This window comes from Nycticebus coucang, chromosome 19 (assembly GCF_027406575.1).
Source record: "Nycticebus coucang isolate mNycCou1 chromosome 19, mNycCou1.pri, whole genome shotgun sequence".
NCBI lineage: Eukaryota > Metazoa > Chordata > Mammalia > Primates > Lorisidae > Nycticebus > Nycticebus coucang.
In genome coordinates, this window is record NC_069798.1 from 12,168,548 (window position 1) to 12,438,494 (window position 269,947).

General features: G+C 43.3%; 1 protein-coding gene across 1 annotated transcript; it reads left to right on the forward strand.

Moving 5' to 3' along the window:
• The first annotated feature begins 35,740 nt into the window (after window positions 1-35,740).
• On the forward strand, window positions 35,741-221,917 carry COLEC12 (collectin subfamily member 12). Its single transcript, XM_053571881.1, has 10 exons — window positions 35,741-35,904; window positions 62,980-63,030; window positions 186,446-186,568; window positions 194,565-194,663; window positions 196,155-197,201; window positions 208,442-208,930; window positions 209,843-209,979; window positions 211,161-211,270; window positions 219,116-219,261; window positions 220,511-221,917. The coding sequence occupies exons 1-10, from the start codon at window positions 35,898-35,900 to the stop codon at window positions 220,528-220,530; spliced, it is 2,229 nt and encodes a 742-aa protein (XP_053427856.1). The 5' UTR covers window positions 35,741-35,897; the 3' UTR covers window positions 220,531-221,917.
• Window positions 221,918-269,947: the final 48,030 nt, after the last annotated feature.

Below are 269,947 nucleotides of genomic sequence, written 5' to 3' on the forward strand. Positions count from 1 at the left end.
CCAGCTACTTGGGAGGCAGAGGCAAGAGAATCGCTTGAGCCCAGGATTTGGCAGTTGCTGTGAGATGCGATGCCAAGGCACTCTACCCAGGGCAATAGTGTGAGGCTCTGTCTCAAAAAAAACCCAAAAAACATCCTTTGATCATAAGGACATTTGCACTAGACTATTTATCACAGTTCAATTTACAATTGCCAAATTGTGGAAACAACCTGAATGCCCACCAACCCAGGAATGGATTAACATGCTGCAGCATATGTGTGCCATGGAATATTATTCAGCACTAAAAAAGATGGAAACGTTACATCTTTTGTATTAACCTGGATGCAGGTGGAACACATTCTTCTTAGTAAAGCATCACAAAAATGGAGAAGCAAGAATCCAATGTATTCAATTCTAATATGAAGGCAATAGATGAGCTAACACAAGGTGGGTTTAGGGGAATGAGCAAGTGGAGAGAGGGGAGGAGGGAGGGAGATGGGAGTCACAGTGTATGGTACACCTCTTGGGGGTAGGACACAATTATAAGAGGGACTTTATCTAACAAATGCAATCAGTGTAAGCAAATTCTTTATACCTTCCATGAATCCCAAACAAAAAAATATATAAAAATAAAATAAAAACCAAGATCTAAGCACTGGGTATGTTTTTTGCTATTGGGATATCACTGCTTCCATGCTCATTTAGTGGACAGAATCATCACACACACACACACACACACACACACGACACTTGGTTTTTAATGAATATAGAAAAAGATTTCTTACAAAGATAAAAAGAAGAATTGAAGAATTGCATCTGATTTCCACCACTCCATGTGAGCTATATCCACCATGTTGCTCCACCCCCAGATCTTGGTCTTTAAATACCATCCTCCAATAAAAGGAACCAGGATTCCTAAAAGAAATGGCTGATTCCAGTCCTGGGGCAGGTCATTATCCATCTCACTATAATTTCTTTTTATAAAATCATCCTGAACAAGGACATCCTTTTGCAAACATCTTTAAAACCTTGAAATATACTGAAAATGAATAATGAAAGTGGGTCCCATTTTTTTCTCTGTTAAGATAGTACATGTGAGCCTAATAAAATGTTGGAACATGGGTTTAAATGGTAATGTACATTAACTATTAGGAAATCTTAATTTTTCTTATGTTCTAAGCACAGAATTTAATATAATTAGAAATCTTGATTATTTTTTTTTTCTCCTCATATACCAATGGATCAAAATGGTGCAGCAAGGAGGAGGCATGTGATGGCCTCAGTCTGATTTTTGGTTTGACCCTCCCACCCTTTCTACCCTGGGCAGTTGTCACTAGACTAGAGGGAGGTGGGGGAAGGGTTCAGGCCTCCTGCCCTGAACACTTGGCTGTCTTCTCAGTTGTCCCCACCACCCACTCCCATTAATCACTCAGGTCCCATTAACCCTTTGGTATCCCAGACCCTCAGCCCTAAACACCGAGTTATGAGTTCATACATTTTCTTTACTTTCTCATAAGCAGAGCACAAGTCTCTAGGGTTCCTAGGACACCTCTGTCAGAACTTACAGTAGGGATTTTCTCAATGAAATTGCCCCTGGGATCAATGCCTCTGTGTTGAAAAGCATTGAAAAATTCTTGCTAGAAGTTCTTGAGATTGATTGACTGACGTGGATAGAAAAGTTCCTGCCAGGACCTACATGTAAGCACTTGTTACGAGCCATTCCACTTCCACTCCCTTGTTATGGAATTCGTTAGCAACAGCCTGTTCTGCACAGGCAGGATGGTGACTGCTTCTGTGTGTGCACCTATGTATACATGTTCAACTAAATTTAGAATCGGAATGGGCTTGGAATTCTGCTGTCTCACATCTAGACCTGCTCTTCTTTCATTTGAAAAGACAACCATATTTAGATTGTTCAAACACATTTATTTAAACTGTCAGGCAATCCATTTATTCATGCTGTAGTTTCCACAAACACTCGCAGTGCTTGTCTTGTGGTAGGATCTACCAGAACACATATCAGCACCTTTTTCCCCCTAGATCAATACTAACAGTCTTCTGGCTAGAAAAAAAAAAAAAGAGTTTTCTCCTTCTAGTTATTCATTTGGCAAAAACACCTTGCTTTTATGCCAATTCAAATAGAAAAGAGAGAAGAGGGTATATGGAAAAGGAAGAGAAAGAGAACTGTCTTCTAATTAACCAAGATGTACATATCAGCACTTCATTTTTTTTTAATTATTAGGGATTCATTGAGGGTACAAGATGTGTCATACACTGAGACCCCACCCCCCTCCCTCCTTCCCTCTCTCTGCTCTTCCTTTCCCCACACCCCGCTCTCCTCTCTCTCTCTGCTCTCCCGTTTCCCCACCCACTACTGTGTCATTAATTGTCATTAATTGTCCTCATGTCAAAATTGAATGCATAGGATTCATGCTTCTCCTTCTTGGGATGCTTTACTAAGAATAATGTCTTCCACTTCCATCCAGGTTAATACAAATTCTGTAAAGTCCCCATTTTTTTTAATGGCTGAATAGTTCCATGGTATACATGTATCACAGCTTATAAATCCATTCCTGGGTGGGAGGCATTTAGACTGTTTCCACATTTTGGCAATTGTAAATTGAGCTGCAATAAACAGTCTAGTGAAGTGTCCTTATGATAAGAGGATTTTTTTCCTTTTGGATAGATGCCCAGTAATGGGATTGCAGGATCAAACAGGAGACAACCTACACTATAGGAAAGGATATTTGCATATTTCAAAACAGACAAATGCTTAATAACTAGGATCTATAGAGAACTTAAATTAATCCACATGAAAAAAGCCAACAATCCCATAGATCAATGGGGGAAGAGAGATAAACAGAACCTTCTCTCAAGAAGACAGATGAATGGCTAGCAAACATGAAAAAATGTTCATCATCCTTAATTATTAGAGAGATGCAAATCAAAACCACCCTGAGATACCATCTAAACCCAGTGAGAATGGCCCTTATCACAAAATCTGAAAACTGTACATGCTGGTGCAGATGTGGAGAGAAGGGAACACTTTTACACTGCTGGTGGGACTGTAAACTAATACAACCTTTTGGAAGGAAGTATGGAGAAACCTCAGCCCTTCCTTTTTTTACCCCTATAATAGCACTGTGCCTCACAAACTGATATTTGGGGTTGAAAATTTAAGTCTTTCAATTCCATAAAAGAAAAAAATATTGAAGTAAAAAAAATTGTGAAATATAGTAGAACCTCTGTAAATCGGCCACATGAGGGACTATAATAAACTGGTCAACATATGGAGGTGGTCAACATAAGGAAGGAGGCCTACTATACTAATACGTAGAGGTGGTCAACGAGGGAGGTTTGACTTAAATTGGGAACTGACTCTCTCTTACAAATACGCTCCAATAGATCAAATATGACACTGACTCACAAAAATCTTTCTTGTCAAAAACTTTTCTAAATAATATAGCAGAATTTTGGAAACTGTTATTACCTATGTGGAGATAGTGTCCTGGTATGTTTTATTTTGTTTTGTTTTGTTTTGTTTTCTGACAAAAGTAACCTTCAATGACCCAAGGGAGACTCTGGAACTATGGCTCCTTTGAGCATTGAGGATGGCAGGTCGCCCTCATCTTATGTTGATTTCACAGAGTCAGGCAGATGCAAGGCAACATTTTCATTTCAACTCTAACAAGTGCATTTTGATAAAGTATAGTATATGATATAATCCCATTCTCTAAGTGTACATAGTCAAATCTGCTGTCAGTTCATTTTCCCATCCACATGAAAAGTCCCCAGGGCACAGGAGGAGCAGACCTGTCCACATGACCTGGCCCCAGTTAGGGAATATTTGTGTTCACAGGTGGTGTCTAGCAATGTGTAAATCTTGGGGATTCTTAGCTTCATACTTTCACTACATGAACAATGGCAAACCAAATTTGGAGCCAAAATATCCTAATATCTTGGCATCAAGGCCATTATTTGGGTCTACACATATTTTCCCCAATTTTTGGCCTCAGTAGGTTAGCCCCAACCCAACTAAAATTACATAAGTGTGCCCTACAAATAGGGAAATACAAAAGTAACAATTTTCTGGGTGATGCCTGTGTCTCAGTGGGTAAGGTACCGGCCCCATACACTGAGAGTGGTGGGTTCAAACTCGATCCCGGCTGAACTGCAACAAAAAGAAATAGCCGGGCAGTGTGGTGGGCGCCTGTAGTCCCAGCTACTTGGGAGGCTGAGGCAAGGGAGTCGCCTAAGCCCAGGAGTTGGAGGTTGCTGTGAGCTGTGATGCCATAGCACTCTACCAAGGGCAACAAAGTGAGACTCTGTCTCTACAAAAAAATAAATAAATAACAACTTTCTAAGACAAAATTGAGCATGCCTCATCATCATTGCCTTACCATTAATGTTGTCATTGTTTCCTCACCATCCATCCCCATTTTTCTTAGTACTATTCCACTTTTAATTTAAATATCCACCCACCCAATGCTGGTGCGTGTGCTTTGGGGGAAACAACCTCATCCTTGCATTGGAGAGCTGAACGTGTGGCTCAGCCAGTCACATAATTTCAACCTCTGACCACCATTCTTGGCCAAGGACTCCCACATGACGGTACTCAAGGTTAATAGGAAGTGAGGGAAGTTTCCCTCAGGTCTTTAGAGAGAACTGGAAAAACTGGCTGCATCAACAGCACCCAGGAAGAAATTGAACTTTATGAGAATGGATGGTTTTAGATGTGATGATTTTTACCCTTCCCCTCAGCAAATGTTGGGTGCTGTTCACATGCTGAATACCCTATTTATGCCCTCCGGACACACAGATGGGGGAGGGAAGGGCAGACTGACACATAAACAGATAATAGCCATACAGTGTGGCAAGGGAAATTCAGTGTGGTATATGCATGAGGCATTGAGAGGGGACCCGTAAGCAAAGGGGCCAAGGAAAGGTTATGTGTCATAACCTTCCCCTGCTGGGAAGAACCTGAGGGTGGCTCCGGTGGGAAGGGCAGAGTGGGCACTGCGGACACATGGGACTACTGAGCCATGCACGAGGTACCACCAGAGCTAAATAAGAAACCGAGATGTTTAGGACAAGCTCTTGCCTAAGCCTTCATCTGCAGGCACAAAGTGAAACCGAGTGAGTGCTCATCCTTGGTAACGTGACCAGTGCTGAGAGTCAGTGCTAACACAGTTGACCCCAAACAACACAATGTTCACTGTGGATTTTCTTTTGCAACTGCCTCCTGCTGAGACCACAGCAGGACCAACACTTCCTCCTTCTTCTCCTCCTCAGCCCACTCAACGAAGACAAGGATGAAGACGTTTATGGTGATTCACCTCCCTGTGGGTATATGATTAGTAAATAGATTTTTATCTTCCTTACTGTTTTCATTTCTCTCTTTCTTTTCTTTTTTTTTTTCTTCCTCCCCCCACCCCCCACCCGCCACAGTTTTTGGCAGGGGCTGGGTTTAAACCCGCCACCTCCAGCATATGGGGCCGGAGCCCTACTCCTTTGAGCCACAGGCACAGCCCACTCTTTCTTTTCTTTTCTTTTTTCTTTCCTCCTCTCCCCTTCCCTTCCCTCCCCTCTCCTCCTCTCCCCTCCCCTTCCCTCCCCTCCCCTTCCCTTCCCTCCCCTCCCCTTCCCTTCCCTTCCCTCTCCTCCCCTTCCCTCCCCTCTCCTCCCCTCCCCTCCCCTCCCCTCCCCTCCCCTTCCCTCCCCTCCCCTCCCCTCCCCTTCCCTCCTTTTCCCTTCCCTTTCCTTCCCTTTCCCATTCCTTTCCTGAGACAGGGTCTTGTTCTGCCACCTAGGCTGGAGTACAGTGGTGGGATCAGAGCTCACTGCAATCTCAAACCCCTAGGCTCAAGTGACCCACCTGCTTCAGCCTCCCTAATAGTTGGAACTACAGGCACGCGCCTGTAATTTTAAACATTTTTTGTAGACACAGGGGTCCTGCTGTTGCTCAGGCTGGTCTTGAACTCTTGGCCTCAAGTGATCCTCCCACCTCAACTTCCCAAAAGTGCTATGATTAGAAGTGTGAGCCACCATATGCAGCCACAATTTTCTTCACTGCCTTTTTTCTTATAGTTTACTTTAAGAATACAATGTTAACTGACTATTTTATATTATCAGTAAGGCTCAGGTCAATAACAGTTAAATTGCAGGGTAGTCAAAAGTTATATTCTGATATTCAATTGCATTAGGGTCAAGGTCAGAGTCGGGGACCGTCCAGTGGTTTAAGGGTCAACTGTAATTTAGAACTCCAAGATCATAAGCTTCTCCTCTCAGGGAAAGGAAGGTGTGGAGGGGAATACGAACGGCTACTTGTGTGTTGAGTTCCTATTATGTGTCAAGCACTGTGTTAGGGGTTTTCCCTATTCTGTCTCATTTAATAATCATAACAATTCTGGTTATAAAGAAGATGCATTAGAAATTCTCCTAGGTTGTATAATTTTCCTAAGGTCCCAGGGCCAGCAAGTGGAGGGGCAGGAATTTGAACCTAGATCCTTCTGGTTCCAAAGCTCAACCCTACTCATAATTTTGCTTGTATGGAATCAGCTTGAAACTTCGGTTTGAATGAAACCACTTGATATTAATTAAAAGAGGGAGAAATTGGCAAGTGCTATTTTAAATACTTTGAACCACTCTCTGGAGAGTACATTAAATACCCAAAAGCAAAGCAAAACAAAAATGTATATTAATAAGATCACAGCCATTCAAAAGGCAATTCTTTGCCATCAGTTCCAAAAAGAATAAAAAAGAAGGGAGCTCAATTTCCCTCACTTTTCATGCCAAGTGTTCAGGCTCCAAGTTTCCCTGCTGGCCCCTTCTTCACCTTTTCTCCTTACATGTTACCCGTTACAACTTCATTCCATGAGACGTAAGAGGTATTTATAGGAAAGGCTGATCACTGCCAACTAGCAAATACTCACATTAAACACAATTTAAAGCAACCTTCTCTCCAGTTGTTTATAATAACCTCTTGGAGTTTGCAACTAAAATCTGTATCCCATCCAGCCTTTTCCCGCCTCTTGTACTACACAAAGCCAAGAACTTGCCCTTGAACACACTTCAACTCTCTGGCCCACCACCCTGACATGCTCTGTAGCTAATTATCTCAATCCCTAAATATTAGTCCTCTGTCTTGTCTTCTCCAGTTTCCTGGACATGATTCATCCTCCCTGGGTACTTCGTTGTTTATGTCAATGAACAAACTCTTTGTCCCTTGAACAGGCTCTTTCCTCTTTCCTTATACCCTATCTCCTCTCAACACCTTTCCCACAAAGTGTGTGTAGAATTTCTCTTCCTTCACAAGACCCAACAGTGGAGATATTCCAACCTCCTCACTGAGGAGAGGAGGTCATGAGAACCAGAGAGATTGTATAACTTACCTAAATTCACACAGCGAAGAAGCTGAATTAAATAAAAAAAGCAGCATCCTCTAGTTTAATATCCTCTAACTTAATATCCACCCTGTGCCACCACCATCCATTCAAACCCATCCCAACCACTTGTCATCTGGTGTCAGATAATGCCTACCCCAGGCAGGGAGTATGTCCCGTTTCATTTCTCAAGTGACATGTGGCACAGTGGAGGCCCAGGTGCAGATGCCTCGGGTGGCTGGTCTCTTGGCCCCAATGCTACATATGTCCATGTTATTCTGCAACAAGCTCCCTGAACAAGGTACCTTCTCAAAGCCTTCCCTCTAAGGCCATTCAGTTGTTTGTCCCGTTCCTTAGAGGAAGTTTTAAGGAGACAGGGCTTTAGCGTTAACATCTCAGGGAGTTCCAAAGTCAGAGAATGTGTGAGTGGGTGGGCTGGGTGTAACTTCTAAGGCAGGGCACAGAATTGCTAAACTATGCAAACACTGCCGCAGAGCATCTGGGAGGGATGTGACAAAGAAGTTTTGCTTTATTCCCACTGCCTCGGCTTTCTCTTCAAGTGAACACAGCGAGTTACTCAGAGAAGGGAACCATGAAGGGAACCAGACTTCTCTTCAGTGTGGCCTGTGGACCTGCAGGGCAGCTGTCCTCGTGCCCCTTTGGACAGCCAATGTCCTGACACCCGCCAATGTGGAGATAGGCCTTTATTGCCTTTAAAAATTGTTCTTATTTGAAACATTACCTTTTGGATAATCTTCATAGATAAAAGAAATGTATTAGAAATACTAAAGCTACTGGGAATAGGAATAAATAAAGAACATGTCTGGTTAATACCTTAATAGTCATTTAATATTTATTAAGATACGTATGAATTAGATTTAATTTTAATAGTCTTTAGTAACAAGGAACTGGGTAGCTAGTAATGTCTCGAGTGAGCAAGAGTGAAAAACAAATAATAAAAGGTAAAAATAAACACGAGAGATGAAATACTCTTATACAATTCCCTGTAAGCCTCAAATTGGAGCTCTTCTAAAGCAAGAAAGAAGTTGAATTTCTTTGTTCTCATATAAACCTGAGTTGTTTCCTCACTTATGGAAAGTGCAGTGGCTTCAAATATTCACTTTAAGTCAAATGTGTTAATTCCTCTAGTAAATGCTCACTACGGACTTCTCGGTCCAAATCACTGAGGTAGGAGCCAGGTGAACAGAGAAGGGACCAACTTTATTCTTGCCTTCAGGGAGCTCATTCTTTAAGGGTCAAGTGTCTCGTTGAACCTTGACCATGGTACACATCTGTGTTAAACCATCTTTGTTTATTTAGCACAATAGACATATATAAAGGAGCAGTAAATATTTCATAACTGACCTACTGAATGAATAAATGAATATTCACGAGTGAGGTGTTAATCAGCTTCTCTTTTTCTCATAATACATAAATACCAACTAATACCAACTCACTCTTTCTCTCCTTTTTTCTTTTTTTGAGGCAGAGTCTCCCTGTCTCTCAGGCTGGAATGCAATGGCACCATCCCAGCTCACACAACCTCACACTCCTGGGCTCAAGTGATCTTCCTGTCTCAGCCTCCCAAATAGCTAGGACTACAGGCGTGAGCCAACAAACCTGGCTCATTTTTCTAGCATGTTGGAAGACAGTGTACAAAGAAGAGGGCGTGAGACTCCAGAGTTTGAGGCCAACTCTGCCACTTCATAGTCAGGTGACCCAATGGAAGGAAGACACTTTCATTAGCCTTATTGTTTGAATGGTAATGTCTCAACTCCTAGGCTGAACCCCACCTGGGAAAGAGCAATGTACAGTGCAGACTTTTATAAATGTCTGAGGTGTTACTGTAATCAGAAGGAAGTGAAGAGTGGGTGGGCGTTGGAGCCTGGTTTGAATCGCTCTCTAGTCCTCTCACAACTGGAGGTGAGTGACTGGACAGTCACTTTTGCTCCTCAGGCCTATGGTTAAAGGCAGGGGTTTGCCTAGGGCCTCTCTACAGATAGTTCCAATGTGAAACTTCCGTGAGAAAATCACCTTTGATGTTTCACTCTCATTTTTCGTTTTTTTCACACAATAAACGTCTGAGTCTAGACTTGGGCTTTAGAGATAGAAAAGAGCTATCTGTGAGCCAGTGTGTATGCAGAGGGGAGAAGGAGGGGAAGGGAGGGGAGAGGAAATTGGGGAGGGGAAGTGGCAGAAGATAATCCGACTGGCATTGTGGGTCGGAAAAACAGACCACCCAGCACTGAAGACCCCTGATTACAGGTTTGAGGAAACAGGAACCCCATGCACAGGGCGGGTGGATGTTGACGTTTTGACAGCCCTGTTCCCGTTGTGAGTGAATCATCAAACACAGCTCCCTCAGTTCCCAGCCCTGCCAGGAGCTGCCCCTGCCAAGCCAGCTGTTGCTTAGACCTGATTTTACTGTGGTCTTTGCTTTCTCAATTTGTTTCTCTGAGCAAAACTTTTAACTATTTTAGGCACAGTGCATTTGGTAAGTGAGGAACCCCTTGACAATAATCACAGACAAATGCGCATTGAACTACTATGGACAGTTTTCTTCTGAAATGGACTTCTTTCTACTGTTCTCAATTAAGATTCTGTCTTCTGGGACCTGGCTTCAAAGATTGTCCTCTCTCTTGTGGTTTCCAGGGACACTGAGTTACAATGACTATGGGGACAGCATGAGACCTGACCCCATCCAGCTGGGTCCTCACAGGATAAGAACACTGGAGTTTACACCACTGTGCAGGGGAGCTCAGGCTGAGCCAAAAACAGGGACTTCTTAGCACTTTTCTTGGTCTGAATTATTTGGGGGCAGTTAACTCATTTCCCTATTTCATCTTCTTAGGCAAGCATTCTGAGAAAGAAAAGAAAGTGCCAAACTTAAAGTCACAAAAAATGTCATCCTGTAAAGGCCTTTTCAAGATTAAGAATGGAGTACACTGGAGATCCTGGAAGAATAGCTCTTAGGGTCCAAAAACACACGTGCTGAGAAGGATCTTGACTTCGCAAATGAGGATTCAGAAGTCTGGAAGGGCCGAGGAACTTGCCTAAAGTCTTCGATTTGCTCTGATAAAGCAGCAAGCAGCATAAGCAGTTCATTCTTTCCTTTCCTTCAATTTATTTTTTACTGTGGTAAAATGCAAATAACATACAATGTACCACCTTAACCATTTTTAAGTGTACTGTTCTATGGAATGAAATACGGTACATTCATAATGTCGTGCCTCTATCACTGCCATCCACAGATGCAACCCTTTGTCTTGTGAAACAGCAGCTCTGTGCCCATTAAACAGAAATCCCCATTTCCCCTCCCTCTGGCCCCTGGAAACCAGCATCCCAATTTCTGTCTCTATGAGTTTGACGATTCTCAATACCTCCTATAAGGGGAACTGTACGGTATTTGTCCTTTTGTGACTGGCTTATCAGACTTAGTGTGATGTCTTCAAAGTTTATCCAAGTTGTAAAATATTAAGAACTTCCTCCCCCCATTTTTTTTATTAAATCATAGCTGTGTACATTAATGCGAGCATGGGGCACCATACACTGGTTTTATAGACCGTTTGACACATTTTCATCACACTGGTTAACATAGCCTTCCTGGCATTTTCTTAGTTATGGTGTTAAGACATTTACATTCCACATTTACTAAGTTTCACATGTACCCTTGTAAGATGCACCGCAGGTGTAATCCCACCAATCACCCTCCCTCCGCCTATCCTCCCCCCTCCCTCCCCTTCCTCTCCCCCTTCCCCATATTCTTAGGTTATAACTGGGTTATAGCTTTCATGTGAAAGCCATAAATTAGTTTCATAGTAGGGCTGAGTACATTGGATACTTTTTCTTCCATTCTTGAGATACTTTACTAAGAAGAATATGTTCCAGCTCCATCCATGTAAACATGAAAGAGGTAAAGTCTCCATCTTTCTTTAAGGCTGCATAATATTCCATAGTGTACATATACCACAATTTATTAGTCCATTCATGGATCAATGGGAACTTGGGCTTCCTCCCCCCGTTTTTTAAAAAACAGTGTCTCTCTTTGTTGCCTAGATATGAGGCCAGTGGCATGATCATAGCTCACAGTAACCTCAAACTCCTGAGCTCCTGTGATCCTCTTTCCTCAGACTCCTGAGTAGCTGGGACTACAAGTGTACACCACCATGCCTGGATAACTTTTCTATTTTTTTTGTAAAGATGGGTTCTCACTATATTGCTCAGGCTGATCTTAACTCCTAACCTCAACTGGTCCTCCTGCCTCAGTCTCCCAAAGTGCTAGGATTACATATGTGAGCCACTGTGCACAGCTTTCCCTTCTTCTTGAAGTTGAATAATATTCCATTGTAAGTGTATGTAACATATTGCTTATCAATTCATTGGACCGTGAACACAACAGCTTCACATTTTAGGTAATGTATAGCTTATTCTTTTTCCCTATGACATTGGGAAGCTCGTTGAGTGAAAAAGAATTTAGTGCCTGAAAACATAACATATCAGAGGTAATGCTATAGAAACATATGACCAAGTCAACTTGACTGACATCTTTTTTTTTTTTTTTTTTTTGAGACAGTTTCAGTCTGTATCATGGGTAGTGTGACATGGCATCAGAGCTCACAGCAACCTCAAACTCTTGGGCTTGAGCAGTCCTCTTATCTCAGCTTCCCGAGTAACTGGGACTACAGGCATTCACCACAATGCCTGGCTAGTTTTTATATTTTTAGTAGAGACAGGGTCTTGCTCCTCTCAGGGTGGTTTCGGACTCCAGAGCTCTGATGGTTCATTTACCTCAGCGTCCGAGAGTGCTAGGATTATATGCGTGAGTCACTGCCCTTGGCCCTCATTTTTACTCTTCTAATGAACTTTCTGTAGTTGGTACTCAGATTCCTACTAATGTTGTCAAAAGTGAAAAGCTACTTTATAGGTCTCTGGTTCTCATGAGCTTTCAAAATCCCAAAGATTCTGGGGTAAAACAAGCAGAATTAACAAAACTCGGCCTGAGGGGGACTGACTACAGATGCCTGTTTTTGCCTTCCAGAGTCATTAAGGCAAAGTTCTGAAGCTTGGCTATCTTTCAGATATGTCCAAATGATTTCAACCTTCTAGTCATCAAGTATATCTCACTAGAGGTAACTAGACTTTTTTTTATTATTATTACTAATGGCTTTCTTCCAGAGAGTGTCAATACTTTGGTTTAAATACCCCTAAAATTTAAAGATGTTACAATTATTAAGAGTCCAAATAATTCTCCAAACTTGGGAACTTCCAGATAGCAAAGGGGCGGGGAGATTCTGCACAGAGATGGAAGACAAAATGAACTTAGATCTCACCCATGTTTTCACCTCTGTGGAGACTTCTAGATGCCCCAGGGAGACTGTCTCTCTCCTTCTGCCTCTCCTTAGGACTGCTTACAAATTTCCTTAACAGCCTGGACTATATTGAGATTATCTGTCACCTGCCAGACTCTGTCACTGAATAATCAAATTTCCCAGGTGTTTTGGAGGAAACCTCAGCATCTAGACTGCTATGGGACATACAATGGTTAGTCAAGAAAAGTGCATTGGTTTGTCAAATGAATGAGTGATTCCTGACAACAAGCAACTGTCTTCTGAGTAAGCTTCCTCCATTAGGAAGTTTGTCTTATCTCTAACTTGAACTAAGACCAAGGAATAAAATAACAACATCTTTTGAAGCTACTCTTAGCTTCAAAGAACCAAGACTTATCCTGTTGAACCATAGCCAAATAGTTAAAAAAGACATCATCCATCATTTCTCCCCTTTATCCAACTAACATTGAGACGTTGAAATTTCTTAAATCCAAAATGTCAGCAAGAGAATTTCCCATCTTGTATTTAGGTACTTTTCACAATGTGATTCATGTTTTGGTCTTGTTGGTCTCTTTGTCTCTTTGGTTTATGGTGATTCCAGTGGCTACTCCAACGTTGACATTGGAGCAGCAAGGCAGGGTGTGTGCCAGCACCAGGGTCTTGAAGGTGACAGGAGGCTGTGGAGTCAGGACAAGAAGCCCACCTGAGAGCTGAGGGGGATGACAGGACTTGGTGTACATCTCTGAGCAGCTGGCACAGAAGCAATTCCGAGCTGGCTCTTTGGGAGGACCAGTGGGTCAGGAAACCAGGCAGGCTCTCAGTGTTGAAAGGATCACAAAATCCATTCAAGCACGGATCTCCTCTGCAGCATCCCTGGCTCGTGCCCATAGTGAGCTGGCTGAGTCAGGAAGAGCAGCATAGACACCAAGGGGCAAGACTGGCCCCTTACAGGGTAGGCCTGAGCCTTCAGATGGAGTCCTTGATTTTTTATTTTTTTTGAGACAGAGTTTCACTCTGTTGTCCAGTTTAGAGTGCCATGGCCTCGGCCTAGCTCACAGCAACTTCAAACTTCAAATGCCTCAGCCTTCCAAGTAGCTGGGAATACCAGCAGCCTCCACAATGCCCCAACTAGTTTTTGTACTTTTAGTAGAGATGGGGTCTTATTCTTGCTCAGGCTGGTCTTGAACTCCTGAGCTCAAGGGATCCTCCTGCCTTGGCCTCCCAGAGTGCTAGGATTACAGGCATGAGCCATCAAGTCTGGCTAGAGCCCTTGATTTTGAAGCAAACTCCTGTTCTAAGGAGAAGTATCCTGAAATTTTCAGCTGGAGTAGAAACTAAACTCAGGCTTGATCTGCACTGAGCCTTCGAGAATCAGGGAAGTGATAGCCTTTGGTAAAGACGTAAGTGTGGGTGGCAAAGAACAGACCTGCTCAGTGTAGATGAGCATGAATATCTGAGGACTGAAGAGACCTTCGGCAATCATCACTAACCTGGGACTGCAGATTATTAGCGAGTGCACTGGTAGGCAAGAGCAGAAGCCTTTGGTGGAGAGCTCATTATTGAATTAGTCAACATTCTAGACACAGGCAGTGCAACTGATCACAAAGATGAGGGACTTTCAGAAACATCTGAAACACTGATACTGACAATGGCTGGCACTTATGGGAAGGTCACTATGTGTTAAGTACCTTACATACGTCATTTTGTGTAAGCATCACAACAGTTCTTTAAGGGACTTATTAAGGGATTCGCCATTTGACAAATGTGAGATTCAGAGAGAATAAACACCTTGCCCAATGTCACTCAGCAGATAAATGGCATCACTGGGATTCAGATTCAGGGTGAGTGACTGCAAAGTTTATTCTCTGCACTCCTGCACTTGAAGATCCACAGGGTGATGGAATGTTGTGTCTATAGGTGCAACTCATTGTAGGAGGAAGTATAAATATAAAGACCCATGTTCTACCATCATCAATCCCACACCAAAGAGAGATTCGTTTCCTACTCATATTGGAAGGCAGGTTAACGGCAATCAAACCATAGATCTATTCAAACAAAAACTTTGTCGACAGCCAACAGAATAGTGAGATACTTACAGCTGTGCTGTAGTCACTTTGAATGCACCACCCCAAATGTATTTTCAGCAGTGTGCAGCAAACACAGAAAAATTGAGAACTGGAGGCGCCCAGAGCTCAGTCAGCAGGGTGCCAGCCACATACACTGAAATGGGTGGTGGATTCAAACCCAGCCTGGCCCAGCTAAAACAATGACAGGTGCAACAAAAAGAAATAGGCAGGTGTTGTGGTGGGCACCTGTACTCCCAGCTACTTGGGAGGCTGAGGAAAGAGAATCGCTTAAGCCCAAGAATTTGAGGTTGCTGTGAGCTGTTGACACCAGGGCTCTCTACCCAGGGTGACAGCTTGAGATTCTGTCTCAAAAAAAAAAAAAAAAATATTGAGAACCAACTTTACATGCTGTGAACAACCAAAGCAATCAAGTCACAATAATGGAAGACACAGAAACTGCGCAAACGGTCGCCAAAGGAGATTTCAATTAAGCGAGCCTTTGTTCCTTAAAGGAGGTGAGGAAATAAGATTAAAAATATTTACACATTCTTGAGATTGTCCTTGTGCAACTTTGTTTTATCAAGAAGATTATGATTCTGTTGAAATACTGTTGAAGTGGTGGAAAAAAATGTTTCAAGCGTTTTTTTTTTAGCAACAATAAAGGTACTGATTTATAAAAAATATAAGTAAGGAAAGGAAGGAGAAGAAAGGACTGTATTTATGCTCAAGAAAATTCAGAAAAATTTTCAGACCTAAAAACATTTCAGTGAGAAAGTTTCTCTTTCTTACACACACACAAAGTCTTTTAAAAATTCTCACTTTTTGGGGTGGCGCCTGTGGCTCAGTGAGCAGGGCGCCAGCCCCATATACCGAGGGTAGCGGGTTCAAACCCAGACCCGGCCAAACTGCAACAACAAAAATTCTCACTTTTTAAACATGAATTACAATGGGAAATGATTCACATTTAATTAATGAAACTTATATGACTATCCTCTACTAAGCTTATAGTTTTATAGCTTGCATGGAAGTAAAATTATACTCAGGGCTAAAGATACAAACAATTGGAATTTAAATTATGTGGTTAGAAAAAACTCAGTGCATATATATGAAAACCAATAAAGCACTTGTAACAAGCATTACAATTTCTAATATGCTGCTTTTGAGAGAGAAAATCAGAATATTTCCTACGAAGAATCAAGTGGGATCTCAACCATTTTGAGAACAACGGAGAAAGCATGCTGAGAACAATGTATTTTGGCAATTCACACCCCCAACGTGAAGTTCTTGCTTTCTCATCGTTTCTCCCACCTGGAGAAGAAGCTACAGCACCACATGCTGTCCCCACAAGCCCTCTGGTAAGTCCCTGCTGTCCCCACAAGCCCTCTGGTAAGTCCCTGCAGCTCAGACCAGACAGACAAGGTGGAAAATAGACTGTCTGAAATCAAATGGCCAAGAGTTGGGGTCCTGGTTCTGACCCTGATCACTTGTGAGGCCTTGTGCAAGTTATTAATTTCTCAGAACCTCAGTTTTCCTATCTATAAAATGGGAACAATGAGAGTACCAGCCATGCTTGCAAGGCAGTCAGCAGAGTGTTTCCGCGTGGCATGGGATCAGCAAGTGTTATCTAGCTATCCTGATTATTCCCGAAGTGCCTACCAGGCTGTGTGTTTGATACACCTCTTTATTTCCCAAAGAGCAGAACCTTGTCCAGAGAAAAGATGGGATGAGGTTTACTGACTGCGTTCTGGCTGCCTTCTGTAGCTTGCTTGGTAACTATTAATATAAACAGCGCTGAGGTGGGAGCTGAGTATGGGGAGGAGTGGGTCTTAGTCAAGGCTAGTCTGTCCTTGCTGACCTGCATCATCAGTAGGTTGGCGTTTTGCTTTTCCCTGAAGATGCTTCCTTTGCTTTCTATGCATTTGCTTTGCAGTTGTTCACACTTTCCTGACTCATGACTCATAAACCACAGACTCTGCATGCTGTGTCTTTTTTTTTTTTATCAGAGTCCTACTCTGTCACCCCGGGTCAGTGCCTTTGGCATCATCATAGCTCACAGCAACATCAAACTCCTGAGCTCAAGCGAGCCCTTTGCCTCATCCTCCCAAGTACCTGAGACTAAAGGTGTGTGCCACAGCGCGTGGCTAGTTTTTCTATTTTTAGTAGAGACGGGGGTCTTGCTCTTGCCCAGGCTGGTCTCCAACTCCCAAGCTCAAGTCATTTACTTGCCTTGGCCTCTCAGAGTCTGGGAGTACAGACATGAGCCACCTCACCTGTCCTGCATGCTGTCGTAAGTGTTTTGGGGGCCAATCTCTCACTAGCTTCAGTGACCTATAAAGAATTGACTTAAATGTGAAAAACCCTGTCGTACTTTATTTGTGTTGCTATAAAGTAATAATTGAGGTTGAGTAATTTATAAAGACTGTAAGTTGGCTTGCCACCTGTAGCTCAAGTGGCTAGGGTGCCAGAGGTGGTGGGTTCGAGCCCAGCCCGGGCCTGCCAAACAGCAATGACAACTATAGCCAAAACATAACCAGGCATTGTGGCAGGCGCCTATAGTGCCAGCTATTTGGGAGACTGAGGAAAGAGAATAGTTTAAGTCCAAGAGTTGGAGGTTGCTGTGAGCTGTGATACCACAGCACTCTACTGAGGGCAACATAATAAAACTCTGTCTCCAAAAAAAAAGGGGGCGGCTCCTGTGGCTCAAAGGGGTAGGGCGCTGGTCCCATATGCCAGAGGTGGCAGGTTTAAACCCAGCCCTGGCGAAAAATTGCAAAAAAACCCCTGTAAGTTCAGGCTCGGCACCCATAGCACAGCAGTTCCAGGGCCAGAAATATACACCGAGTCTGGCGGGTTCAAGGCTGGTGGGTTTGAACCTGGCCTGGGCCAACTAAACAACAGTGACAACTGCAACAACAACAACAACAACAACAAAATAGCTGGGCATTTTGGTTGGCACGCCTGCAGTCCCAGCTACTTGGGAGGCTGAGGCAAGAGAATCACTTAAGTCCAAGAGTTTGAGGTTGCTGTGAGCTGTGACAACACAGCACTCTACCAAGGGTGACATAGTGAGACTCTATCTCAAAACAAACAAACAAACAAAAAACTATAAGTTCGGATTGTTTAAGCTCAGAAGTTCAAGACAAGCCTGAACAAGACTGAGATCCTGTCTCTACTAAAAACAGGAAAGTTAGCCAGGCATGGTGGTGGGCTACTTGGAAGGCTGAGGCAGGAGGATTGTTTGAGCCCAGGAGTCTGAGGTTGCTGTGAGCTATACTAAAGCCATTGGTGACTCTGTCTTAGGAAAAAAAAAAAGAAAAAAGAAGCAGCAGCACCACAGGGCACCAGCATCAGCCTTCGGTGAAGGACCTCAGGAAACTTCCACTCATGGCCAAAGGTAAAGGGAGATCAGACCTGTCCCATGACAAGAGCGGAAATAAGAAAGCCAGGGTGGGAGGGGATGTGCCCAGCTTTTTTTAACTATCAGAGTTGACAAGAATTAAAAGAGCCAGAACTCAGTTCTGAGGAATCCACCCTCAGGACCCAAACTCCTCCCTGCAGGTCTCAGCTCCAATGCTGGGGATCAAATTCTACCAGGAGGTTTGGAGGGGAAACTACCCAAACCATATCACCCCTCTCTTGTTTTTAACCTTCTCTTGCTATAAATCTACCAAACATAGCTGGATAGGTCCCCTCAAAATCTAAAGAGCATGTTCATACACACATATCCCTTTAAAAAGGAAGTAAAACCTACAAGTTATTTGCACAAACATTTCCATTTCCAGGCTGGACACAGTAGGTGACCCCTGTAATCCTAGCAATCTGGGAGGCCAAGGTACGTGGATTGCTCTAGCTCAGGAGTTCAACACTAGCCTGAGCAAGAGAAAGACCCCATCTCTAAAAAATAGCCAGGCGTTATGGTGGGCCCCTGTAGTCCCAGCTACTCAGGAGTGTGAGGCAAGAGGATCACTTGAGCCCAAGAGTTTGAGGTTGCTGTGAGCTATGATGATGCCATGGCACTCTACCCAGGGTGACAGAGTGAGACTCTGTCTCAAAACAAACAAACAAACAAACAAACAAAATTCTATTTCCAAATTTTCTTTCATTGAGCTTCATTTTCACCTCTCCCCTCTCAAAAGCTTGTTCTCTCTGGCCATTACAAAAATTATACATCTGGTTAAATTACATGTTTCATTTAGAAAATGGGACATGAGGCTCGGCACCCATAGCTCAGTGGTTAGGGCGTCGGCCACATATACCAAGGCAGATGGGTTTGAACCCTGCCTGGGCCTGCTAGACAACAATGACAACTGCAACAACAACAACAAAAAAAAATAGCCGGGCGTTGTGGTAGACGGCTGTAGTCCCAGCTATTTGGGAGGCTGAAGCAAGAGAATTGCTTGAGCCCAAGAATTTGAGGTTGCTGTGAGCTGTGACAGCACAGCACTCTACTGAGGGTGACAGAATAAGACTGTCTCAAGAAAAAAAAAATGAGACATTAGAATACTGCCTTCTGGGGTAGTATGAGTTCCATTTAGGGTCAAAAATTGTGGGGCCCTGGGTGGTGCCTGTGGCTCAAGGAGTAGGGCACTGGCCCCATATACCAGAAGTGGGTATATGGGGTTCAAACCCAGCCCTGGCCAAAAACAAAAACAAAAACTGTAAAACAAAGAAAAAATTGTGGGGCCCACCTACCCTCTCATAAAAACAAATCCTCTTTTCTCCTTAGATGACTTTTCCTCATTCTTTGGTATTTTGCGTCAGTGCCACTTCCTTCTGGAAGCCTTCCCTAACTCTTCCAGATTGGTTGGTGTCTTTAATAAAATAATGTTTAATGTTTTAGTATTTCATATAATCATTATGGCTCAGAGTGCGAGGCTCTGTCTTGGCCGGTATTGCATGTTCAGCATGGGCATCATCTCATATCTCAGTGTTCCATGAGGGGTAAGTTACCATCATTGTCTATTTTGCAGCTGAGAAAGCTGAGTACAGGGGAAGAAAGGAAATTGGCAAACAGGAAATGTGAGTCAGAGCCCTTGCTCTGACTTCTACACTATCCTACTTCCCAAAGAAAGTTCTCTATGTTTGGATTATCATAGCACTTGTGGTAAACATTAGTGGACTGCCTTCCTAGCACCCATCTCTACTGTCTCTTCCCAAGAACTTTCTTTTCTCTCTCTCTCTCTCTCTTTTTTTTTTATTGAGACAGAGTCTCACTCAGTCACTCTTGGGTTGAGTGCTGTGGCATCACACCTCACAGCAACCTCAAAATCTTGGGCTCAAGTGATTCTCTCTAGCTGAGTGAACTCCAATTCAATCATGACACTATCTACCTGGAGACAGCCTCAGACCTCACAGGTTGAGGGCTCAGTCCCACAGGACTGTCCACCACTTTGGATATCAATCACAAGCCTGTGCTTCTGACCAAGTCAGAAGTCCTCACGGCCCCTTCTCCAGGTTTGATTGATTTGCTAGAGCAGCTCACAGAGCTCAGGGAAACACTTCACTTCACATTTAGCAGTTTGTTATGAAGAATATTAGAAAGGGTAGAGACAAAGGACATTTCTTAAACTAATAGAGGCCATCTACAGCAAACCCACAGCCAATATTGTATTGAATGGAGTTAAATTGAAATCATTTCCACTTAGATCAGGAACCAGGCAAGGTTGCCCATTGTCTCCATTGCTCTTTAACATTGTAATGGAAGTTTTAGCCATTGCAATTAGGGAAGAAAAGGCGATCAAGGGTATCCACATAGGGTCAGAAGAGATCAAACTTTCACTCTTTGCAGATGATATGATCGTATATCTGGAAAACACTAGGGATTCTACTACAAAACTTTTACAAGTGATCAAGGAATATAGCAATGTCTCAGGCTACAAAATCAACACCCATAAATCTGTAGCCTTTATATATACCAACAATAACCAAGCCAAACTAACAGTCAAGGACTCTATTCCTTTCACAGTAGTGCCAAAGAAGATGAAATACTTGGGAGTATACCCAACAAAGGATGTGAAAGATCTCTACAAAGAGAACTATGAAACTCTAAGAAAAGAAATAGCCGAAGATGTTAACAGATGGAAAAACATACCATGCTCATGGCTGGGAAGAATCAACATTGTTAAAATGTCCATACTGCCCAAAGCAATATATAATTTTAATGCAATTCCTATTAAAGCTCCATTGTCATACTTTAAAGATCTTGAAAAAAATAATACTTCGTTTTACATGGAATCCGAAAAAAACCTCAAATAGCCAAAACATTACTCAGCAATAAAAACAAAGCAGGAGGAATCACGCTACCAGACCTGAGACTGTACTATAATCCATAGTGATCAAAACAGCATGGTACTGGCACAAAAGCAGAGAAGTAGATGTCTGGAACAGAATAGAGAACCAAGAGATGGATCCAGCTACTTACTGTTATTTGATCTTTGACAAGCCAATTAAAAACATTCAGTGGGGAAAAGATTCCCTATTTAATAAATGGTGCTGGGTAAACTGGCTGGCAACCTGTAGAAGATTGAAACTTTCACCATTAACTAAGATTGACTCTCACTGGATAAAAGATTTAAACTTAAGACATGAAACTATAAAAATACTTGAAGAAAGTGCAGGGAAAACTCTTGAAGGAATTGGCCTGGGTGAATATTTTATGAGGAGGACTCCCCAGGCAATTGAAGCAGTATCAAAAATACACTACTGGGACCTGATCAAACTAAAAAGCTTCTGCACAGCCAAGAACATAGTGAGTAAAGCAAGCAGACAGCCCTCAGAATGGGAGAAAATATTTGCAGGTTATACCTCCGAGAAAGGTCTAATAACCAGAATCCACAGAGAACTCAAATGTATTAACAAGAAAAGAACACGTGACCCCATCTCAGGGTGGGCAAGGGACTTGGAGAGAAACTTCTCTAAAGAAGACCAACGCACAATCTACAAACACATGAAAAAAAGCTCATCATCCTTAATCATCAGAGAAATGCAAATTAAAACTACTCTGAGATATCACCTAACCCCAGTAAGAGTAGCCCACATAACAAAATCCCAAAACCAGAAATGTTGGCGTGGATGTGGAGGAAAGGGCACACTTCTACACTGCTGGTGGGAATGCCCACTAATACGTTCCTTCTAGAAGGATGTTTGGAGAACACTTAGAGACCTAAAAATAGACCTGCCATTCGATCCTATAATTCCTCTACTAGGTTTATACCCAGAAGACCAAAAGTCACAATATAACAAAGACATCTGTACCAGAATGTTTATTGCAGCCCAATTCATAATTGCTAAGTCATGGAAGAAGCCCAAGTGCCCATCGACCCACGAATGGATTAGCAATTGTGATACATGTATACCATGGAATACTATGCAGCCTTAAAGAAAGATGGAGACTTTACCTCTTTCATGTTTACATGGATGGAGCTGGAACATATTCTTCTTAGCAAAGTATCTCAGGAATGGAAGAAAAAGTATCCAATGTACTCAGCCCTACTATGAAGCTAAATTATAGCTTTCACATGAAGACTATAACCCAACTATAGCACAAGACTAGAGGGAAAGGGCCAAGGAAGGGGAAGGGAGGGGGGAGGTTTTGGTGGAGGGAGGGTAATGGGTGGGGCCACATCTATGGTGCATCTTAGAATGGGTACAGGCGATTGCACTAATGTACACAGCTATGATTTAACAATAAAGAAAAAAAGAAAGTCAAAAAATAAAATAAAATAAAATAAAAATAATTTTGTATATAAAAAAAAAAGGGTAGAGACAAAGAGCCAGAAGGAAGAGAAGCACAGGGCAAGGGGTGTGGGGAGGAGCGCGGGGCCTCCATGCCCTCCTGAGGTGCACCACCCTCCAGAAACCTTGAGCTGTTCAGCTATCCCCCCAAACCAGTCTTGTTTGGTTTTTACGGAAGCTTCGTTACTAGGTGTGATTGATTAAATTATTGGCCATTGGCCAACAAACAGCTGAAAAAATACTCATTATCCCTGATCATCTGAGAAATGCAAATCAAAACCACCCTGAGATATCACCTAACCCCAGTGAGACTAGCCCACATCAGAAAGTCTCAAAGCTGTAGACGCTGGAGTGGATATGGAGAGAGGGGAACACTTTTACACTATCAGTGGGACTGCAAACTAATACAATATCTTTGAAATAAATATGGAGAATCCTTAAGGAACTCAAATTAGACCTCCCATATGATCTTGCAATCTTCGGCATCTACCCAGAAGAAAAAAAATCCTTTTATTATAAGGACATTTGCACTAGACTGTTTATCACAACTCAATTTATGATCACCAAAATGTGGAAACAACCTAAATGCTCACCAACCCAGGAATGGATTAATAAATGGTGGTATATGTATACCAAGGAATACTATTTTGCCATTAAAAAGATGGAGACTTTACAACTTTTGTATTAACCTGGTTAGAGTTGAAACACATTCTTCTTAGTAAAGTATCACATGAACAGAAAAGCAAGAAACCAATATACTCAATAATAATATGAAGCCAGTAGACCAGTGGTTCTCAACCTTCCTAATGCCACAACCCTTTAATACAGTTCTGGATGTTGTGGTGACCCCCAATCATAAAATTATTTTCAAAAATAGACAGTAGACAATCTAATGCACCTCCACATAAAAGACAAACTCAAATCAATTTAAGGTGAGGGCCAGGGGGATGAGGGAGCAGAGAGAGGGAAGGAGGGAAGGGAATGATTGTGCTCCCACTTAATGGGCACAATGTTAGGGTATATGGCACACCTCTTGGGGGTGAAACACAAATATAAAAGGGACTCTAACAAATGCAAACATTGTAACTTATTCTTTGTACCCTCAAATTAATCTGAAACAATAATTTAAAAAGTAAAAAAAAAAAAAGATTGTCTTCATGAAGAAAAAAATAATGAACAAATAATTGGCAATTGGTGATCAACTTGACCTTCAGCTCCTCTCCTCTTCTCAGAGGTTGGGGGGGTGGGTGGGGCTGGAAGACCCAACCCTGTAATCCTCCTGTTTTGGTCTTTCAGGTGACCTGCCACCAGTCATCTCATTAGCATACAAAAGGCACTCTTGTCACCCACAAGATCCCAAGGATTTGGGGAGTTTGTGCCAGGAAACAAGATGAAGACCAACTATATATTTCACAATATTAAACACCACGATGGCCAAAGCTAGTGATATGGACAAGCCCAGAGCCAATGGGCAGAAAACTACTCATTCCCCACCCCCATGAGGTAAAAATAAAGGTGTTCACATAATAGGTAAGTGTAGCTCAACAACAGGGATACCTTCTGAGAAGAAATGCATTGTTAGGCAACTTCGTCCTTGCACAAACATCATAGAGTTCTACACCAACCTAGATGGTAGAGTCTACTACACACCTGGGCTGCGTGGTGTAATTTATTGCTCGTTTACTGTGCTAATACTATAGGCAGTTGTAACACAATGGTAACAATTTGTGTGTCTCAGCAAATCTAAACAAAGAAAAGATACGGTAAAAATGGTGGGTGGATCTCCTGAGCTCAATAGTTCAAGACCAGCCTGAGCCAGAGTGAGACCTCATCTCTAAAAATAGCTAGGTGTTGTGGTGAGCACTTGTAAAAATTTAAAAAAATTTTTAAACAAGAATTTATTTTTATTTTTTACTCTTTAAACTTTTTTGTTTAAAAACTAAAACACAAACACACACCCTAGCCTAGGCCTACACAGGGGCAGCATCATCAATGTCACTGTGTTCCACCTCCACGTCTTGTTCAACCAGAAGTTCTGAATGATTTTAGACTTCCTTCAGCAACAATATATGTCAAAAGCTAAATTTGTTGAGAGGCAGCAACTGGCAACTTAAAATTCATGCCTTGATAGGGAAGCAAAATATATAGCTTTTTTTACTTCTCCAGTGGGAAATCACCTGAACGTAGCAGGGGGATTTAGAGGGTAAACACCTTAAAACGATGGCAAATGTCTATCACAATCCTTCATTCCATCAACAAAAAAAGTAAGAAAATGACAGATGAGTTAGCATTCATCTCAAAAAACTAGAAAAACACAGTAAGATAAAAGGGAAAATAATAAATTCAAGAGCAGAAATAAAGAAACAAAGCAACATAGAAATACTGCCTAGAGATGAGCAAGGTCAAATGTGTGTCCTTGAAATGGCAAACCTCTAGCAGATGAGAGGGCCAAATAATATGAGGAACAAGAAGAAATATACAGACAGAAACGAGATTTTTAAAAAATCATGAGTGCTACGAATTTCATGCCAGTACATTTGAAAAACTAGATGAAAGGGAAGGGTTTTTAAATATCCAGTCAGCAGTCGGACGTTTGCGTCCAGAGCTTTGAAAAGTCCAGGCAGGAAGCAAAGATAATCAGAAACGGACCCTTATTAAGGTCTTGGAAGGGAGAACAGACGGCAGAATCCTTCGGAGTATCATTATTTCCAAGCAAGGCAGATGAAGAGTAGCCAGTAATGAAAACCAAGAATAAATAGTCGCAGAGTTCGCCGAAGAGTCAGAGAAACGTGAGGACCCCGACAGGGCACGGGGAAGAGGGGGAGAAGTTCAAGAGTTGTGGGATCTACAGAAGGCACATTCGATGAGTCAGGCAAGGAAGGCAGGAGCGCCAAGCGCCTCGGGTGCGGCGGTGACGGGCAGAACCACCGCGGGGCGGGTTAGCGCCACCGTGTGGCGGCGGCCGGGAGGTCTGACGCGCGCCCCGCGAGGGCGGACGAGGGAGCTGCCTGGCCCTGATCCACAGAAAATAGTGCGGGAAGGAAAGAAGGGTCTAGGCCGGGAGAGAGAGAGCGAGAGAGACCGACGATAACAGACGGGGGTCCAGCGTGAGAGTAGGAAGAGACGCGGGTGGAGCGCGCAGCCTGTGGCGGAGGCCTTGAATGGCAGACAAATTCCCCTTCCTGTGAAATAGGAGAAGTGGTGAGGCCGGGAGCGGCGCGAACCTTGTGCAGGAGCGTGGAGTCGGGAACTCGCAGAGATTCCTGCTGATAACTTTTGTCTTCTGCTGGAGTGGAGATAAGGTCATGTGATAATAGTAAGAGCTTGGGTCGAGCAGGGTCCTCACTGTGTCTCCCACCCAGCCCATTTCCGCAGCAGCCACCCCCCTGTGAGCTCAGATTACTGATGGACTTTTAGGTCTCAGCTGACTGTCCCCTGTGAGGACAGATTACTGATGGACTTTTAGGTCTCGCCTCTTTTTTTTTGCAGTTTGTGGCCGGGGTTGGGTTTGAACTTGCCACCTCCGGCATATGGGGCCGGCGCCCTACTCCTTTGAGCCACAGGCGCCACCCTCTGCTGACTCTTGAGGCTGCAGCGCTGCCTGGGATCTGTCCTGGGATCAAGCCCTGCGTTCTGATTTTTGGGCACTTTCCTAGCCGTAGCTTAACATCTAGAAATCTAACGTTTCCTAAAGATTCTTATTAGCTATGTTTTCTCTATAGGAGGTATTTCTTAGAAAATGAGAGTGATCTTTCTGCTACCCGCCTTCCTCTATTCCTACCGCCTAGTGGCTTTAGCTAGAAAGAACATTCACCTTGTTTCTTTTCAGTGAGAAGTTTTTCGTTCTGCTAAACATGTTACCAGAAGAAGAGGGTCTGCGGTCTGTCGCTGTCAGCCAATATGTGTAGATGGAGATAGGTCCACCAAAGTTTATCAGAAGGCGGGCAATTCTGGAGAACAGTGAGAGCAGCCTCTCTGGGACTGTTCTGTTCTTTCCTTTCCAGCATCACAGTTTTATACGTAAAGGTTCAAAGCAAAGACCACCTTAACTCTTATTTTAAATAATAATCAGCACAACTCAGTGACAATCTATTACAACATTTTCCAATTCAAAAGTTACTTTCCTAAATCAATCTTCCCAAACTATTCAAGATGGGCATCTTTAGGGTGGAAGCTAAATTCACAAAACAGTGAGGATGAGAGACAAGAGGTGAAGGTCACAGAGGAACTAAAACGACCAGATCGGCTGTGTCATGTCTGCCCTAGCCTGACTAACCCTATCCCCTACATGTGCTTTCAAACACTATGTAAAAGCGCAGTTATTAGAAAATCAATTCAGTTTGAGATGTACTTGTTTTGGACACAATCAACAGTAATCTTTTTATTTATTTTTTATGTTTGTTGAGACAGAGTCTCATTCCGTTGCCCTGGGGTTGAGTGCTATGGCATTATCATACCTCACAGCAACCTCAAACTCCTGGGCTCAAGCCATCCTCTTTGAGTAGCTGGGACTACAAGTCCAGCTAATTTTTTTTGTAGAGACAGGGATCTCATTCTTGCTCAGGCTAGTCTAGAACTCCTGAGCTCAAGCAATCTACCAGGCTTGGCCACCCAGAGTGCTAGGACTATAGGTGTGAGCCCGTCCGTAATCCACTATACCCAGGCTAGACCCAGTCAGCCGTAATCTTAGGGGCTCTTATTCTAGACTGTTGTGATCTTAGAAAAAGTTCCGAGGCCTATCTGGGCTTCAGCTTCCATTATATGGAATACTAACTACAGCCTTTCCTCAGTATCCAGGGGGATTGGTACAAGGACTCTCTAGGACACAAAATCCATGGATGCTCAAATCTCTCATGTGAAATAATTTTGTATTTGCATATAACCTATGCACATCCTCCCATATATTTTAGTCTCTAGATTACTTATAATTCCTTATACAATGTAAATACCATGTAAATAATTGTTATATTGTGTCCACAAGACACAAAAGACTGTACAGGGCTGGGTGCAGGGGCTGATGCCTGTAATCGTAACTCAATAGGAGGCCAAGACCGGTCAATTGCCTGCACTCAGGAGTTGGAGACCAGCCTGGGCAAAGTGAGACCCCTGCCTCTACTAAAAATAGAAAACTAGCTGGGGCGGCATTGTGGGCATTGTGACTGTAATCTCAGCTACTCTGAAGGCTGAGGCAAGAGGATTGCTTGAACCCAAGAATTTGAGGTTGCTCTGAGCTCTGACACCATGGCACTCTACCCAGATCCACTGAGTGAGACTCTCTCCAAAAAAAAAAGGAAAAAAAGAAAGCCTGTGTATGTTCAGTACAGATGATAAAACTTTCTATTTTTTTCCTGAATATTTTCCATAGATGAGGAACCCATGAATATAGAGGGATGACTATATGTTTATTGTGTGTGATTGGAAAACCACAACCTAAAATTCATAAAGCAAATGAACTTAATGGGTGATATGAGAATTCACTATAGCACAGGAGCAATCAACAATGAATACATTTCAAATTCAGCAAAAAGATCTGATTTAAAAAATTATCTGTACTTCTGCCTGCTCTTTATTTTTAAGTAAATCTTTTAGAATATTGATATTCTTGGATGCTAAGAAAGTACACTCAAGGTAACAGAAAATTAAGCTGAAAGTATAAATATGAAAGATATAAAAAACTAAAGCGGAAATAATTATTGGATCTTGAGCATAAACAAAAAAAATGTAGTGTAAGTTATTTATAGGAGTCAAAAACTTTTAACGAAAACTGCTAGTTATTGACAAAAGTAAGGAGTAAAGTAAAATTCTTTCAATCTTCAAAGACTATAATATCAACAGATAATATGACATAGCAATAAAACCATACTGTGAAACTTCACCAATCTTAATATACTTATTTGGAATTTGTGACAATTTTGACAAAAGCTTAGCAAAAGTTTACCTTTTCACCGTTATTAATCAAATTGTAAAATAAACAATATTCATAAAGTTAATGTTTAAATTACTTTAGAGAATAAATCATGTTCAAATATCTTGAGCATACCATACTTAGTAACAATTTACATGTGAATTATAAACATTTTAATCTATCCCTTAAAGTAGTTCTCTTCAGAATCTCTCCTATTTTTATACTTGTTTAGTCTTAAAAATAAAACTCTCTTTAAAGATATTCTATGAGATTTTAGGCCTTTCCCTACCCAACCAAATTGTTATTTCACATAAAATAAATGCACAATTATTTTATCTTTCTTTAATTGGTCTCTATTTTACCCTAAGAATACATAGAAATTAATAATCAATTATGATAAAATAGCTGTAATTTATTGTGCTTCTAGGCAATGTGCAAAGCATTATAAAATTTTATCTCTAATCCATCATTCCAAATATTGCAAAATAGACATTATTGTCCTCTTTTTTCATTTTTTTTTAATAATTATTATTTTCTTTTTTTTTTGCAGTTTTTTTTTTTTGGCCAGGGCTGGGTTTGAACCCGCCACCTCTGGCATATGGGGCCGGCGCCCTACTCCTTTGAGCCACAGGCTCCACCCTGTCCTCTTCTTTTCAGATGAGAAAATTGATACTTAAAGAAGAAATTTTCCTAAGGTCTCAAGTATTTTTGGAATCTGAGAAGTGATATTGCCCACATCAAAGGTCTAATAGAAAGCACTCAATAAATGCCAGCTCTGGCTACAGTGGTTACTATAAAGTCGAGTCTCTTTTTTGCAGTTTTTTTTGGCCGGGGCTGGGCTTGAACCCGTCACCTCTGATATGGGGCCAGCACCTTATTCCTTTGAGCCACAGGCACCACCCGAGTCAAGTCTATTTTTAAAGGTAGGTAAAATTGAGGGACAAAAAAATAACTCCTCTATCTTTTGGATGTGTTTCAGTTGCACATGAATATTCATCCATTCAATAAACAAACATTTACCGAACGTTTACTATGCACTGGGGATACCAGCATAAGCATATGAGCAAAGATCTGCCACTTCTGAGGCTAGTCCAATATTTTTTAAAGTGATAAGCTCCAAGTGGTTACATATACATACCTAAAACATGTCTGAATTTCCTACTTTCACATGATCTATGTGTTTATTCTGTAATCAAACACTGTTTATATATTTTTCATGTTAGAGTTTTTGAGCTGTAAAAGACCTTGGAAATTATCTGGCCCCAAACCTTTCATTTTATAGGTGATAATACTTATGCCAAAGCTGTGGGAGGCCTGTGCTCTGCCAGGGAGGAAGCTGAGTCCAGGGCCCATAGTCAGGGGCTACAAATTGCCAGACCCTGGCAAATGAATGATAAAACCAAATAAAATCAAATAAAAAAGTCAAAATAAATCCCTTGTCATCTATGTTACTGCAAAAGACTTATTAAAAGCAAAAATAAGCTCTAAAACAGTAGCCTAAAATGTCCAGGTATGATACAGCTGAAACCCAATAGGAAAACAATTCTTAACATTTTGGTGTTGGAACAGCTCCATACTTCCCATGTCATGATGAGGGAAATTGTAGCCAGGGATGTTAAAGGATTGGCCCAGGGCTCCAAGCTGAGATTCAGAAGCCTTGTTTCCATTTTCCTTGGCCCAGGTCTTTCCACTAAACTTAAAAAGAGTCTCCAGTTACCAGCCCTCAGAAGGGCTGGAGGAACTATTTCAGACAATTTCTCTAAACTGGGACGCAGTAAATGGAATAAAATATTGGCTTTGGGGACAAACAGGGAAAGAAGCTCTCAATCAGAGCCCTCTTTCAAAATCCTTAAGTTTGTTTAAAATCTAAAGAAACATTGACCAAAAAAGCATAAGCTTTTAAAGACTTAAAAGCTCTTTCTTTATCCAGAAAAATTTTTCACACAGTGCTCAAGCATAATCCCATCTCAGAGGTTGGAGACGTGGCAACCTGGTGCCTATTACAACTTCATTCATCTCTTTGTGGGGCATGTAACATTTTAGTGGGCATGCTGAACAGCCCAACGGCTGCTCTGCCACACAGTCTATTCTGTGTCATCCATGGATAGGAATATAAAGTACCTCAGATGACCAAACTGTAGAAGCCAATATCCTTTCAAAAAAAAAAAAAAAAAAGCTCACTCACACACCATACGCAAAAGCTTAATTTTCAGAGAATAGGGTATGATCTCTTGCTAGCTAAAATCCTGAGAGAACCTCTTCGGGAGGCCCACGGATATCTCCTGAGGGGTATTCCATACATTTTCCCTTCTCTGGCTTTGCCTTTTTAAGAGAGTCCCTTCCATTGTAAATTCCTTTTCCCTCTATTCAGTCTTTCATTCATTGAATGTTGATTACTAGAAGCTGTTGTTAGGAGATAAAGACCTTGGTCCTTCTGAGCATGGAAATCATCTGGAGAGTGAAACAAAACAGACTTGCATTTTATAAAAACACCCCGAGGTCATTCTGATACAGGTGGTTCCCAGGCCCCTTTCTCCACACACTGGCATGGAGGGCCAGCGGTCCCTTCCCAGGTTCATTCCAATTCTAAGCAGCCTTCAGGGTCCAGTCCCAGTGGAGCCTTCCACCTTGTCTTAGTAATCACTCACTTTGCTTCCTTCTCTAGCACTTAATCAGTGCCTCTCTCAGGACACTTTCTACCTTGCTCTATAGATCCTTTTCAGAAGGGAGATTGCACCTGACCCAACTGGGATTTCTGTAGCACCAGTGCCCTGTCTAGTAACCACATGTCATGCTTGCTGAATGAAGGGGTCTACTTCTAGACAGAGAGTTGCATTTTTACAGTGGACATGTGATATATAATAATGTTTTATGACCTTGAATGTCTCAAAATGGAGTCACTTATGACAAAGGACTCAGGCCCCAGTGAAATTGTTAACTCTTGGAAGTGATACGAATATGCATGGTAGACTGAGGTGATAAGATAACACCTGCTGTGGCCAGACCTGACAAGAAAGTGAGGCCAAAAGGCAGCTGAGATAAGGACCACAGATCCTCCTGTGGAGGGCCATAAAAACAGCAGAGAAACTGACCCTCATCAAGAGCCCCACAGAAGCTCTTTCTTTGAGAGCTGTGAAGCCTCCTCTTGTTTGGCAGTGGAAGCTCTTTTGGGAGAAAAGCAGCAACCACCTGGTGGGAGCTAGGGAGCTAGGACAACTAGGCTGATCGGAACCTGACGTGATAATGTGCACACCCGCACTGGCACCAGGGAGAAAGGAGGGTTTTCTCAGAGGTAGAATGCAAGGCCCAGAGCTTCATAGGTGGGAATAAGCTGATGATTGGGGGGAGACTCTAAATAGCCTGGCTGGAAAAGATGCTGCACACAGAAGGAAGAGAAATGAGTGGGCAAAGTGGGAAGAGAGTGACCATGAAAGTTGCTGGAATGTTCCAGTGGCCAGCTGGCATGGAACTGTAGAGACTGTCAGAGATCAAGGAATTATAGTGAATGCAGCTGGCCACACAACTGAGGCTCTCTCCTCCCCTAGGATTCTGTCCTGCCTTGGTCTCCATGGACTGGCAGCTTCTCCTCCATGTAAGGTGTCCCCTGGGCTCTGCCTGGGTCCCCTTCTTTGTCCCACAGCCTGGACACTCTCTGAAGACAGCAAGCTGGGGAAACTGCTGAGTTCAGCTTGTTTGTTCCCCACCTCTTATCTGTCCTTGTGGCCACTCCAGCTGCTATATGTTGGAGCCTGGAGTGGAGAAGGAGCAAAGGAGGGGTGAGCGCCCCCATGGAGGACTGGTGCAGCAGTCCATGTGGGCTGTGGGGGTCTCCATGTGGAGGTCTCCGTAGTGGAGGTGGAGAAAGGCAGAGAAGTTGGAGACATATTTCTCAGGTGGAGGCAAAGTTTGGTAAGAATGTAGAGTTGAGGGAAAAGGCCGAGTCAAGGGTGATTTGGGGGCTTTTTTCTTCTATTGAAAGGAAATTCCAACATGGGGTTAGGGTGAGGATTAGATGAGACATGCCTCCTCTGAGTCCTAGACCGTGGTGTGAAGGAGAGCCCGGCTGCTGCTTAAGCTAGCCTGCCACCTGCTCATGAGCTTGCCCTGAGCCCATTTCTTAGAAGTTCAAAGTATCCTTGTCTACAAAGCTCAGTCCTTTACAGTCACATTTTCTTCTTTCCCATCTCCTCTCCCTGAGCCTCAGTTTAATCCTCAATTTCTCCCAGAGCTCCTGAATCAAGAAATCTCAGTTAGCTGATAATCTGCCCCCATGACAGCAACTTTCAGCCTTGTCCAGAATGAGGCTTAGAGGAGGGGCCAGACTGGAGACCTGCAGGATCCTATCATAGGACCCAATCCATTCTGTGCTGAAGGTGACAGGGTGGGGGGAGAAGGCAACCTTCCAGGACCCTTTCTTAAAATTGTCCTTGAAAGAGTTGCTGGGCCTGTTTTCTTCTTGGCAAATCTGTGAGTCTGGCTCATTATCACAGCTAACACGACAGGTCTAGGGTTTCTTTGATTTTATCTTATGATGTTTCTATGAGAATTTTTTACTGTGGTGAAATATACTTTCAATACAGCACATCACACATTCATTACCTCAACCATTTTTAAGTGTATAGTTCAGTGGCACCAAGTGCACTCACATTGTGACGCCAACATCAGCACTATCCATCTCCTGAATTCTTCATCCTGCCAAAGAGAAACTCTGTCCCCATGAAATGAGTCCCCAGCCTCTGGCCACCCCATTCTACTTTCCGTCTGTATGAATTTTACTCTCATGTTTCTCTTACAAGTGGAATTTTATTTGCCCTTTTGTGACTGGCTTATTTCGAGGAGCATAATGCCCTCCAAGCTCACCCATGCTGTAGCAGGTGTCAGAATTTCCTCCGTTTTTAAGACTGAGTAAATAGTCTACAGTATGTACACACCACATTTTGTTTATCATTCACCTAACTACAGGCACTTGGGTTGTCCTACTTTTTGGTTATTGTAAGTAATGTACAAATATCTGTTTAAGGCTCGGATTTCAATTCTTTGGGGTATATACCCAGAAGAACTGCTGACTTAAACAGTAATTCTGTGTTCATTTCTTCGAGAAACTGCCATGCTGTTTTCCACAGTAGGCATACTATTTTACACCTCTGACAGCAATGACCAAAGTTTTTGATTTTCTCTACATCCTCACTAACACTTATTTTCTCTCTCTCTGTGAGTAAAATAGCCATCCTAATGGGGGCGAAGTGGTATTTCATTGTGGTTGATTTCCATTTCCCCTGTGATTAGTGATTGACTGTCCTTTCCTGTGGTTATTGGCCATTTGTACATCTTCTGTGGAGAAATGTTTATTCAAATATTTTGCCCATTTTTAAATGGTGGTTTGGAGTTTTGGGTGGCCGCTGAGTTGTAGGAATTTTTAATATATTCTGGCTATTCATCCCTTATCAGATATGTGGCTTAGAAATACTTTCTTCTATTTTGTGGGTTACCTTTCCACTCCCTTGATAGCGTCCTTTGCCACACAAAAGTTTTTTTAACTATTATGAAGTACAATTTATCTATGTTTTCTTGTGTTGCCTGTATTTTTGTCGTCCATTCATAATGTAGGGTTTATTTATTTATTTATTTTGAGACAGAGTCTGCCCTGGGTAGAGTTCTGTGCCACAAACCTCACAGCAACTTCAAACTCTTGGGCTCAGACGATCCCTTGGCCTCCGCCTGCGGAGTAGCTTTGACCACAGGTGCCCACCACAATGCCCTGCTGCTTTTTATATTTTGGGTAGAGATGGGGTCTCACTCTTGCTCAGGTTGGTCTAGAACTCCTGAGCATACGTTATCCACTTGCTTCAGCCTCGCAGAGTGCGAGGATTACAGGCGTGAGCCACCATGCCCAATGTAATTTAGTTTTTAAAAACTTTTTTCAAATTCAAATGCTGAAATTAGAGCCACAATTGTGTCATTTTTTCAGTTGGAGAAACTACTGAGCAGAGAGATTGATGGACTTTCTCCACCCCACCACTGGGCCGAGAATCCATTTCCTGGGCTCCCTCCAGGGACCCTCCAGGGCCTCCCAAACAAGGCAGGTCCCTCAGCGAGATCTGAAACGCACCTCAGAGTAACCAGCAGAGATCCCGTAGTTTCCGCAACCCCCAAAGCAAAAAAAAGTGTCAGGTTCAGCCTTTTCTTTGCTAGTCAGTCCAAGTTCCCCCTTTACATTCCAAAAAACAAAGCTTCTGGGAGGGAGAATCCATGAATGTTTTAGAAGTGTTCATTTCTGGGCACTGCCTTTTCCCACAGCAAAGACTCCCCATCGATATGGTTGGTCAGGAGGGCAAACTGCAAAGGTGCAACCCCTGTCCAGCCAGTGTTCTGCTTGCGGGGCGTTAGTGTGTCTCAGGGGCGATCTGTCATTTCAACTTGTTGAAGAAAGTTCCTCCGCACCCACTCCCCCCTCGCAGCTCCACTCACCACTTAGTTCACGTTTTAAAGCAGTAAAGGAATGGGTCTGCCGAGGGGGGGGTCTGAAAGGAGAGGTAACCGCTGACTTTCTTAATTAAGCACCCAGTGGAGTAGCGTGATGGCGACCGGAGAGGGGCTTGTGAACCTCCTCCCAGCCCAGCTTCCTTTCTCTAGCACAGCCGGAGTCAACCTGGTGGTTTCAGGGGCGGTGGGAAGAAGAGTAACTTTGCCAGCCAAGGCGGAGTGTGATTGCTTTCTTTCTGGAAGGTCCCAGAGTTGTAATATTGCTCTGAGTTCTACAGGGACAGCGTCTATAACGGTGATTTAGGATTCTAACGTCTCGGGCTCTCCCTGGGTGACCGCGGCGAGCGCTGTCCTTCGGGCGTCCACAAGCGCACGCACTAGGAAACGCTGAACCCCCGGGATGGGATGATCTCTCATTGTCTGTGCCCCAGAGCCATTTGGGGAAGGGACAACCTTACTCCACCGGGGCCTCGGCACCGCTGCGCGCGACCCTGTTGTCCCACGCTCTACAGGTCGTTTGGGGTCCCGGGGCAAGCGCAGCAGCCGCCCCAGCATCTCTCCGCGCACCGAGGGTGAACCCTGGACCGACCCAGGAAGGGCTTTCCTTGCGACTCCGCTCCAACGCTGATCCAGGGGGAAGCAAGAGAGACCCCCGGAGGGCGAGGGCTCCAAGGAGAGGAAAGGCGGGGAAGTGCGGGGCAGGGGCCGGCGCGGGCGAGGGCGGGGCGCGCGGGAGGGGGCGAGAGGGGCGTGGGCGCGGCCGCCCGCGCGCCCCGGCCGGGCCAGGGGGAGGGGCGCTGGCGGGAGCTGCGCCTCCCGCCCGGGGAGAGCGGCGCGCGCGGCGGCCCCGCGGCAGCAGAGCGCCGAGCGGGGAGCGAGGGCAGTCAGGGGATCGCGGGCGGCGGCGGCCAGAGAGGGCTGGAACGCAGACGGCCGGCGCGCGGCGCGGCTGCCATGGGCGTGCAGTGACCGGCCGCGCGAGGCGACTTCCTCGGGCTGGCGGTGCGTCTCATCCGTCACCATGAAAGGTAGGGCGGCGGCGGGCTCCGCGGGGCTGCGGGAGGCGGCGGAGGAGGCTGCGGGCTCGGGGAGCCCGGGCGCCGGGTGCGCGCGCGGACACTGGGGCGCTCCCCGGCTTGCGCGTGGGCGCCGCAGGAGACCTCCAAGTTGGAGTTTGAAGCGCGCCAGTATTTCCCCGTCGCGTCTTTACAAAGTAGTTTGAAGCCTGCGTCGTTGTTTACGGATTTCTGTTTCCAACTTTTTAATTGGAAAAACAGGCCGAGAAGAGCGGCGGCACCGTCGTTCCTCCCAATCGGTTTTCCGCTCTCTGCGCTCCGCCATCTCGCCCGGGGCTCTGTCCTCCCCACTGTGGCCGCTTCTCCGTCCGAGCAGTCCCGGTGCAGACGACCGGGTGTTTTCTCTGGGACTCGGGATGTTCTCCGTGCGCTCTCCCCACATCTGGCAGTGATTAGGTGCCCGCGGAGCTCAGCTGGCTAGCGAGTGCGTTTGGCAACTTCTTCCATCAGATGCGCGGACTGGAAAATAACTGCTCTCCGTCCCGCGTCCCCTCCGTGTGCCCACATGTGTTCGGGGGCGACACAAATCATCCTGTTAATCGTGCCCCGGGCGGTGTCCTCTGCAGGCCGTTTTATGGAAGTGTTAGATGTTATCGTACTTTAAAAAGAATCACAAGGAGAAGGGCTTTGCAGGGCAGCCGTCTGTTTAGTGGAAACACAGGGATTTGTCAGCAGAATCCTGATTTATATGTGAGATAAATAACTACAGCCCCGGGATCAAAGGGAGTCGTTTGGAGATGGGCCGGCGCGGTGTGTACAGAGGACTTCACACAAGAATTCCCGGGTTGTGCTACGATAACAGTCCAGAGCGGTCCAGGGCTGGGTGGGAAACGCCATCCGACCGCGGTGACCCGGTTTCCAGCCTCCAGAGACCGTGCAGCGCGATCGATCCACTTTGCCCAGTGTAGCTGTCCCAAGGAGGTGCCCAGGGAGCCCCACGCTCTGGGAAAGTAACTTTTTGGCTCTGGAATCTTTTTCTGAAAGTCATTTCGTGCTGAACCATCCGGAGCGTTGATGTCCTCCTATTCACTCTGCTTCCAAACACGTCGTGTCTCCACTTCAGGAGACCCCTGAAAGGGAGGTGACCGACCACCAAAGATAAGATACTGTTTTCTCTCTAGAGAATTAAAAAATGGAGTATGTGTGTTCCTTCTTTCCCCTCCTCAGTTTCTCTTCTCTCCTTTATATTCTAGGAACTATGCACATTCCTTAGCCAGCTCTAATTAAAGGGTCCTCCCTAGACAGGAAAAAGTTTCACGTGGCTACAAAGTTACTCTGGGGCTCAGTTGCTAACATTTTAGCCAGAAGTGAGTCCTCTCTCTGCTGATCATTAAGGCCAGTAGTTTTTGAATTCTTGGAAAGATAAGCCGTCTACTTACTCCCACGTGGTTCCTAAAGCCTGAAACTTGCCTTATGGTTTTGACTGGGTAAAGGCGGCTTGGGTGCTCTTCAGTTTTAATTCAAATCTGCAATGGAAAACACACCTAAAGGTCCCACTAACACATTTTTTGGTGAGATTTATGCTGCATTCTGGGCCAGCTTGCAGACCCCAGGGAGGAGGTTCATGGCTTACCTGCCTGGTCTGGGCACTGCCTAAATGCTCCACCTTCAGCCCCAGTAGGGGAGGCTGATCCAGAAACTAGACTAGTGAATCCCTGGGTAGACTAGTGACTTTGAAAGCCTCTTATAACATGAAAATATTCTATTAAGAGCTTTGCTTGCCAGCTATTACCACATAATCTGCATTCATTTGGTTGGTTGGGGGAGGGGACAGTAATAACTTTTTAGTGCCTACTCATAAGTGCCAGCCACTGTGCAGCACCATTTACAAGCACAGTTAATCCTCTCAATAGCCCTTTTAGTGGGTATTTTAACTCCTACATTATAGATGTGGAAACTAGAAGAAATAGGAACTGGAAGAACTAGGATGAAAGGGTAGGCATCTAAAGACAAACTTTGCCAGTTTCCCTGTGCTTCTTGGAAGGCTCTAAGACACCAGATATTACAACCTCTGGTACAGACTAGAATGAAAGTGAATCTCAGACAACTAAGTGGTGGAGTTAGTGCCAAAGCCAGGAAGGGGTGGAGCCGAGCTATCGGACCTGAGGCTTCTTTTTTTTTTTGAGACATAGTCTTAACTCTGTTGCCCAGGCTAGAGGGCTGTGGCATTAGCCTAGTTCACAGCAACCCCAGACTTCTGAGCTCAAGCAATCCTCCTGCCTCAGCCTTCCCTGGACCTGAGACTTCTAAAGCCAAGCTGCTTTTACCAAGTGGGATTATTCTGATCATTTGTTGTAGGTAACCAACCCAAGGTTTTCTCAGGCTTCCTGATGATATTGAGTAATTGTTAACACACTATGAATGTTGCATTAAAATTTAACTTTGCTAAATGATAGAAGGCAATGACAAGCCTTGCAAAGTATTAACCTAAAACTTTTTTTTTTTTAACTGAGACCAGATCTCACTCTGTCACTGGGGCTGGAGTACAGTGGCATCATCAGAGCTCACTGCAACCTCAGTGTACTGGGCTCAAGTGATTCTCCTGCCTCAGCCTCCCAAGTAACTAGGACTACAGGTGGGAGCCACCTCACCAGGTTGATTTTTTTTTTTATTTTTAGCAGAGATGGGGTCTCTTGCTCAGGCTGGAACATTTTTTTAACCCAAATAGAAAGTCAGTGGACCCCATAGATGCTAAAGAAGTTCATCTGTCAAAGCATATGCTCCTATGCAAGTCAGATGTCTTCTGAGGGCACCTGTTTGACTTTCTAATTCTGAGGTTTAAATTAAACCTTAGACACAGCCTTTGTAATCCCCTAGGCCTTGAGCCGTAAGCCTTGGCGCCACCTATCTGCTGCATTCAGCAAACATCTGTCTGGGTTCTATTTCCTCCTTCCCTAAGTCCCAAGTACCAAAATAATGACATCATTATATATTCTCCAGAAGAAAATTACTTGCCCCATTGCTGCAATGCTTGAAGTCTTCTGATTAAAACATGAAGTTGTTTTAATTTCTTTCCAATTTCATTTTCAATTAGCTGTACTACACCATAAATCTCATCGTTTCTGGATAAATGTTCAAATTCTTCATGAAGGAATCTGACTCCTCTGGAATTGGATATGTTATTAGTAATCACATTCCCTGTTCTGGATGGTGGTGATATTGGTGGGCTTCAGCAAAGCAGCACTTGTTGCCTAAGAGATGAGCAACAGCGGCCACCACCACTCTGGACCACAGAAGTCCAAACCACTGCTCTAATTCAACACAAGGAGGAGGCTGGTGCCATTAAGACACAGTGTTCAGCTGCTTATTTTTGTATTTTTGTGTATAAACATTTCTGAAATACTGTTTGGCAGTAATATCTTTATAGTATACTAGTAAGCAGTGTATTGCTCCTGCCCTCTGTTTTTGTGGACTCATAGTCACCTGGCTTTCCCAGTGTCTCTCTAAGCTAGTGGTTCTCACCTTCCTAATTCCATGGCCCTTTAATACAGTTCCTGTGGGTCATGATCCACATGTTGAGAACCATTGCTCTAAGGTATCTTGTTCTTAACTGGGATAAGTAAACAAGTAGGGAGGAGACAGTGTTTAACACTGAAAAAATCGTGTTTTCTAAAGGGAAAGGGAAACAACATAAGATCTCTTTCCCTTCACTGATTGGAAATCAAGACTGCTCTTCCTCTGGGAGGCAAATTTACAATCTAATTATACTTTTTGACTTTCATTAGTTTGGGGATGCTTGACATTCTTAATTTGAGGTTTAATTATTGTTAAGTATAGATCTTCTCTGTGGTCTCCTATGCAATTTCCCAGGATTGTCCCCATACCTCCCCGCTCCAACTTGGTTGCTAAGTGGCTCACTGATAATGGTATGAATAAGAAAAGTTAGCAAGGGCCTGGTGTGTTGGTTCATGCCTGTAATCCTAGCACTCTGATAGGCCAAGGTGGGTGGATTGTTTGAGCCTGGCTCTACTAAAAAAAATAGAAAAAATGGGTGATGGGCATTTGTAATCCCAGATTTTTTTTTTTTTAGAGACAGAGTCTCACTTTGTCACCCTTGGTAGAATGCTGTGGCATCACAGCTCACAGCAACCTCCAGCTCTTGGGCTTAGGCGATTCTCTTGCCTCAGTCTCCCAAGTAGCTGGGACTACAGGTGCCCGCCACAACTCCTGGCTATTTCTTTGTTGCAGTTTGGCTGGGGTTGGGTTTAAACCCACCACTCTCAGTATATGGGGCTGGCGCCTTTCTCACTGAGCCACAGGTGCCACTCCTAGTCCCAGCTATTTGGGAAACTTAGATATGAGGATCCCTTGAGCCCAAGAGTTTGAGTTTGCTGTGAGCTATGATGACACCATGGGACACTACTGAGTGAGACAATGTCTCCAAAAAAAGAAAAAAGAAAAGCTAGCAGATGACAATGGGGTGTTTCATTTTCCTAATAAATGATTGCCCTCACTAAAATATTATATCAAAACAACTCATGTAACTGCTGCCAAAGTAAGCCTTGGTTTCAAATGGGAAAATAGACACACTTTTTTTTTTTTTTTTTGTAGAGACAGAGTCTCACTTTATGGCCCTGGGTGGAGTGCCATGGCATCACACAGCTCACAGCAACCTCCAACTCCTGGGCTTAAGCGATTCTCCTGCCTCAGCCTCCCAAGCAGCTGGGACTACAGGCACCCGCCACAACGCCCAGCCATTTTTTAGTTGCAGTTCAGCTGGGGGTGGGTTTGAACCTGCCACCCTTGGTATATGGGGCCGGCGCCTTACCAACTGAGCCACAGGCGCCGCCCTAGACACACATTTTGTGATAGAGTCCAGCACATAGTAGGACCTAACGAGATGTGGAAGTCCAACTTGCCTCCCTAAGAGATTACCCACATGCTGGGTTTACCCAAAGAGAAGCATAGTTTTTCTAGACACACATTTTGTGATAGAAAAACTATGCTTCTCTTTGGGTAAACCCAGCATGTGGGTAATCTCTTAGGGAGGCAAGTTGGACTTCCACATCTCGTTAGGTCCTACTATGTGCTGGACTCCACTAGATATTGGATGAGCAAGGTAGACACGGGCTGACCCTCTGCACTTCTGTAATAACTTTGCCTCTTAGGGCCGAAGAACTGATATGCTTTGCAGCCAGTCGCCAGAGAAGATGCTTTCAACTGGAAATCTTCCGGAGATAAAGCAGATTCCAGGGCTGCTGCCCTGCGGAGCTTATCTTCAGGGATTGGCTTTTGGCTGGTTGACTGTTCACCATCAACTCCAAAAACAGTTCCTGCACATTTCTTGCTGACAGCTTTGTCATGAAACAACAAAATATTGTGTGAAGTGGCATTTTTCAAGAACAGACTGTAATCCCAGTGGGTGATCAGTGAAAATACCAATAGTAAATAAATATTTTAAACAAGGGTCAGGGAGATACAGATACTCTGCATAGAGAGTATTTTATTCTTTAATGCTGACAACCACATCAACCAGCCAAAACTTAAAGGAAGTAACTTTTTAATCAAGCAATGATTTGATTTCTCTTGGAGTGACATTTGAAGAGCCAAACCCATATGGTATCTTGAAAGAGGACTTTTCGTGATGACAATATAAAGCAGTGAAAGCCAATGTAAACAGAAATTCCTAATCCCAAGTTAAGATTCCAAGGAGATCTTGGGAGCTCTCTTAACCCCAGAGTTTATCTTTTTATTTTTTGAGACAAAGCCTCAAGCCGTCACCCTGGGTAGAGTGCTGTTGCATCACAGCTCACAGCAACGTCCAACTACTGGGCTCAAGCGATTCTTCTGCCTCTGCCTCCCAAGCAGCTGGGAGTACAGGCACCCACCACAATGCCCGGCTATTTTTTGGTTGCAGCCGTCATTGTTGTTTGGCGGGCTTGGGCTGGATTCGAACCCGTCAGCTCAGGTGTATGTGGCTGGCACCTTAGCCACTTGAGCCACAGGTGTCGAGCTCCCAGAATTTATCTTAAATAATCAGTATTCTTGGCTCGGTGCCTATAGCTCAGGGGCGAGGGCGCCAGCCACATACATCAGAGCTGATGACCAAACCCAGCCTGGTCCTACCAAACAACGATGACAACTACAACAACAACAACAAAAAAAAAATAGCCGGGCGTTGTGGCAGGAGCCTGTAGTCCCAGCTACTTGGGAGGCTGAGGCAAGAGAATTGCTTAAGCCCAAGAGTTCAAGGTTGCTGCAGCTGTGACGCCATGGCACTCTACCCAGGGCAACATAGTGAGACTCTGTCTCAAAAAGAAAGAGAAAAGAATCAGTATTCTTATAAAATATAAAATAAATGTATTTTTCAGCATTTAAAAGATTTAAAACTAAATACACTTACTAAACTTGGCTATATTAACCACGAAGCCTTTATGTTTACTGAATGGCTTGGTCTTACAGGTATAACTCAGTAACATGTGAGGTGTTACTCAGTAGCCTGGAGGCTGGGTGTTTGACAGGCTAACTTGTCTTTGGCTCTGTAGAAGAAGCCACACTTGTTTGCACTTCAGTCATTTTCTTAGCCATAGAAATATTAAGGAAGTAGCTGATGTTTATAAAACAATTTGTTATTCCAAGGTAAAATAGTCCAACTTTAAAGTAGATAATATATGCTTTAAGATATAGTCATCTCATTCAGTATGCTTATGCTTAGTGATCCCAGGTGTTGAATTTAATCATTTTTGTGTGGTGGCGTGGAGTGTGGGCTCTGAAACCAGAGAGCCTGGGGACTGCTGGCAAATTACTTAACTCCCTGGGGCCCTGGTTTCTTTATCTGTTAAATGGGGGAATAATAATTGGAATCTACCTGATAGACTTGTTTTGAGGATTAAATATATTGGCATAGATCAGTTGTTTAGAGCGGTATCTAGCACACAATAGGGACTCAAGACGTTTCAGTTCTTTTAACACTGTATTATTGTGATGCTCTGCTTCCTGCAGGCAGTAAGTTAATCGCCAGTCATCAACCATCCGCGTTAATTTAATCAAGCTATGTTATGTAGTTTAGACTCTGAAGGCAACTTTTCATTTTTTGAAATTAATTTTCCAATTGCAAATGTGTTAAAACAGACTTCAGGGATATATATAAATATATTTACCTAGGAGCACTCGGTTTTATAGGAGCAGTATTGTTCATGTGTCTACTGATGACAACATACTGTTTTTAAAGATCTGTGTCTCAAATCCAGTATTAAGTTTTATTCAGTGAGGATATGACATCAGGGAATCACAAAGTCATATTTGTCTCTAAACAAGTATTTAGACAGATGTATGCATAAGTATGTTTTTTAACCATATGATATCATGTCTGTTTCATACCTGTGAAATAGTGTTAATTTTCCATTAACCTGTCATTATTTACAACTGGGCCACCAAGTCCTAACTTGCTTTCATGTATTCTTTAGACAAATATTTAGTATGTACTTTCTATGTGCAAGGCACTGTAGAACCATCATATAAAATGAATAAAATATAGCCTCTGTGCTCCAGGAACTTGCAGTCTGATAGGCAGAAAAAGATTTGTGCATCAACAAACCAGACTCCAAGATAGAAGAGGTGCAGATACTCTGAACACAGGGACATTTTCATCTGGAGGAGAGATTTGAGCTGATTCATTGTCTTGAATGGTATTTCATGTTTTAGATGCTAATAGGGTAAACATCATTAAAGAAAAATGTTTTTCGAGAGAGGCCAAGAGTATGTCAGGACCACAATGAGACCTCTAAGTGTGGCATTTTAGTGTGGGAAGTGAGAGGAAATCAGTTTTCTTGAACTTAGTCTATTCAACTCAAAATGTTGTTTGAAATCTTTTTGTTTCGAAATCACTTAACTTTGTATTTTGATCAGCTAAACAATTATGTCAAAGCATTATACCATAATTAATTACAAATGATGGACCAAAATTTTGGGTAATTAATTATGGTATAAGGCTAATGTATCAGTGTTGTTATTTTTAAACAAAGACCACTTTTGTGCCTCTAGAGAAATAGAGTTTCTCTGGCCAAGTCACCCAGGTAGTTGAGGCCCTTTCAAGGTCCTTAGGGAATTTGAGGCAGCAATTCAAGTCCTCATCCTGACTCTTATTATCATAATTAACATGATTGGACAAGAGTGGTCCTCATAGAAGGAAGGGAAGCGCATCACCTTCCCTGCAGATACCCTTGAATGACGATGCATATGTCAAGGTTCTGAATGTCATATTTGCTCTTTACTCTGTAAGACTGTAGGGAAATCTGGTTTAGCCCCCACTACCAATTTAGAGTGAAAAGTAACAAAAACACCCTCCAATTTTGTTTGACTCTAAAGGAAGGAACAAATTACCAATGTCTCTATCCCCAAATCCACTGTTTTACAAGCACCAGAATTGTAAGTGATGCCATCAATTGGAGTCATATCTCTAAGTTTGACTTAAACAAAAGCTTGTATCATTGAATCAAAAACTGATCCCATTGTTACAAAACATAAAATTCATAAAGCAGCCAAGTAATTGAAATAAATCTTCTGTACTACTTTGGAATAATCTACAGATATTTAAATTGCTATACATTCCTTCATCCATTTTGAGCAATTGAATGGAAGGCAGATCTAATTACCCCCCTAAATGTCCTGAACCTCAGACACTTTATTACACTGCATTGAACTCATTCACTTGCAGAATACTTAATAACTATGTTCCAGAAATGCCAGCAGGTGGGGGTGGGGTAGGAAACTGTGGAGGGAGCCAGATAAAGTTTTATATTTATAAAGCTATAAAACCAGGGCACGTATCCCCGCTTGCCCGCTCAGGGTTAAATTAATATTAAAGAAACATCTTTCTTTAGTTTTACAGTCCAAAACACATTAGGATTAATTATCTTCAATATCAAATAGAATATTTCTTTTTTTTTTTTTTCAAATAGAATATTTCAAAGCCACTTTGCTGAAACCCAAATACAACCCAGGCTACATGTTACTCTTTTGTTAATCAAACTTTCCTGGTGCCCCCTCCCCCAAATAGTCACCCTAGTCTGGGATTTTGAAACCAGATGATTAAAGTGAAACCTAAAGCGATCCTGTATTTCATGAACATTCAGGTCTTAGAATATTTGTTTTGGACCTGAAAGCATGGTAGCTGTTATCATTGCCTCTCCTTTCTTACTTCAAAGAAAACTCATATTTGTTTTAAGCAGCCTGTACATGTTGGGTGTTTTCCATTTATCTGTTCATATTTCCCTCCCCAAAATGTGTGGAAAAGGAATTATAAAGGAGTGAGAGGCGGTTGTAAGCTTATATTGCCAGTACAAGGTGAAGCTGGTCTTCAAACCCAGGTCTTTGTATTCCAAAGCCCCAGTTCCACCATCAATGATATCCGTCTCTGGTGTTAGGATGGAAGTCTTCCAGAATATTATAGCACCATCAAGGGGATACATAGCAACTTGGTGACACCCTGTGGAACCCATAGTTCCCACATGAAGGAACTCCTTGGGGCATTGGCCAGTAGAGGATGGCTGTGGAGTCAGGGGTCCAGATGGCACTGGGCATCTGGGCCTGGGGGTGCAGCCCATGGGACAACTTTCAGGAATGCTCAGAGCAGAGGCTGCTCGCCAGCTGGTTGGAAACAGTTAAATATTTCACCATCTAATGGGGCTGTGCTGTTTTGCTCTAAGAATAATAACCAATACACGCACAGTGTACAAACGCAGGAGATGCAGCCAGGTGTAAACTACAGCTGGTGGAGACACATGTGTAGGCAGCACCCCTGAGCCCAGGTTGGAAGCAGAGTCTAAATTTGGCCTGGTCCCTGTCCACGCTCCTTCAGCCTGGCTCTGAAAACAGTCTGGATTTGCTGAATTGTTCCATTTGGCATTTGTTGGAAACCTACTCCGAGTTCAGACTTTCTCTTCTGTTGTTTCAGGTTGAGCTCCACACTCTGACCCTTTGGGTCCCTTGTCTGGTCATTAGCATCTGCAAGCTCTGGATATTTTTCTTTTTGTCTACCTGGCTTATCTTCTATTCATATTCCTTTATTTCTATCAAAGTTATGGATTATGTAGTTTAAAGAATCAAATAATAATCACAGGTTTATTTTGAAAAACAGCAGTTTCCTGCTCAAGGGACCTTTATTCATGATTTTCTTTTTCTCTTTTTTTTTGGAGACAGTCTCACTTTGTCACTCTCAGTAGAGTGCTATGGCATCATAGCTCACAGCAACCTCAAACTCTTGGGCTTAAGCGATTCTCTTGCTCTCTCTTTTTTTTTTGAGACAGAGTCTCACTTTGTCACCCTTGGTAGAGTGCTGTGGTGTCGTAGCTCACAGCAACCGCACACTCTTGGGCTCAAGGGATTCTCTTGTCTCCACCTCCCAAGTAGCTGGGACTACAGTCGCCCACCTGCCACAGCGCCCAGCTATTTTTAGACAAGGTCTTGCTCTTGCTCAGGCTGGTCTTGAACCCAGAAGCTCAGGTAGTCCACCCACCTCAGCCTCCCAGAGTGCTAGGATTACAGGTGTGAGCCACTTTTGTGCCCAGCCCATTTATTATTTTCCATCCCCCCAGAGGCAGCCTTTTTTCTACCATTTTCTTTTGGCATTTATTTCTCTTTCAGTTACCTACTGATGCCTAACAAACTATCCCTAAACCCTGCAGCTTAGAATAGCACCTGCTTTGTTGCTCACCATTCTGTAATTGAGGGACGTGTGGCTTCCCGCAGGAGTCTGGAGAAACACAGGGACTGGCTGGACGGTGGAAGGGTACCTGGGGTCTGTCTGTCTCCCTCTCTCTCAGGAGTCTGGCATCTTCCAGTGGTTCTCTCTCCAGGTGGTTTCTGGTCCCACAGGGTAGGCAGACTTTTTACATGGCTCCCGGCTCCCAAGACTGTGAAAACAGAAGCCACAAGGCTCACCCAGATTCAAGGGGAAGGAAGTGGACCAGGGTGTGGAGGGCTGGAAAGAATGAATCGTTGGTAGCCCTTTACAGGACCAACTCCCACAACCCCTGTTCTGAGACAAGCATACTCTCATTCATTTTTCTTTTTTTTATTTTTCGGTGTTATAAATCGACCTTCATACCAAATGAGGGTTTAGTCCTCTTCCATCTCCCCCTCCTCCAACCCTCACGGATGCCTCCTGCTTCCTCCATCCTTCCCAATATAGTTGCGGTGTCTTCTCCCCAGGGCCGAGACTATTGTGAAGTCATTGCTATTCACAGCCAAGTCCCACTTCTTCCCTGGATAACTTCCCCTGCTTTCCTGAATTAATAATCCTCTTGCTATTTTGTTTGTTGAGCTCCCAGTGTCTACATAATGATTCGTCCCCTGAGTCCCTTTCACGTTCCCAAATCTCCCCTCAGTGTGTTCGAACCTTTCAAGTTTTATCTCATTTTCATCCTGGAGCTGTGGGTTAGGGTTAGGCTAGAGTGTACACACACAGACACACACAGACACGTACACACACTGAACGCACTGGGTTTGTTTCACCAGAATGCATTTTCCAATAACTTTTCAAGACCAATGTGCAAGGGAGGTACAGTTTTGGGGACTCTGTCCATCTGAAAAGGTCATTATGTTACCACCTCATTGAATTGAGAATTTTTCTATATTGGAAATAATTTATGCTTAGAATTTTGAAAGAATTGCTCTATTTTCTTTTAGCTTCCACCTTTGCTGCTGAGAAGTGTGAAGCTGTTCTTTTTTTCTTTTTTTAATTCCCGAAAGTGTTCCAGCCCCGTCCCTCCAGAATCTGGAAGTTTTTCGGATTTTCTTTTCGTCCTCCGTGTTCTGAAATTCCATGCTGATGTGCCTTCCAGTAGCTCTCTTTCCTCTCTTCGTGCCAGGCAGGGCTGGGCCCTTCATTCTGGAGACTCATGTTGGAAAGTGAGGTTCAGCGACTCCTCTGATAGTGCCTCCTCCTGGTCTTCTCTCTGGAACACCTGTAATTTGAATATTGGACCCTTTAAATTGACTCTCCCATTTTTTCTTATCTTTACTCTTTTCCATTTATTTGCCTTTCTTCTGCTTGCTGTAATATTGTGACTCTGTCTTCCCACCCTTCCACTGAGATTTTATTTCTGTGATCACATTTTTAATTTCTAAGTGTTTTTGCTTTTTCTCTGGTGGTTGCTTTATTTGTTTTAAAGATGGGGGTGGAGGGCGTCTTGTTGTTGCCTGGGCTAGAGTGCCGTGGCTGTTCAGAGGCACCATCATAGCACACTATAGCCTCCAGCTCCTGGGCACAAGTGATCTGTCCACCTCAATAGCTGGGACTGCAAGTGTGCAACCACACCTGGGGTCATGGTTGCTTTTTTGTAGCATTCTGTTCTTATTCTATGGATACGTTATCTTCTCTTTGCTTTGTAGGTATATTAATGGTATTTAATTTTTCATATTTATCTTTTCATATTAGAACATAGGATCACTTGTCTGGTGATCCTTAGTTGTCTTCTTACATTTAAGAGCAGAGCACTATAAAGTTTAATTGGAACCTCTTTCTATTTATAGGTTTTGTGAAGGAACTGTGACTGTCAGTATTTTTATTTGTTTGTTTATTTATTTATTTATTTATTTTTGAGACAGAGTCTCATTCTGTTGCCTCAGGCTAGAGTGCCCTGGCATCAGCCTAACTCTCAGCAACCTCAACTTCTGGGCTTAAGAGATCCTCTTGCCTCGGCTTCCTGAGTAGCTGGGACTACAGGTGTCTACCACGACCCTTGCCTAACTTTTCTATTATTCAGTAGATACAGCGTCTTGCTCTTGCTCATGCAGATCTTAAACTCCTGAGTTCAGGCAATCCTCCTGCCTCAGCCTCCTAGAGTGCCAGGATTACAGGTATGAGCCATGGCACTTGGCTGTGTGACTGTCACTTTGAGCCAGTCTGATTGGGTTGTACCATTGAGGACTTCGTGAAATTAGATCCATTAATTTTTTTTTTTTTTAATTGTTGGGGATTCATTGAGGGTACAAGAAGCCAGTTACACTGATTGCAATTGTTAGGTAAAGTCCCTCTTGCAATCATGTCTTGCCCCCATAAAGTGTGACACACACTAAGGCCCCACCCTCCTCCCTCCATCCCTCTTTCTGCTTCCCCCCCCATAAACTTAATTGTCATTAATTGTCCTCATATCAAGATTGAGTACATAGGATTCATGCTTCTCCATTTTTGTGATGCTTTACTAAGAATAATGTCTTCCACTTCCATCCAGGTTAATACGAAGGATGTAAAGTCTCCATTTTTTTTAATAGCTGAATAGTATTCCATGGTATCCATATACCACAGCTTGTTAATCCATTCCTGGGTTGGTGGGCATTTAGGCTGTTTCCACATTTTGGCAATGGTAAATTGAGCTGCCATAAACAGTCTAGTACAAGTGTCCTTATGATAAAAGGATTTTTTTCCTTCTGGGTAGATGCCCAGTAATGGGATTGCAGGATCAAATGGGAGGTCTAGCTTGAGTGCTTTGAGGTTTCTCCATACTTCCTTCCAGAAAGGTTGTACTAGTTTGCAGTCCCACCAGCAGTGTAAAAGTGTTCCCTTCTCTCCACATCCACGCCAGCATCTGCAGTTTTGAGATTTTGTGATGTGGGCCATTCTCACTGGGGTTAGATGATATCTCAGGGTTGTTTTGATTTGCATTTCTCTAATATATAGAGATGATGAACATTTTTTCATATGTTTGTTAGCCATTCGTCTGTCATCTTTAGAGAAAGTTCTATTCATGTCTCTTGCCCATTGATATAAGGGATTGTTGGCTTTTTTCATGTGGATTAATTTGAGTTCTCTATAGATCCTGGTTATCAAGCTTTTGTCTGATTGAAAATATGCAAATATCCTTTCCCATTGTGTAGGTTGTCTCTTTGCTTTGGTTATTGTGTCCTTAGCTGTACAGAAGCTTTTCAGTTTAATGAAGTCCCATTTGTTTATTTTTGATGTTGTTGCAATTGCCATGGCGGTCTTCTTCATGAAGTCTTCCCCCAGGTCAATATCTTCCAGTGTTTTTCCTATGCTTTCTTTGAGGATTTTTATTGTTTCATGCCTTAAATTTAAGTCCTTTATCCATCTTGAATCAATTTTTGTGAGTGGGGAAAGGTGTGGGTCCAGTTTCAGTCTTTTACATGTAGACATCCAGTTCTCCCAACACCATTTATTGAATAGGGAGTCTTTCCCCCAAGGTAAGTTCTTGTTTGGTTTATCAAAGATTAGGTGGTTGTAAGATGTTAGTTTCATTTCTTGGTGTTCAATTCGATTCCAAGTGTCTATGTCTCTGTTTTTGTGCCAGTACCATGCTGTCTTGACCACTATGGCTTTGTAGTACAGACTAAAATCTGGTATGCTGACGCCCCCAGCTTTATTTTTGTTACTAAGAACTGCCTTAGCTATACGGGTTTTTTTCCGGTTCCATACAAAACGCAGAATCATTTTTCCCAAATCTTGAAAGTACGATGTAGGTACTTTGATAGGAATGGCATTGAATAGGTAGATAGCTTTGGGAAGTATAGACATTTTAACAATGTTGATTCTTCCCATCCATGAGCATGGTATGTTCTTCCATTTGTTAATATCCTCTGCTATTTCCTTTCTGAGGATTTCATAGTTTTCTTTATAGAGGTCCTTCACCTCCTTCGTTAGATATATTCCTAGGTATTTCATTTTCTTTGAAACTATGGTGAAGGGAGTTGTGTCCTTAATTAGCTTCTCATCTTGACTGTTATTGGTGTATACAAAGGCTACTGACTTGTGGACATTGATTTTATATCCTGAAACATTACTGTATTTTTTGATGACTTGTAGGAGTCTTGTGGTTGAGTCTTTGGGGTTCTCTAAGTATAAGATCATGTCGTCAGCAAAGAGGGAGAGTTTGACCTCCTCTGCTCCCATTTGGATTCCCTTTATTTCCTTGTCTTGCCTAATTGTATTGGCTAGAACTTCCAGCACTACGTTGAATAGTAAAGGTGACAGAGGACAACCTTGTCTGGTTCCAGTTCTAAGAGGAAAAGCTTTCAGTTTTACTCCATTCAGTAAAATATTGGCTGTGGGTTTGTCATAGATAGCTTCAATCAGTTTTAGAAATGTGCCACCTATGCCTATACTCTTCAGAGTTCTAATTAGAAAAGGATGCTGGATTTTATCAAATGCTTTTTCTGCATCTATTGAGAGGATCATGTGATCTTTATTTTTGCCTCTGTTAATATGGTGGATAACGTTTATAGACTTGCGTATGTTAAACCAGCCTTGCATCCCTGGGATGAAGCCTACTTGATCATGATGAATGACTTTTTTGATGACAAGCTGTAATCTATTGGCTAGGATTTTGTTGAGAATTTTTGCGTCTATATTCATGAGTGAGATTGGTCTGAAATTCTCCTTTTTGTTTGGGTCTTTTCCTGGTTTTGGTATCAGGGTGATGTTTGCTTCATAGAATGTGTTGGGGAAGATTCCTTCTTCCTCAGTTTTTTGGAATAATTTCTGCAGTACAGGAATAAGCTCTTCCTTGAAGGTTTGATAGAATTCTGGAGTGAAGCCATCTGGACCAGGGCATTTTTTAGTTGGAAGCTTTTTTATTGTTTCTTTGATCTCAGTGCTTGAAATTGGTCTGTTCAGGAGGTCTATTTCTTCCTGGCTAAGTCTAGGGAGAGGGTGTGATTCCAAATATTGATCCATTTCCTTCACATTGTCAAATTTCTGGGCATAGAGTTTCTGGTAGTATTCAGAGATGATCTCTTGTATCTCTGTGGGATCAGTTGTTATTTCCCCTTTATCGTTTCTGATTGAGGTTACTAGAGATTTTACTTTTCTATTTCTAGTTAATCTGGCTAATGGTTTATCTATTTTATTTATTTTTTCAAAAAACCAACTCCTTGTTTCATTAATTTTCTGAATGATTCTTTTGTTTTCAATTTCATTGATCTCTGATTTGATTTTGGATATTTCTTTTCTTCTACTGAGTTTAGGCTTAGATTGTTCTTCTTTTTCCAATTCCATAAGATCTCTTGTGAGATTGTTGATGTGCTCTCTTTCTGTTTTTCGAATGTAGGCATCTAAAGCGATGAATTTTCCTCTCAAAACTGCTTTTGCAGTATCCCACAGGTTTTGGTAGCTTGTGTCTTCATTGTTGTTATGCTCAAGGAAGTTAATGATTTCCTGTTTTATTTCTTCCTTCACCCATCTGTTATTCAACAGAAGATTGTTTAATTTCCATGCCTTTGGGTGGGCTTGAGCATTTTTGTTAGAGTTGAGTTCCACCTTTAGTGCCTTATGGTCTGAAAAGATACAAGGTAAAATTTCAATTCTTTTGATTCTGTTGATATTTGTTTTGTGTCCCAGGATATGATCAATTTTGGAGAATGTTCCATGGGGTGATGAGAAGAATGTATATTCTTTATCTTTGGGGTGGAGTGTTCTATATGCGTCTATCAAGCATAGTTGTTCTAGGGTCTCATTTAAATCTCTTACATCTTTGTTTAATTTCTGTTTAGAGGACCTGTCCAGCTCTGTAAGAGGTGTGTTAAAGTCCCCTGTTATGATGGTATTATCAGATATCATATTGCTCAGACTGAGTAAGGTCTGCTTCAAGAATCTGGGAGCATTTAAATTGGGTGTATAAATATTTAGAATGGAAATGTCTTCTTGTTGTAGTTTTCCCTTGACCAATATAAAGTGACCATCTTTGTCTTTTTTGACTTTAGTTGCTTTAAATCCACATGTATCTGAAAATAAGATTGTAACTCCTCTTTTCTTCTGAATTCCGTTTGCCTGAAAAATTGTCTTCCAACCCTTGACTCGGAGCTTTAATTTGTCTTTTGAAGCCAGGTGTGTTTCTTGCAGACAGCAAATGGATGGCTTGTGTTTTTTAATCCAGTCAGCCAATCTATGTCTCTTCAGTGGGGAATTCAAGCCATTAACATTTATTGAGATAATTGATAAGTGTGGTAGTATTCTATTCGTCTTATTTGGTGAGAGTCCATTGCTTAGTTTTATCTTTTGCATCAGTGTGGAGGTTAGGTTTTGTCCTTTGATTTCTGAGTTCTTACTTTGCTGCTGATCCATTGTGGTGGTCAGTGTGCAGAACAGGTTGAAGTATTTCCTGTAGAGCTGGTCTTGTTGTGGCGAATTTCCTCAATGTTTGTATATCCGTAAATGATTTGATTTCTCCGTCAATTCTGAAGCTTAGCTTAGCAGGGTACAGAATTCTGGGCTGAAAATTGTTCTGTTTAAGTAGGTTAAAGGTAGATGACCATTGTCTTCTTGCTTGGAAAGTTTCATTAGAGAAGTCTGCGGTAACTCTGATGGATTTGCCCCTGTAGGTCAACTGGCGCTTACTCCTGGCAGGTTGCAGAATCTTTTCTTTTGTCTTGACTTTGGACAGGTTCATCACAATGTGTCTTGGAGAAGCTCGGTTAGAGTTGAGGCGACCTGGGGTCCGATAGCCCTCTGAAAGCAGTGTGTCAGACTCTTTGGTGATGTTTGGGAAATTTTCTTTTATAATATTCTCTAGTATGGCTTCCATTCCTCTGGGGCATTCTTCTTCCGCTTCTGGAATTCCTATAACTCGTATGTTGGAACGCTTCATAAAGTCCCATAATTCTGACAGTGAACGTTCTGCTTTCTCTCTCTTCTTTTCTGCCTCTTTTACTGTCTGAGTTATCTCAAGAACTTTGTCTTCTACCTCTGAAATTCTTTCTTCTGCATGGTCTAACCTGTTGCTGATACTTTCCATTGTATCTTTAAGTTCCCTAATTGAGTGTTTCAGTTCCTTCAGGTCTGCTATATCCTTTTTATATTCTTCATATCATTCATCTCTTATTTGATTCTGTTTTTGGATTTCCTTTTGGTTATTTTCCACTTTATTAGCAATTTCCTTCATTGTTTCCATCATTTCTTTCATTGTTTTCAACATGTGTATTCTAAATTCCCTTTCTGTCATTCCTAACATTTCTATACTGGTGGAATCATCTGCTCTGCAGTAGCTACCTCATGGTCCCTTGGTGGGGTTGTTCTAGACTGGTTCTTCATGTTGCCTGGGGTTTTCTGCTGATTCTTCCTCATGAGTGATTTCTTTTATCTGTTTCCTTGCTCTAATTTTCCTTTCACTTCCTCTTGCTCTTTAAGTTCTTGTGCCTGTGGACTAAGGGTTACAGGACCAGAAGGGTGAGAAGGTTGAAGAGCAAAAAAAGGGGATGAAAGAAAGGAGGACCGAGTGATAAGAAAAAAAGAAAGATAGAGAAAGGAGAGGGGGTGGGTATAAGGAATATTGACAAAAAGAAGAGAGGCACAGAAAGAGGGAGACAGGGCAATATAGGTGTACAGTAGGGTACTTTGACACAACCTTAAAAAAACCCCACCTTCTGGGGGTGCCCAGTTGCGTGGTTCCCTTGAGGTCAGCAGCTCTTTGCTAACCTGATCAGACACAGTACCCCACCTCCACCAAGTAGAGAGGAAAGACAAAAATGCTATAAATCAAACCAAAACAAGCAAACAGAAAACTTTACGGGGATAAAATTGGGTGAAAAACCAAATTATATTGGTAGAAACACTAGCAAAAATGAAGTTGAAGTTATTAAAAAAGGCAGCAATGGGAAATTATAATTAAACTAGGAAAATTGAGAAAGAAAAAGGGATCTGTGTGGAAAAGATTGAAATTAAAAAAACAAAAGAACATCAGCAACGTCAAAATAAACAAACAAAAAAAAACAACCAAACCAAAAAAAAACAAAAAGAAGAAAAAAATACACAACCAAAAACAAAGCAGTTTGTATATGTTATTGAATATTGTCTGGGCAACACGTGGTCTTCTGGGGTATGAGATGTTAGTCACAGTTCTGATACGACTGGAGGCTGCTGATTTCTCAAACCCCAGCAGGTAGACACCCTAAATCTCTCTTCAGCCTACTTAAAAGGCACTTTGAACTTGTAAACTTGCTGAGCAGAAGCTTTCCCAGCTTTCTCGCTGGAATCGCTGCTGAAGTGGCTATCCACTTACTCAGTGTGCCAAAACTGGTCTCACTCTGCCCCTGAGGGTTAGGGCTGCAAGGCGGCTCAACCCCCACCCTTAGGCTACTTGGTTGCTGGGTTACCAGCTCCCACCCATTTCTCGCTCTGCGACCCTGAGGGCGGAGCTTGCCAGGGCAGATCACTGACAATGGATCCGTGTGACCCACCGCCAAACACTATTAGCTCCGTCTGGCTCAGCGGCTCAGACTGGGGCCCTAGACAACGGCCAAAGTTCTCCGCACTCCCGCTCAGGCCTTCCCCAAGGCAGTTCAACTCAGTGCCAAGTCCAAGGACATCAAAACAGTTCACAGGTAAGGCCTTTCTGGTTTGCAGTCTCGCTGCTACTGAACTTACAGTTGTGGGCGGGTTTAGACGGATTGAACACACGCGACCACTTGCCGGTTTTCCACTGTTTTAGTCCTCCTCTTGGGGTCCAGAAGTCTCTCGCTGACTCCCTGTATCCTCATAGGAGTGATGATAGGCAGTTCCCACCAGCCAGAGATGCCTGGAGTCCTATCTCCCCAGACTCACGGTGCCCAGATGCAAGGAAGCTGTTACTCGGCTGCCATCTTGCTCCGCCCTCTAGAATATTCTTGAGATCCATTAATTTTTTTCTGAGCTGGTCAAATTCCCCAGGAAGAGTCTTTTAATATTTAGCCTAGAAGGGACAGTCTGGTTGACTGAGAAGTTAACCCAGAGTATGAACATTTCAGTAGATGAACTTTTTCCCCTTTCCCCTCATTTCAGTAAGGACTCCTTATCTTCTGGTCCTGGTGTCCACTAGACAGGAGACCTTTTATTTTAACATCTCTGAATAATAAACTTTTAATTTCCTGCTATGGTTAAGGATCAGTTTACCTTGCTCTATGGGGAGCCTAGAGGAGTGGGGTCCAGCTGCTTCTTTTTTCCCCCACATATTATAAAAGCCATCCATTTAAAGTGTACAATTCAATGATTTTTTTTTGGTATAGCCACGGACTTTTCGACTATCATTATAATTAATTTCAGATAAGTTTCATCATGCCCCCCCAAGCCCCCTACCCATTAATAGTTCTTCCTCCTTTCCCCTCGAAATCTCTAGCCCTAGACAAATATTAATTTGCTTTCTGTTCTATAGATTTGCATGGTGTAAACACTTCATATAAATGGAATCATACAATACACGGTCTTCTGTGACTGGCTGCTTCACTTAACAATGTTTTCAAGGTTTATCCATATTGTGGTATGAATCAGTGCTTCATTTTTTTTTTCATTGCCAAATAATATTCCATTGTATGGACATACCACAATCTGTTTATTAGTTGAAAATTTAGCTGTCTCTCCTTTTCTGCTATTATAAATAATACTGCTACAAACATTGATGTATAAGTTTTTGTTGTTGTTTTTTCAGACAGAGTCTCAAACTGTCTGGGTACACTGTACCCTGGGTACAGTGCTGGGGTGTCATAGCTCACAGCAACCTCCAACTTGGGCTCAAATGATCCTTTTCCTCAGTTTTCCTCCTTTTCCTTTGTTTTTAGTAGAGACAGGGTCTCACTTTTGCTCAGGCTGGTCTCATGAGCTCATGAGCTCAAGCAATCCACCCGCCTTGGCCTCCCAGAGTGCTAGTATTACAAACATGAGCCACTGTGCCCAGCCCATGTACAAGTTTTTGTGTGAACAGATATTTTCATTTCTCTTGGGCACATACCTATGTGTAGAATTGCTGGATTATATGGGAACTCTGTGTTTAACTTTTTGATGTTTTCCACAGCAACTACACCATTTTGCATTCCCACCAACAGCGTGCAAGGTTCTAATATCTCTATATCCTTCTTGACATTTATTATATGTGTACCTTTTTGATTATAGGTAACTACTTGTTGAACATATATTCAACCAGTCCTTCTATTTTAGCCTCACTTTTATTCCTTTTTCAGAGTTAATTATGTCGTAAATTCCTAATTTTTTTTAGGATTCTTCAGTATTAGTCATTGCTTCCTTTTTTAAAGATAGAGTCTTACTCCATAGCCCTGGCTACAACCTCAAACTTCTGGGCTCAAGCAATCCTCCTCCCTCAGGCTCCTGAATAGCTGGGACAACAGGCACCAGCCCCATCATCCAGCTAATTTGTCTCGCTCCTGCTCATGCTAGTCTCAAACTCCTGAGCTCAAATTCTGCTTGCCTCAGCCTCCTAGAATGCAAGGATTATAGGCATGAGCCACTGCACTTGTCCAATCTTTGCTTCTTGGCTTTTCCTACTGCTAGTACAGGGCGCAGTTTCTCGGACGTGCAGGTCAGTTACCATCGTGGTATAGAACTCCAGAGTCCCAGAGACCTGGGTCTTGCTCTTGGTCTCACTACTCACAATCCTCAAGGCCTTGGGCCAAATTAATGTAGCTTCTCTGAGCCTCAGTTTTCTCATCTGTAAAAGAGAAACATAACAAAATGTGAAGTACCTGGCATTTAGTGGGTAATGACTAGTGTCAGTTCTCTTATCATTCACAAACATGGTGGGTACTCAGAAGAGATTACTCTCTATTCTTTGGGAATTCCTGAGCTGGGGGAGACATGTGGGAGAGAAGGAGACATGTCTCACTCTAATTTGCCTAAGTTTTAACAATCAGTGAGTGCCTATCATGGGCTGTTGTATGTGTGTTAGTAGCTGAAGGTGTATTGCGACAAGTTTCTTATTTTTCAAATGGCTTTCTGTCTGGTGGGATCAGAACCAGACCAGAGTTCATTGCGGTCAGTCACATCCATACAAAGGGAGTGTACAAAAATGAGGGGTAGCTTCTAAGAGCAGGGCTATTGCACAACTTGGTTCATAGATTAGAACACTTCAGTATGTATGACTCTCAACTCTTAAAGCCAACTAAACTAAACTTCCCTTGAACTTATGGTACTCTGGGATACCAAGGCAGAGAGAATAGGCCAGCAGCCCAATTCTGTTCAATGTTCTCTATCATGAAATTTCTGGCCAACATGGCTCTATGCCACTAAGTAAGGAAAGTAAAACTAAATAAATGGATGACGAAAATGCAGCATAGCCCATAGGTATTAAAACGAAAATGCTAGGCTGGGGGTGTGGTGGCTCACAACTATAATCCTAGCACTCTGGGATGCTGAGGCAGGAGGATTGCTTGAGCTCAGGAATTCTAGACCAGCCGGAGCAAAAGTAAGTTCCTGTCTCCACTAAAAAATAGAAAAACTAGCTAGGTGTGGTGGCAGGTGCCTGTATTCCCAGCTACTCAGGCTGAGGCAGGAAGATCACTTGACCCAGGAACCCGAGGTTGCTGTGAGCCATGGCACTCTAGCTTGGGACAGCAGAGTGAGACTGTCTCAAAAAAAAAAAAAAAGAAAAAGAAAGAAAGAAAAGAAAAAAGAAAAAGTAAAAAGGAAATGCTAAAGTCCAGCTGTGAAAGTTAAGAAAGTATTTGCTGAAGCACGAATCCAATGTACTCAATTCTAATATGAAGCCAGTAGCCAGTCTAATTCACGCCTACATAAGACAAAAACTCTAATCAATTCAAGGTCGAGGGTGGAGGAATGAGGGAGCAGGGAGAGGGGAAGAGGAGGAAGGGTACGCTTCCACTTACTGGGCACCATGTAAAGGTGTGTGACACACCTCTTGGGGGCGGCACACAATGCTAAGAGGGACTTTACCTAATAAGTGAATAAGTGCAAACATTCTAACCTAATTCTTTATCCTCTCAATTAACCTGAAACAATAAAAAAAAAAAGAAAGTATTTGCTTATAGATACAAATCTTAAATGCTTTTTGTTTTTTAATATGTTAAGGGTGCTTCTTCCCTGCAGACACACTGATATCAGAGCAGAGATCAAGTTATGGGCGACTTAGAGATCTCAAATCTTTTTTTTTTTTTTTTTTTTGAGATCTTGATCTTCACCAAGTCCTTGCTTATGTAGGAGTGTAGAAGTTAAGTGGTTTCGACTGGCGGAGACAGATTTGGGAAAGTGGCATGTTGTCAGGAGATTGGTCTTGGGAGACTCTCTTTATTTGAGTGCTTCACTTTTTCAGGCCCTAACACTGTAAAGATAATCTAGGACACATTGAACTTGGCTCTACACAGTGTGAGGAAAAAGTCTTGAGAACGGAATATAACATTGCATATACCGCCAGGCTGTTTGTCTTTTTTTTTTTTTTTTTTTAATTGTGGTTTTGATTTGACCGGGCCAGGTTTGAACCCACCACCTGTGGCATGTGGGGTTGGTGCCCTACCCCTTTGAGCCACAGGTGCCGCCCCAGGCTGTTTGTCTTAATGAAAACCTGTTTGTCAGCCCAAGTGGGCCGGAGATGTTCAGTCCCTGGGAGCACTGATTCCTCACTCTTCCTCCTATGGCTGTGGCAACTGGATCCGGTCCTCCCCACCACACAGTCCTATCAGCTTTCACCCTCTTCCTCAAGTCCTCAAATGCCCAGCTGTACCACCACTAGCCTGAACTGGCTGTTCATTAACTGAGCAGCTGGTATAATTTGTGAGTGGGCCTGGAGGACACCTAAGTCAAGGAATTGTGTGTGCACCAAGCTTTACCTGCCCTAACTCTGCTCGCCTATTCATGACAGGAAAAGACCTCCTGGGTGAAGGCCTCAAATAAAACTCGAACTCTTCCTCCTAACAAATACAAACAATGTAACCTAATCATACAGTAATCTGAAAATTTTTTTTTTTTGTAGAGACAGAGTCTCACTTTATGGCCCTCGGTGGAGTGCCGTGGCCTCACACAGCTCACAGCAACCTCCAACTCCTGGGCTTAAGCGATTCTCTTGCCTCAGCCTCCCGAGTAGCTGGGACTACAGGCGCCCGCCACAACGCCCGGCTACAGTAATCTGAAATTTAAACAAAGAAAAAACAGGGGAAACAAAAAAACAAAAGAGTATTCTAAAATCAACTTTTTTGTAGGAGAAACAAAAAACAAAGGATAAGAAAAAGAGTATTCTAAAGTCAATTTCTGAAAACAGTAAAGCAAGATTTTTTTCTTTTCTTAGCACTTCTTAGAGTGTGTAATAGTTTGTAAACCATTATGAATTTCCAGGAAAGGAATAGAATATGCATCATTTTCTAATCTGCCTTCCTATCCCCTCACAAAGAAAAAGCCATGGAGAAAGATTGATTTAAGATCAGTCTTCTCTAAGATCAGTCTTCTCTATGAGACCTTCCCTGATTAATTCCAGTTAGAAGTTATCTGGGGAACCTTACTTGTCCCCCTTTTCTTTTATATGTTTTATATCTAATTTTAGAGTTGGCTAAGACAGATAAATTTTCTTTTTATTTTATTTATTTATTTATTATTTTTTTTAGAGACAGAGTCTCACTTTATCGCCCTCGGTAGAGTGCTATGGCATCACAGTTCACAGCTACCTCCAACTTAAGCAATTCTCTTGCCTCAGCCTCCTGAGTAGGTGGAATTATAGGTGCCCACCAGAACGCCTGGCTATTTTTGTTGTTGTTGTTGTTGTTGTTGCAGTTTGGCTGGGGCTGGGCTTGAACCCACCACCCTCAGTATACAGGGCTGGCGCCTCACCCACTGAGCCACAGGCACTGCCCGATTTTATTTATCTTTTAATTAAATCATAACTGTCTACATTAATGCATTTATAGGGTACAGTGTGCTGATTTGACCTATAATTTGGAATGCTGACATCAAACTGGTTAACATAACCTTCACGTCACTTACTTATTTGTTGTGTTAAGACATTTATACTCTTAATAGTTTTGACATGTACCCTTGCACTGTGCACATTCTTAATAGCTGTTATAAGAATCCCTAGTCCTTTGGGGGTGAGTGTTAAGACAAGAAGCAGGGGATCCTTCCCAGCCTTTTTATGGGTGACTTTAAGGTCTTTGTTTCCTTGAGCCCCTGGTTGCTTTGAGTATGCCAATTTGGCGGTAGAAGCAGGGGGAGAGCTAAATTACTTTCATAACAAAAATAGGCGAACTTTGAAGTTCCCAGGGAAATTTCAGGAAGGAGAGAGGAGTCAGTCAAACTAAATGCTGCCATGGGAAAAACATCAGAGAGGAAAAAGAAAACAAACAAACAAACAGGATAATGGTAACCCTGCGAATTGAGCTTTGGGGAGGAACAGAAAGGTCTAGTGGAAAATTATAAGCTGCTTGCTGTTTGGGGGCACAGCACAAACCCACTCTCTTCTCTCCACTGTGGCATCTTCAGCCCACAGTTTCTGAGTGTGAGTGGGCTCTGCCGCTGGGGGGGCATAGTGGTGGAGGGGACGGCCAACATCTGGGTGGCTTTGGTAATGAAATTCATGTCTCATCAGCTCTGCCAGGCTGCAAGTGTGTATTTATTGAATGAATGAACAAACAAATGAGTGGATTTCCAAGACGCTGCAGCAGATAAGGGCTTTTTAGTAACTGAGTCTAGAGCAGGCCATTGAGGTGACAGATTCGTGAGGAAAGCAGGCAGGAGTAAGGGCTTAGTCTGTGTTTGCTGAGCTTACGATCACTTGGTTAGTGAGAATGGCACTAGCAGAAGCAGCTTCGTCCGTGTAGAAAGAACTAAAGATTGAATCTCTGACCTAAGAAGTCTACTTTGATTATAAATATCTGGCCTTCTAGATTCTTTTCCTTGTCCTTAGAGTAAGGAGACAATGGGAAAATACAAAGATCTCATACCTCTCTATTCTCTGTTAGAAATAATTGCTCTCTCGTGTGGGTTTCTTTCATTCTTTTTGTGAAACAGAGTCTCTCTTTGTTGCCCTGGGTAGAGTGCTGTGGCATCATAGCTCACAGCAGCCTTAAACTCTGGGGCTCAAGTCATCCTCTTGCCTCAGCCTGCTGAGTAGCTGGGACTACACGGGCTAGTATTTTTCTATTTTTAGTAGAGACAGGATCTCACTCTTGCTCAGGCTGGTCTTGGACTCCTGAGCTCAGGAGATCCACCAGCCTCAGCCTCCCAGTGTTCTAGGATTACAGGTGTGACCCACCACGCCCTGCCTCACATGTGTTTTTATAAACGCATTGTCACCAACCAACATTCTACAATTTCACCACATTGGATGGTTCATACATTTTGGGTTCTCTGTAACATTTCAAGGTTCAAATTTAACCAGGTCATGTACCATGCAGGGGTTGAAAAAGACTATCATAGAGGCTTTGTTTTACCCTATATGAGGTGAGGAACCATAACTTACTCATCTCTGAAGCCCATAGCCTGGCAGTCTCTGGTTTCATGGTTAGTGATGAGTAGATAATTTTGAGCTGAGTTGCGCACAGGGAGGAGGCTGAGCCCTGGGAGAGTCCTGATGGCCAGCTCAAGAATAATGGGCAGGGCTCTGGGGAAAGACTTGGCCTTGACTCCTCTTACTTATCATCAAAGTGTCCTTTATTGCCTAGTTAACATGAAATTGTGTCTGCACAGTGCTAACCCAGCAGACCCAATAAATGAGAAGTTCTTTATCCATATGGTAAAGAATCATGTCACACCCACATTAGGAGGGAGATTTTAGGTCCTTTAGTAGAAACCTTGGCTGCCATAACATCTCTCTTGTTTCTGGGGGTGGTTCTTCATTTAGGAATTCCCACAGCAAGGACCACCTTTTGAAATGCATTTACTGGGAAACCATGGGTTGGATGCAGTTTTCTAGCCCAAGAAGGATGGGGAAGGGTTGGTCATCATTATAGGAGTTAGGCTGGGCTCCTGAGATGTGACAGTTGGTGAAAGAGATGACCCAAGAGCCCAGACATCTGAGAGGGACTGGAGGGTGAGTCACGTGAAGATGACTTACCCCCGAACCACTGGCTATTCTGTCATTTGTTGGACATTCATTGATCCCCTGCGCTGACAGGCACCATTCTAAGCTCTGTGGATTTATTCATGAACCAAGACAGAAAAAGTTTCTACATTCCAAGCAGTGGAAGAGCCATTGTGGGACCCTGTGTTGTTTCCCAGAAAGCCGGCTGTGCTCCAGGAACATAAGGAATGCCACTGTGACAAGTGTCATGGGCAGAAGTGGGAACAGAGCAGGTTATAGCTGGCACAGTTGAGCTCTGCGAGACCCCCGGTGCCCTTCACCAGGGCTAACATTGTGTCTTTTTCTTCCACAGACGACTTCGCAGAGGAGGAGGAGGTGCAGTCCTTCGGTTACAAGCGGTTTGGTGAGTTCTAGCAAAGCTCTGTTCCTTGTCCGTGTGCGATTTGAGAAGCAATGACAAGCCCTCAGAGACCGTCGCAGGCCCATAGGTGGACCCTTAACACATGTGACATTTGTGGCTCTGAGGTCTGATTTCGGCTGGAAATGGAGTTTCTGCGTACGAGGTGGATGATTTGTCACAACCCTGCGGGGCTGTGGAACGGGAGGTGCGCCCGAGCCTGGGGAATGACGGGGTGTTTATGGGCCTGCTGGATGCAAAGCAGGCAGCTTACTAGACAGTATACAGGGGAAAGGGTAAATCTGTGACACAGCAGGAACAAAATACATGGAGTTTCTCTATTTTGCCTTGTAAAGATCCTTTTTCTCGTGTCTCACCGTTGCTCAGGCCCCCTACTCCTAACATAGTGGGTGAGTGAGAGGGATCTGCCTAGACAGAGAGGCAGTGGGGGAGGCTGATAATGGCTTCAAAAGACGTCAACACTCTGATTCTGGAACCTGAATTTTACCTTAGAGAGTGAAAAGGACGTTGTGGTTGTGATTAAGTTAAAAAGCTTGAGACAGGGAGGGACTCCTCAGTTACCCAAATGGCCCCCAAGCACCATCGCAAGTGTCCTTACTAGAGGGAGGCAGAGGAAGAAAGAGCTGACGGCAGAGAGGTGGTGATGCGATGCCAGGAGCCGGGATTAGTGCCGTGTGCTCATGTCACGGAAGATGGGTAGTCACTAGGAGCTCAAAAGGGCAAGGAGATGGCTTCTTTTTTCATAGGCTCTGGAGGGAGAATAGTCTTTCCCAGTCTTATTTCAGCTAACTGAAGGTGAGGTCTGACTTCTGTTAAGAGAAGGAATTTATACTGTTTATGCCAAAGGTGTCCAACTTATGGCCCGCAAGTCACATGCTGATTTTGTGGAGGACTTTTTGCTTCTCTGTGGTGTCAGGTATCAAGAAAAGATTGCACGGACCTTCCCCCCACCCCCCCACCCCCCGCTGATAATCAGCTTTGTGTTTGTGTTGTTAATATGCAGCTCAACATGCAGCTAAGAATAAAAAGGTTGGACATCCCAGGTTTACACCTCCATGTTTGTGGTCATCTGTTATGGCAGCCCTAAGGAACCAATACACTGCTGGGCCAGCTCCTGGGCTACTGCCCTGGGCGCTCCACTCTGCTCCTTAGGCTCTGCCATTTGTCTTTGAAATGTTAGTGAAACTGCAAAGTTTCAAAGACAGTCCAGGGGACCTGGGACTTTCCCAAACAGCCTGTTTTTATGTCTTGGCCAGAAGAAATGGAGAAGGATGGAGAAGAAAAGTGTGTGTGTGTGTGTGTTTGTGTGGGGGGGCATGGAAAGAGAGAGAGAAAAAATATGCAAAAGAATGAAACTACTTCCTGTTGCTCAAAAAAAATTCCTGGCTGGACTTTGATGAAAGTTAACAGCCCTCAGCTGCTCTGGCCCTGCACTGCATTAGCATTTTTCCTTCTGGATACACACTTCTGCATTTCTTTCTGGGAGAGTACAGGGCTTTAACATGGGGACGCAGTGGCACCGAGCCCACAGCTCCTCCGTTGCGACCCTGGAGGAGCAGCCGGAGGAGTCCTTCCTCCCCCCCACCACTCCCCATATCCCATCTCCTTCTCTGTGCTATTCCGTGTTTCTGGATTGGTACCCTGTGTTGTTCTGCCTTCCCCTGGGAGATTCACCCATGGCAGCAGGAGGAGTAAGGGTGAAACCAAGAATTATAAAGGAAAACAAAACAAACCAAAAAACGGGGAAAGGCAGAAATATAGAAGAAAATCACACTTGTCGAAACAGGGCAAAATACATGTGGAGATGCCCGCGTGTTTTGGAGATCGGTAGAAACATCAGAGTAAAGCCAAGAAAAAAAAATTATTTAAAAAGGGCAACATTGGGAGAAAATGTTTTTTATAAATGTGATGACCATGTCATTAGCTAGATGGGTGGGGATTTGGTGAAAAAGATGAAAAGTGGTATGTTGCTGGCAAGATTTTAATTTATAGTGGTTAAATGATGCCTAGGGATTGCAGCTGGATGACTCAGAGGAGATAACAACTTACAAATATGGGAGAACATCAACAGAGAGTTGTGAAGGGAATGATACCAACTGGTACAAATGGGGGAGAGGGATGAAATTGAAATGGAAAGCCTTATAGTAGTCTGTGAAGAGGCGTTCCTAATGTTGAGACTTCTTGGATTCAGCTTCTAGGTAGGTGATGGACATCTAGTATAGGTTTAGAGTAGGATTTTGTGGGTGGAAGAGCCTTTGGGATGATTTAGATCACTCTTTATTTTGCAGATAAGGGAGGTGAGGCCCAGATAAATTAAGTCCTTGCTCAAGAAGCAAGTTAGCTAGAGCTGGGGCTGGAAGATTCTGGATCTCCTAACTCTCAGGCTAGTGTAGTTTTGGAAAGACTGAGCAGTGAAATTGAAATGACTATGTAACTTCTGTCTTAGAGGGGGAAGCTCTGGAACCCTAAAGTGGGCTAGACGACCTATCTGTCCCCGCTGGGGTGGCCTTGCCACTTGTATGGGGTCTATGACCCTGGACTTGTTTCTTTTCTTTTTCATTCATTCTTTCTTTTTTGTAAGACATAATCTCACTCTGTCACCCTGGGTAGAGTGCCCTGGCATCATCATAGCTCACAGCAACCTCAAACTCCTGGGTTCCAGCAATCCTCTTGCCTCAGTCTCCCAAGTAGCTAGAACTACAGGCCCCTGCCACAATGCCTGGCTAGTTTTTCTGTTTTTGGTAGAGGCAGGGTCTGGCTCTTACTCAGGCTGGTCTTGGACTCCTAAGCCCAGGTGGTCCACCTGCCTTGGCCTCCCAAAATGTTAGAATTACAGACATGAGCCACTGTACCTGACTCAGACTTGGTTCTTTACAAGGCAATTGGTTGTTTGGTTTTGCTAAGAAGTGGCCAAATTTGGTCATTGAATCCAGCAGAACCCAAGAACCTGTTGCTTCCAGTATGGTTAAACTTTAACCATTAAAAGAAGACCAATTTCTTTTCATATACAAGGTTGGTAGTGAGGTTGTGCAGAGACAGGGCAAACTGCTAGGCCCTACCCCTAATTACTCTTATGTCTGGAAACCAGTTACTCAAACTCTGTGGGCCTCAGATACTGCCCCAGCCCATAAACAGAGTGACACCTCCCAAGGGAAGTAAGTGTACCTCCCAAGGCTTTGGTGAAGCTGAGAGAGATACCAGATGGACAAGTGCTTTGAAGGTCCAGCACCATAAAACACAAGGCTATATTAGCACTCTGCTGAGATTCCGGGCTGGTGGTACTCTCTGGACATTCTGGTACAGCCACCGCAGTATATCAAAGTGTGAAACCTTCTTCCTGGAGAGCTATAAAAGTGTGATTTACTTTTGAAGATAGTAACATTGTAGGCTTTTATTTTTGGTAGGCTGGATAAGGGTGTTTCGCTATTATCTAATTTTAGCTGTGTCTTTATGCAAGTATAATAAACACAACCTGAATTTAGACTACAGGTGAGCTAAGGGTTAATTATTCCCAAGGCGCAGAGACCGTTGTTTTAGCAGATTTTTATTGGGCGGGCTTGCTGCCAGAGTTATTTATGTCAAGTTATACAGAAGCATTTGCTACATGAAGTCAAGGCTGTTTACAGAACATTATTGTGCTTTTCCACACTCAGTGTGGCTTTTCAACACAGAGCAAAATGTGTGATCTTGTGTTTGGTACAGTCATCCTTTGTTTGTTCAGGGTTCATTATTGCATCCTAGTCTCAGCCAGGTCTCATCCTAGTCTCCTTCCACCTTTCCATATGTCCAGTTTGGTAGCCCCTTTCCCAGAGTTCTGGGCAGGTGTCTAAAGAAAAGATAGAGTTACGTCTGATGGTTGTGCCCCTCTGACAAAAGCTTCAATGAGGAAAGACTTGGAAGGGTTAATTAAGTGGGCATTTTCAAGCTTAATCAGGCTGTAAGAGTCAGCTTTTCTTGGCCTCAGTATGCAGAGCTAATTGGGATGTAACTATAGCTACAATTTGGCAGACTTCATTTTCTGGAACATGAGTTATACCAGCATATTAATTTTTCTTTTCTTTTTTTTTTTTTTTTGAGACAGAGGCTCACTTTGTTGCCCTCGGTAGAGTGCCGTGGTGTCACAGCTCACAGCAACCTCAAACTCTTGGACTTAAGAGATTCTCTTGCCTCAGCCACTGGAGTAGCTGGGACTACAGGCACCTGCCACAATGCCTGGCTGTTTTTAGAGACAGGATCTCTCTCTGGCTGAGGCTGGTCTTGAACCTGTGAGCTCAGGCAATCCACCTGCCTTAGCCTCCCAGAGTGCTAGGATTACACGTGTGAGCTACTGCACCTGGCCTAATTTTTATTTTCTATACATAGAATATAGGTTATGTATTACAATGATATTTTTCGACTAATTTCCCAGTTACTGTTTTCTTTAAAAATATCAGTTGTGGCTCTAGAATGCTTTGTTTTTTATTATTTTTTTATTTTTATAAGAAACCTTCATTGGAATATTTGGAAAAGGAAAGAAAGTGAGTGAGCACCACCCTGGACGTCCCAGGCTCTCCCTCCCGAGCCTGCTGTACCCCCATGCTGGGCTGTGGGCACTAGACTGGCCGCAGTGGGTTCTCTCGTGTTATTTTTGGAATATGATCAGATGGAACGATAAATGTCTGAAGCTGGAATGATGAAGGAGCAAGAGATACAGGGTTCAGCCTGTGAAAATCACAGGTGGATTTGAGGGTTTACATGAGCAACTGCGGGCAGCTGGGAACATTTGTTGTTTGTGTTTGACAAACAAAGCTTTGACAAAATTATTTCCCTGGGGTTCAGGGAGAAAAGGATCTGAAAACTCACTACTGTGAAACAGTAACAACAACAACAAAAAAAAGTGAAAGGAGGAATGCTCTATGGAATAGAACTCAAGGTTGGCATAAAAACTAAGTGGAAGAGGGTGGTGCCTGTGGCTCAAAGGAGAAGGGTGCTGGCCCCATATGCCTAAGGTGGTGGGTTCAAACCCAGCCCCAGCCAATAACTGCAAAAAAAAATACATAAATAAATAAATAAAGTCTTTAAAAGTAAGTGCAAGAGTTCTAAGGAAACTACTGAAAACTTTAGGATGACAGCCCATAAAGGGGTATTGGATGCCTTTTCCTTTCAGGTCAGTAGTGAGAGCATCTTAGAAACGTGTCCTTACATAGTGTTTGTTCATCCACAATTTCATGGGCCTCTTTACAGCAATAGCTTCAAAGGAGCCAGGCATTAACTTTTGTCCTTTTCTTCCTTGAAAAATAGTTGTGGATTGGTTGTGTTTTATATATATATATATATATATATATATTTTTTTTTTTTTTTTTTTGTAATTTCTGGCCGGGGCTGGGTTTGAACCCACCACCTCTGGCATATGGGGCTGGCGCCCTAGCCCTTTGAGCCACAGGCACCACCGGTTGTGTTATATTTTTAACAATGTGACAGCCCTGGGCATGTTGAAGCAGCCTGAAAAATATGTACTGCCCTCGAATAGCTCTGCCCACTACCTTCACTGTCACCTCCTTCCAGGGCTATCCTCCTTCCCAAGAGGTAAACATTCGCCAACTTTGAATCAATGGTTGTGGTTAAATCATTGAGCTGTTTCTTGCCAAGAGGTTTAAAGAAACAGAATGTCTCAATGCACAGAGGACCACTTAGGCTTCTGAACAATCATAGCACATATATGCCTAGCCAGGTAACCAGAAGGAAGGTTCCTTCTGGGGTACATGGTGAGTTTCTGCTTTCAATGCCAAAGGATTGAAAGAGTTTTCCTAAAAGGATGTTGAGCCCTCTTTGGGAAGCTGCCCAAAATAAATGTGTGGATGCCTCACTTCTCGTTTGTTGCTTGTGGGGAAGGGAGAGCAGGCTGCCTGTCTCCCTTCTGGGACTCTTTCTAGAAGCTCAGCATCCTCACTGGGTTTGCAGAAGGTATAGATTTGAAGCCATCTACCTCTGGCAACTAGGAGGGCTCCAGGCACCCCCCTCACCACTGCCCTTGAGAAGGCTGACACCAGCAGAGTTTACCCGGTGGGAATGCTAGGAATTTCCATCATTTCCTGTGGGGAATGACTAAATAAGCCCACTGCGAGGCTGTCCTTTCAGCCGCACCTTTTCCAAACATTTCTAAGTGGAAAGGGTGCAGCTTGAGGCCCAGGGCTGACACAGGAAGGAAAGGGAAGGGCAAGGGAGCAGAGTTTGACTTGATGCCCCTGGTGTTCAAAGCCACTCACACCACTTAGTGCGAGGTTTTAATTTGTGTGGTTGTGCAAATCCTAATGGAGTTGGCATTTCTGATTTTAGAAGAACTGAGTGTCAAGTGGCACTTGAGGAAGTCGATGTAAAAGAGTGTCTAGGCTGAATTAGCTGGATGGGGATTTTACAGGATAGCTTATCTGGCCCCTCTACCCTCAGTTCCCAGGCAGGGCAGATGGGAGCTCCCCGACTATCACTGGGTTCCAATAATCCGAGGAGATTTCACAGTCTTTATTTTGCAAACGAAAGTCCCAACCACCCTTGCCAACAGTGAGTGTCCAGGACTCCTTTTTGTCCCGTCGAGAAGACTTTTCACGGGTTGGGTCAGGTCCTCTCTGCTTCATCTTTCTCGCTCTTCAATTAAAAAAATATATATTCAATATCACATTCCCACGAGACCATGATATTTTAAAACTATGTGGGGGAGAAATTGTGCGAATGCGTGAGAGAGCCCATTAAGCATCCTGTCTTGAATCTTAATATATTGTGTTTCCCACCCATTAATTCACTTAATTTTCCCAGAAATGCTTTGAGGTGGGAATTAGCCACATTTACAGGTGCAGCTGGCAGGGTTGGTGGCACAGTCACTGACTTCAGGCCCAGCGTCCTTCCTGCTCTGCTGTGGCTGAGAAGCAGGCAGACACGGCGTTCTCAGAGCACCCCACGGTCGCGATGGGAGAGTAAGTCGTCGTAGACGTGTCTGGACTAAATCAGCATCTGTTTACACATAGTCTTAGATTTCACAATTTTATAATATGTGTCGTATTGAACAGTTGAGCCTGGATTTTCCAACCACTGTAAGTGCAACACCCCTCCCTGCTTCCCTGGTTTTCATTCACTTATGAATCTTACTTAGTAAAAGCTGTGGGAGGGAAAGGACAGGGAATAATTTGTTTTCCCAACAATTGGGTTGAAGCTGAATGTGGTTTGTTTTTATTTTTGGAAAAATTAAAGGAAAAAAAATCTCCTTAGCTCTTTTTCTGTTAAGCCAGCATGAAGACATTTAGGTTGTTTCCAGGATCTGGCTGCTGGGGGTAGGTCCTTCTGGTGGCCACTTCATGCCACTTAAAATTGATGAACTCTGCAGCTTTCCTTAGAAGATTTGAGTGGTTCATTTGGAGGCTCCCAGGGAAAAGGAGAGCTGTCCTCGGGCCATGAATTTTGAGGAAGAACTGCACTCCTCAGCAAAGTCATGATCGAGAGTGTCTCTCTCTCTCTCACTTTCCCTCTGGGGCTCTTGCTGTTCAGTCTACGCAGTGGGTGGTTAGGAAGCTTTATAGTCAGATCACAGTCTGGGTTCACACACTGAACCCAGCAAGTTACCCAACCTCTCTAAGCCTCACTTTGTTGGTCGGTGAAATGGGAGTGGCGAGAACATCATATTCTGTATTCTTTGCAGGGCGTATAGATCTAAAACCTATGTAGAATATACGTGAGGTGCCAGGGGTATAGGAGGTCTGCACTAAACTGCTGCCTGCTCCAACCCTCCCATCCCAACATCCCTTGTTTGCGTTGCCCCAGTTCTTCCCTGTGAGGTCCAGCAGCCCTTGTGCCCCCTGACCCTTCCCATTTATTTCCTCCCTCCATCAGCATATTATTGCCCTCACCCCTCAATCCTGTATTCTCTGCTCCGTATCCACACCACTGTTTGTTCAGGGCATATCAGAGGAGTCTGTTTTCTTGCAGTATTTTTTTTTTTTTAACTTAAAGGCTTGGTGTCCACTAGCAAAGAATGACACTTTTAAGGAAGGCAGCATCCTGGAGGGCCGAGCAGTTTTCATGGAGAACTGGCATAGCATCCTGGCTATAAGAATGTGTGCTGGGGGCAGACTGCCTGGGTTGATTTTCCAGCTTTGCCACTTACAAGCGAGAAGTCTTGGACAAATTAGCCTCTCAGTGGCTCAGCATCCAAGCCATAAAGAAGGGGATGATTCTCATGGCTGCCTGCAGGGTTCTTGTGAGAACTGGATGAGTTAATACTTACAGTGGTACCTTCCTTGTACCTAGAAAGAGCTACCTAATGGATGTGTTATAAACAGTCACAAGGTGGGTGTAGCAGTTCCAGGCTTTATTTCACTGTCTACTTTTCGGGGACAAGGAAGCTTTCCTAGAGGGCCTTCAGTAGACTTTCCCTTGTATCTCATTGACCAACGTTGAGTCACATTCCTTTCCAAAGTCAGCAGTGGACAGAGTGGATGGGCTCACTCTGGTGGGCTTGGGCTGATGGTTTGGGGTGGAGAGTATGATGTGAAAATGAGTATTCTGACCATTATATCAATGCTCATCACTTAGTAATATCTGTGATATGTAAATATGTCATCATATCTTGAATATAATATTAAATTATATAATAATTATTAATCAATACATAACAATATAATTATAATCTTATGTTATTTTTAGTTTGTTGCACTTATAAAATTATCATGTAACATGTTAAAAAATTCAGTTTATTCCTAAAATAATTACAAGTTTACTTTCAAGTTGTAATTTTGTTATAAATGGAGCTACAAGATGGCTGACTCTGAGGACACGAAAGTTCCTAGTTTTGACAGTTTATAAAAGAGAAGACATGGAAAATAAATTAGCATGATAGAGAAATGAATGAATGAGTCAATGAACAAAAATTACTTTGTTTTCTGGAAATGAGTATTCTCTATAGTTTTAAGCAGATTTTTTTTTTCCCAGAAGAGGAACTAAAAAAAGAAAAAAAAAAAAGAACAACCAAAAAACGAGAAAGTCTCAAATCTTGGTAAATACAACTCTTGCCACATGAAACTTGTGAAATTGCTCTCCGGTTCTGAGTCATCACTATAAACACTTTCTGCTTCTTCTGATATTTTATTTTTATTCTTTTTATAGGTTTTTGAATGCTGACATTGGGCCCTGATTGACACATGCTTCCTTTTTTATGTACTCCAGTAGTTACTTTTTTTTGTAACAGACAACCCAGGCAGTCTGCCCCCAGCACACATTTCCACGCACAGATCCATTTATTTCAGATGCTGCAGATGATAGAGGAATTTGGACATGTTGGGAAAACAAGAAAATCAAATTCAGAAGTCTGCAAAGGTTTTGGCAGAGATCCAGACTACGTTCTTATCCTCCATGTCCGAAGTTGCCCTGTAATCCCTAATCCTGGAAATAACCTTTCTAACATGTCTATATTATTCTATGAAAAGAGGAAAAATGTATAAGTAAAATCTTTGCTGATATTTTAGATCTTGAATCTTCACTCTAAATTCAAGATTTCCACAGCAGAATAAATCAGTGAGAGATAACCACGTTCTTCCCCCTTGTTGAAAACATCTGGGTGTCTCGTCTAATTTTGTGTTTGGAAGAGGAAGTCCTCGTTATGTCCCCTAATCAGGGCTTTACCTGGGCCATGTGATAGGGAAGATCAAGCTGTAACACTTGTTCTACCACATGTGTTACAGAGAAGTCCTGTTGTTGAATTGCTTTTGGAAATAATTGAGGGGAAACCTGAATATTTACACTTTGCATAAGCATTCACCCAGCACCTCCCATGTGCCACGAACTGAGGTACAAAGATGAATACACAAAGCCCCTGCTCGCAACCATTTTATTCACATTTATAATTCTTTCCTTTTCAGTTTCTCAGAAAACAAAACTAATTGAAAGTCCTTATGGAAGCAAAATTTTTTCCCTCAAAGTGTCCATGCTAGTAGTGATGACTCATCAAAGGCTTCTCAAAAAGCTGCCATCTTGTGCTGGGAGTGAGGGAACTGGGGTATCCTGATTCACATATAACTTGTGCAGGTGCGAGTGGAAAAAGAGGAAAAATGGGTGGAGGTGGGAGAGATTTCATGTGCTCAGGGACGAGGGGAGTAGTGAGCAGTGAGTGTTAATGGGAGTTTGCGGAGGAGATGCAGGCGGGGAAGGCTGGCCGTCAGTGGTCCTTTTTTCTTGGGAAATGTGAGACATGTTGAGAAATTGCAGCAAGCAAGCAAGACTCTTGGGAAAATGTCTTTCTTCGTCCCCACAATATGAAAATGATGTGACATAACCGTCCATAACGTGGTGAACATCGTGCCCAAGAGAGAAAGGAGACATGGCCTTTTGCCTCTGAGAATTTCAAACGTAATGAAAAGCAGATGGATTTTTCAAACAGCAGTGCATTTGCATAAAAGAAAAATATCAGCCAACCCTACAAATTGTTTCCCCTCCCACCCGCAAAATTTCCAAAGGCACAATAGAGGGTACCACATGCTAGATGGCATGTGAGCCGCCCCTGCTCCCTGTCCCCAGTGGTGTTGAAAGGTCAGTATTGGCAAAACTTTAGTGATTTCTGAGCAGCGCTGGGCCTCCCCTGGGCTCCCACCTTTCCCGCCGGTGCGAGTGAAGAGAACATGCATAAAGCCCCTTTCCTTCGCTGCATGGAAGAGGTTGAGAATCTGTTTGATATAATTCCGTAAAAGAAGGTGAGAAGGTAATAGTGGTCTCCACGTGCTGCACACGCCGTGGGCCGCAGCTGTTTCTAACTGCCGCCCTGTGAAGCCACTCTGCCGACCAACAGCAGCAGTGTCGTTTACAGCACAGTCCACCAAGTGCATCATAAAACCAGCTGGTTCAGAAGCTTTCACCATTTGTTCCTCTTTCACAGTCCAAAATGTTCCTTCCACAAACAGTGAGGCTGTAAGTAAGGATCTCAGAGGGCCCAGAGAACCACCTTCAACAAGTACATCTTAATATTCTTCTACTTATTATTATCATTATAGATTTAGGAGATACTAGTGCACTTTTATTAACTAGGTATATTGTGTAGTGGTGAGGTCTGGGCTCTTAGCACACCCAGCACCTGAACAGCGTATGTTGTACCCAACAGGTAATTTTTCATCCTTCTCTCCCCTCCCACCATCCCACCATCCCACCTTCCCGCTTTTTGGAGTCTCCAGTGCCTGTTATTCTACCCTGCATGTTGATGAGTACCCACTACTTATAAGGGAGAACATGCTGTGTTGTTTGTGAGTTATTTCACTTAGTTCCATCTGTGTTGCTGCAAAGGCCATGATTTAATTCTTTTTGATGGCCGAGTTGTATTCCTCCCTAGTACTTGTATAGACACACACACACACACACACACATAAACACACACTTCCTTTATGCAGTCATCTGTTTTTTGGGTTTTTTTGCAGAGACTCACTCTACAGCCCTCGGTAGAGTGCCATGGCATCACACGGCTCACAGCAACCTCCAACTCCTGGGCTTAGGTGATTCTCTTGCCTCAGCCTCCCGAGCAGCTGGGACTACAGGTGCCCACCACAACGCCCGGCTATTTTTTGGTTGCAGTTTGGCCGGGGCTGGGTTTGAACCCGCCACCCTCGGCATATGGGGCCGGCGCCCCATTCACTGAGCCACAGGCGCCGCCCGCAGTCATCTGTTAATGGACACTTTGGTTAATTTGATGACTTAGCTATTATGTATTCTTGTTATGTAGCAATGGATAAACAAGACTACCTATGTTTCAGGGCATTATAAGGATTAATTAATGTAAGTGATGTGCTTAGCCCAATGCCCAGCACTTTAAAGGTACTCCATAAATCTCATTATTTAAGAGAGAAAGAGAACTAGATTTTCAAAAAATAAATACCTCAGAGTTAAGTACTTAATTTATACATACTCTTTCTCTCTCTCTGTCACGTATATATGTCTGTACTCCGCGTGGGGATTCAAAGAGTTCTGAATTAGAACCATGGAGAGCAGAATTATAGCCTCTCTTTGCTACACATGAACTAGCTCTGTGAACTCTGCGAAATGATGTAAACTGTCTGGGGCTCAAGTACACGTTTCTGCAAAATGAAGGGAGTTGGAGGAGATGATTTCAAAGGTTTCTTTAGACCAGACAATGTTGTGGGTTTGCATCTATAATATGACTCAAGGCTCAAGAATCTATTCTGCCACTGTACTTGATTTTTAAAATATATTCTTTTTCCTTCCTTAAACAACTCAAAATAAATTCATATTTTGTACTCATTTCATATATATCTTTCCAGGTATCTGAAGCAAAATTTAGTTGGCAAAAATTGGTGGGTGGAGAACTCTCTTCTCATTCGTTTTGTTCAACATCTTACTGATCTCAAGATGATTGGTTTTCCTCTCAGTTGCTTGTTCTTTTCGTGTAACTTTATAAGTGTTGAAGCATTTTTTAGGCTTAAGTGTTTTGAACCGACTCTGTTCTAGATCCCTAGACTCAAACACAGCAGATTATATTATTCTCTCCAGGCTTCATAAAATCAGTTGGTGATTATTCAAATAAAGGTGTCTGTAAATTTAATAGAAAGCATAATGTTTCCATTAATAGTCCCAGGAAAATTTGGCAGTCTCTCTCAATTCAGTAATCTGTTTATATTTATCATATTATGAAATTTGTCTTTGTGCTTCTCATATTAATGAAAGTTATGCTGAATGAAAACATCAGTCTGTCTACCAGTTATCAACAGAGGAAAATCACTTCAGCTGGGCCCAGTCTTGAGCAGATGCCCAAGGGGAGCTGAGACTGTCTTCCTTTTTCTGATGAGTGATCAAGTAATTTGACTCACACACACAAAGAGGGTATCAGGTGGTCTTCCATGTCTTGGGGCATTTTTCCTTCCTCCAAGACTGTGGTTCTGTAAAGTGGGAACACACGTATTTAACAGACTTGTGAGCTAGATGTTTTCCCAGATGGGAAATGAGTAGGTCATTTCTCTCCCTCTCTGCCTTTTTGTAAATAGTTAACCTCACTTTGAAAATTGTGGGTCGGCATTAGAATGAGGAGAAGAAGAATGGAAGGAGAAAAGGGAGGAAGGAAGGGAAGAAGGAAGAAAAGAGTATTAGAATTTTTTTTTCTACTTATAATTGCAGGCACGTAGTCAGGGTAGATTCTGAAAAATTAAAAGGCTTTTTTTTTTTTTTTTCCTTTCTGAACACTTGGGTGGATTCGATAGAGCCATGGTTGGGGAGAGCTGAAGAATTTGGAGTTTCTGAGGCACTGAAGGAAGGAAGGGAAAGGAAATGAGATGAAGGAGAAGAGAAAGAAGGCTAGAAGGGACAGGAAGCTCTGCAGGCTGTCGGGCGGGTACACAGCAGTCTTCAGTGCTTAAGGGCCAGGATGTAGGAAGAAGGGAATGAGCTGCTCCCGGCCTACTTAACAATTATTTACTTCGTGAAAGTAAAAATGTATTTTTTTCACATGCCTTCCTGTAAATTGAAGGAGGACAGAGATTGTGTCTGTTTTGTTTACTGCTGTCCCTAGGACAATGCCTTGGCTCAACATATATTTGTGAAGGGAAGATTCTGGAGTGCTTGCAATAAGCATCTTACTTAAGATGCTGCCTTCGTTCTTTTCAAAGCTCCTGGTCTGGTAACCTGTCCCTGAAAGTGCCTGTGTGGGGGCTGAGAACATTTTCTATAGTTGAATTCTGCGGAGGCAGAGGGCTAGACCCCAAGCAGTAAGTCACAGCACATACACTCAAGTATGAAAAAGTAGAAAACAGAACACAGGTCTGAGAAAAGAGACAAATTAGGGCCATTGGGAGTAGGTGGGGGTCAGAGAATTTCCAGTGCCAATTAGGGGAGCAGACTGAGGAAGTTCTGAAGGTCCTAGAAATCTCTAATGAGGTAAGTCCACACACATGTCTGCTCCTTCAGAAAGATACTGGGAGGTCCTTTCGCTTTCAAAACTGTAGCCCTGCTTGAATTTGTTTTATTTGTTGCTTAAACTTAATTAAGGTAATAGGCCTTTTGAAGTACAAATATGCTAGGAAGTTTTAGAAAGATGATGGTTAGTAAATGTCACTCACCTATAGTTTAGGTTAAGTTATGTAATCCGATTGCTTTCTTCCCTTAAAATCAAGCTGAGGTCAGTGAGTTGTGTTTCTAAGAAATTGACATTTCAGAGAAATGACAGGCTCAAGAAGCTTTGGATCTTAACACCTAGAATCGGGGAAGAAAAGTTGGAGAAAGGAGCATGTGTAACAAACTTTTCCTAATAGTTTTGTTTAGGCCCATTTCCAATTCCCCTTTATTCTTAGAAAGCAGGTAAGAAGGGGGTCACATTTAAAGGAGATTGAGGGAGAATATGACGCTAGGAGAAACTTTCTTTCAATAGAGGTCCCCCAGAGTGGCAGGGGCCTCCAGAGCTCCAGCCTCAGAGTGCCGGGGTCCTGGTGCTGGCTCTCTCTGCCTGCTGGGACTCCCCAGCCTAGTTCCGTGAAAGGGTGTAACTTGCAATAGGAATGAGAAACGAGTTCTTATCATTTGCATGAGTCTCGGGCCTTGCCAGGGTGTGTAGACTTGGGCAGCCTCTGTCTTGGTCCTGTTACATCCTGGCCCTGTTGCTGTACCCTGGGGTTGAATTGCTGATACGTGGCGCTAGTACATATGGTGCTCACAGTCTAGCAGGGGAGAAAAAAATCATCTGTGCTACAGTTAGAAAAGGACCTAAAAGAAATAGAGGATCAAGGACCCAGATTCGGAAGTTAATACTTCTGAAGAGAGGAGGGGAATCCCTGATCAGAGAAAGCAACGGAGAGGGATGACTATTTAAGGGAGAGTTGTTAAAATGAGATGGTCCCAGGCAGTGAAGGGGATGGGGAGAAAGAGCCTCAAGGCAGAAGAAATGGAAGATAAATCTCTAGCAGCAAGGAGCACTAAGGAGCTATTTTCAGACTGGGGCCTATCTAAGGGGGCGGACACATAGCCCCCCACCTCCCGGCTAGGACACTCAGGGTTAGTCATCAGGTGCTGTGTTTAGTAGGCACCTAAGATACAGGAGGGGCTATGGAGGACTCAGAATAGTGAGTCATGGTCCCTGCTCTCAAGGCTGGTACAGCAAGTTAACAGGAGGAAGGTTACTCACACGAGACAATAGCAGATGGTCCAAGTCAGTTTATAGGCAGAGATTTATGGTGAAGACAAATCCTGACCAGAGGACATCAGGAAAGAAAAAGGAGAGCCATGGCAGCAACCCAGGCCTCTGGACTAGCACAGGCAGAGAGGCAAGAGTGAGTTGAGAGTGTGTGGGGACGGGAAGAAAAGGCCCCCGAAAGGGAAATGGTCAGAAACTTTCCTGCCGGGAGCTGCAGGGAGCAGGCGCAGGGGATGGGCCAGGCTGGCATGCTGGAAAGCTGGGCAAAAGTGTTTCAACCTGATTCCATTAAAATGACTGGTCTCTGAGAGGGTTTTCATGGAGTCATGTGATTTACAACATAGATTTTTGCAGAAAGAAGAGAAAGTGGAAGTTGAGGGGAGCAGAGTCATAGCTGTCACCAGTGAATAAGCTGTTGATGGACTTGTGACAACAGGAATGAAGTGAGAAAGAAAAAAGATAGGAAAGACAAGACACTTACATCTGTGACCCCAAGATGTCTCCGACTCTTAACTGTGGACTCACAGCATCTGCCCGCTGAAATGGAAGGGCGGGGAGGGGGAGAGTGCAGAGCCGTGGCCCGTCTGCACGGCCCAGCCAGCTGAGCTTCCAGCCCCTCGGAAAGATGCCCAGCGCGCTTATGTTTATGATGTCTTTCCTTGCATTGAGACGATTAGGCAACTGATTATTTCTTTCTCTCTCTGTGGTTTATTACTTTCTTGATTTTAATAGATCCAGATCTTTTAGATTGGTTAGTTATTACTAAATGTCTGTTTTTAAAATTTTCTTTAGAGACAGAGTCTCACTTTGTCACTGAGACTGGAGGGCAATTCACTGGACAATTCCTGGGCTCAAGTCTTGTCTCAGCCTCCTGAGTAACTGGGACTATAGACATGTGCCACCACGCCCAGCTAGTTTCTAAGTTTTTTGCAGAGGCATGTTCTTGCTGTGTTGCCTAGGCTGGTCTCAAACTCCTGGCCTCAAGCATTCCTCCCACATCAGCCTCCCAAAGTGCTGAGATTATAGGCCTGAGCTACTGCATCTGGCCCACAAATGTTTTAATGGTCTGTCGTCAGGTGCAGATAGTAAGAACTTTGAAAAATTGGATTTATGATTTGGTGAGGGGACAAAACAACTATAGACCCACCCTAAAAGAAAACATTGTAAAAGGATTATGAAATGTAAATCAGTGAGGACTCTGCCAGGGTCAGCAATTGCTTTCTGGAGGAGCTAAGGCTGCAAGGCAGCTCTGAGGTTGGAAGCTGATTTTGGGGATGGATCTTGAGTAGGAGGGAGTAGTGAGTGGGGCAGAGCTGAGCAGGAGGAGTGCAGTGGAAACTGAGGGAGCATGTACTGGATTCTCAAATTTGGGGCCTGGGAATCTCTTCCAGTCCCACACCATGCCATCCTGAGGGAACAGCTGCCAGAAGGCCTGGATCTCCCGCTGTTGCATGGGAGGGCTTAAATCTGCAATATTGCACTTTGCTTCTGAAACTGTATTCTGGCTAGGGAGAAGTTAAACTGAGTCTGTTCTACTTTGTCTTTTTCAAAGAAAAGAAACATATAGGCTTCAGTGTTTTAACCATTGTTTGTATGCTAGAATACTCACAAATTCATATCCTTGTGGTTCCAGGGCTCAGTCTCATGATACAATGGTATCAAATGCCAGTGGGTAGAGGGCCTCAGACAGCAGGCAGTATTCCTCATTCATTATTTTTTTTTTTATAACAGCTTTGTAGGGAAAGAGTTTACATATCATACAATTCACCCATTTAAAGTATACAATTCAGTAGTTTTTTTGTGTATCCACAGTTGTGCAGCCATTACCACAACCAATTTGGAACATTTTCATCATCCCAGAAAGAAACTTTGTACCGGTTACCAGTCTTTTTCCTTCCCCTACTAACTCCCTCTGACCCTTGGATCGTTGGCAACCACTAAGCTGCTTTCTGACTGTGGATTTGCCTATTCTGAACATTTCATAGCAATAGAATCATACAATATGTTGTCTTTTTTTTTTTTTGAGACAGAGTCTCAAGCTGCCGCCCTGGGTAGAGTGCCATGGTGTCCTAGTTCACAGCAACCTCCAACTCGGGCTCAAGCTATCCTCTTGCCTCATTTTTTCTATTTCTTAGTAGAGACGAGGTCTCACTCTTGCTCAGGCTGTTCTCGAACTCATGAACTCAAGCAATCCACCCACCTCGGCCTCCCAGAGTGCTGGGATCACAGGCGTGAGCCACGGTGCCTGGCCACAATATGTGTCTTTAAGGTTCATCCATATCCGTGTTGTGGTATATAGCAATACTTCTTCCCCCACCCCATCTTTTTTTTGAGACAGTTTCTGTCACCCTGGGTAGAGTGCAGTGGCATCATTGTAGCTTAGTACAACCTCAAACTCCTGGGCTTACATGATCCTCAGCTCTTGAGTAGCTGGGACTACAGCCGCCCACCACCATGCCCAGCTAATTTTTCCATTTTTAGTAGAGACAGGGTCTTGTTCTTGCTCGGACTGGTCTTAAACTCCTGAGATCAAGCGATCCTCCAGACTCAGTCTCCCAGAGTGCTAAGATTATAGGTATGAGACACTGTGGCTAGGCCTGCCTTCCTTATTAATGGAAGTAATAGTCTGTGATCTGGACAGACCACATTTTATTTATCCGTTCATCAGTTGGTAGGTTTTTGCTTTTTGGCTTTTTTTTTCAACATATTTTTATTTTTTATTTTTTTTAATTTTTTAAATTTTTTTATATGTTAAATCATAGCTGTGTACATTAGTGCAATCAGGGGGTACAATGTGCTGCTTTCATATACAATCTGAAATATTCTCATCAAACTGTTCAACATAGCCTTCATGGCATTTTCTTAGTTACTGTATGTAGACATTTGTATTCTGCATTTAGTAAGTTTCGCCTGTACCCATCTAAGATGCACGGTAGGTGTGGCCCCACCCATTACCTTCCCTCCACCCCAACCTCCGCCCTCCCTTTGCTTTTTGGCTATTATAAGTGATGCTGCCATGAACATTCATTTATAAGTTTTTGTGTGCACTTGTGCTTTCAGGTCTCCTGGGTATAAGCATATACCTAGGAGCGGAATTGCTGAGTCCAATGGTGACTCCGGGTTTAATCTTTTGAGGACGGCTGGACTGTGTCCAAAGTGACCGTGATGCTTCTTCAATGTTAAGTATCCCCATTCCCTTTACCTCAAAGGGAGGAAAAAAGAACAACGACTTAGGTTATTTTGCTATAGTACATGGCTGGGATGAGTGATAACTAAAAAGGGATAGAACTGAAATAACCTAAGAGTGATTTTAGATATCATTTAGGTATCATTTATTTACATCTTGATATCTCTACATTTCAATGCATTTCAATTTACCATCGTGTGGAAAAGAAGTCCTGGTTAACTTTTTTATTCTTCCTCTTTGCCTAAGTTCCTGTTTAAGTGAGTATGGGTGCAGGTTAGTAACACTATACCTGAGCTTGTCAGTATGGTAGCCACAAGCTCCTTATGACCACTAAGTACCTGAAAATGTGGCTGGTTCAAGTTGAAATATCCTATATTTCAACAGCAGATTTCACCCCAGATTTGGAAGACAGTATAAAAGAAAGAAAATCCCTCATAGTAGTTTTTTTATACTGATTAAATATTGATATTGAGGTGATAGTATATGGTGTCTTTTGAGTTAAAAAATATATTAATAAAAGTAATTATAGCTATTTCTTTTCACTTTTTTAATGTGGCTACTACTAGAAAAATTGAAATTGCATGTGTGGCTTGCATTATATTTCTGTTGGATGGAGCTATTATACATGATTTATAAGCCTTGTTTTTTGAATGACTGAGAGGAAAAAGTGATTAAATATCCTTTGGGTAAACGCAGATGATTATTAACAAATATTTTTATTACTTTAAGAAAGAGCAGGAATCTGTTTTCTGTTTGAGGGGAAATGTGAGTCAGGGATCTGCCTGTCAGCTCTCAGCAGTGTGCTTGACTGACTGACCGACCAGCCTTCATTCAGAGTTAGGTCATAACAGAATCTTTTCTCATGAGGACAAATAAATGGCCAACAAATATGAAATAATGCTCATCATCCCTAATCACCAGAGAAATGCAAATCAAAACCATTTTGAAATATCATCTCATCCCAGTGAGAAGGGCCCACAGCAAGGTTCCCAAAGCTGCAGATCCTGGCGTGGATGTACAGAGCAAGGAACATTCATGCACTGTTGATGGACTGCAAACTAGTACCCCATAAACTCAATACTAAGTTGAAAGTAGTAGTTTAACAACTACAGGCCCACAGGAGAGAAAACTCAATGAACATCAAGAAGGTGAGGAAGGGGAGACAGTTCGGTTGGTAAGTTCTCACCTAACAGGTGTAATGCCTGGGCATACGGCACACTTACTGGCTGAAGGGAACAACTCCAACTCCAACTTCACCTTACAAACGCGAACAATGTAACCTAATCCTATGTACGCTCATATTAATCTGAAATAAAAACTAAAGTTAGTTCATTACCTAAAAACCAATTAAGAGCCTTAGCAAATAGAAACATGGCCTTGAAGGCATTAAGTAAAGCAAAGTGTCCTGTGATAACTGGATATAGCTCTTCTCTGATGCTCATAGTAACATGTGCATCTGATGAGGGATGGGCCCGAGAGAGAGCCCCATCTTTCTTGTTTAACCTGGGAGAGTGGCCTATGGACATGTAAGACCCCGAAAGAAATGAAGATGCATGTAGCAAACTATTGGGGGAGGTCGGTCACTGGGTCATCCTTCAACTAATGTGTGAATACCACTTAATCAGAGAGAGTTGGCCCTGGGGCGTCTCACGTGGCTTTTTGATGAGGGCCAATATTCAGATTGTCAGGAAACCTATGTTGAAGGAACAGCATACTTGGCAACCATCTTTGGTAAAACACATATAAAGTACTGGTGTTTTTAATCTCAAATATCTGGACATGAGGTTACCACTAGTGGTTTCGTGATTCAAAACAGAGCAGACCTGTATTTTGGCAACATCCCTAGATAACATAATTTAGCTTGACTCAAGACCTCAAGACACATACATTCCTGAGTTCCACTCCATTGGGAAGAAAACTTTTTCCCCTTGGCTGAGGCTTTCACTGATGCGTAAAATGAAACTTGGTGGGGGTGGGGGTAGAGAATTCAAAAGGTGAGATGAAGTCCATAAAACTAGGCATATTTAGTAAAAATGAAGAATCCTGGGCTCTCTTGTGGCCCATCCCAAGTGAGCATGGAAGAAGAAGAATAAAAATTAGGTACAACCCAGCCAGGATTTTATTCTTGGATGACAGCAGAGGGACTCCACGTGTGTTTAAATGAAGTTTCTTGTCAAAAACATTCTTGCTGTTTGACCGATGCTGCTTACTTGAGCTCACAGCATGATCAAAATAGCTGAGTCTATTTTCTTCTTCTTTTTCTTGATGAGTTAAGTGAAGAATTTGGCAGGCTAATCAATCATCACTCATCACTTGACCATTTTAAAGAAAGAGCCTCAGGGCGATCCCCCTGGGAAGTCTTGTGAGGTCATTATGGTTTATTAAAAAACAAGATAATTGGGCAGAGCCTGTGGCTCAAAGGAGTGGAGTGTTGACCCCATATGCTGGAGGTGGTGGGTTCAAACCCAGCCTCAGCCAAAAAAAAAAAAAAAGATAATTAAGGAAGAGATGGCAATCTGATGTGAACATGTGTGTCTTGTTGGATTTCCAGGGTGATTTCAGGGTTAACCTTATGAGCAATAGCTCTCCTTTGAGAAGGTCCTAAGCATTGTTTTCCTGCTATCCTCTCCTACCACACAGCTGGGAGGCATGGGAGAGTCAAGAGATTGTATTGAGGCCCTGGCTTCACATCCACCATTGAAGCTTCTGGAAGGCAGAGAGGGTAGACAAAGGCATTCCGTCACGTAGAGAGCACCTGCTGTACTAGGAGTGCAGAGGAAGCTGTTCTGGGGTCTCCTATTGTGGGCCTGGCCTTAGTGGAGTTTTAAGGTAGACAAAATTGGTCGAATTCTCTGCTCCGGTTATACGTGACTGTGCCCCTCCATGTCTCCACCATCTGTCCCTTAGAGCGCACTCAGTGAGGGAAGCTATCTGATTTATGATTTCACTTAAAAGCCCATTTGACACATGTGTGCCAGGCTCTGTGCGTGCTGACTCTTCCAAGTGGTCTTACATTCAGAAATAGACCTTTGTGATGGTGCTGCTTCACTCCCAAGGAGAGCACACGATAAGTGACTTTCCAGACTTACAGCAGGTGGGCCAAGGAGAGCTTTTCTGCCTGACCTAAGAGACATTCTGCCCCGAATCAGTCCAAAGTCCTCATTAGACCCAGCTCTATCTGTCAGTTATTTGTTTAGATAGCAATTTCTCTGAGTACCCGCTATGCAAAACTAGAACTCCACCAGGTGTGGGGGTGGAACAGAGAGGAATTGGGGAAATGACCTCATTTGGGAGAGAGACATCTTGGAGCGTGGTCATACAGAGAGAGAATCTGTGATCATGAATTTTGCCAGACAGCAGTTTAGACAGGAGGGGATCCAAACAAGGAGGGCTTTGGAGCAGGCAGACCTATCCCGCAGAGGTTGGGGCTACCCCATTAGTTCTCACCAACTCCTAGGTCTGGAGCAGCCACTGATTCACAGAAGCAAAGGCTGAGGAAAGTCAGTTTGCTGATGCTGTGGCTGGGGGAAGGGCCGCCAGCATCCTGCAGGTCTGCCACTCCTCCAGGCCTCTTCTCAGCTGAACATGCCTTCTGTTGTTTGGGTAAGTCCGCCAGCTCAGGTGGGGAAAGGAGAGTCGCTCTAAATTACCGGAAATGTGCCTGTTTATGAGATTCGATTCGGTAGCAGTTAAAATCATCATTGCTTTTTTAACATGAGAAGCAAAAATATGTCCTTAGTCAGGTGTGGTGGCTCACGCCTGTAATCCTAGCACTTTGGGGGGCGGCGGGGGGCCCGAAGTGGAATGTTTGATTGAGGACAGGAGTTCAAGACCTGCCTGAGCAACATAGTAAGACCCCATCTCAGTAAAAAAAAAAAAAAAAAAAAAAAAAAAAAAGAAAGAAAAATTAGCCATGCATAGTGACCCGTGCCTATAAAGCCTTATTCAGAAGGCTGAGGAAGGGGGATCACCTGGAGTGTGAGGCTGCAGTAAGCTGTGATTATGCTCCCTCACTCTAGCCAGGGGGGAGAATGTCCCCAGGGAGAGGTTGCAAGGGGCAAGTTAGGAAAGTAGTGATAGAGTTTCTGGTCCTGAGAGGGTCCGAGAGGAGTCTTTAAAAAATTACCCACTTTATAGGTTAAAGAAACGTAGAACGGTATAGTAATAACAAATGGGACAAAACTAGATCACAAGTGAGCTGAATGTTTTTCTCTTTTTCCAACTTTTGGGCTTGAGGTTTATCAAACACTCTCGTCTTCCTTTTCCTGGCAGTGTCTGGTCGATCCCTTTGCCGCAAAGAAAATGCTATGCCTCAGGCAAACCACATCTTTATGCAGTCTTAGGCATATTTATGTAACTCAGAAGAATTTAAAAATATATACATTTTCAATTCTGCAAGCTTACTGTAACTCTTGGAAAGCTACCTATACCCTGCCAGTAAGATACACCATCTCCTTCAACAGTCAAGGATCCCTTTTTTTTGTTGGCAGTCACATTTACAAATGCTGAGTGCAGGAGGCGTGTTTTCACTGTGCTCCACGTGGTGGAGAGAGCCAGAAAGAGCCCAAAGTAGGGAACAGCTGAGACATTTTTCAACTGTTGGGACCAGCAAGATCTTTGTGGACGAAAAGAGTCCAGTTCCTTTCATTCACACCTAGTTTTAAGTAAATAATCACCAGGCTTTGGGGGCATCCATTTTCCAATTGCTTCTGTAAACTCCACCAAAAGATTTTTTACAGATTGTGACAGTTGCATCACTTTCCTTCCAGAGAGAGATGGGGAGCTCCACAATCAATGCAATTGTGGTCCGCTTTCTGAATACAAACGCTTTGCTGAAACACTGTACTCGCGTTCTTTAGCTCAAGCATGTGACACGGACATTCTTCAAGGCAGGGTTAAAAACATCTGCAGCCTAGAAATCAGCAGAGCTCCCCAGGGAGGGTGTTAAATCCAGAGTGTGCTGATCTGTTTCCTGTCTTTGTTATGATTTCTTCACTGTAACTGAATATCCTTCGGCGCTGCAGTGACTGGGTTCACTGTGCAGCTGTGTCAGCAGGCCAGGGACTGTTGGCTTAGAGGGCTCTGTTCCCGTTTACACAGCTAGCTTCCATAATCCCAGTCAGGCCTATTAATTTACAGGGTAAGCCACTCCTTGTCTGCAGATCAGCAGGCCTCACTGTGCACGCCACACTATTACATATAATCTAATTAAGACTAATTAAGAGGAAGAGCGATTACCTAGCTGATCCTTGCCAAAGGAGAACTTGCAGAAACATGAACAAACCACCATCTGAACAAAACGCCCATGAAAACGCTGCCAAAAAGCAGTAAAATACTGGATTTAAGAACCGGAAGCCCTGAGCACTTGACCAAGGAGAAGGAGCCTGGTCTGGGGTCGTGAGTCTGAGAGCCTGCCTGCATAGCTCTTCCTTACCACCTGCCTCTCATCATTGCCCTCTGGGTAGAAAGCTGATCTTGCCACCCAAACAGTCTTTGCTTCTCGTAGGCAATCTCTCCAGACTCCAAAGAGTGAGCAGGCCACAGCTCAGGCGGTGTGCTGCTGTTCACTGGAGAATCAAAGGTGCCTTTTGGAAATCATGCACATTACATAGTTTTTTCTGAAAACACCACATCAGCTGCCAGCGGGTTTCCCGTAAGCTGCGAGAGCATTTAACCCAAGTGGGTTTGTGACCTTTCGAAACGGAGGTGAGGGAAGCCTCCAGTGGTAACTCAGAAGTCATCCTGCTATTCCCAGCACTGGAGGGACGGCCCAGCCAATTGAGCATTTCTCCAGAGGATGTTTCTGGGCAGCTTTTCCCTCCTTGTGGAAAGTGTTTTTGCCTGTGTGGGCCTGGTTTATGAGCACAAGTTACTCACAGCACACGATTGGCCCAGACTCCCCGGTGCTTTCTGGAACTCTTAAACCAGCAAGGGGTTTGTGTTTTGTATGAAGATTGTAGAACTGGGCAGTGTGCAAGATGGAGATCTGGGTGTTTTACATCACTGAGACTTAAAGTCAGCTTAATGCCCCAAACTACCCTCAGTCTTTACTGAGAGCTGAGTGAGCACAGCTACAGTGGGCTGCCATCATGACTACCTCTCCGAGACAGAGCACCGTGGGAGGCAGATGGTTTATCTCCATTCTGTGCTTAAGTTTAATTCAGAAAAGTAGTAAAATGCTTCATAGGATGTACTGCAAGGCCCTTTTAACCCAGCCAGCCTCTCGGGCCGATTTCATTCCCTGCCTGGATTGTGCTCGATACATTCAAGTATTGTGTCATTAAAATATGTTGTACCGTTTTTATAATATTACAGCATCCCAGTGCTTTTCATTGCTATTTATCTTCCGGCGTAGCTTTCCACTTAGCTATGAGACATTCGTGGAATGGGCCACAGTGATTTTTAGCAGTTTTTCTCTGTGGTTGAGGAGCCTCGTCTAAAGGTGATGTGTGGTCTGAGATGAGAATCCTTGTGATGGGAGTAACATCAGGAACATTGGTGGTCTTCAAGTATGATTCCAGCCAACATGTATCCTTCATCTCTTTGAAAATAAAACTCCAGGCCTGCTCTCATCTAGTGGGTACAATGTAAGGGTATAGGGCACATGCCTTGGGGCAGGACACAACTACAACAGGGACTCTACCTAACAAATGCAAACATTGTAACTTAATCATTTCTACCCTCATATTAAACTGACATTTTAAAAAAAGACTTGAATGTTAAAAAGAAGAAAAGAAGGCTGAGTGCGGTGGCTCACTCCTGTAACCCTAACCCTCTGGGAGGCTGAGGCAGGTGGATTGCTTGAGCTCACGAATTTGAGACCAGCCTGAGCAGAAGCGAGATCCTGTCTCTACCAAAAATAGAAAAACTGAAGCAAGAGGATCACTTAAGCCCAAGAGTTGGAAGTTGCTGTGAGCTATGATGCCAGAGCACTCTACCCAGGGCGACAGCTTGAGACCCTGTCTTGAAAAAAAAACAAACTCCAAATTCTGATTACAGGAAGCCCTTTCTAGCCATTCCCAATGGCTCAACATTTGTTTGTTATGATATTTACCGAATATCTATTATACTCCAGACTCTGTTTAGGGAATACAGTAGAAAAATTCTAGAGAGGTAGAAATTCTAGAGAGAGAGAATTCTAGAGAGATAGAAAAATTCCTACCCTCATGGCAGATGGGAAGAAAGGTAATAAACTAACTTTTAAAAATTATCACAGCTCGATTTAGAATCACCAAAATGTGGAAACAACCTAAATGCCCACCAACCCAGGAGTGGATTAACAAACTATGTTAATGTATGTATATCATGGAATATATCATGATATACACACATGAATATATCATGATATACATACATGAATATATCATGATACATACTATCATGAATAGTATGTATATCATGGAATACTATTCAGCCATTAAAACAGATAGAGACCTTACATCTTTTGTATTAACCTGGATAGAGTTGAAACACATTCTTCTTAGTAAATTATCACAAGAATGGAAAAGCAAGAATCCAATGTACTCAATACTAATATGAAGCCAGTAGAAGATCCAATACATGTCCACATAAGAGAAAAACTCAAATCAATTCAAGGTTGGGGATGGGGGAACAAGGGAGTGAGGAGAGGGGAGGAGGGAGTGGGTGATTGTGCTCCCACTTAATGGGCACAGTGTTAGGGTATATGGCACACCTTTTTGGAGTGGGATAGATTTATAAGAGAGACTCCACCTAGCAAATGCAAACATTATAACCTAATTCTTTGTGCCCTCAAATTAACCTGAAACAATAATAAAAAATAAATAATAAATAAATAAAAATAAATAAAATAAAAAATTCAAGTAGTATTAAATGCTATGGAGAAAACACAGGACAGGGGGCTAGGGAGTGCTGACAATGTGTGGCTGTTTTAGATGGAGTGGTGAAGACAGGCCTCTGGGAGGAGGCGGTGTTGGAACAGCAGAGGAGTGGAGAGAAAGATGCTGTGATTTGGAAGAAGCACATTGGAGCCTCAGGGTGTGGGGAGTAAGAAGTCCTCAAGGTGAGCACAGTCTGGAATGTTCTAAGAGCAGAACTAAGGCAGATGTTGCTAGGATAGGGTGGAAGGTAGAAGGGTGGTGGAGGAGCTGGTGTCAAGAGTTGAAGGGACTGGAATAGTCCAGACCCCCTGGCATTCCCTGGGGAGCTTCTTGGAGTCTTGGTAAGGCTCTGTAGGGTTCAAGTAAAGAAGTGACATGTTGCATAACATAAGCCACTCTGACTCCCCAAGGGAAAACAGACCTGCCGGACATTGTGCCCCTAGACTACATGAGAGGCCATGGTATCTTTGACTGGAATAGCAGACCCAGAGATGCTGGAAAACGATAAGGTGAGGAGGGGCTGGAGCTGCCTGGACTTGCTGATACGGGTGTCAGTGGGAGAGTGGGATGGAGGGTGACTTTTAGCTGCTTGATCTAAAGCATCATGGGGAACGGGTACATTTCTTGGCATTGTGGAGCCTAAGGGAGGAGCATATTTCAATTGGTCTTAAACATGTCAAGTTTGAGGTACATATTGTACATCTAGTGGAATATAATTTCATGAGTCTAGAGCTCAGTGGAGATGTTGTGGCTGAAGATAAAAATTGGGGGTCTCTGGCATCGAGCCCGGGGATTGAGTGAGACCGTGTAAGAAGGGAGTGCAGACTGAGCAGATGAGGGCTGAGGCCTGAGCGCTGGGGCATTATTTAAGTTTGAGAAGAGGAGGGAGAACTTAGCACTCTGCTGTTCTGGAAGCTCCACGCTGACGGACGTGCATCCTGTGTGCCCATTGCTTCCACTCCCAGCAACACAGCTGTGTGCTGTTTGTGTGTGTTGAGGGGCAAGGGAGGTGAGCTGGTCATTTCTGCATCTTCTTTCCTCCTCATCCTCCTCATTTTCCTTTTCTTCTTCTCCCTTCCTTTCTCTTCCTTCCCTCTCTCCTTTCCTGTCTTGAATCCCACATTCTGGAGGTGCCCAGCCTGGCCACGAACGGCTCTTGTTCTCAGGTCTTCTCCCATGCTCCTGCCTTTGGTGATCTCTAAAATAAGCCCAGCAACAAGGATCATATGACAAAAATTCAGAATTCTCGCTTGCTAAATCCACTGTCACTTCTTACTAAGGGAAGTTGAACTGGTGGACAGAAAGAAGAAAAATAAACTACCAAACCCCAGAGACCTCTCTTTGTTGTTCAGAAGTGCTCTGTGTATCAGATGATGGATTTGGCAGTGTGTAATAAAAAATGACTCTAGTTTCCTGCTGCTTTTTAGAATGATGTCTTTTGGTTACATTCTTTCAACTTATAAAATATTAACTTTGAATTCCCCTGGGTCAGGACCTCTGACCTTGTTTCCCTGAGAGGTGCTCTTTGGTGGGACAGTCAGAGCGACCTTTCCTACCTCCGTGCTCCACTTGGAAATCATGGTGCGTCGCCAAGGCGTTTAGGCACTTGTGTAGCAGGAGGAACAGGTGTGAAGTTCAGTGGACAAGAAATACAACACAAAAAAGAACATTGGCAGAACATGGTAACCTCAAAAAATAAATCTGAAAGCCAGTCCTGGAGATCTGATCTTTGATTGGAAAGAGTTTTGGTTTTGTCAGGGAGAATAGCAGTCGATCTTTTGTCCTCCCACAGAATCCTGCCAGAGCCAACACTTGGAAGCACAAAATTATGAGAGGATTTCTTCCAAGGTTGTTTAAAAAAATATTCTTTGGTGATGGTCAAGGTGGTGAGGAGGAGGGAGAGATGGGGCTGCTGAAAAAGAGGTTCCCAGGAGCAGCACCCAAAGCCCTTGAAGAAATAGAAAACCTTGAGGGTGAAAGTGAGCTGTTTAGTGAAAGCTTACCACGGGTCAGGAGCTGCCTCCTCCCTCTGCACGCTATATCTCCACTTTATTCTGCAGCCCTATAAGGGAGCTGCTACAGGGAGGAATCTCACTTTATAAATGAGGAAACTGAGGCTTAAAGAGGTTACATACATTGCCCAAAGGTGCAGGCCAGTAGGTGGCAGAAATTGAAACCAAGTCCATCTGATTTTAGAACCCAAGCTTGTGCGCAATGGTGCACATCGCAGGATTTTTTCCCTAATCAGTGTATACATGAGCTAACACTGATGCCAATGAAATTCATTCAGTTAACATGAAATTCATTCATCTATTCTGCTTAACACTCTATCATAGTTGGGCATTCAGAGATATGCACCATTATTCTTTTTCTCGAGCAACTTATGATCTAGATGGGAGAAAAGACATAATCCCCCCCCCCAAGGAAAAAAAAACTGAAGAGTTTAAGCAGTATGTAATGAAAAGCCTAATCAGAGGTATAGAGGAGTATTACAGATGCTCCAGGGAGGATAAGAAACCATGAGTCACAGGGTCAGGATACCATCTTTCCTCTGGGATAGCCTACTTCTTTAACTAATGGCATGTAAAACACAGTAATATACAAGATGTCCCTGCTACCAAAAGGAAACATTTGGTAAAATGCCATTCTAAGAAATATCATTATAACATTTGTTTAAATAAGGGAGTTTATTTCTGAATCCTACAGACAACTGCAGATGGTACAGTTTTGTTGTTGTCTATGTAATGCAGTTTCTTGAAAGAATTCAGTGATCAGGATTCCCTGAGTATTGTCCACGGCAGGCACTGTGTGTGCGTTCTGGGATTCTGAGATGAACGAGACACAGTTCTCACAAAGAGCTGAGCAGATAGGAGAGCAAATGTGAGAAGGGAAAGACTGGAGGGAAATAGATCAGAATCTATTGCAATCATGCAGATGAGGCGACTCACACCCTTAATTCAAAGGCTTTTGTTGAAGGGGTGGAGAGCAGCTGGTAGAGCCAGTGAATGCTGAGGACATGGGGTAAGCAGGATCAAATGTTTAGTTCAGACGTCAAGGATAACGACAAGACTTCTGTCTCCATCAATGGCGGTGCTGTCTTCTTTAAAGTTCAATATAGAAAGCAGCTTTTTTTTAAGGAGGATAAATTGTTTTGTACGTGTAAATTTGGGGTAGTTGTTATGTGTTGAATTTTAGTCCCCCTCTCAAAATGTTGAAGTCCTGGTCACCAGCACCTGTGGATATGACCTTATTTGGAAATAGAATCTTTACAGATAATCAAGTTAAAATGAGGTCAGTAAGGTTGGCCCTAATCCAGGATGACTTGTGTCCTTATAAAGAAGGGAAATTTGGACAAAGGACACACATACACAAGGAGACCCTATGAAAATGAGGCGGAGATGGGGGCTGATGTAGCAGAAGCCAAGGACACCACAGATTGCTAGGAATTGCCAGGAGCTGGGAGAGGGGCGCCGAGCAGATTCTCCGCAGCAGCCCTCAGAAGGAACCACCCCTGCCAACCCCTCACCCTGGACCCTCTTCCAGACCTGTGAGAGAATACATCTCTGTGGTTGTCAGTCACCCAGTCTGTTGTACTTTGTTACAGCTGCCCTAAGAAATCAATACCATTGTCCATTTTAATACCATTGTCCGAATCAATACCTGTGTCCATTTCCTGGTGGCTGCTGTAACAAATCACCACAAGCTCCCTGGCTTAAAAACAACAGAAATTTATTCTCTCACAGTCTTGGAGGCCAAAGGTCCAAATTCAGTTTCACTGAGCCAAGATCAAGGTGTAAATAGACCATGTTCCCTCTAGAGGCTGCAGGATAGAATCTGTTCTTTGCCTTTGGCAACGGGTGGTGGCTCCTGGCATTCCTTGGCTTTTGGCCACATTACCCCAGTCTCTGCTCCTGGGGTCACTTTGCATTTTCTTTTGTGCTTCTCTGTCATAAGGACACTATTCAGGGGCCACCCAAATAATCCAGGATCACCCTCCCACCTCCAGGTTCTTAATTATATCGCAAAGGCTCTTTTTCCCAAATTCGGTAACATTTAGGGATTCCAGGGATTAGGAGCTGATATCTCTGGGGGCCGTTAGCAGCTGACCACAGGTACTCTGACATCGAGGTAGAAATGTCCAGTGGTCACTGCAACATGAGTCTGGGTCCACTGGAGGGGCAATGGTCAGAACACACGAGGATGGATGTGATCTCCTACAGGGAGCAAGCAGGCTACAGGGTCGAGGACAGAAATACAGGAGATTCTGACTTGAAATGGGTGGATGGGCTCGTCACCTGTGGCTCCAGCGCCTAAGGCAGCAGCCACCTACACCAGAGTTGGTGGGTTCAAATCCAGCCTGGGCCTGCCAAACAACAATAACAACTCACCCAAAAAATAGCCAGGAGTTGTGGCGGGCGCCTGTGGTCCCAGCTACTTGGGAGGCTGAGGCAAGAGAATTGCTTAAGCCCAGGAGTTGGAGGTTGCTGTGAGCTGTGATGCCACAGCACTCTACCAAAGGTGACAGCTTGAGGCTCTGTCTCAACAACAACAACAACATCAAAAATGAAATCGGTGGATAGAGGATCTACCCATCCAGTGAAGCAGCCTGATAAGTGATGATCCTACAGGTGGGAAGAGAACCAGGTGGGTGTGATGTCATAGAAGCCAACAGGGGAATTTAAAATAAAAAAGTCCTTGTATTTTAATCATTCATTTTGACCTGTTATTAATAATTAGTCATTGTTATCCCTTTATAGAACATAAATGTCTACTAATACAAGTGAAGGCAATCTGTGCCTTATTTTTTCATTAAATATTCTGTCTATTGATTTACCTAACACACGAGTGACATGAGAATAAAAGAGAGAGAAAATGAAATTGAATGAGTGAAAAAGTTTTCCAAGTTCTAAGATATAGCCCAATGGAAATAATCTTTTTTAGCAATATTACTACCGTCAGTAACAATATTTTTAAATATTGTTAGGGATTGTTAGGGATCCTATTGTAAGTAGGATCTGCTACTTAAAAAGATAGACCAATTCCTGGCTAGATCTAAATCAGAGTTAGTATGGGGGTGTTATGAACTACTCTGCAGCAGAGCTGGGGGACCAGGTCTGAGCAGGAGAGCTCAGGTTGTTTTGATAAGGTGGCCCAGACATCCTCATTTTAAGATGGCCCTGCATCCCATTTCTCCTGGAAGAATGTAGGTGCAGCCCAAGTTTGGGTCCTCTGGAGAGCAGAAGCCAAGACAGGATTATAAGTGTGAGACGTTTGATGGGGGGAATCTGTGAAAGAGACTGGGAGCCAAGATGGACACCGAGAGCCCGCAGGCTGCCATGCAGGCCTGACACCTTTGAAGAGAGGAGGGAGGAAGGACAGTTGAGTAGGAAGGGTCTCAGATTGCCCTGAGACATGGGGCAGAGCCGGCCTGTCAGGAGAGCGCTATGTTGGGCACTATTGGCCAGTTCAGACCCAGAACAGCATGGCCGCAGGAGCAATCACTGTGGCAGACCCCAAAGGGGAGGCTGCTGGAGGCTGTCACCTGCTTCTCCTTCCACCAGTTATCTCTTGAGGGGGCTCCCAAGGGGCACCCCCATCCTCTAGGAGAGCAGCTCAGCTTAGGAGTCTCTGAGAGAGAGTTTGCTGTCTATTGGAAGCCTCTTTGTGGTGGCCCCTGAAGCAACCTGCAGCATTGCAGAACTTTTCATTATGTTGCAGACCCCCTCAAAACACTTGCTGGTACTTTTGATGTCTGCCCTTAGTTTCCCACCAACAAGAAGAGCTTATTTTCTCTCAACCCAGCCTCAAAGATAATCTCTTACACTAAAGTTATTTTTTAGCTAACACTTTTTCCTCTGGTTTCTGAAATCATACACACTTGCTATAATCATCTGTAGAAATGTGTAACTTTTGGTTACACTTTAATTATAATATTTAATTAGATAGGTTTTAGTATGATTTCCATGAAGGATAAATAGAAATATAAGCAGCAGTTTTTCTCCTCTGCCCAGGTGTCATTTCTTTGGGAACAGAAAAATGATTTAATTTTGTGTTTATAGCCACCAATTCTTTTTTATGGTTTATGAATGTACTGAATGTACAGTATTCCCTCAATGAAAGTAACTTTTTGATAAAAGTTATTGAATGTTTTCCCCCATACAGTAGAGCAAAAGACATTACTTTATTGTCATGAGATTTAGGTACAGCATGGTGATTTTTTTTTTTTTTTTTTTTAGAGACAGTTTCAATTTGTCATTCTTGGTAGAGTACCGTGGCGTCATACTCTCTTGTCTCAGCCTCCCGAGTAGCTGGAACTACAGGTGCCTGCCACAACCCACAGCTATTTTTAGAGATGGGGTCTCACTCTGGCTCAGGCTGGTCTTGAACCTGTGAGCTCAGGCAGTCCACCTGCCTCAGCCTCACAGAGTGCTAGGATTACAGGTGTGAGCCACCACGCCCAGCCAACGGCATGGTCATTTTAAAAATTGTTTGAACTCATGAAATGGTCTTTGTACCCGTATAAGGGAAATAGAGCTGTTCCAAAAAATGTCTCCTCACAAATCCCTTTTCAACATTTTCACGTACTTATTTGCTCCAATTTATGCTTATTTTGTCCACTGACCAACGTACGTGGCCTTGGAGACTTCTCATTTTATTCAGAGTCCACCAGCAGTGGGTTCTTTTGAATACCACCTCCCCTTTGTACACCACAGGAATTCAGACAGTAACTGTGAAGGTTTTAGCAAGGGTGTGGGGTCTATTCTTTCTTTGTATTATGAAAAGCATTAGAACCGAACAATTACCTTTCAAGTTAATTTGGTTGTACATAGCAGAGTGTGGGTCAAAGCACTGTCTCCCCACACGCCCACTGAGGGTTTTAGGAAGTCAGTATATTTACACTGTATCATAGTCAAGGGTCCTGTTTTTCTACAAGGCTTGCCAAACCGAGTTATACTACAGCGGTGTCCTGCCAACACAAAGCTTCCAGGATCAGACTGCAGTGAACACTCTTTGCCAGAGTTATGTTTTATCTATTCAACCTCAACCTCCCTGAATCATTTTGGAAACTCTACTGTTTATCCCATGATGGTGAAAAAGTGGTTAAAAAAAGAAGATTACTACAAAAAAGTAGTATTTCAAGAGAGACACAAAGGCATGGATCCAGACAAGCTTGAGAGAAAGACAAACTTTGTGGCCACCATTTGGGTATTTGAAAACAGCACAATTACTGTTTTTCGGTCACAGGAGCAAAACATTTCCCATTGAACTTTTTGGATACATAATTTCATGCATACTATTCCCAAAAGTCAGATTCCCCTCTTCCCCCAAATTACAATTTATTCTGACTACTGGCTAGTTTTGAAAAGAGTTTTAAAAGTGACCATTACCAAAAATGAAGGTTGTCGTTCCTTTTCCTTGTCTGATTATTTCTCCATGGTTGACAGTTTCCCTGCACTGACCTCCTCTTTGCACAGACCGGACACGTATCACATGTATGATCAGGACAGTAGACCTCGTTCCTTACATTGACCACCTTAGTACGTTGACCAGTTTGGGTGGTCCCTTGGGTGGTCAACTTACTTTTTTGCCATAGGGGGAAAAAGCGATCTATAAGCGACCTTTTTTTTCTACTTAGTAAAATCTGAGCTGACAGGACCTGCAATGTCATGGTTCTCCCTTTGTGTTTGCTACCTACATCTTAGCAGAAGATGCAAGCACTAGAAACTGCTGCTTCTTGTAAATGTCACGTCTGTATGCAGGGTGAATTGCACAGAAGGAGAAAGTGGGATTCTCTGAGCACACTGAGGTTACGAGCTGCTGTTTTTGCAGGAGCGCCTCTCTGGTGGATCTGTTTCACTCGGTCTGGCAAAGTAGTCAGATACTATTCACAGCCAGACTGGGTGGCCTCTGCTTAGTGCATGTGAGAACTGTGGATGAATTTCCAGAAGTGGTAGGCTGCTCTTCTGTTCTCTACCTCCTTGAGAAATAGAGAAGGTTCATGCCCCCCAGAGGAAGTTGGAGGGATGTCTGGTTATTTCTGATGAGATCAGATTCCTACGTAAGAACGTGCTGTCCACCTATCTCTTAGATGATACAACCATGAATGACTCTGAATTAGCTATAGAAAAGGGCATTTAGGGCGGCATATGTGGCCCAGTGGGTAGGGCGCCGGCCCCATATACCAAGGGTGGCAGGTTCAAACCCAGTCCCAGCCAAACTGCAACAAAAAAAATAGCCGGACATTGTGGTGGGCGCCTGTAGTAGTCCCAGCTACTCTGGAGGCTGAGGCAAGAGAATCACCTAAGCCCAGGAGTTGGAGGTTGCTGTGAGCTGTGTGACACCATGGCACTCTACTATGGGTGATAAAGTGAAACTCTCTCTCTACGAAAAAAAAAAAAAAGAAGAAAGAAAGGAAAAGGTATTTACTAGAAGATGCCACTTTTCTTGGTTAACAAAGGCAATAAGCCAAGGAGAACCCTAATGTATATGTCATTTGCACAAGTGTGAACAAACTTTCACAGGGACAGATTCAACATGTGACTGACTTAAAAGTCATGTGATTCCCAGGATGCAATTACCTTTTCGAATCTGAGCCAGAGGAGCCCATAAACAGTCAGCATCTTCAACATGGAAAGAGGAAACAGTATAAATGATCAATAACCGATAAGGTGGTATTGACCACTCAGGGCCACATAGTGAGACTCTGTCTCAAACAAACAAAAAAAAAAAAGTTGAATGTATATTTTTTTCAAAAGCCTATTGATGTGTTTATGTATCTCAGGACCCTTAAATTCCAAAGATAAATAGAATAACTCAGGATCATCAGAGAGAAGGCAGATGGAAAATGTGAATGAAGTAAACGCCTTTTTGTTTATTTTCAGGGTGCTCAGTAGTACAAATGAGCAGCTGAGCAAATGTTATGTTGTACATTAACATCACCTGGACTTGATTCGTAAGACAGAATAATTTACTACTAGTAAGGTAATTATTTTATGCAAATAGTGCTAAAACTTTGGAAATTATTTTACAAAAATAGCAAAATATTCTTTTTTTTGCATTCTTATTTACTTCATCAATTTATTGACAAATTGTAGATAGTGGAGAGGCAAATGTCAGAGCAGACTGGCAGGTCCTTGATATTTAGTATAGAATTGTCTTATGGCCCAGGTAGTCCACTCCTAGGCACATACAGAATAGAAATTAAAACATATCTCCATATAAAAACTTACACAGGAATGTTCATAGCAGCATTATTCATAACAGACGAAAAGCTAAAAAACTCAAATGTCTACTGACTCAGGAATGATAAATGACAGGTAGTACATCCATACGGTGGAATATTATTCAGTCATGGAAAGGAAGTCCTGGTTTATGCTGCAACACGGGTGACCCTCGGAAGTATTATGCTAAGGAAAGAAGCCAGGCACAGAATGCCACATGCTGTGATTCCCTTTATCTGAAACATCCAGAGCAGAGCAATCTAAAGAGGCAGGAAGTAAATTGAGTGGCTGCCTGGGTCTGGTGCCCTGCTAGCAGGTGTGGGACTTCTTTTTGATATGATGACGATGTTCTGAAATTGATTATGGTGGTGGTTGCCTGACTTTTAAAATATGCTCTTGTATCTCTCTCACCTTTTCTCCTTCCTGAGAGGAACTCGCTTCCAGATCTCTTTGGAAATGCTCTAAACTTTTCTCTTTGTTCTTCCTAAATAAAATGTCTCTGTTGCCCTGAAACTGGTGCAGGTTACTTTTGCTTTCTATGCACACTGCCTGTGCCAGCCCAGTTTTATTTTCAGTTTCCACTCACTTTTGCTTTCATTTACCACTGTGAATGGTAAGTTGAAGTTCTAGCTTGGCCAAGTAATCGAACCAGGTCAACTGGGTTTGGGAAACTGGGTCCCTTAACCCCCAGCATCTTTTCTGGTGCTGCGAAACCTGGGAGGAAAACCCTCAACACTTTTTCTGGAGCAGAAACCCCAAGGAAAAGACCCCCAGAGGACCCCTGCATTCCCCACAGTCCACATCAGAGCCCAGGTTTCAGCAGTTCCACGCTATGGCGATGGTGATTCAGGGATTCCAGCAAATACTGTTGAAAACGTTTGACCAAGTGACCAGAAACTTCTGACCCCCAAAGCCCCTTTAGAAAAAGGAACCTGAGGAAGGTCCTTGATAGGTAGGCCAGCATCACATTTTGACAGCACAAAGTGGTTAAGAGCAGTCATCGTCTATTTTCCCTTAAAGATTTCGGGACCACATGTCTTCAGAGGGAATGACAAGGGAGTTAAGAAAGGGGCTTCAAGGAGGTGGGAGGAAAACCCGGTCTGCTGAACCAGGAGTGTAGGTATGAGATAACCTGGGTAACCAATGAATACTAGAAAGAGACCTTCAGTGACCACTAGGAAAGAACAGTACTGCTTGGAGATGCAGAGAGGCCAGGACAAGACTTTCTGCCAATTTCAAATGGGGTGTTGATACCCCTGCAGGCCTGTGCCTCTGTCTCCCTCACCTTGTCCCTTTCAGGAGAGGGACCCACTTCCAACTCTCTTTGGAAGTGCTCCAAAGTTTCTCTTTGTTCTTCCTAAGTAAAATCTCTCTTTGTTACCCTGAAAAAAAAAATGCTATTATAAAAACTATTGAATTTTATCCTTTAGATGGATATATTCTGTAGTATATGAATTATATTTCAATAAAACTGTCATGTTTAAAAACAAAGATAAATGTCAGGTACACCCCATCAGAAATTCATAATTCTGCATAACTGGGAATCAGAGGAATGAGGTTTCACGTTGTGATGTCGGCAGGACCTGCAAGTGACAAGGAACAAGGTTGAGAAACGGTAGCTGCAACCTGGGAGAGATTGATAATATTTTTTCCAGGGTGCTCTGAAATCTTCACTAAATGGAATTTCCCGGTACATACTTTGTGCCCCATTGAAAGAGCAACTGCATGTTATTGCACTTTCTGGCACTCATTTCATTCGAGTTCTCCGTATGAAAATCACTGCCCTGGGCCCGTTTGATGGCTTTATTACATGTTCAGAGTGCCAGACGTCATGTAGGAAAACCATTTCAACTGGAAGAAATGAACTGTGAGTGTTGTAAGAAGAGGGCAATGAGTTAGATTTGGCCTTCATTTTAAAATAATACATAAAGAGAAATAATTAGAATTTATTTATGGAGCTGTTGAAGCTGACAGAAAATATCAAAAACCAAGCATTTCCCAGATCTGGAAAAGCTTCGCACACATACATCCCCTGTGTTGGTCAAGGGCACCGTTTCGAAAACTGCAGGTCTCATGGGTTTGAAACCCAGTGAGATGATCTGAAGATACTATTTCTGACCATCAGCATTGCTTTAAGGGTGCATGGAAATATTATGTGTCTCTCTTACTTATATACAGATTTATCTTCTTTAAAAAATGAAAGTTGCTTTCAGCTTGGGTAAAGATAGTTTTCTTGTTTCCACACTTGTATTCTAAGCTTTTCTCTTTCTTCTCTGCCTTGTCCTTCCACCCTCAAACAAAACAAACCAAAAACCCTATTGCTCCAAAAGAAAGGAAGGAGGGGGAGAGAGAGAGAGGAAAAAAAAAAAGAGGAAAAGAAAAGAAAAAAGGAGGGAAAGAGGAAAAATAATTCTGAGTGTCAGAATTCTGGGATATTCTGGGAATAACATCTCTCCAAAGTGAATTAATTTCATGAAAATGGCTTCTTATATCCTACACTGAAATGTGAATACGGGTTTATATTAGACTCTGTTTTGTTCCCTGGGCTGATGGCGTATTATTTTTAGGTTTAACCTGCATTGTGTCAGTAGCTTCACTGGACCAGCCTCTAGCTGTGGATTCTAGACTTTATCCCCGTGATCTCCAAAGTGTGGTATGAATGTGTTTACTTTTTATCTGAAAAAGAAAGACATTGAAGTTGTAACACTATTGATAGCATCAATCAACATAGTATATGTCTATAATTTATAAATAGTTACATATGTACTGAAGGGCACTTGCTCATTTCTTCGTTTCTGATGAGGTTGTTGATCAGAAGGTGGTGAGAGCATGCGCCTTTATCCTTTCCTTCTCTTCCCATGGGAGCACCACCCCTCTCCTCCTGCTCCAGCCACACGGTGGATTTCCACTGGTTCCCCTTCCCCTCGTCCTGCACCATTAGGCTTGGGGAACGCAAGCACGTTTCTGAGGTCAAGAGTACCTCAGAGTTCATGAACAAACACGCATTCCCAGGAAAACCTTAACAGACAGCCACACTTCTACAGCCAACTATTTTAACCACCATTTAAATAGAAGCCCCCAAGAGGATATTTAAACAATAAGTTAGAGTGGTTTCACTGTACTGACCAAAAAGCATGAAAATAAGAAGGAAGCTAATTAAAGTTTCTTTCTGATTTGAACTTAGGTTTCCTTCAGCCCTGAGAAAAAATGGATTATCCATCTTTAACCATGATCTGAAGATACTTAAAGTCAGTTAAATACTCAAGTATGTACTTGAGTACTTGTGTTTTAAGTGCTATGGAAGAATCAGAAAAGTATTTTTCTTTCAAGAGGTTATGAAGTAGTTGGAAAGAGAATACGTGTTTTTTCATACACTGTATACATTCCATGGTAACACCCATAGAGAAAACTAGGGAACAGTCAGGAATGTATTTGAGGCAGCCTTGATTCATCAGTAAAAAGAGCTGACTCCTGCTGGCAGGTGCTAGATCAGGTGAACCCTCTTGTGGCTTACAGCTTTGAGATGGATGCCTCTAGGATTCTTCAGAGGAGCTGATAAAAAACTTCCAGGAGTTTGGAGAAAGCAGGGGTCACTTTGGGCTAGAGTGGTGAGAGAAAGTTTCACAAGCGAGATGAATCTGGAACCAAAGTCATGGCCAGTCAATTCCCAGAGGCAGAAAGCTTTCTGCCTGTGTCCTATCCGTCCTGGGAAAGAGGAGTCGTTAGAGATGAGTTTACAAAGTCTGGATCCTATCGCCTAGTGGAAGTCATAATACAACTTCTGTATTCAGAGCATTAGCTCAGTTGCAGTATACAAAGTGGATTGAAGAAGGGAAAGATTTGCATCAGGAATGCTTGTGAGGTGATCTATTGCTATCAACCTTGTTTGAGGTAGGCAAGACAGACCTAAGCTAGGAAAGTGGCAGCGGCCAAAGAGAGAATGATAGGCAGGAAGAGTGTGGGTAGACAGCAGAGAAAACTCCACCATGTCTGAGCCTTACAGCACAGTTACCACGAGAACAGTGGTGCCATTAAAATACCAGGAGTCCTAAGGAGAAGCCTGATTTGGGCAAATGATGTGACTTTAGACAATGAAAGTGGGAGGGGAGACGATGGTAAGATTTCCAAGTAGAAATGTCCACGAAAAGATGGGCCATCCACGAAGAGCTCAGGAGAGAAGTTGGGGCTAAGGAGAAAGATTCAAAGGTTCTCAACCAATTTATAACCAGTCTCTGAAGGACATACTGTGGAGATGATAATCTGAGACCCACCGTAGCAACGCAGAGGAAAGAGAATACCATTCTATGTTTCACATCCTTGTAACTTCTCGATGCCTCGTTCTGACTCCTTAGACATCCCTGTCTTTGGGGAATACAAGGTTGGACACAGGCTCAGAAATCCCTGCCTGTAATCATTTTTAGTCCCCAGTGATGGTCATCAGAAGCAACATATATATTTTTATTGGAGTCTAGAACCTTGTTTTCAGAAAATAAGCTGGTAAAAGAAATCAGAACGGTAATTCTGGGGAAGACTTTAGCCATTAACCTCAGCTCCTAGTTCAAGGCTCAGCTGAAGCTTTGTGTTTCTCTGCCCCTTCACCTCCCCCCACCCCTCCTGCAGCAGATGTGGGCGCCACCTCTTTGGTGCTTGCCTATAGCTCATTCCGCACCTTTATGACGACATTCACTTTATCAGACCCTAACGTCTGTCATACGTACCCGTTCTGTAGTCAGTGTACAAATCAAGGAGAAAGATTTTGCCTCGTTCATTTACCCGACATTTAGTGATTCAGTCGATGTTGATTTATCGTTCTTCTGACTCCGGATGTATTTTTTTTTCTTATAAACCTGGGTATGGAAAATCCCTTATTTTCAAACCTATTGACAGAAATAAAATTGCTTTTTTAGGCCTGGCACGGTGGCTCATGACTAATCCTAGCACTCTAGGAGGCTGAGGTGGGAGGACTACTGGAGCTCAGGAGTTGGAGACCAGCAAGAGCAAGACCCTGTCTCTACTAAATATAGAAAAATTAGCTGGGCCTTGTGGCAGGTGCCTGTAGCTATTGCGAGCCTGAAGCAGGAGGATCACTTGCACCCAGGATTTTGAGGTTGCTGTGAGTTAGGCTGACACCATGGCACTCTTTCTCAAAAAAAAAAAAATGCTTAGAAAAAGATAATTTTTTTTTTTAGTTTAAAAATGGCCATTTAAAATATAGAGAAGTTGACATTATTAGGTAGTTTCCTGTTAAATTGTACACTGCTGCCATTTTTACGGGGACATAGTCACTGGCAAAGGGCAGATCACAGCGTGAGGTAGCATCGACTCCGTCATTGTTGGGACAGGCATATGGTCAGTGTCCTTGTCATGCCAATTACTGTGAGTGCCCCAGAGTATGCAGAGGGCAGGGACTGTGTCTGCTCTGCTCACCAGTATCTACTTAGCATTGTCTAATATGAGGAGCACTTCCAAATGAACACTCAACGATTAAGTCCAGTGTTTCCCACAGTACATTCTTGAAAATGGTCTCCAAAGAGGATCCTTGACGAAAAGGTCCTGGGGTCATGTCAGCATAGCCGTCCATGGAGAGAGAGGGACGGTTTGCACAGCCCTGTAAAATGAACCCCCATCCTAGCCCCTGTGATCTGGGGCTAACCCAGCATTTCCCCAAATCATCTGTGATTGTGAGTAGTTTAACCTTTCTAAAACTCAGGTATCGGATAGGGATGATGGAGACGATAAAATCTGAATAACTTAACTCAAAGAATAACTCAAAGAATGCAGGGCATCAGTGTGTGTGAAAATGCTTTTATGTAAAACTCTATACAAATGGAAGGAATTAGTACTATTTTCTAATTACAGATTTTGGTATCTGTGGGCTCCTGGAACCAATCCTGTGAGGATGCCAAGGTCAACTGAGTTATTACTACATGTGCAGGAGATGGAATGAGGTATAACTGATAAATAGAATTATAATAATGAATAATAATACTTTATACAGTGTGACGTCTTACACATACATTGGGGAAAGATTGCCACAGTCAAGTTAATTAACACATCCATTCCTTCACACATAGTTACCACTTCCGTGTGTGTGGCGAGAATGCTTAAGACTGACTCCCTCAGCACATTTCAAGTATGTGCTCAATTGTATTAACAGTAGTCATCATGCTGCATGTTAGAGCCCCAGAATCTATTCTTCTTATAACTGAGAGTTTGTAACCTTTGACCAACATTACCCCATTCCTCAGCCCCTGGCAACTACTGTTCTACTCGATTTCAATGAGTTTTACGTCCTTTTTTCTTAGATTCTACTTATAAGTGATCTCCTGTAATATTTGTCTTTCTTTGTTTAGCTTATTTCACTTAGCCTAAGGCCCGCCAGTGTCCTTCTTGTTGTCACACGTAACAGAATTTGTTTCTTTTATGGCTGAATAACATTGCTGTGTGTGTCTGTGTACACACCACATTTTCTTTATTTATTTGTCTATTGATGGACACTTAGGTTGTTTCCATTGCCTGGCTATTATGAATAACGTAATGAATGTGGAAGTCCAGATACCTCTTCAAATACTGATTTTGTTTCCTGTGCATACACACCCAGACGTGGGATTGCTGTATCATACGGTAGCTCCACGTGGTTTTCCATGAAGGCTGTACAGTTTGCATTCCCACCAACAGCATCCGGGAGTTTTCTTTTCTCCACACCCTTGACAACATTCATCGTTTTTGGATATTTTATCATTTGGGGACATTAGCCATTCCAACGGGCATGAGGTGACATTTCCTTGTGCTTTTGATTATAGGTAGATGAATTGTATGGTATGTAACTTATTTCTCAATGAAAAATGTTAAATCAATAAGAAAAATGAAGGAGGAAAAAGCCAGGCTTCTGGAGACCATGAAGCTTGGAAAATGTATGTTGTTAGAGTGGGGTTTCCTCCTCCCTGTGGTCCAGGTTTTCTCTCTCTTGCTGGCCTAGACACCTGTCTCCATTCTTGTGTTCACGTATGTTTTCATTCATCTGACAAATAGTGAGCACTAAAGACTTCACCCTTTTGGTTGGGATAAGCATGTGGACCACGAATAAAACAAAGAATATCTAAGGAGTTCATGGTTTTGAGGAAGACGCAGACTGGAAACAAGTAGTTATGAAACAGTGAGGAATGTACCGTTGTAAAAGTTTGTGCAAAGAATGATGGGCTGCTGCTGATTTCTCAGCTGAGGTACTGAGGGAAAGGAGAGAGAAGCTGAAGCTGGATCTTGGCAGCGAGAGGAGCATGTTAAGGGCAGCCAGTTGCTGTTCCAAATCATTATTCCTGCTCCTTTTATTTATGATTCCTTCCTTTTAATTGTCCCTTTAACTTCCCACCAACCATGGCCTATCACCTAACCTTGGGTCTGCTCTTCTTTCTTCTGTGGCTTTTGAAAGTTTGTAGATGTGGGGTCACTGGGACTTCATGTCATGAGGATTTTTGATGTCCTATTATATCTCTGACATACTTTTCTCCATAAAGTGCAGCTGAACTTGACAAGTTAAGTCTTTAGAGTATTGAAAGTAAAATGACAAATGTTCACGTAAGGTTTTAATATGTTTAAAATAATAAAGAGTTGGCAGAAATATAGAGCATATTAAAATTTGGAATGAATTTTAGCTCCATGATATATTACCACTTTATATTTGAAACTAAGCTATCAGCTTGGAAGATAAGAGTTAGGAAAAGTAAGTTATTAATTCATCGATCGGGAGGTTTATGCTGGCACACTGACATTATAACATCTGAAATCACTCACTCATGTCTACTTTTTATATCCACTAGTAATCTCAAGGACCAAATTAATTCCTTTTTTACATTTTATTCAAGAATATGGCTTTTACATTACAAACAAGCACATATGTCATCTTGCTCCTTTTGTAAGTTTTTAAAGGTTAAACTCAAAATAGATCCAGGAGTTGAGAGCTGAATTATTATTGACTATATACATGTAACGTATGTGTGTAGACTTTAAATTTGTAAACAGTATATTTCTTCAGAACTATTCATGGAATAAGATGATAGGTCACCGCTTTAAATCCTACTTTCGTTATTTTATTGGTTGTCAGAAATGTTAAGAATTTTTTTTGTGTGACGCAATTTTGCAACTCAGTTCGTCAAACAAACTAATAGATACAAGAGTTTTGAAAGGCGTCTAGCACCTGGTAAGGGCTCAGGAAACACAACCTATTGTCATTAGTACCATTTCTCCTAAGACTTTTAAAACAAATACTGTTGCGTGAAGTATCACCATCTGGGTTGACTCAAGCCACTTATCCAAATCAAAATACAACCTGGCAGCCCTGGAGTCATTTCCTGTCCTTTCTAATTGTACTTAGGAATATCCTAACGCAAGATAACTCACCATCAGCTGAACAAATGGCTGCCAGGTCCTCATTCCGTGTGTGTGCACGTGTACCACCAACACAATGAAAACCAACTTGAGTGTTATGAGAGAGAAGAGATTACGGAAACAGACTTGAAAGAAAAAAATCGAGTTTTAAGTGGAGAGTCATGGGACAGGTCAATGTGGGCAAGGGAAAGAATTTCAGAGAAATGAAAATGCCGTGCAGGTGGCCACCCTGCAGCTAATTTCACTTAGGTCATCTGTGATCTCTTCCAGCTGTGAACATGTGCCCTGTGGCCCAGTCGCCCAGATGTTCCCCCTCAGTCTTTATGTGGCATAGCCCATAAAAGTAAAACAGGATTGGAATTTAATTCTGAGCCATCACAGTCTTATCATCAATATTTAATGGAGCTGTTCTCTGAAAATATAGTGTCCCAGTAAGAGAGGCCTTGCTCTGGGCCAGGACAGCCTGCTGTACCCTCTGCTGTCTCCTCAGTGGCCTCTGTCTCCCTCCACTGCCTCCTTCACCCCCATCTCCAATTTATTCCCCTCCGAAAATTGCTTCTCACCTTAGAAGCTCCTAGCTCCTGTTATTGTGTGATTATTTCTAGTTAGGAGCTAGAAATTTCCGAAAAACACAATTATGATGCTCCTTACCTTTTTACTGCTAAATCAATTTGTCATCGGATATATACTGAGTGTGTGTTAGGTATTTCATTATTGGTGACTCTATCAACCAGATGAAGGATACAAATAAAATATGAAACATGGACACTGGCCTCAAGAAACTTGACATCTGGTTGTGAAGGAAAGATTAACATGCAGAAAATTCTAGAGAACAATACAGAACCTGTCTATGGCAGGTTTAAGGAAATCCACTTGTTCCTGGTGCTACCTACTTCTGGTTCAGATGACTTCCGGAAAGGCTGGAAGAAAGGCCTGCATGTCCCACTTGAACACAGAGGAGATCAAGGTAACATCTCTGGAGCACACCTACATTTACAGTGTAGAACCCCAAATCTAAATTCTAGAAGCCACCGCACCCTTTTTTCCTTTACTGCCTGCAAAATAAACAAATTTCTAGCTGAGAAAGAGCCCTCTTTCTTTGGTTAGATTCTTGGCAAAGCAGGGCCTACTGGAGCAGAATTTTAATCACTCAGTAGGTCTCTTTCATGAAGCCAAGTAACTTGACCAAACAGCAGTGTTATGACAAAAGAGTTGATGGCTAACTGGAGGTTACTTGTTTTGTAGCAATAATCTGGCTAGCAGACTATGCCCGTTAGTCACGGATTCTGACTTAAATTCTCTCCAGAGACAGCACAGACCCATGGAAGACAAAGGGGGAAAGGTGAATAGTTATTAAGAACGTCTGCCTGCCAGAAACACAATCAGAGTCTTTTGTGGACATGTGCTGTGAGTGGGAGAAGAGGAGTCTAGATTCCAGTCCAAATTTCTGTTGTGTATTATCAGAAACAAGGGCACAAATTCCAGGAAATTCTTTAGGCTAACCCATCAAAATAGCAGTCATTATCTTTCAACACTTTGTGCATTTTGAAAACAAATGAACTTCTTCCGTTTTTGTGTAGAACGCTACTCGATATAATGCTAATATCAAGATTTTAGATATCCAGGATTTTTAAAGTGTGGGCAAAATTCTGAATGCAGGATATTAGAAAAAGCCAGTGTACAAAAAGTGTATAAAAAGGAGACTTCAAACTTCTTATTCTCTCTCTAATAAGAAGTTCAACTCAGTTACAGTTTCATGGACATTATATAAAAGAGTGTTCATTATGTGCAAGAGAGTATGTTCGGTGCTAAAATCTTTAAGAAACTGGGGAAGAAAAAAGAGAATTATGATATCAAAGTAAGCACTAAACAAACACCAGAAAGCTGCTGGGAAAAATCAGGGAAGTTGTTGAGATGACAGGCGGGAATGAGAGAATTCACTTTGCAAGCTGAGCAAAAGGTTTGAGCCTTGGCCTTGAGGTGGGGCCTGGCAGGGCACTTTTGGGAATGGCAAGTGGTTTGTCTGAGTTGGAGGATGTGTGGATGGCCAGGACACAAGATGAAGGAGAAGTGGTTTGGGCTAAATGACTGGGGTACACTGGGAACGAAGTTTTCATGAAAAGCCATTTGAAGGAGCCTGAAAGGAAAAGATCACCACTGTGTGTTTACCTGGGAGAATAACCCGGAAAAGTGATTAGCAAGAAGGATTTATCAGAGGTGGGAATTTGAGTTTGACAGGCCATGGCATCTCATCAGGCAGGAGTTGGTGATGACCTGAGCTAATCAGGACGATGACAAAGATCTGTCATGAAGCAGAGTGGCCGAGAGCCCTTGCAGAGGAAGAATGGGCCAAATGTGGCTGCTTACATGATGTGGGCATGATGGAACCATGGACTCCAAACCAGGTCTGGTTCACTGTTGATTGTGGAGGCAAATGTTACCCCAATTATGGGGATTTGTCATGAAAATATTGGTGCCATGTTTACCTGTCTTTCCACATTACATCAACTATTATTAGTTTGCTTTTTAAAAAAAAAATCTACAAACTTAATCCTTGTGTGCCTTTTTTTGTTTCTTGAATTTTCAAATTAAGCTTTGAACCACTTTTCTTTTTTTTTTATTGTTGGGAATTCATTGAGGGTACAATAAGCCAGGTTACACTGATTGCAATTGTTAGGTAAAGTCCCTCTTGCAATCATGTCTTGCCCCCAGAAAGTGTGACACACACCAAGGCCCCACCCTGAACCACTTTTCAATTGTTGGTGTATTCTTTCACTATATTTTGTTGAAAGTAGGAAGCATGTATTCTAATAATTCCCATTTCTTTTTCCCAGTCAATGGCATAATGATTTATGGATAACATTTCAGTAGTTTGTTTTTTTTTATAATTTTTATTTTTTGAGACAGAGTCTCACTCTTGTCACCCAGGCTAGAGTGCAATGGTTGTCATAGCTCACAGCAACCTCAAACTCCTGGGCTTAAGTGATTCTCTTGTGTCAGCCTCCAAAGTAGCTGGGACTATAGAAGCCTGCCAAAATGCCTATCTATTTTTTTTTTCTGTTTTAGTAGGGACTAGGTCTCACTCATGCTCAGGCTGGTCTTGAGCTCCTGAGCTCAAGTGATCCACCCACCTCTGCTTCCCAGTGAGCCACTGCGCCTGGCCCAGTAGTGTTATATTATTAATAATAATATAATGTTTGTGTGATGGCCCACTTGAGGTATGAGTTTGATCTTTATGGTAGACTTTGCAGAGTACTAAACCTTCCCCTTCTTTCTTCTTCTCCCTCTTAGTATATTTAGAAGATTACTAGCTGCCACAAGCAAGTCTGTTCTTAGCCTTAATAAGCAGGGTAGACTCTGAACTCAGGATGTGATGATCCGCTGAGGCTTGTGAAGCCTTTGTTGTCTTTTGTGAGTGACAGCTCCTAGAGCTGAGTGGCTTTTGGGCTGAGCAACAACCTAACTTCAGGGCCTCTTGAGGATGCAGCATCTTCTGAGAAACCAGTTATTCAGTTACCAGGGAAGTCTCAGAGAAGAAACAGCAGGGGCACCCAGATAGCCTGTCTTACTTTCTTGGGTCTCCCAGTCCTGCTTCAGATCAAGCCCTGAGCATCCTTGATTGGGGTAAGAAATTCTAACGTGCTGCATTTCTCAGTGCAGAGAAGTAGGTATTATCCTCTAGGGCGGGGCAAATTTGGTGGCAAGTAAACAATCATTTTAATGATGTGACTTGATCCTTTTTTTCCTGGTAGGAAAAGTAAACTCAGATTGAAATAAGTGCTACTTTTTATCTTCAGCCTCCTGTTGGTGTGGCTGAGCACATTAAGTTTTGTTAGAAGAGCTACCAAAGGGAAAACTCCATCTAGGAACAGGAGAGTGAAGTTAGGCAGAACTGAAGGTCACATTTGAAAATGATCTCAGGACAGTCAGTTCTGCTGTAAAGCAGCACATTGCCTGCCCAAAATCGCCCCCCTGTATAAAATCGTGCTATGAAAACCACACGCTCATGGGACAAGTGGAGTAAGGGGCACAGTACCCCAAACTTCATCAGTGACGTTTGTTAAAAAAGAGATAAGAACCTGGTGAAAACGTTAGCACAGCTTTACACGTGTTAAATGATTAATGATTACTAATAACACAAAGAAATATGGTGCTTTACCTTGAAAGTTGCTTGGGGCAGTGGGCACCGGAAGAGTTGCAGCTTGTGAGGTTTTGTGACGGATGGAAGGAGGGTGGTCTGAAGTCAAATGGAAAGTGGTAACACCAGATGAGCAAGGCTGAGGCTCACAGGACACGGTGAACGGAGGCAGCTGGCAGATGTTTACAGTGAGCATGTGTGTATTTTGTGTACTCCTGTGTGGATCACCCCAGCTGGGTGAAGTTTTCTGCATTCATTTAATGTTTCTTCCAGAAGAAATCATGCATAAGCAAAAGAGCAAAATTTGTGATTTGCTCAAATTGTTCCCTAACGTGTCAATTGGGCTGGAACAAACATGTATTTTCAAAATAAATGATATAAAAGAACTGGCTACAATGTTATCCTTTAATTTTTAGGTAAGGATATTGAAACACAGCCAGACTAAATGGAGTTTTATAGCCAGGTTAGGGGCTGAGCTGAGCGGCTGAGTGTGAATTCCTCCTGGACAGCAGTCTCCTTTCCCAGTAGGAATGTCTACCTCTCTTTCCTGTTTTGCTGTCTTTCATATATTTTGGCTATTATTATAGTTATTGCTGATGGTACTATTACTGTAGGACTTAATAGTTTTAAGGTAGATTTCAGAACTAGCTCTTAACGCAGTATCTGGTATTCAATAAATATGTGCTAGTAAATGAATGAATTAATGAAATTAGTGAATGGATATAATCAAGTCCAGGTTCACTATGGCTCCAATTCCAGACCTAAGAGCATATAGGCAGTCCCCTAGTTATGAACATCTGACTGATGTTCGACTCACAATGGAAGCTAGGAGACTATTGCAGGCAATAGGTAAATGTACCTGTTCCAACTTACATGCAAATTCAACTTAAGAGCAAACCTACAGAATCTATCTTGCTTGTAATCCAGGGACTGTCTCTAGATGGAAATATGGAGAAGATAGATTGCATATTTAAAGTTAAGGATGGTGGCAGTTCTGTTTCCATTTACTACTCAAGTCTTGGGTTGGTTTGGATTTTAGTAAAATGATTAAGAGTGTGGGCTTTTTGAAAGATCATAGACAATTTATTTAACCTCCCTAGATAATACTGGTTTCTATGTCTTTGGGTTTGAGAAGTGACAATGTATATAGCCCTTAGCACAGTGCCTGGCACATGACCTGAGTTCAGTAAGTGGTGACACTTATTCTTCCTGTAACTATGACTACTACTACTAATAAAACAGTAGAACCTCTGCCAGTGGACCACCCACCAGACTGTGACAAATGGGCCGACATATGGAGACCATCACATAAGGAACCAGGAGTACTGTGCAGATGCATACATGTGGTGCATGTCTGGTCTATGAAAATTGAGTCTACTTAAGGAGGTGGGTGGTGTCGGGAGGTGGCAGCTATGGAGGCTCAACTGTAATAATACTGCCGTTGCTTTTCCACATAGTCCTTTTATGTTGAAGGGAATAAAGGACCAGTAGGTGTGGGAGGGGAGCCCTACTTACTGGATGTCTCCACCCAGCGGTGTGACAGGACTTCAGCCTCAGTACGTCAGACGCATGGTCTCTCATTCACTCTCATTCAATGAGTTCGTGCTGTCACTGATGCCACCCCTGTTTGCCCAGGATGCACACCTCAGATGTCCTGCTCTTTTCTCTCTCCTTATTTCTCCACATTCTACGGGTTATTCATTTAGGCAACTGTGATCTTACTGAGCACTAACTGGGTCTCCGTGCCTCTCCACATTGTTTCAAGAAATAAACATAAATAAGACATAATCCTTGTGCTGGAGAAGAGATATATCATGCAAACGATAACATGAAGTGCCTGATCCAAACCCCACTTCAGTAGGCCAGTCGTTAGAAAATGTGCAGCCCAGCCATTAGGATGGTGGCACAGTCATTGTGCCCGTGTCACTTAGATACCAAGTGGACATGCATTTTACATGTGAAGTTGATGGTAGGTATCATCTTGGACTCATTCTAAAGTTTTGGACCCTTGGGTTAACAAAACCAGTGTGTCTGGAAAACTGTTTTATTACTTATTATCTATATTTGAGGTCATAAAAATGTTCTTTCACATGGCAGTGTCTTTACACGCAATAGTTTTCCTCTGTATTCGAATGATCAAACCTTTTGAGTTGGAGTTGTGTCTGTGTGACGATTGCTTTTTATAGTGATGTAAAGGGAGGTTGAAAATTATTTATTTATTTATTTTGGAAATCATTTAAAACTCACTTATCCCTTTCAAAGAAAGACTCCTTTCTTCTACCCTAAGCTAGATTTATAAATTCAGCTCAGTCCATTTATACTCATATTCTTAGTACAAATAAAAACCTTAGAGATTTCTAATTTACTAGAAGTTTCAAATTTACCAGGTAGGTGAAGGAGGAAGATTATTTCTCAAAATGTATACTATTAATAAATTAGAAACGAGCTCTAGAAAAATATAAGTTTCCAAAATAGGGATAAATAATGTGTAAAGTTATCTAGACATGAAGTCAGCAGTTCTCCGAAGGGTTTAGTCATTCATTCAACGAATATTTATTGAACAACTTCCCCATGCCAGACCTTGTTCTGGGAGCTGTGATGTGAAAGTGTGCAAAACGGGTCCCTGCCCTAAGGCTGCTGACACTGTATTTGGAGAGAGAGAAATACACAATAGGCCTGCGATGCCAGGCAGTGGTACGAGATGGGCATTCAAATAAGGGCAATAAGGATTAGAGAGTAAAGGGAGGTAGTTTAGATGGATGGGGTGATTGGAGACTCTCCCAGATTGTGGGAGTTCTCCCTGTTGGTTCTTTATTGATGTTTCACGAAGGCCTGGAACTAGCCTTTCAGACCTGCACCTGTCACCCAGCAGCACTGCCTTCTCTGTCACTCGATGCCTGGTCTTCGATAGCTTATGTTGGTGAAAAAAAAAAAAAAATTGCGTGAAAAAATAGCTTGCATTGTTTACTAACAGATCAGCCACCTATAGAGATGGTCTAGCATTGTGAACATTGTTCTGACAATAGTTTAAATACTTTGAAATCTGCATCGTTACCGGGCAGGAGACACGTTACCGTGCTTTCTACAGCCATGCGCACAGAGCAGATGGTTAACTGACAGCGTCCTGAGGCAAGCAAATTTTTAGTTTCAGGTTTTGTGACTTCATAATCTCTGGGGAATGTTCTGCCTTACTGTTTAGGAAAAATCCTTCCCCCCTGTATTTTAAAGAATTAAACGTCTCACTTGTATGTTAAGAATATGCACTCAGGCCTGTTAAAAAAATTATGATCACCCAGAAAAGGGTAGGCTTTTATGACCTTTTCCATTTTTAAAGTAAAGTCTTCCATCTGGATAAAAGAATAACTTTTGAGAAATCCCCTTTGCTGTCTTTGTGTTTCTTAGTAAATGTTATATTCATTCCTTAGAAAATTTGCTCTTGGGCAAGTTCATTTTGACCTGATATAATTTAAAGCAAAGGAAGACGAACATTAAGTTAATGAAATCTTCGTGGAAAGACATTCTATTTATAGATAGTTCGGTGTCTTAATTATTATTCCTCCAAATTATATTGACTTATAATTTTTAATTAAAGTCTTAAGAAAAGATAACCTTTATAGTTACCTAATTAAACGGAGTGCTGCTTCGTTTGGAGACTGACGCCTTATTTAATTCCTTTATAATAAGCTCCTACAGACATGTTCCTATACATCTATCACCTGCGTATAATTCCTAATCAATTACTTTTCTTAAGCCATAATAGCAGGTTTTTGAGCCATCCACAAGGTGTATTTTTGATCCATTTGATTTAGTTACCCAGTGAGTACCTTGAAATAATCACATAGCACTATGTTTAACAAAGACCTGATTTTTCTTTTCTATTCTCTTCTTACCTCAAAGTAAACTCTTTAGGAGCAGGTGCTTTCCCTGTTGTCGTCACTGCTGTCTACCTAGTGCATAGAACAAGGCAGGACCTGTGGGAAACATCCAGTCAGTATTAAGTGGGAAAAGCTCTTTAAGTGGGATCTCGGGGGAGGGGCGGAGGGGCAGACATGCAAATACAGTATGTAGAGTTGTGTGTTTTAAAAAGATGACAGTTAAACACCAGTGTTGAAGGGGAAAGAGATTGCCTCCAGAATGAGCCAGAGAGGTGAGTGAAATCTGGGAGCCCCACGGGCTGGGCTCAGTGTTCCTTCGTCCTGGGACAGTGCTGGGCAGGCGGTAGCTGCCTGATACATGCAGTTATGAGGCTTGCATTCACTTCAATCCAGCGCACATTTGAGAACTAGTTATGGGGTGTGCAAGTCCCTGGGGAGACACAAAGATGAATAAGACAAGTCTTTCCTCCAGGGAGTGAAGAGAGCATGAATATTCCTTGGCTCTTTTTTGCTGCAGACACGGAGTTTTACTTTTCTTCCAAGAGGGCTGTATGCATGAGCCACTGCCCCAGGGACAGCTCTGGCCATTGGGGTAAGATGTAGCATACATCCACCTACTGGACTAGACGACCTCCAATTCCAAATGCCTCCTCACCAGTCTTAAAATGTGGATTCCCCAACCCCCCATGCAGCCCAGGTCTGACAACAGAAGGGGCAGGGACCCACCCAGCATGCTCATTTGGCTTGGTGGGGGTCATCGGTGCTACTGTCCCCGGCACAGCTGAATTTGTCCTCCCACCTACCCTGCTGTCCCTGAATCTTTCTCACTTTACAGACTAGAACTAGACAAATTAAGTGATTTGCCTAGGATCACACAGCTTGTCAGTAGCCGAGCCAGGCTGAGAATGCAGGTCTTCCACGACACCATCTCCCCTCAACTCACTCATGTGGGAGACAGAAAACATTGCATACTCTCCAAATTGCCTATCAGGGGAATGTCGGCGTCAGGCCTGAGAATGCCTGCCGTCATGGAGGGTGGAGCTGCAGGCTGCCACACACAGCTGCTGCAGAGGGAGGCCGTGTCCACCTTCTTCAGGGAGCTTGCAGCCCTCAGGAGCTGTTTAGTTCCAGACCTTGTAGACCCCAAGGAAAAATAAATAACGGTGGCCTCAGAGAGATGGAAGAAAGAAGCGATCTTGAGCAAATTACTGAATCCTTCTGAATCTCTGTCTCCTCATCTGTAAAATAGCTGTCAGAGTGACTGCCTTGTGGTCAAGGCGGAATGAAATGCCCATAAAGCCCTTAGAAAGTGCTTATAAATGCTAAGTGCTCAGTAAATGTTCACCGTTATTAAAGCGTTATTATTTTTAAAGGCAAAACCATGACTCATACAAATATCAAATGAACATGTGTCAGGAGTTACTCAACACAATAATTAATGAGGGGATCAGTAAGGCATTACAACCAATTCAAAGGAAAACCCAAGTAGCAGGCACGCACCGAGTCAGTCAGAAAAGCTGAGATGAATTTGCTTAGTGGATGTCAGTCTTCTTCCACAGAGGGAGAGGGAAAGTGATAGCACTTCTTTTGGACAAAATTTATTTGCATGTCTATGGGTAAAAATCACTTACATTGATCTCAGCTACAACTAACAGAGTTGTAAAATTGCTCAAAGACCACAACCCCCACCCCCCCCGAGACCTCATAGAATTAGATAACCCGGAAAGGTATCCAAGGCAACGCTTAGTTTTCCATGAACAACACCTATTAATCATTCTTGCATGTTTCCAAAATTTTTGCACTTATTTTTTTTTAATTTTTTTTTTAATTTTTTTTAAATTTTTTTTAATTTTTGCACTTATTTCCTACATAGTTATTATTTATTACTAGTTCTTTAATTACATCCTAAGAATGTTTTGAGAACCAATGAAATAATGTATATGAAAAAATGCTGTAGAGGCTGGGCGAGATGGCTCATGCCTGTAATCTCAGCTCCCCTGGAGGCCAAGGCGGGTAGATTGCTTGAGCTCAGGAGTTCAAGACCAGCCTGAGCAAGTGCAAGACCCTGTCTTTAAAACTAGCTGGGCATTGTGGTGGCATCTGTAGTCCCAGCTACTTGGGAGACTGAGGCAAGAGAATCCCTTGAGCCCATGAGTTTGAGGTTGCTGTGAACTATGACACCACAGTTGAGCCCATGAGTTTGAGGTTGCTATGAGTTATGACAACACAGCATTCTGCCCAGGGTGACAAAGGGAAACTCTGTCTCAAAAAAAAAAAAGAAGAAGAAGAAGAGGAAGTGCTGTAGAAAACTATAATGTATTTTGCAAATAGTAGTGAGGATATCAAAGAGAGAGGTGAGGCGGACTTGGAGGAGTCCTACTTCTGACACTTTCTCTGTGCCCTTGGGCAAGTCACTCAACACTGTTGGGCCTCCCTCTTCTTAGCTGTAGATCAGACGTGTTAAAAATTTGCTACACAAAGTTGCAGTGAGGATTAGATGAGGTGGCATGTGGGAAAGAAGTTGGGAAAATAAAAAATGCCACACCACGATGAGATATAGTTACATTTTTGCTCTCATCTTAGATTTGGGTTCATTTTTCTTTAAGCAAATGGAACAAGAGATGGGGTAGTGAGTTCTTAAACTCGCCAGGCCATTATTACTGCAAGTTGTAAATCCTATGGAGAAGTCTTTAACTTGGTAGGAGTGATTTATGGTACGACTATTAGTCCAAAAGTCCTTCTCCCACCCACATGGCTTGATGGCTCCAGAGAGGTTAGTGGTGCCAGGAATGGTAATGTTGATGACCATGGGGGCTGTGTGTCCCTAATTAATCCTGTAAGGACTGTATTTTACTCTCCTCAACCTCTTCCCCCACCACCCAGTGCTGTCAGCCCAGAGTCTCCCCTGCTTGTCTTGTGCTGAGGCTCATTTAACCAGCCTACGGAGACACTCAGGAATTTTCAAGAATTGGGCAGGAAAAGCTGTAGCCCAGGACACTCCTCTCCTGGTCTAGTCCCGGGTTTTGTAATTGGTAAGGGATAAAGAGGGTTTGGAGAGAGTCCAGGACGTGACACTGAGAGCCCAGGTGGAAGGGGTGGGCTGCTCAGCCTGCAAGAGGGAAGCTGGAGCATGAACTACCTGCAGGAAGCTGCCTCCAGGTCTCCACCACGGCCAGCACAATGCCAAGTCACTTCAACCTCAGCTCAAGGGCTTGGGTAATGGAGACGGAAGAGCCTTCTGCATACGTTGGCAAATACTAGGAAGGCATTTACGAAGTTTGCACCAAGCTCTTCCCCAGAGATTTGGAAGAACAAGAATGAGTCTCTTTAGATCTGAGATTATAGATCATACCTCCCTGGTGGCAGAGGTATGATTTGAACTGAAAATCGCACCTCTACATTCTACCTTGTTTATCATGTCTAAGGGAGGGTGTGAGCCCGGGCAATGGGGCCAGCCTGCCTCCATGTCGTGAGGACACACCTCCTGCACCTTGTGAGGTGACCCCAGCACGCCCTGTCAGCTGTGACATGGCATCCACGCTGCCTTCAGCTTGTTTGCTGACTTACTGACAACCCCTCCTTAGACTGACTCCTCAAACGCAGAGCCTTGTCCGAGGCCCTCCTACCCCCCAGTCGCAGACCTGGCATATAGCAGGCTTAACGTGGTTGTTGAACGAGTGCATTGGTTAATGACTCCTTGACCAGCTGAGGTCAGATCAGCAGAAACCTTAATGCCTGAGACACTGACAGAAATCCCATTTAAAAGCCAGATTAGCAGGCCAGCCTTTAGGCCCGGGCTCTGTTGAGCTGTTCACCATAAAATAGTAAGGGAAGCCTGAGTCCAAATTTCAACGTTCGTAGTGAGACTATTTTCAGCTGTCTCAGAGACAGCATCTGTAAATAATCAGGCAGAAGCCTTTTATAAAACAACATAGGAAAAACCTCAAAGACTATTCTAAGGCTGCAACATTTAAACAAGATTTTTAACCCATGGGGACGCCAAGATCAACATGGAGCTTCCTGCACATAAAAGCATGGAATTTCGTAGCAGTGTGGGGGCACAAGTTATGATTGCATTTCCCCCTTTCTAAATTATATACTGCTTAGTGTTAACGTGAGCAGAGGGCTGGATGGAGTCGGCCTAGGGCTTACGTAAGTCTCACTGCAACCTTCATTCCTTCTGTAATGCAGCTTCCATGGTGACAGAGTCCAGGGGAGTCACCAGGCTGGCTGAACTGATGTGAGGCAAAAAGGTCACTTGTAGGTCATGCTCTGATTTAAGTCTTCAGTGTAATTTACAGTGGGATATTGGTTCGGTAATTTTTCTCTCTAGAAGATGGTGTTCTGAAAACCTGAGTTTAGTGGCAGCTGTAATGCCCATCTGTAATGCCCATCTGTAACACATTCTGAAGTCATTTTCTTTTCCCTTGCATTTGGAACTGAGCAAGACAGTGCCTTCCACAAAGACAAGAGAGATGGCAGTAAAGTTTGACATCAGATGAATCTTCAGCTCTCTCCATCTGCATAATTACCTCCAGGGGAGGAATAACCAGTCTCTAAGCATTTTTTTACCTCTTTTCTGACCCAGAGACTGCATCGCCACATTCTGACTGAGCCAGCCTTAATTATAAATAAATGTAAAAACAGAGTATGCCGATGTCATCCTTACCACGAGACCTGCCCTGGGCATGAATGGTCGGTATGATAGGAAAACTACTGAACGTCCTATTTCCCTTAAAATCTCACTTGCTGGGTTTTCAGGTTATCTGCAATTCTACTAGGAAGAATCACTTCTTAAGGCTCTTCTGGGACCACACGCGCTAATACTGGGAAATTTGAATGCTCATATTCGAATAAACATCACCACAGCACCTGATAGTTTTACAATACGAAGAAGAAAAAAATATTTATAGCCAAAAGGATTTTTGAGGTTATTGAAGAATTTTATTTGGAAAATAGTACATATTTTAATTTTAACCCTGTGTATTCTGGACTTGAGGGTAAGGCCACATCTTCACTTTTGTATGCATAGTTAGCACACAGCCTTGCATGTGGTCTGGGCCTGATAAATATTGCTTTGAACATATGAGTGAGAAGAATAGTTACAGGGCAAAAACCTCAGGGCTGGCTGGCCATGGATCCAGTTGTGTCTTTTTTCTGCAAACTCTGAGGAATTTATATAAACAGAAATATCAGTGGGGATTTAAAAAGAGCCTTTCATATAACTTTTAATAATGTACACGTTTTACCTCCTGGGTAGCATATTATACTTGAGCATATACTCCCCCAACACTTCCATGTACGTCCTTAGAACCTAGTGCATAGAAAGTGTGTACGTGTGTGTGTGTGTGTGTGCACGCACATATACTAAGTAAAGTTATGGAAAACAGACTATTGGTAGTAGTTATTTCTAAGGAGAAGAGTTAAAATTGGAAGAGAGAAAGGGTACTCTCTACATTTTTTACCTTCTGTATTTCTCATTGAAGTTCTCTGTTAACGGGGATGCATTTGTATATCTCTAATTTTTAACACGTGGCCTAGCAATTAAGAAGCATTCATTCAGTGTTAAATAGGGGAATCAGTCAATGGCATGGCATAAAAATTACAGTCAAACCTTTGACTTTGAGTAACCTCTCAAAGGATATGTTTTAATAAAAATATTAAAGGATATGTTTTATTAAAATATCCCATGTTCGTAGAGGGCAGATAGTATATTAATGATATGTTTAAATAAAATATATCATTAATTCCCTAATGATAAGGAAAGTGAACCAAGGATTGAGAAAAGAAAATACGATATGGTTCTATCACTGGAAGAGGCCATCAAAAATAAAGGAATTGTTTGGGGCTGCCATTGCCAAACTGTGTTATTTTCCACTCTTAAAAACTGTCCCAAATTAGCTACCTAACTGCAGTTGCCAAATAATATAGTCCTAATCAAAAGTGTTCTTGTGCACTTATCTCTTGAATGAACAAAGGCAAGAAGGCCACTAACTAACCCTGATGATCCTGGGACTAGACAGACATGAGGGTCTGAGAGCCTTTATGTTCACAGCCATGTCCAGGTTTGTGTTCACAGCCATGTCCAGGTTTGTGTTCACAGCCATGTCCAGGTTTGCCAGACTGAGTGAAGGCCTCGTCAGGCTGTCCTGGGTAGGGGACAACAATCTAGCAACTCATCCACCAGTAATTTGCCTGGGTTTCTCTGTAGATTGATGTTCCAAAATTGATAAAATGGGTAAGAACTTGTACCTTCAGTCTAGCTGGTGTGACCCACATGCCTGAAACCCTTTTTTGGCTCCCTCTCTAGGAAATGAGTTGGAGACACTTACAAATGCTTACATGGCAGATTGGAGTCAATTTGAAGAAAGACACTGGTAGAAAAATCCCAATGGCAGGGGTGTCTAGATAAGGTTATCATCAGCAGTCAACTGTTGGAATCACTGAAGTATTTTGACAGAGTACAGAAAGTGCCACTCAGCCTCAGTCTGGGTGGCAGGGTCCTTTTAAATGTGGCTGTGGCACTGATTTTCTGTGCATTACTCATGCTGGAAAGTAGGTGATTTAAGGCACTGACTTTCTAAATGAAAGGCATGAAAGGCAGACATGTAATTCTTTTAATTACACATTCATATTTCTCCTATGTTCTTTTGAATTGGTCGTGTTTGCCTCCTGCTTCATCAAAACATGTAGGAGGAAACGTGGATGATCTGTAAGGGGATAAAGGCTGCAACTCATTTGTTTTTACTACAGCTTTTCTGAAAGAAAAATAAAATCATCATGTTTGGAAGCTCGGAAGGTATGAAGTTTGACTTCTGGTGATCGTGGAGAAGAGTAAAGTATTTCAAGAGAGAAGTGAGTCATACCTTTGTACATGTTTGGCCATCTGCCCCGCCCTACGAGCATGGGCTATTTTAATAAAACATATTTGGTTTGTATCAGCAGGCAAAGAGATTCCATTTTGTCTTGTTTTTCTATCTGAGTATATGTTTATAACCTTAATCTAGAATTTTCATAACTCAGCCATAGAGATAGGCTTTATTTTCAGAAGATATCTGACATGGTATAATTTAAAGCAGACAGCCTTCTGCAGGAAGATAAGACAGAGAGGGTAAACAGGTTAGGCTAGTTTGAATCATTCTGGAGCTATATAAACTATGGGAGTGGTCCCTAGTTGCCTGGTACCTGGCCCTGGAATGATTAAGGCAGAGGAACATTTGCCTCCTGGGTTCTAAGGGCCAGACAGAGGAGGTGCAGCTCTGAGTGGGTCAGTTTGCAAATCAAAGACATGTTCCAATCACTGTCTCTGAGAATTGGCTAGGGACAGGGAGGAGTAGTTTTTCCCCAGATAGAAGAGTTTTTTAGGATGTCAAAACATCGTATTAATCAGAAAATACAATATTAATATATGTAATACAAATGAACTTAACCTATTTGTTTGACCCTTTTTTAGTCACCTCTCAGGGAGTTGTGCAATCATTTACCAAATATGTTCTGGTTTATACAGTTCCTAATTTACTATCCCATAGGAGTTTAACCTATACCTTGAGGGGAAGAGTAATTCAGAATCCCCCTTACCCAGAAGCTTTTTAAGAGCTTTTTAGAATTTTAGTCTTTTTCCCTTTTTGTTATATTTTAGCAGAAGAGATTTAGCCTATATATATGTTGCTAATCTATAAAATCCAATGAGGCTTTTCTCCTTTACATGTGCTCAGAAATACTAAGGAATGGCTCCAGTGTGTTATAATTTCTCAGATACCCACTGGCAGATAGCCAGAGGAAAGTTTTAAGACAGAAGCAACTTTGGGACTGAAATTTTGTTTTAGTGACGCACATTTGTAAATTGCCATCAAACATTTTATCATTTAATGTTTAGATGATTTTCCAGTTATCTATTGCTATGAAACAAACCATTCTAAACTTAGTGTCTTATGGCCGGGTGTGGTGGCTCACCCCTAGCACTCTGGGAAGCCGAGGCAAGTGGATTGCTTGAGCTCATGAGTTTGAGACCAGCCTGAGCAAAAGCAAGACCCCATCTCTATTAAAAATAGAAAAACTAGGGCAGCGCCTGTGGCTCAAGGAGTAGGGCGCCGGTCCCACATGCCGGAGGTGGCGGGTTCAAACCCAGCCCCGGCCAAAAACCACAAAAAAAAAAAAAAAAAAATAGAAAAACTAGGGCAAGAGAATCACTTGAGCCCAAGTTCGAGGTTGCTATGAGCTATGACGCCACAGCATTCTACCCATGGCAATAGGTTGAGAAAGAACCCAAAACTTAGTGTCTTAAAGCAGTTTATTATAGTATCTCTGATTCTCTGGGTTAGGAATTCATATAGCACTGCAGGTACAGCTCCCCCTGCAGCACGGTGCTGGGTCTTAGCTGGCATGACAGCCATGGCTGAGAGTTAGACTAGGTGATGGTGGCCCAGAAACTCTCCTCTCATGTTCTCTCCAAGCAACCAACTTGGGCTTCCTCCCAGCATGGTGGCCACAGGGCAGTCAGATGTCTCACAATGGCTTCAAGAGCAAACATTCATCAGAAAGTGAAAGGCCCATACAAAGAAAAATCACAATTAAATTCAAGAAGGAAGGGTGGGAAATGGGGGAGGGGGGTTGGTAAGCTCCAACCTAACAGGTACAAGGTAGGGTAGGAGCACGTGGCCCACCTCCAGTGTGAACAGCGTGAAGGACTCGATGACAACGTGGACTTTACCTACAAACGCAAACAATGTAACCTATTCATTTCTACCTTTAATACGAATCTAAACTTTTTTAAAAACATGATTTTTGGTCTTCTGGGTATATAACTAGTAGAGGAATTGAAGGATTGTATGGCAGGTCTATTTTCAGATCCCTAAGTGATCTCCAAACATCTTTCCAAAAGGAACGTATTAGTTTGCATTCCCACCAGCAGTGCAGAAGTGTTCCCTTTTCTCCACATCCTCGCCAACATCTCTGGTTTTGGGATTTTGTGATGTGGGCTAATCTTACTGGAGTTAGATGATATCTCAAAGTGGTTTTGATTTGCATTTCTCTGATGATTAAGAGTGATGAGCATTTTTTCATGTGTCTGTAGGCCGTGCACAACACAATAACATAAGAAAATGCATGAAGGCTGTGTTAACCAGTTTCATGAAAGTATTTCAAATTGTATATAAAACTAGCACATTGCCTCCATAATTGCATTAATGTACACAGCTATGATTTATTTCTTTCTTTATTTATTTTAATCTTTGGCTTTTTTATTGTTAAAGCATAGCTGTGTACATTAGTGCAATCAAGGGCACAGCTATGATTTAATAAAAAAAAAAAAAAAGAAAGAAAGAAAGTGGAAGCTGCTAGTCTTTTAAGGCACAGCCTAGAAATGGCATCTCATCCTTCCTGCCATAGTCTGTGGGTTAAGTTTTCAGAGACCCCCTGACCCTGCCCCATAGACTCAAGATGTGGGAACATAGACATCACCTTCAATAGGAGAATGGCAAAGAATTTGTGATTATCTTTAATCTACCATAAGTGGTCACTGCAGGGCCCAGCAGGAGGTACACACGTAAGGATGAACAAAGCATTCATCTGCTTCCAAGGAGATGGCAAGATGTTCACCAAAGAATCATTTCTTCCTTTTCTTGAGCATGTAGCAAGACTACTTTTTTTTTTTTTTTTAAGACAGAAAAGCAATACCCTTGCCTCAGCCTCCCATGTAGCTGGGACTACGGACACTGCCACAATGCCTGGCTAATTTTTCTGTTTTCAGTAGGAACAAGATCTCACTTTTGCTCAGGCTGGTCTCGAACTCCTGAGCTCAAGGAATCCGCCTACCTTGGCCTCCCAGAGGACAGCCAATGTTTTAATAGAAACATTTTGATTCAGTCTTAAATTATAACTTCATCTCACTTAAAATATATAAACCCATGTATGGTGCCTTACTGGCTATTTTCTAGAGAATTCTCAATACATTACCTGATCTCTCCACCAGCTCTTTGGTATCATTATCTTCATTTTGTAGATGGGGAAGCTGTAATTCTGAATGATTAAGGGACTCACCCCAGGTCACACGACTTGACTGCCACTGGTGACGGAAGTGGACCCAGAATTGGTTAGTTTACTTTCACTGTTGGTTTCCTTGAACTCCTTAATATAGGCAGAAGTGTGCTGACAACCAGGACTTTTTAAAAAAAAATCATCATTTTGGATATTTATCTCCTGGAAGGAAGAAAAGTTCATTTCAGGCACATACTTGGTGTCGGCATGGCTCTCACAGAGTATCTTCACACCCCTTATCTACTTTGCAGCACACGCCGATCCCACGAGAGGGGTATTATTAATGACATCATCTTTCAGACGGGGAAGCAGAGGTGCAGAGAGGCTGTGTACACTGCCTGTGGGTCACAGGGCCAACTGGTAGAGCAGGGACCCAAGCCCAGAAGTTGAATTCTGAATCTTGTCATTTCTCACTTGCCCTTCACTTTGGTTTCTTGGCCTTTGAAGGTTTCGAGCAGCACACACTTGGCTTAGTCATACAGAGTGGGACTGTCCTCCTCGGGGATAAAGATGGCAGACCTCCGGGGACTGAGTCACCCAGCGTGGTTAGAGAAAGGCAAAAGAGTCACAGCGCCACCAGCATCATTAGAGGAAATGATTAAGGCAACAGGCTAACTGCAGGCAGTTCCAATTTCGTCTGACTGTCTCCAGGGAGAACTAATACTGTTATGATTTCTCCTGATGCATGTGACATCAGTTGCTACAGCAATGGCCAGTGTTTCTTGGAACTTGCTGACAGCAACAGGGCTCAGGAGTGAAATTTCTCCTGTCAATCGTGTTTCTAATGCTGGCTCTGCCATTTTAGTACCTCGCCCATGCCCATGTCCCATCGTGGTCTCTTCCTGGCCAAAAGGTGGGGCAAGACGGGTCTCTGCCCAAGTCACTAGGTAGGCATGTTAATGATGGTCTTAAGAAGGTGGCTCGGCTGTGGTCATTATGGATAGGGACCATGTCTGTATTGGCCACCACTGTGACCCTTAGAACCACGCCCGGCTCAGGTGCTAAAAAATACACAGACACAGACACACACACACACACACACACACGCACTGCATGAGGGTGTTTTGGCCAATGACAATGGTTCTACAAGATTATAATGGAGCCTACACAAATGCACTATTTTTTATCTTTTATGTTATATTTTTACTTTGTCTTTTCTAAGTTTTGACATGTTCAGATACACAAATATGTGCCATTGTGTTCCAGTTGCCTACCGTGTTTAGTACAGTAAACAGGCTGTGCAGGTTTGTTGCCTTGGAGCCCTAGGTTACACCATGTAGCCCAGTGTGTGCTGGGCCCTCCTGTCTAGGTGTGTGTGAGTGCACTCTGTTATGTTCACACAACCACGAAATCGCCAGTCAATGTGTTTCTATAGAATGTGTCCCTGTCATTAAGCAACATGTAAGAGCATGTCTGTGTGTCTTTGTAGGGGTAAAATTATGAAACTTTTCCTAGTTCCTGCAGTTCTTTAAGCCTGCTAGCACTTTGCCACACTTCTGACCTTTGCACGTGTTGGCCCCTCTGCCTGGAATGTCCTTCCCTCTCGTCTCCCTGTTCTCCCTGCAAGGTCCCCCTCCCCTTAGCTTGTCAGACTTCGTCTCTTGCTGTCCAGCATGTAGGACAAGACAGGTCTCTAACTTTACAGAGATCTGTTAGAACTTCATTTCCCTATAGCTGGTGCCTGCCCCATGATCCCCCAAAGAGAAGGATCTGAATAGTGTTCGTGCCATGGCAGAGAGCCCAGCAAGGCCGTGGAGGAGTCCCAGAGCCTCATCATGGGAAGGGAAAATTGCAGTTACCTCCCTGCTTATACTGGAAGAGATTTCCCGCCAGAGAGAAGGCACAGAAGCCATTTTCAATGAGCCCTGGCATTCCTCCAGGAGGTAATACTGAGACTTTGCACCAGAATGCTGAGAGAGCAGACAAGAGCCCCTAACTTGGTGACAGCATCGCATGACTCTGCATTGTGTATCTCTGTCAACCTCTGACCTGATTCATCCTTCTTCTCTTCCTTCCCTCTACAGCAGTGTTCTTCAACCTTTTTATCTCATGTAGCTAAACTTCCATTATGTTGATCAAATAAAAGAATAAAAAGAGAATATACTTAATGTGGTTCAAACTTATTTTGAAAATAATTTAATGATCTTTAAAAATGTTCCCAACACACCCAAGATCCTCTCACAGCACCCCAGGGTGCCCCAGCACACCAGTTGAAAAATCACTGTTCTGCTATCATCTAATCTCACAAAACCCAGCTCTGTGCAAAATTTCACTCACCCACTAGTTATTTGCATGTGAGCAGTCTTCCTGGGTTGGTCTTTACTACTTTTAGTTTGCTTTTGTTTTTTGCTAAAACAATCCCCAAATTGAGGGGTTTTTTTTTCTCCCAGGGTGGGGGGAGGGATTGTCAACTCATGTAAAATGTTGGTTTTGTATTTTTATCTGTTGGAGTTTTTGTTTCTTTAAGAAAAATAGGAACTGGAGACGATAAACAAAGAAGTCTAAAAGTTGTCTCCCCACCCTGCAAATATTTCACCCACATCTACTAGCATGACAATAACTTAGTTGAAAGTAGTGAAAATCAGTAGTCTGGGCTGGGCGTGGCTCACACCTGTAATCCTGGCACTTTGGGACACTGAGGTGGGGGGAGGGCTATGTAAGCTCATGAGTTGGAGACCAGCCTGAGCAAGAATGAGACCCTGTCTCAACTAAAAATGAAAAACTGAGACAAGAGCATCGCTTGAGCCCAACAGGTTGAAGTTGCTGTGAGCTGTGATGCTCTACCCTGGCACTCTACCCAGGGTAACAGAATAAAACTCTGTCTCAAAAGAAAAAGAAAAAGAAAATCAATAAATCAATAGTCTGATGAGGAACTAGTGCTATTGATCATCATTTCTCGTGAATTTTCTTCAGGCCAACTTATTTTAAGCCTAACATACTCCATGCCAGAATATGGAACAGTTGAAGACAGACAGATGTGAATTACAGTGTAATTAGGTTCGTCTGTCATTGTGATAGGCAACCAAATAAACGTGTTCAGCCAGAAAAACTGTGAAACCATTTCATTTCTTTTAGTCCCTGAAGAGCCAGTTTCTTTTCTCTGGTGACAGAGACCTGCTTGCCAGTGCCTTATAAGAACTTCTAGAATCTAAATGCAAAGCCTTTTTAATGTCAGAGAAGTCACCAGATAAGACAGCCCAGTGTACACAAATAACAAAAGAGGCAAGTTTTACAAATAAATCAGTTCAATAGGTGTCTACTGTCGGGGATACAAATGTTAGTGGAGGACTATAAATTGTAATTCACTGAGCCATAAAAAAAAAAAAACAGCATCTCCTTGTGCAAAATGATTTGGTGGTGTAGAGAGGGTCTGGAGATGGGTATGAAGGAGTTAGACCTAACCTTGGTCTAGGGCAGTATTTTTCAACCTTTTTGAATCGCACAGCACACTTGAACCTGTAACCTGTAGTTAAACTAAACTTGTGCAGCACACTTAAATTATGTTGATCAAAAAAAAAAAGTGAAAAAAAGAATATACTTACTGTGCTTTGAACTTCTTTTGGAAATAATTTTTTTTAATTTTATTATTATTATTTTTTTTTGTAGAGACAGAGTCTCACTTTACCACCCTCGGCAGAGTGCCGTGACGTCACAGGACTCACAGCAACCTAATGATTTTTGAGAATTTTCACAATGTATTTAAGATCCTCTCATGGCACACCGGTTGAAAATCACTGGTGTAGAGACTGGAATTTAAACCTGGAATGGAGTTAGCTTTGCAAGGATGTAGGTATTATCTCACCCCTGGGCCTGGGAGAACAGAATATCACCACAATATAAGGAAGAGGCGGCAGTAACAGAGGATTCAAAGTCTAGCAGGGCTCCAGGTCTGCAGTTCACTAGTTTTCTGACTTCAGGTTGTCCATTCACCTTAGTTGCCTCATCTGTAAAACAGGAGTGGTGTTAATTCCTGCATAACACAAACCTGTTGCTATGATCAAATGAAATAATGTTAATAGACTGTAAATCTTCATGCAAATGTTTATCATCATCTTGACTCAACGATATTCCATAATTCTGGTGAAATTATAAATAATAGCATCGTCCCAAGTTTCCACAGATGCATTTTTAATTTAACTTTTGAAAATCAGGCTACTCTCCAGTCTTTGTGACAGCAGTAGTTTTATTAGGTGCAGAGAAGCAGTGAAATAGTCCAAGTGAAATAGTCTGTGCTTTGGCAAGGAAATAGCTCCTGTGACCCCTCCTAGCTTGACAGGTAATTACATTATTTAAAATAATGCATGAAATCTCTTGGCCACCCTCACGCATATACCATTACACCTAAATCAGCACTTCTTTTTTTTTTTTGAGGCAGAGTCTCACTTGGTCACTCTGGGTAAAGTGCTGTGGCATCTTGGCTCTCTTGCCTCAGCCTCCCAGGTAGCTGGGGCTACAGGTGCCTGCCACAACACGCAGCTATTTCTTAGAGATGGGGTCTCACTCTTGCTCAAGTTGGTCTCAAACTTGTGAGCTCTGGCAATCCACCCACCTCAGCCTCCCAAGTGCTGGGATTACAGGCATGAGCCCCTGCTCCCGGCCTAAATCAGCACTTCTAAAGAACCTATGCCTCTCTGCTGTGGGCGGCCAGCTGAGTGTCAGGGAACAAGCCTGTTGGGGGGTCAGAGGCCCAGCTCTGTCCTTGGGCCAGTCACTTCACATGTGAGCTTTCCTTTCCCAACTTCAGATTAAGAGATCAAATAAATCGGTAATTAAAGCCTTTTCTATCCATAAAGATCTGTGTTTGCTGTTTCATTTTGCTTTTGCTTACTCTCTGTACCAGTTTGCAAGTTACTTCTAGAGCATTTCATTTTCAAATTGTATTTGTGAAATCATTTCATTCACATGCAGTTTAACAAATGACACAGAGAGACCCTGTGTGCCATTGACCCAGTTTCCCCCAATGGTAGCATCTGGCAAAACTATAGAACGATATCACAGCCCGCTTACTGACACCGACAGAGTCAAGATACAGAAAACATCCATTACCACAAAGATCCTGCAGGTTTCTCTTATATGCAGAGATACACTAGGTCCCCACCCTTCTACCTACCCCGTTTCCCCGAAAATAAGACATCCTCCGAAAATAAGACCTACTCACAGGAAAGATAAGACGTCCCCTGAAAATAAGACCTAGTGCATCTTTGGGAACACACCTTAAAATAAGACACTGTCTTATTTTTGGGAAAACAGGGTACTTATTCATCCCCCTGGCAAGCACTAATCTGTTCTCCATTTCTATAATTTTGTCATTTCAAGAACGTTGTATAAAAGGAATCATGTAGTATGTAACGTCTGTGATTGGTTTCCTTCTTCCCACCTTCCCCTGAGCACAACTCTCTAGAGATTTGTTAAGCCTGTTGCGTGTCTGAGCATTTAATTCCTCTTGAGTAGTATACTCCACGGGACGTATCACAGTTTGCTTAGCCATTCACCCCTCTAAGGACGTCTGCGTTGTTTCCAGTTTGGGGCTATTATGAATAAAAATGCAGTGGCATGTTTGCATACTGATTTTTGTGTGAACATAAGCCTTCCTTTCTCTCGAATAAATGCCCAGGAGTGCAATTGCCGGGTCATGTACTAGTATTACTTGCATGTTTAGTTGTTTAAGGAACTGCCAGACTTTTCCGGAGTGGCTGTACCCTTCTACATTCCCACCAGCAATGTATGGGTGATCTAGTTTCTCTGCTTCCTCTCCGGCATTTGGTGGTTTTCATTTTAGTCCTTCTGATGGATGTGGAGAGGTTTATCACTGTGGCTTTCACTTACATTACCCCACTGGCTAGGGATGTTGATACCTTTCCACGTGTTTATTTGTCTTCAGTGAAATGTCTGCTCCTGGTTTTTGCTCACATTTTAATGAGTCATTTGCTTTTTTACTGTTTAGTTGATTCTTTTGATTAATGTTGACACAATGTATCTTCTTCCATCCTTTAACTTTTGACCTTCCTATATTGTTATATTTGAAAGGAGTGAGTTTGTTCTGTTCTCTTTTTTAAAGAGGCAGAGTCTTGCTCTGTTGCACTAATTCCGTGGTGAGATCACAGTTCACGATAGCCTCAAACTTCTAGGCTCAAGTGATCCTCTCCCCCCAGCCTCCGGCCTCCCCTCAGTCCCTCCTGGGACTACAGGCATGCATCATCAGACCTGGAGAATGTTTCTTACGTTTTGTAGAGATAGGGTCTTTCTGTGTTGTCCAGACTGGTCTCAAACTCTTGGCCTCAAGCAGTCGTCCCACCTTGACCTCCCAAAGCTCTGGGACTACAGGTGTGAGCACCCATACCTAGACTGAAATGAGTTTTTGTTTTTTTTTTTAATCCACTCTGCTATTTTCATTTAAATCAGTTCATTTAGACCATTTGTATTTGAGGGTAATTATTGATATGTCATTATATTTTTTAGCTTTGTTATCTCTTACATGTGTTTTCCTTTTCTTGCTTTCCAATGAGTTATCTGAACCTCATTTTAGAATTACATTTTGATTACTCATGGACATCACCTCATTGCTACTTAAGTGGCGGCAGAGCCCAGATTCCCCACGGGGCCTCTATTGATACCTGAGTGGTAACATTATTATTATAATGCTGGTTATTAAGCATTTTTGGTGGGCGGAGGTGGAAGTGTCAGTCTCCTGTGATAGCACAGTGGAGTGGCCTCCTTATGGCTGGGCAGTGGTGGAAATCCTCCCTCTCCGGTAGGTCTTCTCTGACAATACCCCACTAGAGGTGTTGGGGCACCTCCTTACAGGCCCAGGAGGGGGGAAATCCAGGCTCCCCACCTGGGATTTGCTGGCACGGGTGGAAGTGGAGTGACAGTTTATTTTGTGGCATTTGGCTCATGAGAACATTTATTATTTAAAAGTTTTCTATCTTGGCCAGGCGTGGTGGCTCACCTCTATCGTCCCAGTGCTGTGGGAGGCCGAGGCGGGTGGATTTCCTGAGCTTGGAGGTTCGAGACCAGTATGAGCAGGAGTGAGCCAGAGTGAAACCCCGTCTCTACCAAAAAAAAAAAGCCGGGCGTTGTGGCGGGCACCTGTCATCCCAGCTACTTGGGAGGAAAAGGGAAGAGAATCGCTAAAGGAAGAACAGAAAAAAATAAGAAGGAGAAGAAGAAAAAAAAACTTCAAACCGAGAAGAGTGAAAGCCAGCTGCAATTGAAAGCAAAAAAATAAAGTTTTCTATCTTAAAAATGCATAGTTTTAAGACCAATCAACATTTCTAGGTGTTTTGCTATATTTTTGGTCTTCATTTAAGCAGTAGATAAATATTTAGGGTACGGAATATCACAATGGTGAATAAAAACAATAAGGAATCATAGGAGTAGCTCTCTGGGGCAACTGAGCACAGCACTGATTGTGGACCACTGTCCTGGAGAGTGAATAATTTGTTGTGCAGTTGATCCTCTGGCACGCAGGTGACGTATCCAAGGGAAGACTGGCTACTGAAAAGCCACAGAGGCCATGACCTTCAGGCAGCCAGTTGCCCTCTAGAAGGTAGCTCACTGTCGGTGCTTAATATTCTCCAAGTGACAGTTTAATGCTTTTTAACAAACACATAAAACATTTGAATTTTCATCAGCTACTACACAGAAGTTAATATTTGGTTTAATTTTAGAACAAAATAGTTTGTCTTTAATTTAAAGGTAATTTTTCATTGATTCTATTTGTAGAAGTTTTCTATCTTACAAGGCTTCCCCTTTCCTGAAGAGCACAGGCATTTGTTGGGTCTTTGGGGATATTTTTTTTATTTTTTTGCCTGTGCCCTCTGGCATTTCCTGGTTGATGGCTTCTTCAGCTCTAAGTCTGGGGTGGAAATAAGAACAATTCAGCAGTGCATTGTTCTGTCTTTTTGGTCTTCCTAAATGAAGAGCTCCCTGGCCCAGGGACCTCTAGCCAGGCTGCCTGCACAGTCCACCTGTCATGTGTTTGTTCCCATCTGATGTCCAGAGCTTTAGTTATACTTAGCAGGAGAGATGGGGAATGCCAGGTCCTCTTCATCTTCCAGAAGTGGAAGTCCTGGAGCTTTCATGTTTAGTCAACTTGGATTTTCAAGATCCATATTTTATGAACTTGCTGCACCACTTAACGAGCAAGGAGGGCACCAAAGCACCTGCAGGAAACGTTTGCTTCTAGGATTTGTATCAGAGGGAAGGTGCCTACCACGTGCTTGGCACTTGGCGCATCATTTCACTTAATCCTCAGAAGAACGCTACAGGAAGCCTGTTATTAACCCTGACTTACAGAGGTGAGAACTGAAGTTCAAAGAAATTAAGTCACATTAGTGTGTTCCAGATCACACACTAGTAACTGAAGCCGGACTCGAAGCCGGTGTTGCCTACCATGGGCCTCCGTCAGCACGTCCGCTCAAGGAGGACACAGATGCTCCTTCCTGCTTCTTGTGCATGCCCGTGCCTAGGAAATGTGTGCACCTGCAAGTCGGTTTTCAGATAGGTAGAGCATGGTCGTTATATATGTGGTCATGTATATACGTATAGGTATAACTGCATAGTTATAGAGGAACCCTATACTTACAGCCGGTAATTAATAAACATCTATGGGATCAGTTAGTGAAAGGTGTCACAATATGAACATGCTAGGTGAAGTATGCCTGTGGTATAAAACAATGATGTTCATGAGTGAATGAAAACCTACAAAATCATAAGTGAAGCAACTCGCTGGTTGCTTTATATGAATGCTTACATTTTGGGAAAAGAAGACTTTTTTTTTTATTATTGTTGGGGATTCATTGAGGGTACAATAAGCCAGGTTACATTGATTGCAATTGTTAGGCAAAGTCCCTCTTGCAATCATGTCTTGCCCCCACAAAGTGTGACACACACCAAGGCCCCACCCCCCTCCCTCCGTCCCTCTTTCTGCTTTTCCTACCCCCCCCCACATAACCTTAATTATCATTAATTGTCTTCATATCAAAATTGAGTACATAGGATTCATGCTTCTCCATTCTTGTGATGCTTTACTAAGAATAATGTCTTCCACTTCCATCCAGGTTAATATGAAGGATGTAAAGTCTCCATTTTTTTTAATGGCTGAATAGTATTCCATGGTGTACATATACCACAGCTTGTTAATCCATTCCTGGGTTGGTGGGTATTTAGGCTGTTTCCACATTTTGGCGATTGTAAATTGAGCTGCAATAAACAGTCTAGTACAAGTGTCCTTATGATAAAAAGATTTTTTTCCTTCTGGGTAGATGCCCAGTAATGGGATTGCAGGATCAAATGGGAGGTCTAGCTTGAGTGCTTTGAGGTTTCTCCATACTTCCTTCTAGAAAGGTTGTACTAGTTTGCAGTCCCACCAGCACTGTAAAAGTGTTCCCTTCTCTCCACATCCACGCCAGCATCTGCAGTTTTGAGATTTTGTGATGTGGGCCATTCTCACTGGGGTTAGATGATATCTCAGGGTTGTTTTGATTTGCATTTCTCTAATATATAGAGATGATGAACATTTTTTCATGTGTTAGCCATTCATCTGTCGTCTTTAGAGAAAGTTCTATTCATGTCTCTTGCCCATTGATATATGGGATTGTTGGCTTTTTTCATGTGGATTAATTTGAGTTCTCTATAGATCCCAGTTATCAAGCTTTTGTCTGATTGAAAATATGCAAATATCCTTTCCCATTGTGTAGGTTGTCTCTTTGCTTTGGTTATTGTCTCCTTAGCTGTACAGAAGCTTTTCAGTTTCATGAAGTTCCATTTGTTTATTTTTGTTGTTGTTGCAATTGCCATGGCAGTCTTCTTCATGAAGTCTTTCCCCAGGCCAATATCTTCCAGTGTTTTTCCTATGCTTTCTTGGATGATTTTTATTGTTTCATGCCTTAAGTTTAAGTCCTTTATCCATCTTGAATCAATTTTTGTGAGTGGGGAAAGGTGTGGGTCCAGTTTCAGTCTTTTACATGTAGACATCCAGTTCTCCCAACACCATTTATTGAATAGGGAGTCTTTCCCCCAAGGTATGTTCTTGTTTGGTTTATCAAAGATTAGGTGGTTGTAAAATGTTAGTTTCATTTCTTGGTTTTCAATTCGATTCCAAGTGTCTATGTCTCTGTTTTTGTGCCAGTACCATGCTGTCTTGAGCACTATGGCTTTGTAGTACAGACTAAAATCTGGTATGCTGATGCCCCCAGCTTTATTTTTGTTACAGAGAACTGCCTTAGCTATACGGGTTTTTTTCGGTTCCGTACAAAACGCAGAATCATTTTTTCCAAATCTTGAAAGTATGATGTTGGTATTTTGATAGGAATGGCATTGAATAGGTAGATTGCTTTGGGAAGTATAGACATTTTAACAATGTTGATTCTTCCCATCCATGAGCATGGTATGTTCTTCCATTTGTTAATATCCTCTGCTATTTCCTTTCTGAGGATTTCATAGTTTTCTTTATAGAGGTCCGTCACCTCCTTTGTTAGGTATATTCCTAGGTATTTCATTTTCTTTGAGACTATGGTGAAGGGAGTTGTGTCCTTAATTAGCTTCTCATCTTGACTGTTATTGGTGTATACAAAGGCTACTGACTTGTGGACATTGATTTTATATCCTGAAACATTACTGTATTTTTTGATGACTTGTAGGAGTCTTGTGGTTGAGTCTTTGGGGTTCTCTAAGTATAAGATCATGTCGTCAGCAAAGAGGGAGAGTTTGACCTCCTCTGCTCCCATTTGGATTCCCTTTATTTCCTTGTCTTGCCTAATTGTATTGGCTAGAACTTCCAGCACTATGTTGAATAGTAAAAAGAAGACTTTTTTATACCTAATTTCCCCTCTAGCTGTAAAAACTCATTGGCTTCATTTAAGGTGAATAAGCTGATAATAATTGTGGCGCACAGTCATTTCTGAGTCTGGCATTTCAGCCCTATTTTAGTGTGAAATATGTTGTGGTGGCAAAAATTTTTCTTAAAAATCTCTATGCATATGAATGAGCCTAGACCGTTTTCCTGTCTCTGAAATTTGACTTGAAGAAATAATCTTAAATCTCTTTCCTCCCTCCCTTTACTTCCCCGTTTCTTTCTTTTTCTCAATATTTGGCAATACTTAAATTCTCAGGAGGACTTCAACTTTGAGACAACTATGAATAATTCAAGCCTAATCCAGCTTTCGTTCCTTTCTAAGTTCAAAATCTTACGTCTTTCTTCTCTGTTTATGAACCACAGGAGTTTTTATTACAAGATAGTCATTGAAAAGAATGACTGCCAAAGGAAGTGCAGGATGTGATGTATTATTTATTGAAAACATAGATGAGTTTACATGTATGATGATTATCAAAGTTTAATAATACCCAGTCCCTGTTGAGTTAAGAGGAAGAGACTGGCATTTACAGTTCCAGGGGTCAGGCACTGTGCAGACCTTTTAATGTTTTTTCAGATGTCATCATACTGAGTTTCCCAATTAGGAAACTGGGGTTCAGGATCACATAACTGTTCTGATGGAACTGGGATTGAACCTGAAGCCCAAGCTTTTTCCTGTCCACGGTCCCCATACCATGCTGGGAACCAAAGAGATTGACTAAACCACTTGCATTCTGAACAAGAGGTATTAAAAATTCATTTCCTAGGTTAGTGCCAACTGGATTCTTTCTGTGCATGAGTCATGTTCATCATCCATCCAGCCACTTATTGTATTCCTTCCTTCTAGTACAGATTTTTGCAATTCTAACTGCATAGGAGAATGACCTGGGGAGCTTTTAAAACACATTAATATCAGGCCCTACTCCCCCAGAGAGTCTGATAATTGGCTTGGGGTGGGGCCCAAGCGGCTATTTTTAAAGTCCCCAAGTGATTCTGATGTGCAGCCAGGATTGATACACTGCATCTCATTGCTTCCCTCAAATCTCCAACATCACTCTCTATGATGGCTAATTTTTTTTGAGACAGAGTCCCACTAAGTTGCCCTTGGTAGAGTGCCATGGTGTCACAGCTCCCAGCAACCTCAAACTCTTGGGCTTAAGTATTCTCTTGCCTCAGCCTCCCAAGTAGCTGAGACTACAGGTGCCTGCCACAACATCTAGCTGTTTTATTTTTGTTGTTGTTGTTGTTGCAGTTGTCATTGTTGTTTTAGCTGGCCCAGGCTGCATTTGAACCTGCCAACTTCGGTGTATGGGGCTGGCACCATAACCAGTGTGCTACGGGCAGCGAACCATGATGGCTAATTTTATGTGATAACTTGACTGGATCTTGGAGTACCCAGACATTTGGTCCAACATGATCTGTGTCTGTAAGGGTGTTTCTGGATAAGATTAACTTCTGAATTGATAGACTAGAGTTAGAACAGATTGCCCTCCTGAATGTGAGTGTGCCTGATTCCATCAGTTTGAGACCTGAACATTCTAAAATAAAAAGGCTGACCCTCTTCCCAATAAAAAGGAACTCCTTCCTGCCTGTCTTTGAGCTGGGTCGTCACTGGTTGTTTTTTGTTGTTGTTGTTGTTGTTTGTTTGTTTACTGCCTTTGGACTTAAACTGAAACACTGGCTCTTCTTGGGTCTCAAGCCTGCCGGCTTTCAGACTGGAACTCACACTGTCAACTCTCCTGGGTCTCCACTTGCTGACTGAGAATCTTGCCAGACCCTGTTCCTCATTGTAACCCTCGTTCCATATATGTATAGACACTTCCTATTGGTTGTTTTTCTGGAGAACTCTGACTAACGTGTTTCCTTTTTAACTAAGTTCTAGACACCTTTGCTATGTCTGAACATTTTTTATATATTACATCCCCAGAGACATCATCAAAGAAAGTTTCTTTAAAATGGAGCTCTCTCCCTGAGGTTCCACCACAACACTGACCCAGGGCAGACATGGCTCTGTCTTGAGAGGCTCCCATTCCTGCCCCCATGTTCCCCTCAGCCATGCCAGGCCTGACTCTGCCTCTCTGCCTGTGCCTGTCCAGTGGAAACCACTGTGAGGTCCAGGAGCACCTCACTAAAATGGTCCAGGAAGAGTTCTCTTGCAGAAAGAGCTGCCCAGGGTCAAGGCGTCCACTGCTGACTCACACTGTGCCACTATCCCTTCTTTTGTCTAGGGTCAGTGTGCTCAGGGTACTGGCCAGCTGGCCAAAGCTGCACTTTGGGTTTAGAGCTCAGCACTGACTGAGGAGGTGATTATGCAAAAAGACAAGAGAAAGATGAACCAATATGGGGTGCAGACTAGTTGCAGAGGGCACTCATGGCCAGGATAGTGAGTACTCCATGTCAGTCCCAGAGGCAAGCAGGCAGCCAAACAGGTGGACAGGGGCAAAGGGTCAGAAGCCCAAAAAATGTAACAGAGACAATAGGATGGAGTGGGTGAGAGCTGGTGAGGGAAGTCAGAAGCCCCCACTGTTGCATGTCTGTGACTCATCTATATTGACCACCAGCCATAAGGCCATGCGTGGACCAGTCTGAAAGGCCTGTGTTGGGGTAGCTGATTTTTCATTCAATTTATACAACCGCATCCTCTGTCCCATTTAAATTTAAGCATGTGGCTCCATCCTGTCTTTTGAATATTCTGTTTTACTCAGTGACCCAAGTTCATGACTTTGTGAAAAAAGCCTTGGCTTCCAACACCATAAGTTAGTTCCCCATAAATTCCTATCACACTGATAATATCTTTAAACATATGAAATAGCACTTTGGAATTCTGTGTTGTTAAAGTAAATTTTAATTCATTTTAATGTCTTGTAAATAGCAGACAGGGGAATGATGATATTCTAGTTTTGTCATTTGCTTTTGGTGGGGTGGGGCCAGGGGCTACATTTTCCCAAACTTTGAAAAACAATTGCTAAAAAAAAAAAAAAAAAACCACAGGAATTATTTCAGTTCAAGAGAATAGACAGAGTTCAAGGGATCAAAAGAGGTCACCAGTGTTCATGGAGTAATGCCTTCATTACTGTATTACATTAGCAAGTTGGTGGTGCCATATGTGAAGATGAAGCCACAAGAATTTTTATTTCATACTTAATTTTACTATCTGCATTTCACCTTCAAGTAAATAAATCAACCAACCAGGAATACATTTGGGGGGTTAAAGAACATGCCTTGGATATATGTTCAGGTTCTTCTAATTTGAAAGCAGCAAAAGAAAGCCTCTTCTGACTCCTTCCATGCCATAGGTATGCGAGAATAAATAAGACAGCCCTCTCTCATGTGTACTTGGCTTCAGGAGAATCACAGGCTTGCCCAGTGACTGGGAGAAATTGGCTATAGTAACAGTATGGACATTTTAGATTTGAAAAGATAACATTTCTTTTACTTTGGCCCAAATAGGATAATTTCCTGAACTCTCTGCTTTGATTAGCTAATGAAGCTACAACTTTAATAATTAACTCCCCTTGGAGTTAATCATTGGCTCAGCGCCTGTGGCTCAAAGTGGCTAAGGTGCCTGTGGCTCAAAGTGGCTAAGGCGTCAGCCACATACACCTGAGCTGGTGGGTTCGAAACCAGCCCGGGCCCACCAAACAACGACGGCTGTGACCAAAAAATAGCCGGGTGTTGTGGCTGGTGCCTGTAGTCCCAGCTACTTGGGAGGCAGAGGCAGGAGAATCACTTGAGCCCAGGAGCTAGAGGTTGCTGTGAGCTGTGATCCTACGGCATTCTACCCAGGGTGATGGCTTGAGGCTGTGTCTCAAAAAAAGAAAAAATAATAATAATAATTAACTCCATTGATTATTTTTTTAATTTCAGATTAATATGAGGGAATAAACCAGTAGTTCTCAACCTTCCTAATGCTGCGACCCTTTAATACAGTTCCTCATGTTGTGGTGACCCCCAACCATAAAATTATTTTCGTTGCTAAGCAGCCATTAGGAAGGTTGAGAACCACTGGTATAAACGATTAAATTATAATGTTTGCGTTTGTTAGGTAAAGTCCCTGTTGTAATTGTGTGTTGCACCCAGGAGGTGTGCTATATTCCCATTGTGGACAGCACATCGATCTCCCTCCCTCCTCATTTCTCCCCTCTCTCTCCTCCCCCTTTCCCCAACTCGAATTGAGTTTTTCTCTTGTGTATTAATTCATCCACTGGCTTCATATTAGTACTGAGTACATTAGATACTTGCTTTTCCGTTATTGTGATACTTTACTAAGAAGTCGTCCATTGATCATTTCAATAGAAATTCCCCATAGAAACTAGATGTACATGTTCTCAGTCAAAGCTGTTGTTTCAAAAAACTGGACATGTTGATAGTAAAGCAAACGCCACCAACAAAGCACACTTGGCTTCGTGTACTTTTGTGAATAAAAGTGTGTGTTGTCAGTGTTAGTGCACCCAGGGCTGTCTGTAGGCTGTGTAGTGTTAAATGAACAACCTTAGACAAATGCAGTGTAACCGAGTTTAATTGAGCAAAGACACTCCCCGAACCAGAAGAGGGTCAGAGAGATTCTAGCGCTGCCACGTGATTGAAGAGATTGATGGGCAGAAAAAGGACAGTGATGTACAAAACTTGGAAGTGAGAGACAGAAACAGCTGGGTTGGTGACAGCTCAGAATTTGCCTTATTTGAAACAAGATTTGAACAGTTGGCTGCCTTTGGCCAAAATTCAGTGATTGGCGCAAGAGTAGGTTACAGCCTGTTTCCCCATTCATTCACGGTTCTCTGTGTACAGAGAAACCATTAGGCTGAACTCGCATGGGTAAGAGGGCAGCTTCAGGCTAAACTGCATCTCACAGCAGTGGAGAGGGGCTGCTTGGGTACTGCTGGCCCAGATTTGTTTTTACTCTGGGTCACCATTACGTCTTTTATAGTCACCTAGTGTTAACCCAGTGCAAATACCTGTGACAATACCTGGGAAGGGTTGGGTTTGTTTGTTTGTTTTAACCCTGGGGACTTTATGAAGACAACAAAGGGGTTTCTTGGGTGACAGCTTGAAGACAGTGCATGGGTTCTGACATTAGCTACCATTTCCTCTCCCTAAGCACTCACCTGTTGGCTGCAGGCTAAGTCCTTCCTCTCCTGATCTTGCTGCACTTCTTCAAGGTTTTTAATAAGCTGGTCATGCACAGATCTTAGTTTGCGTTTCTGAAGTCGAAGTCTCTCTAGGATTAGCATTCTTCTGTGGCTCAGACTGCAGAGGCAGAGTTGAAAACCCCTTTTCAAGTGCACAGTAACTTAACCCTTGAAGAAGCGACTGGGGATGGCTCACGGTCAGGAACAGGGACTCAGTGACTCTCTTTTCAAAGAGCCTCAGACCCGCCCCAAAAAGCAGTCCCTGAGGCCGTGACCATTTAATCACTTCAGCCTAATTTTATGTACTTCCTGCTTATGTGCACCCAGGAAGATGCTCCAGAACATATGCCTGGAAGCCCAGAACAAACTCCCACTGCCGCCGGGATGGAGGTGGGTGTGGGAGGATGGGGTGGGACCACTATGCCAGCCATGTTGATGACCAGCCCTGTGTCAGCTACTGCTGAGACCTTGCATGTGGGACAAACACTTCATCAGGCCAGACTTCTGGATCTTTTAGACCTCTACTTAACTTCCTAACTGCACAGAGGAGACAAAAGAAGTCACCTCCTCATCATACTCTGGCTAGCCTTTGTGTCATCTGGTAAAGTTTAGCTGTTAAAAGTCCCTTCTTTCACTTGGTGGCATTATAGTTTTACTCCATGAGGTTCTTCTGGGTGTAAGTCTCAGTCACAGAATTATAGAATCCTACACCCTGGAGCTGGAAGAGGTTCTGAAGTATTCCCACACCCTCATGTTACAGCTGAGAAAACATGATTGCACTAGTGACATAGTTAGATTCATAGTCTATTAATTGTGCCTGATAGGCTGTCACTCTGCTTAGCATGGAGGCCCTTGCTGGAGCCAAGTGTCCCTGGTGGGTCTTCTGAATCCCAGAACAGCTGGTTTTCAGACTTTTTGTCCCTGAATCCCAGAGAGAAAAGCCTTGAAGAGCCTGCTATGAAGCCTCATGTGATGTATGTGACCAGTGCCAAGCCCCCAAGAGCTATATGAAAGCCAGTGTGTGAGCATTCTTCCTTGACGTAGCTTAAGGGCCAGTAGCCCCGTTTGGTAAACAAGAGCACTGAGATGCCAGGAGGACCCAGCGTGAACACCGGCCCTCCCTGATACATCCCCAAACTTTTAGCCCAACACAGTTGCTGAGCACCTAAGGCAAGTCCTTGGTGACAATTAGAAAGTGTCTTTTCTGATGATAATAATTGTATTCTCATGAGCAGCTAAGGAGGCTTGGCTCTAACAAGACTTCCTGTTTGGCCTTTTGGAATCCTGGTCTGTTTCCCTTAGAATAAGGATTGAATCCTTGTAAGGAAGCCAAAGGTAACTACACTACCTGGAGTGGCAAAGTTACTGGAGATTTTACAGAGGAATCATTTAAAAGACCAGCCAGTGTGAGTGGTTATAGAGCTGAAGAACTATAATGCAAATAAAAATATTTGATTTCACCGTGAATAACTAACTTCAGATTCCTCAATACTGAGGCTGCAGCAAGGCTCTGAGTGGAGAGAATAAGGGAAACAGCACGCGTAGTCCTGGGTGAGAATCGTCTGGTCTCCATCAAAAGACGTTCACGTGGGGGACAAAGTCCACCTTCCGTTCAGCCCTTGCCTTCTGACGCTGTAATGAGGTTGGTGCTTCCATGTAGATGAGTCGCAAGGAAAAAACAGTCCCCTAACTTATGTAGTCTTAGATTCAGGAGGATGGATGCACCCTAACCAAATGAGGAAGGAAAGTTTACTTCTCAGGAAGCTCGACCATATGTTCCCAGATGCTGTTTTGCTCCAAACTCAGGGAAAGAAGTTTCAGGGTCCTTCTTTAAAAACACACACACACACACACACTCAAATTGTTATTTCTTAAGAGAGAACAACAAGCTCTCCAAAGTAGTAAATGTTACTAGAACAATAATAAATAATGGCATGCATGCACATCTTAGTAACACAGTCAGTCACGTCTCCCATTGTGTAACTGACAGCCATGTGCTCGGGCATTTCTGTGGTGACTGAAGACACATTCCAACGATCATAAACGTGCACAACAGATTCAAGTATGCATCTCAGGATTCCAAAGCCACAGCCTGCCAGTTGTTGACCATCAGCGACTTACCAAGTATTACTGAGATCTCTGCACAATCTCTGGGTTTGCAAAATGCAACTGAAACGCTACTGGGTGTAAGAAAGAGCCCGGGGGCAGAGGAGTTTGAAATAACCCTTCAGGATGCCTCACAAAGAAGAAAGAAAACGTGTCACTTAAAGCTAAAGTCATTTTGCTGAAGCACAGTCAAATCACACATGAAATAAATCGGCCTTTCCAGGCCAGAGGAGCCATCGCTCATTTCCCCTGCATGCCTTGGAACTCCTTTTCCCTTAAGTTTTATCACATGGTTAAGTACACATTTCTGGTCATTCCAAGTTCATGAACTTATAACAGCCTGAAAGGATCTATTTGCCCTATAAACTGTTGAACACATAATTGGCATGAGTTAGACCACGTGCTGCTCTATTTTTTGAAAGCACTTCCATGTTTCACTGTCTTAATACCCACAGGTTGTCCAGATTAGAATTTGTCAGAACCTTTCTGTCCCCTAGGTACTCACTGGCCACTGTCTGCTTGAAGTATCGTTACTCCCTAGCAACACCAGCAGACTTGCACTGGGATCACAAAAGGACGAAAGGATTAAGCCTTTACACTAAGATGAAGCTGAAAGTCCTTGGTAAAACTAGGTCCCAAGATTTTCTTTACATTCTGCAGTCACCCATCCCTGCCCCAGCCTTTAACAAGGGTTGCCAGAGGACTGAGCCAAGAGTTGGGGTCCATCATGACTGGGGCTAGTCGGGAGCAAACTGTGAAGCAGATGAAAATAAAATTTGCCAAGTGTTCATCCACAGTCCTCCCCACATCTGCCCTCTACCCACTTCCTTCCAGGGACATAGAGGGGACAGGGGAGTGAGGGCCAGTCCCTCGCAAGCACTGGGCATCCACCCCAAATTTAACATCTCCACAGCACTAATAGCTGGTAACAGCCCAAAGTATAGTTCTCCCCCAGAGCATCTGTGTTGTAAGCCAGATTAAAACTCAAGCAAACCGGGTGGTGCCTGTGGCTCAAAGGAGTAGGGCGCCGGCCTCTTATACCAGAGGTGATGGGTTCAAACCCAGTCCTGGCCAAAACATAAAACTGCAAAAAAAAAAAAAAACCCACAAGCAAACCACCTGCCAGAGAGACTTAAAGCAAAGCTTTGCGTTAGGGGAGAGACTGAGTGTGTTTTCTTCCCCTGTGGGCCCGGCACTTAGGAGAAGGTCAACAACTCTTTGCTAAACGGATGGCTGCATCAGTGAACTACGGGTCAGGGGGAGCACAGTGTGGTTGGCTATTCGTGTGGGTTTGACAAGAAAGAATTCCAGCCTGCAGAAACAGCGGGCAGGAACAGAGGGCTGCCAGCTGGGAGGGGACGCAACCCTCTGGAGTCTGTTGCTCTTCTGGCCCACCCTCAGCTCCCTGTGGCCACCCACGCCAAGGTCTGGGGTCCTCGCGGTGCCCACCCCGTCATCTGAAGTTCAGTCTGTCGGCAGCATCTATGGTTAGCCCGAGACTGGCAGGAAAAGTCTCCTCAGCGTCAGACACTGCTGAGTGTTTTCTGCATGATATTTCAGGTTTGGGGGTTTTGTATTATTTTTTGTTGGTTTTGCATTTTAAACAATTCCTTGCGCTGCTGACAGAGTAGCCTGGTGTGTGCATGGGTGGCCCTGAAATGCTTTGCGTTATTTGGACCTACTCTGTTGTATTACGTTGGTAACAAGATCAGAGGAATCTGGATGTGTTTAGCTTAGGATTTAGGCCTGGATACTACATATAGACCGGCTTTTAATTCCTTCTTTCCTTCTTGTATTATTTAAGTCCAAGGCACTTAGAATCGGTGTATAAACAACTCCAAGTAGCGTGAAAAGAGGCATGTGGAACGTGAGGCCAAAGCTGTCCGCTGCCATGTTTCCCCCAGAAATGCCTGGAGATTTCAGATATCTCAGCCCGGGTCTTCAGATGGTTTCAACATCAGTTTTCTTCTTGTTCTTTAGTTACTGACTTCTCTGAATCTCACTGTAGACACCACTGGATCAGATAGTTTCATTTTATAAGCTAACTCTTTTATCCCTTCCACAGCTAGAATCTTCTTTTCCGAACCATGAGATTTTCCTGCGGGTGACCCTGTGATGATCAATTAACCATCTTTCCCTGTATCAGGGAGCACTGGGTGTACAGAGCTGCCTCTTGCTCTCGGAGCGAGGTTCATGCATGGAGAAGAGGAGGGTCAGAGGGACAATTATTTTCAAGCTTTGGAGAAACAGCCCCTGAAAAGCCTTCACAGGCAACATTGGAGAAATGCACTCATCTTGTGTTTTTACCGAAGAAGTGCGTGCTGGCTGGGTATGGTGGCTCCTACTTATAATCTTAGCATTCTGAGAGATTGGGGGAGGTTTAGAGGATTGAGGCCAGGAGTTCAAAACCAGCTTGGCGAGACCCTATCTCTACAAAAAAATTTAAAAAATTGGCCAGGTGTGATGGCGTGCACCTATAGTCCCAGCTACTCAGGAGGCTGAGGCAGGAGGATCACTTGAGCCCCAGAGTTCGGGGCTATAATGAGATGTGATGAGGCTGCTGCACTCCAGCCTGGATGACCGAGGGAGAGCCTATCTTTAAAAAAAAAGTGAAAAGGGAATTTGCCTCTAGTTCTTTTCATCTTGACAGGGCTTGTTTTTTGTGGATAGTCACAAAATTGCTCTCAAAGTAGAAATTGTGACCTTTGATATTGAAAAGGCATATAAAAGCTCTAATTTTTTCAAATCTAGAATGAGGTGACAAAATCCATTTCCCGAAGGTGTTAAGACCGTGAATATTATTATTGCTGAACAAGAAGCAGTTGGAGTAATGGGAAGAAGAACAGCCTGTTCCTCTCCAACTTCTTATAGCTCCCGTGCTTTTTTAAAAGTGCCTGTGGGGTAAAGAGGTGTGAAACAGGCTTTGGTTTTTGCTTTTGGGGGGATAACCTAGAAAGTAACCTGCTTCCTTTTGGAAGTATTCAAGATGTTGGGACATGTTTAGTATCTGTAACTTCCCTTCCTTTCCCTTCCCTTTTTAAAATGTACTCTAGGGTGGCGCCTGTGGCTCAGTGAGTAGAGTGCCAGCCCCATATCCTGAGGGTGGCAGGTTCAAACCCAGCCCTGGCTAAATTGCAACAAAAAAATAGCCAGGTGTTGTGGCGGGCACCTGTGGTCCCAGCTACTCAGGAGGCTGAGGCATGAGAATCACCTAAGCCCAAGAGCTGGAGGTTGCTGTGAGCTGTGACGCCACAGCACTCTACTGAGGGTGAGAAAGTGAGACTGTCTCTTAAAAAAAAAAAAATGTACTCTAAACCAGAAACAACATAGATGTGGAATCAACTATGAAATTATCCTTTTCTGGAAGCTGCAAAGCCCTCTACGTTTCTTTCCTGGCTGGATAACACAGTGTTAACCACAATGAATGGGCCAGTTTTTCCTCTTTTGTCTCAAGGTTCTCAAATTCAAGGGCAGAGAGTATATTGTGCCTGGTTATTAGTATCTGGTTAAATGGATTGACTAGTTTTATTTTCTACTTTTAGCATTCACAGAATGGACACATGGCTTACCAAAACTCCTATGAAGAAAACACGGTAAAAGGTAGACTAATAATATGGGTCCCAAGAAAACCAAGCCAACAAAAATGGCAAGGGGGTCCTTGCTGCTGCCCCCCCCCCACCCCAGACACTTTGCTGGACATGATCACAAGGTAGAAAGAACAATGACCTCATCTGATTTCCCATGCTGTTGGCCAGGGAAGAGCAAAAAAAGAAAAGCACTCTCTTCAGAATGAGAAATAGGGATGAATGCTCACATCTGTAACTATGAACAATGCCATTCACTCACAGTATATTTTGTGCATTGAACCATTAAGTAATGAGAATAGCCTGTGTAGATAATATATAAGTTAACAAAAAATAGGGATTTGGGGGGATGGACTATGTTCAAAATGTTTGGAGCCCACTGCGTAGGGATTGGCATATACTAGGGTTGATGTTCAAAAGTTGGTGGCCTCGGAGGATAAACCCGCGTGCAGGGTCTGAAGGATGATAGAAGCCACAGATGAGAAAGGAAGAATTCAGAGGACAGCAATCAGGATGACAGGAAATCTCTTTGTCTTTCCAGAAATAGGCAGAACTAGGGAAGGACTCAGGGAGAGTGGATACAAACTCAGCAAAGCAACAAGTTCCACAATATTCCAAGTCACTTGGCCGGATGGCAGTGAGCTGCACTAGTGGGGCCTCTGTGGGGTCCATCACTCATGCTGTCCTCTCCAGCCCACCCTCTGCGTAGTTCAGCATTCAGAGAACACAGACAAAGGTGGTTAAACTTTGGCCTCATCCAAGTGTGGCCTTCCCCAGTGAAGTCAAACAAGCCTTAGAGTTTCTGTCACTTTTAAAGGTTTCTGCCCCCCCCAAAAAAAAAAACAAAACACACCTCTGAGCTCTTGCTAAGGTGACTACATTCAGTTATGTGGATTTTGTGGCACAGAAAATTTCCCAGAAGGGCTGATGGACCTGGATGGGGCACCTTTTTCTAACTCACACAAAGACACCAGTGTTGACAGTCATGGTCATGGCCTTGCTGTGAATTTTGGCAGAATAGAGCCAAAATCAGAAAAAAAATATCCAGCAGGAAAAAAAAAATGCTAAGTCTGATGAATTTTCCTTTTCAACTCAGAATATGGCTTGTATAGCCCCTGTATGATACAGTGGGTTCAAGGAGTGAGAAAAGCCACCTCGCCAGTGAGTAGGTTGTGTAAGCCCCAGTCAGGAGGTTCAGAGTGGTAGAGAAACCAGCGGAAGTCAGATCGGGTGGCGGAGGGGAGCCCAACATGAAAAAGGTCTCGCAGTTACCCAGACCCATCCCTGAGACGCAGGGCTTTAAAGAAAGAGCACATCAATTTTGTCTTGAGGCTGAGACTTTTTGAGCTGTTGTACAAACGCTGTTTGTTTGCAGAAACTCACAGGTTGTGTTTCTTATTCATTACCTGCTGGCACTCTTTCCCAGACTGGCCTGTGCTGGGGTCCTCTCCCTCCCAGGCCAGCTATGTGGAGAGTGACTCCAGCTGAGGAGTGACAGAAGCCCTCCCCGAGGCTGAAGTGGGTGTCATCTTGATTTACAAAGCTGGTAGCAAAGTAATCCAAAGGTAGCAGCACCAAGGCCCCAGGGCAACCCCTCAGCAGCAGGTCGCAGAGGGCCTGTAAACTGCGCAGTAATGGCTGCTCCTCAGCTGGAATAAACATGTGCTTTGAGTTTTCCAAATGAGTCAGAGGCAGGCTGCTGCGAGATAAATGCTGACAGCAAGCAGATGTGACGTGTGCTTTTCAAGAGGACAGACAGAGGGGGAACCTGGGTTGGCATCTTCCACCCTCTTTGAGTCAACGGACTGACACTTAACGGGGCCGGATCCCTTAACAAGAAATGTTGAGTGGTGGGTGATTTTTTCCCCCCTTCTTTCTTTCCATAAGAGGAATCTACATTTTAAGCCTTAAATGTAAATGTGTTCTGGCTCCAATTTGTCGGCTGACTCTAATCGCCTCAGAACTTATATAAACTCTAGGTGAGTAATTTCCCCAAGTACAGTACCCTCTTGGAATGTATGTACCGTGAACTCAGATTAAACTTTTCACCTCACATTTTTCTGGGAAGGATTATTGTCCATGTTTTTATTGTTTAAAAAGGCAGTCGGAAACCCCAGAAGGTCTAGTTCTCAGTGGTTGAGTTGTAGCCTCTCAAGAGCTTTGCCCTTGTGCTGGGCAAGCCTGGGGGTTCTGGACACATACAGCTCTCCCAAAATGGGATGAGAGGGTCTGGCTGTGCCCGAGCTCAGACGACAAATCCCTGACACTCTTGCCTTTCTAAAAATGCTCCCAGCTGACTTGTGAACTGTTGGGAGGGCCCCGTGCCTTCCTAACTCAACTGCAACAATCTTGAGCGTCTTTTTGCTGATGCCCACCATGTGCCAGCAGCCAAGTGATGTGCATAGCTCATTCATTGGGGCTGGAGGGCTGAGTCCTGCTCTCGGCTGCATTATTCCACACTTGGAAGGACTTGGTCTCCTTGCAGCAACTGGATTAACAGATGTTGGGCAGAACCAGTCCCAGATGCCAAGCTTGAAGATATAACATCTCTTCACAACTTAAGTCCCTATGCTCATTAAGCACTTGCTCAGACCTTTAACTGAGTCAGTTAGGCCTTCAATGCCAAGTTGGTTTTTTTTAACTGAGTTGGCTTCGATGTAGAAACTGGGTGATTCTCCCAGAAGCTTCCCATTAATTGTACATAGTTTTTGTTTGGCAACTACCAAGAACAACAGCTAGAGCGGTATTATGGGAAAAGCACAGCAAGCTGGTAATATTGCTTCTGCAGCCAACTTAGTGTGTAGCCTTGGACAAGTCAGTGGATCTGACAGAGCCTCAGCTTGTCCACTTGTAAAATGAAAGTGGTGTTCTCAGGGGTCTTCCTGTTGAAACAGTAATGATCCCATTAGTTTTATTGTACAGTTTCCAAAAAAGCAAGAAGCAAAAGTGGGAAACCCTGGAGGTAGAAAGGTACAACTTTACTGTACTGGACACTGCTGATGCCATTTTCATGTTTTCTTACATCATCCAATTGGTGTTTGTAGGGTCTTTTTCTTTTTTTCTTTCTATTTTTTTTTTTTTTTTGAGACAGGGTCTTGCTCTGTTTCCCCAGGGAGAGAATACAATGGCATCATCATAGCTCACTGCAGCCTCAAACTCTTGTGCTCAAGTGACCCTCCTCCCTCAGCCTCCCAAGTAGCTGGGACTACAGGTGCATGCCACCATGCCAGCTAATTTTCCTATTTTTAATAGAGATGTTTAGGCTGATCTCCAACTCCTGAGCACAAGTGATCCTCCCACCTTGGCCTCCCAGAGTGCTAGGATTACAGGAGTGAGCCTCTGTGCCCAGCCAATGTTTGCAGTTCTTGAACAAACAAGAGACACTCTTCTGTCACTGGAAGAACAAGGGAGGCTGCGATAGCCTCGTTCCCATCCCAGGGTTTGGAAAATTGATTGGCTAATTGTTTGCTAGTGTTAACTTACGTGTGTTTACACTCTCCATGCCCCAGCTCCAGGCTGCTTCCCACTGCCCTTTCTGGACTCCTCTCCTCTACCCTGTGGAACCACAAAACAGAAGCTGGTGCAATGTTTTATATTTCTCTGGCTTCATTTGATCAGTCTTCTGGTGTTGACTTCGTCAGTGGATAAACAGCTAAAATTTGATTGAGTATAAAATGCTATAAAGAAAATGCTATAGCAAAAAGACATCCCACTATTCCTGTCTCTAGAAGAAAGTTTGAGGATTGAGGTCTGCTCACAGCACCCTGTGTCTCCAGCAACCACCACCTCAAAGCCCATGTGAATACTGAGACGCACATCCTAATTCCTCCTGTGAGTGCTAGAACAGGGGTATTCAGTTATTCGATAATTTTACAGATGCCATATTTTGCTGTGTGTAATGTGTACTTTTTTGCCCAAATTTTTGAGGGAAAAACAAGGGTGTGCATTGTACCTGTGTGGTACTGACTCTGTATCTATGTAAATATTTTAAATTCTTTTATTTATGCTGTGCCTTAAAAGCATAACTCTAAAAAGCAGTAACAATATCCATATGCAAAATGGTACCTGGAATATGGTCATTGGTTGTGTTGAAGCATTTCCAGCCAAGAAAGAGTGACATTTCTTTTTGTACACATTAGGCAGAAGCTAGCAATCTAGCTGATATTTTTACAAAAAATATTGGAGAATCTTGAAACTGTTTTCATATACTGCAAACTTTATGTTTTGAATTTGAATTAAAAAATTAAAGGAAAGGACGGTGCCTGTGGCTCAAAGGAGTAGGGCGCCAGCCTCGTATGCCGGAGGTGATGGGTTCAAGCCCAGCCCCGGCCAAAAACTGCAAAAAAAAAAATTAAAGGAAAGATTTTTTTTTTCCTGAAAGTTTGGGCCAAAAACAGAGGTGCATGTTATGCCTGGGAGCGCATTATACACAGCAAAATACAGCATTTTTTAGCACCTGTTATGTATTGGGAACCAATACTACAAAGATAAATATAAATGGCATTGCCTAAAATGAGTTTATAATCGAGCAAAGGACAGAGATGTATATAGAGTCTACTGGGATAGATCATGATAAGTGCTACACGGATGATATGGATGAAAAGCTATACAGCAAGAGAGGCGGGAGTTATGAATTATTCCGGGATGTTGCTCACCAAAGGGTATTCCCAGCAGAGGAAATTCACAAAGTCGGAAGCAGAACAACATGAATGTGCGTGGCATATTCAAGGAATTTTGAAGGTCGCTGTGGTTGGATCACAGATTGCTGGTAGAAAGTGCAAAAGACAAGACTGAACATGCAGGTTGGATCTGGAAATGCCGTGTGCAGGACTGATGAGTTAACTATACATTTGTTCTCAAAAGATTCAGGGGAATTTATAGAAACACTTAACACATAAGGAAAAAATTTTTATGTTGGACACTTTAAATACACATAAAGTTTTTTTTGAGTTTGAAGTGTAGGAGGTATAAGAGATGAAAAATAATATAAAATGAAGGCCAGGCACGGTGGCTCATCACTGTAATCCTGGCCCTCTGGGAGATCAAGACAGGTAGATTGCCTGAGCTCAGGGATTCAAGACCAGCCTGAGCAAGAGTGAGAGCCCATCTCTAAAAATAGCAGGCGTTGTGACGGGCACCTGTAGTTCCAGCTACTTTGGAGGCTGAGGCAACAGTATCACTTGAGCCCAAGAGTTTGAGGTTGCTGTGAGCTATGATGGTGGTGTTTTACCAAGGGCAACAAAGTGAGACTTTATCTCACACACACACAAAAATAAATAAAAAAGAAAAGAAAAATAATACAAAGCCATGATCATTGTTCATATATAGTTCATGTACATTTATTAGAAGTAGGAAGAAAATTTGACTCTGAGCTTCCTAGATGCCAAAGCGGGATGAGAAATACAAAGTTTGCTGTGCCTATGGGAAAAAAGCCAGTGGCTGGAGAAAAACAGGCTTCTTCTGGAAGTAAGAGCCAAGGGAAATTTCTCCATTGATTCCCATCAAAGGCTCAAAATGGGATACAGTGGAAATATCTCCAACAATATCCCTACACTAGCAATTTTTACAGGAATGTTTTTTGTAATGGCCCTCAATGCAAGCCAATGGCACCCTGCCAAAGAGTAATTCAGTAAACGCCTCTCTACACGGGGCCAGAAGGATTCAGCCTAAGCCTGCTGCTTTTTGATAGTTTGGCTTGATGTGTGGATACCATTTAAGATACCTAGAGGAATAGATGTTCTTCCTATCTTTTAGGCCATCATCCCTGAATATTATTTCTTACAACCGGGCACTTGAAAAGTATTAGACAGCAGGCAGTAAACTTGAGCTTCCATTTGTCGGCAAAGACCTCAAGAACAAAGGACTTTGAACCTTGGTTTATATAACAAAGAAACTTTTTTCTGAAGATGTTTAATCATGGAAGAGGAGTAACTGGTTATTCTGGACCAGTAGTGCAATCCAGTGGCTCAGCACAAACTGACCTGGCGTTAGGGCTAGGTCATTCAGTAAAATTCTCTGACCTGACTGTGTACATCTTGCTATGAACTCCAGCCTGTGGGGGCCCATATTAGCTCTCACGTTCTAGAAGGAAATCTGTAGGATGAGCATCTTCTGCGATTTTCTTTAGTAGCTGAAGCAATTGTGTGAAACACAAACTGGGGTTCAAAATGCTGAAGGTAGGATGGGGGTGATTGCTTTGTTTTTTGTCTTAGATGGTTGTGGCATTCACCAAGTCACATCTAAGATGGGAGTGGTAAAAGAGTGTAAATTTTGCCAAATAACAAGTACTACATATCTATAGAAAATTGTAAAACTTGTAAACTGCATTCCCATCCCTCCCATCCAGTATCTATTTCGAATTGCGCAAAACCCTCGTGCAGGCCTCTTGTGATCACCCCATTATACATATAGGAAAACTAAGGCTTGATCAAGTTGGTGTAGACGTCAGGATGGGAGAACCAGGATTGTAACCCAGGTCTTTGATTATAGTTGTTATTTTTCTTCCTTCCCAGCCCAACTGATTTATCCAGACAAATTGTGAGTTGTAGGTCACGATAACTATGCTCAGCAGATACCAGGCTCCTGAGTACCTGCTGAAAATTTCCAAAGGCTCCCGGCGGTGAACTTGGAACAAAACATCCACTGGATCCGTGCAGGAATGCTCCAGTGATGCTCTGTTCATAGGAGGACAAGCTTACTATTCCCGGACCCAGTGAAGGGCCCCAGGTATACTTGGGCTTGAGCTTCAGATCCAGTAATCCAAGGATTTGTTCTTTCTACCCTCTGTTTACCAAACATACAGAGAATGTTGCTACACATGAGTGTATGGGTGTGGATGTTCTCAGAAAAATGCAAGATTAGTTTCACAAACATTGTAGAAACTTTAATCTTACCTGTTGATATTCAGTGGCCAAAATATTCCCAAAGGTATTTATTCATTAGAAATACAAGGACGAACTTGAACTCTGTACATTGTGAAGACTGCTTTTCTCAGTATTATTCCCAAGTAAAAGTAACTGTTACCACCTCTTGTGGTTAGATATTTTGTTGAACATCTAAAAAGTTCACTTGGTGTACAGTGGTGAATTAGTGGACTTTTTTCTTTTTCTTTTTTTGAGACAGAGTCTTACTTTGTTACCCTCAGTAGAGTGCTGTGGCATTATAGCTCACAGCAACCTCAAACTCTTGGGCTTAAGCGATTCTCTTGCCTCAGCCTCCCAAGTAGCTGGGACAAGAGGCGCCTGCCACGGGCCCAGCTATTTTTTTAGAGACAGGGTCTCTCTCTGGCTCAGGCTGGTCTCCAACTCTTGAGCTCAGGTGATCCACCCATCTTGGTGTCCCAAAGATGCCAATCTAGCACCCCTAGAGTGCTAGGATTACAGGGGTGAATGACCACACCTGGCCTATTTTGGGGGGGGAAGGGATTACCCTGAAAATACAAAGGTAAGAGAGAGGTAAATTCTGCCATTGATGTTCTCCTGTCACAGTGTGCTAAATTGTAAACTAGAGTCCCCAAAGACAGGATTCTCCTTCTAATCAACAAGAGTGCTTGTAATCAGAGAGCCACATGTGCTCAAAATAACACCAAACTCTACCCCCATTTATAGCCAGAGAGGAGATTCCAGATCTCAGTACAGTGAGTGGACCTGGTAACACAGCAGATGTATATTCACTGAAGAACTGGGACACTTGGATGCAATTACTTGCCAAGGGTTCCCAAAGCAACTCATCCCCAAACTGAGCCGGGCAAAATGTTTCCAAATGTTTTTTCCTATTTTCTTTTCTATCTGGGCACACACAGTACCACTCGCTGCATTCCAGTTGGCACCTGCACACACTCCTAAAATAAGAGAATGTGTCGGCTCCTAGGTCTCTCTAGGATGCCCAAAACACTGGGCATCTCCAGAGCCTGCGTCTGGAAGATGTACTTAAAGTGCTTGTTAGGACAGTGGGGACAAGATGCTCTGATAGCCAAACCTCAGACCTTCATTTGGAAAACTCATGGTAGAAGTGGCTTTGTAATAAAACCAGACATTCAGGTTAAAAATAAAAAAGGGAAAAGCAAAAAAAGAGTGGAACCATTTCCCTCTGGACACGCAGCTGCCCACGGCTGCTTGTGTGGCTACTCCCTGACAAACGTGGCTTTGCTGCAGTGGGGACAGTGTCTGTCCCAGCAGAGGAACAGGCCAGCAGCCTCCCACTGCCTTTGTAAACTGCCCTCGTGCAGTGTCAAGGGTGTTAGGAAAACAGGGGCTTCGCAGCTCTTAGGGATTATAGTGCATGTACCAAAAGACTCATTTCCTCCCTCTCTTTAATCTTTTAGCACAGAAAAGAATAATTTACTGAATGATCTTTAGGGCTGTGAACCAAAAAATAAAATCCTAAGCCTACCTCCCAACCCTGCTAACTGAACGGACCCCTTTCAGCAAAGGGAACCTCAGAGAAAAACCTTAAAACTGAGTTCCCAGCCATGATGGGATGGGAGGTGTAAAGCCCAATTACACATGCAGGTTTTTCTGTTCATAAATATACATGACTCCTCCTATACCTTGGTTAAGTAGGTATATTTAGCCAGCTCACTTAGTCTAAGATCCCCTTCCCTTTTGTCACTTCCTTAAAACATTGTTCCTGGCTTGTGCCCACAGCATAGCCACCACAGGTTGAGACTATTTTACAAGAAATAAAGCTTTCCTTTAAATATATATATATACACACATATATAAACCTCATTATTTTAAATTGACAGTGTATTGAAATAGTTAATGGAACATCCAATGAAAACAACAAAAAAAACAAACAAAAAAAACCCTGAGTCCCAGAGAGTAGTTTTTTGCTTTAAAAGAGTCTAATTCAGGTTTGTCATCGTGCCTATTTTCCAGTAGTAGCTCCTGGGAGGAGAGGCATAGGCCATCTCTGCTTCTGTAATAAACTAAGATTTGGGCGGCAGGCTTCCTTCCCTTTTTGGGCTTTGGGAACACTGGAGTCCTGCTCTTGAAAAGTGCAGAAGGGATGGGCGGAGCAGAGCCTCATGCTGGACAGGGCGCTTCCAGGTCCTGGGAATAGCCCCCCGCTGAGATGGCACCTGTATAATAAGGTTCATGGTGTTGGCTCAAGGCTTTGTTTTTATTTGTGCATTGACTACAGAAGAAAAAATTCCGTCAGGGTCTTCTCTTTTGCCTTGTGTTAGAACAAAATTTAGAACAAAAACCAGTCATCAGATTCTGAGTTAGTGGAGGAAGATTCAGGATGACCTTATTTGTAACCTTGTGGTTAGATTTGAGAAGTCCAAAGGAGTTTGTTGTTGCTGTATCTTGGAGAGTTTCCTATTTTAGAAGATGTACTGTTATCTGTCTTTAAAAAATATATATTGCTGCGTAGTATTCTATAGCATGGCTGTGTGTGTAATAAATATATACATATATATCTACTATATATATATACACAAACACACACACATATATATATATATATATCCTATTTTTAAATATTCTTTTCTATTCTTCCTGAACCAACTTCCTTTGAAAAATTACATTGGCGGAAATTTGGTTGACTATAAATTCAATGGTATCAATAAGCTCCTCTGTTCGCTTATTAATGCTATTCACTAAATTGTGAATAATGCAACCAGGTTGCTTTCCTTCTGATACCTGATTTAGACGCTCCACAGGAGAAGGAGTGTTGCTGCAGGAGGAAGAGGCGCTTTGAAGAATTGGGGAGAGAGCACCACGGGAAGGGCTTTGGGTTAGCTGATTCACGCTTGGGGACAGGGAAAGCATGTTCAGGAGAAGGAAGAGCAGTGCAGTGGTGGAGGCAGGAAGACCCCAAAGATCGACTTCTTCACTGCCACAAGCACCTTCACTTGTTTCCCCCACATGTCTGTTTAGTCCACTTCTGTGCTGTACCAACTCTGGGAGGTGAGTGGCCACAGATAGCTAATGAAATGACTTAAGTGTATTAATATTGGGGTTTACAAACTTGACTTATGTGTGGTTGGCACTTGGGGAGACCCACACACATACAGAAACATTGCAAGTCAATCTTTTCGTAAGGAGGCTGATGGATGATGATGTTAGCTCCTACTCTAAGGCTGGCCAGCATGGCGGTAACCATGGCGCCATGTTAATTAAGACTAATGGCTGCAGGAGCCATTGCAGATGATCCAATTAGGCGGATTTAGTTAGAGATTATACAGATAACTCTGATTAAAACATCAATCTAGTTCTGCTTTACAAGGCCTCTATTTAAAATGAGGTGGTATTTGACTATAATAAAATAGTATAATAAGTAGTTTACTGTGTCTTGCCATTGTGGAAACTAGGTTTGACTAACAGACTTAAAAATTACTATTTAAACTTCATTTTTTTTCAAGGATCAATTATGTAGACGGATTATTACCGGTACCAAGTTCTTTTTGTTCCTTATCCCTCCCGCTGTCTGTCCAGTGGGACTGTTTACAGTTCATTAGCCCCTTAACTAGAAGTTGGAAGTGAAAGAAAAGGAAACTTAAATCTGCCGAATAGCCGATCCCACAAACTATTAATAATTTGTGGGGAAGATACTGAAATTATTGGCCAAAACGGACCTTTATGTCCCCCATGGATTAAATGTTCCTTTCATTTTCCTAGATTCTCCAATATTGGAGAGAGCTAGTATTTGACCGAACTGAATATTTCTTGGTAGTACACAAAGTAGGCAGCAGCCTTCTGCTTTATGTGACTGTTTATCACACAACAGGAAAAATACTCTGATAAGCCCAACAAGATAGTGAAGTGCTTTTGTTTTTTTTTAATTGCACACACTGGGTTATACAGAGATTAAATTCATCAAAATGATTTTTGTTTAACTTTAAATCCTGTCAACAAAGATTCTGAATTTTCTTAGAGTACATTATTTCAGAGCTATGAAAATACACAGTCGTATATGTTGTATCTGTTGTCAATGGTGCTATGAGAGATTCGGCCGTTCTCAAGTCTTAGGTAGGAAAACATCACTGAAAGATTACATTGTGGCACTGAAGGCTTCAAACATTTCCTTAGCAGAGTAGGGGAAATCATAATATTTTACTGGTGGAGATTTCTCTCTTTTCTTTCTTTTTCTTTTCTTTCTTTCCCTCCCTCTCTGCCTCCCTCCCTTTCTTCCTTCTCTTTCACTCTCTCTCTTTCTTTCTCTTTTTTTGACAAAGGCTGTGTTGCCCTGGGTAGTATGCTGTGGTGTCACGGCTCACAGCAACCTCAAACTCTTGAGTTTAAGCCAGCGGTTCTCAATCTGTAGGTTGTGATATCAGGTATTTACATTACGATTCATAACAGTAGCAAAATTACAGTTATGAAGTAGCAACAAGAGTAATTTTATGGTTGGGGGTCACCGCAACATGAGGAACTGTATTAATGGGTCACGGCATTAGAAAGGTTGAGAACCACTGGCTTAAGTGATTCTCTTGCCTCAGCCTCCCAAGTAGCTGGGACTACAGGCGCCCGCCACAGCGCCCGGCCAGATTTGTAGCTTTTTCTAAGACACTGCTAGGCACCCCTGAATAATACATCTTCAGTGAATTCTTCAGGTTCCTGTCCTGATGCAAGAGACGCTTTTAAAAAAATCAGGATATAGGGCGACGCCTGTGGCTCAAAGGGGTAGGGCACTGACCCCACATGCCGGAAAAAAAAAAAATTCAGGATATACTGTATCCCTCTTGGAAAAAGAAATAACAAATAATTAAAGCCATAGCTCTTAGGGATCCAAGTTTATTGGCAATAAAAGGCAACTGTGCTGATGCTGCCAATTAATCTGCCAAACGTGAACAAGACACTGTGTTAGAAAACAGGTGCAGAAACATCCAGGGCTCGATATAAAGCATAGACAACAGTGGTAAAGAACAGGGGCAGCAACGTGGGCTCCTTGCCCTTCTGCAGGTACGGTAGTATTCTGCGTGCTTTGACCAACAAAATTCCTCACCACCTGGAGAACGCCTCAGTCCCGAGTCTGGCCTCTTTGGAGGCTGTGGGTGCTTAGAAGGTGCTGGTTGGAACATAAACAATTTTGGGAAATAATTTTTTGAGCATCTCAGGCATTTTCATGTGTGTTATTTCATTGCATCTTCACAGTTATACCACTAGGGACGTCCTAGAGACCTAGTTCCCATAGGTGAGGAAACTGAGCCACACAGCTACAAAATTCAGGTCTCCCTGGCCCCCAGATCCATTCTCTGCCTATAGCGTGTTTTTCTAGATGAAGCATCAGGGAATGTGAGTTCTGGACCAGCACACGGAGCCTCAGAGCCGCCTCTTTGTATCTGAGAGATGGATGTTAGAGCAGTGATCTTCAACCAGTGCGCCGTGAAAGAATTTTAGGTGTGCCACAAAATTGTCATGTCATTAGATCATTAAATTATTTTTAAAAGGGGGCGGCGCCTGTGGCTCAGTGAGTAGGGCGCCGGCCCCATATGCCGAGGGTGGCCGGTTCAAACCCAGCCCCGCCAAACTGCAACAAAAATAAAAAAAAAAAAAATAGCCGGGTGTTGTGGCGGGCGCCTGTAGTCCCAGCTACTCGGGAGGCTGAGGCAAGAGAATCGCGTAAGCCCAAGAGTTAGAGGTTGCTGTGAGCCATGTGACGCCACGGCACTCTACCTGAGCGGTACAGTGAGACTCTGTCTCTACAAAAAAAAAAAAAAAATTATTTTTAAAAGAAGTTCAAAGCCCAGTAAGTGTATTTTTTTTTTTTTACTTTTTTTGATCAACATAATTCAAGTGTGCTGTGAGATAAGGTTGAAGAACACTGGGTTGAGACCGAGCTCTCCTACTGCAGTGCTAATCCAATTTTAAAGGACATGGTTATCACCTGGGGATCTCATTAAAGTGCAGATTCAGATTCAGTAGGTCTGGGGAGAGGCCTGAGGTTGTGTATCTAAGACTCCCCTGATGCCAATGCTGCTGGACGCAGCACTTTGGTGAGGTCTCGGAGAATTAGCATTCTGGGGTTCCCAGATGGCCGCGACCAGGTCTTAGTGTTCCCGTCCTCACTACAGGCTCACATCCGCTCAGGTGCCTTGCACAGCTGGTGCTCAACAAGGTTAGATACGTTGGTTTGAGTCAGTACAGAGTATGAGGTTCAGAGGGACACAGTCTAAGGAAGGCTTGTAGCTCCAGAAGCTCAATGAGTTTGCAGTTTCTGGAGGACATCGTCCCTCAAGGGCCAAACTAGAGCCTGGCCCTCTCCCCTGCCCCTCCCCACAGCAGGTTCCCTGATAATCCCAACTTTCCTACAGTAGGCTTATGGACCCAAACCCTGTATTCCCAAATCACTGACCGACTTGACCCAAAATGAGACTGGCCTTCAGGAACATCTGGTAAATGCTATTACTCACCCAAAGATTTTATTTTGTAGATTAAATCACATCCCACCAGATCCATTATGAAATGCAAAGTTTCTTTTTCCACCCAGACACCCCTCTGTGTTCTGGTAACTAATATCCCTGGTAGCATCATCCTTTTTTTCCATGCGCAGCAGTTGTTAATATCCTTAGGAATGGCTGCAGAGGCCAGAAGCCAGATTTTCATTATCTCTATGGGGAAACATATTACATAAACTCAAGACAAAAATATGCCACAAATTCAAGAAATGGGAATAATAGGCCACTAAAAATTGTTTTCTTTCTATCTTTTTAAAAACCACTCAAACCACTTCTTTAGGGGTAGGGTCTAATCAAAGTACTTTAGAATATAGGCACAACATTGTAAGCCTTTATAAGAAGTGGATGCTATTTTTTTAACTCACTCTTTTCTTATAATACCCCAAAGGACAGCACTATGTATTTTCATACAGCTGTCAAGGGACAGAGTCAGCTCCAACTATTTGACAGATTACCATTCACTTCATCTGAAAGTATGGGAATAATTAACTTAGACAACCATATAAACAGCAGGGGGTCTCCCCCAGAGTGTCAGCCTTCTTCAATCAGATATCCTTGTGGAGAGCTGCCACAGCAGGGCCCTTGACTGTGGCTGCTTTGCCTGCTGCATTCTGAGTTGTACTAACGAAATGTGTGCTGCTGTGGAGAGACCTCTGAGGTGTGTCAGTCTTCTCGGGATTATTCCTGTGTCCCAGCCCACTCATGCTTATCCATTTGCTAAGTTTATGATGCATTTGGTCTCTTGAGTTAAAATCTTTTTCTTCATTCTGTAAAGTTGGTAATTAGTCCATGAGTAGCCAGGGAATTCCTGGAATAAAGACACCTGGCATCAGAGTTCTGCAGGCCCTAACAGGTCAGCAAGCCCCATTCCCTGCGTCCAGCCTGATCTCCTTCTGCAGAATCTCTCTCCACTGGGGTTTCACGCTGGCTCCTGCACCTGGTGCTCAGTGAGGAGGTCACTCGTCTTCCGTCTGCACCACCTACTCCCTACTTGAAGAGTTCTCCTTTTAAGAAAGTTCTTAGGTTGAGCTGAAATCCAGTTCCCACACTTGATAGCAATGCAGGGAAAACAAAGTAAGTTCTGCTCACACCCAGCGATCCTTCAAATATTTGCAGGTAACAGCGCCACTGCCCTGAGTTTCCGCTTCTCCGTGTCCTCTGCCAGGTGTTCCTACTTCAGACATCAGACTCTTCTCTATCCTGGGCCTCACGTTTATGGCCCAGAACGGGAGGTACCAGTGGGACTAAGTCAGGAGAAGCTGTTCGCAGCCTTAGCTGTGCATTGGAACCACCTGGATGTGTGCTTAGCCTCCCCCACCCCCACCCCCACACACACGTGATTTAATTGACCTGGAGTATGGACCGAGCATCAAGATTTATAGAAGCTTCTCAAGTATATCAATTGTAGCCATGGCTGAGAACCACCATTCTGGATTCTTTCTTTACTGATCTGAGATATTGATGGCTGGCTGGGGTGAGGTCTGTGTGGAAGAGCATTTACCTGTTGTTCAATGGATAGATTTGTCTATAAGCTAAAACTCATATTTATTTCTTGGTTCTTTGTTTTTACATTTATTTTCTTTATTGCTTTTGATTGATTCAAAACCAATATAGTCATAATGCAAGTTTCAGGATAACTAGGCTCATGTTTCATCATGTTTCTGACAGATATTATTATTAATTTATTTATTTTTGTAGAGACAGAGTCTTACTTTATCGCCCTCGGTAGAGTGCCGTGGTGTCACAGCTCACAGCAACCTCCAACTCCTGGGCTTAGGCGATTCTCTTACCTCAGACTCCTGAGTAGCTGGGACTATAGGCGCCCACCATAATGCCCGGCTATTTTTTTGTTGCAATTTGGCTGGGGCCAGGTTTGAAACCCCCACCCTCAGTATATGGGGCTGGCGCCCTACCCACTGAGCCACAGGTGACACAGGACAGATCTTATTTTATTTTGCTGAGATGTTATGGTAGAGCATGCAGGGAGCTGGGGTGTGGGGGCACATACATCTCCTTCTGGGGACATCACCACTGCCTCCCCATCTCTACCACTCTACATATTGGCTGCACCACATCATTTACTCAGGTAGAATGTGTTCCTCACTTAAACTCCTGAGTCTTTTTTCCTCATGCTACTACTAGGCCATTATCCCATTTTATACTTTGGCAATTTTTTTAATTTAAAAAAAATCCACATTTAATACTGATAAAGGCTAGGTGAGATGATATGACTCAGGTGTGCTAGAACAATGAGCTGCCCAGTCCTGGACTCCAGAATTAGACAGACACACCCATTGCAGGCGCAAGTGGTTCTGGAAAACCACTGACACCCCCCAAGGGGCTGCCCTTATAAACGGACAGCCTGGAAGTGCAGGCCAGAGTGTGTGTTCTCTGTCTGTAAGCAACACCCCTAAGAAGAATTGCATTTTGGGGCAGTGCCTGTGGCTCAAAGGAGTAGGGCGCTGGCCCCATATGCCAGAGGCGGCAGGTTCAAACCCAGCCTCGGCCAAAACTGCAAAAAAAAAAAAAAAAAGATTCTGAATGTTCTCAATGCACACACAAAAAGAAACGATAAATGTTTGAGGTGATGGATATGTTAAATACCTTGATTTGATCATCACACAATGTATCTGTGTATTGAAACATTACATTGTACCCCATAAATATATACAGTTGTGTGTCGCTTACATTTTGTTATTTTTTTATTACTTTGTTTTTATTTGAATCAAAAAGGAAAGAGTTGAAGCAGCTTCAAAAATACACTTTTGGGACTTGATCAAACTAAAAAGCTTCTGCACAGCCAAGAACACAGTAAGTAAAGCAAGCAAACAGCCCACAGAATGGGAGAAGATATTTGCTGGTTATGTCTCTGACAAAGGTTTAATAACCAGAATCCACAGAGAACTCAAACGCATTAGCAAGAAAAGAACAAGGGATACCATCACAGGCTGGGCAAGAGAATTGAAAAGAAACTTCTCCGAAGAAGACAGGTGAGCAGCCTTCAGACATATGAAAAAATGCTCATCACCTTTAATCATCAGAGAAATGCAAATCAAAACTACTTTGAGATATCATCTAACTCCAGTGAGACTAGCCTATATCACAAAATCTCAAGACCAGAGATGTTGGCGTGGATGTGGAGAAAAGGGAACACTTTTGTACTGCTGGTGGGAATGCAAACTAATACATTCCTTTTGGAAAGATATATGGAGAACACTTAGAGATCTAAAAATAGATCTGCCATTCAATCCTGTAATTCCTCTGCTGGGCATATACCCAAAAGACCAAAAACCACATCATAACAAAGATATTTGTACCAGAATCTTTATTGCAGCCCTATTCATAATTGCTAAGTCATGGAAAAAACCCAAGTGCCCATCGATCCATGAATGGATTCATAAATTGTGGTATATGTACACCATGGAATACTATGCAGCCTTGAAGAAAGATGGAGACTTTACCTCTTTCATGTTTACATGGATGGAGCTGGAACATATTCTTCTCAGTAAAGTGTCTCAAGAATGGAAGAAAAAATATCCAATGTATTTACCCCTACTATGAAACTAACTTAGGACCTTCACATGAAAGCTATAACCAAGTTACAACCTAAGAACAGGGGGAAGGGGGAAAGCGTGGGGAGGGAGGGCGGAGGTGGGCAGAGGGAGGGGGATTGAAAGGATCACACCTGTGGTGCATCTTACAAGGGTAAATGTGAGCCTTGGCAAATGTGGAATGTAAATATCTTGGCAAAGTAACCAAGAAAATGCCAGGAGGGCTATGTCAACTAATGAGATGAAAATGTGTCAAATATTCTATGAAACAAGTGTATGGTGCCCCATGATCATATTGATGTACACAGCTATGATTTAATGAAAAAGAAAAAGAAAAGGAGAGAGGATGAAGGGGCTATATTATACATTGGCCTAATTTTGCCACATTTGCCATATTCATTGTAAATGCATTATCTCATTTACCTACACTACCATCCTCTGATGTGGTTGTAATATTACACATGAAGAAATGGGGCTCAGAGGGCCTAAAAGTGCTAATAAGTGGGATGTCAGGATGGAAACTTGAGTCTAAAGTAAGAAAGGATTTCATCTCCATGGAATATCATTTTATTTGGTTTGCTCCAGAGTTCCAGCCTTTCAAATCTTACTTCTATGTGTTTGCTAGGCTAGGAAAACAGACTCCGTGTAATGAGACACAGAATCCTTAAAAGACGCCCCTCCTGCCTTGGAGGAATTTACTGTGTAAAGTAGCAGGTCAAACCACACACCTGTGAGAACGAGTTGCTCCTACACTCTTGACCTTGTACATGCAAAGTAAAAAGGTAAAGATATTTTCCCCATCACTGTCTCTGAATAATTTATACAGGTAGTCCCTAACTTAGCACAGGAAAGATGATTTGTAAGGCAGATTTTGATCATTTAAAGTCATTTTGCCCTAAACCCAATGTTTTATGTTGGTAATCAGATCCTCTGACCACCTGTAATACCATTTAACCCACAGGGTAGCTGGTGTGGGATAATAAAAATACTATTCCAACTCCATCCCGGTGTATCGCAGATTACTGTATCAGCACATTCCTAATTCCCAGCGGGGCTCCTGTCTCCCCCATGGTGGCAGTAGCTCTTTTTAAGTCTCTAGGAGATCACAGACCTGTACGCTGGTTTAACATGCCCAAATCATGCGTTCATGGCATTTAGAAATCCAGTAATTATTTTCTTATGGAGAGGTAACCTTAAAAATATTATTCAGCAATTTAAAACTATAAAAACCATGGGGATATATCTCCATGCTATTGCATATAGATTTACTCTGTTCTACCAACTGCACAGAACTCCATGCTAAGATACTCCGTGAATTACGTAATAATTGTCCTTTTGATGGACATTAAAAGTTTCTGTTTTTTCTCCATTACAAATAATGTTTCAGTGATAATTCCCATTCATACATCATTGTATAGCTGTTTGAATTTTTTAGTAGAATTTATGTTCACAAATAAAATTGCCATATCAAAGGACATACACATTTAAAATTTTAATCACCCTCTGAAAAGTGTATGACAATTTACATTCCAGACGGAGGTGTGGTAAAAAGAGATTATCGCTATGTTTTAATCAGCACTTTCTTTTTTTAATTATTATTTTAAATTGACACATAATAATTATACATATTTCTGGGGTACAGTACGATATGTTGATACATGTATGCAATATATAATGATCAGGTCAGAAGAATTAGTCTACCAGCCCCTCAAATATAATCATTTCTTTGTGTTGAGGGGGACTGGTATAGTGGAACGAAACTACACCAAATTTCAGCATGGGAGAACGCTTAAGATTTCAATATCCCTCTTTCCTCCTTCCAGTGTCATGCCAGACATTTAGAACTGGGGTTTGGGAGCAGAAGCATGTCTCTGTACAATTGACTGTTTCAGACATTTCTTCATGCATAAACACCTACCTGCTTTGCAATATTAGGGGTTCCTTCCTGTACTCCCAAGGCTTTCTCTGAGTCTGTTCCATTGGCTCTGACATTTATGAAAGGTTCGACTTCTTATCCCAGCCTTTGACATTCTGTGGCTCTTTAGGAAAGGACTCATTAAAGATGGAATTAACATTTATGGAAATAATATAAAGAATAGAACCCCTGAGCAGGGACTGGTTGCCCACGGAGCCAGATGGGACCAGGTGGAGACTCTGTACAAGACCCCGTACCCCTCTCTGTTTCTGCTCTCCCTCACTTTCACCTGCTCTGTGCCCTCTGCCTGAGTTGAAAGCTGAGGCCTGTGCAGATGAGGCCTCTGAGCACTCAAAGCCATTTCCAGGCTTCACACTTGGTTCTGATCCATAGGTCACTTCATTCTGTCGCACCCAGCCCACTGCAGGGTCCTAACTGGAACCCACAGCCCTAGAGATGCGGGAGGTGGTGACCCATTCGTGTGTGTGTGTGTGCACTTATGTGTGTGTATACATATGGCACTGAATCAGCAACATGTGTTTGGGGCACTTCCTGTGCCCTATGCACTGGGGACAAAGAGATGAAGAGACGCTGCTCTTGTCTCCATTACAATGGGAGATGCCCAGTGGGGCAGGGGAGACGTCAGGTACCGTGGGCGTGCAGGGCAGGGAGCCCTTAGAACTCAGGCTTCACAGAAGAGTGTGCGTTTTGAGATGAGTTACAGTGGAGGAGTTTGGCCAGACAAGCAAGCAGGGGATGGTGCTCCAAGCAGAGGGGAAACACACAGAATGAAGGGTAGGGGAGCCAGCGTGATGCCCTCTGGAAGCTGCCAGCACTCTGGAGTGTGCCCTGAGGAACAGATGCGGTGAAGGGTTAGGTAGGGGTCCTGTCACTGGTGCCCAGCATGCTGTGCTAGGGAGGTTTTGTTTTATACTCTTGGCAGTGGGGAACTACTGGGAAATTTCAGGCTGGGGAAAAGACATGGCCAGACTTGCTGGGCTCTGACGCTGAGGCATGTGTGCTAAAATTAATCTGAATCAGAGGGAAGTGGGACTCTTTCTGCATCATTGCAAAAATAAATAAATAAATGAATAAAGCTCTTACCTCAGCTGTGGATAGAAATCTTTTGCCTTTTCCTCTGGAAATGCAGCTTCGTCTTCTCCTTTGTGGCTTTTGTGCTGGTGCTTTCTTAATCTGGGTTTGCGAGCAAAGCTACACCAGATGGCCGTTGTCCTGCACCGTCCCGGGCACACTCATGTGGTGGCCTGATGAATGAACTCCTCCCTTGTACGTCTGACCTCTGCATCGCCACCTTCCCGCCTGGGCAACACCGGCTCTCTCGATTGAACCGAGATGCGTGGAGATTCAGGATTCCCCTTGGGAGCAGACCACGTTTCTCTAAATCACTTGTCAGAAGCGCTAAAAGGCGGCTACTTTGTGGGATTTTAGAAACAGTTTTAGTGTTTTGAGCTTTGACAGGAAGAAACTGTGATCACTCTGAATTTGGGTCTTTCTCTTCTGCTCTCTGTTTCTTTTATTTCTTCCTTTTTCTCTTGGTGTTTTCCTCCACTTCCTTCACTTTTCCAAAACTTTTAGTTTACATGGGCCTTCTTTAGAGTAGGTGAATCTTCCTGCTTATTAAAACCTTTTCTCCCAATAAAGTGTTATGATTAAAAAAAAAAGATCGAACAGTCTCTCCAGCCCTGTCTACCAAACAGAGTGAACGCTTTGTTGGGTAGAGCATGGTTGTCAGAATCCACCTTACACACTCCCACCAGGTCCTGCCCGATCCTCACCCCAGGGTGTTCAGGATTCTTTCTGCTAGAGGACACTGGTGGAGAGAAGGAATGATGGGAAGGACTACTGAGAATTGGGGGCACGGCAAAGGAGGACAGGGTGGGGGAGAAGGCAGGTGAGAATTGAGAGGAGCAACTAGGACTGGAAAGGAAAAGGGAAAATAAACTTTCCACAATGACATCAGAAAGAAGCGTCTTGAAAGGACAAGACCAAACACAGATTTCCTACACTGTGGCACTCAGATTCCCCCATGGGGAGCATACAGGCTCTGTGTAAGGAGCTAGGTACCACCTACAACTGGTAATACTTATGGCTAGATCACGAGCAAAGGCCTCCTTGTAAGGATCCAGAGGCCAGGAGTTAATGTTTGCCTCCTCCTTTCTCCCTCACTTGCCACACCCTGTGGGACTCAACGTTGGCTGTGCGACCGGTGGCAATTGCACCTGACTGTTGGGTTCACCCAGCAACACACCTGAAGCTTTTACACAGTTTCACAAGACGGGAAAAACATTCTACAAGCCCTGACACCTGTCCCTGCAGCTACCTAAACAGTGGAGCAACTTAAAATAGCTTCAACCATCCACTTTTATTCATGACAGTTTTTGTTTTTTACTTTGCAACTCTCTGTGCAGCCTGGCTAACCCTGAGCAGGGCACCCCACACACACCCCTTCCAGGAAAAGCGCCAAGCAGTGAAAGCTCCTCCCCACTGGTGGAAAGTGCTGGGGGTTGCGGACCTAATTCATATGAGTTCTTCATGAGTTTCAGTCAGCAGCCTGACTGATGGGCACTGGCCTGCCTGGGCTCCCATGTGCGGCTGCTTCTCTGCTGCCGTCTGGAAGCCATTAGCCTTGAAACAGTTTCAGCTGCTCGCTGAGCGCTGGGCTTTCCAGGGCACACAGCCCAGGCCCTAAGAGCTAGGAGCCTTCACTTCCTGTAGGATTTCCAGTTTAAAGCCCAGCGAAGCCCTGCCCTCCAGGCTGCTACCAGGTCCCCTTCTTTCCCTCTGCTGTCCTCCTCTGTTGGACCCCAGGAGCAATGATACTCACAGGGGGGACCTAGTATCTATGCTGTTCTATTTCTAGCCCACATTGTAGGTTTGAAGGGAAGGGGGGTGCAGTAAGTCACTTCTTAAAAAGCACCAAAGGTAGAGAGTGGTGCCTTACCTTCTCTGCTGCGTGTGTTTTGAAACATGAAATGTCTCAGGAGAGCCCTAAGAAGGACTTTGGGGCTCAAGCCCCAACCCAGTCATTCTTAATGACTATGTCCCAGGAATAGCTGCCTGTAAGTCTTCTGGCTACTCGAGCTCTGTTTGCCTTTCTCTAATCCTGCAGATGACCCTGCCATGAGGACACTGCAGGAGGGTTAAAGAGGCGATAAAAGAAACCTTGGATTCTAAAGGGCAGGCGTCCTCAAACTGCAGCCCGCGGGCCACATGAAGCGCTGTGAATTGTATTTGTTCCCGTTTAGTTTTTTACTTCAAAATGAGATATGTGCAGTGTGCATAGGAATTTGTTCATAGTTTTTTCTTTTAAACTATAGTCCGGCCCTCCAACGGTCTGAGGGACAGTGAATTGGCCTCCTGTTTAAAAAGTTTGAGGACGCCTGCTGAAGGGGGTCTTTGCAGTTCCAAGCTCTTTCTGCTCGGCGAACTCAGTCCCTATGTAGGCCTAAGTAGGGTAGGAGCCCCAGGAGGACGAAGGAGTGAAGGAGGGACACACATCTGCAGTTTCACACTAGATAGTCCAGTCATGGTTTTTTAAGGAAGCAAAATGATCTTTTGAAAGGAAACTCACGCAGCCTGTCAGCTTCTTGCCAACTCTACTACAGTACAACCTGCCAAAAACAGCCAAACCTTGTTTGGGGTATGAAAGCAGCTGTTATAATAAACTCCTCTGCTCGACCTCTTTTCCTGTTATGGTGGAATGACTGTTTAAAGTAAATGTCTCCAATCCACGGATTTTCTGGGGTCATGAAAACATTTTTTAATGGGCAGGCTCTGTTTCACTTTTTTGGTGAAGTTAAGAAGTAAACAGAATGCCACACGCCATTTCAGATTCATGCAGTGTAAGGTCTGCCAGTAAACACGGCCTGGATTCTGGAGACTTTACTCCCCATATCCCACCCCCGGGCTAGATAAGCCTTCTCCAAGTTTGAGCTTGCTCCAGAATGAATGGATATCTGCCTCTCTTCTACCCCAGGACTTCCAAAGCAGAGCCAGGAGAATGAAAGCAGAGAACTGGAAGTCAGATCTGAGTCTGAATCCTGGCTTTGCCAACCACTCTGTGAAACCTCAAGGAAATTGCTCTCAGTCTCCCAATCTGTAAAATGGATACAGTAATACCTACCCATTAGGTTTGCCATGGAGTCCAAAACAAAATCAAGATGACAGCAAATGTTTACATAGTTCTTAGCAAATGCCAGTGTTTTTCAGACCTTTTTATCTTACTTGAACCTATAGTTAAACTTCTGAGGCACATTTAAATTACGTTGATCCAAAAAGAAGAGTTAAGAAGGAATATACTTACCGTGCTTTGAACTTCTTTCAAAAATAATTTAATTAATGATCTTAAAATAGTTTTTTTGCAGCATGTCTAAGACCCTCTCAGCACACCAGTTGAAAATCACCAGCATATGCCACGCACTATTCAGGTGTTTTGCATTTATTAATTCATTTAATCTCAATTTTGCGCCGTGGGTACTGTTCTAACTTCATACTAGCCTCTGGGCATACAACAAGGAGTATAACCAGCAAAGATCTGTGCCAGCATAGAACTTACATTCTTGTTTGGGGAGGCCAAAGGAGTAAAATAGTATGTTAAATAGTGATCAGCACTGGGAAGAAAACTAAAACAAAGCTGTACATGGCGGCTTCCCCTATAGTCCCAGCTACTCAGGAGGCTGAGACAGGAGGATCACTCACACCCTAGAGTTCAAGGATGCATCGAGCAATGATCATGCCTGTGAATATTCGCTGCACTCCAGCCTGGACAACATAGTGAGACCCTGTCTCAAACAAAATAAATAATAAAACAGGCTGGGCGTGGTGGCTTACACCTGTAACCCTAGCACTCTAGGAGGCCGAAGTGGATGGATTGCCTGAGCTCAGGAGTTCAAGACCAGCCTGAGCAAGAGAGAAACCCCAACTCTATTAAAAATAGGAAAAACTAGCCAGGTGTGTGGTGGGCACCTGTAGTTCCAGCTACTCAGGAGGCTGAGGCAAGGGGATCTCTTGAGTCCAAGAGTTTGAGGTTGCTGTGAGCTATGATATCGCCATGGCACTCTATCCAGAGTGACAGAGTGTGACTCTGTCTCAAAATAAGTAAATAAATATAATATAAATTAATAAAACAGTAAAGGCAGATGGAGAAGGTGGGGAGGAGTCTGTGAGATGGTAACATTTGAATAAAAACCTAAAAAAAATGAGAGAGAAAGAGAGAGTGCCCACGTGCCTCATGAGGGGAGAGACTCCTAGGCAGCAGGAACAGCAAGTGCAAAGGCCCTGTGGCAGTATGTCTGGTGTGTTCAGCACACAGTGAGGAAGCCAGTACGGCTGAACCAGGCGCAGTGAGGGAGGCAGAGGAGGGCAGGAGTGCGGGGCCTCGCGAACCTCAGCTCCTTCTCATGGTGAGAGGAGAATGTACCAAAGAGGCTTAACCAGAGGAGGAACATGACCACAAGGAAACCAGATGGGGTGAGGACACTTCTGATCGGTTCTCTACAGCTGCTGTTCCTGCTGCCGGTTCCCACAAGGACACTTGCCAACTTTTTGAGACTAAGTAGGACGTTTCTTAATGGGACATCTGGGCCTCCGCAGTGGCCATTGTACTTGTTGATTTTAACAAGAGATAAACTTTCTCCAACTTCCCATGTGTCTGTGTCCAGCCCCCTCCCTTCTTTTGGATGGTTCTGTCCTTTGCTGCTCTGCACTGGATTGTCATGATGCTGCTGCTTAACTGTCCGCATAGACACCCAGGGTCCACACTAGTGATGTGTGATATGTCGCTGTGTTGAGTTAGTTACTGGGGCCAGGCAACCAAGAGAACCAAAGAGATGGGTGAGGAGGAGATGTTTGTAAGTGGGATTATGCCCTCAGAGGATACTATGAAGTGTGTCAGTATAACAGGCAACTACCCCGTTTCCCCGAAAATAAGACAGTGTCTTATTTTAAGGTGTGCTCCCAAAGATGCGCTAGGTCTTATTTTCAGGGGATGTCTTATCTTTCCTGTAAGTAGGTCTTATTTTCAGAGGATGTCTTATTTTCGAGGAAACGGGGTAGAAAACTTGCTAGCAAGTATAGATTCTGGTGGAAAAGAATGGGAATATCTTCATATTTCCCACGAGAGGCCAGGATCACAGTTTCTGTGCCTTAGGTCCAGGGATCTCCTGAAGTCATATCCAGATGTGTGTTTATGAATGCTTTTCTAGGGTGAGGTCATAACTTCCATGTGACTTGTTCCTTCAATGGCTTCATCACAGTCACAGGCCACCCATTTTTTTTTTGTTTTGTTTTGAGACAGAGTCTCAGTCACCCTGGGTAGAGTGCCCTGGTGTCATAGCTCACAGCAACCTCAAACACCTGGGCTCAAGTGATTCTCCTTTCTCAGCCTCCCCAGTAGCTGGAACTATAGGTGCCTGCCACCATGCCCAGCTAGTTTTTTTCTATTTTTAGTAGAGATAGGGTCTCACTCTTGCTCAGGTTGGTTTAGAACTCCTGAGCTCAAGCAGGCCCCCTGCCTCAGCCTCCCAGAGTGCAGAGATTACAGGCATGAGCCACCGCACCGGCCAGTCACAGGCCACCCTAGAAGCATTGGATGTGCTAGCACATTAACCCCGTGCCAATGTAAAAATGGACATGTTTCCAAACGGAGACCTTTTAGTTCCCCAATATTAACGATCCGTAATGTCTACATTTGACGAATCTTACTTATAGTGGTCCAAGATAGAAGACAAATTAGGGTCTCTTAGAAACTGAGGAATGTATTTTTTTGAGGACATCAAGGTGTGCTGTCCTTCAAGTTCTGTTTTAAATCACCTTGCTCAGCGGTTTCAAATCATCAGGGACTCAGCCTCGGTATTCGATCGTTAATTCTCACATGCCCCTCATTGGCTTTGAAACAACTCCAGTTCTCGCAGTGCTTTGCACACAGGCGTGTGAGCCAACTGGCTTAAAACAACCACCGAGGCCTCGGGGATCTGGAAGCCCTGGTTCCCCTGGGTGCTTCATGGCACAAGGCCTACATGCACAAGGAGGTCCAAGCTCAGAAGGGCAACGGGGAGAACAACTTCACAGGGAAGTCTGGCAACTTCACAGCAGTACAGCAAAAAGAAATGAGTCTTTCTAAATCCCCACTGACGCCCATATTGGCATCATTTGGTCCTGGGCATGGAGTATACTCAGGATATATGTTAGTTGAAAGCCGCCTGCAGGTAGAGGTACCACAGAGCACACCAGGCAGAATTCTGGGGTCCTTGGGCACTGGAGTTGTCACAATAGTTCCACCCAGTTCAGATAAGCCCATAAGGGGCTCTTAGCTGGGACTTACAGAAATCAACAGAGGATTTGTCGAGAGTGACTGATCCCATGCCTGGAATGTAAAGCACGCACGGTTTATGGTACATAATTATATACAATAAACTAGACAGGACATAGAGTGGGTTTTGATATCAGGTTCCAGTTCATCCTCACTAGGAACTGGTAAAAACCCTTCATCACTGCGGCTAAGGAAATAGTTCTGGTCCTGCGGGCATCAGTTTCCTTGTGTCCGCATGGCTCTCTCCCCTACTGTTCAGTCTCTCTGGAGATGTCTGCTTCTCACGTCAGGACTGAAAAGCCTTTACCAGCCTGTCACTGTGGAGGGAGAAAAGTACCACCTTCGGGAATGTAATCAAACAGAATGAGCTTCATATTTGATAAGATCGGTGATAAGATGATAACACCAAAGTCTGTGTATTTGTTCTTTAATGGAGTACAAATTTCTCCTTTTGAATCAAGATGGAAACTGAAAAAGAGGAAAACCATGAGTGCTCTCACCACAGATGCAGCCGTGTTTCCCTGGCCACCACGGCCATCTCACTTTGTCCCAGTCATGGGGGAGTGGTTGTCTGTCCTCCTCTCTAACTTGAATGTGCTGATCTCTCAGCAGGATTCATTGTCTTTTGCTATGGAGCTGTAATCTCTGTTTCCTTTAAAAGATGAAAGGAAAGTTTAACCTCTTTGCCTGAAGTACTGCTTGCTAGAATATCAGACTAAACATGGATCCCTCTTCATGAGGCATCACGACACTTCCTGTGTCACAGTATAAAGTGCCCCCCGCCCCAAGAATGTTCTAAGTACACCCTTGAGTCACCAAATGCCTTCTTTTGTGTAAGTTATGTTATCTAACATTGGTAAATAACACTCTCTCAGGTATACCCTTCAAAATGATATAGGAAACTCTATTTTGCCCTTACTTTTGCACCAACTTCAAGGATTTGAATCATCTACTCCAGACTTTGACTCAGTGATGTCAAGACCGTGGCACCTGACTTACAGAAATGAGACAGTACAATAAAAATTAATGGGCAGAGGAGGGGCAGGATGGCCAACTAGAGGCTGCTCTTGTCAGATAGTCCTGGCCAGAAGGAGGAAGATTGGACTGAAAGGAACTCAGAGCAATTCAAATGGGGGAGAGGGGGGCACGTAGATCGCAGGGAGAAGAAATTAAGGCATTCAGCAACCCACTAGTGAAATGAACTGTGAGGACGAAGACGAGGAAAAAAATTGATGGAGTCAGTTTGGTCTCTTCAATCTATTACCTATTTTGTGTTTCATGAGAGTGGGAGGACAAAGGGGCGGGGTCAGTTGGTCTCTTCCAACTGAAAGGGGTGTTTAGATTGGGAAGAACTCCGAAATGCATTTCCCAAAGAAGAATGCTTTCGTTGTCTAAACCTAGCACGCCTGAGTAGGCAGTGTGCCCAGTGGGTGGGACTGCAGCATTTGGTTCCCCGTTTTGGTGCCACTCAGAGGCACCTGGCTGAGCAGGGGATGGGAACAGTAATCCCTACTCTGTGGGCCAGGTGTGCAGATATAAACCTTAGCATTGGAAGCAGACTGGCCATTTTGGAAATGAGAATTCCCCACTGTGGAAGTTACATAGGAAATGTCCAAGTAACTGTGTGGCTATTAATTTCATGCTGCCCTCTAAAACCTGTTCTTCATTACCAACAGAAACACTCCGTATCATCCCTTGGTTCCAGCGAGTGAAGCCCGGATCCTCCACCTCGGGGTCTCCCTGCTCATGGGGACACAAGTTCCCGTGGCAGGGACCTTCCTGCAGTCTATGTCACAGGGCCTGTTGTTAATTACTTTCATTTCCCTGTTGCTGCAGCTCTCCCCTTTCTCCTATTCTGTCTAGATAATCACAAGTTGTTGCTCTTCCTAAAAAAAAAAAAAAAGAAAAAAAAATTGTTTCTGTCCCCGACTCTGTGATCTCTTCCATGCTACCCTCGGCCTTGCAGCAGAAGCCTTTGATAGAAGGAGCCCTCGCTGTGCCCCAGGCCCCTCCTGGAGCCCTGGCCTTTCCACTTAGATAAACATTTTTCTCCTATGGTTCGTGCCCAGTTGTGGTGCATGTCTGGGAAGAAAACAGGAATGGAAACAGATGGATCTTCTAACAAGCTCGAAACCAGGAAGACTGACATCTATGCCATCGTCCTGTGGATAAAATTTAGTAAATATCTAGTCACACTGTCATTGGGGGCACTAATAAATCAGTACTTCTAATTTTTTTTTTTTGGCCAGGCCAGGTTTGTACCCATCACCTCAGGTAGATGGGGCCAGCGCTCCACTTCTTGAGCCACAGGCGCCGCCCAGTACTTCTAATTTTATAAGCACTGTCATAACCATGGTTGTACTTGGGATTTTTCCTTGGACTCTAGTATATGTTCTTTCCCTATAGGTGTTGTTTCCCCGAAGTACTGTAGAAGGTGACAGATTGTTGCAAGGCAACCAGTTGGTTTATTTTCAGGTGGCTGGTTGTCCTGATAGGTTTGCTGTAATAACTCAACTGCCTTCTGGCAGGAAGGAACCTACCTAATAGTGAAAGCTACGATGTTCAGACTTGATTTTATCCTTCATGGAGGAAGGGATGTTTTCTGATTCACTGAATCCTTCTCTCTCAGTTCCTTCTCAGGGCCTCGCGTAATGTGAAGGTGGTAAATTGTCTATGCAAAGATTACACTGGTGCCCCGTCATCGTAGGACCTGAGCTTCGTGGAGTTGCCTTCTCCTGGGCAGGCTGTGGCTCAGGTACATTCTAGAAGAGTTATACTGCCTTGGGCCTCGCATCAAGCCCATTCCTGGGGCCCCACTGTGTAGTGGCCATCTCAAGTACTACCTCTTAATGGGAAAGGCTGTTTAATTCTAGGATCTTTTAAAGAATGATAAGCAGTAAATTCACACTATGTTCTAAACTACATATAGTTTACTAAGAATTAATGTAAACAAATATATACTGTAAGTTATAAATAAAACATGTAAGTGAGTCCTCCGTGGATGCTTCTGACACTAACTCCAAATTCCACATGCCTTGGGACAGTGGGGTACACCCTCTGCTAAGTGTGGACTGGACAGTGTGGCTACGTCCCCCTGCCTTCTTTCAGCCTGTTTAACCAGTTTACAACCCCAATGAGGATCTGCTTGGCCATTTCTTGGAAAATACAATCCATTTCATGGAGCATGAAATACAATGAAGTGATTTTACCCTAAGAATTTCATACCATATGCAATTGTGTTTATTTTTCCTGCATCTCTGATAGCCATGATTCTCATTTCCAGAGCTGACATGCCTCAGCCAAATTCTCTGCTCTAAGAGTTCAAGTTCAGCAGGCATTCTGGCTGTCACAGACACTTGGGCGTCTCATGCACGTAATGAAGTTTAGGTCTCCTTTGGACTCCTGGATTTTTTTCCTGCCCAGTAGGTGGGGTTCTAATTCCTGCGTGGTTTTAGGAGGTAAAGAGAGTTATCCCTTTCCCTGTAATGGTTCCTCCATCTGAACGCAGATGCGCCTGCACAGCTGCCTGTCGTTAGGTGGATTCACCACCTCTGACTCCACCTTGCTGATGCGAGGTGGGTGACAGCTCAGGCCAGTCCTTTTGCACATTGTTCCCACATGAGAAGGAAATGTACATTCAGGACGTTTGGTCAGAGTGAAGTCAAACCTGTGTCTGTGGAAGGAAGTTAATAGACACCCGGGAATGGAACCTAAACACTGTCAGTTGCACTAGGAACCTAAAATTACCCCCCACTGAGATTATGAATTTGAAATTTCCCTTGTTTCTATGGAAATTTTGAATTCAAAACATCTGATGTGTATAAATATCACTAATAGGAGTTTATATGAGATCTCTATAACTTAGAGGGGGAAGGAAGCAACAGTGATTCGTTATCACTGGCGTGTCTGGGCTTGGTTGTGCCCGTGACCCTGCACTTCTCCAGTGATCACTCTAAATGTTTGACTTGTTTAAATGTGATGGGTCGCTTGCACATGGGTTGAGTGGTGTACTGGCAAATATTGAACAACCAGCTCTCTAGAAAGCCAAACCCCTGTTTGGGGCCTTTTTGCTGATTTCCGTGGTGTAAATACTCCCAACATGACCGATGTCATGCTACCAGTATAACATGAAGTCAGTAAACATGATGGAGTACAGAGATAAAAGCAACTGGCCGTCACAGTCAGTGTGAGCTGGCTCCAGCCCCACCCTGGAGGAAACTACGGATTGTACCTTTGATTTTGCTTTAGAAATCCTTCTCTGAAACTTCTCTACTGTCTCAAAAAAAAAAGTCACTTGGTGTGTACATAGAAAGGTGTGTTTTTACCTAGCTTTTTCAGTTTTATTTATTTATTTTTGGTTTTTGGCCGGGGCTGGGTTTGAACCCACCACCTCCAGCATATGGGACCAGCGCCCTACTCCTTGAGCCACAGGCGCTGCCCGCTTTTTCAGTTTTAAATGATTCTCTGGATTTAACTGTCATTTATGAACTCTTTACAAAGGGACAGAAAATGAAATAAGCACGTGTTCTCCCACTCAGGGTGACTTCTCCCACTAACTTGACATCCAGCCATCACACATTGCGTGCCTTCCATTTTGTTTAAAGGGTTTTCTTTTTCACTTGCCAGTTTCTTTGACCTCTAAAACCAGAGCTGTCTGCCCCATGGAACTATTTCTCCATCTCCCAGTCCTTTGTCCAGTTTCGGTAACAAGTATTTGGCTAGTAAACGGGAGGCTTCTCATTCAGTCTGCGGGCCGCGCTCCCCATCCCGCCCTCACGGTCCATCTTCCTCATTACTCATCTCCCAGCTTTTCCTCCTTTGGGTCATTTCAAGTTGACCGATTCATTTCTCATCACGGTTCAGAACTGAAGCTATGTTCAGTACAGAATAGAATGATTGTCTTGAAACCCTGCCGGTGAAATCTTTCGCCTTGTTTTAGCCCCTTTAATTCTAAGTGTCTTCAAGAAAGTAAAAAAACATGTATTCATAAAGCAATGAGGAATGTCTGTCAGGCTGATGGATATTGGCATTGACCTTGAAGCCTCCCTCCCTTTTTATATCAAAACATTAGTTTTGTTGGTTAAAAAAAAAAATCAGGTGAGGATGTGAGAGATAGTAGATGTGTAGAGTTTTGTTTTTTGTTTGGGGTTTTTTTTTTGGCCAGCACCTGCTGTGCCACATAATTCCACATGCCCCAGCACTGTTTTAGTGACAAACAGCAAATACCTTGTCATTAACTGAGATTATCATCATGACCGTAGTCCTTCAGCTGCTCCAAAATGACACTTCTTAAAGCAGCAACACTCGGGCTGAGGGTTGGACTGTGGGCTTGCCTTTCTCATCTTTGCCCCATCAGGTTGTGTTTTGTAAGTGCTGAGAGTCACAAGGTATGGGGATGCTGTGCCACTTTGAGAGCCTTGGAATCTATTCCAGCCTGGGAAGAGGGTCTACCTACTCCCAGGCCTCCAGTGGAGAAAAGAAAACTCTCCGTTTGAGTCGGTGGCTTCCTGTGCTCTCATCCTGGACTGTGGGAGGCAGGAGCTCTCGTGAGTGTCAGCATTTTGGCTGTCAGGCCCCTGGGCTGCTCTCCCAGGATGTTGATCCCCACCTCTGCGCCCAGCCTGCCAGGTGACTCACTGATCTCACTGTCCCTCGTGGGACACCTGGCCGGCTGGGCACAGAAGTGGGAGAGAAGATTGTGAAATCCCCCACACCTGGGAGTAGGTTCCGATTCATGAAGGAGATTGACCAGGAGAGCCATGAGAACCTGCCTTCCACTACCTGCATTCTACTCAAGGCATGTATTCGTTAAGCCCCGTGATGGGCAGAGAGGACTGGTTTGTTTGGAGAAATGTAAATGTAATAGTACAGAAAAATAAAAATCTCCATACCTATAGCGGAAGGTAGCCATGCAGTTGGTGTGGGGTACGACCAGCACAGGGGCCCAGGGCTCCCTCCTGTGCTTTTGCTCACTGGTTACTCCGGCTACAGCCGTTGCATTTTAAATTGCCATTCCCATCCTCTCCGTGTCGTTTGCCTATTCCATGTTTTATTTCTCTCCATAGCATTTACCGCCTTCCTACTTGTTAAAATATCCTCCCCTGGAGCGTAAGTTCAGTAAGAACAGAGATTTGGGTCTGTCATTTTCACCCAGTACCTGGTACATGGTTGGTGGTACATATTTACTTCCCAAATAAATGAGCAAACAGGACAAAGCAAGGGAAGAGTGTGGTGTGGGCAGTGTGCTGGGGGAGGCAGGAACCTGAGTCCTGAAGCCAGAGCTGGAGGTGTGTAAATTGTCATGAGCCAGAGAGTTCTTGGGCCTCAGTGTCCTCACTGGTGAGATAGACACTGGCTGAGATGACAGCCAGTGCTCCTGCAGGTTCTGAGGACCAGCATGGTCAGAGGGTGCTAGCTGGTGAGCGTCTTGGAACCTATTTAAAGGAGCCGAAGCAGCTGGAGACTTACTATGGATTTCTGAGCCACAGGGTCAAGATGGTTTGAGAAAAACAACTGTTTTTTGCCAATGTCCTTCTGTGTTCATTTTTTTTTTTAAGAGTGAGGCTAAGAGACTAGAGATAAGTTAATTTTCCTCACCATTTGATAAACCTTCTTTTCATCTGCCTCTACCCCCTCATCTTATTTTGCCCGACTCCGGCAAGCTTGAACCACCAACAGTTGTTTGAGTCCATTGGTGAATGAGCCTTTGGAGAATGACTTTGGAGGCTCCTGTTTCAGTGCACTAGAATTTCAACAGAAAATTGATAGGGGAAACCGACTTGTTATGGTTTCAAACTTAAACTGATCAAGGCCCTGCATGTCCCATAGTTTGCTTTGAAATTATAAAGCTTCCTTCTGTTCCTAGCCCACCCCTCTCCAAAAATTCCATCACCATTGGGAGATATTCCCCCACAGAGCTGACAAGCTTTAACAGCCAAACCTCCAAACCAGTCTTGACCTCTCCTGGAGATAATGAGCATTTATTTAGGACAGAATTAACATTCTGTTTAAGTATGTCACCATTGAGTAACAAAGGAGAAATTACAGCCTGTGGGGTCCTCAGGCCTGTTCCAGTTAACTTACTGGAGACTGAATTTTACTTCTCATGTCTGAGCAAAGCCTGTCCCCTGGCCATGTAAAAGGATGTTTCTGCCCCTCTTGGTTTTGAGAGAATGTTTCTACTTCAAGTCTAACCATGTCAGCCTTCTATAGGTTGCCTTGTTGGGCATCCTTCATATCATTCTGTTTTGTTTTTCACTTCTGGAGGGAAATAATCTTGGAGAAGCAATAAGAGAAAGATCTGAATTGCTCATTCAGTTTTGGGTTAAATGAAAGAAAGAAAAGGAAACAGAGAGAGAAAAAGGAGGAAGAAAAGGAAAGAAGGAGGGAGAAAGGAAGGGAGGAAAGGAGAAAACAAAGAAGAAAAAAAGGAAAAGAATATCTGGGTTCAACTCTCATCTCAGCTACTCAATGGCTTTGGTAGTTAACCTCCAGCTTTCCTAAAATCTATGACATTAGGGTGAGAGTCCCTACTCTGCAGGATTATTAAAGAGATTATACATAACAAGGGGAGTGGGTCTGGCCTTGATCCTCAGCGATTCCTCTTTGTGTTCACAGTAATAACAAACTCCAGCCCACTAAAAATAGTCTAGTGGTCTTCCTCAATTACCTGTCTGTGTAAGCATCTGGCTCAATTATGCAACAGATTGATGACCCATGCTGGAGCTGCAATTTCATGAGTCTTGTGAATGAAAAGACCCAGGGCCTAATCACAGAAGGACATTGTATAGTAATGCCAGATAATGAAGTAGTCAGGCTTGCTGAAATGTTGACAGTTCACTCTGTGCCCATAGAATAAAGTGAATAGGAACGGCCAAGAGGAAGGAGGCCAGCGAGGAGGGGCGAGCACAAGGGATGTGATGGTTGAGCTCCCTACTGAGCGAGGATTCCTCTCCTCGGAATCGAAAGCATTTGTGGGCAGTTCATGTAATAAAGGATTTCTTATAAAAACCACAAAGAGAAAATAATGGTGTTCCTTGGAGACACTATATATTCTGGCAGACACTGTATATTCTGTGTGGGACCATTACATCTGGTTTTTGCCTACAACAATTCTTTCTTAGTAGACAAGGTATAAATTATAAATTTTAAATAAACAATGCGTATTCTTTCTTTGAAAAAAAAAAACTAAAACCAAAGACTACCTTTTCTTTTTACATACATGAAAATGTTTTAATTAAAAAATGATACCCTGAGTAAATGTGCAGAACATTAACGTAAGTTCAGAATGAAGAGTTCACAGTCTCATAAAACTCTATTCGAAGTAACTTTTCCAATTGGAACGCATCTTTAGAAATACAGAGTTGCTGTGAGTCTTCATTTATTTTGCACAGAAAGTGATCTCATTTCCAATTCTTATCCCGCTTCCCTTTTCATGATTCTCTACATCTTTTAGGAAACTTGGCATAAGGAGGTGTTCGGGCCTGGGCTTTATATTTGGGAAACTACATTACTTACTAATAAAATTATTTTTTCACTAACTAAATTCATATCCCATCATTAACTATAATGACCTTTATAGTAAGGAAATGTGCTATTCTGGTGATGTTGCATAACTTTGAAGCAACTAACCAGGACGTTAACTCTTATTGTTTTGTTGCTTTTGAGGGCATCTTAATTATAGGAATTTATTTGAATCATCAGTTTTCCTGTTAGAGCCAAATCATTCTTACGGGTTTATGGAAATATATGCCATCAAGCAGTAGATTAATAACTATAAAAAAACCACATGAAAAGGTCATTGCAAATCTCAGATCAAGACTTGTGGTTTTCTGGATTGTGCAATCTACCAGTTTTTTAAAGCTCCTCTTTGGTAACATGATCTTTATGGTAACACCACTGAGCCATACACACTCGTGGTAATTAAGACAGCCCAGAAGCGCCCCCCACTCACCCACAGGGCCCCCCCTTCTACCGAGGAAGGGGCTTGATTAACACATATCTATTGTAACAGGCGAGCCCACCTTTGGTAATATACATGGCACAAAAATATGATAGTGAAAGAGACACTTTTTTCCTTCAGAGGGATTGGAAAACCAGATGGATTGGAGCCTGAACCACAATACTTGGGAGGGCTCTTTATAGAGAACCACAGCAGAAAGGAATTATCTCTGGCAGTGAATTCTTCTGGCCCTTTTCACTGTCATTCCTGGAGTGTTTCAATGATTTCCTCCAACCAGCTAAGTGGTCCCGGGTCAGTGGCCTCATGGTACCCTGTACTCCTGTTACTTGAAACATGTCATTGGAAATAGGACAACAAGGGGAACATTTGAGTTTGGGCACCCATATTGTCAGCCTCTTCTGGACCTCCATGGAATGAAGGATCAAGGAGTTAACCACGGGGACTCTGGCTTTACTAGGCCCCCACACTTTTTTTGTATTACAAAGACTCAAACACTGGAAAATACATTCAAAACACGAGCCAAGAATGGTGTTCAGCGAGAGCCAGTTCAAGAGGGAAAACCAGAAAGGCATGCGCCCTTCTATAGCCTGCTGAATTACAGATGTGACATTCAGGCAGATTTTTGAGAAGCTGGATCTCTCGGGGTAAGGGGCCACCCCGCCACACCTCCTGCACTGGAATCTCCCACCCGCAGCACTCTGCAGCTGGGTCCCCTCGCCCTTCCTTCCCTGTCACCCCCATCCCCCATGGGAACAAAGTCCCCAGGCTCTGGAAAGTAATGCTAAGAAAACAAACACTACAAAGACTGGTAACAGGGGGATATCTCCCTCGAATGTTTTTTTGTGACCATCTAGGTTCAAGGAGGAGGGGGGTCCCCAGCTACACGAGCCAGCAGGGTCCCTTTGTAGTAGGCATCCGTATGTTTGGCCAGATGTCCTCCCAGCGGAGGGCAGAGAGGAAAGATAAAACAGAATTCTTATAACAAATAAGTCAGGGAAGGGAGGAGGCAAGACAGAAAAAGTATGTCCAGTGGAGAAGGAGGCCGGGCAGCGCCTCTCATTGATTAAATGCTGATGCGGTCAGCGGAGGGCAGTGAGGAGTTGCCTCTGCTCCTCAGAATGGGAGCCAGTGACAGCTGTCTGGGAGCGAATCCGGGGAAGGATGGGAGGGAAGGCACCTGGGCTGGAGTCTGCACACACGGCTTCTGATCCTGCTTCCCCTCACTGGGCCTTGCTTTTCCCATCAATAACACAGTGACACTTGACTGAGTGACCTCTACCTTCTACCCAGCCTCTTCTATCTCACGTGATCCCTGCTCTAACCATAAGAAGTCACCCACCATAGTGCTAAAATCCCAAAGGAACAAAACCCCCCATCACCCACAGAAGTATCATCCATTCCCCAGTGTCTGTCACTCTTCTGTGTTTTATAATTGCCACCGAAGCAAATGGATTGTTTTTCAGTGTGGAATGTGGCACGTTTGTGGGTCTACCTATACTTGGCCCTCTCCAAATTTCAAGACTATTTTTATCCTTACTAGATAGAAGGGGCCTTTGTTTCATTTTAAACCACCAGATTATAGAGAGCCTCAGAGCTGGTGTGTGTCTCTGTGTGCATGTGTGTGTGTGTGTGTTCATCTTTTAGTTAAGGATGAGCCATTGACAGGTTTTGTTTTTTCCTTTTTGGCAAATGTCATGAGGACAGCAGTATTTTAGTATAAGGTGACACTAGATTCCAGGGGTAATGGAAAAGGAAGCTTCTTCGCCTGAGATTAAAAGATCTCACAATAGTGCAAATGTCCTTATAATAAAAGGATTTTTATTTTTGTCTGGGTAGATGCCTAGTAATGGGATTGTGGGATTGAATGGGAGGTCTAATTTGAGTTCATCGAGGAGTCTCCAGACTTTCTTCCAAAAAGGCTGTATTAGTTTGCAGTCCCACCAGCAGTGTAAAAGTGTTCCCTTCTCTCCACATCCACACCAGCATCTGAAGCCTTGAGACTTTGTGATGTGGGCCATTCTCACTGGGGTTAGGTGATATCTGAGGGTAATTTTGATTTGCATTTCTCTGATGATTAGGGATGACGAGCATTTTTTCGTATGTTTGTTAGCCATTTGTCTGTCTTCTTTAGAGAAGGTTCTATTCATGTCTCTTGCCCAGTGATATATGGGATGGTTGGGCCTCTTTTGTTGATTAATTTGAGTTCTCTGTAGATCCTAGAGTGATCGTGGTCGTTGGAGGCTGACACAGGCTGGAATCTTGGCTGTGATGTGAATAGGATGTCAGCGTGGCTCTCGCTAACCTGCCTTGTTGCAGGGTTCTTTTCTGGATCAGAGGTGCTATGTAAAGCATCTAGTTCAGAACCTGGTAACGCATAGGCACTCAGTGAACCTCAGTAAAAACTGAGGTGACCAGGATAAAAATAACCCGTAGGAGATTAACAGGGCCTGGTGATATTAATTTGATATGTAAATAGAAAGGAAGACTTCATCTGATCTTTGAGTTTAACCACCTGCAGGACTGGGATAGTACTCTAGTGTTTAAGGTGGGGGAAATGAGAAAGATTGGTGGAAGTCGCAGATCTGCTTTGGCATGGCTAGTACTGAGGTCAGTTTTGGACATAAGAGGTGGCTGAGACAGTGGCTAATAAAGAAGTCAGGAGTTTAAAAAATGAGAAAATTATAAAACAAAGAAGCTGATTTTCTCTGTGTGATCATTGAAATTTTACTACTTTGCCTTCAAGGTATTGCCATCCCAAAGTTAATCCATCATGACCATCCTCTAAATTAAACCCTGCTCCATGAAGCATAGTTCTCAGACCAGCTGTCCCCTAGACCTTGTTAGCAATGCAGAATTCTTCTGTCAGACACTGCTGTTCAATGACTAAGAAAAAAAAGAATGCAGAATCTTAGCTCCTCCCTGGGACTTCCTAATGAGAATCTGTCCTCCAATAATGTGATCTATAGGTACTTTAAAGTCTAAGAAACACCGTTCTCAAGTGTGGTCCCCGAACCAGCAGCTTTGGTGTCACCTGGGAGCTAAGCTTGTTAAAAATGCCCATTCTCAGGCCTCTTCTGAATTTAGTCAATATGCTGTCTTTTAACAAGTGATTCTGCTGCGCCCCAAAGTGTGAGGAGCACTGCTCTGCATCTTGAAACAGAGCTGACCCCCTTCCTGTGTGTCTTTAGCCAGACGGATTGGTTGAACGCTGAAAGCGAAATTCAAGTCATTGTTAGATGCTGTTTCTCTCATCATTTTACATTAAACACAGCTGAAGAAATCTTTTCACTGGACAAGGGCACTGTGGGCAAAATTACAGACCAAAGGAGGGAAACGTCGACGGTGGCTTAATCCTCATGACTTACCCATCAAAAGTTATTGAGCACAATTATGGGAGCCCAGCCCTTTATGTGCTGTCGCTCCTGAGGGACGCTACTAGTGAGACAGGGACACAGGGCAGGAAGCGAGCAGGCTCCTGATGCTCCTTACAATGGGATCTGCGCGTCAGGAAGTCTGCAGTCTTGGTCTTCTGTGTGTCCAATCAATCAGATGGAAATTCCCCTTGTATGGATTATTTTCTGGAGTCATTTGCAGCAATGATGCTGGTTTACCACTTAGACTAGAATGTTTTTCAGCAACTGGAACTGTCAGCAGTAAAAATTTACCCCCTCTTATCAAAAATGTCTGGTATTTCTGATTGATCCATAGTCATTATTCAAATCACTGTGACAAATAAGGGTCAGGGTCTGAATTCTATATATAGGTAATGTACAAAAATGGTTTTACACTGAGCACTTAATCATAAAATTACTTCTATTTTTTGCTACAGTTTACACAGTACATTACACCCAGTGACAGGAGGTGGGGGTTGTCCTAATTTGTAGTGTTTGCCAATTTCCGTGGTGTAAATGCTCCCTCCAGGGCTGATTTCAGGCTACTAACAGTTTAACAACTAGCTCCCAAAATTCTTACAAATTTAGCAGTTGGCTCTCACCAAACAAGGGACAAGTCACAGGTTTGTTTGGTTGTCATTAGTATAGGTCTACTAGTGTCTGAAACAAGTACATTTGGGTGTTTTGAATCTTTTGTCTTCTAGAGATTTTTACTAAAATAATAATAATAATTTACTAAATAGTAATTTACTAAAATAACAGAATTTCATTGAGACTACAGTCATGTGCCACATAACAACATTACAGTCTCAACCAACTATACATAAGATGCTATATAATTATAAAGCCATATCTTACTGAAACATTTCTGTGTTTAGATGCACCAATTCTTACCACTGTGCTATGGTCGCCTGTGGTATTCAGTAGAGTAACAAGCTATAAAGGTTTGTACCCTGAAGGCAGTAAACTATACCACATCGCCTAGGTGTGCAGGAGGCTGTAGCATCTAGATTTGTAGAAATAAACTCTAAAATGCCCCCCATGGCAACAAAATCACCTAATGGTATGTCTCAGAACACATCCCTGCATCATTAAGAGAGACAAAGTTATGTGCTTATGTTTTAAGTCTTGTTAAATCTAATTACAACAATATAATGATATGTTTCAAGTGCTTATGTTGCTAAAGTGGTGAATGGGTTTAATTTTAAAATACTTCTCATAGTAAGGAATACATCAAAATTATCCTTAGCCACAGCCTTTGAACCAAAATGCAAAGAGATACTTTTTGAAATGGTGTTTGCGTTTACTGTTACTGAGGTTTGATTTCTCTTACAGGTATTCAGGAAGGAACACAATGTACCAAATGTAAAAATAACTGGGCACTGAAGTTTTCTATCATATTATTATACATTTTGTGTGCCTTGCTAACAATCACAGTAGCCATCTTGGGATATAAAGGTAAGCATGCTTTCTTTTTTTCTTCCAAATACCAAGTGTTCCTCCACAAATTAAAGCTTGAAAAAAAAATCATCTTTGCGAGTCTGAAATATCTTACTCCTATAACTCAGAGGCGAAATTTAGCAATGCGATAAACCCCCTCTCTGTGTCTTGAACTTCTTGTAGCTGTGGGCTCTGAAAGGGGAGAAACAGTAATTCCTTTTGGTCTATTTCAACAATAATAATGGTCCTCTATGAATTATAAAGATTCGTTTTTGTCTTTGCTGCTTTTTCCTATTTCTAGCTACTCCCTCTCCCTCTATTTTTTTTCCTATCCTCTTGCTATGAGGCATTATGGAAACCCTGGAGTCAGCACATAGGAAAACTGTATTGACAGGATAAACAAAACACATCTCCAGAGATATGACTTACTTCACCCAGGGATTAGCCAACTAATTCCCATTTTTCTCTTCAGCATGTTTCATGTGGTCATTGTTTACATACAGCTTCCTAAAAATATTGCCCTGTAGAAACTGAACACAGGTAGCTCTGCCAGCTCAGCTCTGCTTCACAGAACATTAGACCTAAAGGTGTCTGGTGTAAGGTAGGGATAGGATTTTCACCTGAATTCTCAGGTTCCCCCCCACCAACCCCTCACACCTCTCTCAGAGATCAGGTAAATGTGCCATGATTCAGAATCGCAAACTACGTGAACAGCCAGGGGAGCCTTCCCAGCAAAGACACGGGACACAGAGGCGTCTGTCTGGTCTCAGCCCACAGGCAGACATGAAGTCTTCGGATCCTTGGAGCCGTCCCTCAGAATTGACAGGTTCGCAAGTGGAGGATCCCCACACAGTCCGTCCTCTGTTGGGTGGCTGATAGGCCTGACCTGGGAAGAGAAAGATCCAAAGGGAATTCTCTCCAGCTTATAATTCCTCCCCGCTTCCTCCTCGCGCTTAATGGTTTCTGGAGGAAACACAGTGCGTATTAGGATGAGAACGGGCTTCAGAGCCAGACAGTCCAAGCTGAATTCTTGATCCTAGCATTGTTTTGGTGTTTTTTTTGGTTTGTTTGCTTGTTTGCAGTTTTTGGCTGGGGACGGGTTTGAACCTGCCACCTCCGGTATATGGGGCCGGCGCCCTACTCCTTTGAGCCACAGGCGCCGCCCAATCCTAGCATTGTTAATGCAACTGTGAATGTTCCGTAAGGTGCTTGCTAGTGTGGCAGGCATCATGCTGTGACTTCTGTGTGGCTGCATAGCCTGGGAATGAATCATAACCTCTTAGATGTTTGATTTCTTATGTGTGACGTGGCAATAGTAATGCCACCTTTGGAGGGGATTAGGATAAGCAAAGAGGACATAATGAACTACCTGTTCTGTCACTGGTCCCAGTAGATGGTAGCTCTGTTCCTTGCTTCTTAATTGCATTTACAAACCCAGGCGCTTTACTCCCCTGTCTAAGGCCATGTACATGGTAAACACACAGTGCATCACAGAGTATATTGACTGATGAATTTAGGCGAGGGAAATCTGGGAAATTACCAGATCATTTTCTCTGTTTATGATGAGTTAGTCTACCCTGCAATGTTAGATGAAGCAGCAAACAGAGTAAACAATTACGGAAGGTTATTAAATCATGATTAAGTCTGGGCAGAGAGGTAAGGTGAGAACCCAGGGAGGGAAAGGAGAGCTCCTACATCGCCGGTGATTCAGACGCCCTCTTTCTTTGGTAGATCCTTCAGGTCATTCCTTACTTCTCCATGACTTTTCCTGGTGAGCCAAGATAAAGGAGAAGCTTAAAATCAAACAGCCATTTAATAAGCACCTGTAAGGCTTGCTACTAAGTGATGACATTTACTACTATAAGAGAGATGAGAATGGTTTGGCAAATATATAACATTTTGTCATTTTTACTTCTGCTAGGAAATAAGATCTGGGACCTTATGTCTTCAGGGTGATACAGAAAGATGCAAAGGAGAGGGCTTTTTTCTTTTCTTTTCTTTTTTTTTTTTTTTGTTGTTGTTTGTTTGTTTAAGTTACATATCTTTCTTGCATTTTTACCCCCTGAAAGTCCTTCGCAACTCTGACATGATTTTGCATGTGCTGGTCCATTTGCCCAGACACTTTTTCTCTGCTCTCCTCACCTAAGTGCCTCCTTCTTGCCCTTCACACCCCACTTGGCCTTGTGTCCTACAGGAAGGCCCTGAAAGCTGAGGCCCCTCCTGTTTGCTGTCTTGGTCACCATTATTTACTCTGAGCTCTGTCATGCTGTATCACGAGGGCTGTTGAGCTTATCCACCTCCCACCCAAACTATACATTTACACGAAGATAAGAGAGACTGTCTCTATTTATTATTATATCTCCCCCTGGCACGTAGCCACATGGCATTTAATAAGTGCCCAGGAGGGCGGTGCCTGTGGCTCAGTGGATAGGGCACCAGCCCCATATACCAAAGGTGGCAGGTTCAAACCCAGCCCCAGCCAGCTAAAACAGCAGTGGCAACTGCAACAAAAATAGCCGGGCGTTGTAGCGGACACCTGTAGTCCCAGCTGCTTGGGAGGCTGAGACAAGAGAATCGCTTAAGCCCTAGAGTTGGAGGTTGCTCTGAGCTGTGATGCCACGGCACTCTACTGAGGGCAACAAAGTGAGACTCTGTCTTAAAAAAAAAAAAGTAGGTGCCCAGGAAAGTTTATTGAATGAATTAATGGGAGGATGGATGGATACATGGACAGATGGATGAATGGATGGATCGATGGATCAATGGATCAATGGTGGGTTAGGGATGACTTCTATTAAGACAAACAATACAGACGTCTAAGCCAGTCTGCATGTAGGAGCCCCTTAAAGCCCCACCTAGAAACCTAAACTGTTAGAGGCTGGCTTGGCCTGCCTGGGGGTGTAGTCTCCAGGATGAAGGGAGAAGAGAAATGGGAGCCGGTTGGTACAAGGGGAGGCAGCATGATGCCCTCCAGTGCCCCATCCCACAGGCCTCTGAGGACAGAAAGAAGATAATACAACATGCACTTTTGGTTTGTGAATACAGCATCAGTGAACTAAATTGTTGACGTTTTCCAGATGTGCTTTCTCTTATACAGCGACTCCTCTTTCTTGCTGATAAGATTCTGGGGACCCAACATTGTAAAAGGCAGAAAGATAAGACCAGTTCTCCCTTCAGACCGTTCCCTTTGAAGTCTAGAGAAACTCTGTCCATTAAGAAAAGAAAAGAAAGAGGAGAATAGTCAGTGACAGAAGCACAATAAGGTGCTTGTCTGAAGGAGAAGTTGAAAGGAAATGAATAGAAATGCCTTTATGCCATTTTCCTCAAAACTGTTCTTTACTTCTCCTTTTAGGTTACTTACACAGCTGCAAGTTAAGATAGAATGAAATTCCTTTGAGAAAATTTGCTGAACAAGCCAGGGAATGGCTTGGTCACGCAGGGAGGTTCTGTACAGCAGCAGCGACCGTGGGACACAGCAGCCACTTTGCAAAAAACGTGTTCTTGGGCAGTTACAGCTTGGCCCGTCCTCTGCCTGAGCTTTTATCATTAGTGACGGAGCTTCCAAGGCAGGAGCCATGGCTTAAGTTCAGTGGGTCGTGTTTCCTCTAGAATATTCCCTGAGCAGGAAAATCGTACTCCATTTCCCTGCCCAGCAGGCAGCCTTCTTCAGGCAATTAGGATAAGGTAAAAAGACAGAAATCTGAACCTTTCCCAGCAAGTATCTCCCTTAACCCTACATTTCTGGTCTAGATTGTCTGCTTTGCTGCTAAGCACTACCAAGGTAGCAATCACAACCGTGTAAGGGGGTTTCCAAGTGCACATCACATCACACTGTAGAGCTCTTTAGAATCCAGGATAATACCCTACTACCAGATTTTATGTATGTCTGTAAGAAAACGTGAAATATTGTTCAATGTAGAAATGCCTTTATTAAATTCCAGAAGAGTGTAATTGACATTACCGGGAAGTCCCAGGCCCCAAAGAGAGGGTACATTTATCCCACGGTGCCATGATCATCTGGTACAGTCACTGTGAGCACCAGGTGGGAGCTCCATGCTCTATCCTGTTCCCTGTCATTGGGGCTGAGGCCGTGGCCTGAGTCTCTCTCATCCTCAGTGACTATCACGGTGCCCCCCCCCCAGTGGTAAATGCTTAGTAGACATCTGGTGATGATCACTTTAGAGGGAATATAAACAGACATAATCTTTCCCCTTAAGAAATTCTTTTTTTTTTTTTTTATTTTTTTTTATTGTTGGGGATTCATTGAGGGTACAATAAGCCAGGTTACTCTGATTGCAATTGTTAGGTAAAGTCCCTCTTGCAATCATGTCTTGCCCCCAAAGAAATTCTTTATTGGAGGAAAACAGATTGGGGGCGGGCGGGGAGCACTAAGTGAGAGGCAAACTCACATTGTAGAAGTTGCAGAAAGAGCATGGATTTTGGAGTTAGATCTTCCAGCCTGGTAATCTCATTTAGTCTCTGAACATTTCTGAGCCCCAATTTCTTCATCCGTTAAATTGCAGTCGTGAGGATTAACTGCAATGATAGCGTCATATGTGTGGCAAAGAGGAGGCACTCGGTAAATAGAGGCTATATTATCAGCCAAATAAAGGTTGAGTTAGTGAGCAATGAATCAAGTCATAGACCAGCCTGAATCAATGGAGGGGACCCTAAAGGATGAGAGGAGCCAAGACAGGGAAAGAGGAGGTTTGTGGCCTGGGCCAAGGGGCCATCGCTAAGTGCTTTTATAGAAAAGATGGCACTGGCAGAGTATCTAGGAAATAACACTTTGGGTACTTGAAGAAGGACAGCTCTTCAGGTATAATGTCTGAAACGCTAATACTCTAAAGAAAAGTTCTGCCCGCCCACCGTGGAATACTATTCAGCCATAAAAAAGATAATGACATCACATCTGTTGCAATATCCTGGATGGAATTGAAACACATTCTTCTCAGTAAAGCATCACAAGAATGGAAAAGCAAGTATCCAATGTACTCAATACTAATATGAAGCTAGACAATCTGATGCCCACACAGGAGAAAAACTCATTTCAATTCAAGTGGGGAGGAGGAGTAACTCTGAGGGGGGGGGTTTGGGTGCTCTCACTGAATGGGCGTGGGCTGGGGGTGTTTTGCGTGTGGGACATGACCACAAGAGGGACTTTACCTAACAAACTCAAATATTTTGACCTGATTGTTTGTACCCTCACATTAACCTGAAATAAATTTACTTTAAAAAAAATCAGAAACTGGTAAGATTTGATAAATGGGCATTACTAAAGGCTGTTTTAAAAAATGCTTCTGTAGAATGCATAGAGCTGTTAAAACTCTGCTCACCAATTATTAAAAAAAAAAGAAGAAGAAAAGCCCTACGTAAAGAAACAGTTTCCAATAAAGGGAAGCCCATGAGGAACCAGACTCCTGGTAACCTTTACATGTCTCCTTTTCATGTCCCTTAGCAGAAAGTGATCTACAAACCGAGGTCTGTGTTGACAGACCGGAGTTGCCAGGACAAGATAGGCTGGTGCTGTCACTGTGTTCCCCACTGAGGATTTGTGCTAATAAATTAAGAATAAGAACCAGTGAAAATGCTGTGTGCTATTATAGCAAGTGTTATTCTCAATCTCTATCCTTCCTGTATTGTTACGCAAGTTCCAACATTGCAACCCAAAAGTTTGTGACTTTATATCGAGATGCTGTTTTTTTAAAACCGCAGACACACACACTCCAGCACACGTTAACTAGTTAAGATAGGTGGTTTCCTCACTGCATAGAAGACAAAGTTAACAGGTATTTTGGGTCTTTTTTGGATTGATGTATTCCTTTTGTATTTGTTCTATGAAACCTGAGTTATCTGTCCAGGACAGTTCTGTGTTTTTTAAAACTAACATGGATGAAAAATTGGAAAGGGCACAAAATGACTGTCAGCATAGTTAGAGGTTTCTTCAGCTTCCAGGAAAGAAAGGGCAGGACTTAAGATCCTGCATGTGGTTTGAGGACAGACTGAGGCATATGTTTTCATTTCAGAAGCAAAAATGAACTTAAACTTGTAAACTTTCTGTATTTTAGTTTTGAAAAGTTCTAGCCTTCCTAAGAAACATAAAAGAAATATTTCATTCTTCAGAGTTTCCAGGGATTTTGGAAGTAGGCGTGCCCGTCGAACAACCCTAAGGGTTTTGTACCTCTGTGTCTTCATAGTAATTCTAAAAATAATTATTCAGTGGCACATTTGCTGCCAGTGTTGACACCTCCCCACGTTGGTCAGTTACTATGGAAGTTTGCGTGACCAGCCGAGCTGATTTTCACAGGCCTTGGCAGTCAGCAGGCAGGTTGTCACTTACTTGAATAAATGGCATAATAAATAAATTTTCCTTGAACTGGAAGAGCTGGAGATAAAACTGAGTGCAATTTTTCTTGCTATAAGGATCTCACAGTAAACAAGCTCAGAGTGCAGTGAGTCCTTTACCACGGAAAGAATGACTTGAGAGAATTACAAGAGAATTTTGTAAGACGCACCTCAGCAAAGGGCTCCCACAGGGAGTGACAGAGTAACTGGGACTTAGCTTGGGGAAGAGGCCAGGGAAGAACATTCTAGATGGAGAGGAGAACACGTGGAAAGGCCTGGATGGGAGAACATTTGGTGCAGTGCTCACATTCCATCACAGCCAGGCTGTAGAAGCTTGAAGGCGAACACAGCTCCTCAAGGGACACAAATCCATGGGAACTGACTTCTTCCTGATTGGAGCCAGGAGAATCTTCTCACAGAGTCATGTGTGGGTACAGCACTTGATGAATAAAGCAAATTGAATCCATTAGCTCATAATTAATATACAGATCCACACTTATTTAAAAAATCAGCTTATTGGTACCAAGAAGGCCAGTCAGATTTGCTCCCAGGCTACTGGAGGTTGGATCTCACAGGAGTCACTTCTGGAGAAATAGCCTCTTATTAGAAACATTTTAGAAACATAAACTTGAATTCTTTTTTTTTTTTTTTTTTTGTAGAGACAGAGTCTCACTGTACCGCCCTCGGTAGAGTGCCGTGGCGTCACACGGCTCACAGCAACCCCTAACTCTTGGGCTTACGCGATTCTCTTGCCTCAGCCTCCCGAGCAGCTGGGACTACAGGCGCCCGCCACAATGCCCGGCTATTTTTTTGTTGCAGTTTGGCTGGGGCTGGGTTTGAACCCGCCACCCTCGGCATATGGGGCCGGTGCCCTACTCACTGAGCCACAGGCGCCGCCCTTGAATTCTTAACCATAGAGAATTACTGCCTTCTGAGAAGGGATAAGAACCAAAGAATTTATTTAGCACTGGGTCACTAACTTTCCCTATCAGTACAATCAAGAAAATGCTGGGGAAAAAAAAAAGTCATCTCGGTGAATCATTGTTCAGAAACACCACTTAGGCATCTACCTGAGAACTGATAAGCTATAGATTCAGGTGTGACTAGCAAAAAGCAGATTTCCAGGGCTCCATGGTGGAACTCATAAGAGAGAGTAGCAAACGCTCTTGATTTTGTCTGTTTGTGAAGACCTTGTGCATAGAATTGAGCTGGGTGTTCTTGAGATGGGGAGACGGACTCCCCAGCTACATAATAACTGAGTCCCACCTGCCAGGAATGTTATGGAGGCTGATGAGTGACAAAATTTTATAAAAGATCACAGTGGGCTTTGCCTTCATCTGTGGAAATTAATATAGGAAATAACACAGATTGAGGACTTCTAAAATGCATAAAAATTTTAAAATTTATTTTAAATCATTTCTGAAACGTCCAAGGCTTTACAGAATCAAGAGTTAAAAACGTACAATTTTCAACCAAGTAAATTATACCACTGGGTTTTGTAACAAGTAAGTTATTTATATTTTTTAAAAGAACAGCTGTTTTTCCATATTTGATTTCAATGATACTTTGTATTTGTCTCCTTTATTCTGTAATGAAATGATCTCTTGTTTTGAAACTGAAAAATAAAATATGAGCAGGTGTGTGTACTAATGCATCACTTTCCAAATCGTAGTTGTTGAGAAGATGGACAATGTCACAGGTGGCATGGAGACATCTCGACAAACTTACGATGACAAGCTCACAGCAGTGGAAAGTGACCTGAAAAAATTAGGTAATCTGTGATAAGGGTGAACCACTAAGCAGAATCCTCTGACACAATTTTGCATAAAAGAAAGTAGTGTTTCTCTGTAATCTCATGTTTTTTTTAGAAAGATGTTGCTATAAAATCTCATTCATCCAGAAGGAAATTGAATTTTTCTTTTGTGTGTTGAATCTTCCCTCATGATTTAATTCAGAGACTTTACATTTTGAACTGAAGGACCAGTTTTTTGAGTTCTGTCCTTCCTAACAAAGTATTATGGGCCAAATAAAATCTGAAGATCAATCCTGACTGAAAAGAGTCAGAAATACCCTTTACTAAAAACTCTTTTATAAAAGGCTCAGTAAATTGCTATGTGAAATATTTTAAACTATGTAAAAGAATCATGGTAATTAATTTATAAAGTAATAAAGCTCAGCCTATTCTGTTCCTTGATTTTTGTTTTTATTTTCTCTCTCTCTCTCTTTTTTTTTTTTTTTTTGAGACAGAGTCTCACTTTGTCTCCCAGTAGAGTGCCATAGCATCATAGTTCACAGCAACCTCAACCTCTTGGGCATAGCGATTCTCTTGCCTCAGCCTCCCAAGTAGCTGGGACTATAGGTACCTGCCTCAGTGCCAGCTATTTTTAGAGACAAAATCTTGCTCTAGCTCAGGCTGGTCTCAAACTCCTGAGCAATCCACCCATCTCAGCCTCCCAGAATGCTTATGTTTTCATTTTCCAAAATACAATTTTAGTAAATTTTTTTTTTTTTTTTTTTGTAGAGACAGAGTCTCACTTTATGGCCTTCGGTAGAGTGCCGTGGCCTCACGCAGCTCACAGCAACCTCCAACTCCTGGGCTTAAGCGATTCTCTTGCCTCAGCCTCCCAAGTAGCTGGGACTACAGGCACCCGCCACAACGCCCGGCTATTTTTTGGTTGCAGTTTGGCCGAGGCCGGGTTTGAACCCGCCACCCTCGGTATATGGGGCCGGCGCCTTACCGACTGAGCCACAATTTAAAAGGTTTCTTCTCCTCGACACCCTAGCTCAGCGGTTCTCAACCTATAGGTCATGACCCCTTTGTAACAATGAAAATACATCCTGCATATCAGATATTTACATTACGATTCATAACAGTAACAAAATTACAATTATGAAGTAGCAACGAAAATATGGTTGGGAGTTACCACAACATGAGGAACTGTATTAAAGGATCTCGGCATTAGGAGGCATTAGGAAGGTTGAGAACCACTGTGCCTAGCTAGTTCCCCAGAGTCCAGGCAATTCCCCCTCCCTCTTTGAGAAAAATGTTCACCCAAGTTTGTCAGTCCTCGTACTGAGCAACCTTTCTGATTCCCCAGGACCCAGTTTTAATAGATACATATCTATTTTACTAATGCAGAGAGACATCTGCGTACACTACAAATTTTATATCTATTGCAATACATAATCTTTGGGATTTTTGACCTTGCCTTGAACACTTCTCCATATCACCAACCTACGTAACAAACATTTCTTATTCCAGGGGACCAAACTGGAAAGAAAGCTATAAGCACCAATTCAGAACTTTCCACCTTCAGATCAGACATCCTGGACCTTCGTCAGCAACTGCGTGAGATTACAGAGAAAACCAGCAAGAACAAAGATACACTGGAGAAGTTGCAGGCCAGCGGGGATGCACTGGTGGACAGGCAGAGTCAGCTGAAAGAGACTTTGGAGAATAACTCTTTCCTTATCACCACTGTAAACAAAACCCTCCAGGCGTATAATGGCTACGTCACAAATCTGCAACAAGATACCAGCGCACTGCAGGGCAACCTGCAGAGTCAAATGTATTCCCATAACGTGGTCATCATGAGCCTGAACAACCTGAACCTGACGCAGGTGCAGCAGAGGAACCTCATCACCAATCTGCAGCGGTCCGTGGATGACACAAGTCAGGCCATCCAGCGAATCAAGAACGACTTCCAAAATCTGCAGCAGGTTTTCCTTCAAGCCAAGAAAGACACCGATTGGCTAAAGGAGAAAGTGCAGAGCTTGCAGACACTGGCTGCCAACAATTCTGCCTTGGCCAAAGCCAACAACGACACCCTGGAGGATATGAACAGCCAGCTCAGCTCCTTCACAGGTCAGATGGACAACATCACCACCATCTCTCAGGCCAACGAGCAGAACCTGAAAGACCTTCAGGACTCACACAAGGATGCTGAGAACAGAACGGCCGTCAAGTTCAACCAGCTGGAGGAACGCTTCCAGCTCTTTGAGACGGATATTGTGAACATCATTAGCAACATCAGTTACACAGCCCACCACCTGCGGACGCTGACCAGCAATCTGAATGAAGTCAGGACCACTTGCACAGATACCCTGACCAAACACACGGATGATCTCACCTCCTTGAATAATACACTGGCCAACATCCGTTTGGATTCTGTTTCTCTCAGGATGCAACAAGATATGATGAGGTCGAGGTTAGACACTGAAGTGGCCAACTTATCGGTAATTATGGAAGAAATGAAGCTGGTAGACTCCAAGCATGGTCAGCTCATCAAGAATTTTACCATACTACAAGGTAAGTCAAAATTCTGACTTTATGTTTGTGTTAGTTATCTTTTGCTGCGTAACAAATTGTGCTAAAACTTGGCAGTTTAAAATAGTAAATATTTGTTATCTCATAGTTTCTATGGATCGGGAATTCAGGAGCAGCTTAACCAGGTGGTCCTGACTAGGTATTTCTCATGAGATCATAGTCAAGCTACTCGCCAGGGCTGAAGTCATTAACTTCCAATGTGGCTTCTTCACGTGGCTCTGGGCAGGAGGCCTCAGCTTCTCACCAGGGGGAATTGCTTGAGTGTCCTCAAAACATGTCCTCGAGAACAAATGATCCAAGAGACAAAACAAGAAGGAAGCTCAACACCTTTTATGGCCTGTTTACCATCACATCCACCATATTCTGTTCTTTAGAAATAAGTTGCTAAGTCCAGCCAACATCCGAAAAGAGGTATGACTAAGAATTTGTGGAAAATGTCCAAAGGTGCTCACTAATTATTAGTTGAATGAAAGATTAGTTAATTTGGATTTTCTCAGTGCCTGAATTATTTCAATGATGATATCAACTGGACTCATCTGAAACCAGATTAATTCTTTTGGGTCTTAAAGGAGTCCTATTAAGGGAATCCTATTTCCAGATGTCATGAACAGATGGATGGTTGGCCATCGCAGTAACTATAAGACCACAGAGGAGGGAAACAATGGGACTTGCCTATGAAATCTGTGTTTTACTGTCATCCAGGTCATCCATATAACTTGAAAGTCTTTGACATAGATTGTCTTATTTTATTTCATTTCATTTATTTTTAAAGCCAGGGTCATACTCTGTCACTGAGGCTGGAGTGCAGTGGTATGATCATAGCTCACCATAACTGTGAACTCCTGGCTCAAGCAATCCTCCCACCTCAGCCTCCAAAGTAGCTTGGACTGCTGGTGTATGGCACCATGCTCAGCTAATGTTCTATTTTTTGCAGGGAGAGGGTCTTGATATGTTTCCCAGGCTGGTCTTGAACTCTTAACTTCCTAAAGTGCTGGGATTACAGGCATGAGCCACCATGCCAACACTTATATCTACTTTTCAGGAATTGCAGAAACCATATATTAACAGTAGTTTCCAGTCCTAAACTATTTTTACAGGTTTTAAGTTGAAAGTACTATGGGGAAGATGCTGTGCTCACACTCTGGAGTACACAAGAGATGACCAGATAGTCCTTGTACTTAGGTAGCTGGAAATAAAAAGAATTTTAGGGCATCAGAAGACAGGCTATAAGCAAATGCAATGCTGATTTCCAAAAAGGAGGCAAAAGTGGATTTCCCACACCAATCTTACCAATCAGAGTAGGAAATTTGTCTTCAAGACCAAGAAAGATTTGAGAAAAGATTATTAAAAGAGCAATGTATGAACTTTCAGAGAATCTGAAGTCATGAATTCACTAAGAAGTCAGGCAAACCTAATCTTATTTCCTATGTCAACAGTTTTAAATTGGTTAAACTAGGAGAATGAAAAACGGCATTTCTGGATTTCACCAAGGCATTTGGTGCTGACACCCTTAAGAACAAGGTGGAGAAGTAGTGCTGGAGGATTTATTATTTGTATTCATTTTATGTGCTTAGATAACAAATTACCACAAACTCAGTAGCTTAATAAAATACCCATTTATTATCTTCTTGTTTCTATGAGTCAGGAGTCTAGACACAGCTTCGGTGGGTCCTCTGTCAGTGTCCCACCAGGCTGCAGACTCATTGAAAGGCTGTGGGAAAGATTCCTATTTTCCTTCTGACTGATAGCTAGGTACCACCCTCAGCTCATAGAAGCCACCCACAGGTCCTTGCCATGTAGCCAACTCCCACTTCTGCAGCCTCTTCAGAGCCAGCAAAGGAGCCTTTCTCAGTCTGCTAAGACAAAGCTGTCAATAATGTAGCCTCAAGAGAGTGACGGTCCATCACCTTTACCAGATTCTAGGGGTGAGAAGCAAGTCACAGGTTCCACATTCAAAGGGAAGGGATTCTACAAAGGCATGAGCTGCTTCATTCAAATGACCAAGTATAGAGAGTGGTCAGTTAATGAGCCCTGTGGCCCTGAAGGCTGGTCTGGATGGTGAGTGGCAGGACTCTGTCCAACAGCTTTGTCATTGACTAGCAGGACGAGGTAGATGACTGACAATCCAGGACCTGTGGATATGCTAACAGGTAGGCCATGGAGTCATCATCCAAAGTGATCTAGAGAGGCTGGAATAATAACAAGGTGCCAGCCAAATGAAATAAGTAGGGAATACATGAAAAATCCAGTTCATACATGGGTGAGACCAAACACACAAATGTTGGTGGGAGAACGTGGCCTGAAGGAAGTGTGCTTGAAATGTGATAGCTTTAGTTAATTGGAAGCAGTTAAATGTGTCTTTCAGGGAAGCGAATGTGATCTTTAAGTGTGTTCATAAAAATACAATATCCAAAATAAGGAAAGTAACATCTGACTCCATTCAGGATGCCAAGACCAACCCTGGAGCATAGTGTTTATTCTGGAAAGCCCTTTCACAGACAAGCATGCTCAGAAAAGTAGGATCAGACTGATGAGGTCTAGAAACTAAGTGCAAAGGAGCTTTACCCAACCAGAGAGCCTGCTTGGTGGAGGCAGTTCAGCCATCTGCAACTCCATCTGGGAGCACCAGTGGGTGAAACACGGACCAGTGGGTATTCGCTAAAGGGAGATAATTTTCATTTTATAGAATGTTCTTTAAAAAAATAGATGTTACCTGAAAGTATAATGGCTTCTTTGAGTGATGTGGGTGCCCCAACTCCAGAGAGGCTGGACAGTTGCAAGTCAGAGAGATTGGAGGTGTTTGGCATACTCTGAATAAGGGGTAGGTCTTCGAGCAATAAGAAAATTCTTCAATGTTTGATTGATTCTGTCTCGATCTAAATTCAGACAGAGGGCAGATAGCAGCAGAGGTACAACCTCATAAAATAAGAGCTTTCTAAATGTCTTTTGGAATTGTGACACCTTAGATGGTCTTATTATGGTAGCTATTCATTTCATAGCTTTATTATCCCATTAGCTTCATGGCTAGTGTGTCTTCTACAGGGAAAATTCTGACATATTTTGTTTACAGACAGCATGGCTTGTCAGCTAAGTAAGTATAGTTGAAGACAAGACCCTGGGTCTTGAAATTAGTTAATGTTTCTATTGTGGTTCTTTTCATCAGCTAATATGGCACATGAGCATATAAATGCTTTCACAAACCATCCCAGTGAATGCTGACAAGAACCCCATGAAGCAGGTGCTTCTAATATCATCTCCAGCTTATAGTTGAGGAAATTAAGGCTTGGAGAGGTTTCAGCAACTTGCTCAAGTTTGGACACACAAGGATTAGCTAAACAGAAATCAGGCTGTCTGGAGCCAAAGCCTGTTAACTCCAAGGGTGGCCACAGAAAGTGTGTCCCCCTCCTCCCTGTACCCAGCACCCCAGCAGGAGCCTGGAAAATCAAGGAGTGGGGATTTTGTCCTAAGTGTGAGGGGGGGAGTTTGACCCAAGGTGGTGAGATGATCTGCTTTATATCTTTACCAGGTGATTCTGGGAGCTGGGAGGAGAGTAGACAGTGGAGGCCGGGGTGCAGTGAGAACACAGACCAGAGTTGGGGACCTGGAATGCAGTGGTAGCCATGAACGTGGGAGGTGTGAGTCTTCTCACTCAGGAGGTGTCTTAGAGAAGGGATCAAGAGCAGCCCTACCCTGGCCCTGACAACAGAGACTCCTGCTCTAGGAGGTCCTGAGTGGCCTCCTTCAGCCGAGGTGAGCAGTACCCAGCCACGTGGGTACTGCTGGGTGTGTTCAGAACCCAAGCCAACCCCTTCACATCCTCATTTGGTGCCCAGGGCCCTGGAATTCTCCATCCGGTGAGCCCAGATGCGAGGAGGTGTCCAGGAGGCACCTGTGTGTTGGAGGGGCTGGGGGCAGTGTAGACAGAAATGGAACACGGGGTTGGGGGGGGTGTGGCTGGATGAGGCTGATCAGCGGGACCCTCTGACAGATCGGCTGTGGGAATAAGGGAAGAGAAGAGTGTGAGCAGCTGGGCGGGTGTTGGTGCAGGCCTGTGTAGACTCTCTAAGTGGAGACGTCTATTAGAATGAAGTTTCTGACTGGTATCTCCGAAGCGCCTCTGAGCTTGATTTGCAAATGGTGCTTTCTTTGCCACATGTGCTTTTCCTTGTCACATTTACCCCTGGTCTTTTTCACTGTAATGTCTGTGAGTGATCTGAGAAACTTCCCAAGCCTACCAGCTGCCCCCTTGCTACTCAGTCTATCCCACACCTCCAGAGCAGGAGCGAGGGACCAAGAGGCTGCGGAGGAGCCCGTGTCTGAGCACAAGTGTTTCCTTCCACGCAGCTTCCTCGCTAACGCCTTTCCTCTTTCTGTGTGTGCAGCTCTCATCCCTGAGGGCGGGGGAAAGGACGGATTAGCGCCAGTTTGCATGACTCAAAATCCTCTGATGCTTTTCAGGAAGTCCTTGTTGACTGTTGACTTAACGAGCCCTGTCCCCATGCTCACCGACCAGTTCAGCCACATCAGACATTGGCCTCATTCAGAGGGGGGAGCTGAAGCTGACTGGCCTGAGGCAGATGATGAGGTGGAAATAGATGTTGTGTTACACGCTGAACCCTGGCAACAGCGATCTCTACATCCATCAACCAAAAAACCTTGTTAAGAAAGCCTTATTTTTTTTGTTACAAATGACACGAAGATTTTTATCGTAATTATGTACAGAGGACTTCTCACACACTTCTGAACATGCCATTCGCTCCACATCTGGGGCTGCTCCCATCTCTGCACAATCTTGTTTCCCTCTCTGCTCTTTGAGAGAGGTAAATTTCTGCTCTCTGAAATTGGACAGGCCTAGTTCAATAAGCATGGGATTCCTTAAGTCCACATCAGAGGATTTTGAGTCTTGCGGGGGCAAGATCCATGCAAACTGCCACTAAAACGTTTTTTTGTTTTTAAAGAGACAGGTTCTCTGTCACCCAGGTTAGAGTGAAATGGCACAATCATAGCTCACTGCAGCCTCAAATTCTGTGCCTGGCTAATTTTTATTTTGTAAGGTCTTGCCATGTCTGGCCTCAAGCAGTCCTCCGGCCTCAGACTCCCAAAGTGCTAAGATTATAGGCATGAGCCACCACGCCTGGGCAAAGAGGCATAAGACTTAATGAATAAGAACAAGAGCTCTGAAATTGGACAGGCTTGGTTTGCGTACCAAGTTCCTCGTCCTCTGTGTACCCCAGTTCCTGCATCCGTGTGTACCCTTTGAGTTGTGAGGTCTCAGTAAGATGATATTGAGGACTTGGTGCAGTGCCTAGCACAGGGTGAGCATAACACGCAAGTGTGAATAAGTTCCATTCCTGTCCAAGATTTCTCTTGTACTATAGAGGTAGCCGGTACATGGCAATGGAAAACAAAACAGAGCTTCATGAACACAAAAAATACAGCCCTACAGGCAGGGTAACTGCTGGCTTCCTGGTGCCAGCCCTGGAGATGAATCCAACTCTGTGCTGCTGGCAGCTAGATCACACTCGTTTTTTTTATTTTTATTTTTATTTTTTTGCAGTTTTTGGCCAGGGCTGGGTTTGGCCAAAACTCCAGCATATGGGGCCAGCACCCTACTCCTTTAGGCCACAGGCACCGCCCTGATCCCACTCGTTTTTTCACTCCACATTCATGGAGCGTCTCCAACATGCCAATCACACCACTAAGCACTTGGAGAAATTATCTGCTTTCATTGGTACATCTCTTTAAGGCAGGAATTATTAGCATTCCCCATTTGTGGGGAGGAAAACTGAGGCGCAGAGAGCCTGAGTAACTTATCCAAGGTCCAACAGTTAGTAAGTGGCTGCCAGTGTCAAACTCAAGTGTGTCTAGTTCCCAAACCTCTGCTTATACCATGAGCAGACAACGTGTTGGGGAGGGTGAAGTGATGGAGAGTTTATTTGCAGGAGAGACACCAGTTAAGGGATTGGCATTTTAGCTGAACCTTGAAAGATGCACGGGAAGGTTGACAGGGAAGGGACAGCACACAGTGCATCGGGCAGGAGACATGTGTCACTGGTTTTTTTCCCCTCCCTTGTCTATCTTCCAAACTTACCACCAGTGTGTCTTGACATTGAGTCTCCAAGATTTTGGATGGCAGTAAGAATTAAAGCAGTTTCTCTAGTTTCTGTTAAGCAGCAGCTGGAAAACAAATTTGAAACTTACCTTGGGTGGGAAACAGGGCTGGGCACTTCTCAAGGCCTACAATTTGGTTTGCCAAAGCAGAAACAGCACAGTGATTTAGAGCCTTCCATCTTCTTTGAACTGCTTGTTTAGAGAATTCAGGTTTTCAGGGCTCCCAGAGCAAGGGAGTCTGGGGAACATGGGGTGGGACTTTTGCTGGCAGTGCAAACCCAGGGCTGCTCAGCATTCTGGTAGAGGCCGTATTCAGGCATTTCTGAGGCTTGTGACAGCTTTACCAGCCGCATGGGTGTCCTGGCATTTCAGAGCCCTGAGTCAGTGAACCACCTACTTGGCCTTGACATTCAGTTAAAATTCAGCCAGTTTGAAAGCAAATCTCAGATGTCCTTCCACATGGGACATGACATGTGCCTCCCCATGTGGCATTATTATTTTCTCAACTCTGAATTCAACTTGTTACCACACAAGGTCATAAATACTATCATTTTTCTTTTTTTTCTTTGGTTTTTAAGGCACTAAGCATAGCTTATATTTTGTTTCATTTTATTTTCACTTCCATAACTGCCCAATAAAAGATTCAAATAAGACTTAAAAGCCTGAGATTATCCAGATGCTAATATGCAATACCAACAGGCCAGGTCCCAGAGGAAAATATACCGTGGCCTTAATAATCTACTCTTTATGAGGATTCAGTGTGGACTTTTAGAATGGCTCTAGCTTTTTCTTAATGATTTTTTGAGAGGAAAAAAGACACAGCAAATTTCTAGCCCATCTCAGTGAGCAGAGTATGTTATAGGAACCCCCTTATCTATAAGGCACACGGAATACATTTTTACATAACCTAGCATCTGAGAGGAAAGATTGCTAGCTCCCTGGGGATTTTGCAAAGCTGAGGAATCTGTGAAGGAAGAGATTGCTCAAAGGGTGCTTGCCAGTTTATCTACAACCATGAATATTAAGCTTTATCTCATTAGGAGAGACACAGGTAACCTATTTAAGATGGACGTAGTACTTTGTATGGGCAGTCAGTTTTTATGCTCATCTCACTAGGAAATCCATTGCAAGTAGGATTTTATTTATTTATTTATTCATTCATCATTCCCTTGATCTCACTTTGTTGCCCAGGCTGTTCTTGAACTTCTGGCCTCAAGCAATCCTCCCATCTCAGCCTCCCAAAATGGCTGAGATCACAGGTGTGAGCCACCACACCCAGCCACAAGTAGGATTTTAGATCATTATCAAAGGCAAAAATTTGCATCTTCTCCCAATATCCACTGCCTTTCTTCACATGATTTGGAAATTAGCATCTGCTGGTGTTGGTGCTATCTGTGGGATTCACATTTGATCCCACTCTTCAGATGAGGCACAGTGTACATGTGGAGAGGGTGGGGATATTCAACAACCACTTCCAGTTTGAAGGGAAATAGCTGGACACTGTAAACTATCCCAGGAAGAAAGAAAATGAATGAAAAGCTGTCACCCCAGGTTAAGGGAGGTCTTGGATTCACGTCAGAAGAAGAAGAGAGAGAGTTGGAACTCTGTTAGACCCCAGAGGAAGGTGTCCTGGAAGAAATACAACTCAGAACAGGCAGACAGTCCCCCCATCAGTCCCTATTTCACGGTCGTAGGTAAACACACTTCCCTAAACTTGCAAATAGAGCACCTACCCCAGATGAGAGTGATTGAGAAACACTGACTGTTGGCAAAAATTTTTGAAAAGAATAAAAATTAAAATTTTTAAAACTCTCGAATTTCCAAACATACCTTCTTCATTATTTGGATTTCCTAAGGTTAAACATAGAACGTAAATGAAATAGAAAAAGTTGAGAAGAAAAGTTACTTTTTATTTTGCTGTTATTCTACATATAATAAGTTGTTTTTTTTTTTAATTTTGCTTCGGTCTAAATTATCAGTATTTTTTTACTAGAACCCTTCATCGGGCTATATCCTTGATGGGGGAAAGCACATCAACCTTCCCAGTATTCATATCTAGGACACTGTTTCTCAACTACACAAAGGAACTAAGTTGCTTTTTAAAAAGAAATAGATCTGGCAGTGAAGAATCTACCTCCCCTGTCTTTATCACGTGGCCTAAGCTGTTTGTGAGACGCCCCAGGTTACACAGAGGAGACCTGCTGGATCAACTCATGTCGGTACAGTCACCTTCTGGTGAGGGGTAGCCGGGAGAGCCCGCACTAGGGTCCTGATGGGGTAATAGGTGGGAACAGAGGGCTGTGAGGCTGTGGTGGGAGGAGTGATGACCGAAGGAGAGCAAACAGCAGAGATGAAAAGTTCAGTTGTAGATATGCTGGGTTAGAAGTGCTGAAAGAACATTCTGAGAAGACTGACCATCCGATTAGCAGATGGAAGTAAGGACCCAGAGCCCAGGAGAGCTGGAGACAGGGAGAAGCCAAAGGGAGCTGTGGGCAGAGGTCAGTGGGATGGGTTTCGGGAGAGACAGCTTCATCCCCAAGTCTTCTAAAGTCTCCCGTTTATGGAGCAGATGACACTAGAAAGCACATGTTTAAGCTGGTCCTAGTCATTAGTATATTCTTCTTAGGACTTGGAGCAGGGTCCTACCAATGAATCCATGAGCAACACTGTGAGTAGCCTTGACTAAGTGCTAAGTGCAGACAGAGCCTCGGCCTCTGCCAAGGACAGAGAGGGTGGGTTGGACTTGGGGCCAGGGGTAATATGAGGGTATGGAGAGCATCCATCAAGGCCTGGGGGCAGGGGGAGGGCAGAGGGAAACCTCCTGCAGAGGTGAGCAGGGTGTCTTCACAGGATGGAGGACAGATCAGGTACCCAACCTTCATCTCCCCAGCACTCCCATACTTCGAGGCTTTCTGCTTCTGTAGAAAGAGCAAACGTGCCTCTCTTATTCATGTAGAATTATAAGATCTCAGAAACCCTAAGACACATTTATTTCAATGTCAGAAGACCTAAATTCACGGCTGGCTCCACTGCAGACTGTGAAATTATGTGGGTCGCATCCTCCTTGGTACACCTGTGCCTAGTAGCCAAGTAACCGTGAACAAATTACTTGGCATCCCCGGCCTGCGTGTCCTTCTGTGCAATGGGAATAATATGTCATAGGCAAGGCCAGGTGACATGGTATCTGTGAAAATACCTTGAAAACTGACATTCCCTATACAAATCCTGGTTGTGAAATAGATGCGGGAAGTTCCTTCTTACCCCTGAGAATTTCAAGAACAAAACAATCCCGTGTTAAGTGGGCCTCTTTATAAGGTGATGGGAATGAAAAGGTATCTGCTTTCCTTCCCACCCCTGCCATTTAAGTGGGCCTCCTAATTTTTTTCTCTAGGGTCACCTTCCATATTTGTACTATTAGACTAACCAGCCCGGAGAGTCGGGAGCGGCCCCTCCACATTGGGCAGCAAAGCCCCACCCAGCTTCCCCAGCAGAGACCCCCATCCCTCTGCACCGGTCTGTGAGTGAGTGAAACTCAGCCCTGACAGCAGTGTCCCCACCACACTGGTGGAGGTGGCAGGAATGCAGGATGGGATGTGACAGGAATAGGCTGGGGCTTGGTTGCAGTGAGAGACTCAATAGGTCAGTACCTTTCAACCCTGCATGGCATTTTTGGCCTCATTCACTTCTTTATCCCCCAACACCTTACTTAACACAGTGCTTGCCATGGAATAGGTCCTTAATATTTGTCAAATTAATGAAAAGAGGAAATAAATAAGAGGAAATCCCGATCCCATGCTGCACAACCTTTCTGTTGATGACATAATTGGCCCTGTCAACTAAGAGAGCCCCACCCTGGTAGTGAGAGTCACCCTGAATAGTGAGGTGCCCACTGTGGCCCATGTCAACAGGAAGGACATCGGTGGGGTGATAAAAGTTGTGCACCATTAAGATACATTCTCAGTGCTGGGAGTAGGAAGGGTGTGCTTATAGAAGAAAAATTTTTTTAAGCCATGCAGTTGTGCTGGTTTGCTCAGGCTGCCGTAACAGCACCACAGGTCACCACAGACTGGGTGACCTCAGCAGCTGAGATGCATTTCCTCACAGCTCTGGCGGCTGGAAGTCTGAGCTCAAGGTGTTGGCAGGGCCGGGCGCCGTGGTTCATCCCTGTAATCCCAGCACTCTGGGAGTCTGAGGCAGGTGGATTGCCTGAGTTCAGGAGTTTGAGTGAGACCCCGTCGCTACTAAAAACAGAAAAACTGAGGCAAGAAAGGATTGCTTGAGCCTGAGTTGGAGGTTGCTGTGAGCTATAACGCCACAGCACTCAACCCAGGGGGACAGCTTGAAACAGAGAGGAGAGGAGAGGAGAGGAGGGGAGGGGATGGGAGAGGAGAGGAGAGGAGGGGAGGGGAGGGGAGGGCAGGACTGCTTCTTCCGAGGTTCTGTGTGGCTCGGCCCTCCCGTCTGTGCCTGTGTCTGCATCCTCCCCCCTCTTCGTCAAGGACACCAGTCATACCAGATTAGGGCCCACCCTAACGGCTGCATTTTAACTTGGTTATCTCTGTGAAGACCCTGTCTCCAAATACAGTCACATTCTGAGGTTCTTGGGGTTAGGAATTCAACACGTGGATTTTTTTTTTTTTTTTTTTTTTTTTGCTTGAACATATCCTTTTATTTCTCTTGGGTATATATGTAGGAGTGCAGATGCTGAGTTATATGGTAATTCTGTGTTCAGTCCTTTGTGGAACCTCCAGTCATTTGAGGGTTGCATCAATTTACATTCATTGTATTATGGTTTAATTTCTCCATAACCTTACTAACACTTGTTATCTGATTTTTTATTTATTTATTTTTATTAAATTATAGCTGTGTACATTGATATGATCATGGGGCATCATTCACTGGTTTCACAGAGTGTTTGACACGCTTTCATCACACTGGTTAACATAGCCTTCCTGGCATTCTCTCAGTTACTGTGCCAAGACACTTAGATTCCACATCAACACGTGGATTTGGGGGACAATGTAAGTCAGTGGCCTATAGTAGTTTGACAAACCAATGATCCTTCCTCAATGTATGTTTCGTGTGCTAGATTTACTTTTTTTATGTTTTAGGTCCTCCTGGCCCCAGAGGTCCGAAAGGTGACAGAGGATCCCAGGGACCCCCTGGCCCAACTGGCAACAAGGGACAGAAAGGAGAGAAGGGGGAGCCTGGCCCTCCCGGTCCCGCTGGTGAGAGAGGCCCGATTGGACCCGTTGGCCCCCCTGGAGAGCGTGGTGGCAAAGGCTCCAAAGGCTCACAGGGCCCCAAAGGCTCTCGTGGGTCCCCCGGGAAGCCTGGCCCTCAGGGCCCCAGTGGAGACCCAGGGCCCCCAGGCCCACCGGGCAAGGATGGACTCCCCGGCCCGCAGGGTCCACCTGGCTTCCAGGGACTACAGGGCACAGTGGGGGAGCCTGGAGTGCCTGGACCTCGGGGGCTGCCTGGCTTACCTGGGATGCCAGGCATGCCGGGCCCCAAGGGACCTCCTGGCCCTCCTGGCCCATCAGGGGCCGTGGTACCCCTGGCCCTGCAGAATGAGCCAACCTCAGCACCAGAGGCCAACGGTAAGTCCAACCCTCCCTCCACAGGAGACAGGCAGTGTCCGTGCTTGTGGCTGAGCCTGGTGTACACGCCCCCCTCCCCACCATTTACTTGCCAGTGAAGGCATCAGGGGCAGCCCTGCTCCCATCACCAGCCTCCACAGTGGGCTAGCACTTTTCTCTCAACCCCCATGGGTTCTCTAGTGCTCATGTACATGGAGGAGTCAGGCCCTTAGGAGACAAACTCATCCCAAAACATCTCCTTCATGGAAGCCTGTGCTGATTGTCCCCACTACCTCGCTTTCTATCCTCTCTCTAGGGACAGGCTGCGCCCTCAGGTAACCTCATCTGTGTGGAGAAGGAACTTTCTGCTGTGGATGCCCAGATGTAGCTTTCCTTTTAAGGTCTCATGGTTCCTCCTAGTGTTTTGATAATTAAGCCGCTGGCAAAATTCAAATGTGTGATTAGCAACCAAGCCTTCATCTCCTTGGACCAATTCTGCTCGATTTCCCTTGGTGGACTCGGGCGACATTTGTGTTCCATGAGCCCAGTTTGGGTTTTGGGTTCTCCCGTCCAGGTGTTTACAGGCTCTGCGTGATTCCAGGCTGACGTCACACATCTGCGCCTGCCCTGCTTTTTCTTGTTGTTTTTGTTATTTCTGTTATTATAAAGACTAATCCAGGCACAGAGGAACAAAGACCGAGTCACAGATATTTTCCAGATCGTGTGGTTTTGACTACTGTGTGCTGTGCAGTCCCCTCCTCTGAGCCAGTCTCAGCTCCAAGAGTGTCCGTGAACCTCAGCCACGGGCTCCACACAGGGACACCTGGGCTGCTCCCGATGGGGCCGTAGCTTTAGCCTTTTCAACGTAGCTGAAGTAAGGCAGAGTGCTTTCTGTGTTTTTGTAATCAGCGTTTAAAACTTTCGCATTCCTAGGCTGCCCGCCTCACTGGAAGAACTTCACAGACAAATGCTACTATTTTTCAATTGAGAAAGAAATTTTTGAGGATGCGAAACTTTTCTGTGAAGACAAGTCTTCACATCTCGTTTTCATAAACACGAGAGAAGAACAGGTAAGGGCTGCCACATAACTTGGCTGGTGAAAACTATAATTTGAGGGCAGTTTACACCTGGAAATTGCATACTTGTTGGGGATTCAAAGGTATCAAGAATTCCTAGTCACATAAACATGGAAGGCGACCGTATGAGGTTGAGCTTCATCCATTCATGGCCTTGGAATTACATCCTTATTCCTCCTCCTGGAATTCATAGCATAGAAAGCCTGGAGATGTGTGGTGGCTTCGGGTGGCTGTCAGGAGAGCTGTAATGCAGAGGAGAGGCTTGAGAGCTGTCCCCAGGCACCTGTGGAGACAGAGGCACCTGTGTGAGCACTGTCGGGACGGCGTGGGGTACAGAGGGCCAGACGTGTGGTTAGGAAAAGCAGGGAAGACCAAGGGGCCAGCCCACACATGATAATGACAGTGACCACTCATTAGACACCAACTGTGTGCCAGGCACTACACAAGGCATTTTCTCCTGTGAACCTCACAACAACCCTAGAACACAAGTATCATTATTACCCATTTTACAGATAAGAAAACTGAGGCCCAGAATGGTGTATGGGGCAAATGCAGAGCTGAGACTGAAACTGAGGCCCTGCTAGCAACAAGGCCAAAGAAAACTCTTTCTTTGGTGCCACACTGTTCCAGCGGCCTCCTTCCTTTTCCCTAAGTATCTGCAGCAGACACAACCTTGAAAATAGATGTTTCTCGTTGTGTCTGACTGGAATGAGCACCCAGAGGAGTGAGGACTTCAGAACACAGACCTGGGCTCTGTCCCAGATCAGCCACTTCTCATCTTTCCTACGTGGGTTGTTGTAAAGTCTTAAAGGCACACTGTAGGCAGCACGCTGCCGTGGGGCCTAGCCAGAGGTGCTCAACAACACCGGGGCTATTACTGTTATTAGGACGCGCGGGTTGATGGGTGGATGGAGGGAAGCGGCTGCGGGGAAGTCATTGAGTTGTCTGAGTGATTGTAAACTTGTAAGAGGAGAGAATGTCAAAGCCCCCCAGTCAAAACAAGACAAGGGCAATAAAAAAGCAGACAGAAAAAGCAGTGTGAAAGTTCTAACAAACATCCTCTTTTAAATTTCCCTCTCTGTTCTCGAATGTTAAAAATTAAAAAAAAAAAAAAATAGTCCCACAGCCATCTGTTCTGAGAAATAGTAATTTACCATCACTGGTTTGTTTTTCAGCAATGGATAAAAAAACAAATGGTAGGCAGAGATAGCCACTGGATTGGGCTCACAGACTTGGAACGTGAAAATGAATGGAAGTGGCTGGATGGGACGTCTCCAGACTACAAGTGAGTGCTCAGAAACTTCCAATAGTTCTGTGTTTTCGCCTCTTGTCCAATTTCCTACAATTTCTATCAGATTGTCCCAGGCAGTACAATCACTGCTCATGAGAAAGTTCAAAGAGTCTCAAGTGGCCAGATGGTAGGAATCCACAGGCAGTTCCATCTGCAAACTTGAGGAGTCTTCCTTAATGACTTGGTGTTCCAGATGCTCTTCTTAAACCAATGGTCAGACCCAATACGATGTATGTATTTCCACTAGGGAAACTGTGGCTGACAATTGATATGCCTCTCTGATAGGGTTTTTCTTTTTACTTTTCATTGCTAAGAAAAAAAAAAATCACAACTCTCATAAAACCACACAGCATGGTACTTCTGGCTGAAGTGTTTTCTTTAGATGCTATAGCAAAAGATAACAAAGCCCAGACAACGCACATACGCTGAGTGTTCACCCCAGATGAGCTTCTGATGCCTGGCCCCTTCCCTCCAGGATAACTTTGTGGGTGCTCCTGACCCTGGTAGGTTGTCTCGGCAGAGTATGATTATGAATGTCTAATGTATGACTCTCCTACATATGAGAAATTCATATGCACAATAAAAAGGTTGCATTTGCTGGATAACCATCCCCTAAAGTCTTGAAGACTCCCCATAAGTGCAGTGTGACCTCAATTCTATAAAAGCAGCATCAGGCTAGGCACAATGGCTCATACCTGTAATCCCAGCACTCTGGGAGGCCAAGGCTGGTGGAATGCTTGAGCTCAGGAGTTGGAGACCAGCCTGACCAAGAGCAAGACTGCATCTCTACTTAAAATAGAAGAACTAGTTATGGCAGACACCTGTAGTCCCAGCCACTTGGGAGATTGAGGCAAGAAGATCACTTGCACCTAAGAGTTTGAGGATGCTGTGAGCTGTGATGCTACAGCACTCTACACAGGGTGACAAAGTGAGACTGTCTCAAAAAAGAAGAAAGAAAGATAAAAACCTGAATAAAGCCATCTATCTTTAAAAAAATTAAAAGTAGCCAAATGTTGAGGTGGAACTTCTAAAGATTTCAAGTCTGCTCCACAGACGGTCAGCTTCAGACTGCTGCCAAGGGCAAGTGGACGTCTGCTGTGGGCCTGTCAGAGCACCTGTGTGCTCCTCTGCACCTGTCCTGGGGAGAGAAAGCTACTCCGGCACTCTCTGGCCCTCGGGGACTCCCCATCTGGTCTGAGGAACGTGCATGGCAGGGATGCACTTTGGATACTCAGAACTATTGTGGAGTTAACATCTAAAATAGGAGAGGTAGAGGTAGGAGGTGGGGATGGGAGGCAAAGAATTTTTTTGTAATGTCAGGAATGCTGTGATTTTTTGTTTGTTTAAGAGAAATATGGGGAGCTAAAATAAGATTCATCTTTCCCACTTTTCTCACTGCTATAAATGCGCGAAAGGTCTGGGTTAGACTCACTAAGAAATTCAATCTTAAGCCTTCCCCCAAAACAAAACAGGATTGGCCCCTTTGGAAAGGATTAAGCTGGAACATGGCTGTCCACACCAGCTCTCCCAAGGTGAAACTGTTCTCTTCCATGGAGTCCAGCAAGAATGATGTGGTTTGGGAAGAGAGTACCAGCCCTGGGACCTGGGACCTGAGAAGGATGAGGTCTCCAGACACCTTCCCAGGAACTCATTCCCCAGCTGCAGCTACCCTGGAGCCTCCTGAAAGGCTCGGCTTCTGTGCCCCAGCCACAGACTCACTTCTCATTTTTCCACCCAGAGGAATACATATGCACGTAAAAATCCCCAGGATCAAATTTTAAAAGCAGGAATAAATTAGGCAGGCATATTATGAGGTCTCAATAACCAAAGGCTAATTTAATTTGACATTTAAAAATAAACATTGTACAAACTAGAAAAAAAGCAGCACAGTCAGGCTGGGGTAGCACATGCTCTGGTGTCAGGGAGATCTGGGTTCTGAGCCTCGACTAACAGCACTCAAAGCTACGGGACCCTGTGTGAATTATTCACCCAGGCAGAATCTCCATGTCCCCCTTTATAAAATGAACTTTATTTGTAAAAGTACCTATGTCAGTATTATGAAAATGGAATAAGATGTTTTCATTTAAAAAAGGACTTAGCACATGAGAAATGCTTGAGCAATAATTACTAGTATTGGTTTTATTGCTACTATTGTCATAATTATTATCACACTAGTAAGTAATTGCAGATTTATACTACCTAGAATGTGTACATTTTACAGTATCCTGATTGGGATGTCACAAACACAACAGGTTTGTGAAAAAGACAGAATATTCTCTGCATGGCCCTGGGGACTGGGCTTCAGGCTCTCAAAAGTCTCCACCAGTATAAACCACCCCAAACTTTTCTCCTGTCAACTCACATTTTCCCCTCTACTTTTGCACCTGTGGCCCCCAAGTATTGACCCATCCTTCTTCCTTTCCCTGGTCACCAGCAATGATTTCTTGAGCTGGTGATCATAACAGACTATTATGAATAATTATATGCCAAAAAATTGAATAACCTAGAGAATGGATAAAATCCTAGAAAAATACGACCTTCTTAGACTGAATCAAGCAGAAATAGAAAGCCTGAACAGACCAATAACAAATGGGGAGCTTGATGAAGTAACCAAAACACTCCCAATAAAGAAAAGTTCAAGATCAGGTGCCTTCTTGGCTGAACTCTGTCAAACATTCAAAAAAGAATTAATACCCATCTTCCTTAAACTCTTCCAAGAAATAAAAATAGGCCATCCCATGCCTTGCACATTAAATGCCACAGCTCTCCCCTTCCTTTTTCCCCCCAGCACAGACACACACACGCAGCCCTTTACAATTTGATTGAGGGTTTTTTGGTTACTGCTAAGAAGCAAATAGACAGGGGATAACAGGCTCTTCTTTCACCTCACCTCATTTTTCATGCTCAGTCCTAGAATGAGAAATAAGGTGCTACCTAGAACAGAAAGCCACAGTGGCACGGAACAGATGCCAAGGCTTTGGGCACACACAGACCGCACTCGGGTTTATGCCCATAAAACCTACAGCCTGACTCACTGCCTCATATGGCCATTTCTGAAGCAGGACAGGTCCAGCTGAGGACAAGGACAGCAGGAGCTGCCGTCCATGATGGCTCGGGATTGGTGCTGCGACAGGTCCTCAGATGCTTTGGTTCTGGGTGCCAATATAGTTTCAAAAGAAAGACTGGAGGGCTGACAGAGATAGTCGAGGTTTTACTTCCTGATTCAGAACATGGTGTTTAAAAATCACCTCTCAACAAATTTCAGCGTTAAAAAGATGATAAACGTAAACATTCTTTCCGAGAAACAGCTGGCCGTCTTACACACTCTCTCACATCCACGCATTTTCCTTTTTTTCTTTAATTAAAAATTTTTTTTTTAATTTTGGGTTAATGAGAGGGTACAACGAGGTCAAAATACTTGAATTTGTTAGGTAGAGTCCCTCTTGTAGTTATGACCCACTCTCAAAGGTGTGCCAAACGCCCCCACCCTATGCCCATTCAGTAGGTGTACCCCACTCCTCTCGCCACCTCCCCTTCCTCCCAACTTGAATTGAAATCATGTGAATTAGATTGTCTGCTGGCTTCGTGTCAGCGTCGCGTCCATTGGATTCTTGCTTTTCCATTCTTGTGATCCTCGCATTTTCCTTTATTCTCACTTCACACTGACAACTTCATTCGTGGCCAGCACCAGCCTCCTGACTGGAGATGGAAGTCCCTTTGCCCACAACCCTGGGGTAACAATCAGTGAATCACCCTGGGGTACCCACCACGAGCCAGCCTCTGTGCTGACCTGCAGCTCTTTTCTAGAGTATGGGTGAGAGGTTGTCATTGGACTCAGATAAAAAGCACTGGTTTCCACTATTGCATTAAAATTAAGAAGGTGCATCGCCCCTAAGTGTGGATAAAGCAAAGAGCAGGGCTTCAAAGAAGATTTCAACATACCCCCATCAGTCATTGATAGAACAAGGAATTAGAGAAATCAATAGGGATGTAATGTACATTATCAACTAACTGGACTTGGTTGATATTTATGGCACATGTTGCCTAATAACTGCAAATATACACATTCTTTTCAAGTACACCAAGATAGGCTGAACCACAAGACAAGTCCATTCTTCTTTCCAGCATCTACTTGTGAATGGAGTTAAGGCACTATTTAAGCAGACATTCCTCTCCAAAACATACATATGTAGTCTCTGGGTATAAGATAGTTTCTGTAGGCCAGTTCTTAAGTTGAATTTGTATGTAAATTGGAACAAGTACATTTACCTATGACCTGCAATAGCCTCAGTAAGTGTGAGTCACATATCAAATATTTATAACGCAGGGACTGTCTGTGCATTCTGTTTATCTGACACATCCTTTTCTGTTTTATTATACAGGGTGGCGTAAAGTTCGTGTGCCATTTAAGATAGCGTGCAATTTGAAATTGTACACGAACTTTATAGCCACCCTATATAATCACACAGACTGAGAGGTTTTACCACAAGTCACTGTGTGTGATTTTAGCTTTCTCAGATTGATGCTTGGAGACTGTTAGTGCTCAGCCTCCAGGCCGAGTTGCCCCTGCAGCCTCACTCAGGCTATCTGCCCGCCCTGCATTCACACGGGCCACCCGTCACCTCCCACTGCCACAGAGCTGCATTCTGCTTTTAGTCCTAAGGAAAGCCTTCAGGAATGTATGTGAAAAATTCCAGTGACCTGGAAAAAACAAACAAAGAAAGGTGATAATCTCCTTTCTTATCACCAGATTATCTAGTTCATAAGTCTCTCTTATTTACTTAACTTAAAAGGAAATGTACAAGGAAAATGTTAAGCAGGTCTTCTAAACCCTAAGGAGTCATATTTATACAATTTCCCAATTGACTAGTGAATCAAGAATATCAAATGTCCCATCATTACACATTCAGGAATCATAGCTCTCAAAGTTTATGAAGAAAATTAGAATCTGGGCAGCGCTTGTGGCTCAGTGAGTAGGGCGCCGGCACATATACGGAGGGTGGTGGGTTTGAACCCGGTGCCAGACAAACTGCAACAACAACAACAACAACAACAAAAAATAGCTGGGTGTTGTGGCGGGCGCCTGTAGTCCCAGCCACTTGGGAGGCTGAGGCAAGAGAATCGCCTAAGCCCAGGAGTTGGAGGTTGCTGTGAGCTGTGATACCACGTAGCTCTACTGAGGGTGACAGAGTAAGACTCTGTCTCTTAAAAAAAAAAAATTAGAATCAACCCCCCTCACATTACTGGCAGCAGTGAACAAAATATACATCCACAAGACCAAACTGTTTAGGCATCATCAACATTTCCGGAGGAGTCCCGCAGGGTCAATGGATGAACACGAAGAGCATCTGTGAAAGTATTTTTCCTTCCAATTTTTCTCTGTCTGGCATCACTGTGATAGTCTGAAATTTTGAATTCATCTGTCTTATCTGCTAGTTATGTTCCATGAGAGTCAGCGCTCTGTTCTCTGCCTTGCTGTATTGAGATCAGTGGTCCCCATCCTTTTGGGGGACGAGTTCCATGGAAGGCAACTTTTCTACAGAGGTCTAGAGGGATGGTTTGGGGAGGATTCAAGCCCATTACGTTTACGTCAGATCATCAGGCACGGATTCTCATAAGGGGTGTGCAACCCAGACCCTTCACATGTGCAGTGTGCAGGAGGTCTGCGCTCCTGTGACAATCTAATGCTGCTGATCTGAGAGGAGGCAGGGCTCAGGCGGTGATGAGAGTGAGGATGAGCCACTGTAAATACAGAGGAAGCTTCGCTCACTCACCTCCTGCTGTGCGGCGGGTCCAGTACCAGTCCTCAGGGTTTGGGGAACGCAGACCTAGGCCTGACCCTGGCACATCACAGAGCTCTGTGGATATGTGAAGGAATGAAGGAATATTTTCTAACTCTCCCTTGTGAGTATTATCCCACTTTTACTCTCACCAGTTGATGGTTTCCTCTATTTTTTCATCACTAGATTTATTTAGTTGAGGTCACTCAATTCACGTTTTTTTCTTTATTTTCCTCGGAGACAGGGTCTCACTCTGTTGGCCAGGCTGGAATGCAATGGTGTAGTTATAGTTCACTGTAACCTCAGACTCCTGGGCTTAGCCTCCCACCTCAGCCTCCTGAGTATCTGGGACTATAGATGGATACCACCACACCTGGCCAGTGGGTCTCACCATGTTACACAGATGGGTCTTGAATTCTTGGCCTTAGGTATTCCTCCCGCCTTGGTGTCCCAAAGTGCTGGGGTTACAGGCATGTGCTACTGCACCCATCTTCAGATCCACTTACTTAAAAATTCCCAAATAGGCCAGGCATGGTGGCTCATGCCTGTAATCCTAACACTCTGGAAAGCCTAGGCAGGTAGATAGTTTGAGCTCAGGAGTTCAGGAGACCAGCCTGAGCAAGACATGTCACTGGCATTGTGGCAGGCACCTGTAGTCCCAGCTACTCGGGAGGCTGGGGAAAGAGGATGGCTTGAGCCCAGGAGTTTGAGGTTGCTGTGAGTGAGACTCTGTCTCAAAAAAAATAAATAAATACATAAAAAAGATGTAGGGCAGGTGGCCAAGCTCAGTGCTAATCCTAGCACTCCAGGAGGCCAAGGCAGGTGGATTGCCTGAGCTCAGGACTTCGAGACCAGCCTGAGCAAGAGTGAGACCCCCATCTCTAAAAAATATCCAGGTGTTGTGGTGGGCGCCTATAGTCCCAGCTACCAGGGAGGCTGAGGCAAGAGAATCACTTTGAGCCCAAGAGTTTGAGGTTGCTGTGAGCTATGATCCCATGGCACTCTGCTGCGGGCAACAAAGTAAGACTCTGTCTCATTCAAAGAAAAAAAATGTAGGGCAGCATGGATGCTGTCCTTGAGTGACCTGAGGATACCCTCTGGCAGATGGGTGCTGAGTCATTATTTACCAGAAGCGCACACACACACACACAGCCCGCCACAGATGTCCCTTCAGACCCTCCGAGAGAGGCGGGCTCATCCTCTCCAGCAGTAACCACAAGCTTCTGTACACGAACATGCTTCTTAGACAGGATTCAGCCTTCAAGAATTGAGTCTAGAAGCACATCTGATCCATCGCATGGCAATAAGATCAAGCACAGCGTGTCATCGCTGGCGAAGTGCTGCTCTGAGCAGCAGCTTCCAACTTAACAAGCCCCAAGCGGACTCATCCTAAAGAAAACTTGTTTTTAAGAATCTCTTGCCCACAAAAGGCCGTGAAATTGTGAAATGTATGAGTCATTTTCAGTAAGACTAAATTACTATTTCTTTCTAGAGCACTCAACCATCTACAACTTAGCCATAACTGGTTGTAATTGTAGGTTAAACATTTAAAGGGCCTCCCACTTTCTCTCCCTGCCTCTGACTTGTTAGAAGCAAGACACTGAAATGCACAGAGATCGCCCTGAGTTCTCACGAGAGCGAGCGTATGTCTGTATGTGTGTGTATCGTGTCCTTACAAGACATGTAAACTCGCGCACATGCAGACAACAAGGGAGCCCAGAAGTCAGCATTCCAGCAGACATGAGACGGTCCTTCCTCTAACTATGTCAAGGAAGGATCTGCTCCCTCTGCACGGTGACAGAGCGGCTCATAGAGTTGGTTTCATTGTGGCAAAGAAAACAAGCCTGCAGGGCAGAGGCTGCTGCCTTACACATTACTCTGCAAAACTGCTGCTGCGTATGCTGAATCAGAGCACATACTGCTTTTTAAACGATACGTTTTCATTCCAGGACAAGTAACATGCTTCAGTTTTGCTTTTTACATTTCTCTGCTGCTCTTGAGTAAAGAAGCCCACTGCATTACTGTGCCCAATAATGCTCAATTTCTGTTTTGTTACAAGAAATTGGAAAGCTGGACAGCCAGATAACTGGGGTCATGGCCATGGGCCAGGAGAAGACTGTGCTGGGTTGATTTATGCCGGGCAGTGGAACGATTTCCAGTGTGAAGACATCAATAACTTCATTTGCGAAAAAGACAGGGAGACAGGTAAGCAGTAGGGGGATTTAAGAGGGAGCTGCAGAGCTTACATCCCAGTAAAGGGGGAAAGGTAGTAAGTGTCAGGGCTCTGCAGTTAGGTTCCAGTCCTGGTCCTGCCACTTTCTAGCTGGTCAAGTGACAAACCTCAGGGAATTCACACAATAATAATAGTATTTTCTTCATGGGGTTGTTGTGAGGACTTAAGTAAGCTAATAAATGTGCCTAACATACTATAGGAAGTACTCTTGCCCGGGTCAGTATCTTATCATATTGTTAGCCAATCGTTCTTTAAAATATGGCACCAGTGCTAGGTCTTTCACAGATGTCTGTACATAACCACTTGAAGCAGCCAAGCATTTGAGTCCATGTGTATTTATTGAGCACCTACTATAGGCCAGATGCTGTGCTAAAAACTGGAAGGATATAGTCTGTGCTCTTTGTAAGCTCATGACCCAAAGCAGGCTTTGGAGATTATCTTGGCTTCAAAGGATAGTTATCTAAAGCTTCATTTAATACATGACCTTCTGTGGAATGGGCATCCTCGTTTTCTTCATCAGAACTAGATTTAAAAGTTGGAGGAACAGGTGTGGAGGAAATGGGAAATGAATTCTAATGGATAGGGGTTTCTTTGTGAGGTGATGATAGTTTTATATTATACAACTTTGTGACTACACTGAATTAGATAGTTTTAAATTGCGCAACTTTGTGAATATACTAAAGAATTATATACTTGAAATGGGTGAACTGTGTGATTTGTGAATTACATTTCAGTAAAGCCATTTTTTTAAAGTTGGTAAACAGAAGTAACTGGGGCACAAATTATCCACATATGCATTCCAGAAACGATCATCGAGTTGAGTATCTTTGATGTGTCTGGCATTGGTCCAAGTGCTAGAGGTAGGAATCTCAAGATATATAAGGAAGTTACTATAGCTGTGTCAGTTGAGAAGGAGAAACACAGATATCTAAACAAGAGGTTATAATGGATGGTGACAACCCAGATTTGTCATTTATTGCCTTTTTTGGCCATTTGGGATTTGAGTAGGGACTAGACTCCCCCAGAATAAGCTTCTTCAAAAGGAAACTTAGATTTTACTCAATCTGAATGAGAACTCTTAGACATTGCTTGGAAAAAATAAGCATTGTTGAACAATATATTTTACGATCTTTCCTACAAAAATATGTGTCCATTTTTGAACTGTATTTTCTCTTTTTTCTTTAAGAAAAGCTAATGCCCTTCCTTATTTCTCTCTTTTAGTACCATCATCCACATTATAATGGACTGTGATGTAATGACGTGAACATGTTTTCAGACAGCCCAAAGGCGATGGACGCTTCTTTCTGATTGCATCACCTTCTCACCACCAGATTGGGGGAAAAAGCACTGAAAACCAGTTACTGAAAAAAATCAACAGCTCCTGTTTCTCACCAGCTGCCATTACCCCAGGACTTGGGAACGGCCATGTTCCCCAGAGTGCTATGCTGATTTTTAGTGTGCACATGGACTGAATCGCATAGATTTTTCTCAGCCAATAACCATACATTTATGCAAATGTTATCTTCCAAAGTATGGAGTGCTCCAATCAGAAAAAGACTATCATTGGTTGTTGAGCTATAGGAAGAACTTAAGCATATACTGTGTAAAACAGTACCTTACATTTCTAAAATCTCAAATGGAGGAGAAACATGCAGACATACAGATATATAGAACAACATTTAGTAATAATATGAAATATACTTCAAGAGCTTTTAAAACTTTGTATTTTTGTACAAAATATTTGCCTTTTACAATTTTCCTTTCTTCCTTTTTTATTTTTTTGTCATTTTACAGTATAATACACAGAGCCAAAGAAAACAATAATGGTACTAATAAAAATTCATAGGGTTTCTTGTCAAATGTAATTCTACTCACGTGGCAAAGAATTTTTTCAGTTGTGGTTTAAAAAATTGAATCTATGTATACATATCTCATTTTTAATGTATCATTTCCTCAGAGGAATCGATCACTTGAAGTATCTAGAAATATCCTGATAGATTTTGCGAGTATTGATCAAGTCTGAGCACATACATGGCTCAGAGAAGTGGGCTATGCCTCGAGCCCATCTCCAGCCAGTGCTCCTGGTGTGTGCCTGGCCAGACGCAAAGGGAGTGGCCAGGTCAGAATGTGCTTTTACTTCATTTTGGTGGAGAGGCATCTGCCCGGAAGGGCAGAGTGCTTGGCTATCTAGAAAGCCCCATCTTATGGCTGAGACTACACTTCGTATCAGACCCATACCAGAACTGATACTGTCGGGACAGTCTGGTGTCACATGAGCAAAAGATGCTGGAAAGATGGGAACCGGCTGTATGCCACCTGGAAGTTTGTTAAGTCAGGTTCCAAAAGCATAACTTCAAGGCACATGCATGCTTTGATGCAAGAATAAGCCTTTGGCCCCTTCACTGAACTCTCACAAAGAACCTTTCCTCTGAGCCTGTCTTCCTTGACTTGGTGTTGAAATATCTAACAAGAAAAGGGCTGAAATTAGGCATTAAATATAACTGATGCTCAAAAGTAAGATTTCCATCTGACAGACTTTCTCTCCTCCCTCCCAAGGGTCTTCCCAGGCCATGCTGCTACCTATCCCAAATAAAATGGTAAAAGAATAAAGATAGAGTTTGACTTCCACTCCTGCAGCCACGTGGACTGTGTTGCTTTGGCCACGATCCTATTCCTGCTACTTGTCGGCCCAGGAATGGCGTCTCCTCCGCACCTTTATGCCCTGCCGGCCTGTCTGTGGTCTGTTCAGACAGGAAGGACATGCTGACATCTGGGCCTGAGTTACCCAGCCTGTGATGCAGGCAGCTACTCGACCCCAATGCCTCTTCAGGCTCAAGGACTTACAGACTTACTTTCTCATGCTCTTCCTGTTGTTCAAGTGTTGATTAAAATTTGTCTTCAGAAGAAACTTGGAATTACATATCTGATGCCATCATCAGAGTAGACCAGAGCTGGCTGTCAGTACTGAAGTTGTTCTTCTCCTAGCCCTAATAATAATGTACCAAGTGCTTATTATTTATCAGGTACTGGACTAAGTGTTTCCATCTACTCATCTCATGTAATCCTCTGAAGTAGGTCTTTTTTTTTTTTTTTTTGAGAAAGCGTCACTCTGATGCCTGGCTAGCGTGCAGTGGTGTCAGCCTAGTTCACAGCAACCTCAACCTCCTAGGCTCAAGCCATCCTCCTGCCTCAGCCACCCAAGTAGCTGGGACTACAGGGGCCTGCCACAACGCCCATCTAGTTTTTCTAATTATTTTTCTTTTTTGAGACAGAGTCTCCACTTTGTTACCCTCAGTAGAGTGCTGTGGTGTCATAGCTCACATCAACCTCAAACTCTTGGGCTCAAGCGATTCTCTTGCCTCAGCCTCCCTAGTAGTTGGGACACAGGTGCCCGCCACAACACCTGGCTATTTTTAGAGACAAGGTATCACTCTGGCTCAAGTTGGTCTCAAAAATGTAACCTCAGACAATCCACCGGCCTCAGCCTCCCAGAGTGCTAGGATTACAGGCATAAACCACCTAGTTTTTCTAATTCTGGTAGAGACAGAGTCTTGCTCTTGCTCAGGCTGGTCTCAAACTCCTCAGCTCAGGCAATCCACCCACCTCAGCCTCTCAGAGTGCTAGGATTACAGGCATAAGCCACTGCCCTGGGCTCTGAAGCGGGTCTTACTACACTCTCCATTTCAAAAGACCTGGGGCTCTAGAGGTGATGTGATTTCCTGGGTAGTCACACCACCACTGAGTAGTGAGATCAGATACACACCCAAGATTTGAAAATGTTTCCTTAGGAATCAGTGACCATCCTAACATACCGAACAGCAACATGAATATCACACATCATGAGGTGCCTCCTGTACATTTCCAAACATTTAGCTATACATCAGGTTTCTGTTCACCCAGTTGCGGCTGACGGTCTTCTGGAGAAGAGAGTTTTAGTGAAGTACGATGAGGGCTTCAGGCACCTGACTTGCTATGTGCTATGGAAAGATGGAAAACATTTTCATCTCTATAAATGGCTTTGGAAGAAATGAATGTAAAATAGGCAAAAAGAAAGAAAAGCTTTCTTCTGTCATTAGTGTTCATCAACTCAGTCCTGCTTATCCTTTCAGTTTGCATCAAAGTTTAAGCTGAAGCAGACATCATAGTAACAACTGCTCCCATTTTTAAAAAAAAGATAACATGTTTAAGACAGTGACAGCCACAAGTAACAGTAGCAAGCGTATGTATTTTGCCTCAGATGACAAAACTCATCTTTTCTTATCTTTCTAATAAGTGTGTTAACTCATTCATGACCCAAAATTATATAACAGTAACACTTTAAAAATATGCCACTCCCATGAACCTTACCTCTGTTATCCTCGTGCAAACTTATTGTCCCTGCTTGAGAATAAAGAAATTGAGAATCAGGTTGAAGAACTGCCATGGCTCACATTCCTGTCCCCACTGTTTTTGATAATGAGATTTGATAAGGTTCCTCTTTCTTAAGTCCCCAAATCCGAGTCAATCCTACCTCTTAGCTCCAGCCTAAGATCTTCCAAAGTATCCCAGTTGGCTACAGGACATTTCTTCAGGAGCAACAAGCCCGTGATGCTGGTTGCCTGGTTCCCAGCCCCATCTCCAGCCTCCCTCCAGCTGCGACCCCAGCCTCCCTCACCTACGGAGTAGAACAGCCAAACAGCCACCTGCACCTTCTGACAAGCTCACTCTCACCTCCATGCCCCACCTGGATTCTCCTTCCCTGCCCTCTTTACTTGGAAGGCACCTCCTTTAAGACTTGGCTGAAGCATCGCTTCTCATCTGAGTCCCCTTCCAGGCCAAAAGCTCTGCACCTCGCATTACCCTGGGTGGCACTGCACTGGATGCCCTACAGAAAGGCCTAAGAGATACTGAATGTAGAGAGGGAAAGGTGAGTGTAGCTGGTCAGTTACAAACTCTTTTTTTTTTAAGACAGAGTCTCACTTTGTCATCCTCAGCAGAGTACCAAGGTGTCACCACTCACAGCAACCTCAAACTCTTGGGCACAAGCCATCCTCTTGCCTCAGCCTCTCAAATAGCTGGGACTACAGGCACCTGCCACTGTGCCCAGCTAGTTTTTCTACTTTTAGTAGAGACAGGGTCTTGCTCTTGCTTGGGCTGGTCTCCATCTCATGAGCTCAAGCCTCAGCTTCCCAGAGAGCTAGGATTCAGGCATGAGCCACCGTGCACGGCCCGGTCACAAAATCTTAAAAGAAAGGACGAGAGAAGCCAGGCAGACAAATGAAAGCCTTCGTGTTGCTCGTAGTTGGTGAGGGTTGTGTGTGTGTGTGTGTGTGTGTGTGTGTGTGTCCGCGCACGTGTCTGTGTACACGAATGGAAGATTGAGTAAAAGAATTAGATAGTAAACTAGCTTTGTCCTCTTTGCCATAACATGGCCCTGAGTCAGGGAAAAGTATTAGAACTCTTTCTAAATGCAGTGTGATAGGACACCTCATTTATCACTGTCACACTCGACAATTTTAGAAATAAACAAGCTTTTTAGTCACTTTAAGAAACTATTTCTCTGTACAGTAATTCCATCTCCTACGAAGAATCTCTTAACGGCACGGCATCATATTTATTTTTCAATCACAAGGCAGCTGTTGCCAACATTTTGTCCCTCTCTTCCATCCTTGTTCCTCCCTCCTACATACCATATTCAAAGAAGGCTGTAGCATACCAGCAAACAGCCAGGAGAAAGCAGGCTTGAGAAAACCAATTTTAATTCCTCAACAGTCTCACCTGAGTTTCGCATTTTTCAGAGAATGAGTATATGAGTGACCCATCTCTGTCCAGGATTTTATCCAAGCTTCTAGCCTCCTCCAACGACTTATTAGCCTTGGATTTGCAAAGCAGGAATTGCTGTGCAACTTGGGCAGGAGTCAGCATCCAGAGCCGGGGCTCCTTCCAACAATTTATCCAAATGGGACATTAAATGGGCAGGAGCGGAGAATTGTCCATCGGCCAGTCTTCCCACACTTGCCTCCAGGGCTTGCTGTATTCTTTAATCATCACTCATTGCCCCTGCCCCACTGAATCACACCACGAGGCAAAGGACCAACTCCTATCCAGAGAACTGAAGATCAGACTGGTTAATTTTCCCAAGAACTGGGATTCGAACCCCTGGCCTCTTAGCTTCCTCTCTGTCATGCTGTCTCCTGTGCTTTAACCGTGACCTTACTGACTGCCTGGGCTTTGTATGTTGTATTTTGTTCTTCTCAAGCACAAGTAATCAGATGAGCCACCAGGAACACCCTCTCGTGGTAACAGAACCAGGGAGGTGATAAAGGCATCCTGGTTTGCACACTTCAGATAAAAGCACTAGAACAATCCCATTGCTGTCAGCGTTCAAAGAGGGAAGAGTCTATTGCCTTCCAATGCCATGGACGTCCAAGAGGTCTAGTTTGGAGAAACCACCCTAGATTCCAGAGTAGCTGGGTCTCTCACACAGCCGTCTGATCTAATTAGTGTAGAATGAAGGAAGCGTGAGCTCTGGAGCCAAATGGGCCCATGTCTGAATCCTGCTCTCTACTTTCTAGTTGTGAGATGTATTCAAACAAGTGGCAAGTAACTTTCTCTCTTCCCGTCTCTCCTTTCCCCCTAGGCCCTTGGAAAGAGCAAGCCCTGGCATTGCTTATCCTGATACGGCTAGGGAGACGATGATCATCTCACAGAGAGGGGTGATATGGGAACAAAGTGACATCACGCTGTCTCTGCTCCGTTAGTCCAATAAATGCTGAAAACGATATTAATTTGTACCTCTTGCTGTGTCATCCCTGCTTTAGGCATCAGAGGAGAGGTTCCTCTCAGTTTGGAATAAGGATCGATTTGGCTGCAGAAGTGAAGAACCAAAGCAGCAGCCTAAATGAAATGGAGGCATCTTTCCCTTGCGCCTGACTATAAGTATAGGAGCCACACTCCTACAGTGTGGTGGCTGTCCCTTAGCTGTCACCCTCGTCCACATGGTCTGAAGGGGTCTGCACTACAGCCACATTCCAGGCAGCAGGCTCAGGAGGGGAATGACATTTCTCCCAACCAGACCTGGGAGAGAAGCAGAGCTGCCCCGCCAAGCCCAGCCACGCTCAGCCACCCCCTAGACGATGAGAATAAACAAATCCTTAGTGTCGTATCTACTCTGTGGTGATGGGGGGTGTCATCACACGACATTACCAGGGTCTGAGACGGGGCTGACACATAGCAGCTCTCTACGCAGTCAGTTTGTGTTGGTCCCTCTGGGTCCTTCCCCCACCTGGGACTGCTGTTCTCTGGGCTTTGGGAGGTAGATGGTCATAGGCTCCCATGGCTTCTGGCTTCCAGTTGGGTTTGGACAATGAGAAGCACTCACAAGAAAGAGAGAGTGAAGTTGGGGTGTTTCTTCCCCTGGCTTCCTCCCTGTAGGTCACCAGGGATGACCTATCTCCAACACCACATCTCCTGGCAAATGGTCCAGCTCCCCCTCTCTCTGGCTCCAGGAGTCGCAACTTCCTCTTGCCCCTAGTAAAGCTTGCAGCTGCTGCCAGCCCAAAAGTCTGCACAATCCCTTATTGTTTGCCCTAAATTCTTCCCACATCTTTGTTGGCTGTTCCTTTATTAAACTCTCCTCAATTATCCAGCCCAAGTGAGTCACCTTTTTCTTGGCCATTGACTGACACCCCCCTCCACCCACTCCAACTCGCTGGCCTCAGGGCCTTTGCTCTTCTAATTCCTGGCCCCCAACCCACCACAGGGGTTGTCACCCTCCTCTTCATGGGTCCAAACATGAGTCCCCTTTCAGGCACAGCTCATGCCTCCCCTTCTAAGACATGTCCTCCAAAATCTCCAGAACCCAGTGAACCTCCCCAGGATCCAGCACCCACACCACAGCCTCAAGTTTTTGTTTCATATGAAAGTACAGCAGGCTGTGAACTGTGCTGGCAGAGCCCCGGGAATCCTGAGAGGGTGGCAGGGAAGAGAGGGTCTGCAGAGCAGGTGGAATCCCAGAGCATTACCCGGGACAACATCAAGTTGATCTCACGTATGTGTGATTCCATCTGATAGTCACTGTTGTTGTTAAAAAGTTGGAAAACCTTGATGCAGTACACTAGTCTTTAACTTTTTATATCTTTCAATCTTTTCTACCCAAAATGAATAAAAGAAATTTATCCTCCAAATATCCTTTTAAGTTCTTCCTTTATTAGGGCATCTAACGGGGCAGATGAGTGATGGCCAGATGAAAGGATGGAAGGACGGAGGCGTGAATGGGTTCATGGACAGATGGGCAGGCTTCAGTGCTCATAGAGGTTTCTTCACAGGCCCTGCTCACTTCTCAGGAGCTACGCAGAACCCACCAGATATATCTCTTCTTAGCACTTACACTAAACTTTAAACGGCCAACTAACTGAGGATGAGTCATAGGGATATGGGACAGAATGGCTGAATTCTGGGCTTTGTATATTGTATTTTGTTCTTAGGCAGAAATTAAAAATCTATCATTCCTATCCCTTCCAAAAAAATATTTCTGACCTTCAATCTTCCGCCATGATGTTCACAGGTAGTAAAATGGACAAAATAATCATTTCCTCTTGCTTAATCAGCACATGCAATTACCATGTTATATAGGACTCCCAGGACCTGATTTTTCATGGAGCTAATAACTTGTTTCTAAAGAACTACTGCCGTGCCTCCCTTTAGACAACACCATGTGAAAAGAAGCTGGCTTTTTCTCCAGATGTATAGTTTGGGGTCCACTTTATAAAACAGTCAGGATTTCGGGTCTTGTAAGATGCCATTTAATTCAAGTTCTGACAAGAGATAACCATTTTATACTGGAACTTCACCAATTCCAACTCTATACCTACAGCGTCACTGGATGAAGGGTACCCAGAGCCCTGAAACCACAGGCACAGGAAAAATGACCAGCACCTTTTTATCAGGGGTCTCCAACCTGAGGCCTGCAGGTAGTGTGTGTATATTTAATGTGTGGCCCAAGATGGCTCTTATTGGTTCAATGTAGGACAGAGGTGGGTAAAGGTTGGACACCCCCAACAGACCCCGGAAAAAAGGGATAAAGAAAGAAATGGAGACGGGGGTGGCGCCTGTGGCTCAAAGGAGTAGGGCACCAGCCCCATATGCCAGAGATGGTGGGTTCAAACCCAGCCCCAACCAAAAAAAAATAAAAGAAAGAAATAGAGACAGAGAGGACCAGCTAGGAGCACAGGTGTTACTTTTAAACTTGAGTCCATTTGAAAGACTCCTTCTTTCCATGGAGAAAGCACTGCACTCAAAATCCACTCAAGTCCTCCCCAACGCCCCTGCCTGAGTTTCAGAATCTGGCAGATCAGGAAGAGCTGACTCCACAATACACACTCTTTTTAGGGTATGAAAACTCACCTGCTCAACACCACATGTGCTCACTTTTCAACTCTGGAGTTACAATGTTTGAAAATCACAGAGCCCTGGAAGTTACTCTTCCCTGTTTCCATTTTCCATGCAAGCAACCAGGTCCCCCGGGTTGCATTTCCCAGAGCCTTACATTAAGAACTGGCTCCTTGGTAAACTGGCCCTGAAGCTTGGGGTTGCTGCTTTCCTTCTCTTATGCAGACAATTTCCTTCCTCTCTATCTCAACTCACTGAGGGGCCCCTGGAACAGAAGGTGCCTAGAGCCAGGAGCCCTGCACTTGGTGGGGTGTCCAGGCACGGGTTGGAAATGCACCTCCCAACGGGAGCCCCACCCTCCCGCCCAAGGCACTTGGCACCAAAGAAATGCAGGCATGGTTGACCGGCTACGGTCACCTCCATGTGGCAATGTTTGAGCAAGCCCTGGAGTCTCATTCCTGAGGGTCCCCCTCCCTTCGCTACTCTGAGAAATGATCTCATACCAAGCATTAGGGATTATATGTGTTATTCCTCAGTAAGAAAATGCTACTTCTCATAAGGAAAAAAAACAATCCCCAAGATTAGCACTTGAAGGACAGTGTCCGGGACCACAGGGCCTGACATGATCCCCCGAGCTTCACACTCTTAGACTGATCCCTTCATCACGGGCAGGGAGCCAAGTGCTGTTCCTTCAACACTCACACCCCGATGTGACCGAATCCCTTCCTGTTAATTCTCTGAGGCCCAGCAGAGATAAGGTTGGAAATCTGCCAGGCTTTACACTAGCAGCTAGTGCAGTGCAAAAGGCCAACAGGCGCAGAGGGTGCCCAGCATCCCTGGACAACCAGAGCTTGCCATTGCCGGGGATCCCAGTGAAATAAGTCTCTTGGACTCCTCCCTTTCCAGTGCCAAGCTGCCTCCAGATGTCACTTTTAAAGTCCCCATTCAGGAGCACCCCTTTGCATCTAGCCTTCCCCCTCTGAAGTGCCTCTCTCCTGCCTATCTGGGCCTGAGTTTCCACTCAGGATGCACCTGTCTTAACTGGGAGACAGACCACGGCCTTCATGCAGGATTTCTACCTCTCCCTGCATGACCTGCAGCAAAATAAACCCCAAAGCTATCACACTGGTAGAAGAGATGGGGAAGGGATAGGGAGAGAGAAGGCAAACGTCAGCCAAAAGCCTGTGAGGGAAACACTTCACCCAAAGAAGCATCTCTCCAAAAGTGGCCTCTAGTTCTTGTGAGGGGGATTTGGGGGCCTACATTTATAAGCGTAAATGTGACCACTTTTACATGTTCCCCACATTTGGTGAACAAAATACCAGAATATGACATCTGAAAAAGTCTATTTATAAAATCTGTGAAAGTGTATTAACAAAAAAAGAAAATTTAAATGATCCTTCCCCAAAATCATTAAACTACTAAATATAAATCTAATTTTGATTTCACTGGAAAAATTAATACCACACAAACCCTTAAAGGAAAGGTAATGATAGTAGAGCTTTTGTGAATGGGATTAATGCCTTTATAAGGAGACACAAACGGTAGTGCTCTTTTCCTCTCTCCTTTTCTCCCTCCCCCTTCTCTCTCTGCCTTGTGAGGGTACAGCAGGAAGGTGGCTGCCTGCAAGCCAGGAAGTGAGCCCTCACCAGACACTGGATCTGTCTGTGGTCTTAGACTTCCTAGCCTCAAAACTATGACAAACAGTTTTGTTTCTAGTCCTTATCTTAAACATTGTTATTAAATTTTAAGCCTTTTTAATTTTGTGAAGGCAAAAAAATGGAAACCTAATAAATGTGTATATGTAAAAATGAAAAATAAAAATAAAAAAACTATGACAAATAAATGTTTAAGCCACCTAGACTATGGCACTTTTGTTATAGCAGCCCAATCTGGCTAAGACACCACCCAAGCTTTTAATCAAACATCTTCAAGTTCCATCTTTCCAAATGGAGGATGAATGAGCCCTTGATAGCCACCATGTGTTTATAAATACACACATACACACATATTGACTCATATGAGCCATACTGAGAGGGTCCAATCTGCATTCATGATATTTGACCTCATCTGCACACAAATTGCCCCTCAGTGACCATTCCACCCTCCTCCCGCTCCCTGTGATGGACCTGATGTCAGCCTTGGGCAGTTTCTCCTGAACTTCCTAAGCCTTTGGTTCCTCTCTGTATGACTTTGCGAGGGCTGCCATAGCAAAGCACCACAGCTGGGATGGCTTCCCCAGAAATTTATTTCCTCACAGCTCTGGAAGATCAAGGTGGTAGCAGGATTATTTCTCCAGAAACCTCTTTCGTTGGCTTGTGATGGCTACCTGCTCACCATGTCCTCCCCTGGGCGTTTTTCTTTATGCATCTGTGGCCTCATCTCTTCTTATGAAGACACAGTTATATTGGCACAGGCCCAGCCACATGACCTCATTTTAATTTAATCCCTTCTTTAAGACCCTGTCTTAAAATACAGTCAGTCATATTCCAAGATGTTGGAGGTCAGAACTCCAACATATGAATTTGCAGGGACCATGATTCAGCCATAACACTCTCCATGCTTCCGTCACTCTTACTACACAGCTGTTTCTCCCATTGTATTTAGCTGAGGCCAACTAAAATGCACTCTTCAAACTCCCTCCTCCCACTTGAATATCTCTCTGTACCTTCACCTATGCATTCCTTCTTTGTGGAGGAAGAAGCCCCTGTCACCTGGACCCCAGCACTTTCCTCCACCTGTATCCCCATCCCCACCCCAACCCCTATGCCAGTTTCCAGAAGCACCTCACTGCACCATGGAGAGGCCCCATCCCACCACTTCCTCCAAGAACCTGCCACTTCACCCAGCCCTTCTCTGGTGTCTTCAGCCTCTTCCCCTTCCCCTCAGTTTTTCTCATTCTCCAAAAAAATTTTAATAAGAGAAAAAATATTTTGGGCAATGCCTGTAGCTCAAATGAGTAGGGCGCTGGCCCCATATGCCAGAGGTGGTGGGTTCAAACTCAGTCCTGGCCAGAAACTGCAAAAAAAAAAAAAAAAAAAAAAAGCAGAATGAGAAAAAATATTTTAAGACAATTTTATTCTCCCCTTTTAAATTGCTACCCTTTTGCTTCCCCCTACCACCAGCAGGCTTCTGGAAAGAATGCCCAGCCCTGCAGCCACCAGTGCCCCTGCACCCTCTTGTCCTTTAATTCCTGCAGATCTGGCACCCCTGTCTTCTTGGAACAGAGTTCTCCATGGCCCACCCCACTGACCTTCTGTGGGGCTTTAACGAGATAGTCCAGGGAAGGAACAAGGAGTTTGGAATGCCCACCACATAAGCTCCCCTGGGTGTTAGTACTCAGCTGCACCCCTGCCTTGCTTCCCTCCAGTCCCGCTGACCAGAACTTTGTGCCTCTACATGTGGCCACACAGGAGACAAGGCCACCTCCAATGCAGAAGAGTCCAAGTGTGCAGGTCTGAGCTCCTGAGAATTCAAGGTGTGTGCCGAGAGTTCCTTCCCCTCTGGATCCCCTGGGTGACTGGCAGGTGCTGGCATGTGCAAATAGAAGCAAACAGCTGCAGACATAGCTCCACGTGGGTCCCTCAAGTCACACTCTCGACACAGTCACAGAACACGCCCTTCTTTTCTCACTGTGGTTGTCCCTTATGTCTGGTTTTCTGAAGCACTAAGAAGTCCTTGGTCACTTTACTTCTTTCCTTGACATGCAAAGCCTGTTTTGCCCCCATCTCTGTCTTCCTAGGACCTACTTCTTATCCTTTTCCCCCAGGCCAATGTCAGCATCCTCTAGGAAAACATTCTTTATTTCCATATTCAAGGTCATACCATAACTGAGGCCTCAGGCAGTCCTGGGGCAAAAACAAAGCAAAGGAATAAACTGGGACCAGCTTCTAATATCAGGTTGATAGGGTTCCCCCATTCCAGGCTGGACAGGGGACCCCAGTTTTCCTAGGCATGAGAAATTTCACGAAGGGAACACCCTGACCTTTGGCACTGAGCTGGAGGGACTGCATTCATTTATTTGTTAATGACACTCTTTGACATTGAAAGTGTTTCCATCCACCAAGTCCTGGCAGAATGTACTTCTCAAGACCTTGTAACTCTAGACAAAGGACCCGTGTGGAGTCACCCCACTTGGGGCTTTCCCTCTGACAGAAGCTCTGGTGCTTCCTCCTCCTTCTGTGTTCCTCTCTGTCGCATAAAATCCTGTCTTACCACTAATCTGTGGTCCACACGTTCATTCGTCAAATCCCCAAGACCAAGGACCTACTAAAGAAAGAAATTCCAGTAACAAGGTGGCCTTGTCCATAGAGGGGCAAGAATACAGAGTTTCCCAAGTGGAACACTCATTTCCAACGCCTCCACTCAAGGAAATTCAGTCCTCCTTACAATTTCCATCCTGAATGCTTCATCCTCCCATGAAAACGTCAACAGAAACAATGTTTTAAACTCTCATGCCTCTCTTAAGGCACTGGCCTTCTGCAGGGTATTAAGGTCACCTGCATAGGCATCCATCCCACTCCTCTCTAGGTGATGGACGCCTCTGAGGCAGGAGCTGCAACTCTCCTACTGGACGTTTTTACTGCCACAGTGCCTTGCATCTAGAAATCACACCAGAAAATAGGACTCAAGATGAACTAAGTAACAAACGGAATCCTAAACTGATCTTCCCTGAATCTGAGCTCAGGCTTTTCTTATTTGTTTCTAAGAGACATGAAGCCAACACCCACAGGTTCATCACCCCAGGAGAAGCCAGCCTTTCCCCACCCTCTGCCTCTCCACTCAGACACAGTCTGTTCAGAGAAGCTGCTGTTCAGAGTGGCACTTGTTCCACTGGTGTGACTGATGGCAACTGCTCTGCCCTCTCCCTCCCCAGTATGAGGCCACAAAGACATGAGGGCTTGAGGCACTTGAGGGGACAGATCTCTCTGAGGCCCTTTGCCTTGGAAATTTAACACTCCCTGGGCATTTAGGAGGCAGTTGGGGTAGGGGAGAGAAACAAACAAGAATAAAAACCTCCAAGACAAAGGCAGAAGACAGCCCTCCCAGGGTAAGATGACAAAGACTTGGCTTGCTTGGCTCTGCTTACACAGCTAGAGAGGGCTTGCAAACTTCCTTAGATATGAATTTAGATGTATTTATATATAAATTGCCACTTATTTAGAAAAGTTTGCAAAAATTAAAAAAAAAGGAAGAATTCTTTCATAGATGGTAATTGTTAGCCTGTCCCCAGTGTCAATAGCCCTTTAAAGTGTGGGTCTCCTCTTCACGATAGGAACCTGAGGGTACCCTCCTGCCCTGACTCAAACCCCTTATCCACTCACTTTGACAGCTTCTTTTGCGATTTTCTTCAAATTAGCATCTTCCACTACTCCCCAGGGATCTTATCCAACAGTCAAGTACTGTCTGTGCCTGTTGAGGTTATAGTCTTTAGAACCTTCTCCTCTTGGACATCCAGAATAAAATGTTCTTAGGACACAGCACTCCTTGGGAGTTCCTCACAATCGGCAATACCATGGTGGTGCATCTGGCCTCAGGATCAAGACTTTCTGAGCCTTCAATCATGTTCCAGTGGGAGGAAGTCCAGCATGGTGCCTGGCCCAGCACTGGGGCAAACCAGAGCTCTGGCAGAGGAGAGACCCCTGTTCATAAAAGCCTCTGTCTTCATCCAGCCTTTCTGAACCTCTTTGCAGCATTTGAAACTGTTGAAGCAAAAAACTCCTTCCTTTTAAAACTCCCCGCTGCCGTGGTGTTTGTTTTGGAGTCAGGTAGACCTGGCAGGGTCCCCAACCCGCCATGCTGCACCCCAACGTGGTCCTGGTCTTTCTCTCAGTGTCCAGCTCCTGACCTCTCAGGCCCCAGTTTGCTCACAGGCAAAAATGCATTGATGGGATCTTGAGATGTTATCTAAGGTTTCTCCTGCTGCTTTCTTGAGCCCTTTCCCTTTCCTTTGTCATTTAGACAAAATAATTCATCATAATAATAATAATTCTAAACTCATCTGTATTCAATCTGATCTTGAACTTTTCATGTTAATTTTTAGGAAGAAATGAACAACCAGAATGAAAACAGTTTTCTATACATACTATTCTCAGGGGAAATGCAGAGGCTGAAGTAAAAACAGAAAATTATCATTCACCTATGATTCCTGATTAGACATTTTAGAGCCTAGAGTGAAGCCAAGACATGGAAACAAAGCTTTTGGGTTGTGGCAGGCAATGGACTTGAGAAAGAAATATTTGCAAATGTACTGAACTTCTTAGAGATTAGGATCCTGGACAACTCAGTGAGTTTACACCATGAACTAAAGAACAGGGGAGGGAAGGAATGTAGGATGATATAAAAACACTATCCTCCACTTAAAAAAAAAAAAAAAAGATGAGTTCAATGATTGTAGAAAGAAGGATCAGCATGGTAATATCCAAAGTTCAGGTCTCTAAGAAGAACAATGGCCCCTCCATGGATCAAAAACCTTGGGTAGAAGGAGAGAGAAATAGCCTGATGACCTTAGAAGGTCTCCAGAGCCAAAAGACCACAATTTGGCTTCCCAAGGAGTGATTCATGGTTTTTTTTTGGTGGCTTTTGGCCAGGGTTAGGTTTGAACCTGCCACCTCTGGTATATGGGACTGGCACCCTACTCCTTGAGCCACAGGCACTGCCCATCCAAGGAGTGATTCAAAAGTCAAGTCTTATGAAGAAGCCTCACATCTAACATGGCCGTAGAGTTGTTGCCTAGTGCTGTAGTATTAATATCTGTGTTCTCCCAAAATTCATATGAATACCCAAAATTCATATAGTGAAATCCTGGATCCCAAGGTGATGGTATCAGGCGGTGGGTCTTTGGGAGGTGATTAGGTCATGGAGTGGAGTTTTCATGAATGGGATCAGTGTCCCCAAAAGAAGAGCCATGATAGACTTCCCATTTGATCCTGCAATCCCATTATCAGGCACCTATCCAGAAGAAGAAAAGAATCATTTTATTATAAGAATGATACCAGGTTTCCCCATTCAAGGGTGGACAGGGGACCCCAGTTTTCCTAGACGTGGCAATTGCATGAAGGGAACACCCTGACCTTCTGCCCTGAGCTGCACAGACTGTATTCATTTGTTTGTCCATAACACTCATTAACATTGAAAACATGTTTCCTTTTGCCCAGTCCTGGCCAAGTGTAGTTCTCAAGACCTAATAACCCTAGACAAAGAGCCCAGGCAGAGACTCCCCAGTTGGGTCTTTCCCTCTGCCAAAGGATCTGGTGCTTTTTGGTCCTTCTGTCCAGAAGCTCTGGTGCTTTTTACTCCTTCTGTATTCCTCTCTGTCTAATAAATCCTGTCTTACCACTGATCTGTGGTCTGTGGTTCATTCTTTGAATCCCAAGACCAAGGACCTACTGAAGAAAGAAATTCCAGTAGCATGAACATTTGTACTAGATTGTTTATTTCAGCTCAATTTACAATCGTCAAAATGTGGAAAAAACATGAATGCCCACCAACCCAGGAATGGATTAACAAACTGTGGTATATGTACACCATGGAATACTATTCAGTCATTAAAAAAGATGGAGACTTTACATCTTTTGTATTAACCTGGTTGGAGTTGAAACATATTTTTCTTAGTAAAGTATCACAAGTATGGAGAAGCAAGAATCCAATGTACTCAATACTAATATGAAGCCAGTAGATGATGTAATACATGCCCACATAAGAGAAAAACTCAAATCAATTCAAGGTGGGAAGTGGGGGCATGAGGGAGGAGGATGGGGGATGAGGGTGCTCCCACGTAACGGGCACAATGTTAGGGTGTATAACACATCTCTTGGGGGTGGGACACAATTATAAGAGGACTCTACATAACAGATGCAAACATTGTAACCTAATTCTTTATACTCTCAAATTAACCTGAAACAATAATAAAATAAAATAAAAAGAAGAGACACGAGAGCTGATTTGCTTCCTCTCTCTCCCTCCTCCCCCCTTCCCCTGCCATGTGAGGACACAGCAAGAAGCTGCCATCTTGGAACCAGGAAGCAAGCCCTCACCAGATGCTGAATCTGCTAGCATCTTGATCTTGGACTTCCCAGACTCCAGAACTGCGAGAAATAAATTTCTGTTCTTTATAAGCCTCTCATATTATGGTATTTTGTTACAGCAGCCTGAAGAGACTAAGGTGCCCAGCAATAGCTGAGGGAATGTCCTGGTCAGATGAACTTCAGGACGGCCTCACAGACCCACAAACAAAAGACTTCTGTAAGCCCCTAGAGGAACAGGAATGTGACTGAGCACAGGCCACAGTCACAAAGGAGCCAGGGAGGATAAGGAGTTTATAAGCCTCACAAATATGACAAGAAACCAAGAGGGGGTGGGCGCACTGGCTCACACCTCTAATCCCAGTACTCTGGGAGGCCCAGGAGGGTAGATCATGGGAGCTCAAGAGTTTGAGATGAGCCTGAGCAAGAGCAAGACTTTGTCTCTACTAAAAATAGAGTTGTGGCAGGTACCTGTAGTCCCAGCTACTCAGAAGGCTGAGACAAGAGGATCGCTTGAGCCCAAGAGTTTGAGGTTGCTGTGAGCTATGATGCCACAGCACTCTACCCAGGGCAACAGTGAGACTCTGTCAAAAAAGAAAGGAAGGAAAGGGAAGGAAGGAAGGAAGGGAGGCAGGAAGGGAGGGACAGAAGGAAAAAAAAGAAAAGAAACCAAGAAGACGATAAACATGAAGACCAAGTTCTTTTCAACAGAACTCAGCAGAGGCCAATGTGTGACCGAACACCTCTCCCCCATGATGGTTTACAAGTCAACCCCCTAGAAGCTTAGTCCACCGTGGAGAAGGGTGGACTTCTTTAATTAATTCTTCATTAATTAATTAGGGGAGAAGGGGGTCTTCATTGATTAAGTTTGAAACTGTACTAACTATATTTAAATCCAGAAGTGAATGAGTTACCTTTAAGTGACAAAATTAAATATTCTGCTCCCTATGGAAATGGGGCTGTCGCGACTAGAGAAGAAATTGATATATAGGAAAAGCTGGATGTGCTAACTATAAAATTTGAGCTTGCCAAACAAAAACTGGTTGTATCAATACCTGTCTCACAGAATTGTTGCAGGTGTTAATGATTGAACATAGGCAAGCACCGAGCACAGGATCTGCCTCGTAAGGGGCGTGCCCTGCTCCTGGCCCCCTTCTCTCCCTTATTGCTCTCTCTTTCAGAAAGTCCTTAGTTCAGCCCAGGAAATAACAGGTTTCTAGTCAGCTGAGATGCCTAAAACATAGTCCAAGTGAGTGGCTAAGCTGTTTAAAGGACAGACACAAGAGTGGCTGCTCTTGTAGGAGCAGCTTGGCTCCACCCACAGAGAAGACAGAACCCTGGGCAGAAAGTGAGGGAGTAATTGTTTTTGTTTGATTTTTTTTTTTTGATAGAGAGTCTCACTCTGTTGCCCCAGGCTAGAGTACCCTGGCATCAGCCTAGCTCACAGCAACCTCAAACTCCTAGATTCAAGAGATCCTTTTGCCTGGAACTACAGGCACCTACCTCCATGCCCAGCTAATTTTTCTATTTTTTACTAGAGACAGGGTCTTGCTCTTGCTCAGGCTGGTCTTGAACACCTGAGCTCAGGCAATCCTCCTGCCTCAGCCTCCCAGAGTGCTAGGATTGCAGACCTGAGCCACCGTGCCCGGCCTAGAGTAACCTTTTTAGCCAAACAGAAATCAGCTGCCTCTTTGCTGGGCAGCAGTTATTTGCAACTTACCAATCATCTTCACTGACATCAAGTTTACAGAGTTGGAACCACAAGCAACGTAATGTCAGTTATATTCCCCTGGAGGCTCAGATGGTTCATAGGCAGGGTTGTTGACCAACACTCCAGGAAGACATTGGCATAGATATATAATCACTGTTTTACCTAAGTTTTGCATAATCTTATGTTGACACACATAACTTGCAACCCTTATGCTTCTGTCTTCACAGAAATCATCACTAGCTAGATCTTCACTGGTAGGTCACATGTAGCATTGTGGCATCCCACAAACCATGGCTGACTCCAGCCAAACATTAGTCAAGGTATAAATTTCATTTTGGATACAAACTGAATACTTGCTGTTAATAGACAAGTTCAAAAGATGAAACACAGAGGTGATAGGGAAGTTACGTGCAAGTTCCTGTAATTAAGGGAGAAAAATATATATTTTTATAGGGCCAGTACCATAGGCAAATCTTATTTACACATGTGAGTGAAAGGGCAGGCAGCAAAAAGTTCTTCTCAAACAACATAGGCCTGAAAAAATGTCAGCTAGATGAGGCAATAACTGTGGATACTTTTACAGACATCATGAGAAAGTGTTAGACCCTCACAGTGGCTGCAGGGTCATCATGGTGGCTGCTTACTCATTCACTGTGGTTTTGAGTATTTCAATTCCCTGAGGTATACCACCAAAAACTTTAGTATTCAAGAGTGACCTAGAAACATATGAGTTGAGAAGCACTGAGCCAGACCATTAATACGTCAAGACTTAGAGGAAGCAAAAATGATGGGAGCCAAGTGGAAGGCTGATAGATTTTTCTGACTCTATCTGCAAAATTTCTGGTTCACCCACTAGGCCGTAGGCAAAAACTGGGCCCATGTAGGCCTGTGATTACATTTCAAGAAAATAGCTCATGTGTTGAGAATTCCTCTCCAACCAGCTGATCTCAGGAGAGAGAAATGAAGGGGTGGAGAGAAGGCAATTTTTCATCTCGCTGAGCCTTAGAACACTGTCAACACTGCAATGATATTATGCTTGCTGGTTATTTCAGTAATTTATCGGAATAAGGTACATGGGATAATTTAAAAACTGAATGCAGTCACTTACAAAAACATTCAACTGGCTTACATGTGGCACAGTAAAGTGTCACAGGGACTCTGCATCCAAATTATAGCCATGTGTGACTTGGCTTTTTTATTTGGGAGAAAGAAAATGGTTAAGCCCTAAGGATTGTGTTTCTCTCTGTCGCTCTGCCTTGAAGAGCAGAATAATGAGTTCCTGCTGGCAACGCAGTGGCTTGGGGTGGCGGGCAGAGAGATGGTTTGGTGCGCTGCCAGAGCTGCGTGTGAGCCTTCTCCGCAAGAACCCGGGTTCTACTGGAGGGACATGTGGAGGACCACTCTGGAACAGGGGCTGGGAGCACCACGTGGTAACACGCAGACTCCTTGGATATCCCTCAGCACTTCTCATGCATGAATTAACAGGAGCACCTTTAGAGCAGAGCACAGTGCAAGGTTCCTTATTCACATATTCATCTGAGAGTCACATCGTCCACAACACAGGGCTACCCTCTTACCTTCCAGATCCCATGCCAGGCATTGGAGCCATTCTTAGGTTCACTGGAAAACAGTTCCCAAGACAAGGCCTCACTCCCCTCACTACCACCCATTCTGGATTCCACTCACTCCTGGCCAGGCCTTCAGGCAGTCGAGGCTGCCCAGGAGTCTCAGAACTCCAGCCCAGGTCCTTGATGCCTTGGCCTCACCCAGCCACTGCTGCTGAAGTTGCCCATTCACTATCATCCCCTGAGTGGGGAAGCACCGAAAAAGATGCCCCACTGTGTGCCCTGGGTTCCATTCTGTAGGAGCAGCCCTAGCCCCTCTTGGTAATGAGGGTCCACGTCATCCATCAAGGTAGTAAAATTTTTTCCTTTGCCAGTTTGTCCACTGACATGAAGAGCCTCAAATGACGTGGCAGGAATCACAGCTTCGGTTCAGTAACAGCCTGGTTTCCCCTTTTGGAACCCAACCGAGACAACTAAGAGGGTAGAACCTAAAGCTGTAAGCCCGAGGAGCAGGGACTAAGAGGATCCAGTCCTACAGGCACACTCCAGCTCCTACACCTGCGAGGCTAGCCATCAGGGGTAGCACCGCAGCCACTGTTTCTACGCAGCACACAGCAGGCAGCATCCTAACCCTATAGGTCATCTGTCTTTCTACTCTCCCAGCAGACTGGCTACCTCTGATTGATCAAGTAGCTGCTAAGACCAAAGGACCTCAGGACCAGGTGCCTGTTGCCACAATGTTGTACAGGATAAGATGCTCACAGATCAGGGATCCTGTGAGCCCTTGGATGGTGGTGCTAACAGAGACACGTGGGCAGTGTAGGTTATTAGTTCCAGGGAGGACAAATTGAAATTGAAATCAATCTGCTGCCAAGTGGTTGGTCCAGAAATGGTGTTGCTCCAGAAATGGTGTCCTCAGCTTACACACATATCCACAAAATAAGACATCCTGCTACCTCACTGTTGAGAGCTTTCCTCCCGAGTGGGAGTTCTTGTGGTATTAGTTTAATCCAAGTCACCAAGATATACTCACTTGTTCCCACATCCTTGTTTCATCCTCTGCCTCTCCCCCGGGTGTCCTTGTCACAGATTTTCCAATCTGGTTCCTTCTGTGACCTGACCAAGCAGCCAAGCCAGAGTCCAAGCCAACCTGTTCTCAGGCCACTTCTCCCTCTTCATAGCATGAGCCACCAAGCGCACCACTAGCATTTCTGCCCACTGTAGAATTATCCCTCAATACTACGCTAGGGCCACCAAGAGAGGGCCTAGGTAGTGGCAGTCCACTTTTGCTAGCACCAAGATCCCGTGATCTTTCTCTCCCATTGCGCTGGTAAATGGTGGTCAGCTGGTTAACCTTCCTGCCACGGTAGTTTCAGGACAGATATGTAACGCGAGTGAGACTTTTTGGCGCTTAAGTCCGTGCATTCTCTTGGCAACCCATCCAGAGAGTGGTGCTCGGCTGGAGAATGCATAGCTTCTCCTGGAGGTTCCTCGCCCAGTGGGTGGTCACTGCTACTCTAGCAACTGGCCAGAACATGACACCCTTACAGAGGAGGTCATAAAAATATCTGCAGTGCCAGCCTCCACTCTGCCCAGTTTTCAGGGACACACTTTAGGCTGTGGCTATTACTGCCAGTTTTTAAAGCCATTGCTATAGAAGAATGAAAACTCACAATTTGCTTTGGACCAATCCTGCCTCACGAATTGTGTTCCAGCCAGCTGAATGACTGGGATTCCTAGGAGAATAGAAAAGTTAAGAAATCTGCAAAAGGTCTGCCTCGTGTTGATTTTTCCAGGGATTTAGAAGTTGCTGGATGCTTCGAAATATTGAGTGACTAATTTCCCTTCCTTTTTTTCTAAAATCTCACATGGTGAGCATTTATTTCCTGAAAACATACCAAAGGAGTAAATTTTTTTTCAGTTAGAATATTATTTTAAAATGTAAAGTCCTAATAGCAAATATTAGCAACCCAGGCACTTGAATCTGTATACAGCAATTTAAGAAGTATTGGCTTCTTTTGGTTTAGGGGCTCTCTTTTTTAAAAAAGAGAGAAAGAAAGAGAAAGAGAAATTCCAAATATTTCTGAAGTGCTTCTATTTCTCTGAGATTCAGGCTTGCTTACAGGGTGAGAATGTCAATCCAGGACAGCTGGCAACCCCAGGTAAAAATGTGCCTATGGTTTGTTTTTAGTTGTGTTATTACACCTATAAAGCCAAGGTTGCAGACTGGCAGTGCCCTGGAGAAAGGAGAGAACTGGACACCACCCATCCCCTCCCTTAGGGAGACCTCCAGACAGCCTGAAGTAGGGCCATGCTGGAACTGACCCACCCAGGATTCCCTGAGCTGCCCCAAGTACGAGGAGCACCTTCCAAACCAAGGATTCCTTGAGCCTACTCTGCATAGACCTGTCTAGGTGCAGACGTAGATTTCCTAACTGTGAGTGTCATAAGACATGTCTCTGTCAAATCCATACTCTAGGCTGGAGGATGGTGAGAAAACAGTGTAGGAACCACCTATTCTCACCATTTAATAAAGCTGTAGGCCTTGGATCCCAGAAGAGTACCGATTGAAAGTAACGTATTTGGGCCCGGCACCCATAGCTCAGTGGTTATAGCGCCAGCCACATAACACTGAGGCTGGCGGGTTCAAGCCTGGGTCTGCTAAACAACAATGACAACTGCAACAACAACAACAACAAATAGCTGGGCATTGGGGTGGGCACCTATAGTCCCAGCTACTTGGGAGGCTGAGGCAAGAGAATCATTTAAGTCCAAGAGTTTGAGGTTGCTATGAGCTGTGATGTGAGGGCACTCTACTGAGGGTGATATAGTGAGACCCTGTCTCAAAAAAAAAAAAAAAAAAGAAAAGAAAAAAAGTAAGGTATTTTGTCTCAAGAAGTGGATGTGAAATCAATAACCTGGAATCTTAAAGCATTTTCAAAAAGTAACAGTGAATCTTTTTTTTTTCCAAAGACCACATACTGTTTTTATTTATATGAAATGTACGGAAAAATCAAATCTCTAGATACAGAAGTTTTAGATCAGTGGTTACCAGGGGCTGAGGGCAGGAATGCAGGATGAATCTTATTTTTAAAGAAACAGTTTAATTGCCTTGGGTATTATGAAATTCCTTTGATGAATAAGTCACATTATTTGTTAACTGTTGTATAATCAACCTTTCAACCTACTGTACAAATTACCAATTGATCACTCGGGAAAGGAACCAAAGGAAGGGCTCTTAATCACACTAATGCAGAAAGACACACAAAGCATGACCCAGATATTAAAAGGGATCAGCACTTCCAGCACATGCCATTCATGGTTGAGCTGAAGAGGCTGCTGCCTGGGAGCCTTAAAAACAAAGGCAATGATGGAGGAGAGGTGGGGAGAATGCCAGCATGGGAGACACAGTGGTGAAACAAGGAGGATCCATAAAGGAGTCTGGCTTCAATAAAAAGACAAGATATTATACAAAAGGATGCCATTTTTCTAGCTTCTTTCCCACCTTTGCCACCCTACACAGCAACTTGGTTGCAAAGCATCCATGCCTTGCATGAGTTCCGTCATGGTTATAGTTATAAGAAACATGTATGAGTTCGGGTAACACGAGTTGCTACAAGAGACTCTCAAAAATGTGTATAATGTCTCAAAAACAAATAGAAGCTTATTTCTTGCCCATAATGCAGTATGAGGGTGATATTCCCAATTGTTTGACAGCTCCCCACACGGTAACGCCTTTCCTAGGATCTTGTCATCTTCTACAAGGAGACATTAGAATGGAAACAAGTGCCAGGTGTGGTGGGTCACACCTGTAACCCCAGCACTTTGGGAGGCTGAGGCAGAAGGATCATGGGAGCCCAGGAGTTTGAGGTTTCGGTGAGCTACGATGATGCCACTGTACACTAGCTTGGGCAACAGAGTGAGACCCTGTCTTTAAAAAGAAAAGGTGAGAATAAAAGGGAAGAGGGAACATCTGCCTCTTAACAACCCTGGCTCAGAAGTGACATGTAAAACTTCTCATAAACCATTGGCTAGAACTTAGTTATATGCTATCACTGTCTGCAAGTAGGCTAAAAATGCAGCCTTGGCTGGGCATAGTAGCTCACGCTTGTAACCTAGCACTCTGAGAGGCAGAGGCAGGTGGATTGCCTGAGCTCAGGAGTTCGAGACCAGCCTGAGAAAGAGGGAAACCCTGTCTCTACTAAAAATAGAACAACTAGCCAGGTGTCATGGCGCATGCCTGTAGTTTCAGCTACTCAGGAGGCTGAGGCAGGAGGATCGCTTGAGCCCAAGTTTGAGCCCAAGAGTTTGAGGTTGCTGTGAGCTATGATGCCACAGCACTCTACCCAAGGTGACAGAGTAAGACTCTGTATAGGAAAGGAAAGGAAGGGAAGGGAAGGGAAGGAAAAAGGAGTCTTGCTGCATGCCAAGAAAAGGAAGAAATAATTTTTTGGTGAACATCTCACCATCTACTTGGAAGCAGACAAGCGCTTTATTCATCCTTTCATGTGTGCCTCCTTTTGTGCATTGGGGGGTTCTGGGGCAACAAGGGGGTGTCAGTGATAAGTAAACAAATGAAATGAATGAATGCTTGAAGGAATACTGAGACCATAGTAATAATAATAATAAAAATGTTCATTGAGAGCTGATTATATGTACTTTTCCAAGTTATATCCATATATTATCTTTTCTAATCCTCAAAATTTTGTGTTGTTTTACAAATGAGAAAACTGAGGCACAAAGAGATTAAGTTACCAAAAGTTGTACAGCTGGCAAAGGAGAAAGCTGATTTTGAGTCCAGCTTCCTTATTCTCATCCACTATGTTTTGCTGCCTCCCAGAGTGTAACTTTTCCTCAGGATGAATAAAGTGTTTATATCTGCTTCCTCACAGCTTTTATTCAAGCACACAAGGAATCATCTTTTAGAACTGTATGACTGAAGGTTTAGCATGATGTAGTGTAGTGTTTCTCAAATTAGATTCCCAAATGGGGTCCATCAAGTTCACTATGATAATTTTTAAGTTTTGAATTTCCATTGCAATGATAACCTAAAAAAAAAAAAAAACCATAGAAGGTAGCAATCTCAGTCTGCAAACTTGTGTATGTAAAATATATTACTTAGTTTTGCATAATTATACTTAATTTCTAACCTACTATTCCACCAGACCTACTGCCCACCCCCTATCACCAGATTTGCTTGTAATTCCATGGCCTCTCACAGAGCCCGAACACCAAAGCAAGGGTGGGGGTGGGTACTCTGTAGGAGGGGGGACATCCGTTGAAGCAACTGCCTTACTGAGATGTAGCCCTCCAATTTGCCCCAGTGCCTCCCACTGGGTAAATCTAAGCAGACACCAAAAGGCCAGAGAGATTGTAAGCAACCTCTGCTTTTCTTATTCATAAAATCGCTCCCCTGACTTCTAGGCACAGAACCCAAGCACCTGCTTAAATGGCTGGGGAAGGAAGAAAAGAAATGGCTATAGAGGAAAAACACAAAGGGAAGCCAATCAATCAACAATCAAATCTCAAAATATTGTCTCAGCAATAGAAACACATCTGTAGTCATCTGGATGGCCCCTCTAACCATCTATTTCTGCTGCAATAGTTCTGGGCCTGTGTTTGCATTTAGTAACGTACTAGCCCCAGGTATTTCTTTAGTCACTAACTCCCACAGTCAATAAATATTTATTGAAGACCTACTATGTGCCAGGCACTTTCTAGATGCCAAGAAAACAACAGTCATGAAGGCAGACAAAAGACCTACCCTCAAGAAGTAGATATTCCAGTAACATAGTTCCGTTTTTATACTCATGGACTAATGAAATGAGACCAGAGGCGATTTCATAATGAAATAATCATTTGGGCCAAGCAGAGGCTAAATTGTATCACAGTGGACTATAAAAAAAAAAACTTGTGTTTGCACAATAATTCAAGGAGAAAACAACAGTGTGAAAATGGGTCATCCCACAATAGGTAGAAATGCCAAGCTGAGAAGAACCAGTGCCAGAAGACTCAATATTATGTTTATTTTGCAAGACTCTATTTTACTTCAACAAGATGATATTCACTGCTCATTATTAATATTAGCTTGAATTTTATTAAAGTTTTGTTCCCATTTAATTTGTATATTTACTTTTAGTTCTATAAGCATTAGATCTTTACATTTAGTTTTATGCTTGTTCACTTAGGAAACAAATAATTTTAGTGAACATAAGGGGTCTGTGGAAATGTTTTCGTTAAAAAAGAATGTTTATACCTCATTCAAATTTAGAAAACCCTGCAATAGTGAAATTAGACTCAATGCTTCCCAAATTCCAGCTTCTCCACTTACCACCAGGTTATTGAATTTCTATCCATCTCTATTTCCTCATTTATAAAATGGAGATAATATTAACACATCATAGGGATTGTGCTGGAAATGGCATGAGATAATGCATGTAAAAGAGTTGTCTAAAATGTGGCATATTTTCAGTGAATGCTAATTCCCATTCCCCTTCTGATAACACTTCCAAAATAAATGCTGAAAATAAAATACTTGAAATGAGAACTAATAAGGACCTATTTTTATAGAACTCTTCTTGGGAAAATGAACCATAATTTAGCCTGGAAATTTCCAGAGCCTTAGCAACTGGAAAACTTAATGACATGAGAAGAAAAAAAAAAAAATAAGAGAAAGAAGCCATAGCTAAAAAAGAAAAGAAATACCCATGTTACAAAATCTAAGTGAAAGTCTAGCTCTAATTTTTGAGAAAGAAATGAAATGTTGGAGACATCAGCCATCAAAATTTTTGCTCCTACATGGCATGCTCAAACAGGAATAAGTTACCTTAAGAAAAGAATTTTAGGAAAGGAGTGTTACTTCCCTGTATCAGCCCATTGGGATACCTAAATCCTCCCTGGAGTAGTGTGGGCAGGGATTATTGCCCCTTACTTTCTAGGCCTTTTTGGACTTTATGGTTGGAAAGACTTAAAATTCGTTTCAAATGTTGTCTTTAAATACAGTTCTTATTTGATCTGATAACCCAGCTAGTGACTTTGTTCTCTTGGCCCTGTACTTCCCTCTAATTTAGTAACTGTCATAAAATTTTAGTAACTGCTTTAGTTAGTACTCTCTCTCCTTTCACTTTATCCCTGGGCCAAAAAAGATGAGCTTATTTTGTTTCTCTTGGAAGGAAGAATCACTTCCTTAAGATGGCCAACTGGAGCCAGCTTTCCGCTGAGGCTCCCGTTCAGAAGGAGAGTAAAGGACAGAAGATCATCAAGTAAGCTGACGGTTTGGAGCTGAGCCAAGAAAGAAGATTGAAGAGCGGCACATCAGCCCTGCTGAGGCAAGTTGCGACCCAAGGAAACAAATAATAGGTACAAACCCCATCACAAAGTGGACAGGAGTCCCCTCCCCCATGAGAACAGCTCTCAGTGTACTTTCTACAAACAAGTAAGCAGAATTCACATCTCTTCTTTTTCTATTCCATGGGAGAGAGATGCCAAAAACTGGATCTCCTTCCCCAGAGAGGACTAGGGTGCCATGGCACTCTCCCACCAGGCATAAAACTGAACATATACTTTACCCTCAATTCTGAACTCCCAGCACTCCCCTCCACTCCCACTTTGAGGTCTGGAAGCCTGTCCCCCTCTGAGTCCAGACTCTTGGGCATTTTCTTGAGAGGTATGGACAAGGCGTGGTCTGTTACAAGTCCGTGCTGAATCTGCAGCATGGTCTAAGCATGGACTGTGGAGTGAGGAAGCCAAGCGGGAGAGGGAGAAATGGTGCCTCGGGGCACAGCACAAAAGCAGCAGCTGTGACAGCAGGAACAATAGGGCTCACACCCCTGGGGATATTTTGGAGAAACACTTCCTGTTTCTTAGCAATCAGAGGGAGCCTGGTCGCTACTCCAGTGACAGCCACAGAAACGCAGGCCCCATGAGCAAAGGCTACACCTGAGGCGGTACCTGCCCAGGTGGGGTATGGGGACAGAGACTAGTATATGTGCGCACAGAGGTGACAGACTCCATGGTGGGGGTGAGTCAGAATTGCTGCTTTTGTGAGCCCAAGAAGCACCTGGCCCCTAATGGAGTATAGCTGGGACAAAAGCAGGCATGGCAGCAGCATCAGCTCAGGGAGGGGCAGGAACTGAGAGCCCTTAGTGAGCTCTAACCCTGCCCACCCCAACACAGAGTGCAGCAGAGACAGAGAAGCCAGCTCCATGAGAATCGGCTCAGCAGCAGCAGCACAGGGCAGGGCTGAGCCACAGTTTCTGTGAACTCAAACAGCACCTGGCCTACAGTGGAATACAGTGGAACAGAAACACAAATTCCATGAGAATATAAGTGTCAGTAGCATCAATATGGAGCAGGGCTGGAACTGGGTGACACGCCCCAGCTTCCATTAAGCACCCAAGGTAGTCAGGCATCAGCTACCCTGCTGGCTGGTGGCAGAGTGTGGCAGCCTGACCGAGGAGACATAGATCTCCCAGTGACTCAGGCAGGTGCAAAACCCTGGCGCGTCTGCTCATTGGAGGGAACTGGGCCACAGCCCTGCAGGGTTACCAGTGACTGGGTGTGATAGAGGTGCAAGGTGGGGAAGGAGGTATCAACCTCCCTGGACTAACTCATTTGCTGGGTGGGTCCTTCTGACTCCACAGAACACTGGCTGAGCCACACTCGAGCTGCCAGCAGACCCCTGCTATCTAGTTGCTGGAAACCTTTTGAATTCTCCCACTTGAGACTTGATGCTATCTGGGACAATTGATTTCGAACTCTTAACCTGGGCCAATCACCTGAGGACCATCCAAGGTGGTACCCTGGTTGTGTTGTTGTGGGAAGGTTTGATTTTCCTTTTCCAGTTGTTGCCCCGGGGGGTTGGGGGGGACGGGTGTCTTAGTTGCTTGTATTTCTCTACAGCTGAGACTTCAACCCAGAGTTACTGATTCACTAGGACTGGACAGAGACCATCTGAATATAAGACAGAACCACCTAGCCCCACCACACCAAGCAGGTCCCCAGTGTCTCAGTCTGTAATACTGTATGGGTTCTTTGCAAAGCTGTAGGGAAAAAGCTGCAATCACCAGTCCCAGCTCTTGGGCAAAGGGCTGGTTAATCACTACTCCAGGAGCCCCCAATCCAATTTTACCTAACCTGCTAATCTAGCCAAATGGTGAAAAATAATCATGGGGCAGAATCAGCAGAAAAACTCTGGCAACATGAATAATCAGAGTAGATCAACTCCCCCAAGGAACAACAAGGCGGACACACCAGAAAATCCCATTCATAAACAAACGACTGAGATGTCAGAAATCAAGTTTAGAATTTGGATGGCAAATAGGATTAACAGAATGGAGGTAAAGTTGGAATTAGAAATTCAAGGAGCAATTCAAAAGTTGTCAAGAATTCAATGAATTCAAAGACAAAATCACCAAAGATTTTGACACATAGAGAAAAGAATTTGCAGCCCTCTAAGATATGAGAAATACAGTAAAATCCCTCAGTAAGAGAATAGACCAGGCAGAAGAAAGGATTTCTGACATTGAATACAAAGCCTTTGAATGCTCCCAAACACTCAAAGAGAAAGAGAAGAGGAGAGCAAAAATGGATCATTCCCTGAGAGAATTGTGGGACCACTCCAAAAGAACAAACATTCTCCTTATATGAATTCCTGAAGGTGACAAAGTTGTTTTGAAAGGCCCAGATGCTCTACTCCAAGAGATAATTGAGGAGAACTTCCCAAACATGGCAAGAGATTCTGAAATTTAGATAGCAGACAGTTTCAGGACCCCAGCATGACTCAGTCCTAATAAAGCATCTCCCAGACACATTATAATTAACTTCACCAAAGTTAATATGAAGGAGAAAATTCTCCAAGCAGCCAGACCTAAGAAAACCATAACCTACAAGGGGAAGAATATTAGAATGACTGCAGATATCTCTGCTGAAACTTTTCAAGCCAGAAGAGCTTGGTCATCAACCTTTAACCTCCTAAAACAAAATAATTTTCAACCCAGGCTTCTGTATCCAGATAAACCGAGTTTCATTTATGATGGAGAAATTAAATACTTTAATGGCATTCACATATTGAAGAAATTTGCCATAACTAAACCAGCTCTCCAGGATATTCTCAGACCTATCCTCTATAATGAACAGCACAATCCTCCACCACCAAAATAAACTCACTCAGAAACTTTTGATCAAACTCCAACTTCCACAGTGGCAAAAGGATTAAAAATGTCCACTGGACTTTCGAAAAATTTGATGCCCAAAATACTACCAGGCTTATCAATACTCTCAATTAATGTGAAGGGCTTAGATTGCCCTCTAAAGAGGCACAGGTTGGCTGATTAGATACAAAAACTCAGGCCAGACATCTGCTGCATACAAGAATCTCACCTTAACTTAAAAGTAATCTCACCTTACCTAAACATAGACTCAGGGTGAAGGGATGGTCATCTATAACTCAGGCAAATGGAAATCAGAAAAAAAACAGCAGTTGCCATTTTATTTGCAGATACAATAGGCTTTAAACCAGCAAAAGTAAGGAAAGATAAGAATGATCACTTCATATTTGTTAAGGGCAACACTCATTGATGAGATTTCAATAATTAACATTTATGCACCCAACCAGAATGCACTTCAATTTATAAGAGAGACTCTAACGGACATGAGCAATGTGATTTCCTCTAGCACCATAATAGTCAGAGATTTTAACACACCTTTGGCAGTGTTGGATAGATCCTCCAATAAGAAGATAAGCAAAGAAATTTTAGACTTAAACTTAACCATTCAAAAATTGGATTTAACAGACATCTACAGAACATTTCATCCTAACAAAACTGAATACAACACATTCTTCTCATTAGCCCATGGAACATCCTCCAAAATTGATCACATCTTAGGTCACAAGTCTAACCTCAGTGAATATAAAAGAATAGAAATTATTCCTTGCATCTTCTTGGACCATCATGGAATAAAAGTTGAACTCAATAACAACAGGAATCTGCATACTCATACAAAAACATGGAAACTAAATAACCTTATGCTGACTGATAGCTTGGACATAGATGAGATTAAGAAGGAAATTACCAAATTTTTGGAACAAAATGATAATGAAGACATGAATTACCAGAACCTCTGAGATACTGCAAAGGCAGTCCTAAGAGGGAAATTTATAGCACTACAAGCTTTCCTCAAGAGAAAAAAAAGAGAGGAAGTTAACAACTTAAAGGGACATCTCAAGCAACTGGAAAAGGAAGAACATTCCAATCCCAAACCCAGCAGAACAAAAGAAATAATGAAAATTTCAGCAGAATTAAATGAAATTGAAAACAAAAGGATTATACAACAGATCAATAAATCAAAAAGTTGGATTTTGGAAAAGGTCAATAAAATAGATAAACCATTAGCTAACCTAACCAGGAAAAAAGAGTAAAATCTCTAATTTCATCAGTCAGAAATGGTAAAGACAAAATAACAACAGACTCCTCAGAAATTCAAAAAATCCTTAATGAATATTACAAAAAACTCTATTCTCAGAAATATGAAAATCTGAAGGAAATAGACCAATACTTGGAAGCACGCCACCTTCCAAGACTTAGCCAGAATGAAGTGGAAATGTTGAACAGGACTATCTCAAGTTCTGAAATAGCATCAACTATACAAAATCTCCCCCAAAAGAAAAGCCCTGGACTAGATGGCTTCACATCAGAATTCTACCAAACCTTTAAAGAGGAACTGGTACCTATATTAATTAACCTTTTCCAAAATATGGAAAAAGAAGGAATACTACCCAACACATTCTATGAAGCAAACATCACCTTGATCCCCAAACCAGGAAAAGACCCAACAAGAAAAGCAAATTATAGACCAATATCTTTAATGAATATTGATGCAAAAATATTCAATAATATCCTAGCAAACAGAATCCAGCAACTTCAAACAAATTATACACCATGACCAAGTGGGTTTTATCCCAGGATCTCAAGGCTGGTTCAATATATGTAAATCTATAAATATAATTCATCACATAAACAAAGTAAAAAACAAAGACCACGTGATTCTCTCAATTGATACAGAAAAATCTTTTGATAATATCCAGAATCCTTTCATGACCAGAACATTTAAGAAAATAGGTATGGAAGGGACATTTCTTAAACTGATAGAGGCCATCTATAGCAAACCCACAGCCAAAAAGATGTTTAGAGAATGCTTAGAGATCTAAAAATAGACCTGCCATTCAATCCTACAATTCCTCTACTAGGTATATACCCAGAAGACCAAAAATCACATTATAACAAAGATATTTGTACCAGAACATTTACTGCAATCCAATTCATAATTGCTAAGTCATGGAAGAAGCCCAAGTGACCCATGAATGGATTAATAAATTGTGGTATATGTACGCCATGGAATATTATGTAGCCTTAAAAAAAGATGGAGACTTTACTTATTTTATGTTCACATGGATGGATCTGGAATATATTCTTCTCAGCAAAGTATCTCACTTCCTTACTGGAGGTCAAGCTAAAAATAGCTGTTTATATCACAGACATTGTGTCTTCCAGTGTAACATCAGCACTATTCTCCCCAATCCTCTGTCCCATCCCCGCACACAGAATAAACTTCTTGTGACTATCACTTAAGATACACTTCTTAAGACTATCACTCTGTAACTCGGAGCAGGGCAATGAACACAACAGAATGGATCAGGGAGGGATAACCATAGCAGGCAATGAGTGCACTGAGTCTTAAATACAAGGAAGATTTGGCCAATGGTGGTGGCTTACACCTGTAATCCCAGCACTGTAGGAGGCCCAGGTGGGAGGATTGATTGAGGCTAGGAGTAAGGGACCAGCCTGAACTACATAATGAGACCCCTATCTCCACAAAAAGTACAAAAATTAACCAGGTGTGGTGGTGCATGCCTGTAGCCTCAGCTACTCAGGAGGCTGAGCTGGGAAGATGGCTTGAGCCCAGGAGTTGGAGATTGCTGTGAGCTAGGCCAATGCCACAGCCCTCTAACCTGAGCAACAGAGAGAGACTCAGTCTCCAAAACAAAACAAAAGAACACATCACAAAACCAGAAGGATTTGATTTATCCAGTTAGTGCAGAGGAAAAAGGTATTCCAGGAAGAAACAAAAATACAGGTATATGCAAAAGTTATCAGGCATAGAAGGAACTAAGAGTAGTTAGGATCAACTGGTGAGTATGTGGGTGTGAAGAGAAGCAAGATGAGACACCCAAGTGTTGCTTAACACTGGAGATGTGTTCTGAGAAATGTGTCATTGGGGAGTTTTGTCATTGTGCACACATTATGAGTGTACTTACACAAACTAGATAGCAGAGCCTACTACCCACCTCTATGGCCATGGATCCCAGGATACAAAGCATGTTACTGTACCGAGCACTGTAGGCAACCAGAACACAGTGGTAAGTATCCAAGTATCTAACCAGATCTAAACATAGAAAATATATGTAAAAGCCACCAGCATATACGTGGTTCATTGTTGACTGAGACATTTGCATGCTGTGCGTGACTGTATATAGTCATGACTTTGGAGCCATATGCACCTCAGTTGAGATCTCAGTTGTGTGGAGTTTTTTTTTTTTTTTTTTTGAGACAGGTCTCACTTTGTTGTCCTTAGTAGAGTGCCATGACATCATAGCTCACAACAACCTCAAATGCTTGGGCTCAAACAACCCTCTTGCCTCAGCCTCCCAAGCAGCTGGGACTACAGGTATCCACCATGATGGACAGTTTTAGAAACTAGGTCTTGCTCTTGCTTAGGCTGGTCTCCAACCCCTGAGCTCAGGCAATCCGCCTACCTTGACCTCCCAGAGTCCTAGGATTACAGGCGTGAGCCACTGCGCCTAGCCTGTGCGAAGACTTTTTAAGTTCTCAGAGTCTTGGTTTCCTCATTTGTAAATAATATCTCAAAAAGTAAGAAATAAATGAAATTATGTCTATATATAAAGTAGGAAAGGTGATGGCACATGGTTTGTACATATATTAACTTATTAATATAAATATATCAATACATAAGCAAGGCAAGATTATGAACAGGTTTTTCATTTGTTTTTGTTTTTTTGAGACAGAGTCTGACTATCACCCTGGATAAAGTGCTGTGGCATCATAGTTCACAGCAACCTCAAACTCGGGCTCAGGTTATCCTCTTCCTTTTCCTCCCAAGTAGCTGGGACCACAGGTACCTACCACAACACTCAACTCTTGCTCCAGCTGATCTCAAACTTCTGAGCTGGAGCAATCCACCCTTCCCCAGCCTCCCAAAGTGTTAGGACTACAGGTGTGAGCCACCACGCCTGGAATTATGAACAGTTTTGAATGTAGTTAATTCAACTTAAAAGATATTTGAAGCTACTGAATAGTTTTTAGCTAGGGAATGGATAGATGGGATTATTTTCATTAAGGAAGACATTCAAGTACCAAGCTAAGCACAGTAGGGAAGATGTTTGAATCAAAATGCTATTTTAGGCTTGGTGCCCATAACACAGTGGTTATGGCGCCAGCCACATACAACGAGGCTGGCAGGTTCGAACCTGGGCCAGCTAAACAACAATGGAAAATGCAATAAAAAATAGCTGGGTGTTGTGGCGGGCACCTGTAGTCCCACCTACTTGGGAGGCTGAAGCAAGAGAATCACTTATGCCCAAGAGTTTGAGGTTGCTGTGAGCTGTGATGGCACAGCATTCTACCAAGGGTGACAAAGTGAGACTCTGTCTCAAAAAAAAAGAAAAAATGCTATTGTAGATTATTATTCTTAATTTGTTGCCATCAAGGCTGGTAATTTAGTGTAGGTCTATAGCTAACTTCAAAACAGGAAACTCTTCACCATTTTCCACATTTTTTACAAAGTTGGTGGAAGGAATCTGGAGTTGGGTTTAAAAACAGTGTAGTGGAAAATCTAACCAGAACTGGCCCTGAGGGCAATGTGCTTCATTTTCCTTTTAGAGGTATTAATAAAATAATTTACGCTAGAGTGACAGTCACTAACCCCCAGGAAATAATCATAATTTAGCAATCCTTCTTGAGGTTGGTATGTATCACTTATTTTCTAAACTGACGTAAACAGCCATTAGAGGAACTCCTTGAAAGAAAAACACCACCAAAGTCAAGACCAGGCTTCTGGACATCAGCAGCATGAAGTCGCTGAGTTGCTCAAAACTAATGAAAATGAAGCCTGTATTCTAACATAGATACCATTTTCTATAATAATAGCTTACATAAGGCAGTACTTTGAGCTCCATGGAGACAGCACCGGGGCAAGTGAGAGCCAGACGGGCACTGGGTGACTGTGCCTCGCTGAGGAAAAATAACTAAACATGGGCAAAGGAGATCCTAAGAAGCCGGGAAGCAAAATGTCATCATACGCATTCTTTGTGCAAACTTGTCGGGAGGAGCACAAGAAGAAGCACCCAGATGCTTCAGTCAACTTCTCAGAGTTTTCTAAGAAGTGCTCAGAGAGGCGGAAGACCATGTCTGCTAAAAAGAAAGGAAAATTTGAAGATACGGCAAAGGCGGACAAGGCCCGTTATGAAAGAGAAATGAAAACCTATATCCCTCCTAAAGGGGAAACCAAAAAGAAGTTCAAGGATCCCACTGCACCCAAGAGGCCTCCTTCGGCCTTTTTCTTGTTCTGTTCTGAGTATTGCTCAAAAATCAAAGGAGACCATCCCGGCCTATCCATTGGTGATGTTGCAAAGAAGCTGGGGGAGATGTGGAATAACACTGCTGCGGATGACAAGCAGCCTGATGAAAAGAAGGCTGCAAAGCTGAGGGAAAAATACGAAAAGGATATTGCTGCAGACCGAGCCAAAGGAAAGCCTGATGCAGCGAAAAAGGGAGTCGTCAAGGCTGAAAAAAGCAAGAAAAAGAAGGAAGAGGAGGAAGATGAGGAAGATGATGATGAATAAGTTGGTTCTAGCGCAGTTTTTTTTTCTTGTCTATAAAGCATTTAACTCCCCTGTACACAACTCACTCCTTTTAAAGAAAAAACTTGAAATGTAAGGCTATGTAAGATTTGTTTTTAAAAATAATAAATAATAATAATAGCTTACGTAAAATATGCATTGACTAAGACAGTTAAAGGTCGGTACTAGAATGCGCTTCAGATAGGAATACAAAATGATTTTTTTCTCTTTTCTTATGGCTTTGAAGGAGGCATTTCCATGTAAATACTGTCCTCTTGTGGTAAGAACCAGTTACTTCAAAGATGGCATCATTCCAATGGAATTTAAGACATTATGATTTATGTTATTATGGATAGAATATGACAAAATAAGTTAAATGACTATCCTTTAATGGTAAAAAGTAAATTTTCATCCACAAAATTCTTTCCTTGGCAATATCCAGAACTTTTTTTCTTTATTTATGGCTTTCTCATTAAAAACAATTTTGCTTATCACATTCCTGTTGGAAATTATAAAAGCAAAACGTGATCATTGCAACCAGTGAATAAGTGAACTTGTCCCACTGGGACAAGTTAATCTGTGCTCTCATTTTTGATTCCTGATGCACTCAGAAAATAGGTGTTTTAAAATTTATTCATCTATTCATTGATTGACATTTGGTATTTCTAATTCTGTGGTATTACCGCTGGTACTATAATAAACATTCTTGTACATGTCTCTCCTTATATATACCTGTGCATGTGCAAGAAATCCTCTTGTGCTCATATTTAGAAAATTCTGAGTTGAAGGGTATTACATCTTCAACCTTACTAGACTGAATAATTATATCAAACTATATTTCCATCAGCTGAGTATATGATCCCCCTCCTCAACAACATTCATGTTTTTGAACTTGTGCCAACCTGATAGATAAAAAAACAATATCCGTGTATTGTTTTGCACATTTTCCTGGTTACTTGTGGGGTTAAGCGGCTTTTCATGTTTCCTCTTCTCTATCAATTTCCTGTTTACGTCCTTTGCCATTTTTAACTGATTTGGTTGCCATTTTCTTACTGATTTTTGTAAAAGATTTTAGTATATTCTAGACACTAAGCACTATTTATTATATCTTCTATCACTCTAAGTATTTTCACTTTTATTATGGTGTCTTTTGATGAGCTAAAGTTAATTTTAATGTAGCCAAAATTATCAGTCTTTTCCTTTATGTTTCATATGCTTTGTGTTTTGTTTGAGAAATCTTTCCCTACTCCAAGATAACTAAAATATTTTTCTTAATTATTTATTTTTTATTTTTAGAGATAAGGTTATCTTTGTTATCCAGAGTGGAGTACGGTGGCATGATCAGAGCTTCCTACAGGCTCAAACTCCTGGGCTCAAGTGATTCTCCCACCTCAGACTCCTAAGTAGCTGGGACTACAGGTGTGCACCACCATGCCCAGATAATTTTTATATTTTTTGTAGAGATTAAGTCTTGCTATGTTGCCCAGGCTGGTCTCAAACTCCTGGCCTCAATAAATCCTCTTGCCTTGGCTTCCCTTAATTCTGGGATTACAGGTGTCAGCCACTCACACTACCCAACCAAGACAAAGATTTAGTTTTGCATTTCAAACTATGTTTTTAATCCACTGGAATTTTGTATATGATTTAAGGGATGCAGTTTTATATTTTTACATGTGGATAACCACTACTCCCAGAGTAACTTAATAATTTCCCATTTCCCTGTTGACTGTCCTATGATACGACACAATGAAACCTCAATAAAGTTTCTGCATATTTTGGGTCTGTTAGGGTGCTCCCTATCCTTTTCCATTAGTCTATGTATGTATCCCTAAATCACTACTATTGCATTTTAATTGGTATAGTATAGTAAGTTTATATTGGGTAGGACAAGTTTTAATTTTGATGAAGTCTAATTTATCTTATTTTTCTTTTGGTAAACGTATTTTGTGTTATTTATAAGATATCTTTGGCTAACAGATGTTCACAAAGACATTCCATTTTCTTTCCTAAAGCTGTAGACTTTTAGCTTTCATATTAAGGTGTGCAATCCATTTCAAAGTAATTCTTGTGCATAACAACAGATACAGATCAGGGTTCATTTTTCCCCCCATGTGGATATTCAGTTCGTTCAACACCATTTAAAGGCATACCTCAGAAAGATTGAAGGTTCCGTTCTAAGTCATCCTAGTAAAGCAAATATTGCAATAAAGCAAGTTATTGAATTTTTTTGGTTTCCCAGAACATATAAAAGTATCCTTGCACTATACTGTAGTGTGACAAAAAAGGTACATACCTTTCTTTAAAAAAGTACACACCTTAATTTATAAATATTGTATTGTTAAAAATTGCTAATGATCATCTGAGCCTTCAGCGAATCCTTACCAGCTTTGCTGGTGGAGAGTCTGGCCTTGATGATGGTGGTTGCTGAAGGTTGGGGTGACTGCAGAATTTCTTGAAATCACAACAGTGAAATTTGCCACATCAATTTAGTTTGACTCTTCCTTTCACAAAAGATTTCTCTATAGCATGTAATGCTGTCTGATAGCATTTTATATACAGTAGAACTAATTTCAAAATTGGAGTCTGTAGAGGAAATTGAGCCCTGATCTTTAGCATAAGACTCTTGTCCTGCTTGCAAGATCTAGAGAATCACAGGAATGGCATGTGATTTGTGTATGCTCACGAGATCAGAAAACTGGCCCCAAGAGAAAATGTATTATGTGAGGCATGGCAATAATAACTATGGTAAAGATTCTCTAGATTCCAAAGATCTCCTGATGCTGGAGGTAGAGGTTGTGCTCAAGGTCTGCAGTTTTGCAAAAAGAAAGGTGGAGACATTCTATCTGACCTTCTCTATGTCCTCCCTAATCAGTGCTAACGTTGGACAAGCAGTTTTGTCCACTTCTATTTTATGATTATAAATACAGATCCAAGGTTTACTCAGAAGGACTCCTCCCAGAGTTCCTCAGTCCCCCAATACAGACACTGGTCAAGCCTCTTCATTCCTCCAAGACCCCTCATGTGGTGACCCCAAATTCTGCCACTGCTTTATTAATGAAGTTTATATAATATTCTAAATTCTTTTCTGTATTCCAACAAAGTTCATGGCATCTTCACAGGGAGTAGAGTCTATCTCAAGAAACCACTTTCTTGGCTGGGTGTGTGGTTCACGCCTGTAATCCTAGCACTCTGAGAGGCCAAGGTGGGTAGATCCCTTGAGCTTATGAGTTCAAGACCAGCCTGAGCAAGAGCAGAGACCCTTTCTGTACTAAAAATAGAAAAAAACTATCCAGGTATCATAGTGGGTGCCTGTAGTCCCAGCTACTTAGGAGGCTGAGATAAGAGGATCACTTAAGCTTAAGAGTTTGAGGTTGCTGTGAATGACAATGTTGCCATGACACTCTATACAGGACAATAGAGACTGTCTCAAAAAACGATAATAATAAAAATTAAAAAATAAAACAAACCACTTTCTTTGTTCATCCATGAGGAGCAACTCCTCATCTCCTCATGTTTCATCATGAAACTTCAGCAAAATCAGTCACATCTTCAGGTTCCACTTCTATTTCTCTTGCAGCTACTTCCTCCACTGAAGTCTTGATCCTGTCAGTCATCTATGAGGGTTGGAATCAACTTCTTCCAAACTCTTGTTAATGTTGACATTTTCACATCTTCCCACCCATGAATCACAAATGTTCCTAATGGCATCTAGAATAGTTAATCCTTTCCACAAGGATTGGCTTTGCCCATATAAGGCTCTATAACCTAATGAAATGTATTTTTCTTACATAATTAACACTCAACAGTTGAAGTTACTCCTTGTTCCATGGGCTACAGAATGAATGTTGAGTTAGCAGGCATAAAAACAACATTCATCTCCTTGTACATCTCCATGAGAGTTCCTGGGTGACAAGGCACATTGTCAGTAAGCAGAAATATTTTGAAACAAATCTTTTTTTCTAAGCAGTAGGTCTCAACAGTAGGTTTTAAATATTGAATAAACCATGTTATAAATGGATGTGCTATCATCCAGACTTTGTTCTTCCATCTCTAGAGTGCAGGTGGAGTAGAGTTAACATAATTCTTCAGGGCCCCAACATTTTTATTTTATTTTATTTTATTTTTTTGTTGTTAAATCATAGCTGTGTACATTAGTGCAATCAAGGGGTACAATGTCCTGGTTTCATATATAGTCTGAAATATTCTCATCAAACTGTTCAACGTAGCCTTCATATCATTTTCTTAGTTATTGTATGTAGACATTTGTATTCTTGCCGGTACCCATTCTAAGATGCACCGTAGGTGTGGCCCCACCCGTTCCCCTCCCTCCACTCTAACCTCCCCCCTCCCTTCCCCTTCCTTGGCCCTTTCCCCATAATCCTGTGCTATAGTTGGGTTATAGCCTTTATGTGGAAGCTATAATTTAGCTTCATAGTAGGGCTGAGTACATTGGATACTTTTTCTTCCATTCCTGAGATACTTTTTCTTCCATTCCTGAGACACTTTAATGTAAACATGAAAGAGGTAAAATCTTCATCTTTCTTTAAGGCTGCATAATATTGCATGGTATACATGTACCACAATTTGCTAGTCCATTCGTGGGTCGATGGGCACTTGGGCTTCTTCCATGACTTACCAATTATGAATTGGGCTGCAATGAACATTCTGGTACAGATGTCTTTGTTATATTGTGATTTGGGGTCTTCTGGGTATAAACCTAGTAAAGGAATTATAGGATCAAATGGCAGGTCTATTTTTAGGTCCCTAAGTATTCTCCAAAAATCCTTCCAGAAGGAATGTATTAGTGTGCATTCCCACCAGCAGTGTAGAAGTGTGCCCTTTTCTCCATATCCACGCCGACATCTCTGGTTTTGGGACTTTGTTATGTGGGCTACTCTTACTGGGTTAGGTGATATCTCAAAGTAGTTTTGATTTGCATTTCTCTGATTATTAAGGATGATGAGCTTTTTTTTCATGTGTTTATAGATCATGCATCGGTCTTCTTTAGAGAAGTTTCTCTTCAAGGCCCTTGCCCACCCTGAGATGGGATCACTTGTTCTTTTCTTGCTAAAACGTTTGAGTTCTCTGTGGATTCTGGTTATTAGACCTTTATCGGAGGTATAACCTGCAAATATTTTCTCCCATTCTGAGGCTGTCTGCTTGCTTTACTTACAATATTCTTGGCTGTGCAGCAGCTTTTTAGTTTGATCAGGTCCCAGTAGTATATTTTTGGTACTGCTTCAATTGCCTGGGGAGTCCTCCTCATAAAATATTCACCCAGGCCAATTCCTTCAAGAGTTTTCCCTGCACTTTCTTCAAGTATTTTTATAGTTTCATGTCTTAAGTTTAAATCTTTTATCCAGTGAGAGTCTATCTTAGTTAATGGTGAAATGTGTGGGTCCAGTTTCAATCTATAGGTTGCCAGCCAGTTCACCCAGTACCATTTGTTAAATAGGGAATCTTTTCCCCACTGAATGTTTTTAATTGGCTTGTCAAAGATCAAATAATGGTAAGTAGCTGGATTCATCTCTTGGTTCTCCATTCTGTTCCAGACATCTACTTCTCTGTTTTTGTGCCAGTACCATGCTGTTTTGATCACTATTGATTTATAGCACAGTCTCTGGTAGCGTGATTCCTCCTTCTTTGTTTTTATTGCTGAGTAATGTTTTGGCTATTCGAGGTTTTTTCTGACTCCACATAAAACAAAGTATTATTTTTTCAAGATCTTTCAAATATGACAGTGGGGGTTTAATAGGAATTGCATTAAAATTATATATTGCTTTGGGTAGTACAGACATTTTAACGATGTTGATTCTTCCCAACCATGAGCATGGTAAGTTTTTCCATTTGTTAACATCTTCAGCCATTTTTTTTTCTTAAAGTTTCATAATTCTCCTTGTAGAGATCTCTCACGTCCTTTGTTAGGTATACTCCAAAATATTTCATCTTCTTTGGCACTACTATGAAAAAAATAGAGTCCTTGACTGTTTTTTCGACTTGGTTATTGTTGATGTATATAAAGGCTACAGCATTATGGGTGTGATTTTGTAGCCTGAGACATTGCTGTATTCCTTGATCACTTCTAAAAGTTTTGTAGTAGAATCCCTAGTGTTTTCCAGATATACAATCATGGCATCTGCAAAGAGTGAAAGTTTGATCTCTTCTGACCCTATATGGATACCTTGATGATCGCCTTTTCTTCCCTAATTGCAATGGCTGAATCTTCCATTACCATGTTGAAGAGCAATGGAGACAATGGGCAACCTTGCCTGGTTCCTGATCTAAGTGGAAATGATTTCAATTTAACTCCATTCAATACGATATTGGCTGTGGGTTTGCTGTAGATGGCCTCTATCAGTTTAAGAAATGTCCCTTCTATACCAATTTTCTTAAGTGTTCTGATCATGAAGGGATGCTGGATATTATCAAAAGCTTTTTCTGCATCAATTGAAAGAATCACATGGTCTTTATTTTTTAGTTTGTTTATGTGCTGAATTACATTTATAGATTTACATATATTGAACCAGCCTTGAGACCCTAGGATAAATCCCACTTGGTCATGGTATATAATTTTTTTGATGTGTTGTTGGATTCTGTTAAAGATCTTATTGAGTATATTTGCATCAATATTCACTAGTGATATTGATCTATAATTTTCTTTTCTTGTTGGGTCTTTCCCTGGTTTGGAGATGAGGGTGATGTTTGCTTCGTAGAATGTGTTGGGTAATATTCCTTCTTTTTCTATATTTTGGAAGAGGTTTAGTAACATAGGTACTAGTTCTTCTTTAGAGGTTTGGTAGAATTCTGACGTAAAGCCATCTGTTCCTGGGCTTTTCTTTTTACAGAGATTTTGTATAGTTGATGCTATTTCAGAACTTGATATAGGCCTGTTCAATATTTCCACTTCATTCTGGCTAAGTCTCGGTAGGTGGCGTACTTCCAGGTATTGGTTGATTTCTTTCAGATTTTCATATTTCTGAGAGTAGAGTTTCTTGTAGTATTCATTAAGGATTTTTTGAATTTCTGAGGGGTCTGCTATTTCATCGTTACCATTTCTGATTGGCCAAAGGTTTATCTATTTTATTGATCTTTTCAAAAAACCAACTTTTGGATTTATTGATCTGTTGTATAATTCTATTTTCAATTTCATTTAATTCTGCTCTGATTTTGGTTAGAAATTTTCTTCTGCTGGGTTTGGGGGTTGGAGTGTTCTTCCTTCTCCAGTTGCTTGAGATGTCCCATTAAATTATTAATTTCCTCTCTTTCCATTTTCTTGAGGAAGGCTTGCAGTGGTATAAATTCCCTTTTAGGACTGCCTTTGCAGTATCCCAGAGGTTCTGATAATTCGTGTCTTGATTGTTGTTTTGTTCCAAAAATTTGGTGATTTCCTTCTTAATCTCGTCTATAACCCATCTATCCTTCAGCATAAGGTTGTTTAGCTTCCATTTTTTTTTGTATGGGTATGCAGGTTCCTGTTGTTATTGAGTTCAACTTTTATTCCACGATAGTCTGAGAAGATGCAAGGAATAATTTCTATTTTTTAAAATTTGCTGAGGTTAGATTTGTGGCCTAGGATGTGGTAGATTTGGAGTATGTTCCGTGGGCTGATGAGAAGAATGTGTATTCAGTTTTGTTGGGATGAAATGTTCTGTAGATGTCTGTTAAGTCCATATGTTGAATGGTTAAGTTTAAATGTAAAATTTTTTTGCTTAGCTTCTTTTTGGAGGATCTATCCAGGACTGCTAAAGGGGTATTAAAATCACCAATTACTATGGAACTGGAGGAAATCAAGTTGCTCATGTCTGTTAGAGTTTCTCTTATAAATTGAGGTGTGCTCTGGTTGGGTGCATAAATATTCATAATTGAAATCTCATCATAGTGAGTATTACCTTTAACAAATATGAAGTGTCCATCCTTATCCTTCCTTATTTCGGTTGGTTTAAGGCCTATTGCATCTGTGAATAGGATTGCAACACCTGCTTTTTTCTGCTTTCCATTTGCCTGGAGTATAGATGACCATCCCTTCACCTTGAGTCTATGTTTGTCTTTTAATGTAAGATGCGATTCTTGTATGCAGCAGATATCTGGCTTGAGTTTTTGTATCCAGTCCACCAAGCTGTGCCTCTTTAGAGGACAATTTAAACCATTCACATTATGAGAATATTGATAAGCCTTTCGAGAGTTGGGTGGACATTTTTAATCCTTTTACGACTGTGGAAGTTGGAATTTGATCAAAATTTTCTGGGTGGGTTTACTTTTGTGGTCGAGGATTATGCTGGTCTTTATGGAGGATAGGTCTGAGAATATCCTAGAGAGCTGGTTTAGTTATGGCAAATTTCTTCAACATGTGAATGTCATTGAAGTATTTAATTTCTCCATCATAAATGAAACTCAGTTTAGCTGGGTACAGGATCCTGGGTGTAAAGTTATTTTGTTTTAGGAGATTAAAAAAGTCGATGATCATCCTCGTGAAAGGTTTCAGCAGAGAGATCTGCAGTTATTCTAATATTCTTCCCCTTGTAGGTAATGGTTTTCTTTTATCTGGCTGCTTTCAGAATTTTCTCCTTCATATTAACTTTAATGAAATTGATTATGATGTGTCTAGGAGATGTCTTATTCGGGTTGCGTCGTGCTGGAGTTCTGAGACTGTCTGCTATCTGAATTTCAGAATCTCTTAGCATGTCTGGAAAGTTCTCCTTCATAATCTCATTGAGAAGAGACTCTGTGCCTTGTGAAGCCACTTTGTCGCTTTCAGGGATCCCTGTAAGATAAATACTGGTTTTCTTCGAATTATCCCAGAGCTCTCTGAGAGAGTGATCTGTTTTTGCCCTCCATTTCTCTTCCTCTTTGAGCGTTCAAAAGCTTTGTGTTCAATGTCAGAAATCCTTTCTTCTGCTTGCTCCATTCTGTTACTGAGGGATTCTACTGTGTTTCTCAGATCTTTGAGGACTGCAACTTCTTGTCTCAATGTGTCAAAGTCTTTGGTCATTTGGTCTTTGAATTCTTGAGATATCTTTTGGGTTACTGCTTGGAATTCTCATTCCATCTTATTTGCTATCCAGATTCTGAATTTGATTTCTGACATCTCAGCTATTTGTTTGTGCATGGGATCTTGTGTTGTGTCTGCCCCATCGATCCTTGGGGAAGTTGATCTACTCTGATTAGTCACATTGCCAGAGTTTTTCTGTTGATTTCACCTCATGATTGTTTTTCACCATTGCCTCTGGCCATCCTCAGAGTTGGGGAGGTGTCTCTCCAAGATTAGACCCCAGTGGGATCACTCTATTGTTGCTGGATCTTTGTAGGGAGTGACCCTGTGTAGTTCCTCTGGGGCTGCCCCAGCCAGGGAGTTCTGGTTGTGTAAGCAGCTCCGGAGTGTGACACACCTAGATCCAGCTACAGGGCAGGAGGTGGTGCGCACGGTTCTGGGAGTGTCTGGCCCCCAGTGACTTTGGCACAGAGAGCCCAAGGCTCCAGCAGTCTCTGGCCAGGAGAAGGGCTCCGTGCAGAGGCAGGGAGGGCTCCAGAGGGCACACAGCTACCAGAGTCCCTGGCCAGAGGAGTGGGCTGGTGTGGAGGCAGGGAGGGTACAGGAGCGAGGATGCAGGGTTTTGCAGCTCCCGCAGTTCCTGATCAGGGCATGTGGAGGCCCGGCAGGTGTGGGTCGTGGGTCGGGGTCGCGGCGCAGCTATTAGGGAGGTCTGGGCAGTGCCAAGCCCAGGAGTTTGAGGTTGCTATGAGCTGTGATGCCACGGCACTCTACGCAAGGCAACAGCTTGAGGCTCCAGTGTGCCAAAATCGGTCTCACTCTACCCCTGAGGGTTAAGGCTGTAAGGCAGCTCAGTCCTCACCTTTAGCTGCTCAGTCAATAGGTTACTAGCTCCCACCCGATCCTTGCTCTGTGACCCTGAGGGCGGAGCTTGCTGGGGCATTTCTCTCACAATGGCTCCCTGCAGCCCACAGCCGAATACTATTAGCTCTGTCCAGCTCAGTGGCTCAGTCTGGGGCCCTAGACAATGCCCAAAGTTCTCCACACTCCTGCTCAAGCTCTCCATAAGGCAGTTCAACTGAGTGCCAAGTTCAAAAACACTGAAACAGTTCACAGGTAAGGCCTTTCAAGTTTGCAGTCTCACTGCTGCTTGTACTTATGGCTGCCTTTGGGATTAGGTCGATCGAACACATGCAACCACTTGACAGTTTTCCACTGTTTTTGTCCTCCTCTTGTGGTCCAGAAGTCCCTTGCTGACTCCCTGTATCCTCAAAGGAATGATTACAGGCAGATCCCACCAGCCAGAGATGCCTGGAGTCTTATCTCCCCAGACTCACCGTGCCCAGTTGCAGGAAAGCTGTTACTCATCCGCCATCTTGCTCATTCCTCCCAGGGCCCCAACATTTTAATAATGGTATATGATGGGGCAAGACATGATTGTAAGAGGGACTTTACCTAACAAATGCAATCAGTGTAATCTGGCTTATTGTACCCTCAATGAATTCCCAACAATAAAAAGAAATAAAAATAAAACAAACCAAAAAAAAAAAATAATAATGGTATATGAGCACTGGCTTCAATTAGCCCCTAACAAGAGAGTCAGTGCATCTTTTGAAGCCAGGTATTCACTTATTTCTAGCTATATCCCAGATGGTAACTTCTCCTAACAGAAGGTTGTTCACACTGAATATCCATGGTTAAGTGTGGCCACCTTCATCAATGATCTTAACTGATTCTTCTAGATAACTTGCTGTAGCTTCTACATCAGCACTTGCTGCTTCATCTCACACTTTTATGAACCATCCTCTGCTAGTTTCAGACCTTTCTTCCACAGCTTCCTCGGCCTTCTCTGAGCCTTCACAGAATTGAAGAGAGTGAGGGCCTTGCTCTGAATTAGGCTTTGGCTTAAGGAACCGTTGCTTTCTTTATATTAGGGAGAAGGCTGTTTTATTGACTTATCATTTGTGTGTTCACTGGAGTACTTCTTTTAATTTCCTTTAAGAACTTTTCTTTTGCATTCTAACTTGGCTAACGCGGCACAAGAGGCCTAGCATTAGCCTGTCTTGACTTTCAACATGGCTTCCTCATTAAGCTCAATGACCTCTTGCTTTTGATTTATGGTGACAGATGTGCTGCTCTTCCTTTCACTTGAATACTTCAAGGCCACTGTAGGGTTATGCATTATCTCATTTCAATATTGTCTTGTCTCAGGGAATAGGGAGGCCTGAGGAGAGGGGGAGAGCCACAGAAATGGCTGCTGGTGGAGCAGTTGATGGAACAACAATAAGTTCACTGTCATACACAGGTGCGGGTCATGGTGTCCCAAGCAACTACAATGAGAACATCAAAGATCACATCATAGAACACCATAATAGACATAATGAAAGTTTTAAATATTGCAACAACTACAAAAATGTGACAGAGACATGATGTGAGCACATTCTGTGGGGAAAATGACAGAAATAGACTTCCTTTGACACAGTTGCCACGAACCTTCAATTTGTAAAAAACACAATATCTGTGATATACAGTGAAGTCCAGTAAAAAAAAGTATGCCTGCACTAAATAGATCTTTATTTTCTATGTTAGATTTTATTTGCACCTTTGTCAAAAACTAAATAACCGGGCTGGATGAGTTGGCTCATGCCTGTAATTCTAGCACTCTAGGAGGCCAAGGTGGGTAGATTGCTTGAGCTTACAGGTTCAAGACCAGCCTGAGTCACAGTGAGACCTTGTCTCTAAAATAGATGGGCATTATGGTGGGCACCTATAGTCCCAGCTACTTTGAAGGCTGAGGCAAGAGAATTGCTTGAGCCCAGGAGTTTGAACTTACTGTGAGATATGACACCATGGCACTCTACCGAGGGTGACAAAGTGAGATTCAGTCTCAGAAAAAAAAAAAAAAAAAAAACTAAATAACCAATTGTCTGGACCTATTTTGGACACAGGCTGCTCCTTTCATTTACTTTTCTATCCTTATGATAATATTATTTTAATTACTATAAGCTTTATAAAGTCTCATAATCTGGCGCTGTAAATCCTGTTACTTTATTCTTCTTCAAGATTATTTTAGCTCTTTTAGGCCCTTTGCATGCCTATGTGAATTCTATAATCAGCTTGTCAAGTTTTATGTAAAGTTTGCTGGGGCCAGGCAAGGTGGCTCACGCCTGTAATCCTAACACTCTTAGAGGTGAAGGTGGATGGATCGCTTGAGCTCAGGAGTTTGAGACCAGCTTGAGCAAGAGCAAGACCCCATGTCCACTAAAAAAAAAAAAAAGAAAGAAAGAAAAAGAAAAAGAAAAACTAGCTAGGCTTAGTGGTGAGCTCCTGTAGTCCCTATTAATCTGGAGGCTGAGGCAAGAGGAAAGAGTTTGAGGTCACTGTGATCTATGATGATGCCATGGCACTCTACTCAGGGTGACAGAGTGAGACTCTGTCCCCCCCCCCAAAAAAAAGAAAGAAAGAAAAAACGGCTGTACAACAAATATAAATAAGGGCAAACAGGTACTCAATAAATATAAATAAGGGCTCGGTGCCTGTAGCTCAGCAGCTAGGGCACCAGCCACATACTCTGGAACCCAGCCTGGGCCTACCAAACAATGACAACTACAACTAAAAAAAATAGCCAGGCATATTATGCAGCCTTAAAGAAAGATGGAGACTTTACCTCTTTCATGTTTACATGAATGGAGCTGGAACATATTCTTCTTAGTAAAGTATCTCAAGAATGGAAGAAAAAGTATTCAATGTACTCAGCCCTACTCTGAAACTAATTTATGGCTTTCACATGAAAGCTATAACCCAGTTATAACCTAAGAATAGGGGGAAGGGGGAGAAGGAGGGGAAGAAGGGGGGAGGATGTGCAGAGGGAGGGTGATTGGTAGAATTACACCTGCGGTGCATCTTACAAGGGTACATGTGAAACTTAGTAAATGCAGAATATAAATGTCTTAACACAATAACTAAGAAAATGCCCGGAAGGCTATGTTAACCAGTGTGATGAAAATGTGTCAAACGGTCTATAAAACCAGTGTATGGTGCCCCATGATCACATTAATGTACACAGCTATGATTTAATAAAAAAAAAATAGCCAGGCATTGTGGTGGGCACCTGTAGTCCCAGCTACTTGGGAGGCTGAGGCAAGAAAGAGAATTGCTTAAGCCCAAGAGTTGGAGGTTGCTGTGAGCTGTAACACCATGGCACTCTACCGAGGGCAACATAATGAGACTCTGTCTCAAAAAAATAAATACAAATAAAAATAAATAAATAAATATAACTAAAAAGGTTACATGTTATTGGATGTCTGCCCTCTGAATATTATACCATACTTTTTCAAGTTATGAATTACAATGAGGTCCTCATCCTTATCCAATTGTAAGGAAATAATTTATAAGACCTATAACTTGGTAAAGATTCAACAGTTAAGACTTGAGAAAAAATAGGGCTAGGTACAATGGCTTATGCCCATAGTCCCAGCTACTTGCGAAGCTAAGGTGGGAAGATTACTTGAGTCCTGGATTTCGAGACCATCCTGGGCAACATAGTGAGCCCCTATCTCTAAAAAATAAATTAGCCAGGCATGGAGACACACACCTATAGTCCTGGATATCTGAGAGGCTGAGGCAGAATAGGCTATAGTGAGCTATGATCAAGCCAGTGCCCTCCAGCCTGGGTGACAGAGAGCTAGTCTCCAAGACTTGAGAAAAATAAGGCTTTGGGATTAGTGCTAGGCTCAAATCCCAACCTCAGTTTTCTATAGCTATGTGACCAGTTTTCTATAGCTATAGTAAGTACAGTATTGCTGTAAGTAGAAGTAATAGCATTTGACTCATAGGAAGCATACAATAAAACTTGTGCATTACTTTAGACAGCATAACATAAAGCACACAAAACTTGGAACTTGAACCCTGAGTAGTCTCACTTCTGTTGATTATTTTTTTCTTTTGATACTAAGACTAACCAGGGTTCAAGTCCCAAGCTTTGTAGCTCATTGAAACCTCTAATTCCTGGGCTCAAGTGATCCTCCTGTCTCAGCTTCCTGAGTAAATGGGACTACTAGCATATACCACATCTAGCTAATTTT

Bases quoted from the DNA above. Each gene is read 5' to 3' on its own strand.
- COLEC12 (XM_053571881.1), top strand. The intron at 209,980-211,160 runs GTAAGGGCTGCC...TTTGTTTTTCAG, and splicing joins TAAACACGAGAGAAGAACAG to CAATGGATAAAAAAACAAAT. The intron at 219,262-220,510 runs GTAAGCAGTAGG...TCTCTCTTTTAG, and splicing joins CGAAAAAGACAGGGAGACAG to TACCATCATCCACATTATAA.